At 37.3% G+C, this 283,044-nt stretch overlaps 25 protein-coding genes and 1 pseudogene across 40 annotated transcripts in view; 10 read left to right on the plus strand and 16 right to left on the minus strand.

Annotated features, from left to right (window-relative positions):
- Window positions 1-3,300: 3,300 nt before the first annotated feature.
- LOC149026070 (putative receptor-like protein kinase At2g42960) lies at window positions 3,301-7,226 on the plus strand. Its single transcript, XM_089146304.1, has 8 exons — window positions 3,301-3,903; window positions 4,428-5,160; window positions 5,249-5,353; window positions 5,575-5,697; window positions 5,835-6,005; window positions 6,144-6,273; window positions 6,408-6,617; window positions 6,738-7,226. The coding sequence occupies exons 2-8, from the start codon at window positions 4,523-4,525 to the stop codon at window positions 6,873-6,875; spliced, it is 1,515 nt and encodes a 504-aa protein (XP_089002430.1). The 5' UTR covers window positions 3,301-3,903; window positions 4,428-4,522; the 3' UTR covers window positions 6,876-7,226.
- Window positions 7,227-17,024: 9,798 nt separating this feature from the next.
- LOC149026071 (protein REDUCED WALL ACETYLATION 1-like) lies at window positions 17,025-25,216 on the minus strand. The gene is made up of 17 exons (XM_089146305.1): window positions 24,980-25,216; window positions 24,838-24,877; window positions 23,150-23,241; window positions 22,326-22,463; window positions 22,166-22,222; window positions 22,015-22,087; window positions 20,213-20,371; window positions 19,933-20,082; window positions 19,576-19,831; window positions 19,373-19,488; window positions 19,177-19,263; window positions 18,939-19,027; window positions 18,770-18,832; window positions 18,606-18,662; window positions 18,312-18,408; window positions 18,032-18,190; window positions 17,025-17,608 (listed from the first exon to the last, which is right to left on the minus strand). Exons 2-16 carry the CDS (start codon window positions 24,868-24,870, stop codon window positions 18,035-18,037), a joined length of 1,623 nt encoding a protein of 540 aa, XP_089002431.1. The 5' UTR covers window positions 24,871-24,877; window positions 24,980-25,216; the 3' UTR covers window positions 17,025-17,608; window positions 18,032-18,034.
- A 4,006-nt stretch (window positions 25,217-29,222) lies between these two features.
- On the plus strand, window positions 29,223-34,368 carry LOC149026072 (DNA-directed RNA polymerase subunit 10-like protein). Its single transcript, XM_089143242.1, has 4 exons — window positions 29,223-29,398; window positions 29,531-29,589; window positions 33,782-33,876; window positions 34,055-34,368. The coding sequence occupies exons 1-4, from the start codon at window positions 29,363-29,365 to the stop codon at window positions 34,078-34,080; spliced, it is 216 nt and encodes a 71-aa protein (XP_088999368.1). The 5' UTR covers window positions 29,223-29,362; the 3' UTR covers window positions 34,081-34,368.
- A 2,170-nt stretch (window positions 34,369-36,538) lies between these two features.
- WRKY71 (WRKY DNA-binding protein 71) lies at window positions 36,539-38,541 on the minus strand. Its single transcript, XM_089143243.1, has 3 exons — window positions 37,978-38,541; window positions 37,433-37,579; window positions 36,539-37,097 (listed from the first exon to the last, which is right to left on the minus strand). The coding sequence occupies exons 1-3, from the start codon at window positions 38,436-38,438 to the stop codon at window positions 36,737-36,739; spliced, it is 969 nt and encodes a 322-aa protein (XP_088999369.1). The 5' UTR covers window positions 38,439-38,541; the 3' UTR covers window positions 36,539-36,736.
- An 11,041-nt stretch (window positions 38,542-49,582) lies between these two features.
- On the minus strand, window positions 49,583-58,943 carry LOC149026074 (two-pore potassium channel 3-like). 2 transcript variants are annotated; one of them, XM_089146306.1, is made up of 2 exons: window positions 54,414-55,660; window positions 49,583-50,256 (listed from the first exon to the last, which is right to left on the minus strand). In XM_089146306.1, the coding sequence occupies exons 1-2, from the start codon at window positions 55,508-55,510 to the stop codon at window positions 50,109-50,111; spliced, it is 1,245 nt and encodes a 414-aa protein (XP_089002432.1). In that variant the 5' UTR covers window positions 55,511-55,660; the 3' UTR covers window positions 49,583-50,108. The 2 variants fall into 2 exon arrangements, with proteins under 2 accessions (XP_089002432.1, XP_089002433.1); XM_089146307.1 differs by lacking the exon at window positions 54,414-55,660 and adding an exon at window positions 57,116-58,943 and having other exon boundaries at window positions 49,623-50,256.
- Window positions 58,944-58,953: 10 nt separating this feature from the next.
- On the minus strand, window positions 58,954-63,080 carry LOC149026075 (uncharacterized). 2 transcript variants are annotated; one of them, XR_016171814.1, is made up of 8 exons: window positions 62,842-63,080; window positions 62,241-62,306; window positions 62,069-62,118; window positions 61,897-61,961; window positions 60,851-60,942; window positions 60,667-60,738; window positions 60,473-60,583; window positions 58,954-60,252 (listed from the first exon to the last, which is right to left on the minus strand). XR_016171814.1 is itself a non-coding variant. In XM_089146308.1 (7 exons), the coding sequence occupies exons 1-7, from the start codon at window positions 62,842-62,844 to the stop codon at window positions 60,545-60,547; spliced, it is 387 nt and encodes a 128-aa protein (XP_089002434.1). In that variant the 5' UTR covers window positions 62,845-63,080; the 3' UTR covers window positions 58,954-60,544. The 2 variants fall into 2 exon arrangements, 1 of the variants encoding a protein (XP_089002434.1); XM_089146308.1 differs by having other exon boundaries at window positions 58,954-60,583.
- An 867-nt stretch (window positions 63,081-63,947) lies between these two features.
- Window positions 63,948-69,130, minus strand: LOC149026076 (Transcriptional coactivator/pterin dehydratase). The gene is made up of 7 exons (XM_089146317.1): window positions 68,899-69,130; window positions 68,768-68,802; window positions 67,547-67,644; window positions 66,341-66,426; window positions 66,116-66,239; window positions 65,132-65,200; window positions 63,948-65,059 (listed from the first exon to the last, which is right to left on the minus strand). The coding sequence occupies exons 1-7, from the start codon at window positions 68,944-68,946 to the stop codon at window positions 64,968-64,970; spliced, it is 552 nt and encodes a 183-aa protein (XP_089002443.1). The 5' UTR covers window positions 68,947-69,130; the 3' UTR covers window positions 63,948-64,967.
- Window positions 69,131-69,180: 50 nt separating this feature from the next.
- Window positions 69,181-81,680, minus strand: LOC149026077 (uncharacterized). Of its 7 annotated transcripts, XM_089146310.1 has the most exons (11): window positions 81,440-81,652; window positions 79,276-79,697; window positions 79,124-79,177; window positions 77,345-78,320; window positions 76,914-77,102; window positions 76,710-76,801; window positions 75,439-75,498; window positions 75,260-75,329; window positions 70,346-70,549; window positions 69,835-70,206; window positions 69,181-69,476 (listed from the first exon to the last, which is right to left on the minus strand). In XM_089146310.1, exons 4-11 carry the CDS (start codon window positions 78,095-78,097, stop codon window positions 69,441-69,443), a joined length of 1,776 nt encoding a protein of 591 aa, XP_089002436.1. In that variant the 5' UTR covers window positions 78,098-78,320; window positions 79,124-79,177; window positions 79,276-79,697; window positions 81,440-81,652; the 3' UTR covers window positions 69,181-69,440. The 7 variants fall into 7 exon arrangements, with proteins under 7 accessions (XP_089002436.1, XP_089002440.1, XP_089002437.1 ...); XM_089146314.1 differs by lacking the exons at window positions 79,124-79,177; window positions 79,276-79,697 and having other exon boundaries at window positions 81,596-81,680; XM_089146311.1 differs by lacking the exons at window positions 79,124-79,177; window positions 79,276-79,697 and having other exon boundaries at window positions 77,345-78,317.
- Window positions 81,681-82,920: 1,240 nt separating this feature from the next.
- On the minus strand, window positions 82,921-83,745 carry LOC149026078 (Putative AT-hook DNA-binding family protein). Its single transcript, XM_089146320.1, has one exon. The coding sequence runs from the start codon at window positions 83,731-83,733 to the stop codon at window positions 82,921-82,923; it is 813 nt and encodes a 270-aa protein (XP_089002446.1). The 5' UTR covers window positions 83,734-83,745.
- Window positions 83,746-84,223: 478 nt separating this feature from the next.
- LOC149026079 (uncharacterized) lies at window positions 84,224-100,491 on the minus strand. Of its 2 annotated transcripts, XM_089146319.1 has the most exons (11): window positions 100,043-100,104; window positions 99,353-99,403; window positions 98,736-98,779; window positions 98,241-98,358; window positions 98,014-98,122; window positions 94,971-95,566; window positions 92,419-92,704; window positions 92,046-92,325; window positions 85,878-86,042; window positions 84,923-85,420; window positions 84,226-84,831 (listed from the first exon to the last, which is right to left on the minus strand). In XM_089146319.1, exons 4-11 carry the CDS (start codon window positions 98,344-98,346, stop codon window positions 84,553-84,555), a joined length of 2,319 nt encoding a protein of 772 aa, XP_089002445.1. In that variant the 5' UTR covers window positions 98,347-98,358; window positions 98,736-98,779; window positions 99,353-99,403; window positions 100,043-100,104; the 3' UTR covers window positions 84,226-84,552. The 2 variants fall into 2 exon arrangements, with proteins under 2 accessions (XP_089002444.1, XP_089002445.1); XM_089146318.1 differs by lacking the exon at window positions 99,353-99,403 and having other exon boundaries at window positions 84,224-84,831; window positions 100,043-100,491.
- A 7,361-nt stretch (window positions 100,492-107,852) lies between these two features.
- LOC149026080 (ethylene-responsive transcription factor LEP-like) lies at window positions 107,853-109,024 on the plus strand. Its single transcript, XM_089143244.1, has one exon. It carries the CDS (start codon window positions 107,944-107,946, stop codon window positions 108,724-108,726), a length of 783 nt encoding a protein of 260 aa, XP_088999370.1. The 5' UTR covers window positions 107,853-107,943; the 3' UTR covers window positions 108,727-109,024.
- A 798-nt stretch (window positions 109,025-109,822) lies between these two features.
- On the plus strand, window positions 109,823-118,884 carry LOC149026081 (potassium transporter 4-like). The gene is made up of 9 exons (XM_089146321.1): window positions 109,823-110,332; window positions 111,115-111,355; window positions 111,446-111,691; window positions 114,446-114,496; window positions 114,646-114,906; window positions 115,025-115,077; window positions 116,534-116,648; window positions 116,772-117,026; window positions 117,615-118,884. The coding sequence occupies exons 1-9, from the start codon at window positions 110,288-110,290 to the stop codon at window positions 118,700-118,702; spliced, it is 2,355 nt and encodes a 784-aa protein (XP_089002447.1). The 5' UTR covers window positions 109,823-110,287; the 3' UTR covers window positions 118,703-118,884.
- Window positions 118,885-119,227: 343 nt separating this feature from the next.
- LOC149026082 (retinoblastoma-related protein-like) lies at window positions 119,228-128,967 on the minus strand (annotated as a pseudogene). The gene is made up of 7 exons (XR_016171481.1): window positions 128,053-128,967; window positions 125,643-125,670; window positions 125,449-125,591; window positions 125,177-125,289; window positions 121,537-121,652; window positions 119,810-121,427; window positions 119,228-119,724 (listed from the first exon to the last, which is right to left on the minus strand). The product of XR_016171481.1 is annotated as a retinoblastoma-related protein-like (transcript).
- A 126-nt stretch (window positions 128,968-129,093) lies between these two features.
- LOC149026083 (retinoblastoma-related protein-like) lies at window positions 129,094-134,761 on the minus strand. Of its 3 annotated transcripts, XM_089146324.1 has the most exons (7): window positions 134,419-134,761; window positions 134,192-134,296; window positions 133,955-134,056; window positions 133,729-133,825; window positions 133,542-133,588; window positions 130,921-131,107; window positions 129,094-129,260 (listed from the first exon to the last, which is right to left on the minus strand). In XM_089146324.1, exons 1-4 carry the CDS (start codon window positions 134,491-134,493, stop codon window positions 133,817-133,819), a joined length of 291 nt encoding a protein of 96 aa, XP_089002450.1. In that variant the 5' UTR covers window positions 134,494-134,761; the 3' UTR covers window positions 129,094-129,260; window positions 130,921-131,107; window positions 133,542-133,588; window positions 133,729-133,816. The 3 variants fall into 3 exon arrangements, with proteins under 3 accessions (XP_089002450.1, XP_089002448.1, XP_089002449.1); XM_089146322.1 differs by having other exon boundaries at window positions 133,729-134,056; XM_089146323.1 differs by lacking the exons at window positions 129,094-129,260; window positions 130,921-131,107; window positions 133,542-133,588 and having other exon boundaries at window positions 133,677-134,056.
- A 739-nt stretch (window positions 134,762-135,500) lies between these two features.
- LOC149026084 (uncharacterized) lies at window positions 135,501-157,346 on the minus strand. Its single transcript, XM_089146326.1, has 10 exons — window positions 156,757-157,346; window positions 155,576-155,619; window positions 155,103-155,223; window positions 154,879-154,987; window positions 151,749-152,437; window positions 149,072-149,357; window positions 148,704-148,983; window positions 137,560-137,724; window positions 136,582-137,079; window positions 135,501-136,491 (listed from the first exon to the last, which is right to left on the minus strand). The coding sequence occupies exons 1-10, from the start codon at window positions 156,941-156,943 to the stop codon at window positions 136,216-136,218; spliced, it is 2,655 nt and encodes an 884-aa protein (XP_089002452.1). The 5' UTR covers window positions 156,944-157,346; the 3' UTR covers window positions 135,501-136,215.
- Window positions 157,347-159,149: 1,803 nt separating this feature from the next.
- On the minus strand, window positions 159,150-160,948 carry LOC149026085 (Pentatricopeptide repeat (PPR-like) superfamily protein). Its single transcript, XM_089143245.1, has one exon. It carries the CDS (start codon window positions 160,849-160,851, stop codon window positions 159,226-159,228), a length of 1,626 nt encoding a protein of 541 aa, XP_088999371.1. The 5' UTR covers window positions 160,852-160,948; the 3' UTR covers window positions 159,150-159,225.
- A 2,623-nt stretch (window positions 160,949-163,571) lies between these two features.
- Window positions 163,572-167,039, plus strand: LOC149026086 (uncharacterized). Its single transcript, XM_089146327.1, has 4 exons — window positions 163,572-164,316; window positions 164,951-165,703; window positions 166,139-166,169; window positions 166,252-167,039. The coding sequence occupies exons 1-4, from the start codon at window positions 164,256-164,258 to the stop codon at window positions 166,421-166,423; spliced, it is 1,017 nt and encodes a 338-aa protein (XP_089002453.1). The 5' UTR covers window positions 163,572-164,255; the 3' UTR covers window positions 166,424-167,039.
- Window positions 167,040-168,967: 1,928 nt separating this feature from the next.
- Window positions 168,968-172,418, minus strand: LOC149026087 (cold-regulated 413 inner membrane protein 1, chloroplastic-like). The gene is made up of 6 exons (XM_089146328.1): window positions 172,157-172,418; window positions 171,959-172,069; window positions 171,463-171,558; window positions 171,311-171,375; window positions 169,391-169,460; window positions 168,968-169,301 (listed from the first exon to the last, which is right to left on the minus strand). Exons 1-6 carry the CDS (start codon window positions 172,318-172,320, stop codon window positions 169,136-169,138), a joined length of 672 nt encoding a protein of 223 aa, XP_089002454.1. The 5' UTR covers window positions 172,321-172,418; the 3' UTR covers window positions 168,968-169,135.
- Window positions 172,419-174,085: 1,667 nt separating this feature from the next.
- Window positions 174,086-175,349, plus strand: LOC149026088 (Plant basic secretory protein (BSP) family protein). Its single transcript, XM_089143246.1, has one exon. The coding sequence runs from the start codon at window positions 174,266-174,268 to the stop codon at window positions 175,142-175,144; it is 879 nt and encodes a 292-aa protein (XP_088999372.1). The 5' UTR covers window positions 174,086-174,265; the 3' UTR covers window positions 175,145-175,349.
- Window positions 175,350-182,148: 6,799 nt separating this feature from the next.
- LOC149026089 (glycerol-3-phosphate acyltransferase 1-like) lies at window positions 182,149-184,189 on the minus strand. The gene is made up of 2 exons (XM_089143247.1): window positions 183,379-184,189; window positions 182,149-183,214 (listed from the first exon to the last, which is right to left on the minus strand). Exons 1-2 carry the CDS (start codon window positions 184,111-184,113, stop codon window positions 182,333-182,335), a joined length of 1,617 nt encoding a protein of 538 aa, XP_088999373.1. The 5' UTR covers window positions 184,114-184,189; the 3' UTR covers window positions 182,149-182,332.
- A 4,530-nt stretch (window positions 184,190-188,719) lies between these two features.
- On the plus strand, window positions 188,720-225,188 carry PRP39-2 (Tetratricopeptide repeat (TPR)-like superfamily protein). Its single transcript, XM_089143619.1, has 15 exons — window positions 188,720-188,781; window positions 193,639-193,840; window positions 194,064-194,172; window positions 198,529-198,629; window positions 200,230-200,459; window positions 200,744-200,911; window positions 204,956-205,328; window positions 205,416-205,559; window positions 209,445-209,597; window positions 209,684-209,800; window positions 213,819-213,899; window positions 215,821-215,970; window positions 219,684-221,411; window positions 224,037-224,139; window positions 224,633-225,188. The coding sequence occupies exons 1-14, from the start codon at window positions 188,720-188,722 to the stop codon at window positions 224,100-224,102; spliced, it is 3,684 nt and encodes a 1,227-aa protein (XP_088999745.1). The 3' UTR covers window positions 224,103-224,139; window positions 224,633-225,188.
- A 135-nt stretch (window positions 225,189-225,323) lies between these two features.
- LOC149026091 (uncharacterized) lies at window positions 225,324-240,378 on the minus strand. 2 transcript variants are annotated; one of them, XM_089146330.1, is made up of 7 exons: window positions 237,909-240,197; window positions 237,485-237,658; window positions 236,541-236,680; window positions 233,725-233,878; window positions 230,270-230,806; window positions 229,427-229,764; window positions 225,324-228,975 (listed from the first exon to the last, which is right to left on the minus strand). In XM_089146330.1, exons 2-7 carry the CDS (start codon window positions 237,651-237,653, stop codon window positions 228,784-228,786), a joined length of 1,530 nt encoding a protein of 509 aa, XP_089002456.1. In that variant the 5' UTR covers window positions 237,654-237,658; window positions 237,909-240,197; the 3' UTR covers window positions 225,324-228,783. The 2 variants fall into 2 exon arrangements, with proteins under 2 accessions (XP_089002456.1, XP_089002455.1); XM_089146329.1 differs by lacking the exon at window positions 237,909-240,197 and adding an exon at window positions 240,210-240,378 and having other exon boundaries at window positions 225,325-228,975.
- A 4,659-nt stretch (window positions 240,379-245,037) lies between these two features.
- Window positions 245,038-252,287, plus strand: LOC149026092 (lysine-specific demethylase JMJ26-like). Of its 2 annotated transcripts, none has more exons than XM_089146332.1 (13): window positions 245,038-245,247; window positions 245,864-246,447; window positions 246,606-246,736; window positions 246,887-246,986; window positions 247,083-247,215; window positions 247,333-247,396; window positions 247,514-248,213; window positions 249,566-249,895; window positions 250,664-250,969; window positions 251,051-251,123; window positions 251,227-251,312; window positions 251,411-251,530; window positions 251,622-252,287. In XM_089146332.1, exons 2-13 carry the CDS (start codon window positions 245,908-245,910, stop codon window positions 251,694-251,696), a joined length of 2,658 nt encoding a protein of 885 aa, XP_089002458.1. In that variant the 5' UTR covers window positions 245,038-245,247; window positions 245,864-245,907; the 3' UTR covers window positions 251,697-252,287. The 2 variants fall into 2 exon arrangements, with proteins under 2 accessions (XP_089002458.1, XP_089002457.1); XM_089146331.1 differs by having other exon boundaries at window positions 245,039-245,247; window positions 247,315-247,396.
- Window positions 252,288-262,036: 9,749 nt separating this feature from the next.
- Window positions 262,037-272,575, minus strand: POP1 (ribonuclease Ps). Of its 2 annotated transcripts, XM_089146334.1 has the most exons (13): window positions 271,875-272,575; window positions 271,406-271,502; window positions 271,080-271,187; window positions 270,758-270,982; window positions 270,402-270,520; window positions 269,797-270,315; window positions 269,035-269,143; window positions 268,378-268,952; window positions 267,256-267,420; window positions 265,843-266,298; window positions 263,280-263,331; window positions 262,547-262,743; window positions 262,037-262,457 (listed from the first exon to the last, which is right to left on the minus strand). In XM_089146334.1, exons 1-10 carry the CDS (start codon window positions 272,318-272,320, stop codon window positions 266,100-266,102), a joined length of 2,562 nt encoding a protein of 853 aa, XP_089002460.1. In that variant the 5' UTR covers window positions 272,321-272,575; the 3' UTR covers window positions 262,037-262,457; window positions 262,547-262,743; window positions 263,280-263,331; window positions 265,843-266,099. The 2 variants fall into 2 exon arrangements, with proteins under 2 accessions (XP_089002460.1, XP_089002459.1); XM_089146333.1 differs by having other exon boundaries at window positions 262,037-262,743.
- A 673-nt stretch (window positions 272,576-273,248) lies between these two features.
- LOC149026094 (Phosphoribosyltransferase family protein) lies at window positions 273,249-279,391 on the plus strand. The gene is made up of 7 exons (XM_089146335.1): window positions 273,249-273,379; window positions 274,603-274,918; window positions 276,233-276,328; window positions 276,529-276,597; window positions 276,686-276,814; window positions 278,621-278,720; window positions 278,804-279,391. Exons 1-7 carry the CDS (start codon window positions 273,267-273,269, stop codon window positions 278,935-278,937), a joined length of 957 nt encoding a protein of 318 aa, XP_089002461.1. The 5' UTR covers window positions 273,249-273,266; the 3' UTR covers window positions 278,938-279,391.
- Window positions 279,392-280,140: 749 nt separating this feature from the next.
- Window positions 280,141-283,044, plus strand: part of LOC149026095 (pfkB-like carbohydrate kinase family protein) — a 5,585-nt gene continuing 2,681 nt past the window's right edge. Inside the window, exon 1 of the mRNA XM_089146336.1 lies at window positions 280,141-281,184. Within this exon, the coding sequence (XP_089002462.1) occupies window positions 280,525-281,184 (660 nt within the window). The 5' untranslated portion in view covers window positions 280,141-280,524. The remainder of the gene's footprint in view (window positions 281,185-283,044) is intronic.

Below are 283,044 nucleotides of genomic sequence, written 5' to 3' on the forward strand. Positions count from 1 at the left end.
ATGAGAAAACTACGGCCATAAGGAAAGGGCTTATGCAAATACTTTCTGGAAACGTAGACTTAATTATCATAGACAATTGGCTAATATATAATCCATAGTCCAAATGGAGCAAAATCACTCATCGAGATCTCTTTATTAATAGAAGACACTAAGATTCTTTAGATATTTTTACGAAGGTTGTTTTTCCTTACATTTATAGAGGTTTTAAAATAGTGGGAAACACTCTGGCTGAGTTAGAAGGCAGTGTCCTTAAAGTGTAGGCCTAATTGACCTATACCCATTACATGATTAGTTGACGTTTGTAACAAAGACTCCACTAGCTCTTTACACTATAAATAAATTCTCACTTGCGGGAAAAAAATGTAATTGTTATATTTTCATTTTTTTCTTTCACTAGCTCTAAGAATTTACTCCTATGTGGCCGTAAAGATGTAATATTTCACTAGGGTCATTGACTTGTCATGGATATTTTATCTTATAAGAATCTTTCCTTTTTTTTATAATAAAAATCACTGTGAAATTAAAATATTATTTTAGTTATTCTCTCCCAAGTATGTGACATCTATGCATTACTGTTCCTCCTCATGTATCATCTCTATTATGAAGTTCGGCTGTTTGGCCAAAAACTTTGTATGTCACGTCTCTTTACGTCCCTTTGTGTATGAAACAACTTTTAAATGAAAACAATACCAAACATGACAAAGATGGGAATCCGAACCTTGATATATGCATTTATTTTTTTTTCTCAACTTGATAAACTTTTGTTGAACTGATTTATGTCAAGTTGGTTAATAACTTGCTATAGTATTTGGAAGGTTATAAATTTGGTGATTTTTAAAAAATACAACCTAATTCTATGCTAGTCTTAAACTGTGTTAATCAGTGGATGCAGGATTTACATCATTACTAATATGAATTGTATTTGCAGAATATTACAAAAGTTAAAAATCAACAGTGATACGATTTTTATGTGTACATTAATCTTTTTCTCTACGACAAACCAAACCAAGTGCAGCTGGGGAATGATCAATACGAGTATGCAGTGGGAATGGACAGTTGCAATATTCAATAATGAGGAAGATGCAAATAGAAGAATCATTACTGTTTTACTGGAGGGAATGCGAGCAGCACAAACCAAATGAATTCAGGTTACAACAATTTGGAGAATCTGTCAATAACTGGTGAACTGAATCCCAATCACAAAGACAAGATGACTTGTAACAGCAAGAACTGAACTCTTGCAATTAGGGGTCATCTTAGGAAACATCAATATCAAACCTTTTGACTGTGCCAGAACACTATTATGGCTTATCAATCTGTGTCAAAATACGTAGATTAGATGTATCTCACCGATTTGGACATCTATAGTTATTAGGTTGTTGTGTTTGCAATAAAAAAACCAAAAGAAAAAGGGAAAAAGACAGGAATCCAAGGCTACAAAGCTAGGATATGGACCTCTTGTGAAACGTTTTGGAAAGCCTTTCATTCATTACCCAAAAAAGAATAACAAAATTGATGGGCTCTTCACAGAAGCTTTGCCAAAAAATCTTTATTTAGTCTAAAACAGAATAATCACAAACAATTTGTCATGGAATTGTTTTAATAAATTAAAAAATTAATTTCTTAGACTGACTATTCATAGTAGACTTATCTGTAATGTTAGCTACGATTATTATTATAATTATTAGTACAAGATTATAAATGAATAAATCACCGACAAATTTCAGAACACTTTTAAAGATAAAAATAGATGTTTATCTTGACTCTCAACTGAACAAGACATTATATATCATTTCATGGATTTTAGATTATTTTATTTGTATAAAATAATCAACATTAGTGATGATTACTTTGTTATTAAACTAACGAAACTTCAGAATCACATAATGGGCTAGGTGTGGAAAGAGAATTAAGATAACTAAAACTACTAGTATTTGTGCTCAAGTGGAACAATCCCCCTTATACAACCATCAAGAATAAAGTATCTCTATAGAATATATAGAATATATGTTTTTTTTATTTTTTTATTTTTATTTTATTTTTTTAAGTAACTTAAAATTCTTTATCCCAAAAAGGGGGGAAAAAAACATAAAATTCGATATTAGATGTAAGTCATTTGATACCTAACTTTTTTATTTTTATGTATTTCTTCTTTCTTTTGGTTTTTTGATTTTTCAAAAGGGTTGGGGAAAGGGATCGCTATAACTAGAGGATTCGATTTTTCCTAGAGAGCCCAGAGCCAAAGAAGTGTCTAAGAGGCATTTGATGAATGGGCTATACAAGACACGTCTCGATAGCTACTCGTTCAACCTTCAAGATATACACAATATCATCTAATCATAGAATGCAATGTGAAGACGACCTACATGATTAGAAGTTTTAAAACCTCATATCCATATCAAAGGAGATAAAAAATCAAATAGTCCCATCAAGAGGCTCGCCATGCCTAACCTTTATATTTTTGTTTTTATGAATGATGAGAGAGATAGATCATATAAGTAGCAGATAAGAATGAAATATGCAGGATCTAAAAAGAGATCCACAGGTTTACATTTATAATTATATTTCTACTTTAAGAAGGGAGAGTGATAAGGTTAGGAAGGTTGAACTAAACCTTGCTTACCCCTGTAGACCGAATTGTATACATACAAGTTCGTCTCCATCATTGATCTTATTAAACTCATATGATGTATCATAATCAAGTTCTATAGGTACATCTATAGATACCAAATATGTAATAAGCTCACATTCATAACTATACCTAATTACAACTTTTTTCCTTAACCGATCAAACAAGGTGGTTAGATGATACTCATGATCATAGACGAAAAAAAACATTTTCTTTGGTTATTAACAAGAACAGGAAGCCTCAGGAACATTGAGCACCTTGTGTTTTGCAGGTTAGTCTTTTTCATAAGTGGTTGGTTTGACTATCTCTTTCTGAAAGAGTTTTATTTTTATACGTAAATAAAAGAGAAAAAACAAAACAAAACAAAAGTTGTTCTTGAATTCCAAGGTTTTTTTTTCTTTCTTTCTCTCTCCAATGGAGGCTTTATCTTCTCCCAATTTAATGTATTCAATGGGTTTAAAATTTTTTTTTTAATGTATTCAACAGAGACATTTGTTTTTATTGCATGCTTTACATCATTTTAAGAGTTGAGAGAAGTAATTTAGTCTTTATAATTGATGAGGTAGTGAGACCATAACGGTAGAAGAGAGTAATGGGTAATTTAGTAAATGCCCCTAATTGCAAGCTAGATTTGGGTTTTCTCTGTTCTGTTTTAGTGTTGGACAGTTGGGTTTTCTGGGTTGACCTCTCTCTCTCTCTTCTCTCTGTCTTGTTCGGCCAGTCTTATTAGACCTGAGGCCACACTCAGCACCAAAACCCATCTGTTTCTCTACTATACATTTTGTTGAATCTTTCCCCACATTTTCTCTTGCAGGTTATAAATGCTGCTTCTGCACCTTTACTTTTAATTTACTATTTCTCTCTCTTGCCTCTGGTTTTCCTCCATTGCAAACCAAGCTTTCTTTCTTTCTGGCTTTCCAAGGTCCCTCATTTCGTCCAGAAAGAAGAAACCCCACCATCCATTTCACCAACTTCTGCTTTTATGGCTTTCTAAAGTTCTAGACTACTCTTCCTCTTCGTTTATTGTTCAAAGATTGGATTTTTGTCCGGCGTTAGTGTGTGTTTTGGCCCACATCTGTTCAGGAGCCCTACTTCTAAATTACTTTCTCTTGAAATTCCTTTTTTTGGACTCTCGAGGTTGCGTTAGTTCTAGTCGAATTCTGCTTATCTATGCCGATTGGAACTCTGTTGGTTGAGAAGTTCAAGAGAAAGGCTGTTCTTGCTTCTACAAGCTCTCGTGGTGGAAGATCAAGGGTTTTAGATCCCCACAAATGGTACTTCTTTTTGTTTGAATACTTTTTGGTGGATCCACATTTTGATAACATAATGCTGTCTAATTTTCGGTTCACACTGATTTTGGGAACTTGTATTTTTGTTTTGGGGTGGACTGTTGGTGCAGGATTTTGAATTCGTCTGTTCATTCCTTTCCTGAGAATACATTGTTGGTATGGCTAGGATGGTAGTGGGTTTTCCTTAATTTTTGAAATGGATGGCAGCCCTAAAGTTTTTTTTCCCCCAAATTTATTTTTGTTTACTTCGTTTTCGAAAGAAACTCTGGATTTGAACTTCTTGAAAAGACATATCGGGTTCTCATTTCTCTTTCATTTTATTTTGTGAAGCGAGTTAAGTAGGGAATTGTTTTTCATCAAATGGGTATTTTGTGTAGCTCTGGCTTTTTCCCTGGATTGGGGCCTGGTTTGGTTATTAGTTCTGTGTGGAGATGTTATGAATATGATGAGCAAAGATGTCCAGATTCCAGAGAGAAACTTATACTATCTCAAATTTGTTGGTATTTCAGGTGGGTTGGATGGTCATTGTAGCTTACGACATGTACTGGACAGTTCCTTGGCAGTATATATAGGCATTTGCCTTCTGTGTCTTGATATTCAAAAAATGGCATCTGATGGTTCTCTGAGTAATGAATTATCAAAGAAGTATTTGGGTGTAGGACTATGGGTTTGGATTTGTATTGGTGTTGGTGTATTTATTTTATTGGTTCTGTTTATCCTGTCTATATGGGTTGCACGGAGAAAAACAAAGACCCTCGATAGGTCTTCCCATTCCCAAATACCTAGTGTCTCAAAAGAAATCAAAGTTGACAGGGTTGGGGCTCAGAATTTCCATGATCATGGTGTAGTTCTTACAGTCCATGATAGATCAAGTGACAAAGATTCAGAGAAAATGTTAGCTCATTTGGCCATGAGCAAATCTGGTGAGGCAGATAACATCAGCCAGTGCAGCTCAGTTTATCAGCTTGAGAAAGGTTGTAGCTCACAGTCATGGGAAGAAGGAAGTTCAGGGACTGGTCGGAAGCAGCCTTCATATGGAATTGCAACAGCTTCTCCCTTAGTTGGTCTGCCTGAGTTCTCACATCTTGGTTGGGGTCATTGGTTTACTCTTAGGGATCTTGAATTTGCAACAAATCGCTTTGCGCCTGAAAATGTACTTGGGGAGGGTGGATATGGGGTTGTTTACAAGGGCTGTTTGATCAATGGAACTGAGGTTGCAGTGAAGAAGCTCCTTAACAATCTGTAAGGATACTCTCTAGTGCTCTGCCACTATTTGTCATTGCTGGTTATTCATTAGCCAATCGTAATTATTTCCTGAATTGGATCATAGGGGACAGGCAGAGAAGGAATTCAGGGTTGAAGTGGAGGCTATTGGCCATGTTCGGCATAAAAATCTCGTGCGACTTCTTGGATACTGTGTGGAAGGTGTTCACAGGTGAGATTCATTTAAGTTTTAATTCCTACTGCCTTAATGACTTCTGATTCTGGAGTAGGTTGATTGTAAACAATGGAAGGTCAATGCCTGGTCTTTCTCCCTTACTTGTTTTTCCCATTCATTTTCATGCCATGCATAGGTTTTCATCACTGTGGAGCTCTTTTCTTAATCCATCTGCTTTGCTAATTATTCTAATGTATTCATTCTATTATGTCATATAGGATGCTTGTGTACGAGTATGTGAACAATGGCAACTTGGAGCAATGGCTTCATGGGGCTTTACGCCAACGGGGATCACTTGGTTGGGATGCTCGCATGAACATCATCCTTGGGACTGCTAAGGCGTAAGTCATTCTCCTAACTCAAATCTGTCAGGGAATTTCCTCTCTACTGTGTCAAGATTAAAGATATATTTCGTACAGTTTTCAAATGTTAACATTTTGTTTTAAGTGATTTTCTGTTTGTGGTAAATTATTTGCAGGCTTGCTTATCTGCATGAAGCGATAGAACCAAAAGTTGTTCACCGTGACATAAAATCAAGCAATATCTTGATTGATGATGAATTCAATGCCAAGATTTCTGATTTTGGATTGGCCAAACTCTTGGGTTCAGGAAAAAGTCATATCACCACCAGAGTAATGGGGACTTTTGGGTAGGCCTACATAATTAACTTATTTTTCATCGATTCCTGCATGTTTGGTTGTATTCTTTCTGCTGTCTTTAGATGCTAGCCAATGTTGCACGCATGTTTTTTGGTCAATTATTTAGATTGTCTCTTGTGCAATTTCAGGTATGTGGCTCCGGAATATGCAAATACCGGCTTGTTAAATGAAAAAAGTGATGTCTATAGTTTTGGAGTCCTGCTGCTGGAAGCAGTTACGGGCAGAGATCCTGTGGATTATGGTCGGCCGGCAAATGAGGTATTCCTCTTAAACTCCAAGTGATACTCATTTCATCCTTAATCTTGTAACTTTTTGGGTCTCATATGTGAGAAAATTCGACTTTTAGGTTTGCTTGAAAAGCCATTGAGTACCCCTATTTATGCTTGTCACAGGTCAATCTTGTTGAGTGGCTTAAGATGATGGTGGGTGCTAGGAGAGCAGAAGAAGTTGTTGACCCAAACCTTGAAGTTAAACCCACAACTCGAGTTCTAAAGCGTGCCCTTCTGGTTGCATTGAGATGTGTTGATCCTGATTCAGAAAAAAGACCTAAGATGACTCAGGTTGTTCGAATGCTTGAAGCTGATGAATATCCATCTCGTGAGGTGTGTGCCACTAGATCTCTGTGTAACAGTTATCTATTTCTTTTTTAAACCAGAGATGGTGTGTGTTGGGTTTGTGCCATAGATGCTCATTTTGCCTACTACAAAATTTTCATTTTTCAGGATCGTAGGAATAGGAGGAGTCAGACAACTAACACGGAAATTGAATCCATGAAGGAAAATTCAGCCTCTACTGATGTGGAAAGCAATTTAGGGGTATCAGAGAGCAATACATCTGGGAGATCTCATGGGCAGGACTGAGAATAAAAATGATCCAAGTGGAATAGTCTCCTTGCCTCTGAGAGATCTGGAGCATTCTTTTAAGTTACTCGAAAGTCATATTTATAGATTTTGTTAAAAGAGAGCCTTGGTACTTGGTAGAGCTGTTTGATTCGGGAATGGGTTTCTTGATGTGTTGTTTCTTAGAAGCTATAGCTATTGAATTATTTAGATAGTTGCTCCCCTCCCATCAGGGATATGGTTGTAGTAACCAGGAAAAGAAGGAAAGATGGGGTAATGGGACGAAAATCTTCTTGTACAGATATGTTTCAGGTCGAATGATGTTTCCCTTGTCTTTCTTTTGTTTTTTAAATTTATTTTCTTTATTTGATCTCTTTGGGTCTTTCAATCACATTTTTACTGTTTTTGGCTGGCAATGTGCTCTGCAGTAGCTCCTTTTGTTTAAAACTACTTAATTAATCATTACTTCTTATCCTTTTGCAGAAATGGGTTGCTGTCCATGTGGTAGAATTATGCTTATTCTATCTTCTCCTTAAGCCCTCCCGCCCTGCCCAGTCTTTTTAAATCTTCCCTCCTTGATTCAGATTTGCAGATTAGCAGATTATGATTACTTTTTCTGTCTTCTCTTGCTTGGCTGCATGGAGGAAAGAGAATCCTCCGATTGAAGCTGGTAATTCAATGGAAAATTACCCTTCCTTTCCTTTACTGCTTCTCTGGATATACCCTTCTCTCCTGCAAACCCAGAAAAATCAAAGAGAGAGAGAGAGAGAGAGAGGGGGGGGTGCTTTTTCAAAAATCTGACCCAGCCATGAATAAGTTGAAAACCCAACTTGAATTTGGCTATTGGTGTGAACTGTGAACTGGGAGTAGTTTCAGATGATGATGATTCAAACGGGTTTTCTGATGTGGTGGGGCTGGGGTCAGTATTTCTGAAGGGAAGAAAACCATGGTCGTGTGGACCCAATCAAGATAAGAATCTGCCATTGATGAATTCTATGCAGTGTGAATCCAAGAAAAAATAAATAAAAGCAGAGACTGCGTTCTGCCGCTTCTGCTTCTGCTCGTCATGGCTTCACTTATTACGTCCTTCAAGAGGCTCAGTGCTTCTGCAACGGTCATTTCCTTTTTTAGGATTTATTTTCTCTTTATTATATTAAAAAGTTTCTCAAATGAGACGTTATTCGTACACAACAGCAGAGGTGTTTTCTCATAGATAGACGGAGACAGGGGCTTGGATTCCGGTCTTCTTTGGGTTCTTTGACAGGTGATCGTTGAATTTCCCTGCCATTGCTCTCGGGTAACGGGTCTTTTAGCCACGTCACCTTGTTTTATTGGATGGTTTGTTCGTTACGTAATTACTAAAACAGCCCTGCTTTTTTAATTTTTTGTTTAAGGTTAAGAGAATGAGAATCAATCACATCAAATTCTGTTTCCGCCGTTCATACGCCAAATTCCCTCCGAGATTTATGGGTGTTAATTGCTCTGAGTCGGCTGGGTTGTAAACTTGTCACTTGTCTAGCCGGTTTTGATACCGATAAGGCTCTCTACCATGAGTCCGGATCAGCGACCCGTACGGGGAGCACAAACCACGCTTCTTGACCACAAACATCGGGGCCTACGGTGAAAAATACTTTTTGAAAAAATAAAAAAAAGTTTTTTTTTTACCAGTGGGACCCACTGATGTTTGTAGTCAGAAAGCCATGGAGGAACACAGTGCTCCCCGACGGGGAGAAGATTCGGATTCCTCTACCAACCGATGGTTGTTCGACATCCACACTTTGCCACTAAAAAAAATGTGACTCAATGAAGATGAAATCAAGGTGAGTGTAAGGTGGTCCGAGCAAATCTCAATTCAAAAGAAAAAAAATAAAATCCATGCTTTACCACAAATGATTCATAACCTGGAGTTTGGATCCTCTATTATTTTCGGAAAAAAATTTCTACTATAAGCTAAGAAAAGCTCATTGAGAAGGGAAAACTTGAATTATGGTATAGTTAGGTAAATAATATATTGTCAGTCTAGTTTTGAGTTGTTTTTTTTTTCCTTAGGCTGCGTTTGTTTGCTGTAATAAAAATAGGGTGAGAAAATTCTTGAAAAAAGTATAGATTTCTTACTTTTCCCTTGATTCAAAGAAACTTGTCTGATGATGTAGCATCTCAACTTTCTCACCCCAAGCCATTTTAAAACCCCACATATTTAGTAGGACTTTGTGAAAAAATTAAGAAAAGTAAAAAGTAAGACCCACCCACTATCACTTTTCTACAAAACCCTTTCCTTTCTTTCTCCCTCAACCCCACTATACATGAGGCCCACATGTTTTTTTTTTCCCACTCTTTTTTTTTCACCCACTTTTGCAAACAAACATAGCCTTAGTGAAAGTGTTTTTTTTTGTTTTCTTTATTTGTATATACTAATAAACATCCACAGTGGCGGATGTGTATGAGTAGCTATATGTGAACGTATAAAAAAAATATCAAACAGAGGAGGGGAGAAATTATTTTTTTTAAATGATAATTAATTAACTCTGGTAGATCTCATTATATTTTGTCGATAGAGTTCAATATTTGATATAACTTGTTGTTGCTGCACAATCCTGTTCGTCCCTTTAGCCGGTTGAACCTGCAAGAATGAGCTCGACCGTGGAGGTCGAGTTTTCACCTCCGACGATCTAGTTAGGAATCCGACTAAGGAAGACAAGAAAGTAATGAACAATAATGATATGAATAGTGATAGTTCTATTCAGCGTACCTTTCTCTTGTGCTCCTTTACCTTTTTATAGATTTTCCACGTACGAGTTCGAGTGAGACTCAAACCCTAGTTTGGTTGTGATCTGACTCTTAGTCATTGTGTCCTACTCAAATACGTTTTTCACGTATGAGTTCGTTTTGAACTAAAACATTACTTGGACTGCAATACGGACTTTAGTGATTGAGTCTTACTCAAATATGAGTTATTGAGTCCCAGTCGAATACTTTGTCTTCGGTTCTCAATTTACTAGGATTCACTTTGTTATCCTGCCTTTACGCTTGTATAACCGACCTTGACTTGGTCTGTTCGAACTGGGTGTATCTGACCTGGTCCGACCTGGGTTTAACCGACCTGGTCCGACCTAGTTTATCCAAACTGGTTCGAACTAGTTTATTTCTCCCTTATCACTTGTCAAAATTAAATTGGACAAGTTCTCAATCAGAAAAAACTCATCCCAAGTAATATTTGCAGATAAGGTTATTGGATATATTATGAAAGAAAATAATATTTCGAACTATATAGTGTAAAGTATTGAATACAAGTAAATTATTGTAAAAAAAAAAAAAGCCTAAATTAAGTGAACATAAAGAAACGTGTAAAATTTTCATGATTATTAAAAATGATAATGAGGTGAGGGCCGTGAGGCACTTTAAAAATACTTCATTTTCTTTTAATTTGTTCTTGGTGATTTTGAACTAATTTATTCATACATTTTGTATGATTTTTTGTTGGAAAATTTTCAAGGGCACCCCAAGATAGTTGGCAAAAAACATGGATACCCCAAACTAATTAGAAATCATTAAAGAGTATACCATTGTGAAAATTTAAGAGACATTTAGAAATATAGAAATATTAAAATAATTCAATCATGACTTAACTGAATTTGCCAACAAGATTGTATTATTGTAAAAATTTAAGAGACATTTTAGGTGTTTGTGCCAATTTGATATTTTTTAGGGTGTATGTGTTTTTTGGCAGTTGATTTGGGACACTATCTAAATTTTTTTTTCTTTTTTAAAATTTAAAAATACATTACGCATGATTGATGATAATAAATAATTATATAACACCTGCATAGATAATCGGAATGTTTGTGGCTATTATCTTTGATTATTCTGTACATTTAGTCATATTCTAATATAATGAATTTAATTTATCCTCTTTTTTTTTTTTTTGAAGAATTAGTTTGATATACTGGAGGCAATTGAAATGCTACTAACTTACAAGAAGAAAACATCGGGTAAATTTTTATTTCTAATTTTCATAACAATATGAGCTAAACTAGGCTATTTATTTTTAATGAGTTCAATGATTATCCAATTCTTTCAATATAAGGGTGATTTTCTCCATACAACAATACTTTAAAATTATAGTTCATACAAAAAAGAGAGAGACTCAAGAGGAAATTCCTTTACCCACTTCTATAGTATTTTTGAGAGCATTTTAGTCATTTAATATTAGAGTTATAATTGTTATTAGGATTAATGTCTCAACAGAGTAAATTTGGTATAATCAGAGTGTGAGCGAATTAAGTTAATCTAATTCTGGTTTCAATTGTTTTTTTTACTCAGTCTTTAAAGACTATCATGGAGCCATGATGCGCATAGCCTGGAAGGCCTTCCACGCTTACGTTCAAAGTCATGAGCGCCAACAATGGATAGCGTATGCAACTGCCCTTTAAAATCAGATAAAACATCTTGAACGAATAAATGCGGCACTTAGCCAAGAGATTGCAGCGCTAAAGACATCAGCATAAGATAAGGTAGGGACATTTGGTGTTCGCAAGATCTTGAGCCTTTTAAAGCCTTTAGTGAGCTCATATACATTTTTGTTTATTTGTAAACAGTTTAAGGCAGTATGTTAAGAAGATGATGTATCGAACGAAGATATGTAAGTGGAATCCTGGTTGCCCCAAAAGGGAAGACTGTACATACTCACACAGTAGAAGCGAACTGCGCCCCAACCCTTATGATAAACGAGAATTCTGCGCCGTTCAAATGTCGGAGTTTAAAGATATGTAAGTGGAATCCTAGTTGCCCCAAAAGGGAAGACTGTATATACGCACACAATAGAAGCGAATTGCACCCCAACCCTTATTAAAAACGAGTATTTTGCACCGTTCAAATGTCGCCCCTATGGAGCCAACTGCCGTTTCGGCATTAATTTGCCCACACTAAGAAGAACTCATTGAGAAGGGAAACTTGAATTTAAAGGTAGGTTGTATTCTTAATGTATAATGGAAAAGCATAAGGGCAGCAATGAGAGGTTTCCAACTCCAACAAACCTAACAAGTTTAGTGGATTAGAGGTATTTTATATTAGTGAAAATGTTGCTTTTAGTTTACCTTATTTGTATATATTAATAAAGGTCAATTTTACATTTCTTTGTTTAAGAGGTAATTTTAACTTCAATATCAAAAGACTAAAATGCCCACAAAAATTATTAAAGAAATGGGTAAAGGGATTTTCTCTTCACATATCTCTTTCCTTAGCCTTGCCCGAAATCAGGGTGGGTGTTTCAGCAGGGTTAAGGAAAGAGATGAGTGAAGAGGAAATTCCTTTACCCATTTCTATAGTGTTTTTGAAGGCATTTTAGTCATTTAATATTAAAGTTATAATTGCTATTAGGAGAAATGTCTGAACAAGATAAAATTGGTCTTATAAATTTTTATTTAGGTGACATCATCACTTAATTCAATTCTTAACAGCAAGGAGGCATTGGTAATTTATTTTTTCTCAAGAGTATTAGTAGATGTAATTGATTGCAAATTCAAGGTGGTCCATATTTAATTTGCCCTAAATAAATACAAATAGATTTTGACGATAAATTATAATCAGCTCTTGGTCTATTTGTGAGTTTATGTTAATGAAAAATAAGGGTCATAAATCATACAAAACACATCTATTTATGTTTATATATCAAATAATCATAAATTGAAACTATACAAAGTCTAAATTAAAGAAACCCCACTAGTAAGTTTTGTAAGTTTTCGGTTGACTCAAAGTTATGAACGTCAGATATTACAAAAATTCAACGTTAGTTTTATAACTTTGACAATTAATTTTTTATGTGTAAAGACATAAATACCCTCACTCGTGTCAATTTATATCGTTGGCTATAGGACAACATAAAAGTTAGATTGCTGCATGGGAAAATAACGAAGATTAGTGGAAAGCCTAGTAAAAGTTTAGTCTTGGTCGTGGACATGCTTGAACCTTTCTAAAAATCTAATTATAACTGCTTGAGTAGATTGTAGAATGGATTTTTTTTTTTTTTTGTTTATTTAATTATTATATACCAACAATAATAAGTTTTGTTCCAATTAAATAAGTTGTCTATATGAATTCTTATTTTTCAATCAGTTCTATTTGAAGTAATGCTAGATACAATGCCTAAGTTATGCATATTATTTTTCATCACTTTTCTTAAAATTATTTTAGGTCTACGTCTAACTCTTCTAATCCCTTTAATTTGGATTATATAATTTCTTTGTATATATAGAAATCATTTTTTGGAAATGGATTTAGTGTGGTTAGGTAAATAATGTATGATGTATTTTTAGTTGGTTTCATTTTTCTCTTCTTAGTTAAAGGGTTGGTTTTAGTTTACTTTATTTATATATACTATTAAAGAAATGTTTAATGTCATGATTATTAAAAGCAATAATGATGTGAGGCACTTTAAGAGTACTTCATTTCTTTTTAATTTGTTTTCTTGGTGATTTTGAACTACTTTATTCATACATTTTGTATGATTTTTTGTTGGAGAATTTTCAAGGGCACCCCAAGATAATTGGCAAAAACATAGATACCCTAAAATTGTACTAAATTGGCAATCATGAGAGAGTATACATTGTGAAAATTTAAGAGACATTTTAGGAATATAAGAATAATAAAATAATTCAATCATTACTTAACTGAATTTACCAACAGAGTATACTATAGTAAAAATTTTAGTGATATTTTAGGGTGCTTGTGCCAATTTGATACATTTTTTGGGATGTCTATGTTTTTTGCCAATTGTCTTAGGGTATCTCTAAAATTTCTCTTTTTTTTTTTTTATATTTTATTTTAAAAATACATTACACATGATTGAGGATAATAAACAATTATATAAAACCTGCATAGATAATTGGAATGTTTGTGGCTATTGTCTTTGGTTATTCCATACATTTAGTTATATTATAACATTATTATTATTATTATTTTTATTTATTTATTTATTTATTTATTTTTAAGAATAAGTTTGATATACTGGAGGCAATTGAAATACAACTAACATATAAGAAGAAAACATTAGGTAAATTTTTATTTTTAATTTTATAACAATATGAACTAAATTAGGTTATTTATTTGATGAGTTGAATGATTATCCAATTCTTTCAATTCTTTCAATTACAAGATTATATATATTGCAATATGTAGGTGGTTCTTGACAACTCTTTTTAGTATGAAGTGTAATTTTGAAGTATTGTTATAATAAAATTTTAAATTTGCAATTTTTGAGTAAATTTGTATTGGAATTGTTGTGGTATTAGGTTTTTCTATTAAAATGACTTTTTAGTGTTTATCAATATTTTAATTTTGATTTAGAAATTAGATGTTTATTTTTTTCTCTTCCACATTATTATGCAAGTGACAAAACAACTAATTAATTAAATTAAATAATAAAAAATAAAAGAAAAAGGTATTACAAAAATTAATTAAGATAGAAGATTGAAAGATGATTATCATGTAATTATCGATTTTTGGTGTTGATTTTGGTTTACTTTTATTAATTTAGATCAATTTTGATATCCCTAAAATGTTTTTGTGTGAAGATGTAAAGAAAGTGGAAGTTGGAAAGAGAAAAAAATATTTTTTGTTATCATTTTTGTAACTTTACCATTTTAACCCTGCTTAATGTTCATTAATAATACCTGGACAAATTATATATAGACTCCCTGGATTTGCAATCAATTATATCTACTACCCTTGAGAAAAAATCAACTACAAATGCCCATTAAGTAAAGAATTGAATTAAGTAATGATGTCACCTCTCAATAAAAATCCAAAATGCCAATTTTTTCTTTATTTGTTAAGGCGGCGATTTTAACTCCAACATTAAAAGACTAAAATGCCCTAAAAAATTACTAGAAAAATGGGTGAAGGGATTTCCTTTTCACCCATCTCTTTCCTTAACCCTGTCTAAAATTAGGCAGAGTGATTTTTGGCCGGTTAAAGAAAGTGATGGGTGAAGAGGAAATTCCTTTACCCATTTATATAGTATTTTGAAGTCTAGTCATTTAATATTGGAGTTAAAATATTATGAGACATGCCTGAACAATTGTAATTGATTTTTTTTTCAGGATAGTAGACGTAATTAATTGCAAATTCAAAGTGGTATATATGTAATTTGTCCTAAACAAATATAAACAGTTTTTATGACAATAAATCATAAACCACTCTTCATCTATTTGTGAGTTTATGTTAATGACAAATAAGGAACATAAATCATAAAAAAAAAAAAACACAGCTATTTATGTTTATATATCAAATAATCATAAATTTAAACTATACCAAGCCTAAATTAAAGAAACCCCACTAAATGTAACAAAAAAAATAAAGAAGAAAGAAACCCCACTAGTAAGTTTTGTAAGATCTTTAATAATGGTGACTTGAACTAAGAGTTACCAATCTTAATCGACTGGTTCTTCATCTCTCGTGGGAGAAGAAGTTGTCTATTATGATTGAATTGATTGAAGGATGACACTGTTGGAACCCAGCACCTTTCAGGTTTGCTTGGATGGCAATTCTTCTTCTTTCTTATCCAAGAAAGGTGCAGGAGTTCCTCTAGCAACGACCCTTTTACATATTTACAATCCATTTACATTGACAAACTTTTTGAATAATCAGATTCTGGGTTCCCTAAGTTTCTCTCTTACTATTGCAGGATACCTTGGAGGCCACAATATTGCGTGCAAATCAATGTCAAGAAGCTCATCAAGACCTCCCGATCTCCTCCTTGACAGTAGCGTTGCACCTCTCGATCTTAATCAACAGTGTCTCTATATTGCACAACTCCTTAAGCATTGCCTTCAGGTAGATCAGGGTGAATTTCTAGTTCATTCGAAGAAACAAGGTTTCTCCCAATACTTGAGCAGCACCCCTTCATCCTTAACACTCACCGCGATTTATCTATATTGGATAGATAGAGCTCTAGCGCCAGTAGTCAACTACGTGAAAACAAGTGTTTCCAATTAAATGGACCAACCGACGAAGCCTTATTTTGACATTCAACTTGATAAAGCATTGTACATTGCCAAGGCATGTCCCATAAACTGAAAACTCAAATTTCATAATTACAAACGTAACCAGTCATCATCAACATAACTTGGTAAAACATCATATGTTGCAGACTTCAATGAGGTTTCATCTTCATCAATGACCTCACTAGACAAAGCTAAAAGTGCAGTGTAAATCTTTGCAATAATTCTTCTTTTGTGTTCAGGAATGTTCCATGTCCTGAGTTCCAAAAAGAAATTCTTTTGGGTTAAGGAGGTCTTTAATTAATAGAATTCTGACACTCATCTTCGTGTACTGTATTTCATCTCTGTAAATCAATACTATTCCTGAGTTTCTAAATAAAATAAATGGATTTTTTACATTTGGCCTACTTATATTGGGTGTAAAATTTTGTTCACCCACTTAAGTGAATTTTATTTCGGGTAGTCTAAAGTTATGAACTTCAGATATTACAAAAACCCAACGTTGTTTTTTACCTTTGACTGTTAAATTTTCCTCTACCCATATCAATGACCAAAATACCCTCTCACTCATTGTGTACTCAACTTCTATGTCCATCTTCATCCCACACTTTGGCCAAAAATCCCACCAATGTCAGTGACATCACCTCTTTCCCTGCTGACAACCACCGCCCCCACCACCCCTAACCACTGTTTTATGTATTTATTAGTTTCTTGTGGTCGCCACAAATCTGATACACAAAGGATGCTTGTATGGTTAAATTAGCATAGCTGAGATAATGCTAGATATAATGCCTAAATTATGTATATTCTTTGTCACCATTTCTCTTAAAATTATTTTGTTTGCCTCTTAACTCTTCTAATCCCTTTATTCTGATTATATCCTTTCTTTATATAGAGGGCATTTATAGGCCTTCGTTGAATATAATCGTACCACCTCAAATGACTTTCTTGTAATTCTTTTACTTATTAGAATTACTTTCAAACCATCTCTAATATAATCATTTTTTTTATCTTATCATTTCTAATTTTGTCACTCATCTATTTTTTTTAGTAGATCACTCGTGCATCATCATTTCTGCTTCAGTGAATTTTTCTAATTAAAAAAATAAACCACCCCACAAATGAAAACTCAGCATCATTGCATTGACTAAAACAGGATTTACAATCATAGCAATGAAGCCACTCCGAGCTCCCCACGTAATGAGATTTTCAAAGTGGATCCTTCAAAAGACATGTAAATCTCACCGGGCAATTAGAATCCAACACCGTTTCTTGTGAAAACAACGCCATATCTTCTATTATGATTTCCATGACAGCCTCATTCAAGAACCCACTAACTGAACATAGTGGAATACAGAAAATTACATTGACAATGAATCTTGAATATGTTTGACAACCTAAGAAAGGAAGCCTACGTAACACAAGCCCATAAGGGAAATGGAGAAAAGCAATGAACTATTATTGCAATTTCCAAGCATACAAACCAGATTTCCCCCCATCCCATCCGAAACCTGCACCTCTTCTTCCACACTTTTTAGGAGAAACCTACCTGATTTTCCAATGAAAAGAATCTACTCCCTCCATTCTACAACACTACGAGTATATATGCTTGATGGTGCAATTATCTTCAAAAATTGTAGGAAATGCATTTTCCCTTCAAGTAAGATTCACAAAGAATAGATTCCGAAGTCCACTGCTTTTACAGTTTCAGTAAACCTCAGCATAAACATATCCAGGTCGCCGTAACCACTGCCAGGCCTGGAGAGGAATAAAAGGTAAAGATGAGGCCAAAACAAAGGCATGTGAGTTTGAGCACCCTTGGAGAGGGTAGTGATGTATAGTACCCTAGGTTTTGTAGTTATTTTAGTTTGGAACAAATGAACCAGTTATTCCATGAAAACTTGCTGGAACTACACACATGGTGCTGTCACAAATTCCAGCAAGCTTTAATGGCTTGTGACATGCAGAGGAACAGAAGTCCAAACATCACAAATGCAGTGTTGGCTGTTTGCAGTATCATATTTTCTATCATGATCAAAGGGTCATTTTCTTAGTACCCTCGTCAATATGTGCTTCCAGAATGGTAGCACTAGAATAGACATAAACCAGCATGTAGCAAGAATAATGTCCTTTATAGAAAAGAAAATAGATACTATATATAGAGTGGTTAAATTGGCATACTGGTCATTGAGAAATCTCAAGAAGAAGCCATGAGATGCAATATATGCTCAATCCAATGACAGCTGCGGCAATAGAATTATGCAGAAGACGTCGGCTGTCTTTCGTGGGTATAAAAGTTGTCTTCAGTGTATTGGTCAGTTCAAAAATTCGGTAGGATATCTGCAAAAGCAAGTAGAGAATGCAGGCAATCAATAAGGGAGAAACTGAAACTTGAACATTCCTATTATTTTTCACTTTTTCCCTCCTATATTTTCCAAATAATGTGAGAAGATGTTCTCACCAAGAGATAGACAGCACTTGTCAGCATGAAGTTCAGCAATGGGTAATCTGGAATGAGAACAAGAAGCCATTTTGGCTGGCCATTTGGCATGCTAGATCTGCAAGTTGATTGGGATTTGAAAAAAATATGTTAGGGTATTTTATATACTTCACACAAACAATTTCAATACAAATTCCAAAGACAGCATCAATAGGTTGAAAGTTCCACGTGAGCCCTTTGATCCTTTTAACTACATATGCTGCCACCTGGATCTTATCAGATGGAAGATTCATTTAATTACTGATGTCTACACACCTCAGCCAAATATGGAACTGGGAAATGTAAGTCTCCAGTGTTATCTTGCCAAGCCACCTAATAGTCAAAAGAAATAAGATAAATGACAAAATCTGGACAATATGGTCATATTCTAAATAATTCATCATTTTGAGAGAACGTAGAGCAAAATAATTGAAGCTTACGCAAACAGAGTCAAAGAGAAACTACGAAGCTGCTGTGTGACATTCCGCAAGCAAATGTAAACACTGGACCAGAGACAGGAGGAAGAGTAAGAGGCAGAAAATACCCAACTTCCCCATTTTGAAAAGCAGAATTTTCTTAATGCAAAATGTATAACTCCCCAATACGTACGTTATGGGTATCCATGAGGTGTAAGGATGGTACATGTTGTATGTAACCTTGTCCAGCTTGTAAATATATTCATACCACAAATAACCAGCCTAAAAGGAGAGAGTATTAATAAGGCCAAAAAGATATTAACAGCCAATTATTGGAAGGTTGAAATTAGATCATATAAAAGAAATAAGCAGCATAAGGGAGAATATTTCCATGGCAGTACAATCAACAGCGATAGGATTATGCAACTGACCAATAGAGAAACTGCCACAATGATTGTCTTGATTGAGAGTTTTCGCCTGTTTTCAGATTCCTCTAGTTTTTCCATCCACTTCTCAACCTACAAAATTTTCAGGAGTGGGGGAGAAAGAAATTGGGCAGTTAGCTACTGGATTACCAAGAAATCTAGCAGTGCAAAATGATGGTAAATTCAGAGCTCCTGTAATTACTGTGGGATGATAGTAAGCATAAAGCATTCCGATGATCCAGATATAACGGTCAAGGCCTGATCTGAAATGCCATTCATGTAGACGCGGCAAATTTTCTTTTGCTGGATCAGTGTACCCTGTCATAAGATAGCTTATTATGCATATGAATTTAACACATTTCAACAGTATGATATGGGATGACTAAGGCAAATTAAATTGCAAACCTAAAAGGAATGTCAAAGGCCACCAGAATAGGTCAAAAAATCCAGGGACTTCCCAGATCAAGATAACCACCAAAAAGCATGCTATAATCTTCAGAGCCATCACGGATCCTCTCTCATTGTACTTATTAAAAATACCAAGTGCTCCATACACCATAAGAGTAAAAAGCGTGTGCATTGGGCAGATATAGTAGAGCATGTAGTCATTGTTAAGAACAATACAGCAAAATGCCACAAAGAAATTTAATCGCCACATCATCTGCAACAGAATGGAAAGAAACTTTTATTTCTGCATCAATCAAGTAACCAAGATGGAGGTAGCAAAATCTCAGAAATGAGTCTGCATAGTCTCCAACTTACCTGAGCAAACCGTGCAAGACTAAAATCCTTTCGAATGTAGTAATAAGAGAAGTTTCCAAATCCAGTCATCCAAACATATGCAGCAATGAACACACGTATGGCATTGTAGAACTCCATCGCAGCAAAATAGTGGTACATTAAAAATAGTACCTGGTAAAAATGATAAGACAAAGGACATTAAGGAAAAAGAAGAAAAAAAAAACAAATGTCGGGAGGAAGCCACATTCCCCTTTTATCTTTGGTAGAAGGAAATTCTATCCAATGGGCAAGGAATGCCCACCTGCATCCATCCTTTCCACTCCTCAGTTTGATGACGATTGAGATAAAGCATAGATTTTCCAGAGAATGCTGATTTGTCATGGTGCCGCTTGAGAGAAGTCGTAGCTGAAACTATAATGAGAAGAGCATAGAGAAAGAGAAAAACGTCGCGATTGTAGCTCTGTCAAAGGGAGCAGAAGACATCATAGAGAATATTAGTAAGACCATATTTTGCTGTAATTTTCTGCACTCTACATCATCAGACCTAAAAATATGGGGCAATTATACATAAACTCTTGATTGCTTAAACCAAACAGAAAACTTAAAATCAGAAAGGTAAAAACGACAAAATAATAATTAAAGGAACTGCAGCAAGTGCTTAAAATGAAGCAAGGCAGCAAAAGATATGGTTTTATAGTTATGCTTGGATGACCCGTTATGATCAGTGGGTTGCACAAATTAGAGCACATCATCACTCCCTGTCACTTAAGGTAAGGACCAATAAACCTTGAGAACGATGGCTAAAGAATTCTTTGAGTGGTATGATGTTGCATTGAAAAGATGAAAAAAGAAAATAAAGTGAAAACTTCGACAATGGCAAGTTTGAAGAATTGCAAAGAGAAGGTACAAACTTCTAGTCTTCCAGTTGCGACAGTTGTATTGGTTTAAAAGTGGCTCAAGAAGTGTACAGGATCCTATTCCTGGCTTGGGATGAAGAACCATGAAAGAAAAAGTATATACATCACAGATCCTTATACACCACTACACATCTGTTTTGAAACATTCAACCAAGCTTCTCCTGCGGCATGTGGAGATAATGACAGTGTATGCGGGATACAAGACAGCACTGTGGTATCGTTTTCTCTCTCTCTATCTCTGTGCTTTTTTTCTGCTGGGTTTTCCTTATCCAGTTGTTCTTTCCTAAGAGTGTAGTTAACATATGCCTTCAACTTGATATTTCTTGAATGAGGTGCAACAGTAGCCATAAAAGTACTGTCCTAGCAGCTTGGTTGTATTCTTATTGCAGTTGAGAATCCTGGGGCACATTTTGGGTGTATCCAGGAAATGGAGATGGTTCCTTTTTTCTTAGAAGTAATTCAATTGATAATCAGGTGGCACTTTGGGCAATTACACCTGTGGTAAGTGTTCCCAGTAAATTTAAGCATCTGAATTTTGAAGGTCTTTGGAAACCATCCGAGAGGATGTGCAGTTCTACAGTGGCCAAAAGAAGGCAAAAAAGTAAAATTAAACAATAAGCAAGTTAGCACCACTGAAAGACAAAGCGAGGATTCACTGATATCCAATTATGACAGGACCTAGTCTCCCTTCTCTACCCCCTTTATCACTCTATCTCCTCAAATAATAAAATCAACTAAGAATAATCATTGAAGAAAATATAACTTGATGATACCCTGAATACAGGCAGACCTCAAAACTAATGATTGACCTTTAAATTAATGGAAGAGAGAACCACAGGCCTTCTCTAATTAATAGTGTTCACCTGCCAAATAAAAAGTTGTAGTTGCCACCAGATGGGGAGTTGGCACGTGAAGTTTCTACATACACACTTCCTTTGATATCAAAGTCATGAAATTTGCAAACAAAACATATATCATCACGTTAAGTATTTCCATGGTTTACTTAAGTCACTGAAATTCTGAAACCACGGTTGATTATGATTAAATGCACCTTCTATGTTTTCTAACATGTGTTCAAGCAATTTCCATGTATTTCATTTCCAAAATACCTCTCTCAGTGGGTATCCATGATCAATAAACTTCAAAAATCAAGAAATGAACACAAAAAGAGAAAAGGAAGGAGCACCTTATTGGATTCCGGAAAGAAGTCTGTGCGATCGCATATATAGAAAAAAATCAGAATCGCTCCAAATTCAGACCTACATGAAATTGCACGACTGCTTGAGAAATGATGAACCATCAAGTACAAAAGATGTTTGTGCAGGATAAAGACTTACATGGCCCTCAAAGTTGGTCGGTTCTCCAGCAAGAAGAAATCATCCATGGTTAGAAACCTATACAACCATGGGAATCCAAACAGATTGAAAAAAGTCATGCTTCCACCCAAAAACAAGCCGAAACTCTATCACAATAAAGCGTCGCCAGTTAGCTACAAACCTGACTATGTTTGCTTTGACCGACGAACCCTGAACTCTTGCAGATGCTGATCTTGTAAGTCCTCCTTCCAGCAAAACGGCACGATCGTCATCCTTAATTGGCTCCTTATCCAATTCAACCAGAGAGACATCCGAATGGCTGCAACTCATCAAAAGCTTCATTTTATATTTTTATTGATCATACAGGAAGTTGCAGAAGTAGATAGTACGCATTCACAGGCATCATGGTTGTCAAGGCGACAAGGCGAGGTGAGGTGATGGGGGCAACGGAAAACAAGGCAACAAGGCATCACCATGACGCCTTGACCCAAAGAATGGCCACAATGCCTAGGCATCATCTTGACAACTATGACAAGCATACAGAGTCTTTCAGTAAGCATAAACAAAACATTATGTTCCTCCCCCCCCCCCCCCCCCCCCCCCAAAAAAAAAATGACATTACAAGTTTATAGCTAATTTGTCCATCCACAACAATTCTTAACAAAAAGATATCATAATAAATACATAATTTTACAGTTCCAGGATTAAAGATGAGTTTCATCAGTGAATCATTCATAAGCAAAACAAACTCCATGGAGACAAATCTAGTGAAAGTCATTGACTCATAAAGTCATAAGGTTTGCTATGAAATAGTAGCATTAAACTTTTATAAACTATTAATAGTTGGGTCACACAGAAACAAGTGTCTGTGAGAACCTCAAACCCCAAAAGATGGGTTCGATCTGATTTTAGTAAAAGGAGGAACATTATTGTTGTAAACTCAATAGTATCAAGTCAAGCAATCCCAAGCAAGATTCTGAAGTGTGGTATGGAACAAAAACTTACGCTTTCGGAGTTGATGTTGACTTTCTATATTCCAGGATCTCAGCATATATCCATGCAATAAATACTGGGACTATTCCAAACAGAAAAGAAACCTGCAACATATAGTTAAAATAAAGCATGACTAAGAATTTTGACTGAGCTTTATCATGGAATATTTAAAGAAAAAGAGGCACCATATAAAATGTACAAATAGGGACATGAAAATCTCTGACGCACAGATGAAGAACTGCTGAAAACTAACTATATTGGACCATTGGAATGCATGACTCAGAGTTTAAAAAAAAATGATAATGGAAGGTAGCCTGATAGAGTTTATGCACACAGCCCACATATAATGACAACCCAACAGCCCTTGAGTGGCAACAGAATATAGTACACAGGTGGGTATCACTCCCCAACCTGCCAACCAAATTCAAAGCATGAAGGAGATCACTGGTTGCAATATAGTTCATGCAAAATGGATGGACAAAAGGAACTAGGAAGAAAGTTTAATGCATACAACAAGATAATTCAATGACTACAAAAGAAAAAAGTTCAATAAAAGGTCGATCACATGGTTGGAGTAGCCCAGTGAAGAAAGCATCCAGGTTCTTGTGCACTCTTGATGCATACAAATTCACACAAAAGGTAGATCACAAACCTAATGCATTGCTTCCGTCTATACATATTATAGACCAAAGAAACAGAAGCCATTCCAATTGAAAATAGGTATCATGCTTATAGAGATATCCATTTTTCTAACCCTTACCTTTGAGGAGGAAAAGAAACAATTTAGTTTGGAAGCATGGAGGAACCAAGCCTTCCATTAACCTGATACTATCGTTGCGGTAGTTATCACTTATCACCCACAGAAACTTCTCTGCGAAGGGATAAACCACCAATTGACCTAGGAAAGTGTCAAGAGAGAAATCACCCCACCTTTCATTTGCAACCTGAACATTAATCATTTCCCATTCCTGTGAAATCTTTGAATTTGCCTAAATCACTGTTTTCAATCTATATGACCCCTTATGTAAGACCTCAATTAGTAAGGATTGTTTTCACATCACTGTTTCCATTAGAATAAAATAAATGCCTCCATACCTGAAACTGACATTTTTGTTATGGTTTGTTATGTTTTATTCCCAGAATGTGTACAATCCCATTCCTGAGATATTTCATTTCTATTCTCTTTATAAGAATTTTTTTTCCCTACACATTGAGCAACATTGGATCTTGACTTCACATAGGTGCCACTCAGAACTCAACTATAAACCAATTAAATATGCTATTCTTTTCCAAGAAAGAAGTTCATTTAGCAAATCATGGTTTACCATCCAACACCATATGATAATATATTTCCATTTTTTTTTCTCCCATAAAATTCAACCAAGTTAAGAAATATCCAGTAAGAGAAACTATAGTGCAGTTCAGGATGTGTAATCCTCTTGCTAAGTGAACTGAAATATGTATCCGGTTATCTACAGTTTGCAAGTATAACATAATAAGTAAGATCGCACCTCAAGATCCCATCGACCGATAGACCTCTAATTGGAAAAATTCAGTAACAGCTTCCAACAATCAATATAAAAGAACAACCAGAAAGTCACACATTTCGCTTCACCATTTGAACACCAATAACTAGTAAACCTAAAAAGAATACAAAGGAAGTGGACATTTTCAAATGATGGAGAACTGAAGGAGCTAACCTGACCCGGCGTCACAAGTCCAGAAGTCGCCATTCTTGTTCTGCAAATCAAATCAAATCAAATGAATCGACGTCAGAAAACATGAAAAAATAATTCAATTCCAGAAGATAGCGATATCAATGTGAAGAGAAAGGAAGAAAACCAGTGGAAATCGCTCTGAATCTTTGGTCACTCTTCACAGTGATCTGTGTGAAATCGTCATTAAAACATGAAACAGAACCCCCAATAAAATCGAACAACTGCCTTTAGAGATCTGAATTTACAAGCAATAAGACCAACAAACTACAACAACAACGATTTGCCTTTGCTTTCAAATTGGAGAAACTGTTCGGAGCCACGTCGCTCTCTCGCAGCAGAGACCAACCAACGATCAGAGAGAGAGAGATTAAGAAATAGAGAGAGAGATAGAATAGATCGAGAAATAAATTCTCTATTTAATTAATTAATAAATTCACTTTACCGTTTGATCCAACGTTGGACTAATCTGATGGCTTTGATTTGTCAACACTGGCGTACTGACGTATAGGATGACGATGTTCGAATCAGGACTATCATAATACAATGAGTAGCGCAACATAACATCATGTAATGACCCGGATAATACGCGCTCTTGTTCGCCCTCGATTATGGTACAAATTAGATTACTAAAGCTAATACTAAACAACAAGTATTAAAGATAGCATTATTCTCTCATCATCAATTGATTGAATTTTTACTCCAAGAAAATTGATTTTTTTTTTATTTCTTACAAGAAAAAAAAAAAAAAAAAAACCATTATAACTGTTTTTTTTGGTAAGAGATTTAATCATTATTCTCGCCATCTTAACTTTCTATGTAAGGTTTGGACGGAAAAAAAAAAAAAAAAACTTTATATGTAAGGAAGTGTGGACCCCATTTTTATGTATAGAGACCTAGATCATTTTAATCCTTTTAAATGAAAGTTTGATTTTTCCATTGATATATGTGTACACAGATCTAGAACGTTAATCAAATAGCTAATCCAGACTTTACCAAAATGGCGATTCATAATTCTTAGTTGAGAGGTCGTGGGTTCGATCCTTGCAGACAGTGTAAATATTATGCCTTTAAATATTATATAGGTTTCGCCATTGTTTGAGGAAATTCGAACTCTAACTTCGGCATTAATCTTTTACTAATTGAAGAACACCATAATATAGATTTACTACGGACAATGGCATATCTAGTGAGTAAGATTTTCATCACTAAGCAATTTCATAGAGGATCGTGATACTGCTGCTCAATTAAATAAATATTAAAAATACAGATCATTTGTCAAATTTCAAGCTCAAATTCAACCATATACTCGCCTTATTGTATGTAAAACTCAAATTATTATTTATCAATGCTTTTTTATAGAACTTCTAGTCTTCAACTATTATTTTTTCACCGAAAAAAAATAGAAGTCTTCAACTATTATTGAATACTCTTGCATGACCTATTAAATAACCTATTTAAGTTTTTTTTTGGGTAAATAATAACCTATTTTTAATTGAAACTTAACAAAACATGAAGCGATAGTTGGCCCATCTAATATTCCAATTTATTATTTCATTAGAACGTGGGAACTCAGGAATAATAAATTATATATATATCTTTTGTATGTGGTGTTTGATGAAGGGATAAAATAAATTAAAGGAATAAGAATCTTTCAAATAGTCAAATTTCACAAAGGTTAGGTACATGCCTCTTTTATGGGTACGGAAGTGGTTAGAACATTCAAATAAAAAATCAAAAGTAAAAAATGGTGCATCTAATCTAGCCAATGATTGTAAATTGTAATAGAAGATTTGTAAGTACTTTAAAGTAAATTAATAAATTTTGAAATTCTTTTATAAAAAGAAAAAGTAAAAGATGGTTACAAATTTACAATATATTTTGAAAAAACGTAAAAAAATAATTACAATATTATTACTTATGAACACCTACTAGTGTGAATTTCAAGAGTTTATGATGTAGAAACCATAAAAAACAAGGCCAAAGATCGTAAAATAAAGAATTTTGTCTCACAAAAATTTATCCAGAAACAACAATATTAAACTGTTCTTTATAGTACCAAGAAACTATAAAATTGGATAATATTGTTTCATTGTTATATATTATAGGAGAAACGGTGACTTTATAGTTTAACCCACTATTGAAAATTATTTAGACTATTCAATCAATTTATGAGTTACAAGGGAGAAGAGAAAGAAAAATAAAGAGGGATGATAAGGAGTGTTTAAAGAAAAATTATAAAAAATTACTAATTTCTTAACTTGCTTATACACGTTAGAAGCAAACATATTTTAAATTTTGAAATTGATTTTTTTGGGTGAATAAAACTGAAATTGATCAGCATTTTTTTTGTGGCGAAAAAGAAAACTACCATTAAATCAAGTTGTTGCAAATACATCCATCATGGTCCATAGTTACCACATAAGATAGTCATATGTATTGCCTAGTTAAGCTGATAAGCCATAGTTTGGCATAGTTCATGTTTAAATTACATGCTTTTAGTTTAGTAGTTATAGGTAAAATTTGTGCCAAAATAGGGAATAAGGAGGTGGGGTAAATGTGGATCTATGTTCCCCTGTAACATTTGCTGCATTATGTCCTCATCACACCAGAGCTGCTGTATTTGGATTTTTTCCACTTTTGCTATTTGTGTTGTTTTCCAAATTGCTTGTAGTTGATCTTTCATTAGTTGTTCTTTGGGTGCTATTCCTTTTATGATTTATTGAATCTTTCCTTCCCATAGCATTCCCACGCTCTACCTTCCGCCTGCTAGTCTTTCAAATAAACCTGCACACATGAGTATTGGTGAGTATCCAAAATTATATGATGTTCTTCATTAATAACTCTAGTTTGGGGGCTAAACTTTAAATCACTAATCCATTTATTGATACTAATTAGTACCTTTAATGGATTTGGGTTCTTATTGTTAAATAATTTAGAATTCCTTTCAATCCAAATGTAGTAACAGGTAATACTAAAAATGGAAAAAAAGCAAATTTTTGTGTTTCTATCCATATCATTCCGGGTTAGAAAGGAGGTGCATAAGTTGATGAATGAAGTATTGTGTAAAGATTCCGTCCGCAGTTCCAAAGGTCTTACTGCCCAAATTCTTTTTGTCTAGCTGCAAGATAAGAAGATATGCCACATGATTTCTTCATTGGTGTTGCATAATTCACATGTTGAATCTCCTCCTGTCCATTTGGATACTATCAGCATTTAAAAATTAAAAACAGGTTTCTCTTTTTATTTTTACACTCTTTAACTTTTATAAATTTTTAAATAAAATTAGATTGTACATATTCTATCAAAAACCAAAAAAAAAAAAAAAAAAAAACCAAAACAACGTCCACTTTAAGACATTTTGGGGTGTCTCTGTAGAATTCATGAGCATGAGATTTTTTGTGTTATAATTTTGAAATACCTTTGCCAATATAAGATTTTTCATTCTAAGGTATTTTTGTCAAAAAAATATCAAAATTAGAATGCAAAAACTACATCTATTTCAATTTTGATTGCAAGTACCAGACAGTAGAGGAAGATGAAGACAAGTCGAGCTCGGCATTTTTCCTTCAAAATTATTCTTGTTTTTATGAAAGGTTTAATTTGTTTATATCAACACTTAATTTTAATTTCTCAATCGCAACAGTAGGAGGTGTTGTTGATATTTATTTTTTCTATGAAGGATCTAATTGATAGATCGAATAACTCATGGGTGGCATTGATTATAAGGATAACTTTGTTGAGGTATTTGAGTCATACTTAAATATGGTTAAAGTATTTGAGTTATAATTAACGTACGTTCTAATCAGATCAGTTACAATCCAACGGTGTAATGGGTCATGTGGGAGAGTCCAACTAACCGTAGAACTTAACGTGTCTATAAGTATTGCTGGAAGCAACAATCTGTATATTACAATCTAGATATTCAGGGTGTAATGCTTTAGGCTGCGTTTGTTTGTTGGAATAAAGGTGAGATGGGAAAAAAATGGTGGGAAAATTCTTGAAAAGAGTGTAGATTTATTGCTTTTCCCTTAAATCCTTCAATGGTAGATTGTTTGGTTGCTTGGGGTGGGAAAATGAGAGACAAGTTTCCTTGAATTTACTGATGTGACAGCCCAACTTTTCGACCCAAGCCATTTTAAAACCCCACATATTTGGTGGGACTTTGTGGGAAAATTGGGAAAAGTAAAAAGTGGGACCCACCACTTTACTTTTCCACAAAATTCTTTTCTTTCATTTTCTTCTCCCTCACCCCACTACACATGAGACTCACATGTTTTTTTTTTTTTTTCCACCCCACCTTTGCAACTCGTGCTTAAATCCTAACCTTAACAAACCGGAGGAGGCAATTCAAGTTAAAACACGTGAAGGATAAAACCCCAATTCTCAATCTGCCGTGGAGCTTACCCAACTCGACCTCCGAAGTTTCTAGCAGGAGAGTGAGTTGTGGTAGACAACTGAGTGTTGGAGGGAGACACCGCAGTTGAGGAGACGACACAGCGGTGACAAGATGATTATTCCTGTTCGGTGCTTCACTTGTGGAAAGGTGTTTTCTCTTGCATATATATTTTTTTTCTTCTTCTTTGCTGTCTGTGTTTTTCGTGTTCCATTCCCTTTCTAGGCTCAAATAGCTCATCGAATTTTCTTTTTGTGTTTCGTGTCTCCACTTTTTTCTTAGGTGATTGGTAACAAGTGGGATACATATCTCGACCTCCTTCAGGCTGATTACACAGAAGGGTGAATCAATTGCTGCTCTTGCATTTTTTTTTTTTTTTCAATTTATTTCCCTTTCAGTTGAATTAAGGGAACCAGCTTTTTACGTTTTATAATCATCTGGAGTATTTGACAGTTTTTCTTTTTGTTTGATGGGATGTCTAGCTTTAAGGGCAATGTTTCAGGATGTAGCATTACGTTCTTCATTATTCATTGATTTAATGATAGGATGTGGGGAACAATTTAGGGTGAAGAAGCTAACTTGGGATTAAAGTAGTAGCTGTTTGGTCAAAAGTAACAGTTTTGTGTATAAAAAATCCAAGTGGTTGGGTTAAGGCCTAGATGAAACTGAGTTGAGTTAGGAGTTCTATCAGTTCTGTACTTAGTTCATTGGGTACCTGCAACAATCAACTTCTATTTCTTGTTGGGTCGTACATTTGAGTTCAAAATTCTACCCTGAACTCTATTTCCTTGGCTTGTAGCTCGGATTGTTGTTGGAACTGCACTGTATCAAGGCCACTTCATTCACAGGATGGGTAAATTGAATTGAGTCGAACGAGGAGTTTTGTCAGTTCTGGAGGTCTACCTTGGAAACAAGAGGGTTCAAGATTAGTACAATGAAGATGTAGTAAATGTTGTGTGATTTTATAGCCACACTATGGTAGATGCTAAAGTGCTGTGGATTGAGGAAACACAGATACCACAAAGTGACTATTTTAAATATCTAGGGTTAACCATAAACAAAGGAGGAGTCATACCGGATGATCTTTCATATGGAATTAAAAAGCGGGGTGGATGAGGTCGAGAGGCGCATCCATAGTGCTGCAAGACCAACTTATTCATTTAAAGCCTAAAAGGGAAGAAGTTCTATAGTACTTTGGATGGCCAGCCATGGTCTATGGGGCAGAATTTAGGTTGTTTAGTCATGTCATGTTGATAAACTTTATGTAGTAGAGATAAGGGTGTTAAGCTGGATGTTTGGTAAAACAATAGCACAAAGTATGAAATGAACATATCAGAGTAGACTTGGGAGTTATTCTGAGAGAGTTGTTTAAGGTGTATGCTATGGTGAGGCAGGACGTGTAGAGTCTTGGTACAAACAGAGCTAATGCAGTGCCAAAGAAGGCCTGCTGAGGTGGGCTGCACCAAGAGAGAATAAGGGAATAGGAAGGAAAAGGGGAAGGGAAAATCATTCTCACAACTCATGCTGGAGTTTCTCTACTGACTTTCAAAGTTCAAATTTCATTACTGAATTCTCAAAATCCTCATGCAGTTGCATAATAAATAGGCTAAGGCCTTGTCTCCCAAAAAGAAACTTATCTGGAATAGAAACTAACTGAAGTTTCTACCAAAAAATATAAAGAAACTAGCTGAAGTAGGAAACTATGCTATTATGCTAATGCTGAGAAAAGGAAACTGCTTATATGATATTCTATGCTAATCTACCTAAATAATTATAATACCTAAAACAAAAGTAATACTAATTCCAGCCTTTTCCAGACCAGAAATCTGGTTTAGGCCTGGTCCCTGGTCTGGGTTTCCAAAGTGGATCATGTTGGTCCAGCCAAACCAAGGCTACTGCATCAAGAGCCCATTGGAGGGAAATGAACCATGATCTCTGTTGATGCAGTATCAGTAGACTGGTTCAACGGGTTTCATTCCAACCCCAAAAAGAACCAATCAGATGGGGTTTGGTCCAACAAGAGTTGGACTTAATTAAATAAAATTATTTCTGTTTTAGTTGTAGCCTTTTAATTGTTTTAACTTTCCTATGTAGGAGTAAGTTGGATTTGGTTTGAACTTTCTTTTTTAGTTACATATTTCTACTAGGCTTTGTGTTTAATTTTATTGAAGTACATGCTTGTAACACCCAGCATGACTAGAATGTATTGAGAAATAAATTGAGTGTTATTTGAGAATCAGATTGTGAGTTCTTCTCCCAGTCTCTGCTTTCCCCCCTCTCCTTCTTCCTAATTCTTCTAGTTCTACTTCTATCACAGCCCACCATAGCAGCCTATTCCTAGGTCCTGCAATACCTGTCTACCTGAGCTTCTCTTCCATGCTGGCCTGTGCCACTTTCCTCTTACTGCAATTTCTTATATCCTTCTCCATCCCTTTTTTCCCAATCTTTTTCTGACCCTATCCCCCTTTTCCTTCACTGACCTTTTCTTTCTCCCTCTTTTGGTTACAACTCTGTTTTATGTACTTTGTTCTGTTTGGATCCATGTGACCAAACCCCTTAGCTGAGGATAAGGCTGAGTTCTGTAGTTGTTTTTGTGGTGTTTTGGGAATTCTGTCAGATCTGTTTGTAGTTCATCAGATAGCTGCAACAATCTCCATCTACCATACAAGTAAAAATTTAAGAACTTGAATGGTTGTTAGGATGCCAAACTGTCATGGCAATTCCATTGGCACGATCATGGCACAAATGGGCATGGATGGTGACTCGAGGGTAGCCTGTTGTGGGGCATAGAGTGGGAATGTAGTGCATTGAGCTCACATATACCTGAATCTATCTCATCATGGTCATATCAATTCTATTAAGTTCTTCAAAAATTCCTTTTGGTGTTACATGAATAAGGGGATCTTCCATGCGAGTGGTTGAGGCTTTGGAGAAATCTATTTCAACAAGTCGAGCCGACGAGGGGCGAGGCGGGAGAGGAGGGGGCGGGAGACCGAAAGAGGAAGGGGCAGAGAGAGGGCCCGAGGGAGAACAGGGGCCCCAAGCCAACAAAGCCCAAGCAAAAAAAAAAAGAAAAAAAAAGAAAAAGAAAAAAAAAAAAAGAAAAACGAAAAAAAAAAAAAAAAAGACGAGGACGCAGAGAGAGGAGGGGGGGGAAAGGGAACGGAGGAAAAGGAGAGGCGCGGGACGAGGAAGGGGAGGAGAGAGGGAGGAAGAAGGGAAGGGAGAAAGAACGACGGGAAGGAAGGAAGGCAGAACGGAGGGACGGGAGAGAGAGGAAGGAGGGGAAAGAGGGAGAGAAAGGGAAGAGGGAGGGGAAGGGAGAGAAGAAGAAGAAGAAAAAGGCCAAAAGGAAAGAGGAGAGGGAAGAAAGGGAGGGGGGGGGAGGAGGAGAGAAGAGAAGAAGGAGGGAGAGAAAAAGGGAGGAGAAAGAAGAAGAAAGAAGCAAGAAAGAGGGGCAGGGGGGAAGCGAGGAGGAGAAGCGCGGGGAGAAGAAAGAGGGGGGAAAGGAAGACGGGAAAGAGAAAAGGCAGAAGGCCGACGGGGAGAGGGGGGGGGGGGGAGGGGAAAGGAGAAAAGAAAGGGGAAGGGGGAGGGAGGAGAGGGGCGAGAGGGAAACCGGGGGGGGGAAAAAAAAAAGGGGGAAACGGGCGGAGGACGGGAGCAGGGCGGAACCAAGGGACCGCGGAAGACCAAGAGAAAGGGGCAAGAAGACAGGAAACAAAAGCAAGACGGAGCAGGAAAGGCGAAGGGGGGAAGGGGGAGGGGGAAGAAAGGAGCGAGAGCAGAAGAGAGAGAAAGAAACGCAAAAGAGGAGGCGGGGGGGAGACAGCGAAAGGAGGGGCCACCAGGAAGAAGAAAGGGGGCAGGAGCAAGGGAGAGAAAAAAAGGAAAAAAGAGGGAGGAGACCCAAAGGGAAGGCGGAGAAAGGAAAAGAGGAGGCAAGAGGACAAGGCGCGACCACGGGGAAAGAAACGGGGGCGCCCGGCGGGAGGCCGGGAAGGACAGCCCGGGGAGACCCCGAAGGCGGGGGGCCGCCCGGAACACCCGGGGGCACAGAGAACAAGAAGGAAAGAAAGGAAAAGGAAAAAAAAAAAAGAGGAAAGGAAAGGAAGAGGAAGAGAGGAGGGAGCGAAACGCCCAGGGGCAGAAGGGCAAGGGGCAAGGAGCGGAGGAGGGAGGGAGGCGCGGGGCGGGGCGGGGGACGGTGGGGGTGGTGGGGGGGGGCGGGGGGGGCGGGGGCTCTACTCTTATTGAAGAGGCCTAGAGTGTGAAAAGATGCAAATATCCCGGGTGTTAAGTTCTCACATTCACTTCCTTTTTGATATAGTTGAGATTAGTACAAGTGGGAGCCTTGGGTATTAATCCTTGCTTTTGTCTATCATTGTAACTCATTCACTTTTGCTGGACTTTCTGAGTTGTTTGGTATTAGTAACTAATTTATCTACATTGACCCACCTCAGATACTGAAATTTTAATGGAACATAAGGACTATTAACTGCATGAGTTGCTCATATTTTGGTTATAATGCAGAGATGCTCTTGATGCGCTAGGATTGGTCCGATATTGCTGCAGACGGATGCTCATGACTCATGTTGACCTCATTGAGAAGCTCTTAAACTATAACAGTAATATCTCTCTCTCTCTCTCTCTCTCTCTCTCTCTCTCTCTCTCTCTCTCTCTCTCTTTCTCTCTCTGATGCACTTACACAGAGACCCAATCTTGAAACCCTACAGTACTCAGTCATTTAGATTAGTTTGTGCTCTGTACTCTCCATTAATAAAATGCTGCTAATTTTTTTTGCAGCTTTGGACAAAAGTGAGTCTGGTTAACAGGATGGACAACTGCTTATCTTGTATCACAGCTCTCCTGAGAACATAATCTATATTTTGGTAGCTGATGGATTCTCTTGTAATGATATGCATACATACATACATTAATTGCTGCTTTGATTTTTTTTGGGTTCCACATTTTATCTTGTTTTTCTTGCTTGCTTAATAAGATTTAGTTTACGGTCATGGGTTGCGAATCTCAACCCCACCTCCTCCATAATTCAGAAAGAAGATGAGAGAGAAATCATAATGGCTTCTAGATTGTCGACTGTTTTGGTTGTTGAACTCTGATGGCCCACCAAGAACTTGTTGATTGTTCTGTTTACATAAAAGGAAACGGAAAAAAGAAGAAAGGGATGTTTTAAAAAAAAAAACATTTTTAAACTGCAGAATGGATTTTGGTAGACTTGTTCCACAACTCTTTTTCAAAGTTAAAAGGTAGAGGTAGAAGATGGAGGATTGCAAGTGTTTATTCTTCTCTCGTCTCCATTTAAGCTTCTAATATAAGTTTTCAAGAGAATTTATTTTATATATTCTGAGTTAACTTTTCATTAAAAAAATATTTAAACAAGTTTTGTGGTGTTCCAAAAAATCTTATTTCTAGTGTAAATAAGAGGTCAGTCTATTTATTAATTGCCACGTAATACCGATATCATTTTTTTCCATGAACAAAGGAAATTTTCGGAAAATCTCCCATTCAACATTATTGACAAGGGTGTGTGCCATGCACCGACTCTACTGCTTAGTCTTATTCAAATTATGATTTGCCATGGTCAATTCATGTCACTTTTAAATCTTTAATTTGTGATCATTTTAATCATTTAAAAGAGATATCATGAATGATTAGTTCATCTAAATCCATCAATGAAAGGGCTTTCAATGGAACTATTAATCTTGAAATTTCTGCATAGTTAATTAATATACTAATAAATACATCCCAATTTGATCCAATAAATCTATTAAGATCACACCTTGGTTCTCTAAATCTTGTGTTGGACCACACATCACCCTCTAACTCATTAGGTAGGCTTTCACTTAAAACACAATTAGGTTGGGACCTAGGAGTCTGGTAAGGTTCCATATATTGATGCTTGTTTAGGGCCTAAAATCAACTTATATTTAATAAGTTAATTAAATTGCAGTAGCCATCTTTATATTTGACTTACTTATTAACCACAAATGCAAGATGAAATGGTAGAACTGTTATGGGTTATAAATTAATTAAAGGCAAAAGCTTTCTTTAAATTTGCTTCCTTCTATGTATACTTGCATTAGCTTTTATTAATCATCTTTGCTAACTATAGAGACTTGTTAACTCTTGTGGTCCTTGTGTGTACACACTTTAAGGCAAAAGACTAGGTAGGTCTCAACATGCAATACTATGGATTAGGTGTACGTGACGCGTTCTTCACAGTCTTATTGCTTCCCTTTCCTTTTCTGGGAAAATCTCTCTCTCTCTCTCTCTCTCTCTCTCCAGTGTGAATGCTGAGTCCTCACAGCCCATTCTTCCCCAACTCCACCTTGAATTTATAACTAATTAATCTCAGAACCTGGGTATTTTGGACTAGAAACTAAGTCTGAACAAGCATTTGTGAATGGTAGACTAGACCAATTCAGAGTTGGGAACAGGTAAAACAAGTGATTTGTATTTTTTTTTGTTGAGTTTCTTACAGTGTACACTTCAGAGCTTTTCTCCATTTACAGTGAAACAGATTGATGTCCCATCTCAGTGTGTGTGTATTTAGTCTTGCAGGACCACTTAAATCTTTGCATTTTGTGATTGTTTGTTTGTGAATTCCATATTGTTTTCTGTATAGTTTTAGGGGCTGAATTTGGACTTTGTGACATCTTAATCAGCAAGGCTGGCATTGTTGGACATGTAAGGCAAGTTAAACTTGTATTTTGCATCTCAAAAAGCTGATATCTATTAAGAAATGTTACATTGAATACAAGCTGAAACGTACCCAGGCCATGTACCTATCCAGAGAAAGCAAATATGTTTCTCACACTCAAGTGTTCATAATCGCCAACTTGGATCTGATCTATGGAAGGCGTCTTCATACAACTTAACTTGTTTGAAGTGCAAATCTGGGGTCAGACTAAATGCCAACAAAGAAAGACAAACAGCAGAAGGCATGTAGGGTTCTACCAAGGCCCACGAATTTACCTTCCTCACACAGTCACACTAGCTACAATCATATCATTCCTCCCTTGACATCCATCCCTAATCAATTCTTATTTTCTCTTCTAATAAATTCTAGGTTTCCTAACAGAAACCGGCCTTTTATGTAGCTTCCTAACTCCTTCCAGTCCCACCTCACATCAAACAACTAATATATATACATTAAATGCATTTTTAGCAAAAAGCATGCAATCCTATTGAAGAAAACTTACATTCTTAGGCTCATTTCCCAGACTGGAAACCTAATTATAGAACATCGATCTTTTCACAAAATAGAAAGGGAAGGGAGGGGAGGGATCCACCTTTTAACAAAACTGAAGTGGGGTTTTATAAGATCAAGAAGAATATTTGTGTTCTAGTAAGTCAAAAGATGAATTTACTGCCCTACACATATCATACAGGCATAGGTTCATGATGGAAAATTTAATACATGTACAATGTAAGTAGGATAAGAGATATGTAGTAGAGGTTTCATCATGGTTGTTGTTTTGGGATGAAGGAAGGTACTATGTCTTGCAGAAGGCCATAGTCAGGAAACTGGAGCTGCTGAATAGTAGTTAAGTTTTGTGCACACATGGAGCTTGGGTCACCGTGGCCATTAGTGGGAGGCATTTGATGAATTTGCAGCAGTTCTTGAGGGAAGATTGTTCCTTGTGGCAGTGCTGTAAACATAGAAGTTGGAAATAGTCCAGCAGCCGCATTCCCTCGAAGTGCCGATGGAGTAGGATGGATGTGTTGGCCTTCATATGTTGTAATCACAATCGACGGATCTTGAAATGATCTCTCGACGCGTTTCTTCACTGTGCATTTCTGGCTGGTGCACCTATAATAGCTCCTGCAAATTGAAATTGAATGTTATCAATTCTCTGCAATTTAGAAAGTGTTACAAAGAGAAAGTAATTAACAAGAAGAAATTTAGAGGTCTAATTAATTCATCAGTTACAACTGTCCTTGCAGTGGTGCAATTCAGGCCAGTATATTTTTATATATATATATACACACATATAGACAAAAGTGGATATAATCTCTGAACTTGTGGTTGTTATTTAGTATACAGTTACTTAGCTTCTACCCATGAAATAATGTAATAGGACTTAAAGAACAGCTTCCTCTCCTTCCCCCCTTCTTGAATTCTTACTTCATTTTGTAAGAAGATATGGATGTACTAACCTTGGATAGGGACTATTCTTGACTGCCTTTTGCCCATATTTCCTCCATCTATATCCATCTTCAAGATGATCAACCTCACTTTTTGTCATGAAAGCGAATCTGGGTTCTCTCTGCCGCTTCTCTCCTTTCTTTTTGGGCTGCTTGTTCCTGTGATTCAACCAGAATAGAAGTAATTAAACAAGATGAGCTGATGGGTGTATATTTTGAAGTTGATTCATCAATTAAGATATTTGATATTGCATCCTCCATCATTTTCAACCACTGATAAGAAAGAGACTACATATATAAATGGAAAGAAAAGCTGGTAAGAAGCAAAATCAGAAATTATGTGCTAGTTCCCACATTCATAAGAGTGCAAATTTTCACAAACAAATCAAAGAGAAGAGAGCAAGAAAGACGGAAAGAAGGTTCAAATGGTTCACATTAGCTTGGGATACTTGATCAGCAAGTTTCACTTTCAGAGATCTTATCATCAAAGAAAATCAAAAGGGAGGATAGAAGCTTCTACACACAAGAATCTGTACAAGAAGCCCAAAAATACTCACACTTTCTTAGACTTTTCTGAGCTTTCTTCAGATCCTTTGGACTGTGGACCCTTCTTACTTTTCCCTGAATCTTCCTCAGCCGCAGCCTCACTAGAAGAAGATGACACAGAAGAATTCACTGTGGCTGAAATGTCACCAGTCCCCACTGAATCACCCTTACCACCACCACCCAGCTTCGGAGAAGTAGCAGCACTCTCTGAAACAAACAAATGATCAGGTGATGAACATGAATAGTCGAAAGCTCTTGCCACTGAATTATAATCCACTGAACTCTGTAAACAGTCAGTGAAGGACATGAAAGACGGATCAGAACCACGCAGATCCAGAGCTGAAGTCTCTCCAACACCATGGTTATACATGGAGGGATAATGACTCAGATGAGCCTGTGAGAATTGGAAAGCTGTTTTGCCATCGTTGTGAAATGGGTTATGGTGAAAGAGATCTCTGGCTTCATCAGACATGGAAAATTGAAGGAGAAGAGACACAGGGATAGCTCTGAAAGAAAGCTTTTTCTCTTAGGTTTTCTGGGTTTGGAGAGGAGAGAGAGAGAGAGAGAGAGGTGACTTTAAGTCTTTGAAGCTTTGGGGTTCATATTATGGAACTTAGAATAATAATCTATTATATTTTTGTTTGCAAAAAGTCGTAAAGAAGAAGGCGATAATGAGTCAGCGAACGCTACCGGCTATAGCCGGTCACCCATTCCTTTTCATGTGATGGTCAATGTTTCAAACTTTACTGTGGTCTGTGTACGAATTGGGCTAACACCGTAACACGTATCCAGAAATGGCACCGGCATTTGACCGTAGCCGACAAGAGACTTAGCACGTGCCAACCTCTTTTTTTAAATGCCACGCTTGATGGTGCTGATGACCATCAACGTCACAATACGCTCTCCTGATATCCGAATTTCGTGACGTTTATAGCGTCAAAATTTGGTCAAGTGCAAATTTTTTTTTAAAAGGCAGAAATTTTCACTTTGATGACCCTGCCACGCCAGCATCCACATTGAATGCTGATGTGGCAATAAATTGGAACGTTATATCATGCTATATTACAAACTTGCCCGTCACAACCTTACACTGGGCTTAGGGAAAATCAGGCTCAAACTAATGACTTTTCCCACGTCAAGGTGACGCTCTATCACTGAGTTGTACTGCCACTATTCCTAGAGATTCAAAAGGGTTGCTATTAATTGTTTCATAGTATAAGATCAAATAATTCAAATTTTTTCAGGATCAAGAGCGAAACCTCACCCTTGTTCTTAAGGTAAAATATCGGTTGTATTAAAAGATGAAAAAGTGAAGAAAAAGGAATACAAGTATCAAATCATGTCACTCACAAATAGTGATCTACGACCTAATTAGATACGCGTAAATTGACCCGGACGAACCTCGGTTCCATAATCCCCATCTTGATTTTCTCCCCTTGTGGTGGAAAATGATTCCTTTGGTTAAAAACGTGTAGTGGACTATGAAGCCATTATCAAAATAAAATAGGCATCTAGAGTTTGAAATGGTAGAGAAGAAAAGTGCTAGTGAAGTCCTTTTCTTCTCTACCAAATAAATAGATGTTTCCTTATCATCTGCCTACTCATATGGCCTAAAATGATGGTCCTGGAAAATCCCTACATCATCAGGTCACTCTCTCTCTCTCTCTGTGTCACTCGAAGGAGAGAAGAATGAAGAAGAAACTCTTAGAATTGACCAAACTGTTAGAAATATGAAAAGGGTTTCAGAGAGGTTTGATCATGGATATTTATAAATTACTATCTGAACTGAACAAATCTTATCTAGCCAAAGTAAAGTGATATACTTGCCAATTAACTACACAGTTCTAGTGATAGAGGATTAATAATACTTGTTTGAACCTATGGATAACACTATTTTTCCTACCTAATCATAATTAAGGTATAGTTGTCTTACATGGGTGATGGGTTATCAACAAACTTGGTTACTTACAAGGGTTGTTAATTGATTACAATTATGATGAGATAGATATTGTTCTTTCTAATCACATTTTAAATTTGTCATCATCAAATTAGTTTATGAAGAAGCAACAAAGATTACTGAAAATGAAAGAGAAGGAAAAACAAGTACCTCACCCAGGAGGAAGGGTAAGTCGGAGAGGGAAGGGCACAGTTAAGAAAGAGGAAGATTTACACTCTAGAAGTGAGCCTGCTTTCGGGGATGTTGGGGATAATAAATTAAAATCAAACTTCCAACCTCATAAAGAGATGGTGTTCTAAGTTTAACATGCTAGATTATTTGTTTTTGCCATTTCTTTGAATTTTGCTCTTATAAATATTGATAGAAAAATTTAGTGGAGCAAAAATGGAGGATGTTAAAATGGATAAAATGGTAAAACTGAAAAAGGATAAGATAATGAATGATCATAATAGAAGCTGCTTTGGAGTAGCTTCGATAAATGATAAGCTACGAGAAAGTTGATTGAACTGACATAGCCATGTTAATGGGGACATTTTAAATGTCCTGTTGTTGCAAAAATCCGTTCAGCAACGCGAGCGAACAACCTACAAAAAAACGTGTTTGACCGGGTTGATCGAGGAATGTCTAAGACGATCGAGTTAGTGGAAGTTCATAGCTTTAGAAGAAGAAAATAACTTGTAAAGCTCTCAATACCAAAGAGTAACCTAAGAGCATGTATCTAATAATGATAAAGGTGTGGGTATTTATAGATCTTAGGAGAGATTACCTTAACTGTGTAGTAATGGAGCTCGAATGGAACTCTATACTTGCTACTAACTTCCTGGGGAGAAGAATCTTATCCTCTAAGAGAATATTACTTGGATTGTAGTTGTGGAATCCGATCTGGACTCTAAGAGCAATTCAAAATACCTGACTTGATCAGAATCATTATCCCTATCTTTAAGGAGGTTGTATACGATTCAAATTGTACACGTTGCTTTGTGCCTTCATTTTATTCGTGGTCCGACTAAGATTTGATCTTATTCTTTGGTCAACCTAAGTATGTCTATTATAAATTGTCCATAACATGTCCATCTATAAATAAATGATAAAAAGAAGAAGAATGAATAATAACGAGACCTACTACATTTTTGAACCATAACTAATATACTCAAAATAATAATAAGACATCAAACTCGTTATTCGGATGAGACCTTTTACCAAAACAAAAGAAAAGATGAGACCTGTTAACCTCATCAACAATCAATTCATGAAAAGAAAGATAAAATGATGGTCTTTAAAGCCAAAACCTTTATTTTATACATCTTCTCTTATTATTTTGTGTGTTTCTATGGCAAATAAAAATGATCAAACACACCCACCTTGACATATTCATTGCTTAGTATATATTAGGCCTTAAATAATTGAACCACTTTATATAATAACCATTAGAGCAGAGATTGAGATGTTTCTGAAAGTTGATCATGAAGTGTAGAGGGGCCAATGTACAGGTTTTCTGCAGGACTTGAAAACATGGTAGCTTAGAAGGTGGGCCAGAAGGGGTCCAAGTGTCTGCCAACTCAAGCTTGTCTTCATGCCTGAGTTTCAATCACATAACCATCTTTGCATGTGCTAGGGCACAAAGACCTTTCATTTCTCTGTTCTTTTTATTTAAATATTCAATCCTCAAAGTTACATGGAGCTTCTGAGTTCTTTTAACTTTTTCTCAATCACACATTTAAGAGTAAGGTTTATTCTTATTAGGCGTGTTAAGGATGATTTTAATAATTTTTTATATGAATTCCTCTTGAATATGTGAAGACGATAGATCAGAATAGCAATGTTTGAATCAAACTCCAAAAATTGTCATCGAGAATGGTTTTTTCTTTTCAGTCACTTGCATTTGTGGGTTTTGTCTGTTTTGATTAGAGCATTTGTGGGTTGATCTAGTAGATATATTATGAATTGGAGTGATTTTATCCCTATTATTGAAATAGCTCTCATCTTATCATGAATGAAATGTTTGCTTCCCACTTTGCATTTTACATGTGGGTTTGTGATAGTAAATTTAAATTTTTAAATAAGAATTATGTATATGACATTAGCACACAAGCACTTGAAAAAAAGAAAGAAAATTACATAAAAAAATATCAGAGATATAAAGTGTTTCTATAGCAATCAAACTCTATGTCTACAGTACGAATGAGATGTTAGCTCTTCTTCTAACCTTATTTGACCACACATGTTTGATACATAAAATATAAATATTTAATTCAAATGCTCAAATTGCTGTATGGAGAGACTCATGGTAATGGTTATATATTTATATATGGGATAGAGATCTCAAGGCTATGGTTGTAATCCTCTAAGGTTTTTCCTTCTATTTGAATGAAAGTATTTGTTTCTGACCTAAAAAAAAGAGATCTCAAGGCTAAGAATTGAAAACTTCAATATCTCCATGTCAACCAAGAGTATAGTATAGTCTATTATACAAATCAAAATGGATTTCTACCTATAAAGTTAGATAACCTGGTTTTCCTAAATGTTTCCTAATCACTGGACATAGCAGGAAATATTATTCATTTTTTTTTTTCTGGTTCAGCAGGAAATATTATTACTTTGAAGGGACAAACCCCAAAGTTACTCCCTGGCTGATGTGGAAGGGATGTGGGCCCAGGATTTGCCACGTCACCCTTTGCTTGGCTGAAAAATAGATATCCTATAGTAAAAGAATAGGGACAGATAAAGTCATATGAAAAAAAACATAAAATTACAAAGTGTGCAAACCCTAGTGATGGGTTTGGCAAGATGTCACATTATTGAGAAAAGTTAGGGATATGTCATATCAACCTCTTCATCATGATTATTTTTGTTCTTGCAACGGAAACGTTTCCTTCTACTTCTACTCCCTCACAAGCAAAAGTCTAGTATTGGCTATTAATTTGAAATACCCACTCCCAATTAAAAAGAAAAAGAAAACTAATTTCAGATCTTGAAAAATCATATATATATACCGTGATTGTTGATGAGTTAGTAGAAGAAATACACTGTTTCAGGCAGGCAAATCGTGCAAGAACACAGTTTCTTGCCATCAGATTGATGTCAAATGGAAGACACACTAAGTGGATAAGATATCAATAATAATAATTTTATACTTAAATGAGTTAATTAACTAGGTAGGTTGATTAATTTATCTCAAGTAACAGAAAAAAGGGTGTTGGATCAAAGAGCAATATGAAATCATTATTGGTTCATAGAGTGAAGGAAGATGTTGCAGAGTATTAAGGGATCAGCTGGGAGGGTTGCTTGAGTGGTACGACTTCAGATGAAGGTGGAAAGAATAAAAAAAGAGCATGAGATTGTTGACCTTCTTGTGTCCTATAGTTTGATAAGTAAGGTTTTGGCATTCTTCTGGGGCTGTCTCCATCAAAGGGAGGAGGGCAGGTTTATTGTTAGGTTTGATCCAAAAGAAAGATTCTTCTTTCAGATATGGACTTATCTCCTCCATTACATAAAAGCCATTGCAAACAGGAGCAGCCACCGTCCCAGCTGCTGCTGCTGCTGCAGTTCTTAACCTATAAATCTATCTACATGTGAAGTCTAAACACTATTCCATTGCATGCAAGCCATACCTTTATCTTTCCGTCGAAGTAGATTAGCTTGTACTGTTCAAACAATGGGACCAGCAAAACTAGGGGTCTTTCATTTCTTTTGGAATTTTTCTGGTTCAATCCAGACAAGATTGGTTTGAGTAACCAGATCCTTCTTTGTGAATCAAGCTAGCTGATACCAACAGTTTAGACACGTGTGATGATTTGTACTGCTCACTCAATGGGACCAGCAAAACTAGGGTTTTTTTTTTCTTCTTTTTTTTTGGAATTTTGACTGATATAGTTTCATCCAGACCCAGATGTATCTGGGTATCCAAACACCACTTATCCTTGTGTATGTGGTCCAACTGATCAAGCTGAAGGTCCAACCGCCTTCTGTGATAGCTTTTACTGTTAACTGAACAATGGAACCGGTAAAACTAGGGTTCCTCTTTGAATTTTTTTTTTAATAGAAATTTCATGCAGACCCATCTGTATCTGGGTAACCAAACACTTACCCTTTGGCGTATTCTGTGATAATTTTTACTGTTGACTGAAAAACGGAACCAGTAACACTAGGGTTCTTCTTTGATTGATCTTGACCCAAACCCTTCTACAGACAAAAATCCCAAAGTTTAAGACGTTCAAAATGCACTTTATTGGAGACGCAAGCTAATTAATTTGCTATTAGTCTTGGAACAATTCTAGTCTAACTTGATAGTTGCAGTTTACCTACCATACCAGGCCAAAAAAAATGAAACAAGTTGGTGCCTTGTACAACCACTTCCAAATTGTAAAATCTCAGCTTACATTCCACTTCTAATATGAAAGGATTTCACTATTCTTAGATTCTCTCCTGTTGGAAAATTTGTCTGACTAGTTCAACAATTAAAGAAATGTGTATTAGATTGTTTATAACCTAAAATAGTTTCTTCAATTCCACCAACTAACTGTGTTCTGTGAGAGAGGAGGAATGGGAAAAGCTTCCTAAACCAACTATTTTTCTTAATGGAAATCATTATATATAAGTGTAAGACAATGGAGAGGTTGACCTGACCAGGCCATGCTTTATACCCTAAAAGTCTATGCTCTCCAAGTCAAGCTTTCCTGATCAGACCCATGTAGTATCAGAGAAGAATTCAAAGGTCACTGTTTGTTTCTGCTACACATATTTTAATTGAACATAGCACTGTTTTGATTCACACTCAGAGAGAGAGAGAGAGAGAGAGAAGCTTGACTTGGTAACAAGAATTGTTTTTGTTTTGTATGGTTTGAACACTTTTCTCCTCGAAAGAAGCAAGCATTGCAACTGTGGTTGGAAATGCAAGCAACTAATGGAAGCTTATTTTATAATCTAGGCCAATGTTCTACAGAAAAATGGATTGAGACCTTATTCAAACGTCAGTCCACATGTTCAAAAAATATCTTTGATCCTCTAGAATTATTTGTTCTGGTATTCAAATAATCTTCAATCCATCACATTTTTTATTGAAAAAGAATGTCATGGACATGGGTCACCAACTTAGATTATTGATTCATTCATTTTTCTTGAGAGAAGATAATGTTTTTTAGGAAGAAAGTCATTGAAAAGGTAAAAACTATTTGGTACCCTTGTTCTTCTTTAGGTATTTGTTTACTTTAGTTGGTGAAAGAGTATAAAACTTTTGAATGAGTTCACATTATATGAATTTAAAGATGCTTACTTGCTTAGCTAAATCTAGTCGATTAAAAGTGAAAGTTCTTGAATGAGCAATTGTAAATTATTCAAGATGTAAGGATATGACGTTGCGACAGAGCAATCTAGAAGTAGATGAACCAAATTTGATGCTGAAAGAGAACGGAAATTACAAACAAACAAATCAAACTGTTGCAGACAAGAATTTGTCTGGTGAAGTAAGATAAATTTTAAACTACTAATCAGAATAGGAATTACATCCACTTTTTTCTTACACCTCCATAGCTGTATCCACTTACAAAGGTATGAACTTATCATGAAAATTACATTACCAAAATCCCCTTGTAGCCCTAAAAAATACTAGCTTCCATCATTTGTGGTCATGGAACCATAAAATCATCAGAACCTAAACCAAATTTACCAAGTAATTCCCAAACCCTATTTGGATTTCTTTTTTTAATAACTGAAAATCTGTCCTTTAATTTACGCATAAGAGATAAGACCATTGAATGGTCTACCAGCATTCGAGAGCATACAAAGGTACGGAGATACTTGATCTACTTGCCATGTTTGGCAAGTAGACCAAGCTATCAAAAACCAACCTAACCTAAGCGTACATATGAACTTGGCCATCAATATTGACCATACATATCAAGAACTACAAAAAGATTTCTACAGTTAAAATCTATTAATGGTGACTTTAAAACATGCTTAAATACACTAAAACATGCCCAGACCAAATTAAAGAATATAATTCGACACATATATTTATTTTTGGGTAGAAAAAACATAATTCTATAATTACAGGTTTGTTTCCAATAAGGTATGACTAGAACGATATCGATATGGTTAAGCTTGCAAAGGTTTCTTAATTATATTCTCTTTGGATGGAAATTAACTGTATACCTTTAGCAAAGACAGACAGATATATATACGATTGAGATGTTACTATCTATATGAAAATCATCTACTCCGGCAGTCAACCACCACATCACCATCAGTCCTTCATTTGGCAAATCCCGGATCCAGTCCTTATCACAGAAATAATCTTAGCTAGCTAGCTTGTTGCTGATCTAATCAGTTACGATTGCCACATGTTTGGTCTACTAATAAGACATGTTGCAGTTCAACAACATATGGCATGGGGCTGTGCATGGGGTCTGGGTCGGGTGTCCAACCCTAAAACCCAAAACCCAAAATCCAGAACCCAGAACCCAGAACCCGCAGCTGTTGGGCTCGTCATTCTTTGTAAGTAAGGTACAATGATATTCTTGAAGTTGGGTCAATCACGCAACTGCATTATGATTTATGCCTGCTGAATGGGACACCTGATTTTTCTCTTTTATTGTATTTTTGTCAAGATCTCACCTCCATGTTGAAGGAGAACAATATGCTCCACACAATATAGGTGATCGAGTTCTATTTATAAATACTTAAAATAAATCAAAGGTAAAACTTCCAATGAATCACACATAAACCCTAGTTCTTATCATATGGTGGATGGAGAGGTGGCAGAGGAAAATATTGTTTTCCCTTCTCCAAACACATTAAATCAGAAGGAACACCTCCTCTCTCTCTCTCTCTCTCGTGTGTAGATCTTTCTTCTGGAAATCGGGCTAATACTGAACCAGTATGTCACCTTCAAGGTGGTATATCTTTAACTCAAGCTAACCATATAGTTAAAAGCCGCCAATAGCAAAGAGCAAATCTAATAAGATAATGGGAAGAGTAAAACGAATTAATGGTTACAGTAGTGCATTAATTATCTGGGTGATTATGCTTAAAATCCTCAGTCTGTAACACCAACATTTGGGCATGCCTCCATCAAGAGGAGCATAATATGAGAGAGTTAGCAATTAAAATATATATAAGTGTGGAAGAATTGGAATATGAAAAAAAATTAAATTAGGAGGTTGTCCTTATCAGCTTTATTTGTTAGTGGGCGTTGTTGGGTCATGATATTCAACAAATCAATGGTATATAACATATTTGGCCAATCTATGAAAATTGGATTTGATTTTTACATCACATCAGTCTTTTCATGGGAACTATCAGCCTATTTGATCCCTTCAACCTAACAAATCTAAGAAACAAATACTAGAAAAAGGAAGCAGAAACCTTCCCAAGCAAAACCCTCATGACTTTGAAATTTCTCGTCAACTGTAAAATAATGACAATTGGAAAGAATAATTTGTGAGACCATGCCCATGGTATTTGATTAATTTGTGGGTGTTATATATAGGGAGCGACTAGATTAATTCAAAATGATACCAATCTACACCACAAGAGAATAGTAAGGAATATGATATAAACATCATTTTATGAGACGTACGTATCTAAGATGAATTTTAATTAGTTTACAGTGTCAAGTAGCATAGTTAATCAAGTCATACTGAACCAGCTTTGTTGGGTTGGTGAGAACCACATGAATAAGTAGCGTAGTTAATTAAGTAATACTGAACCAGCTTTGTTGGGTTGATGAGAACCACAAGAAGTGTTTGAGAATTGAGAGTGACAGAGCATTAGATCAGTGTAGTGTTGGGTACAACAAGAACATGGAGTGGGTATCCCATGCATGGTGATGAAGGACCTACGTAAGCCCATAGCATCTTGACAAGTGCATGAGGAGGTTGAAGGGTTCTTATAATAACCCCTAATCTCCTTTTAAGCTTTCATCAATTCGTTTCACTTTCACTTTCATCTCCTCTATGACTAATCATTTTCAATTGCATTGATAGCTCATTAACTGAATGTGCTTTCCAAACATTTGAAAACGTTACTTAAAGAATACTCCATTAATTCTCTGTGTTTGTTTGGTTTAAAATCTCTCTCTCTCTCTCACTCTCATAACTAGTCTTATGAAGAAATGATATACTATTTGAATGTTGAAAGGCCAAAAAGCAATATAAAAGATGGAGCTTTGTTGATTTTGTTGTTTGTGATTGAAAGCTCTATTACCACTAAGTGCGGGTACCCCAAAACAAAAACAAAAAAACACCACCTCAATCAAATACTTCCTCTAGCTCCTCCTCCCCCACTCCAGTTTGCTGGTTTTTAAGATTAAAAATGCATTAATGTATTGTGGAAAGTCTACAACCTTAAATTGTTTAAAATTCATCAGCAAAACAAAAAAGAGAATCTCTTTCATTTCCCTTTCATCTGAATCCATATGACCACAACCAGGACAGTTAGACTAAAGGGGGATAAAATGTATCCAGTGCACAAGGCTCCTTAACTCCTTCTGATTAAATCAATATGGACTTATTAGGAACCCAATTTACTACTGGATGTTTCTTGAATCAGATCAAGTTAGTGTTGACTATATATTACATTTATGTAGTCTATTACTTTTTTGTTGTGTTTTTCTTCTTTCTTTCTTGGGAGGGTGGGTCAGTAAACGAATGTATTTCTTTTGCATTCAACCACATTTAAAAGAGGGCTCACCTATAAACCTATAGGAGTAAAAGATTTGAACTTAGGGTAGATTGTGAAAGGCTTAATACTCCAATCTAGAGCAAGAACAGGGCAAGGAGTCCAGATCGTCTCCCTTGACGGCTGTTGACCACAAATTACAGGAGGCTCACAGGATTAGGTGATGAAATTTATTTATTTTTTTAATATTTTATTATTTTTCATTTGTGAACCTTACGTAATTTGTGGTTGTAAAGCGGTTAGATGCTTCGATCAGGGGAGATGATCCACTTTCCAAGGTAAGACCCAAGAAATATAAGCTTCAAAGAGTCAAGCCCATGTTTCCATGCATCATTGGAACATCCGAGATCATCTTTATTATTGATTCAGTCCATGTTGACCACAAGCAAAGATATTTTAATTGTGGGAAGGATTCCACTAGCATGCATATATGCAAATCCCCTTGTTTCAGTGTTCTGCCAGTTCATTTCATAGTTATATTCATAGATTATAAATGAGGCATAACAATGTTTTTGGTGAAATAGTCATTTATTCGAGCTGAGAAAAGCCACTGACCGAACATAGCTTTAACGACTACGAAATGGAACAATACAACATACTAATTATCAGAGTTATTCTATTTGTGAAAAGAGAAAATTACTTGTTGATGATAACATTATTTCAAAATTTATAGATACGACAGTTTTTGTTAGGGGAGACATATTCCATCAGTGAAGGGTGTGGTTCAAACTATCACTACAAGTTCTAATTAAAGCCTTGTATGGATAGTTAGAATCAATATGGTTGCGATCGATTTGTGATGACCAATGGGTTTGTAATCTATTCATATTTTGTGTTTAAAATTCACAAGATGTAAGTAAAGATATATTCTTGGAAAATAAAATATTGTAATTCAGCCCTTGTAAAGGAGGGCATTGTTCATCTCTTGTAGGACAATTTGGCCCATTACTTCTTCAGGGGCTTTCCAACAAAAATTGATATATAAAAGAAAAAAATTATAACCTAGAAAGACACTTAAGATGATTAATTTGATTTTTACTTAAGACTAATTTTTATTGAGCAATTAGTTTTGGAAATAAACATATAAAAATAACTATTCAAATTTATGTCATGGGTTCAGAGCCTGCTCATAAGCATCTTTACTGATTATGTGATAGGGCAAATGTCTGGGTTCATTTGATCTATGAGAAAATGACCAAACCACCATAGTACACATATTAAAGTTTGAATCTCTCATTAATAAAAATCACTCTCATGTGAAAAAAAAAAAAATGAGGGAAGAGTAGGTATGACTCGATCAAACAATTTAAATTCCAAAAAACTGAGCATGATTGCGGTTAACCTATACAATTTGTACCATTCAAATTATTTATATGGTGTAGACACCACAACCATGCTCCCTGCAATATGTACAGCTTCTTCTTCTCTTTAAGAACTCAATGATGTCGCATCTTAGTTCCATTACAAATTCAGTTCTACTCCATTAGAGAGAACTGTTACTGCAATCGATCAGTGATGACCTTCCATCAGATCGGCTAGTGTGATCTTTCCACAATTGCCAGTGTCCAGTCTATCAAATTGGTTGCAGATCTGTGAAATGTCTTTCTCTGCAACCTTTCCCATCTCCTTTAGCTTGTATATGACATACTCTGACTTACTGAAAGCATGAAATATAAGACAAAGGCAAAAAAAATCAGTACAAGAGACAAATCCAATAGTCTGAGATAGCTGTAGATGTTCAGTGCAGTAACCATGATATGTAAGTAAAGAATGCAATCCCGACACAGAATAGTTAAACCACAGAAAAGTTTAAACTGGAAAACATCAGAAAAGCTTAATCACAGGAAAATATAAATTGTAACCAGAAACTCAAAATTCACATGCAAACTAAGAAAACCTGATGTTCTTGATAAAATAGACCATCAGTTTACATGTCAAGACATTTTGTGGACTTACGGCAAAAGATAACAAGAAGCCTTAACTCAAAAATGGAAATAACAACAGAGTCATCTCTTCAACATATAAAAATTTGAGCAGAATGATTCCCCCACCAACTCTACCCCCCAAGGGTATGAACTCTCAGTAATAGACGCTCAAAAATATACCACCTTCTTTGTGGTCTAGAAGACACCACTATAAACTCTCTCAACATGCACGTCAAAGGCCTGACTCTATTTCTATCCAACCAAAGCCACTAAAGGACAGTACCAGTTACCACAATTTCATGACTTGATGACTAACACCTCTGATCTCTAAGCATAACAGGGCAGGACACAACAAAGACAATATAGTCAACCCTGGAATATCAAAACCACATATCAATACCAATGGAAATGCCCCAAGTAGTCAACTGATTCAGCATCACCATATGCTTTATTGAAAAAAAAAATCATACATTAAGAACAATAGAGAGATGGGAACCTGCTTTATTACACTCCTAAACCCAGAAACAGGCTTAGTAGCTTGATTGGTCCATAATTACAATTTCCAGATCTCCTAGTCAATATAGGTGCACACAGCCCACTCCTCTGTTCAGGTCATTCTTGTTTTCAGCCACTAAGCCTGGTGAGTAGAGATTCAGGAAAGCCTACATATAACCTGGGTAGTCATACCACAGGTCACTTCAAGAAAGAACATTAAAGCATTTCCCCATCTGAATTCCATTGAGCAACCAATTTAAAGACTGAGTCTCCAGAGTCTTAACTGTTAAAAAGGTATTTCCCTCTGGGAATGAGAACATTCACCAGGAAATCTTCAAATCTAAGAACAAAAATTCCAACTGAGGTGAAGTATTCAGGTTAAGATACATCCATGCAAACAACCCTCCCCGCCCTCTTAAAGAAAATAATAATAATACTAAATAAATAAATGACCCTAAAAAAAAAGTGGCCCCAATGTTCACTCCAAAGATGAACATTAGAGCCCGTACACACCTGAATTCCGTGAACTAACTGATTTAAAACTGAATCTCCAAAGCCTCAATGCTAAAAAGGTAATTTTTCCCTTTCGGGAAGAAATCGTTCATGATGAAATCTTCAAATCTAAGAGAAAAATTTTCCAGCAGAGGAGAGTAATATATGTCAAGTTACTCTTGCAAACAACCCTCCATCCCACCCCCACCAAAAAAAAATCACCATCAAGAAAGTGTCTTAAGGATAGGCTTTTAAGTTTGGAAGAAATTGATATCTGATTGCACCAAAACCTTTAAGATTTAAAGCAGGCCCAGATAAATAATAATGACATTTTCATCTTACCAGGACTACCAAACAGATCAGCCAATAGAACTAATTCAAAGCGACCTTAATATCAAACACGATACTGGTTGACCATAAGAATTCATCTCCATAAGATGATCAGATTACAATAAACTCTGCAGATATACCTATAAACCAATTAATATTTTCAACAAACTCCATTTTTTCATGAAAATCTAGGAAGTACTTAATTCAAACCAATCTTAAGAAATACCAAGTCTTTTCAAAATCTGAGCCCCCACCCAATAAAACCAACAAAGGAGATGCTTCTTATAGCAGCAGAATTCATACATATCTATAGATGAACCATCATCAAGAAAGATCCAATGCAAAAGGTTTCCATCTTACACTTGCTGAAACTCAGACTTTTGACTAAGGAACCTCAACACAGTAGTTATATTTTCTTTCCCGATACAAGGAAAGGTCCTTTTGTCTGCACAGTGCACACATCTAGTGCCACGTAGCGCTAGATACCAAGGTCTCCTGCTCATATCTCTAGTTTCAGCGAAACAAATAGGTAACATAGCAAAATAGAGATTTGAAAAATCCAGGACCATGGCATGAGGCATTGCCAGACACAATTGAAGAAAATACATGGGAAGCTACATGATCGAGTATAAGTTCAAAATTTGAGAACTGACCAATCTAGAATGTCTTCTAGATATCAAACAACCAGACTTGCCACCTCACCTTTACTGTGGCTCGATTGATGCACAAAGCAGAGATACTAATTTGGTCTACATAGTCCAGAAAAAAAAATCCCAATTTGTGAACAAACAATCTTGACATAAAAAGTGCATCTTGTAAGGAAAAAAGTTTTCTAGTCTGGCAAGACTAAAGGGTCTCTGGTCCTGCTCATTTGCCATACGGATGGTTGATGTGGCAATTTGACTGTATGGTACCCAGGAAACGGCTTGAGATTGACGACATGTCAAATTTCATACTAAAATTCAACCATACATCCCATGTATTAGTGTACTTTGCATTTTCAGCTATTCATTTCATTTAGAAAAGTTCAATGTAATGTACTGGATTTTTAGATTTGTTTCACCTCTTGGATAACACTGATTTGGCTGAAACATGACATATGAGTAGGGGCCTTTGGGGACTAATTGCCCAAAAAATTTCAGCTCTATTGAACTTTTCATAAGAAAATGTTGGTGCTGGATTAGATCAGAAAAAGCTTTTTCCACTATTGATTACATGAGACTACCTGTTATGGTTTTTTCTACATGAAATTACCACTCCATGTTAAATATAGTAGCAAGTGAAAGTTGGAGGACAATGGTAAGGCACAGTCCTGTTGTGCCTCTAAACGTAGTAAACTATAAACATTATCATCAGCACACTATCAAACATAAATTGTTGAATTACCACCAAGGTAAAACATCAATCACCAAAATGAGTAGTCATATTGAAAAAACGTCCCCTACAAAGACTGCCTTGTAGGCCCCAAAAGAGGCATTAAACAAGACATTTAGAAACTAGGTCAGGTAAACAGGTTTAACCAGTTAAACCAAAACTGGTCATCAAGTCCCCTTGATGAAGGATTTGTTGTCTCTAAAGAGATGATCTCAGGTAAGACCTTGAAAAGGATTTTTGCAAATCTATAGGATATGGCCCTTTATTTTCAAGGTGCCTTCTTTTAAACCGGTAAACACAATAAGGTAGCTTTCATATATAATCCCTGCAACCCATTAGATTTCACAAATGACAACCTAAATACCATCCAAATATCTCAAAAGAACACCACAGTGGGACCATTATAAAGAATCATCAAATATCCTTTCAATCAACCTTCTTCCTTCCAACAAGTATCGTCCCCTTCAATTTCTCAACCTACACCATAATTACTAATAAAAAAAGATAAGGTAGTAGTACTGTTGTTGAGGAAAGTCTATGTCTACCAGTAAAAAGCACCGTTGAACAGGGACAGTGTATTCAATAGATATAGCAGTCTAGGTGAAAACTGATCATGTTTGCATCTCATTCTACACACAAAAGTTTGAGAATCTTCTCTTCAAAACAGAGGATCTGGATGATAATATAACTAATAGACCTAGTGTATGCAATATCTGCAAATCAAGACAATTCTTTCACGGCAGGATTAGACCAATTATATCTTTAGAAATTCTATTCAGCATTTTTACCATACAGATGGCCCTTCACGCTTTGCTTTTTCATTTATTGTATCTGCTTCTCCTACAGTGTTTGTATTTCTAACATTCTTCACCCTTTCTTATAAATGTCCTTTTTACTTTAAAATCAAGACACTTCCTACATATTACTTTCTCTCCAAAGAGTGAATTTGGTATCTTCTCTTGAGTTAAGATTCACCATTCTGCTATCCAAACACGAGAATTCACAAACTCTTAGTGATTCTGGATTAATAAGGGCTTAAATGCTAATTAAATCCATATCATAATACCAAAATCTAGAATAAACTGAGAAAATGGGAAGTTCATAAGTTACCCACTTAAAATCTCCTACTTGACTGAGTCATCAAAATCAGAACAAATTTCAGAGGTGAAGAGGCAAAGTAGAAGCCAATAACACGCACCTCACGAAACCATTGTTGTCCATGTCTGCAGCAAGAAACTGAGAGACAGTCATATCCTGACGAAGGACCCACTTAGCCATCGTCCTGTGCCGCTTATCAATTCGAGCCTCGGCCAGATAAAGGAAGGCCCGAGCAACAGCTAACGTAGAAACCAAAAGCCAAACTGAGGCAAACAGACGGCCAGACATGGATTTGAATGCTTGATCACCATACCCAACCGTAGTAACAGACATTACAGAGAGATAAAATGAATCTAACAACCCTAGATTTTCCACAAAATGCATGACCCCCGTTCCTACACCTATACACATAATCACAACACCCAAAGCCAAGGCTACCTTCATTCGGATCCTCATCCTTCCCTTCTTCACATCGACCAAATAAGACCCTGCATCATGTCCACCCCTCCCCTTTACTGTATTCAAGAGCAAACTCTCCTGCAAATCAAGGACGTAACTCACCACACCCGAAAGCAAGATATCAATGAACCCAAACCCAACCAAAACGAACATGATCGAAAACAGCTTCGTCAACGTGGAGTTCGGGGTGATATCACCATACCCAATAGTGCACATCGTGACTACACAGAAATATAGGGCATCAACGAATGGATGGGTTTCGTTTGCGGTGAAACTGTTGCGATTGAAGGAGTAGATTACGACACCAAGCGAGATATAGATCAAGAGAAGAATAAAAGCCTGGCGAACGATTGATACGGAGGCAAATTTGGGTTTTGTAATTGAAGGGTGATCGACATCGTTGAGGACGGCCATGGCAGGGGCTGTCTTGCAGCGATGAAATTTCTTTTTGCCCAAACCGTGATTGGGATCGGTAAGACATGATGACTGCTGCTGTTCTTGTCTGTTACCAACTGGGCGAGGAGAATCTACGGCAATGAATAAGGAATCGGTGTGGAATGAAGACGGTCCAGCGCAAGGAGATGGAGAACCGAAGATGATTCGATCTTTGAGCTGGGCTGGAGTTAAGGGTAGAGTCACATTTTCCTCCTCTGGAACAGGGCAGAGACAAGAAAGTTTCGAGGGTACCCGTAAGGGTTTCGGGTCTCTTACATAAGGAAGCAATGGTTCTTTCTCCATTTGATGTCACCTCAAAACTGCTCCGGTTACCTGGTAGATTAGCTTCCGGGGAAGACTGAAATCACCATCTTGTTTGCAAGACCAGTAGTGACCAAAAGCAGATTTACAGAAGTTCAGAGAGAAAGAGAGAGAGAGAGAAGAGTTGAAGCAAGATACGAGAAGAGCGATTCAGGAAAAGAAAAGCCAGAGGAAATGAAAAGCTATCCTTCGCGCCATCCAAGGAAGACAAACGGTTTTTATGGTTTGTTAATAGGCCGCGATTGAAGGATACTATTACGTCAACAAGGTATTCTACGGGAAAATGGAAATTTTAAATGCGTGTTTGGTTTGTAAAAATGATAGACGAAAGTCAACTAATATTATTTGAAGAGCAAATTACATCTTCACCCCTATATTTGTAATCAATTACATCCCTTATTTTAAAAAAAATAATTACAAAAGCCTCTTACTGTTTTAGCAAAGCTGTTTGTCTATTTATAATTTTTAATTTTTAATAGTAATTGATTTTTTTTTCAATAGTAAAAATGTAATTGATTACAAACACATAGGGTTTATATGTAATTTGTTTTTATTTAAATGTTTTTACAAAAATTCAACACATCATAATATAATAAAGTGTTCAAATTTTTTCAGGGCTAAAGATGACACCTGCCTTATATTTAAATTATATATAATAACTAATCCTCTAAAAATGTAGTCAAGATGCGTCTAAGGCAGTTCCCACAAAAAAAAAATATTGATATTGGGAGACTTACATGGTTAAATTGTACAAAAAATTGAAAGTTGACTAATTCACTATTAGAAATAAAAACGACAAGTAAAAAGAATAAAGCATAGTATTAATGGAGGACATTACCAAAAATTTAATAAAAAAGTAATTATTTTACTACATATCTATATTGAAAATGCCAAGTGCTAGTATAATATTTTTAGTTTATTTTGTATACATAGTTAACAACATTATATAAATCATAATACATGCACTAATCTAGATTTTTTTGATTCTTTATTAGAAAAATTGCGAGGTCAAACTACATGTATACAACCCATTCCTCTACATCTTCGGTGGCAACTAGTAATATAATAAGTTAGACTTCAATTTGAAAAGTAATTAATAAGAGCTGGTAGATTTGCCAATGCAGAGCTGTTCTAGTAGTGGTTCAAACCAACACCTCTTAGTGAAGAGGTCGTGGGTTTGACTCTAGCTTAGGCATATTAATATCCCAGTTCTCTATATATATATTAGATAGTTAATTTCACAGAACTACCTAATTCATTGAGTGTTAATCGGTTGTGTGGTTAAAAGAGTAGCTGAGGTATCAATCCTGAAAGTTGAAACACATGCACCACATGTTTTACGGATCACACCCAACCTCCCCAAACAACCCAAACCCCAAAGATTGGAGGGCATTAAAGTAATCCACACTACATGCTTTTAATGTGCAAACCAAATTAAAGAGTTTTTATCAGATTTAGTAGTTAAGAATTCCTAATCTATTCTAACCACTCATTCCCAACCAGTTCTTTAGAAATATAGATTGCTTCAAAATATAACTATGACATGCTAATTAATGAAGATGAACATATTAAGTTGAGTAAACATACCTAATGGAGCCATCATTATCGAGGTCTGCAGCAAGTAGATCACCTACAGTCATCTTCTTTTGAAGTACCCACTTAGCAATTTTTCGATTTCTCTTGTCAATCCTTAGCTCAGTCAGGAACAGAAAAGCCCTTGCAACAGCCAGAGTACTCAATAGCAACCAAATGATAGCAAAGCATCTACCCTTCAATGTCTTGAATGCATAGTCTCCATAACCCACAGTGGTCACTGAAGTTACTGATAAATAGAAACTGTCTGTCCAGTTCAAACCCTCTAGTATATGCACCATGATCATTCCCAGAGCAATACAACCAATGACAACTACCAATGCCAAGCAAACCTTCATCCTTATCCTCATTCTTCCCTTAGTTTCGTCGATTATATAAGTTCGCAACAATGAATTAAACCTATTCTCATCCACTGCACTCAACAGTACTGCTTCTTGTCTATCCAGCACATATGTTACTAACCCATTAAGCAATATACCAACAAAACCGAAACCAACTATAATGAAGAAACATGTAAAAAACTTGGTGAATGTAGTGTCAGGCAATATATCACCATACCCAATTGTGCAAAGAGTCACTACAGAAAAATATAATGCATCTATAGGCATGTATGTCTTATGGCCATTGAAACTTCCAGATTTTAACACATAGATGACAACACCCACTACTATGTACAAGATGATACCAATGAAGGCTTGCTGAACTACCCAAGGGGTTGATGTCAAGATGGGCTTAGAACCTGTAGAGATCTCCCTTAAGTCTGAGAATAAGCATGGAGCACTGTGTGAACGATGTGCAAGTTGTCTATCTTTGCTCAAGGTAGTTAAAAGGTCGAAGAGAGATGGATGAGTCGTCTTGCGACTCAAGGATGGAGCGACGGAAGGAATGGTACCTTCTGAATTGGTAGGACTCGGAGTTGTTTGACACCATGAAATAGGAATGGCAAGGAAATCAGCAGATCCGGGTCTTTCTAGTGCTGGTTTGCTAGAATCATCTCCCACTCCTTTGGAGAGAAGGTGCTCGTCCATTTGCAGAACTTTTTTACATGATATCGAAGTGATATTTAGGCTCTGCTTCTCTATCTGTTCGAGTCTTCAAAGATCAGTTTGGTTCAACTACGAGTCAATCCAGAAGTATGCTAAAGTTGTTTGCAAGGGTAATTCATCTGAAGGTCAAGAATGGCAGAAACCCTCAGTCATCGTCTTAGACTGTTAGGTATTAGTAGTAGTTCCATTGCAAAAGCGTGACCAATCCCCATAGCTGGTTGGTTGGTTCAGTAGTTGCGTTGCCAAACCTAAACAAAAACTTCAAACGTAAAACCCATCACAGACGATCTTACAGATGTCTCCCAAAGAAACCACAAATAGGATAAAAGGGCTGACAGGGATGAAGAAATCAGGATCTCTCGTTTCAAGTTGGCTGTGAACTCAACAGATATTTAGGTTTAGATTTACAGCTTTAGGTCTCTGGTGCTTTTCAAAGAGTGGAAACAGACCAAGAAATATCTATTGAGTCACGGTTTGGAACGAACTCTGGCAACTTCGGATCATATATTTAAATAGCAGCGGGCATAAGCAAATTCCAGTTTTTGAAAGAATTCAGTCTTTGGTTTAAACTGTGTTACTTACCAGGTGTTTTTATTTATAGAAGCAACTAGGTGTTTTACAAAAAGAGGATACTTCACAACGATTACATAATTAGGAGTTTAGAAGTTTTTTTTACTTGTTGTAACTCACTTAGTGGGGCTCGAAACTCTTATTATCTTACTCAAGTGAAAAAAAATTACTCTGAGGTCGTAATAACAGACTTTTTCTTTCTTTCTTTCTTTTTTTTTTAATGGTAAATCAGTCTTGATTTGTTGGTTAAGTCTCAATATAAAATGAGCAAATACCTTCCTAATATTAATTACTAAATTATCGTTGTATTTCATTTCATAATCAACTTTTATGGGAGTGAAGGGATTTCTTTTGCCTATCTTTTTCTTAGACCTTACTTGAAACCAGCACAGGGATTTCTTTTGCCTATCTTTTTCGTAGACCTTACTTGAAACTAGCACACCCCTATCTTTGCCGTCGCCGCCGCCCTGCCTTCCCCTGCCAGAAATCACCCACTCAAAACCCTAAATAGCTCACATCCACATTATAGTGGAATCTCTTCTTGTGTAAGACCAAAGCTCATTTCGTTCAACCAGCAAAAAACGAAAAAAGAGGTTAATTAGTTTCAAATTAGTTTATTTCATTCATCCTAGGCTTTCAAAATTTCCTAATTTCCTAATTTCCTCTACTAATCTAGTATTTTTTTTGAGTCACCACTCAGTTTAAAATGGGTGATTTAGGGTTCGAATTTTTCAAATTTGGGGATTGTATAACCCTTAAGGTTTAAAATGGGTGCATCAAGGACACAATTAGCGATAGTGTCAGCAAATATGGGGGAATAGTGTAGCTCAAAGCAAAGACAAATGACCAAAGAGGGTGATTACTGGCAACAGAAATTCGGGGCAATCATGGCCGATAGGTGTAGGAGTGTGGTGATTTCCTGTGGTGGTGGGTGATTTTAAACTACAAAGTTGAAAGCAAGGAATTGAATGAAAGGAAAATCTCTTCACCCACCCAAAAAAAAAACGTGAGTGACAATTATGGGGATAATTTGGTCATAATGCTTTTGCCTTAAAGGAATCTAAATCGGTAAAGTGTGAAACTTAAAAAATATTTGGCATTTAAGGGACGTACTTATTTAAAAAAAAAAGCAACGTACTTTCCGTTTCACCTCACTCAAGGGGCCACCAGTAAAAACTTTTATAAATATTTGAAAAACCCTAATGAACTGTTAGTACGCCACCTCAGCAAATATGTCATTCAGACCCATCATACATAGATTCAGTCCAATCATCTAAGGATGATTCTGAAAATTTTTAAAATCTTGATCCAGACCATGATAATAATATACATGGGTTTGAAGAAAGAATACCTGCTCTGCTGAATCAATGTTAAATGCAAAGAACAAAGGGCAGAAGGATCATAACTGTCATCAACTCATGACACATCCCTTCATCCCCTTTTCCCACCGCAAAAAGTAGCTACTAAAGATCATCAACACACAGGCAGGATCTGAACCGATCTCCCATTTGGTACCTATGTATTTACAAAGGTGTTATGATTTTTGAAGTTGTCGAGGGATTGACACAGGCAAGCAATCATATTATCTGATGTGTTACAATCCATAACTGCACTAGCAAGAGGCTCAACCATACCACTGACACATTGCACAAGTGGATTGGACGAATAAGTAAAGAAGAAGACCCAGATTCTTAGCCAGAAGAGAAGAAAAAATGTATTGACATGCGAAGCCCACCTCCCCGCGGGGCAAACTTTGAAAATGTCTTTCTAATCCTTAGTACTGAGCCTCAATATCTAAACTTTGGAGCTAATCATCATCTTCAAGAACATTTCGACGCCTCTGGATCTGATGGACATGGACAACTTAATGAGTGCGAGAAATTCAAGAGACGTGGGAAAAATAGTTTGCTGAAAAAGTAATGTGCTCACCGTTACTTTGGTTTGCTTAGAAGTCTGACTGTTAATCTGCTCCAGCAATGATATAAGCTTCTCTTCAGACACCTAGAGATGAAAATGAGTTTAAGGTAAAATATTAAAAGAGAATCAGAGAAAACACAGCAATCTTGAACATATCATGAAAGATTGGATGCAGGCATGCACTCTTCCACCTTACCTTCTCAAGTATTTGACCCATTTGAGCAGCTCTCAAAATAACATCCTCAACCCCTCGGGCCTTCTCAGGTTTCACCAGGGCAATGCGAGCAACTATTTGAAAAGAAGAAAACTCTTAATGTAAAACCTTGTAAAGGAGAATCAACCAATAATTTAAAAAAGCATATCAATGGTAAGGATAGGAAACAGATAAGGCATAAACACATTGGCAGTAGAGGTGTATATCTCATTCTAATTCCTTCTAAGCTGTGCCACGGAATAACTTCCACTTGTCACTACATGAATTAAAGTATTTTAAACCAAATTTTATCCATATAACTTACCATGAAGTTCAGAATACTCTGTCTTAGTAGATTGTAGAAAAGTAAAGCCAACAGAATTGATTTGGACGCTGAAGTAAAATCTCTTAATTAACCAAACATTGGGGATGTTTTGTGAACCCAACTTAGCACACAAACCTAAAACCTGATCCATGAGAATATTTATATCCTGCGAAATATTTTCCATCAACAAACATTCCCTCTTGTAATTCAAATCTTGAAGTATATCCATTTTTTGTACTGAGGGTGGGGATTATGTTAGTAACAATGGAGAGATTTAATGACGAAGAAAATACAGAAAGAACTCTAAAGTGTACAGGCATAAGAACCATCATGTAAGGAACTAAGTAAAACCTTCTAGGAAACACTGAGAAAATTTTGGTTACTAAAACACATTACCCATTCAAGAGAAAAAGAAGCATGGGAGTTGATTCCGATTTTGAATAATGTTTTACATGCATTTTTCTCAAATAAAGAAAATCTAGTCTTGAGCTAAATGGAAATAAGAAATCCCAACTTCAAGGGAAAGTACAAGCAAAATGGATACCTCCCAACAAAAAGATATAGAAATTGTTTAGTAGTATGAGCAATTCAGCAGCAACATAGTAAATAATGCAACTTCCAACATCCAATATTTTTTCAATTAGGAGGATGGTGAGTGGTGGAGTGAAGAAAAAACACAACAACAACAACCTTATCCCTATGAGGGGGAAATTTTTTAACTTACGCCTCTCCCGTGCATCAGAGGATAAAATCTGACTAAGCATCATCTGCCTCTGTTCTGCTGCTTCCCTGGAATTATAGATTAAAGGATTCCATTCAAAGATGTTTTTAAGAAACAAATTCATCAGTACAGACAATTCATGGCATTATTATTAAGTTCACAAAATTATGCCTACCTTTTTGCCTCTTCCTGTGCTACCTGCTGCTCTGAGTTTTGTTGATTTCCCTGATTATGAAAGACTTCACTCAGTAGAGCACTCACAATTCCCAAAGAATACAGACAATAAGCTAATCTATATAATCTACATCTACTCAGTCAACGCAAAAAGAAAAGCGGACATCACTTACAGGGCCACGTTGTCCCATTAGTTCTTGCATTCTCCGTTGACGGATGGCTTCCAACTCAGGATCAGCCTAGATTGAAACCAAAAGCAATATTTGATCTCATAAACCAGAGCAAGCATTTCAAAATAAAATGGAAACCACAGCATCAATCGTAAGTGATATGCTAGAGCTTTAACTTGGCTTATTAGAAACCAGAAGACGAAGCACGGGTTTCTGTGATCAATAGACCACTACCAAATTTCGACTAGTTATTATAGTTCTCTTCCAGAAAAACTTAAAAGATGACCCTTAACCCCCCCCCCTTCCATAATCCTTCAACGTTATAATATAATCTTGTAGCTCATTATGCAAGAGTACTTTCAAGATCCCTCAGCTCCTACTCTTAACGGCTTGCAAATTCGGGATTGTTTTCATCATTGAACGAGAAGAACATAAAACCAGAAGACCAATTTATCGAACCCCTAACTTCTCCAAATAATGTAGAAAAATTAATTCGAATTTCCCAAAAAACAGAGTGCATGAAGTAGCAAATCTCAGGGCCTTCATAGTTCGAAACACCAAAAACCCTACTAGAAAATGTATGGTAAAATAGCTAGAAACGTACCATTCTTTTGTAATTTTGAGGGAAAATCTATTGAAGAGGACCGCCTCCACCTAACGCTGCACCCAGTCCTCTCGAAGGAAAGATGTTCGGAATTTCAGTAATCAAAGCTTCGACACTGAACCGCTTTTATATGGATGCGCATGGACAGAGAGAGTTCGGAATATCCGCGGTGAAGGGGCGTAAACGGCACAGAAGGGTGCCGCGTCACGTCTAACTCGTTCATGGAGGCTCTATCACTAAATTTTTTTTTAATGATTTGAATTTCATCGGCCAGCTTACGCGCACCCGACTACATCCTCACGATGCTTTTTATCTAATTAATATAAGCGAGGCTAACACTGTCCAACCCATATCAGTTACAAAACCTACTGTGTTTGAACCATCTACATTACTAAACCACTTTTTCAAAACTCATCCGTTACAAAACCCACCAGCACTCAACTAAAGGTGTTAAATTTCGTATTGTATTCAGTATATGATATTCGCTATATACCTTATGCTACCTAAAACTGATATCATACTTTACTGAATGTCAAAAATGTAGTTTCTGTATATATTGTACTGAATTTGAAACTGTGCGGCTTCGGTATCGATAAACGGTTTGATACCAAATTAACACCCTTAACTAAAAAAATTACCAGTTTACTCTAAAATAAAAAATAAAATATGAATTTATAATTCTACCCCTAAGGCCTTAACTTAATCAGCCCTGTTTTGTTCAAGAAGTCTAACCTTACAACTAGGTTTTTAAAATAATAATAATAATAGTAATAATAATAAATAAATAAATAAAAGACCATACAACTAGGTGAAGAGATCCCTTCGACACATCTTTACACATCTTTTTGATTAATTAAATTATAAAAAATAAGTCTATCAAAAATCACCCACCACATAAAAAAATTTCTAACATGTGAGACAAATTAAGGCTAAGAATTGCTGAGAGGTCATGAGTTCGACCCTTGTGAACCACAAAGCCCCCCTCAAAATGTAATCGAGGTGCGCATATGCTGGCCCGAATGAACCTCAGATACCTAAAAAAAAAAAAATTTGCTCACGGGATTAACACCTCTCACAGATTCAATGCTCCCAATGGCATATTATCGGAAATGACTTGAATCACCCACCACAAATAATTTCTCTCATTGTAAGACAATCAAGGCTAAGAATTGCTCAAACGGTAACATTTAGCACCTCTTAATGAAAAACTATTAGGCAATCCAAACCTGCAATTTTAAGCATATGTTCGGTGTTTTTACTTCTTTTAAGGCTCTTTGTGATTTTTTAGTGGTGTTTGCGGATGTCTTTCCCCTCTCCCAAAATGTTGTTGCAGGTTCATTTGCGGCTTGCTTATTTGCCAAATGAAACTGAAAATTTTGGGGCGTTTTGCTTTTTCATCCCATTCACATCATTAGGGCTTGCACAATTTCTCTGATTGAATACTCCACCGTTCGTTCGTGCATTCCACGATTCATTCTTTGCTCTCTTTCCTGTATCAACCAAGCTACATTAATGGTTTGTGTAGATCAGTCTGCACATGGTAGACTTGTCACTTTGCAGCACAGGGGTTCCCTTTGAATCCACTTAAAGTACACCTCCCCGAGAAAACTTTGAGGCTCACACAAGCAAATCTCTAAATTTGTACAGGGTGCTTGCTCAATGCAGCGCAAGGGTGCTGGCACTCACGACAGTGACAAGTGGTTGCCCGTAACGGAGGTGGAGGGAGGGGAGTCTAAATCACCTCTCCACTAGGTGCTTCCTGTTGTTTATTTACCATACAATAAGGGTGGGACTCACATGGAATCTACTGAGAATCTCACTATGATTCATTCTGTCGGTATCACAAGTGAATCTCACTCTTATTGTGTGATGAAGAACCATCAAGGGAGAACATAGGGAGAGCTGATATGAACTCAACAAGAGGGATGTCATGTGGAATGAAGGGAAAACAAGTGAAGCGGGTGGAGCACAAGCAGCAAGAGATTACCCTGAGAACACGTCTAGAATTTCATCACAAACAAATGCAACATAAAAGAAAAGTAGGTTTCAAACTAGTAAAGTAATTGTCATCTCTGGATATCATAAAACAAGACAAGACCTTCTCGTCACAAATTGCAACAAGATGGCTAAGGAGCAGCGGCTTTTCGTCTTAGAAGGTGATCGAGGTCAAGGGCACTGATTTTGGAGGCAAGTATGAAATCATTCTCAGTAAGTCCACCTATGGAAAAAGTAGACCATGATCAGTACCAGAACACAGACAGAGGACGACTTGATTAACAGCTTTGCTTACCAACTGCATGTGTCCATATTTCAATTGTAACATTGTTCCATCCAACCAGATGAAGATCAGGATGATGACCTGCATTTGAACACAGACTTGTTGGTTACCAATATTGCATGTAACAAATATCCATTTGTATCATCCAAAAGAAGTAAAACATCAAACCCAAGAAACACATTGCAAAAGCCTTTAAAACCCAACAAAGACATGCCTAAATAGATGTAAAACGCATTCTATGACTATGACCTAAAGTTACATTCCAAACTTCTGCCTGTCTAACTTAAGAGTGCAAACTCCATAGCCTTAATATGTTTTATTTCAACTGAGTGGACCAATGGACCATAACCATATATGACAACTATGAACAGGAAAAGGAAGAAAACACTTTCTGCAGCTCCTTTACAAGTGATCAAGCCTTGCTTTATTACTGAAAATAATACAGGCATGAATATTCCTCTCTGATAAACAATATAAATTGCTGAGGGGATAAGAATTAATATATTAAGGAAGCAAATTACCTAGAGACATTGATCCGCATGATCTACAACTCATGAAGAAACATACTGTATGGCTTCAACTAAATATAAATGTTTTGGATTTCATTTAGCAATGATGAGTTATCTCAGCTTAACTCAAATAATCCTTTTCCCAACTAAACGGGGTCAGCTATTTGTCAATGAGCACTTCACCTGAAAAGATAATTCATCACCAACTCAACCCCACCCACTTTAATGTCACTCATCACCATAGAGCCTTCAAACCATCCAGGCTCATAATCAAAGGCCTTTACTGGAAAGAACTGATCCATAGGAATCTATTCTAAAGCTTTTCTACAATCTGAAAACCTAAATAATTCACCGTCATGTAATATAAACTTACAGTTCACCATTCCCACCTAAAGCAGATACGCTGATACTAGATGCATAGAACCCTTAATCTGAAGGTTGCTAAAGAACGATGAGAAATTAGAAAGGTGAAGCAAAAGTTAAATACCTTCTGCTTCAGCAATATCAGCTACAGCCTGAAATAACTCCAAACCTTTAGTGAAAGTCTTCACCTTCCATGAACGGTTAAGCTTCAAGGTACCACCTTCATTTAACAGGCCCCACCCAGGTACCTAATAAGTGAAAAAAAGAAGAAAAAAAAGAAAGAAAAAATTATAATATATTAACTTAAACACAAAGAAAGCATATACACAAATGGAACTCCAAAATAAACCTTAGGAATTAGCTCTTCAGCTGCTTGTTTGGTCATGGACCTGAGATCCTTTGTGTTACATGGTACACACTTCTTTGTTGATAGATCTAACATTGCAAGAAGCTGTATCAGATAAGAGTATAAGACAAACAGTGCCTAGTCCATACATGCACTTTCATCAAAATAAACTTGCAAGATTGTTTCCGTTCCCCCTGAAAACTCACTTAGATTGATTCTATAATAGCATACCAGCACCGAACTAAAGCAGTGCACATATAGCAGTACATTTTTAAATTGAACAGGAAACAGAGCAACCAATGAGAGGACAGAATTCCATCAGAGATTTTAGGTGAACCAGTAGCAAACATAGAATCTTTTTTCTTTGGCCAAGCAAGCATAGAATCATAAAAGAGAGGTTTAGCATTGACTCCAATGAAATGCACATGTGGAAATAGTGTTGATGCATAGCAGTGAAACTACCCTTCCCTAACAATTTGAGCTTTTAGGTGAAAAAACAGAGAACATTTTCTATTTTTTGTTCAGAAAGAATAAAAAAAGCAGCAAACTCAAATTATAAAGAGTTTATTTTTATTAAAAAAAAAAAAAGAGGAAAAAAGGACAAGAAAGCATATTACTGTCAGATACTTCTGACTTTGGCATTGGAAATCTTCTCTGCAGGACAGACAGGAATTGATTTCCACCAGGCATCATCTTATCTGGGTTATGATTACACTTAAAGCCAACAGAATGAGTTATACAGAAGAAACCACCAGCTCCTGACAGGTTGATACCACTGCAATAGATTGCATCATACAGGTGTAATTTCCCAACTTCAGGTGATCAAGTGTCAAAGTCTTCTTCATGTTCATATGCTTAGGAGACATTTTCATCCAAGAATGATAAAGCATACCTATGTTGCAGGAAAGGCTGGCATTGTAAGAAAGCATATCTTTGCTCTATCAGTGGACACACTAGCTTAATTTACTGTGTTACTAATTGAAGATTGTTCCACAAGTTGAAAACATATAATCCTAAGCAAAGAAAATACATAACCCTTCAATTTTTAGATTCAACTGTGTAAATCAGGTTGCAGGATTAAAGTAAGACATGAGGATATCAATTCTGTAATGTTAGTTTCAAGTAACATTTAAAAAGAGACATAAATCACGATGAAGCTGGAGGGAAAGCTGGTATAATACTATTTCAGACAATGGAAGTGATGCACACCTTTGGCTGTACAAAATGTTCTAGACGCAAAATAAGAGTTCCTACTTGATGACTCTTTCACATGGTTGTGAAGTATCAGGGTTGCTTGAGAACTTGAGCTGTATATAACACTTAGGTCAAACAATAAGTGGAGGAAAGCAGGACAAGAAAAAGGAAAAATGAACATAAAAAGGAGCAAAAGAAGGGATATAACTGTTACAGAGTTACAGTAAGTAAAGGGATAATAAATTAATATGTTTTAATAGTTCCAAACTAGATATTTTATTACAAGAAGAACATAAATAGAGCCTAACTAAAACCAGGGGCCACCCCTGGCTTTTTTGATTCCTTCAATCGGAATCAAATCACCCCTCCATGCTATAGTGCTCAAAGGCCACTGTCATGCATGTGTGTCCCGCCTCAAACGACTTTGTCGCAACTTTTCGTGTAGTGAGCTACTCCTAAATTAGTTTTAATTTGTTTATTCCCCATTTTATGTTTTCTAGTTTTAGCAACAATCTGTCTCAGCATCCTCATTTCAATTACACAAGGGTTGCCAATATATTGTTTGTTCACAGCCCAACATTCAGCTTCATCATCACTGTTCGTTGTATGGTCACCCTATAAAAGTATCATTTTGTTAAAGAAATAACCAGATCACACAGCACTAGCAGACATTTGCATTCAGTTCCTGATGCACCTAACGCTGAAAATTACTAGACTTACTAGTTAAGGGATTCAAAAAAAAAGTTATGTTCCGGTATCTGCTTGTGGCGAGTACACTATTTCTCTAAGCTGGGCACTATCCGAATTAAAACAGATGGTAATCATCCTTAAGTATCTTGAATCACTACGGCCACCACTCTAAATCCAGGAGAGAAACTTTTAACTGGGGTGTTTCCTCTTGCATTTCTTTCGATTAACAGAGAACAAATAAAGAAACCCGATTCTCAGGCGGGTAATAAACTAAAATCAATAGAGTTGACTCGTAACTGTTATTCTCTGATCCTGAAACCAACTAACAATCAATAGTAACCGGAATAATTGACACCCAACCTGATCAACTCCAATCTCGCATACCCCGTGAAGGACCTAACATGATAGTAATAGCTCATAACGAACAAATCACAATAAAGGAATCCTGATCCTTGCAAAGTGACTGACAATAGATTCACAAGCAAAGAAAATATGGAAAAGAAAAAATTTAAGGAATAATCGAGGAGGGTCGTAGGAGAGAATTACCGTCCATGGGCTCCAACCAACAAAGCTAATGGGACCTTAGGAAGTCAAAACACCAAATCAAATCAGATAAAACTATAACGATGCAAACGTTGGATCAGAAAATCGGAGGTGTTTGTCCTTGTTGTTCTTACCTTAAAGCGGGAAGGAGAGAAGAGGCAAGCCTGCAACATCCGATTCATAGAACTCGCAACTCGCAAGGCGTTAAAAGACGGCGCTCTGGGCTTCGGAGAAGCATGTCACGCTGATGACAGGGATGCGATTCACCGTTGGAAGAGTCCGAAAGAACGGTGCCTAAGCTATAGCCAACGGCCATCCTGCTGCCACAATTCGTCCAATAAATCGCCACATGGCACCAGAGGTAAACTCAGCATTGTCACTCACTCCCGAGTCCCGATTCATGGACTTTCTTCTTCTTTTTCTTTTTTTCTTTCTTTTTTTCTTTCTTTTTTTCTTTCTTTCTCGTTTTTCTTTTTTTTTTTTTTTCTTTTTTTGTGCGGAATACCGATATTGATATGTATCATAGGATGATATCGGTGAGTGACATTGAGAATTAACATGGAGATAACTTACGGGTGTCATCGGCCGGATTGAGTGGGGCCAGACTAAACCCCTAAACTAAGATTCTACCCAACCCTACCAGGATTTGAGAATTCCAAATCCAAACCCTAACCTGTTAAAGTTCTTCTAAACCCGACCCATCTTGATTTACCTGTTGGAGACAGAAAATCTGTTAGCACAAATATCTTCAATCTGAGACATGTATAAAATCTTAGGAACGTGAACACAGACTTCTCGTAGCTCATAACAGAAGTTAATCAAACAGCACAAAACTGTCATTTTCTTATGGGGGAGTTCCCAAACAAGAAGTAACAAAAGTCGTTAATCTCTGGAAATTGTATTCCATGGAATATTTGTCAAATTGCTGTTAACAATGCTCAAGAACAACTCTCTTTCGAGGAAACCACAGAATAATATCATGATGTCAGTGACTGCCATACTAGACAAGGAACCAAAATGGCTACTGCTGAATAGCTTTTGGTTTTTCAATGCTGTTAGCCAATACGTACATAGTGTGTTCCATCTTCGGGCGTATCTCCAGCAGTTGGGGACAAGTTCCTTCTGGAGTAATCTTGGCGGACCTGTGCATGAGTCTCTGCCTCATGCTGAAACATCTTAACCAGCTCTTCTAGCTCTAACTTTCTCACTTCAACCTGTTCTTCAGTTACAGGCACTTTCAACCCGAGGAATATTAATCCAACTCCAATTAGTACAATTCCTAGCAGGAAGAGTAACGCTGCAAACAAACCAAATGCATAGGGTGTATTAGAAGCTCCGGGGATCCCGTCTACATTGATCCCAAAGAGCCCAGTGATGATAGAAAGAACAAGGCCACACCCTCCGAAAACGCCCAAATTATGTGAAACACGGAGGCTTCTGTCCTGAAAGTAACATCAACAGAACAAGTAAAGAACTCATAATGTCAAATGCAAGAGAAGACATAAATGAACTTTGCATCAGATCCTCAAGTAGGTGCATTTGATGTGTTTGTGTTGCATATGTTTGTTTGCATGCACGCACCTGCAGCCAAGCACGAACAGTGCTCTGCATCACGTCTTGAATTGTAAATAATCGGCCACGTACTGCTTCTTGCTCCCCAATCATTTCCCTTGTACTCCGTCTTATATCCTCTAACAAGTTCTTAGCTGCAGTCCCTCTCAAATGTTTGAGAAGCTCAAAGACAATCTCCTCCCTAGCATGCAGGGACCATTTAACTCGAATCACCTGACATTACGGAACTTCATGATCCCATCTCAATTCTCAAGAGGTTAATGCTTCTCTTTATCAAAAGATCATGTATAGCCATGAAATCAATATAAGCTTGTAGTTCAAATATTTGGGAATCACTAGCATGCTATTCTCTATCAAAAGATTTAGGTGAAACATGGTATATGTCTTGTTGCACAACTATTTTCCATGTCTTTGCTAACATAATTTACTTGACTCATTTAATTCCTTGCAAAAGCAAAATGGTTTAAAAGACACTGATTCACCCTCTCAAAGTATTGCGAGTTCAACTTATTCTACTTAAAGGAACAAAAAGGATTCAGTTTTAGTTCCACATGAGAACTAGCAAAGCATAAAAGAGGGAGGAGCTATAAATAAGTAGTCAATCATTTGGTTATTAGGTTTGATTGGTTATTAGGCTCATTCAGGCCAACAAACAGGACACCATCAGTCTAACCGGGCCCCGGGCCAAACAAAGACCAACTTACTAGTTACAACTTCCTTAGACCCTTAGACCAGACGAGTTAGTTATTGGTTGATCCAGACTTAAATTTATGGACCAGTTGCAACCAGTTTATTGAATCGGGCCTAATGATGATACCCCTAACATTACTTCCTCAGGTCAGTAGCATGATCCAGTTACGCAAGTTCAATTGGATTGAGGACCAAGATCTGCTCAAAACCAACTCAAATTGGATCGAAAATTAAGGGAGTGTTGAAATTTCGGTTATAGGGTATCTAGGGCTAAAAATGAGGGATATCCAATGGGGTCCTGGTAAGTTTTTTTGAATGACAGCTTGAAGGGAGTCTAGTAGATGACAAATTGGGACGGTGTCTCCAATCTGAAAGTCTTATGATAGGAAGTGGTAGGCTTATCACAACTTAATGAATCTTGAGATCTGATGGGTGAATAGAGGTGGAACTTGGTTGAACCAAGGTGTCTGAATGGTAATGATCACGAAAATTTGGAAGGGATCTGATTGACAGATGATGAACGATATAAAATCCAGATGGTCAGTTCTTGAAATTTTAGAATTCAATAATAGGTGCTGTTTTGATAGAATGTAGGATAGATACGCTTCAAATCTGGATCCAGCGTGAGGACTACTGTGGAGGGGCCGGGTATGAAATTTGGTTAAAAACTGGTGTCTGGATTCTCAGATCTGGGGTTGCAAGTCTGACAAATCAATGGAAGGTTCTCATTTTCAAGAGAGAGAAATTCAGGGGGAATGAAAGCGGATGGGGATGATAATCTCCTACCAAGGCAGCAGGCCTGTAATGGCAGATAAAGGTGAAGACTGGTTCCATAGTCAGCAATAGGAACCGGAACTCTTAATCAGCTAGCACCCAAGGGGCTTACCACTGGACTTCAAACACAACCAGTAGCTTCTCCATGGAAGAAGAAGAAGATCACACAAGAATTTGCTTCCCCAGCATAACGTAAAGTAATCTGCTTTTATCACCCATCAAGTGCGGTACTTAAAGAGATCCTAATCAGCCTTATATGGGAGTCCTAGAGCTATTAAAGACTTGACTGGGAACAGAAAAAGAAATAGGGATAATTATGAATACCCCACTTGCACTTTGGTGACATCACTGTTACATCCCATGTACTTTGGAAAATTACTGACAGGCTCTGCAGCTTGGTAGGTCTTTCTATCACACCCATACCATTAACATCTGTCTGCTAATTGCCGATGTGGCATAAAAGACTTTCATAATGTCCAAACTATGACTGAGACATTCAGAATGGCCATTTCATCCTCTTCTTCCTTCCTCCTCCAATCACTTTCCTTATCAGCCATTTAATTTCGTTTTCTTCAGAACCAACGTTACCCTTGTGCAGAGAACAACAGGACCTAATTGCATAGCTTCTCAAGGGCTCCAGGGCAAGTGACATTGTTAAGACATCAATAGTAGGTTTTGGAACAGGGTAATTTTGGGTATTGAAATAATCCATGTGGGAGGGTCACATGGAAAGAGTGTTTGTAGGAGTCCTTGAGAGGGTTATATAGCGTGAAACTGTAATTAGAGAGGGGAGGAAAATGAATTAGGTGTTTTGGGCAAGCTTGCTTGTGGTAGTGAACTGGGGTGAGTTCACTGGTTTTGTGTCAGGGAGGGCAACCTAGGGTGAGTTTTAAGAGAAATTCCTAGATACATTTTAGTAATTCCATTCGTTTGTTCGAGTGTTAATTGCGATCCAATTTTAGCATTCATTCCGGTAGATTCCAGCGTGTGGTGAGGCTAATTTGCTGGTATTCTCAGGGAAGATGACCTGAGTCGCTGGAGGTTTCAGAAGAGATAATCGGGGTCTTATCCGCATGGTATCAAAGCGGTTCAGATCCCAGGGTATGACAAGAGGGAGGATGGAAGCAAGAATGGAAGAATTGGAGAAGACAGTGAGAGAGATCCAGATCCAATTTGTTGTGATGGATTCCAGGTTCGAGCTCATAAATCAACAATTGGAGGAGCAGCAGAGTAACAATGAATTCAGATCTGAACTGAGGACCTACCTGATGCATGGGAAGGCTCTTGAGATTCATTTGCCAACACTGGAAGTGACACAAGAAAGAGCATCAAAAACTCCACCTCTGGTAAGTGTGAACGCTGGGAGATGAAGTGGTGAAGATCCGATTAATCTCGAAGGGGCTGACCAACGCAGGACTTCTCACCCTGGTAATTGGAGATGATGATTTTTGCTGGTGAGGACCCTTGGGGCTGGATTGCTAAAGCTGAGAAGTACTTTCACATCTACGGGCTGGAAGGCGAAGAGATCCTTAGGACGGCGACGCTGTGTCTTGATGGCCCTACTCTTGGCTGGTTACGATTCCAAGAACTGCAAGCATCGATGTCCTCTTGGGAAGAATTGAAAGAAGCTCAAGTGAGTTGTTTTGGCTCGCCTAAACGGCACCGTCGGCGGTCTCAGAGAGCAATTTGAAACCCTCACTGCAGCGGCAGGGTGTTGAGACGATGACTGATTCCATGGAGCTTTCCTCTCGGGTCTGGCAGATGATATTTGGGCCAACGTTCGCCTTTTCAAACCCGACGGGTTGATTCAAGTCATGGAGTTGGCCCAGGAGGTGGAAGCAAGGAACTAGGCTCTTAAAGGGCTACACTGATCAAGACTTGTGCAGCCCATCACTACAGCCCATGCATTGGCCCAGCGGGTTGTCAATGTAAATTCAGTGACTGCAAATGGACCGAAGACTAGCCCAGCAACCAAAAACCTTAATGGAGTTGGAGTTAAACCAGTGGGGTCGACCAGTCCGAACCAACCACAGGATAATTTGACCACCACCAGCCCTTCATCTTCTCCAACCTCGTCCACAGTCCTTCGTCTTCTCCAACCTCGTCCACAGTCCTTCGTCTTCTCCAACCTTGTCTCAGGCAGCAGTGACTTCTTCTGCCCAAAACCAACGCTCTCGATGGTTGTCGCCTAAGGAACTCAAAGCGAAGATGGATAAGGGCCTACACTTCCGTTGTGACGCACCCTACTCTAAAACCAATCAATGCCCTTACAAATAGCTCTAGGTGTTGCTGGTACATGAGTAGGATGACCATACGGCAGTTTCAGAGGTTGCAGGTGCAAATTCACCTTGAGAGCAAGGTGAGACTTTAGGGAGGAAGTAGTTAAGACATCAACAGTAGATTCTGGAACAGGGGTAATTTTGGGTATTGAAATAATCCATGTGGGAGGGTCACCTGGAAAGAGTTCGTAGGAGTCCTTGAGAGGGTTATATAGCATGAAACTATAATAAGAGAGGGGGAGGAAAATGAGTTAGGTGTTTAGGGCAAGCTTGCTTGCGGTAGTGAATTGGGGTGAGTTCACTAGTTTTGTGTTAGGGAGGGCACCGTAGGGTGAGTTGTAAGGGAAATTCCCAGATTCATTTTAGTAATTCCATTCGTTTGTTCATGTGTTAATTGCGATCCAATTTTAGCATTCACTCCAGTAGATTCCAGTGTGTGGTGAGGCTAATTTGCTGGTATTCTCAAGGAAGATGACCTGAGTCGCTGGAGGTTTCAGAGGAGATAACCGGGGTCTTTTCAGACATAAATCAATAAGTGAAGCTTCTGCTCTAGGTTCACTAGCTATCTTTGATAATTGATAGTACAAGATGAATAGACTAATGGCACTGGATGGGCTCATGCTGTCCAATGAAGATGGATGTACCAACATGGGTCCTCATATTGGAATCTTAACTGAACAGTTGATCCAAGATAGGCTGATTTCCAGGCAGACTATCTAGTAACTGAATCCAAGTTATTGGTGGGCCTTCTAGTTTGACACAGTATTTTGTTTACTTAATAAGCCTGCTCTCTAGTTGGGAGGACCTGATTCCTTTGCACCACTCTCCTTATACTTCAAACATAAAAATTGATCCCAGAAATTAATATTGAAAAAAAGAAGAAGTGAAAGTGGGTGGAGGTATTTGGCTCCTCTCCTTGGAGACAATCTCCCAACGAGTGCCCAATGAGTTATAGGTTTCTGCCTTAGTGTCATGTGTAATATTCTAATCCATGGACACTCATTGGATTTATCCTAGCCCTTGGGTTAGAATATAACACAGCTGAATCTTATCACTCGTTGGAAACTCACTGGACGAGCCCCTCCAAAGAGAGAGGATCCAAACCCAGGGTGGAGAGGGGGCTCATACTGGTTTCTAAGGAAAGCAAGGTGATTTTCATAGTAGCAGGCAGCCATCATACCTGTCTTGATAACCGTCTGATTTCTTGGTTTAGAATTATACCGAAAAGATTCAAGTCCTCATGGTTTCTCCTAATCAGAAGTGAAAATTAGTCTACTTTAAATGTAGATGATATACAATAAAGAATCACTGCCAAATGAAATCACCTCCATACATACACCAAAACATTAGTCTGTGCACCTGTTCATAAATTTTAGCTCCACTTCATCAGCCTCCCCAAATATTGATTTGCGAAATAATCTAAAATAAAAAAAATATAGATATAGATATAATTAGAGAATATTACTTCATGTTTGCCAAGTTTTGACATAGAATCATAAACAAGAAGCTCAAGAAAGATTCTATGAAATATAGCTCATATGAAATCATATCTGAAACAGGCTTCTGGTTTTAGACATTCAGGTTACCACACCTTTAGCAAAAAGTCACACCTCATAAGTTTACAGGGTTGCCATCATTTTGAGGATATGCTAGTAGTTCTAGTAATCTACATACCACATGTACATAACAAAAGATGAAAGACAAAAACAAAAGGACTATCCTAATACTCACAAATATGGGCATATTCACAAAAAAATAATACTTCTTCAATTAGTTTGGGTCACAAGCATAGTTCGAAATTTTCACAAGATTTTAAAATTCAAAAATTTTGAGAATATCCCAAAAGAAATAGCATGACTGGTCAAAGATATGAGTCGTTTAATCAAAGTTTCAAGCAAAATGACAAGTTAGCTTTAAAATAAACCATGTATCAAAAGATTTGAACCATTTTGTTGGTTTCACTTATTTCAAGATTCGACAGCTAATCTTGAGAAAACTGTATTGTGATTTTGTTCAAATCACATAAGAGTGGAACAAGTGGTTGTGCTGTAGAGGAATGCATTGGAAGTGACAATTTGCTGTGTTAGCGGAAGATTGGTACAATATTCAAAGTTAAAGGTATGTTACTTCTCCCCAAATTAATTTTCACAAAGATAGGGGAAAACTTGCTTGGGCTGTTGTAGCAACATTCTAGTGGTTTTGATCATGCAGAACTCAACATGCTAAAAGGACTCCAAGATGAGCAAAAGGGTGACTTCCTTGCATTCTTGACAACCATATCTTTGACTCTTTGTATGAACTGATGTTAAAAAAAATTGATAATTATGAAATAATTTATAATTTTATGTTGAATCAGTCCTAATGCATATTTAAGTTGTTTTACAATCTGTTCTGGTACTAAATTTTGTGTACAATAGGTCATATTAGCAGATCCAAGGGTTTTGTTACTTTTTGAAGGCCTAAAATAAGGTTTCCTAGAACTTTCAAGACCTAGTCATTTGGGCCTTGAAACCCTTCACAGAAACTTGCACCATGAATGTTCCAAGTTTCGACAAAAGTTCCACTGCTTTGTAAAATATTTCTGAAATCCAGAACTAGGGAAATAAGATTGACATGAACAGTTTTACCACCTATCATCCCATCGAGAGAGGCTGCAAGCCAGATGTGCTATTACTTCATGAACAGTTCTCGGCGCATTTACCCCACCAGCAGCAAGAAGTTCCTGAAGCAAATCACACCATCAAATAACAAGCAGAGAACCAAGGAAGAACACGGAAAACAAAAATTCACAGGCAAATTGAACATAACAAAATTCACAAGTAGCAAGAACAAACCTGAACTTCAGTGATTCCTAATACATTTATATGTGATGCAGATCCTTTTATATGCAACGCAGTTATCAGAAAGTTTTGTGCTTGCCAAGATCTAAGTACAACTGGGATGTCATCCTGATCAATAGTAGGATCACCAACTGATTGACCCAATAGCTCAAATAGTAGGCCTCCTGCAACCCTGACAGGTACCTGAATGAATAAAACTATTATCATGAGCCAACCCATGAGATGCCATTAAGCAACACCAAGAGTTAAAAGCCATACTTGGTTGTGCAGAACCTATGTCAAACCAACCATAATTTTGAACATGTAGAACATCCACAAACTTTTTTTCATTCCATTAACAGACCATCTAAAACTAAATCCAAATACTCCCTGGATAAATTCTAATGATCAAATTGACAGGTTAAAAGATAAAAGAAGCAATATACCTCATAAAAAAGGTGCTTCATACGCTCACTAATCAGCCGGCTTTCATCTCTCAACGCAGTACTTATGGCAGGATGTAACCATTGAGCATTACTCAGCCATGTGTCAACGGATTTGTGACCTGCAGCAACATGACACCACCATATAGGCCCAGCAGGTCGTTCCCAGTAAGGAGCTGCTACATCTGCAACAGTCAGATCATCTTCATCATCTGTGAACCCAGTTGGCGTTAAGACACAGGTTGCATCTGCTTGCGCTGTCTTTGGCTGTAAGGCCCAGGTTGAATCTGCTTGCACTGTTTGGACAAGCTCATAAATTCTAGACCACCCTATTGGTATCCAATGATTTTCTGGATATCTATCCATGATATGATAACGACCTGAATGATAGTTCTCGCTATCTTTGTAGTCATCAAAAGGAAAAGTTTCATTGGCTCCAAAATCAACCAACGGAGCAGGCTCTAACAAGTCGCTCCTGTTCATGTTTAGAGTTGAAGCATCAGCCGATCTGTTCCTTGGTAAATGCTTATTCAAATCCCTAATTTGTTGTGCTGACTGGCCTTTCGAACCAGATTTTCTCCGATTTGTCTTCCTATGACTATGAACATACTCAAAAGCACAAAGGAGTCCATCTGTCCAAAGTTCACTCCCAGGGATTACCTCTCGATTGTAGTGGAACTTTTTATTTTCTGATTTCCTCATTTTGTCCCCAGAAGATGAGTGATCACTAGACATGTTATTATTATTCTGCTTCATCTACACACAACTAAGGGCATTCATCCACCACTGGCCAACTCCAGAACATCCATTGATTGAATAAGTCCAGAATTTGTGATGAAAAATTTTATCCTTTCAGCAGTGATGTATCTAAAGCAACAAAATGGGAAGAAAATCCTAAAGAAGCATCTAAATAGGATTCTGCATCTACAGAGCTTCCAGTTGGAGTAGTAAGGTGCAGGTGGATAATCCCAAATTCCTGCTGCAATACCATGAAAAATAAAAACAAGACATCAGCTTTGGCTTCAACTAAAAAAGAAAAAAATCAATTATGAAAATTCCTTTTCAATTTTCATTGTTCATAATTTTTCTCCTGTAGGCTGGTAAAAATATCAAAGAGAGAGAGGGTGAGGGACTGAGTGTTGAATAAGTACAAAATATTGAACCTATCAACCAGCCATAACTAGTCTGAAAATGATGCACTCCCAAAAAAAATTAAATTAAATTACAAAGGACAGGCAAAACAGAAAGACCTCCAGAGAGATTGTGGTGTGGTGGATACAATCTAACATCACCATAAAATTCAGGATCCAACCCGCTGAATTTGATGACTCAAATAACCAGCAGTTTAAACACCAAAATTAACCCTCTCCCAAGGTAGGATGGAGAGATAGTACAATCAGCAAAACAGTAACCAGGTTTCAGATTTAGTAATTCAGCGGTAATTTCACTATTATGCAGTCAGCATCAAATATACAACAGATCATCCACTAGATAGTTGGGGTGACATACATCAAACCCAAAGAATCCAATGTGAAATTAAGTAGACCAGTGGAAGCACACTACATATCAACCAGCATATTATGTATATTTAGTTTTAACCAAGGAGGTTTTTAGAAGTATTTATTTAACAACTACTGAGGCAGGGAAATCTTGCATGCAACATATAAACAAAATTAGGGAACAACAGAATTTCTTCAATCACAGAGAGGTAAAGCAGATCTGATACATGACATATGAATACGAATCACAAATCAAAGGAAAAATTTTGATTCAGAACTCTACCATGGAAGACCAGCACTGTTTCAGCAGTCAAAACCTAGGAGTGGCAACAAAAACCTATCAGGAGTAACCAAAAGGCCATTCAGATAATTCCAACACTGCAGTTGATGGAAGTATATGGATAATGGAATAACACTTCTAAAATGAACCTTAACCTGATGGTCAGATGGTTCACTTGCAGTGACTTCACAACTAGTAATTAGAAGACTCAAACAGTGACCAATTGACCTGTGGCAGTCTCACAGATGAACAGCACAAAATAGAAAGCTCCAGAATATCCTCAAGATCAAAACAAACAATCTTTCAACCAGGAATAAATCTGAAAGTTTTCCTCTACCCAGAACCAGAAAAGAATTTTGATAGGGAAGAGAAGAAAGGACATGACCTAGGCTTCTCATCTACAGCCTTGATCAGTCTCTCACCAACCAGCAGTGCTCTCATCCTCACCAAATCACACAGCAACCGAGCATGAAGCCAGGCTTTCTTTTAACTTCATCAAATCACGTGGAATATTGTAGCAGCCTCTAGTTTTATTGAAAAACAGTAAATACTTACACCAGCTTGGAAAAGAATCTCTCTGCAAAATAGAAAATAAATAAAATGAAATCTAATCCTAAACTAATATTACTTCTCGAAAATAGAAACAACTTCTAAATGGAAACCAAGAATAGGAATTACCTAAGTAGTAGGTGACCCATAAGATGATCCTAACTAGTTACAAAAGATGACAATCTAATTATATATGAACTAGTTATAGTAAGAAACTAACAAGTAACAACTACGTAGAAACTAGGTATTACATGTACAAATGCCAAATGGTTTGAAGAGACAGAATACGAGCTCAAGTGAATGTAATACAGTCAATTAATACTAAAGTTGAAACATTGAATATGTATTGATGAAGCCCTACTTGAGCTTCCTGTGGTACTAAATTCACATGAGAACAAGAGAAGTGCTGGTTATTGTCAAAAATTGACACTTCAATACAAAAATGGAATTACATCAAGCCAGTTTCTAATGGTTGATAACCAAAGAGAGCAAGTGTTGTAAACAAGCGGCACATATGTAGCAAAGTCAATGTGAGAAGCAGCTGACAACGAAAGAAATTCTATGCAAGTGACTTGTGGATTCGATTCAGTCGCTATGGGAACTTAAGCCAAAAGCCATTAGGAAGTTTGGAAGAAAATTCTAGAAGAAGTGAAGCAAGGAACCAAGGTACCTGAAATAGATAGATGAGTTGACGGGAGAAATTTCTGTTTGTCCATGCGGTAGAGGTTGTAAAGCGTGTTCGGATATCTATGCTTTTAAACTTTCTAAAGGATTACATGAGAGTTCTGGTTATGCCTGACTCATGATTTAGAAGGATCCCCTAATGGTTTGTCCAATTTAAAGTAATTAAACAATCTTTATCTGTAGAGGAGCTTGACCTAGGGATTTTGGCTTCATACCTGGACAGAGAAAACAGTTATCCATACCTCAAAGGAAATATTTTCTTAATTCACTGAAACAACTGCTAACTAGGTACATACTATCAACTAAAATCAATAGGAATTCATCTAATGAGCCTATGATTTGTCTCACCGGAGAATGCAAGCCAAGAACAAGTGGCAAATGATAAAACTGGTGTCTCCTGGGTTGTCATTTACTCAATCTAGTTACGCTGGCTTGAGGATAGCATCTTGGAAGTTGCAGCGTTCTAAATTAACAGAGTGCAAGTAAGGAAACCGGATATTTAGAGAGACTCATTTTGGGGATGCCACTTTTTGTAGAAATTAATGTGAAATTGCATTTAAAATTAGGAAAGGATGCTATCCCATACCCAAACCCTAGGTCTCCACATTTCTGATCATCTTTTAAGGTTCAGAAACTGATTAAGCATTCCAACGAAGATTTCATACCTTCTGCAAATAAAATAGTAAAGCCTAAACTCTAATTGGAGTAACCATAATAAAATTTAAAATTCCAAAACTTGTTCTTTCCCTTCATCCACAATTTGTGTATGCATAAACCATTATAGAGAATTAAACAGAGAAGAACTAATAAAACCTCAATCCAATGCTTGCACTGATGAACAAGCAGCATTCGATGGACCCAGTTCAACAGAGTATAATCATAGAAAGAAGGGGGTGCGGGGAAGAGAACTCAAACAAAAGAAGAAACCCAACATACATGAAATCATAACGAAATTAGATGACAATCAGAACCCATCAAAACAAATTGTACACTTAAGTGAGGGTCTACACTCTAGAGTATATGCACGGTGGTGAGACTATCCAGTTCATAAAATAAGAGCAGAAAATGAGGTGGTTGGTCTATTACCTTTAAAAGCTTTGGAATGTTGTATCCAGTGAACTACGCTTCTGCGGAGCACGTTTGAAGAAGGTCAAGTTGGCGACAAATTATCACCTTTGGAAAGACAACCCTTTGAAAGCACTCAGAATAGATTAGAACATAAGAAAGATACAAGCTGATCACCTATCACAGCAGCTCTATTAATTCTGAAAGACGCCGACACTGGAGAAGGGCTCTTTTGGATCGAGAAAAAAAAAAAGAGGAAAATGCCTGCCTTTATGCGTTTCATGAAGGGAAAAAAAAAACATATCTTTACTTTTCAAGAATTTACATTGAGTCATTTGAATAATCGAATCATAAGGACTGATATCCAGCCCATTTCTGACAAGAAAATTGTGGATTTTCTTATAGATGTCTGACAATTATTCTAATATCATATTAAAAGTTTGAAATCCATTTACAAATCAAGTTATTTTTTTAAATTTAATCACAAGTTTTTTGTAACTTATAAATATATTTCAACCATTTGATATGATGTTTGGACATATGTCATACATCTACAAGAAAATGAATGGTTCATTTCTATGATCCATTTTCTAATAAAGAAATGAACTGGATAAATTTCCATTCAACTTTTGAATTTACGTACGTTGAAGTCAGATTGGGAACCAAGAAAGGTTTTTTCTCCAATATCAGCCAAGTATCAATACATCTTTCTGTGATTTTATTTATTTGTTAAAAAAAATTTGCATTAAAGCAAAACCGACATGTGTTTGCCGACAACATTAATTCAAAAGACTTATTATTATAGACTTGGAAGGTTATGTGGACTTCATATCGGGTTCAGATCATCTATCCGTCACAGAAGAGATCTATGCTTCTCGCACCCATCTCCATCCTGTATTAGAAGAGAGGCCCATTGGTAGCCTACCTCTGAAATTTTATTTTTTTGGGGCATTGATAGTTTTATTTTAATGTCTGGTGACTATTACATATACCATAGAAAGATTCAAATTTATGACCCACCTCAATTTTTCTTATCAGAACTAAGAGAGGAGAGGACCCTTTTTTTTAATATGTGAAGGAGAGAAATGAAAAGAGGTGGATTCCAACTCCTACTCCTTCAGATCTTCATACAAAATGACTAAATGTATGTGACTTAATTTTTGTAGGCATTTTTATTCCAAAAGAGGCAATAGTGATAGTCATATATTCTAAATGTGGTGTATAAAGAACTCTGAACTGAAAACAATAGAAACGCAAGCAGGTACCCATGGAGGTAAAATGTGAAAACAAGATTCTAGAATTCATGGTGAACAAAAGCATAGACTAGTTGATGCCAGTGAAGCACTCAGTTTCGAACAGAAAGGAGAATCAAATTTGATGTGTAACCAGTTGCTTATATCCCAAGCCAAATATTTTGTGGGACTAGATGAACTGAAACAGACTTCCCAGTTCCCAGTAGGATAAAGAAATCGTGACAGTTCTAAGCTTCCTAGTGAAGCTGACTAGCCTTTGGTAAGTTGGCGTCCAGGAACCCAAGCATAAACCTCAGAGGGCAAACCTCCATTGTTAACCAAGTTCTGTGGTATCCCGTACAAGTCGACATGGTGAAGGTTGTGATATTGAGGATTGTTCAAATGATGTTGGTTATGTGCAGCAGCAGCAGCAGCAGCGACTTCATCATCATCCAGAGGCAATCGATCAAATGTCGCATTCATGAAAGAGGCAGCCATGATCACCACAGAACCTGAAGCTATCAGAGCACCTACAACACCTCCACCAACAACTTGACCTTGAGGCCCTGCTAGATAGATTGTAAGACCAGTTACACCAGGTGGTGCTGGAGGAGGTAAAATGGAACCCAAAAGTGAAAGAATTTCAAATCTTCCATGGAGTGTCACAATGGCACCAGAAGTGGAAGGTTGCCTCAGAGTAACATTCATCACACACCCCGTTCCACTTAGTATGTAGATGCCTCGCTGTCTCCTCCTCGCGAAGTTTGCTAAACTCTCGCAAATATCGCATCCATTTCCAATCTCCATGGCATGCGCACGAAGGGCGTTTGCACTATCACGAGTGATGATGATGGGTGGTTTTGGCTTGTTTTTTGACCCAGCTGGCCGACCTCGAGGACGCTTCATTGACACTCCCTCTGCTGCCATAGCTGCTGCAGGAGGCACTGGCTTTGTCAGCTTAGGGACTACTAATCCTTCTGTATCTAAGAATGTCCTGGAGTGATTAGTTTTATCCCCTCGTGGGATTTGATCACTTGCATCCTTGGATCCTACAGAAGAGGCAGGAAAATCACCACCAGCCATTCATACACTCTTTAGATCCGGGATTTTTTGCTTTCAATCAATACTCAGCTACAAAAAATGTGTTTGGAATGGGAGTTTAAGTAGCAGCACTGCAATCATTAAAATACTGGAAAGAATGATTAGGAATTAGGTAATGGTTAAGTTAAACCAACCATACTACCATAAGCAGTAAATTATTCACATTGCCTAACCTTCAACTGATTCTCTATCATGTCAATTGTCTTTCCCAACAGATATCTAATATTCTTTTCCAAAAATCCAATCACCCAACCTTACTGTTTCAGTCAGCAAAATCCTCAAGAGACCAAACAGTTCTCATATGTGCCTGGGCAGATTTCTTATCTCACTTGTTTCAGTTCAGATACTGGTAAGTCATGGTTTACTTTACCACATCTTTTTTAAGGTTACCTCACAGAAAAACAATGCCTTGCGAATCATTCCAAACTCAAAAGACTTAAACGAGGAAAAGAAGGGGAAAAAAAAAAGGAACCTATGATTGATTAATCCTAATATCACTATTACAAAGCAACTGTCCAAAGAGAAAGCCTTTCCTCAGTAAGAAAAACCAAGGGAAACAGGGTAGAAGATAAAACACCAACCCAAATTAGCAAGCATGCTCCTGTATAAAGGAAACATACCCTGACAATATGTAGGTAGAATACAATCTCCAGGCACAGGGCAAACCAATCAAGAGCTCTAAGTATGTACAGTTGATGAAACCCGTACACTCTAAGCAACATAGTTAAATGTGATTGAACCGTGGTAGCAACTTGATTGGTTTAAACTCAGTACAAGACCCTGAAAAACCAAGAGAACTGATTAGTAGTTGTGTTGCCAGATCTGATGAGATTGCTTTGATGGTGCTCCCTGAGAACCACCCAAGGTCCCATCATTTGGGTTGTTCTGTGGATGTTCTGCTGAAACCCCTTGCTGTGACTGATAGATATTAGGGTATCCTCCATACTGTGAAGGTTGCAGAGTCTGTCGATATCCACCATGCTGCTGACTTTGCCCTTGGAAGCCGTAGTATGTGTTTGTTGGAACAGGAGACACTGTTCTAGAACCAGCCCCATGGACCCAAATGGCATTGTTCTCATTCTATAGAAATTTAAAAACAAAGACAATATTAATGTCGACCAAGTAAAACTAAACAAGTAACAAAAAAAAGGGCACAAAAGCAAGCCAGTACCTGTTGAAGAGGGACATACTGATTGCTGTCCTTGTATTGAGACCTTAAAACATCCTCATAAGCAATGGTCGTGCTTGGTGTAGTAGAGGACTGATTAAGCGGAAAGCTTCCAGGAATGTTACTTGAACTTCCAAAGCCTCCATAACCAGAAGTAATAGCACCCGACTGCTGCAAATTGCTTGCTGAAATACTATTTTTATATTGTGGAAGCAGGTACTTTATGCCAGCACCATGTACAGCAGTGGGAGATTGATGGTACCCACTGTTCCCTGTATAAGCCTGCTGGAAAGCAGATGGCAGACCAGATGGCATATATGCATAACTCTGAGGGAGGAACGGGTAACTAATCATGTTTGCAAAATGACCCAAAGGAAGAGTTGGTTGAGAGTAAGGGTGCACAGCTAGGTGTTGAGGAAGTGCAGGTCCGGTGGCTATGCTTGCACCAGGCAAGGTTGGGGCAGTTGTCTGGGGCGCAGAGAAAGTACCTGGCCTTATGGTCTGCACGTGTTAAAGAAAACAATCAGATTACCAGCCCGAGTATGAATCCTTATTTCAAAATAGCTAGAGCATACTTAAGCCCTCAGTGGAATTTCAAACTTCACAGCAGTTTTTCGATTGGAAAAACAGCCATAAAGACATTGTTTATATCCAGCAAATAAACCCCAACCACCCCCCTGGGCCCACCCTTCACTGGGGGAGAAATCAACATATAGACTCAAGAGACCATGACAACTATACTAGGAAGGCTTAGGCGCCCAACAGAACTTGAAGTAAAAGTAGTAGGAAGCGATTCCACTCCACATGTTCATGATACATAATTTTTATTTCATCTCTAATTTAGTGCTCGACGCATTCACTAACAACTCAACAAACTGAACCAATTCAACTGTTCTTCACTCAGAAGCAGAGTAAAAGACTTTCTGGAGATCCTATATACCACAAGTGAGTGAGATACCTCTGGCACGGAAGCAGATGACCCGCTTATAGAAGATACAGTAGTGCCGTACTTTGTGGGCATGGATTGATTCACAAGAAAAGGTGAGTAGGGAATATCAGACTCCCTTCCAGGTTGATTAGCTGGTGCCAATAAATTACTTGGTAACGAGTTTGTATATGCTTGCTGCAAAACAGTACACTAAGTAAAGAAAGGCCTTCAAGCATTTAAATTATTTACTAGTCACCCAACAGGAGATATCAACTACATTAAGGAAGAAACCAAGATTTATCTCAGCATTTTTCATTCAAATACACTACCATATAAAAGTTAGTGAACCCAAGGCAAGTCAAGTTATTTTACTTTATTTAATTATTGGTTATTTTTCTTCTTCCTAACTGTTATTTTCCTTCTACATCCATCTGCAATTCCAACTCCAATCGCTTAAAGTGCCCCTTTTCCCTCAATTCCAAATGTCAATCCTTATCACTTTACTCAAATAAGCCCTAAATCCCCCCCCTTTTTTAGGTTTTTCTTGTTTAGGGGGGAGAGGTTGTTGGATGTTGTGGGGGATCAATTATATGGACCCTGTTTCCGTCGGATGTGGTGAGGTTCAATTATATGGACCCTGCTTCTCATTCAACTACATGTAAAGTGATTGGCAACCCAAAATTCTTCTCTCTCTCTTCAAAACCTTGATTTCTACCATATTCCCCAAATATACACCCATTATTTAAATAATCCAGCCCAATCTCAACTATTTCTTTACTCTTACACATAGCCTTCCTATTTCTCATTCAACTACGTCTATAATGACTGTCAACCCAAAGATCTTTTTTGTTTTTTAATCTCTTCTAAAAACCTCAATTTCTGCGGTATTTCCCCACACATCTGCACATTGTTTAAATCAACCAGTCAAATCCCAACTATTTTCTTACTCTTACATATTGCCTACCAAAATGCTAAATCCAATTCTACTTAATTCTGCAGTTGTTTCATTGTTGACCTGTATCTTTGTTGTGATAGCCAGATAAGTATTAGAAGTCCCAATTTTAAGTGCACTACTCACTCAATCAATGGCCAGTGTTGGATCAAACTTTAGAAATCGAAACAACTTAAACCCCAATTCATCAAATATTGTGAATACAGTAAAACGTTTCCCTACTAAAACAACGTAATTCTTTGAACAGGCAGAGAAATTACGAACTGAGGAGTAACTTGCAAGCTAACAATATTTGTGCCATACTGCAGGGAGGAGATTGATCATCTGTGGCTTATTTCTGAGTTTACCTCGATAGTATGAAATCTTGGTGGGTTCGTTTTGTGTCTACTGGATTCACTATTCTCATTTGGCCAGGTCTACATTAAAATGGATCCTTTTTTCTTAACTGGGAGCTTGTATTATTAGAAATATATAGGGTTCATAGAATTACAATCGATAATAAGCCTGCCAGCCGCATCATCCCTTATATGACCGAGAAGTACGGCTGGGTCATTGTGACAATCCAAGTCCAATTCCCCAACCTCATCAAGGAAGGTGGCAACGAAGTCGGCCCCTGTATTCAGTTCTTGAACCCTGTGTTCAAAGGTACACTGTAAAAATTGAGACGAGTAGTCTGGGATATCTGCAACTAAATCAACCGCATACCATGGCGGATGCCAATTCCCTGAATCATAGAAATCGCTGCCGAGGAATCTGAAGTGATGAACACATTTACGTGTGAAATCTTAGGGCATAAAGCATGCATTTTACACATTTAGGGCCCACAAGTAGTCAAAGATTAGGATTTTCTATTTTTTCTATAGATTTTCTAGAAGATTTAATTTTATTAGATATTTATTTCCTTTCCTAATTATTTCTCTCTCCCCACTTTCTATTTATTTTACTTTATTATTTCCTTAATAGACCCATTTTCTTTTGTTAATAAAATATATGTATTTTTTTTTCTCTTTCCTCTCCACTTTCTCCTCTACTTTATTCTCTACATCTAAATTATATATATTTTTTCCACTTATTATCTCTCTCTCCATTCCAAACATTTTTCTTTTTATTATTTTTTTCTCTATTCTTTCTATCTCTAAGTTATCTACTTTTTTTATTTATTCTTTGATTTAATTTTTTCATAACTATTATTCTTATTATTTCTTTCCTTATTTGTAAATCATTTACCAACTCCTATGAATATACCCTCCCTCTTAGACCTAAGTAACCACCTTCTATTCTCATTTAGCTTGTTCAGGTTTTCTCTAGTTCTTTGATTGCTTTGTGGGGTTTTAATTTCTAGATTGAATGTTCAGATTCAATTTTTCTATGTAATGCAATGAATATTCAAGTTATTTAGTTTATTTTATGCAAGTGTGTTTTCTTTCTTGTGATCAATGCAATTTCAATTTCGAGCTCAAGCTTCAAATTTCAAGTTCGAAGAAGATTTGTTTTTCTCTGGGTTTAGCAATTGCAGATTTGGATCATTCCAAATCTGGCAATTAGGATTGGTTGAGATTCGAATCAATTGTTAAAATTTTTTTTTGTCATTCGAGATTCGAGGATGCAAATAAGTAGGTAGCCTTCGTCAACAATCTTCTCCCCCCCCCTTCCATTCCCACTTCTATCTACCCCTCCATATTCTTAACTTAGGATTTACTTTTCAGTATTTATTTATTGTTTTCCTTTCCCCTAGGGTCCTTAATCAAAGATGCGTACAGTCGTGTCTCTCTTTTGTTAAGGTTTCACTTTTCCATTTATTGCTTTGTTATTTACTTTTTGCATTTTTTTCTTTAATATCCGTTCCCTCGATCAGTAGACAGTAAGCTACGGCAAAAGGTCCACAATCAAAGTCATCCTAGTTATATTCCCCTTCCCTCGATCCAAAGCTGACACTCGAATCACTTTTCTTTTATTTATTTGTTTATTTATTTATTGTTCGCATCTTTTATTCTTGTTTTTTATTTATGTATTTTTTTAATTAAATGATGAATGGTTAGGTTATGTTCGTTTTATTTTTATTCTCAATTCAATCGCATTAAATGTTTGTGTTAGGACTGCTCATTTAGATCTACAAATTTAGTTAATTAATTAGTTTGAAAATTTTGAATCCTTGCACTCTCGCGTTACCATTAAGAGATTAAATTCTAAAGTGGCATATCTCCATAAGATAGACCCGTTAGCTACATGATACCATGCGTTTGCGGTTACTTTTATTTTACAAACAAGAACTAGAGAAAACCTAAACAAGCTAAAGAGAACAGAAGGTGGGTAACCTAAGTTTAAGAGGGGAAGGTATATTTATAGGAGATGGTGAATGATTTGCAAAATAAAAATATAAGTAACAGCAACCACACGATATCGTGTAGCTAACGGGTCGATCTCAGGGAGATATGTCACTTTAAAATTTAACCTTTCAATGGTAACGCGAGAGTGCAAAGATTCAAAATTTTCAAACTAACTGATTAACTAAATTAGCAAATCTAAATGAGCGGTCCTAACACATGTATCTAAGCGATCGAATTGAGAATAAAAATAAAACGGACATAACATAACTATTCATCATCTAATAAAAAAATACATAAATAAAAAGCAGGAATAAAAGATGCGAACAATAAACAAATAAACAAATAAACAAATAAAAGGGAAGTGATCTGAGTGTCAACTCTGGATCGAGGGAAGGGGAGTATAACTAGCATGACTTTGACTGCGGACCATTTGCCATAGCTTACAGTTCACCGATCGGGGGAAGGATATTAAGGAAAAAACTGCAAAAAGTAAATAACAAAGCAATAAATGGAAAAGTGAAACTTAAACCAAATAGAGACACGACTGCAAGCATCTTTGATCAATGACCCTAGGGGAAAGGAAAACAATAAATATAAATAAATACTGAAAAACAAATCCTAAGTTAAGAATATGGAGGGGCAAACAGAAGCGGGAATGGAGGGGCAAAGAAGATTACTAACGAAGGCTACTTACTTGCATCCTTGAATCTCGAATCACCAAAACAAAAAACAAAAAAAACTTTGAACAATCGACTTGAATCTCAACCAAACCTAACAACCAGATCTGTAATTATCCAAAACTACAATTGCTAGACCCAAAGAAAAACAAATCCTCTTTGGAATTGAAACTTGAACTCGAAATCAAAATTGCATTGATCAAAAGAAAGAAAATACATTTGCATAAAATAAACTAAATAACTTGAATATTCATTGCATTACATAGAAAATTTGAACCTAAACATTCAATCTATAAACTAAAACCCCACAAAGCAATCAAAGAACTAGAGAAACCTAAACAAACTAAAGAGAATAGAAGGTGGTAACCTAGGTCTAAGAGGGGAGGGTATATTTATAGGAGATGGTGAATGATTTGCAAATAAGGAAGAAATAATAATAATTATGAAAAAATTAAATCAAAGACTAAATAAATAAAGTAGAAAACTTGGAGATAGAAAGAAAAGAGAGAAAAAAATAATAAAAAGAAAAATGTTTGGAATGGAGAGAGAGAGATAATAAGTGGAAAAAATATATATAATTTAGACATAGAGAATAAAGTAGAGAAGAAAGTGGAGAGGAAAGAGAGAGAAAATAAAATACATATATTTTATTAACAAAAGAAAATGGGTCTATTAAGGAAATAATAAAGTAAAAGAAGAGAGTACTACCAAAAAAAAAAAAAGTAAAAGAAGAGAGAAAAATAATTAGGAAAATAAACAAAATCTAATAAAATTAAATCTTCTAGAAAATCTATAAAAAAATATAAAATCCTAATCTTTGACTACTTATGGGCCCCATACATTTTTCAATTACAATAAAGTAAAATAAAATAAAAATCCTAATCAATCTCAACCATAAATCAAATTTGATTTTTTTATTTACAAGATATTTTGGAGTTGGCCCATAATCGCATCTCTAGCCCATCATGCTCCAAATCAAACCTTTTTCGCACTTGAGAATGTGAACGGACCTCTTGACATGTAAAGTTGCATGTTTCATACCCAAAACTTCAAATATTTGCTCAAATCATGAAAAATTATAAAATCTGCAAATACAACTTAAAACCCAAGTTAGCTCCACTCTAAATGCGTAAAATGCATGCTTTACGCCCTAAGATTTCACACATAAATGTGTTCATCATGAAGCAACCTGGATATGGGGAAATTGTCAATGTACCGCAATCTCCAACCCTTTTCTAATGGCTATGGTGTTTCATAGGTATTAACATGGATCTTAATCCTAAGGTGTTGATCAAGAAGCACAGATCTGCCTAGGTGTTTCATAGGTATTATGGAAGGAATTGCTTTTACATATCTGATTATGCATCCAAGAATTTTCCAACTTTTGGCTGAACGAAGTCCTACAATGCTTGGTATTTTTACAAGGAGTGATATGGCCATCAAAAAGTTCCAAGGTTTGGAGGTTTTCCCAATATTGGGTACTCGTGCCCAGAAGCAATGATTCTATTCGGTGCTCTTCCCCAACAAGGATTCTGAAGAGTTCTCTTGCCCGATAGCAATTATTTTGTAGGTGTTGTGTTCCCGCCCACTGTATTAAAAGTGAACAGACCAGTGAAATCCTTCCATAGGTGCTAGAAGGGCGTGGATGTAGATTCAGTTGAATAAGACCACTATAAATTCCAATGTCTTGTTTATTTGCTTCATTTCAGTGCTTTAACTTAAGTTGTTAACTAATTACAAAGACAAGCACAATTCTCTAGTTTAAACCTATTCACGGTAGACTTCCAACCATTATATTGTTAAAGCTGGTTCTTTTTGACATTTTCTTACGATCATGCAATACATCTTACCATAACTAAATCATGATTAACATAACGAGAAGAAATTCAGGTTTACTTGGTAACTTAACCACATGAATCCTGTTTCACCATTTTACTCTACCTAAGGTCATATTAGTTGCCAACTAAAAGGCATCGCATCCCTCTTCAACCACTTCATAAAAGATGATTTTGGACCACAATAGTTTTTGATAAACTAACATTATGCATCATAGGATAGCCTATTATGTTTATTGGAAGTAACATAAAAACAAGACATCCATGCGTACAAGATAATATACAACAAAGAGACATACTAACAAGAAACTAATATCCAACTCCTGTGGGGAGGGGGAGGGGTTCAGAAATTTCCAAGAACTCAGGCAGCAAGTAATAAGGACCATAATACAGCTAAGAAAAATTACCATAACATTTGAAAATGGACTGAGATTCTGCAACTGCGAACTTGTTTGTGCATAAGAAGATGCTGTATTTGGCTGTGTGGTGTTTTCAAATGTATAAGCAGGCACAGAAGTTGGAAAGGAATACTGGTGTCCATGTGCAGCTTCTGCACTATCTTGTCTCATCACCTCAGGTTGTGAGGATGGAGGAGACTCGAACCCAGTATTGACTCCAGCTTCATGATCAATATCTCCATCTGAGATGGTTCTGATCTGCTGTTCATCTGCATAGTACTCAGCATTTCTGTTGTAGTAGAGCAGATCTTCATTAAACTCTATAAGGAACCTCTACATAAAAATAAAAAATTCAACAAGTAACATGACTAAAAGGGCATACCTGGCCTCTGAATTATGGACTGATGAACTGTCTAAAGCCACAGGGGCCTCTTCCATGTTACTCTTTGGGGGTTTAGATGCAAATGACCCAGAAAATGAACTACTAATACCAGAGCCAAAGCTACCAAAGCTCAAGTGGGAGCAATCTGCACTAGGGACTTGCAAATGGTTTGGTATTATGACAGCAGGGTGTTCCTCTGCAGACAAACGACCCAGTTCATCATTCTGTAAACTCAATTGCTGCAAGTCTGCAACTGCTGATGATACTGCTACACCAACATCCTCAGCTGAAGATACAGTATAACCAACAATGTATAAGTTCAAGCTGTGCGAGTAACTGACAAAATCCATTGATAAATGATAACTAATCAATCAAGAATTATAAATAAGAAACAATTTTCACATTGAAGGATAATAAAGAAAAGGCCTAGGCTTCAACCACAAAAAACTGAGTGGGATATGTGCGTGTGTGCTGATTTCTTTTCTTTCTTTTTTCTTTCTTTCTTTCTTTCTTCTTTTTTTTTTTTTTTTTTTTTTTTTTTTTTTGGGGGGGGGGGGGGGGGGTTGGGAAAAGGCTATGCACATTGTAAGTATGAGGCCCACAAACAAGGATATTTAGTGTTCTGGACATGCCAATCATCCAAAATCTATAATTAAATGCAACACATACAAACATATCCAAGTTTCCTACCATTTAGCATAGAAATATACCATAACACCCTAGTGAAGGATTCCAAACAGAAGACCTTCAGATATACAAGGGTAATACACAAACTAAAACCCCATACAGCATCTACAAAACACTTGGGCATAAAACCTCAAAACCATCACACCTCCACCAAATTCTATAGGGTGACAAATTCATCACGCAACCTTACCGATAAAACTACAGCCGAACTGACAGATCCAAATTCTACAAAGCAGAAGCAGGTCTTAACTATAGGCATGGAAGGATAACATGTGTTACCAGACGTTAGACAAGAGGATAACATGTGCTGCCCAATATTCACCACAAGGCAGAGTTTTGGTACACCATTCCTTGTCCTCATTTTGGTAGCACATAATCTCTCAAGAAATGAGTTTGCATATCATTAAGGCTGCATTTGGTTGCAAGGGGAATTTAAGGGAAGGGAAGGACAATTTTCATATTTGTAATAGAAACTTTTATAATCACTTGTATTTATTCCTCATATGCAATTACATGACTAACTCCAAAATCATTCCATAGATGGACATCAAATTTCACTTTATTTTGCATCCATTTCCCTTAGATTTTAACAAGGAAATAAAGATCACATGTAAAATATACATTATTACTAAATAAGGAATAAAATTTACGTAATCCATGCAGTCACATGGGGCAATGATTAGCAAAATTTGTTTTTTGTCTAAAAGAATTTCCCTTCCCTTCCATTCCCTTCCCTTTACTTTCCCTTGCAACCAAACAAACCCTAAAGGAAATTGTGCACTCTTCTATATGGAAGCTGATTGGCTATTTTCCCTTCCTATCACGGTTCACACACATTCTCCAACCTCTTGCCTCTCCTGATTTCTTCTTAAAATAAAGAAACTCCATTAAAAGTAAGGGGAACTCTCCACTACCCCCTGCAACCTTAAAAAAAAAGAATGAATTCCTATTGGCAAAATCTTTTCGTCCAATATAAGGAAAAGAAGGGAAAAATTGTCTCAATATATTGACAATAATAGGGAAGGACAATCCCCAAACCTCACCATGGGTACCCAGATTCCACTTTTTTAATCTAGTTTCACATAGATACACATAAAATATCTTTACCGAGGGAAGAGAAAGGAGAGAATAAAGATGCACCCAACAACAATAACAATTTCATACACATAAAATATATTTACTAAGTGAAGAGAAAAGAGAGAACAAAGATACACCCAACAATAATAACGACAACATCCATCTCTTTCTCAACTGCCAAAATACTATTTCAACTTTTCAACTCCTCCCCCACCCCCACCCCCACCCCCCCACACCAAGCCATTACTCCCTGGATCTGAACCCCACAGTGTCCTATGAATCTAATACCCCAATATCTAATGATATTGAATCCACCTCTCCGTTATTTTCACACACTATCCATCTCATACAAAGAGGTCAACAAGCTCCATTTCAATCCAGTTAGAATCCACTACTCCCAGTAGCAGTTAGTTCCCCATCAGTCACCCATCTCACAGAAACTACACCAACCAAATGTTGGTACGCACAGGTGTTGGAAAAAGTGATTACCAAGTGTTGGTTAAAAATATTATCCTAAGATGATAAATAACCATCTTGAACCTGAAATAAAGTGATGATTGAAAGAAAATTATGCCATGAAATGAATAGCCAAAATATATAATAAAAACAGAGAGAAAAGGGGAAAAGAAACAAGAAGACAAACAGAAAAAACAAGAATGAAAGAGTAACCAACACCAAGGCAAAATTAAGTACAGAATTCCATCGGATAACTTAATGAGGCTCAAATTTATTCCAGTGAGGACGCTAGGAACTGTTATCAAATGATGCATCATTGAAATTGGATGTACCTCTGGAATTATCTTCCTGTACACGCTTAATAGATGCAGAGGTAGAGCTAACATGATCAGTGCCCAGATTTTCATCAGTCACGTCTCCTGCTGATACATGGGCCTCATCCAATACGAATGTCAGATGCTGATTGGTTCTATCAACATAAACTTCAGAGGCGGCACATTGTTCAATGATGGAGGACCTGTTGGCAGCCTGGGACTGCTCATGCAAGGGCCATTCATCATGAGACACCTGTGGGCTTGAAGCAATGCCTGGATTGTGGTTTATCTCCAGAACCTTGGAAGCGGTGTCTTGAGATGGACTTATGTTATGGTGCGACTCCACTGATAAATATCCAGAAGCAAGGGAATGCTTGACTGTGTCTTGTGATGTACCTCTTAGGACAGCACTAGGTGGTGGGAAAGAAGCCTCATTTGACACAGCTGGCATCCTTGAAGCCTTGGGCTTTCCCATCCTAACAATATCAGCCATTGAAATTTGACCTGGAACCCCCACCCAAGCAGACTGAAATCCAGGTGAAGGTTGTGAGGACACAGAGACACCATCACCTGTGCTCAAAGCATGTGGTTTACTTTCAGCAGTAACAGAATCACTGCAACAGATATTTATAAAATTTGTAAACAATATGAGACTTACCAATATAATAAATAAAAGACCAGCATACGAAGCTGTGCATTTCATCTTAAAAAAACTAATGATAATAGCATGTCAAACATAAGATCATAGTGTGACTAATCCAAAGAACATGAGATCACATTGCAGATTTTTGATATATGACAATACCCAAGAGGACAATACAACAGACAGTGTACAACCAAGTAAATCTTACAACCAGAGCTTCCTGTAGCTTTTGGAAGATGATCTCATCACAGTGGTTTGTAGCTTCTTCTTTAACCCCTCCCAGCTCTCCTCAGTTGATCAAACTCTTCTCTGCCTCATCCCCAAGAAGCCTAGCGCCTCATTCCTCTCTGATTTCCGGCCCATCTCCATTTGCATTCTCCTCTATAGGTTCATAGCCTAAGTTCTGGTTAACTGCACCCGGCTCCTAATCCCTTCCCTTGTCAACAAAAACCGATCTACCTTCACTGCAGGTAGGAATATTGCTAACAACATCCCTCTTTATGCTAACATCGTGCAAGGATTCGATAGCTCCTCTCACTCTTTGGCAGACCTCCTCAAAATTGATCACCACAATGCCTTTGTTTCCATCCATTAGGAATTCATCCACGATGTCCTAGCCTCTATGGGGTTCCCACCTCCCTTTATCCCCTGGAGACCTGGATTGAAGCTTGCATCTCGTCCCCCCACTTCTCTCTGCTGGCTTTTTCCCCTCCTAGGTGGGAATCCCCACCTGTCCTCCTTCCCTTTTTCTCTCGCCATTGAGGTCCTCTCAAATCATCCAATCCAGTACTAACCAGCACTCGTATAAAGCTCTCAACCTCTCCCACCTTGCCTTAGTCAATGATCTTACGACTTTCTGCAAAGCCTCCCATTCCTCAATCTCTTCCATCCTCTCGTCCCTTGCGCTCTTCAAATCCCTATCTAGTCTCTATGTCAAGGTATGAAAGAGTCCTAGTCTAGTTTGGGGTCCGATTTAGAGAAGGATTCTCCTAGTAGTTGTCCAAATTCTATCAGGAAACTAGACCTACTCTTGTTCTGTAATTTGAATCATCCTAGGATTAGTTAAGTGAGAGTCACTAGTAGAATGAGAGTCCCAAGTATAGTAGTGCCTGTGGCTGCTGTGGTGTTCTAATTGCTGCAATTATTCAATTGCTACAACCTCTCTTTCTCTGCTACAAGTGCCAACACCTCCCTCCCCCCCCAAAAAAAAAAAAAAAAAAAGCCCCTACCTTTCTCCTTCTTTTCTCTCTCCCTCACAGCCCTTCTTCCCCTTCCCTCTTGCCTACGACAACCCCCCAAACCCTACAGTTTAGTTATGAATTTTAATCTACAGCAAGGTTCAGGTTCAGAATTCATTAAAACGTAGACCCTAAGCCATACTGAACCTATAGGCCCTATTCCTAAGCCCTAAAACCCTTCAATACAGCACTATACTTGAACTGCAGGGTTATAAAACTCTAAATTTACAGCTGGTTCACCTGAATTGATCCTGAAGACTAACCCTAGAATTGGGGTTTCTAGAGGTTAGGGAGACTAAAGGTTGATTGGACCACAATAGTTTTAAATGGTGCTGCATCTAACCAGAACAATCAGAACTCAAAAGGGCTGGCAAAATGACCAAACTGCCCCCACGTGGTTTGGCCTTCCTGCAGGGCTGCAAGGTTTTGGGCAGCAGTCCTTTACTTTCTTTAGGCTCTTGGGGCTTTGCGGGAGGGTGGGTCCTTTGGTCACATCACCCCCCCCCCCCAAATATATATATATATATATATATAAAAGAACTATGATGTGTTCTTCTACTCATTTGCAACTCTGAAATCTATCAGGTTAATTCCCTACCCTAACCGATCCTGCACCAGCTTCATTACTACTTTCTTGATTTCATTAGAATTTTAATAACCTGCATAAAATAAATATTAAATTGTATATCTAATCTTCACTTCAGAGAACGAGTTAGATTACACGGCCCAATCTATCGACTGTAAAAATTTAGAAGTAATATCCTAACTGGCACCAACCCAGCTTCATTATTACTTTCTTTATTTTGATTTCATTAAAATATTAATACCTGCACAAAATAAACATAAAATCGCATATCCAATCTTCATCAGAGAATGAGTTAGACGACACGCCCAAATCTATGGACAGTAAAAATCTAGAAGTAATTGCTTCCAAATGATGGCCAGTGTTCCAGAGAAGCAGCAATGCATGGGTATTGCAACACTGAGACAAGAAAGCGGTGATAACATTCTAAACACGCAATGACAATCAACATCCGAAGACAATCACACAGAGGCACAGAATGAATCTCAATTAACCAGGAACCTGACAATCACAAATGCAACTGTAAGTATACACTACTTTAAATTGTTTCCAAATGCACATTTGACCCCTACTATTTGATGTTATAGCAGGACTCACCTGAAGATATTATTTCCTGCCATACCAGGTGCAAGGGACCCTGAACTTGAAACGGCACTAGCCCCATCTTCTTTCTTGTATGCAGGTTTACCACGCAAAACTCCAGATTCTGACACAAAAGCAAGAGACGGCTTGTGAATTAAGATTGTACAACCAACACTGCATCTTATTCCCATAACAGTGTGGGCCATAAAACTGTCATAGATTGCTTGATGATATGCAGTTACCACTAGAGCTGAGGTGTGATGAGCCACCACGTCCAACATTACGGTCTGGAACACCTCTACCTCCACGGTTTAAAGCAACGCTGTTACCTCGTGGCCTGGATTCCATATTATCCTTGACCTGACAAGAGGAAAGATAAAAATAAGAAATTCAATGAGGACCAGTGACTAAAATTTCACTCCCTGCATTCAAACTCCGGTAAAGCTATACTTGGAAATAATCAGAACTCTGTTATGGATATGCAAAGGGGGAAAGGAGCATATAAGAAATCCGTAGAAATTCATCCAAAATAAAATTCTACAGCTTAACTTCTTGAATAACAAGATATACATAATTAATATTTATCTAAATGAAATGACAATAGTAACAAGTTTATCTGAGATTGCTCGTGAAAATTGAGACTTGGAAGGGAGACAGAGGATTAATACAAACATAACAATCAGCTATCCCATCATATATTATAAATTAAGGAGATTCAAATTTTTCATAGCACGCACCCCTTTCTTCTTTTCACGTTTTCTCTTCACCTCTTGAAAAGAATCTACACAGCGAACAAGCATTAAATTAGTAACAATGTTATAAAACCTCAGAAGCATTAGCAATGTTGACTCCTTTTATCCTGCTCCCTAATTGAGACCAGGAAAAGATAACGAATTTTCATGAGAAATCATTTCAAAGTCATAGAAACAACATTGCAGTATACAGAATCATAGATGAAATATCAGACGTTTAAAAATGACAAGACAATTATGATACATCATCCTTGAATAAAATAATTCTCAAAAAATAAGTTCCCTATTGAATTATGAACCACCAATGTTAATCCATCTAATACAAGATTGAAACTTGAAATGATGAGACAAAGGTTATATATAGAATCATAGATATAAGAGATGCACACAAGTTAATAGTCGGAAGAATGCAAAAGGAATTGGAAGGGCTCTAAGGCATTAGCTTGTGAAGAAAAGCCTACCATTCTAAAAGAAAGCCTAAATCATTCATAAGGAAATCAAACTTCAACAATGTATAGTATAATGATTCAACTGGCCATCTCCAAAGTAATGAAGAAAAATAATATACAGGGATGACTATCAGCCATCTTCATGACACTTACTGAAGAGTCACCATATAAGCAAAGCAGCTGTGCTCATAAAACCATGGCAACCTGAAAACAAGAACATACTGTGCATAACGATTTCTTTAGATAACCAAACTTCAGCCGAAAGTATTAACCATACTGTATAACAAGTAAAGTTGTCACACGTAATGTCTACGTAGAATCCTAGATTACGCAGTCTTGCTAACCACTGTCACGATCACTATCATCATTACCATCACCTACCTTAATAAAAACACCCTGAACTAAATACTAGTATGTCCACTACCGAATGAAGAAACCAATCTATGGTACTATAAAGAAATTGCTGACTTCCTCCTAGGAGATGAATGGGGAAGGGGGTAACGTCGCTTGAAAGAACTAAAACTCATTACATATATCAAGCCCACCAATGTCAGCAACCAGGTAGAGCATGCAACAAGTAGAAGACTAACAATAAAAAAAAAATCCAGCCTTTGTAGGTCAAGGAGCAAAAAACATTATAGAATCCAATCTTCTCAAGTCAGCAGAAGGGAAAATATAATCTTTCTGGCTTGGCATGTTGAAAGCCAAGAAACATATAGAACACACCTATCTTGCACCAATATCAATAAAACAAACACATAAGTCCAATAATGATACGATATACTAGAAAGAAACATGAGGAACGAATGGAATGACGAAAAGGGTTTTGCACAGAACCAGAACCTTGAGCGAGCAGCCTCTGAACGGCATCGTTCGGGTCCATTTTACATTCTTTAAGCATGGAGTAGATCTCATGTTCAGGACAGTTGACAATCTCCTTCAGACTCTGAACCATCTTCCTCGACGTCGCCGGGATCGACGGTGACCCATTACTGCTACCTCCGCCGCCACTCATAGTATCTTATCTAACCCAAACAACCCTCTCTATACTCGGATCGAAGGAAAAAGCCCTACTGGATTTCGTCTTCCTTATCCGCCCCTGTTCCAGATTCTGCTTCTGCTTAAAACAGTTTCTTCCGAAATTCGTATCTCAGTTAAGCCCCCTGTTGCCGCAGCAAGAACTCTCCTTTGTCTGTTAAGATTAGCGTAGCTGTCTTTATCATCATAAATCATAGGTAAAATCGCTACCACCCCTGAACTATTGTGAATTATTATGTTACCTTTGCATTTCGTAAATTTATTTATTAAACCCTATAATTTGTATAGGTTTAGAACCCGTTTGTATAACCCCTTAAAAAAAAAAAAACGTTTGATAATCAAGTAGAAAACAATTTCTGATGAAAAAATAAAAAAGCTGAATCATCCAGGATTTTAACAAATTGTGAATTGATGACATTTATAAATAGGGTTCCACCAATTCGAATCCAATCACCCAAAAAAATAAAATCTTATTTAAATAATCTGGAAATTTTGTCAATTGTGAATTCCTACGAATATGTAGTTTGGCTCAAACGTTTTTCTACCTTGTCAATTTTGCTCAAGAGAGTCATGGGAGTCACAATATCAATCAAAAGCATGGTTTAGAATACGACACATCCGAGACCTTTGATGAAGCTAGTAGACGGCTTTAATGGTCTCCTGTCTCAAGAGGACATGGTAGAATCAACAAATAATAATGGGAACATGAATGGAGATGGAAAATGACTTGAATTATTGTTAAGTTTTTTAAAGTAAATAGAGTGTAGTTTGAAGTTTTGATTGGATTAGATGGAGATTGAAATATTTTATGTTTCAGTGAGATTGTATGTTGTCGTTGGCCATATAAGTGTTCAATTATCCAACTTTAAGCATGAGCTTTCAAGGAACCCCTAATTCAATATATATCGAACACTAACTGTTACAAGGTCAAAAAGAATCATCAAATTTATATAAGACTGAAGCATTAGTTTGGGAGAAGAAAAAAAAACAGAAAGCCCCAAAAGCCAATTTGACTATGGACTCCCACAAATACATATGGTGGCCATATTCTATCCAATTGAATAATCTCTCATATTCCACAAATACAACGATATATGTGGAAATTTCCATTTGGCCAAAAAAAAAAAAAGTGAAAATTTTGACATCAGAACATTTACCCACACATCCGAATGATTTCATAAAAAAATTACAGGTTTTAGTAGTTTCAAAGTTTTGGGCATAACGAGGCTAACAAGTTTTAAATCCATATAAATTTTGATGGTACTCATGCTAATTGAGAGATCAATAAAATAGATACTAAATATTACATATGATAAAATAGAAATTCAATATATGAAAGCCCGGCATGCACAAATAATATTTTCGACTCTCCATGGTGGTGTATGTAATATTTTCATCACCTTTATATAAAAAAAGCCCCCTTGATCCAAGAAAAGAAAATAACTTATTGATCTAATAAAAGACCTACATTCCCAATATTTTTCCTTTTTGGTAAATAACATCCCTAGTATTATGGCTCACAGAATTGGTACTAGCAGATAAACTCAAAAGTACAAAGCCCATGGCACATACAACCCACAACAGAAGATTACACATAATAGACCATTCTTTATCCAATTTGGTGGACTAGATTGTTGCTGGCTTTCTTCTCCTGAACTACATTAGTCCAAAGCCCAGCTTGAAATATCTCAGTTAAACCTTAGGGGGGTGGCCCAAGCTTGGACTAAGTCATGAGGACCACAGGCTGGGTAGGGTTTTCAAAAACTCAACCCCAAGGCCCTTCCCAAAGCCCAAATCCATCATCACACCTACATAACTCCTATGATCCATAAGACAATGGTTGAAGGTGCTAACAAGACATAACTTTTGAACTGCAATGCCTCTAGAAAGCATTAGACCCTGGGAAAGAACTTATAAAATCAATTGCATAACCATACCCACAAAAATGATAATACATTGCAAGTCCTTGAAACAACAAAGAAAATAATATTTTTGGTCCACGTGCATTTTGTTATGAATTATTGTTGAAGTTACACAACTTTAAGTCAACAAGCAAGGATGGAAGGGCTTGCATTTTCTAAATACACCAGAGCCTTATCCATTATCTCATTTACTAATAAAGCTCCCTTTAAATGGACAATGAGGCATAATTGTCTAGGTAAAGGAGAATCTAAAAATATAAAAAATTTATCTCCAAATTGAGTTTGCTTCCACAGAGCACAACATTGGAAAAAGAAAATATTATTTTGATTTATTTCATTATTCTCTGTGGAAGGGGAGTCAAAATTCTCTATCTATGTATGTTCGTAAACTAGGACATGTTGACAAGTTGATCACAGCTAAATGGAATAACTAGATGGCTAACCCCCCCCCCCTCCCCTTGATAAAGAACCACAAGATTTGCAACTTGGAGTTTTTGGGTTACTGAATTCATAGTTTGAATCTTTTATTGCCTGAACAAAGCCAATTCCAATATATGATTAAACATGAACTCTAGCCGACAACGCAATTGATTTGTTAAACTTCAAACCTTCATATAGGGTTTCTTGGTTTCTTTTTGTTTTATTGGTCTTTGAAGTTAGAACAAAGCTCTATTAGGTCCATTTCTTGGAGAATTGCTTCTTGTAGCATAGTGTGGGTATTATTGGGAATTGAAGGGATGGGTTTGGTTTATGTTGTAGGTGATGGGATGGGATCGGATGTGGGTGTTGGGTGGGAGGTGATGGGAGGAGGAGGGCTGAGTCAGTCATTGGGGGGGCGGGGGTGTTGGATTTAGTGTATTATTATTAATAAAGGTTGGGGTAATAGATGTGAATGCATGATGGAAGTGTGGATTGAGAGGGTTGTAGTGGGGGAGTTTGTAGTTGGATAGGTTGAGAGATGATGGTGTTTGAATGGGTGGTGATGAGGCAAAAGAAAAATGAGTCTCATTGAAAGTAATATGGTAAGAAATGTATACTCTACCAGTAGTTTTATCTAAACACCGAATACTCTAACAGTCCTTTATGGTATTGGTTATATTCAAGGAAAATGCACTCAATGGACTTTGGGGACAACTTGTCATGTCCATATGGTTTGAGATTAGGACAAAATGTACATCCAAAAGTTATGAAGTGAGTATAGTCTGACAAGATTTCAAACAGCATTTAATGAGGTGATTGACCTTGTAATACCGGTGTGGGTAACCGGTTTATTAAGTAGATAGCAGTTGTGAAGGCCTCTAACTAATATTTTGTTGGCATCTTTGCGTGAAATAAAAGTGTCAAGCCCATCTCTATTATATGTCGGTGTTTCCTTTTGGAAACTCCATTATGTTCGGGGTGTGTGGATATGTAATTCTAAAATTATTTCTACATTCATCAAGAAAAGTTTTGAAAGCTCCTTTGGTAAGTTCATTGTCTCCATCACTTTGAAAATATTTTATGTGGTGAGAGAACATTTTCAGCCATGTTTTTGAAATGTTTAAAACAAACAATGGAATATGATTTATGTTTAAGTGGATAGAACCATGTAACGAGTGTAGTCATCAATGAAAATGACATAAGAAGAATAACCACTAATAGAAAGTGTCTTGGTAGGACCACACAAATCACAATGTATCAAATGCAAAAGATGTGTAGTTTTAATCATAGAAACAGGAAAAACTATATTGTGGTGTTTTCCTGATCGACATGCATCATAAAAAGCATGAGATTTAAAATGATGAAAAGATTGAAGTAAATTAGAATAATGTAATTGATGCAAAATGATTAACGATGAATGGCCAAGCTAGCGATGCTAGATCTTTGGTGAAATATTATTCCTGTAAAGAGTCAAAGGAGGCACAACTTGGGCTGAAACTTTACAGAGATTATCTTTAGTTGGTCCTTTCAGAAGTGTTATGCCTGACTTTAATTCCTTAACACAAAAATGCCAGGGGAAGAATTCAACAGAAACATTATTTTATAAAGGGAGATAGAAAACAGATTTTGAGTAAGTTTAGCAACAACTAACATGTTATTTAAAGATAAGTAATTTAAAGGAGTTTTCAAAGTGAAGGAGCCAATGTGAGTGATAGAGAGCTTCTTACCATCCCCAACAGAAACTTGTGCATCTCCTGAATAGTTGGTTGAGTGTAGGAGGCTGGATCAAAATTCATGTGTGATGTTGTTCCTAATCAAGAATCCATTGAGGATCCATTTGTTGAGGCAAGTGGTGTTACTGCATATGAACACCAACATATGAATTCGGTGGTGGAGGGCCACTGTTTCAGCTTTGAGAGTATTTGAAATAACACTTGCTTGCAACATGGCCAAATTTGGCACATATTTGACATTTCGGTTGGTATTGAGTTGGTTGTTGTCGATTTGCCTATTGGATGGTTCGTTGGTTTGCTTGAAAAAGGGGTTTAAAGCTTGGTTTTTAAGGAGAAGGGATCTTACGAGACAACATAAGTAAGGAACCCCAGCCTCCTCTTCCCAGTAGCTAAGTGGCTTTTTCAAAATTTTAATTATTGAAAAGACTATTACATTGTTATTGTGAGGTCAAAAGAGTCATAAAAGTAGCAACTAGAAAAGACGAAAGGAACCAACAAAAAGTTGGTGTTAGGCAACTTGGGATCTTGCTCCAATGGTGCGTTTGATGGGTTGGTGTCTATTGTGGTGTTCACTATTGGATGTACCCCACATAGATTTTGTTTAATCTCATCCACTTAATACATGGTTTGGTTCACTCCGAAGAAAAATCATTGTTCTTATCACTTAAATTGGTTCAATGTGCAAATGGTGTTTTGGGCGATAGGAATTCAATGAAATCCACGTGGTGTATATCGAAAAGTAGGCACCACAAGCACCACCACGTCAAAAGCACCACTGAAGCAATATTTGATAGCCTGGGCAATGAAGTGGTGGGACTTTAAATTGAATTTTGCTTGGGTAAATGCCATTGACATGGTGATGCATTTGATGCCCACTGTTGAAAGGGTGACATTTGGATTTTGTTAAATTATAACTGCTCAAAACACTATATACACTGTTGGAAACACTGCAACCTCCACTTCCATTGGTGTGAGAGAGTGAGTGCGCGCTGTCACCTCTACCTAATAACCAAGTCTTCGTAGAATTCTGTGTTCCTTTTTAACGGAAAAACGGGTGGCGTGGGGACTCACTGATGAGGAAATCTCTGGTCTTGACTGTTATGATTTCCGTCGTATCTTTTACTTCCCACTTCTACTTTCCACGCACATATTGCCTTTTCTCCCTCTTTCCTGTTTCGTTCTCGCCTTCTTGGTCCCCTTAATTGGAAGCCTTCCAAGATTCCCAGATTAAAATGCATGTGCTGCTAATAGTGCAAGAGACGACGACACCAGTGAAGCTCATCCGTGACTTGATTTTTATTTCTTTCCCCATTCTTCATGCACTTCTTACTCCTCATCTCGTCGTTAAGGCAAGCAGCCAAACCTTATAACTCCTTTCACACATGCATGTATACCATGAAAAGATGTGTAATTTCCTTCATTCATGTATAATCTTTGAATGAGATAGGATACGAACGGCAGACAACCACAGTTGGTCAACTTTTTAGTAACACCTAGCAATGCCCATGCATGCTTGGGATCTATAAAGCTAGGCAAAATTGTCACTTTCTCTCCCTTTTCATGATCACTTTCTCATTCACATGCTTCGCCTTGACCCACCACCTCTATAGAGCCATGGTGATGCCATATTAACAATAGGGTTTCAGAAGATCGAGGTTTGCCTTCGAAGCTCTTTCATTTCTTCGGCGTTTTTAAATCTCTTCTGGGTTCAGGTTAACTTTACAGGCCATATTATCTTCGAAAACCTAGAGATGTCTTTTGACTTCTATCTTGTCCATCTCTCTCTGTGAGATCGATCTCACTTGTAAATAGGTTAGAAAGCTGGGCAAATGGGGACACCCAGGTGGGAATCATTGACAAATTTAGCATTAGACAAATCCAAATCCAAAGCCAATTGATAGAGACAAAAGTGTGAACTTGCACACACACCCACACACTAAAGCTAGTCAAAAGTCCAGTGCTAATAGTCTTCCATTTCAAATTCCAACGTAGCTTTCACTTATTATTATCTTTTCACTAACTTTGTTTCTAATTTGGATCCATCACATTACCACCCACGAAAAGAGAAAAAGAAAATTACTTAACTGCAAATGCAATGCACGTCAATTTGATACGTGAAAGTGTGAAACCAAGTTAAATAAAGGAGAACCTTTGAGAAAATGAACTGCATGAAACAGTAGTAGTATCAAGCATATCTTATCCTATTAATTGACCTGATTGTTTTCTGAATAATCTCATTACTTGTTCGTATATAAAGATCCTCAGAAGCAAATCGAACTTCAAGAGGGAAAAAGAAAAAACCCACCATAAGTACTAATGGCTAACCATGGTACCATACAGGAAAATTAAAAAAAAATCATTCATTTCCCATATGGGAAATATTTTATAGGCAAATGGGATATAATTATGAACTAATGGGACCATAAGATGCCCTGTTTGGTCAAACTTTCTCAGTTAATATCCCAGCAAATAGGTCTTACATAGTTGATGATCACTAGTTATTATTTCTTTTACAGAAAAGCAAATGTCTATGTGTTCTTCTCACATGCAACCCAATCACTAGTAACATCTATATATATATGCTCTTCATGTTAATCTTCTCGATGATGATGATCAGGGGAGCCTGCTAGTAGGGCAGCTCCAAATGAATGAATAAAAAAAGAAGAAAAGCTATCTCCGTGGGATTATTGAACAAAAATAAAGGAACCTCTGGATTTGAAAAAGGATGAGTGAGTGAGTTGATGGTCTGTGGAGCTTATCATTAATTTGATTGATTTAGGGCTAAAATTGGATGCACATGGCTCTCTAATTATATGAGATATATAATATAACCACGTACGTACGGCTTCATTTAAGTAGTAATATCAGGTAACATGCAGTATCTATTTGAAACGGCAAATTAATAATTAAACACTTTCCCAGGGATGTCTTTTGACTTCTAGCTTTCCTAATTCTTGATTTTTTGGCATCCAAAAGATCTATATATCGATCTGATCATCATGCATGGCATAGTTTACGTTGGCAAACCAATCAATGAATCTCTTACTATGAACCAATCACGTTTTTATTCACAAGATAAAGGCTTTTCTAAGTTGAGAAACAGAAACAGAAAAGAGATGGATGCATGGGAGAGAAAAAGTAACGATTTTAATTGAATTGTTTCTCTAAACAGAGAGAAAAGGAATTTGTTTAAAGTACTCAAGCGTTTTTAGGATTAATTAAGAAATAATTATGAGTAAGATAATTAACATGTTCCTCGTGCCCATTAAGATCGATAATCAATAATGCCACCATTAATTAATGCATGTATGCATCTGATCGGCATGATGCTGAATTCAAGAGAAACTAGAGATGCCCATGAAAGTAATCTTTAAAAATCTTCAAGCCCTAGGTCTAGGATAGTCAAAGAAAAATTCAATGATACGACTGGTATTTCTGGAAATCCAAGGGTATCAGATGTAATAATTTGAGCTTCTTGCTCCTTAATTTCTTATTTAAGGAAATGGCTAGCATGCAGTGGTCACGAAACACTGCCACGCAGTCTCTTCAAACGCTCATGAAGTAGAAGAGCAAACGGCAACCTCTCTTCTCTACTCTTCCTTCTAAAAATCCTGTGAAAACCATTCTCAACATGAATTTTTCCAACCCATCTCACGCTTCGTCGTCTTCTCCTACCAATAACAATAACAATGGCGCCACAATGTTACTTCAGGAGAAGAAGAGCAAAAAGAAGCAAGAACAACAACAGCAGCAACAGCAAGAAAGGTTTCTGGGTGTTCGACGAAGGCCTTGGGGGAGATACGCAGCAGAAATAAGAGACCCATCCACCAAGGAAAGGCATTGGTTGGGTACCTTTGATACAGCAGAAGAGGCAGCTTTGGCTTATGACAGAGCTGCTCGCTCCATGAGGGGCTCGCGTGCTCGTACTAACTTCGTCTACTCTGACATGCCACCTGGCTCTTCTATCACCTCCATCATCTCTCCGGACGAAGCAGCCCAATATGATCAGAACAACCTACTCTTCGACCCTATCACCCCCGGGCAACTCTTCTTTGATCAGAACTACTACACTTCCACCGCCGCTCACGGCGGAGGAGTCGTCGGCAGTGGAAATGATACTGGGGCAGCGTACGACCTTCCACCTTTGCCATCTCAGGTTTCAGACGATACGAATTATCTCGGTTACGACATGAGCCACCAGGAGACTTGGTCCGATTCAGCTTCAACCGGTTTCTTCGGGTTCACAGACACGCAGCAAGTGAATAATAGCAGTGGGTTTGACTTGAGTGGTTCTGAGTCGGGAGAGCTGTTGGTTCACAGCCCACTTTTCGGGAGGATGCCACCGGTTTCTGATACCGCGCCGTCCGTTACAGATGGTTTCGATTTGGGTTCTTCTTCTTCTTATTTCTTCTGATGGGAATATTTCTGTAACCTCATCTGTTGTCCGCGTCACTTTACGTTTCGCCTTTCCATTCGTTAATTCCCTCATCGTGTTCTTTATGCAATTTTGCCGCCCTTTTCTCCTCCCTCTGATTCAATCAACTGTTTGGATGCGATTTCGTGGTGAAGCAGCTTTACGAAATTGAGAAAGGAAAATGAATTTTGGGGAACACCAATCATGAGGCCCAAAAATTAAGTATTATTATTAATTTTTTTGGATGTGTTCCTATCCAAATTGCTTGGGTGTCGTGCAATTAATGCACAAATTTAATATCAACCGTTCATTTTTTAAAATGTGTTTTCACACTTTTGAGAAATGGATGGTCAATATCAAAATCTTAGTTAAGATCTCAATTTTGATTGTTTCGTAGTATTGAAGTTGAGTTCGCTATAGATTCAGTCCTAGAAGTTCGTGGATTTGAAATCCGCCCCACCTATTCTCTTCCCTCGGACCTATGAACCCCAATTGCACTAATTGATAATGACAAAAAGAAAAACCAGATGTATTTTGATGTTTTCCTTGAGTGGCACCATCGAGGAGTGGGGATAGTAACTTGATCGGGATGGGGGACCATGGGCTTTGTGAGGCCGCCGGATGGTGCAAACCCAAAACCTCCCCATGGAAAGTTGAGTTGTGTATCCGTTTGACTATCCTAACATTATTTTAATGAGAATGTAGTCAATGTGCATGTTAGTTGGCCTAGACGAACTTCGTTGACAAAAAAGCCAGAAAGGAAAAAAACATTATGTAGTTATTTACCAAAAAAATATAAAAGAGAAAATAGTATATAAGTGTTTATATAAAAATCTATTGAAAACACATTCAATATTAGGAGAATATTTCACTTTTATACAAAATTAAGAAATTTTATTTACGTAAGAGGATGAGTTAACATTGTTACCAGAAAAAAATAACAAGATGTAAAGATTATTCCTAAAATAATAACGCTAAGGTCACTCTCTAATCAGATGATTTTTTTTGTTTGTTTGTTAGTAAACCCTAATCATATGAAATTGCATGTAAGAAGATAACCCTGAGTCCCTGACTGAGACTTCCGAAAAACTACGCAGATGAATCAAACCGGGATCATGTCCTTGTTAAAATATTTTTACGTCAAGGCGTCACTAGTCTCCAAGAGATCGCTTGAGCGCCGTTGACGTCGTCCATGTACATGAAGTGATGGAGCAACAAGCCTATAAAATTTGCTGTCCATTTGGAACCTTCCCAGAAGAACTCCGTGAGTTTGTGGGGTCGAGTCATGTGGCTCATGAGTCACGACATGAGCTGAGCTGAGATGAGAGAGAGAACTTCGAGGAGGCGTGGTGCTCCAAATCCCAAAGCTCAAGCGAGAATGGTTTCGCTTGTCGAATCGCAGCCCACAAGCCTTGCGTGCTGAATTAGCGAGAGCAGCCCGTGGGCGTTTCCACTGTCAATCAAGGACGCAGCGGTCCTAGATCATGGCATTTTGAATCACAGGTTTATATTAAGAGTGAATCTCGGAAATTAGTACAGTTTTCAGATTGGCGCTCGACCAATGGATTCCGAAGCTGGAACTTCGTCTCCTCGAACTGCTTCTCAGGTTAGGGTTTTCTGCATCTCTTTCTAATTTATGCATGTTCTGATCTGTATCTGGTTTCAAATTCTCTTTCTTCTTGATTCGAGCTGTTCTTGAGTGTCATTTAAATCCTGAATTGGATGAATTCGGATCTATCGGGAACGCCAGTGTGTTTGGCTTATAACGTTTTTATTTATCTCGTAAACCATAATTTTTTCATTTTAAAATTGTACAATTTTTGAACCTAGTGTATTTAGTTCCATCTCGCTGAACACTCCGGTACTGCTACTTGTAGCTGACCTTGTTTATTGGGGATGATTGTAAGCTTTAAAATGAATCCGAGGAGGATACTTAAGGATAAAATTCTGTTGAAGAAAAGAAAACAAGAGGGGAATCTAGTTGCAAATGAACCCCGTATTTGTCACCATCACCCGGAGAACGAAAAAACGAAATTTAAAGTTATAATTTGGGGAATCAGCTAAATCAGTGTTACTAATTGAAACTCAGTAGATGGTGAGTCACCATATACGTTTGATATATAATTTGAAACTCAGGAGATGTGAATGTAATAGGAAAAATTTCAGGGGGTGTAAACATAGTAGTTAGCAAGCCCAGGGGCTGTGTATGTAATTTACTCCTTTGTTTTTAGTACAGTCTGTTTTGCCACTCAATTAAAATTCTCCAAAATATTTACCTTTGTTGTTATTATTGTTATTATGCTTGGAAGATATGTTAGCATATCAAGTGTCTTGGATGAATGATTCCTTTTGGACTAACTAAATGTTCTTCTTTTGGTTTAAACTCAGTTATCATGGAGGCATATCTCCAGGAATCTGATATTAGCATACCAAAGCCTTGGTGTGGTCTATGGGGACTTGAGCACTTCACCTCTATATGTTTACAAAAGCACCTTTGCTGGAAAGTTACAAAATCATCGGAATGAAGATGCAATATTCGGTGCCTTTTCATTGATTTTCTGGACCCTCACATTGATTCCCTTGATCAAGTATGTCTTCATCCTCTTGAGTGCTGATGACAATGGAGAAGGTGTGTTGTAACTGAATGTTTCTACTTTTTAATCCATCTGGTTGTTTTGACCAAAATGCCTATTCAATCTGACGTTCTTTCTTTAATCAGGTGGAACATTTGCCCTTTACTCGCTTCTTTGCAGGCATGCAAAATTTAATTTACTCCCAAATCAGCAAGCAGCTGATGAGGAGCTTTCTGCATATAATTATGGACCCTCATCACGGAGTGCAACCTCCTCCTCATTTAGACGTTTTCTTGAAAAGCATAAAAGGCTCCGTACGGTTCTACTTTTGGTGGTATTATTTGGAGCATGCATGGTTATAGGTGATGGTGTTCTCACCCCAGCAATATCAGGTACTACAGTTTCTTTTCATTTTCTAAAGGGCTTTGAATTGGATTAACTTCTCATTTCTCACCTGCCATTTGGCAGGTTCCTATTATCTCTGACATTCTGAATCCTTTTTTTTTCTCTCTCAAAATTTTAAAGTTGAACGGGCATAGTGGAATATATTGTACATATTGCCTTTTGTGGGCAATGTCACCCCATAAATTGGCAATTTTGCATTTGGCATTGTCCATTGACTGACTTATCCAGAAGTAAGATTGAAAATGACTTGGGAATAGATCAAAAGTAGTTTATGCAAACACATACAGTCCCTTTGACTTGGATCCTGCCAGTAAGGTTTTACTTGGCATATGATCTTCTGAAATATGTCTTGATCAGATGGTTATGAATTATGATTGTCCTTTCATCTCTGTCTGTTTGTCTGTTTTCTTATCAGAACTATCCAATAATTTAAAGGTTTTGGATCAGCAATTGATGGCATCAAGTAATGGAAAATCTTTGGCTGAAGTTAACAGAATTGTTATAATGGGGGGCCATGGTGATAGCTTGCCCAAAGTTTCATGATAATAGGATCACACTTTAGGATGGGCTTCATCAAGGTGGTTTGATAGACCAAAAGATAATTTGATCATATGGCTAAAACATGTTTAATCGGACTGATAGAAGAATCGGAGAACAAGACAGAGATCATGTAGTAAAAAATGTTCACTTAAGCTTCCTGTGTTATAGTTGTCAAGGTGCCTCCTCAGCATCATTTTGGTGACCAGCTTGGCATCCAGGTGCCTTGACAACTGGTGTTGCCTTTGTCACCTAGGGAAGCGTTGTGATCAGCTAGTCAAGCATTGTGGTCCCCTTGCATCCAGGCCTCCTCTGTTGCCTTGATTCACCTAGATGCATATGATGAAACGATTTGTGTATGCCACCGTTAAATGGGATGTTTACCCAAAAGAAATGTGGAAGGGAAAGAAAAAGATGGTATCCGTTGAACTATAGATCCAGATCCTTGTGTGTTGCAACCAAATGTCTTTTAGACTATCATGATCTTGTTGGGTGCACATACTGTCAAGTATAATGACATAGATTCATCACTGAAATAGGTTTTGCCAGGAATTAGTCTATGGTAGAGTTCTATACATGTTGGGGATTTCCCGTGGGTTTTCTATGTAGTAGGCCACTTTTAGAGGACTAAAATATGGGTAATTCGATTCCATGGATGATTAGATGTTTTAGTCTCAAACTCCCAATTTATTTTGGTGATTCTATTCCTAAATTGAACTGGTTCAATTTAAGTGATTTTAGTAGTTTGTCTTTAAAGTGTTCAGTTGGGCTGCATTAGGACTCTCTATCGTGAGTCTATTTTAGATTCTTTACCAAATAGGTTAAGGATTGGGTCTAGCCTTTCCTTTCTTATGTGAAGAGTCTATTGAGGAGTCTTTTATTTAAGGTTGTCAAAGGAACAAGTGTTGAACATGAGTAACAATATTAATGCAAAGCTTTCCTTCTTCTTGGTTGAAGATCTGTCTTGTGTTTGATCAAGGCCTGGTGGGATTGATGTTGGATGCAATCTACACCTTGTGATGTGAAGCGTAGGTTTATTGTTTGACAACTTGTGTTTGATTCCATTGACACCTTGCAGTGGGAAGCTGAGGTTGTTCTTTGGTTCTTTATTATTGTTTAACAGTCATCTGATCTCAAGATTTATTCGTTGTCAACCACTAAGTTCAACTCCCCAAACCCTTGGAACTGGTGAAATATGGAATGAATGCTCTTCTCATAGATGAGAGACTTAGGCAGTAGTTATGATTTCTAACCCCAAAACCCGAGGTACATTTTTTCCTTTTCCCTCTTTCCTTTTGTTCCCATTTTTCATCCCATACCAGCATCACCAACCTGACTATGGAAATTCTCCCAAAGGTCGGTGACTTCTCTACTCACCAAATAGGGGAACTCAATCAATTTTGATGGAATTTTTCCTGCTTAACCCCTTAAAAAGTTCCCCTTTTCTAGTGCCCTAGCCCTAGATTTCTTCCATGCTCTTCTCATAGATGAGAGACTTAGGCAGTAGTTATGATTTCTAACCCCAAAACCCGAGGTACGTTTTTTTCCTTTTCCCTCTTTCCTATTGTTCCCAGATTTTTCATCCCACACCAGCATCACCAACCTGACTATTGAAATTCTCCCAAAGTTCAGTGACTTCTCTACTCACCAAATAGGGGAACTCTATCAATTTTGATGGAATTTTTCCCTCTTAACCCCTTAAAAATTCCCCTTTTCTAGTGCCCTAGCCCTAGATTTCTTCCATTCTCTTTACCTTGCTGCCAATTCAGCCTAAGTGTCACTGGTCTGCTTCTTTTATTTTACTCCACCGCTGGAATTAGTAAACCTTAAACTAACCTCAGACCCTAAAACTCCATGAAACCCTAACCTTCAATTTTCTGTTTTCCCCAAGTGTTAACCCTAAACAGATTCTCCTTTTGGTAAAAGATCCTGGTTTGTCTCATTGTTTTGACTATTCAAATCTATGAGTACATTATGTTTTTTCATCATGTATCATGGAAGAAAATCATGTACTGGATTTTTAGGTGGTCAGTGCATACACTTTGCGTTGATCTTCTTTAGTCCACAGTTCCTTCCAGTGACTTCTATTTTGATCCTTATAGTGTAGCTGTGTAAATAGAGCAGTTCTATGGAATTCCAGTAGTGTTGAAAGTTATGGTGCTCTTTTTAGATACTGAACCTTGGCTGTGTTTCACAACCTGCAGTTTTAGCAGCAGTATCAGGGCTGCAATATACTGAGGCAACACTAAATGATGGTAAGTAGTTTCCTCTGCTTTTACTTGTCTGGTTCACTGTTTCATCTGTACAAATTAAACCCAGTCTACTGAATGAAAAGCAATATTTGAATTATACCTCTGCAACTTTAACATTGTTTTCTAATGGCTCATGATGTTAATCCATCCAGGTGAGACGTTATTGATTGCCTGTATCTTGTTGATTGGCTTGTTTGCCCTTCAGCATTTTGGCACACACAGAGTTGCATTTATGTTTGCACCAATTGTCATTATTTGGTTACTATCTATTTTTTCCATTGGCTTATACAACACAATACATTGGAACCCAAGGATTTTATCTGCTATTTCTCCGTATTACATCATTAAGTTCTTCAAAGAGACGGGCAAAAATGGATGGATTTCTCTTGGAGGTATTCTTCTTTCAATCACAGGTATGTAAGATCAGGGACCCAAGTAGAACTAGTGAAGAGTAGCATGAAGAAAATGAATTTATTCTCCCATCTTGTAAGGATCTAGACATGTAGCTGATTTTTTATTGGGTCCCACCAGGTACTGAAGCAATGTTTGCTGATCTGGGGCATTTCACTGCCTTCTCAATAAGGGTAGGTCTAATTTTAGCTCTCTTCTTTTTTGCTTATCGAAGGAATCATGAGGTCCTTTGCTAGATTATCTGAGTGTATTTGCAGTCATGTTTCGTTCATTTGACTACAAAGCTTATTTTTCTGTGATATGACACTGATTTCAAGAGGTGAGAATTTTTCTAACGTTTACACACAAGAAACTAAGAAAAGACTCTAGGAAACATTTAATCAATATGGAGATAAATATGTCTCATGCTATGAAAGCCCAATAACTTTTGGTTCTCAACACATGATGTAGTTGTGGTTAGGAAATAGAATTTATATCTTTTTAATTAAATAATTGTAATTTGCCTTTCATTATTTTATTCTTAGTAGAGTCCTGTGTCAAATTTGATTTAGAACTCTTTCCAGTTTTATAGTCCAGAAAAGTCCTGTTTCAGTTTGATTGGAGGAATAGGATAGTTGGGTCATCAGATATTCTTGTAACCAGCATATTATTCAGATTGGAGAGTCTTGGGTTAAAATTTGTTTATATTAATAACCACTGGTTGCCCGGAGCCTTGCGTGCATATCTTCCTGCTGATTTCTTCTTCTTCTTTTTAGTTTCACTTCTTTCCTTCTATTACTTTTCTGCCTTAACAGTAGTGGCAGTATTCCTTGTTGGCTACTGATCTCGATTCCCCCTCTTTCTCTCTCAACTTTGGGACGGTGGTTTCCCTGCCCTGGGTGATCAAACCCTTACAGCCTCTTGGCATAAATCTCCTCCAGCTGTGAGAATCAAGTCTGCAATTCAGATTGTCTTAAGCTACCTATGACCGAAAATAATCTCTGAAATATCAGTTGCTTACCTGGATGAGTGTTTGGACTAATTTTAAGTGCCTCCAACACACCTCTTTGCTTGCAAACCTTTGGCCTGGAATTTCAGGCCAAGTAGAGACCTGTTATGGAAGTCCCCTTGATGAATCCTTTCCTGCTGGATTTGTTTGTAATTTAAGATTTGAAAACAACCTTGGCAATTTAAGTGATTTTTTGGATGAATGCAATTTTAGTGATGTAATTCCCTATACTTCTTGTTTCTATTATCGCCCCTCCTTCCTTCCATTATTTTCTTTTGTCCTATATTTACACTTTGTTCCAAGTTTATCATCAATCTTTACTTTCTATTCACCCTTGTATCCTCCCTACATCTAAGCACACTTTTGTCCTCTATGATTACAAACATGGGACTCCCTTATGTGATGAAATATAATTACATAATGGTCACTCTTTGTAAACATTGATTTAATAATTGTTTTGCCATTTAACTTGGTACATGCTGCAACCTAACAAGGGTTGGGACATCCCAATCTGGGTTTGCATGAACAGATTTCCCATAGGATTCATGTATGCTCAGTGAGTCTGGGTACAAGGGCAGTTATGTTCTTTTTATGTATTCATATTCTGGAATGAGACCTTAATATCGTCATTGCTTATGCAGATTGCTTTTGCATTTATTGTGTATCCGTCGTTAATAGTGCAATACATGGGGCAGGCTGCTTTTCTCTCTCGAAACCTCACTTCAATTGATAGAAGCTTCTATGATTCAATACCAAGTCAGTTTCTTCTCAATTAAATGGGGCTTCTGCCTGCTGTTATTTATTGATCTATGCAAACATTGGATTCTTGATGCAATGCTGAATATCTGTCTGCTGTCAATATTTACTTTTTTCCCGCAGAGAGTATATTCTGGCCCGTCTTTGTGATTGCTACGCTTGCAGCCATTGTTGGGAGTCAAGCTGTCATTACAGCTACTTTCTCCATTATCAAACAGTGTCATGCTCTTGGTTGCTTCCCACGAGTCAAGGTTGTCCACACCTCAAGACATATGTTCGGCCAGATATACATCCCAGAGATAAACTGGATCCTCATGATCCTTTGTCTTGCTATAACTTTGGGATTCCAAGATACAATTTTAATTGGAAATGCATATGGTAAGTTCATTCTTAATGAAGCTGCTGTGTTGCGTCTTAACATTATTACATCATTGCTATTTCGAATACTTGCATTTGAGTGAAGGTGATCTAGTTCATTCTCCTGTTATGTCCCTATTTCTACTGCTAAATCAGACTTTTTCAATTACCCAGGACAACAGCTCAGTAAATCACTGTTGTCTGATTCATGTGCTTGCAAGACATATGAGGGTAATTTGTTATTTGAGTGACTGAGTTAATTGTAGCCCAAGTAAATTATGAAGGACCTGAGAACTGGCAGGTTCCTGCTTTTAGATGCCTACTAATAGGAAGGACTTCTTCAGATTCTTGTTTCAAGTATCCTCTTCATGCATCTGCTAATTTGTTTGGCTAGATGAAGTGGTATGACCCTTTTTGAGTTAGTTTATGTAATAATAATTCATTGTGTTATGGATTCCCAGCTGCAGGATGTGAGTGCATATGACTGATACATAAGAGCAAAGAGAATAGCTTTCTATCTTTACTCTTTAAATGTCCTTGAACTTCTTTTGATGTGGTTTTTGTCAGTACATTCTGCTCTGGTTCTCAGTAATGTTTTTTGTTTTCCAGGCATTGCTTGCATGACTGTGATGTTCATCACAACATTTTTAATGTCACTCGTCATAATCTTTGTGTGGCAAAGAAATGTTATATTGGCTGCAGGTTTCCTCCTCTTCTTTGGATGTATTGAGGGAGTTTACCTTTCAGCATCATTTACCAAAGTACCCCAAGGAGGATGGGTTCCTCTTGTCCTCTCAATCTTCTTTATGGTCGTCATGTTTGTTTGGCACTATGGGACTCGCAAGAAGTACAACTTTGATCTGCACAATAAGGTTTCTCTAAAGTGGCTACTGGGATTGGGCCCTAGCCTTGGTATTGTCCGTGTGCCAGGGATAGGACTTATCTACTCAGAATTGGCAACAGGGGTTCCTCCGATTTTCTCCCATTTTGTCACCAATCTTCCAGCATTTCACAAGGTCTTGGTTTTTGTTTGTGTGAAATCGGTCCCGGTACCATATGTCTCACCTGAGGAACGCTACCTCATTGGTAGGATCTGTCCGAGGCCTTACAGGATGTATCGGTGCATTATAAGGTATGGCTACAAGGACATCCAACGGGATGATGGTGACTTTGAGAACCAGCTAATCCAGAGCATTGCAGAATTTATTCAGATGGAAGCAGTAGAACCACAATTATCAAGCTCTGAGAGTTCATCATTAGATGGGAGGATGGCTGTAATAAGCATACGATCTCTTCAGTCAACCTCAAGCTTGATTGTTTCCGAGCAAGAGGACTATGGAGCGAACACCCCCATTCAAAGCAGCAAATCAGCAACCCTTCAAAGTTTGAGATCTGCATATGAGGATGAGAATCCACAGGTCAGGAGGCGCAAAGTGAGGTTCCAGTTGCCACCAAACCGAGGTATGGATCCTTCAGTGATGGAAGAGTTGTCAGATTTGATACTGGCAAAGGAAGCAGGGGTTGCGTATATAATGGGCCACTCATATGTGAAGGCCCGTAGGTCAGCATCATTCCTAAAAAAGATGGTGATTGACATAGGCTATTCATTCCTCAGGAAAAACTGTAGGGGTCCATCTGTGGCACTCAACATTCCTCACATTAGCCTCATCGAAGTTGGCATGATTTACTATGTGTAGCCAAGAAGGATGCAATAAATTACAGTTGAGACAGTAAGGAGTGGATCTCTATTTGTTTTGGGGAAATGAAAGATTCTGGCGATATTTCTTTTGTGGAGCTAGGGTGAAGAATTGTAACTCTAGACTCAGGTCTTCGTTAAAACAATATATTGTTCCTCGCCTCTGCCCTACAGTAGTTTATATATCTCGTAGCTCAGCAGTCTGCACAGCCAATAAAGGTATCATCATAACTAATTAATCTTAATCTAAACCTGCTAGATGCGATCTTTAGGGTTATTATGAGCTTGAGATTTCATCAAGGGGAATGGCGTATTGCCATGAATGTGCTTTAACATGGGGCTTTTGGAAGCCTTTCTAACATAAATTGGAACACTTCTTGAAAAAACAGTTTATGTTGCTTAGGTCTTTAGCAAGGTTTAAAGTATCCCACGATACCGTACAATACTAGCTGTTACATATCCATATTCATATTTGACTCAACCGATACGATATATCTCGATACATCTCCATTGAATTATATTAAAATACATTAGCCAGAGCGATACAATCATCAAAGCACTATAATACGTCTCTTAAAATTGCCTAACTGATACGATACTCAATACAGATATTTTAAATCATATACAATACTAGTATACTACTGTAATGGAACTTTTTCCCTTTTTCGAGCGAACAGAGAAGAGACACCGTAATGGAAATTGAGAATGTGACGGTCACCCAATTCTTCAGACTACCTTTTTTCTTTAACTTCGAAACTGCAACTTTAGTTTTGCGACTACATCTCTCTCTGAGTTGGAGCTGGATTTTTTTTTCCCACGTCGAATGCTGATCTAGATGTTATAGGAAACTGTGGATATCAAATGTCAATTTTCATATCGAGGATGAATCATCTTCCAGGAAAGAAATTTAGGCACAACATTCCATACAACCCTAGAAATCATCAGCCCAAAACGGCAGGAATTATTATATCGCGGTCATCCCAATCTGGGTCCATCCAATTCCACTCTTTGAAACTCCAGGTCCTGCACGAATTATTAGGCCATGAACATAGCGTCCATACAGGGGGTGGTGGGGGGAGAAAAAGCTTTTGATGATGCCCCATTTTACCTAAACAAAACCTTTTCTTCTTCGGTCACAAATTTACCTAACAAATTAACAAATTGAAATCAACGAGGATGACACATTTCATCGGGTTATTTGAAAAAAACACACACAAACCAAAGAGATATTTTCGGGTCCATAATTGACTCTGCCACATCTAGATGAAATTAGTAGATAAGTAAAGCTTCAGCTTTATCTGTTCCCTTGTACGGGCCCCTAAAATACATTAGCAATTTAGCATTTTAGATATTGAACCAAGATGGACGCCGTTTTCGTTGGCAACAAAATCGGTTAAGAAAAAAAGCGGGGACTCGGTTAAAGTCAAATTCAGCAGCAAACAATACAAAGATTTTAAATTAATTTAGTTCAGTGGAAGCATACCTCGTGGTTGTCTGGAAGAAGCTCAAGATCCAACACACGAAGCACTTACCAGGGTGGTAGCAACCCCACTCATACATAGCACTTACAGCTTGTGTAACAAAGGTATAAGATTAGGGTGATGGGGAAGGAAGAAAAAAAAAGCTGATTTACATACACGGGAAAACCCTGAATATTAGCCGTCAGGTTGCCCAGATTTCAAGGCAGCAGCACCTGAAGATGAGGCACGGCCGCCATTCTGAAGGTAAAAGAGAGGGATTTCTATTTGCTGTAACAGCAGACTGCCATGATTTTGGCACAAGTGTAAAAGCCAATCTAACTGTGTATAATTAAAAGACAAAGAATCATATTCTAACTGTGTCTACGGTCTTAAATCGATTTGGGTAATCGTTGCAGAGGCGAGAACGGAAATTGGAGGAAGACCCAAGCTAGGAGCGAGGTGAACGGGCTTAGACAAGAGAAGGTGGTGGTGGGTAGCCAGCATGAGCAGTTTCTGGAGCTTGGCGGCGAGTTTAATGGCAATTTTGGATTTGATAGCCGATTCTTTGGTGGAGATTGCAGTGGCAGCTGGTGTGAGGCGGACACAAAGCTGGGTACAGTCGGAAGGAGTGGAAGGTGGGGTGGGAATGGAGAACAGTTCAAAGACGTAAAGATAGCAATTGATCATGGAAAGGAGTGAGCGAGGCTTCGGCAGGGAAAGGTAAGAGCAGCATTTGGATAGGATTTGTAAAAGCAAGTAGTGTTTGGGTTTGGAGAGCAATAGAGTTTTGAGTTTCTGGACAAAACGGATCTTGTTTTGCTTCACAATGTGTCTGTCCAGTGATTGGTCTCGTACTATTTTGATTTTGGGTTGTGAGCAGGAAATGACAATGGAGAAGGTAGTGTTGGGGTTAGGGCTCTGATTTTTGTGGTTGTTGAAGGGTTTGAGAGAGGAAGGCAGTTGGAGTGAAGGATTGTGGTGGTTTGTGTTTTGGGAGAAGGATTTCGGCGGCAGAGTCGGGGACTATTTTTTGTAAATTTACAAACTATTAAACTTTTAAGTGTAAAAATAAGAAACTCCATTTACAATATGATCCTTTGTTTTTAATTGTACACCATTAGATTGGTTTTTACACCTGTGGCAAAATCATGGCAGTCAGTTGTTTGCAGCAGTAGTTGCCGCAAATAAAAATCCAAAAGAGAGTCACTTACCAAACCAACTCTGTCACCATCAAAGTTGACTGCACCTCTTATGACCTTCTGGGTGCTGAAAAGTTAAGGGTTTGAGGAACAATAGAAGCAAGATCATCAGAAATTGTATCTAGTAGGTTTCATTTAAACACAGACAGTATGCAACAAAACTTAAAACCACGTACCTATTTAAACGATTATTAGTTGCAGTCAGGTCCTTGGAAGGGCTTTCATAGGCATGGGTGCTCTCTCCTTCGTATGCATAGTAGCTTTTAGAGCTTTGGGAAATGAGGGCATCCATCTGCGAACAAAACCAAACAGCAAGCTGAGGCAAAATATAATATTGATAACCAAAATAAAATAAATGTGATGGGGATGGTAAGGGAAATGTATAAGGAAAAAGAACTATCAATTGAGAATTAGTTTTCTTGCCCTTGGCACAAGCCTAGTACACTACAATGCACACACTTTTGACCATTCAACTGGGGGGCTACCTTTTAGATATGCTTCAGACTCTGAGATGACAAACCCAGGGTTTTAAATGGTCAAAGAGCACAAGTTCAGATGCCCAGAACACACACACGAGACATATTTAGTAGGTGCTATAATAGACAGGGTTTGGCTGAAACGAAAAGCTTTCTACTCTGTTCTGTATAAAGCACATCCATGGCAGGATGGAGTTAGACAAATTTTACATCAAGGCTTTATACTCTGTTTTGTATGATGCAGCTACCAACATTCGCAGTCTCAAAATCCTTGAGATCAATGACAAAAGTTATCAAAGAAGATATGTAAAGCAAGCTAGATAATCAAATGATGGTGAACTTGTAAATATCAAATTGGTCAACATTACTTCAAAAGCGATTCTACCGTAATAATGGCTGCCTCCAGTGAACAACAAAATGACATTCATCTGTCATTGCAAAAAATAAGGGAGAAGGTTCCTGACATACTAGAACCTGAAAACCTTTCTAGCATGCCTGCTATTTCTCTCTCCAGAAGCAGTTAGCATTGAAACTTGGTGGATAAGGCCAATGCATCATCCACTCATAAGTTGAATCTCTGACCAATGTGACTTGTCCATGTCATCAGAATGCTTCGAGAATTGTTTAACAAGGTTAATTGAGACTCGCCAACTTAAATGGTTAATTGAAACTCCCCAGAATCCAGTGATCAGACTGCAGAAATGTCAGGTCTGCAAGACATGAAATATAGCAGTTCCAGAAGGTTTTTCGTGTTATCGTTTTCCAACAAATTATGGTATCCATAGGATGAGGTCCCATGGCATGAAAAGAACCATTACACTAAGTATGCGCTTCAGTTCAAGTATGTTCCAGCAAATTTCGACATGGAATGACTCCAAAACACGTAAAACACATGCAAGCAACATTTTTAGACTGCATATACGACAATAAAAGCATTAAAGCAGCAAAGGTTTCTGCATACAACACCACCATATGAAGCCGCCAAGCTCTGTTAATGATGTAACCCCCAGTCAAGGGCCAAGCTTCAGAATCTTATTCAAGTGAACCAGAAGTAAAACTAGGATTTTATAACTCTGCGGTATGGTGTAGGTATGACTGAGGGTTGTTAGGGCCTGGGAATAGGGCTAATAAGATGCAGGTATGACTTAGAGGTTAGGGTTTAATGGAATTCAAGCCTGAGCCTTGAAGTAGTTTAGATTTTAGAACTGAATCTTCAAGTCCAGGTTTAGGAAACGCTAAGGATTATGTTTTTTAGGCTTCTAGGGTTTAGAGGTGATTTACGGTTGACAGGAAAGAAGAATAGGGTTTGGCCAATAGATATAGGGTTAGGCTTTGAAGAAATTAATCTGATTTCTGATGCTTTATTAGATATAACTCTAGAATTCCATGTTTCAAACAATTAGGGTTTTCTCAATTTCAAGGGTTTCAAAAGGGGAAACTAAGGTTAGGGTTGGGATCGAAGGTAGGGTACGGGGACAGGAAAATGATACTGAAGTAGAATGGGGTTAGAGTGAGGGGAGTGTAAATTATGATTGAAAGCTAAGGTTAGGGTTTCTAGAGTTTTAGGAGAAAAGAGGAAATTAGGGTTTACTAGGGTTTAGTGTGAAGGAATAGGGCTGATATAGGGGCTTGAAGGTAGGGGTTTGGGAATTCTAGTTTTTAGAAACCTTGCATTCCAATCCTGCCGCAAGGAGAAAAGAAGAAGAAACAGATGAGGAGAAGGGCTGGGGAATAGGATAGGTAAGGAAAGGGAAGGGTGCCATAAGGATTGGGGGAAGGGTGAGGGGCCTGCGAGAGGGATGGGGTTGGAATTTGCAAAGTCTAGGGTTAGGGGATGGGGAATAGGGACTCCGATGAGAAGGAGGAAAGAAGAAGCATAGGGGCAGGGGCAGGGGCAGGGTTTAACTTGCCGTAGGTGATGATGGAGGCTTGGAGAACTGAACTGAACTGCAGAATTTTAACAAGCACACGCACAAAATTGCATGACTTCCCTTCCTAGGAAAGCCCATGGCTCCTCTCTTCAACATCCTTCAATCACAATTTCATTAATCATCATATCTAAGTTGTTTACAAGTGGATGCTCCATTTATAGCCTTTACGTGAAGGATCTCCTGATAGGACTCAACCAAACAAGGAGTTCCTCTTGGAATAGAACTCATACTCATACTATGACTCAACTAGGAGACTAATTAATGATAGAATTCTATTATAAGGACTCCTCACCAGAAAATAATTGCATAATCTAAAGAAACTACTAACTTAAGGAATCTAATTTGAAATAGGATTCCAACTTGACACTCCTACTTGGACTGGGATTCTAAACAAGGACTCAAATAACAAAGTAAAAGTAGATATGGACTCACAAAATTATTCTGTACTCAACTAGGACTGCAAAAAGGAAGGCAAAATGACCAATTTGCCCTTGTCCAGATTCAGCCTTCCTGGAGGGTTTGCAAGAAAATGGCTTCTCTTTCCTTTTTTTTGTTGGGGGGGGGGGGGGGGGGGGGGGGGGGGGGGGTTTACATCAGTTGAAGTTTGAGTTTGGCAATCGAGGGAACAGGCTTTTGGGGACTTGGGCAATTTCTGCCTTAGTAGCATCAAACCCTAACCCAAACCATAGACGCAGGTGGACGGCAAATGACTGCTCTGCCCTCGAGAAAAGCGGAAAAATCATGCCCGTAATGGTTCTGTACATGCTCCCATCAGCCCCCAATGCTTACACAATGACTACATGACCAGGTAGCGTTCTCTTGCCGATAAATTACAATGCATATCATAAGAAATAATATACAAATCTAATTTATCCTCCTCGACACAACCAGATCTGGATCTGGTTCTTGGTCCAGGTATTTTCTTCAGATTCAGCTAGTCAACAAAAGTGACGTTGCATCAAGGACTAATTTACGGATTGTGACCACAGTAAGTACACGATTAAGTGGCATCTGCATAAAATGGAAGCTACTACTCACTTAAAGTGAAGTCCTCAAAGTCTAATCAAACAATTCAAACCAACAGGACAGAAAGTATAGGAAAATAAAGTACAAGCTGTCAGCATGTACTTCCCTGTCTCCCTCCTCTCCCCCCCCCCCCCAAAAAAAACAACTTCCCCTCTCTCAAACTCTTCATTAAATATGAGTGCCCCTTCCCCATCATTTCATCTATCATTTTCTACCCCATTATCACCTTGGTATGTAAGATGTAAAGATAAGCAGGCAGTGTGTTAGATTCTATCCCTAAAAATATTAACAAGAACTCAGCAAATTCTTTGGACAGCAGAAACAGTTATCTAGTAAAGAGAATCATTAGATAGTCATACAAGTAGCATAAAGCAATAGCATACCTTCGACGATCTCAGCGAAGACACATAAATATTATGTGCAGAAGACACTTTCTTCAGGGACATATCAGGAAGAGTTGGGAATTGGGTTAACTGAGGTGAACCAGGACTTTGACCTACGTGACAAACAAAGAAGCAGTTAAGAACCTTGACAAACAAAGAAACACTCAAGAACATTCTTTTCTTCGATTTTATAACTTTACTAAAACATAGAGAATGACAAGCAAAGGAAAGAATGGAAAATATTAAAAAGAACAGATTTTAAGAGGGTCTACCATCAGTGTTATTGTTAACTTCAGGATCCTGTTAGCTTTTGGTGTTGCATTAGCAGAACCAAGCTCCACCAGCAGAGGCTTTACTGCTGAGATGATAGTTCATTATAGAATGTGATAATATCAACATGGTCCTGTTCCATTTTCTGTTTCCAAAGAAAAAATGGGTTAGAATTTATGAAAAATTGAAGGTTTACCAGTATTCGGTGAGCAATATAACCACAACTGCAAGTTCATGACCATTCAACAAATACACTGCAAAAAACTTAGTTTTACACTGGGGTAGTTTACAATAATTACATACAATTTCCTTAAAGGTCAGGTTAATTGAGAGATCTGCAAGCCACCAAAATGAGACCAATTTCCTTAAAGGTCAGGTTAATTGAGAGATCTGCAAGCCACCAAAATGAGACCAATCATAAAAAGAAGTGTAAGTTTGAAAAATCCAAGCTCACATAAAAGATTAATCCAAGGTCAATGAATGAAGTTTCAGAATATCAGTCAACAGTGCTCTAATCACTTACTCTGTTGTCTCAGAGGTTTCTGATAACAAGATCAGACATTTATGCTTAATAAGGGCTACTAACTTCATAATTATTCAATGTGCATGTTGATAATTCACAAATGGTTGAGATGACATCTCTATAGTGGGTCTTAACAATTCAGATAGGTTAGAGACCTAAATTATATGCATGATGTGCAGGGTTAGAATACCCTATTGCGATTGCTATGGGCCCACTCAGATATCAAAAACCCAAGTTTCCAAGAAACACTAGCAATTCTGTAATGCACTGAAGCAATCAATGGAGAGAGGAAGGGACATGATTAACAAAAAGAGGAGGATCACTTGATAGACTAAGGCAAGGACAGAAAGGAAACTAGTATTATTATATGGGGACATGCAAGCAAGGGGAAACAAAATAAGGATATAAGGTAATAATGGAGCTAGGGAAGGTAATATGTAATGGTCCAGAGGGAGTTATTACATGAACTAGGAAAAGAAAAGGTATTTTCTTCTGGCACAAGACAATACCCCAGGAAACATAGCCAAACTCAAGAAAGACAGAAAAGTCTCTCAATCAAAATCTGCATTTACTGAAAAAAACAAAGGCTGATCCGCACCTAATAATCTCCTTGAGCATGATCCTTAGCAGGACGCATAATCAAACAAAAAGACAAACAATGGAAGGTATTGAGTTGATGTCTTCTATGCAAGTTTACAGCAACCAGACCATATAGGTAGGTTCATCATTGGATACCTACTCATGCCAAATACAAGAAAAAGAAATTTGGGGGTGAGGAAGATCATTCAAGTCATTTTCAGCCCAACAGGTCCATTTGCGGAAGAATAAAATCACAACAATATCAAGGGAATAGGAAGAAGAATAAGAGAGCGAAAAAGATTGCAGGAAGAGAGGTGGGAAAGAAAGCACACACCAGCCAAAAACACGCTCAACAGCTGACAGTTTTGAGGCATTCTCCAATCTTCTCCCACAACAGTGATTACAGGCAAATTTAAAAAGAGAAAAGAATCCTAAAAATAAAACTACTTCTCAATAAGGGAAAAAACTCAATACAGAAACCCCCTTTTTTTGGGGGGGGGGGGGGGGTGGGAAAATAACTTTTTTTCCCTTTTAGTATATATACAAATTCTCTAGTGAGGACAAATATTGTAATTTCACATGAATACACAAGCATTGTGCATGGCAATGACAAAATGATTTACTTTCATATTATTTTTGAACACCTTTTTATAACCTTAACTAAGAGAATTGGAAATTAAATCTTACATTTGTAATACACATAGAGAGGTGTCATTCAAACACACCCTTAAAATATTTACCTTACTAAAGAAAACATTGATCCCTGTCTCACCGCATGTCTCCCCTCCTCCCGGATTTGGCTTAATTAGACTGCAAATAAAATTCCAAATTCAAGATTCCTATCAGGGTGAACAACTTCAAGGGACCAAAAAGAAAGATTAGTTTTTACACTGTTATATGAAACCATTACCTGGCAAAAGCAGAGTTTTAAGACTGTTATATGAAACCATTACCTGGCAAAAGCAGAGTTTTAAGACTGTTATGTGAAACCATTACCTGGCAAAAGCAGACTGTAGGCGGTGGTAACTTTGATTTCTGACTGTTGAAGGCCAGGAGACATTCCTTAACAGCCGATGTGAAGGAATTGCATTCCACCAAAACATTACAATAATCACTACATGCTCTTTTTGAAGATCAGGTGTCCCCATTCTGACATGGGGAGTAAAAAGATAACGAAGGATTGAAGGAGATCCAAATGAGAATTTTCATCATTAGTTAGCAAATTAACAGTCTAGCTATCACATCGGCCCTCTTTTTATGTTGGACACTCTACCAATGCAGAGAGCAAAAGAGAGCATGGTTATCAAGGTGACCACACATTGGAGAGGGTCTAAAACCAAGGCGGTTAAGGCACCTAAGGAAGAAAGGAGCCAGGATGCTTGGGCATCGCCTAAAAAGCTTCATCAACTATGACAGAACATTAAAAAGATCCACAGGAAATTTTAGCGATAAAACTTTGAGATCTAAAAAGAAGATTCACTAATTCAAAGACAGATGTACTTAATTAGGAAAAACAGGATCTTTAGATGAAAAGCAGAAAGGAAAGCTACCTGATGAAATTTCATACTTCTTTAAAGAAGGCAACAGGGGCAAACCTCCACAGGAGATATTATTGAGCCTCACAATTGCATCCAATGATGGCATGGGTTCTCCTAATAACCCCATTCGGACTACTTCTGCAGAAAGGGATGATCTTGCAACTATCAGAGAATTGTACACTGAGGAACCCTTCTGCCAAACCATGCTCTCTAACAGTCTTTCTTCCAAAGAATTTAGATGTCACCTCAACTCTCTCGGAAGAAACTCCTCATGCCTAATGAAACTCTCAATCACTTTGCTCAAATCAAAAGTCGTAATCCCACTCCTCTCCAAGACTGCAGGATAGCATGGTTACTGTTTTGTCACTTTTGTGTGTGGCTAAAACCAGCTCAGCAAGACATGCAAGCATGCATCTATGCAACCTCTCATTGGTTAACAACGAGGTTAAGTTACAAGCATGCAATATTTGAGATTCTGCAATACACGTTTCTTCCAAAACCCTATAGTATAACTTCAAAGCTTCCATTCTTCTCTCTTGTGCCCATACACTGTCCATCAGATTGGCAATTGGAAGACTTCCAGTGCCAGGCCTTTCTGCCACAGAACTACTTGGGAAGATGGCCTCCAATATAAAGTGAGCCCACCGTGTTACATCATTAGTTACATCCCTATGACAGGATGCAAGAAAGTGCTGTAGTTCTGCAGAGGGAGTTGAAGGAAGTTCAGAAATCTGAGCCACTTTGCAGTTGTCATTGCCATGCTTACTGGTGTAGGTGTCATCTTCAAGACACCAACATTACCAACATCTGCAGATGACGCAGCAGGAAAGCGTGGAGGAGAAGGTGGACTAGTTACAGTCTTTGACAGGGATGTCATAGAATCAAATTTTCACTGCATAAGTTAGACAAATTAGCTTGGTTAACAAAATCAAAAATATTTGAAGAAATAAGTTGTAACCCAATGCCTATGCAAAGCACACCTTGAAACCACTGACATTCACACTGCCCCCTGCCAAGCTCCCTGTTCCCAGTAAACTGTCCTCCTGGTTAACAAACATCCTCTCATCCAGTTCACCCTTGTTACTTATTGCATCATCGTAATCTTTCTCTAGAATAATTAAACTTGATGACAGAGAAGACTCCTCCATTAGATCTTCAAAATAAGTTAATCCATCTGAGCAATCAGAAAGGTAAGAGCTTCAGCAAAAAGGCAAGGAAGTTCTAATATCCCCAGTGGAATGATCAATTTCTAAAGTTCGAACTTTAAAAACCCAAAAAGAAAAAGAATGACCTGTATCAGTATTTGCTAAATTCTCAGATTTACATTCTAAAGTGGACCTGGGGTTTTCTTCAAGAATATATCCACTGTTAAATTATTCACTTTTTCCACTGTTCCCAACAACAACAACAACAATAAGCCTTGTCCCAACTAAATGGGGTCGGCTACATGGATTCTTGCCCTCCAATCAGTTCTATTCGAGGCCATGCTAGATACAAGGCCTATGCTATACATATCCTTTCTCACCGCTTCTCCTAATGTTATCTTAGGTCTACCCTTAGCTCTTTTAGTTCCTTCAATATGGATTATATCACTTCTCCGAACAAGAGCATTTATAGGTCTCCGTTGAACATGGCCGTGTCACCTCAAACGACTTTCTCTAAGCTTATCACTTATGGGAGCAACTCCCAGACCAACTCTAATATGATTGTTTCTTATCGTATCCATCCTAGTTTTGCCACTCATCCATCTTAGCATCCTCATTTCTGCTACACTGAGTTTATCTATATGATTCTTTTTAACAGCCCAACACTCTGCACCGTACATCATAGCTGGTCGAACAACGGTCCTATAAAAATTTCCTTTAAGCTTTAATGGAATGCCGATCGCATAAGACCCCGGACGCACCTCTCCACTTCATCCACCCTATTTTAATTCTTTGGGAAACCTCATCCTCTAAATCACCTCTTTTACTTATGATTGAACCTAGGTACCTAAAACAATCACTCTGAGGAATCTCTTTATCATCAAGTATCACCACCTCATCATCTGCCCGATCATGACTAAAGTTACAAACTAGATATTATGTCTTCGATCTACTAATTTTAAAGCCTTTTGTCCACTGTTCTCCTTAATTCAATTTCTGAGGTTTCATAAATATTGCAAAAAGATGCAAGAAGGTCCACCCCTTTGTTTACTTTTCTAACTGCAACAAAACTAGAGACAATAAGAAAAGGCTGGGAAGAGAGGAGGGGTATATTTAAAAAAAAAACTGCCAAAATGTCAGGTAAGACAGGGGGCAATCAGGAGAAGTCCCGGGGGCATGTGAACAATCCCCCTCCCCCCCCCCCCCCCCCCAACAAAACAAGAGACAATAAGAAAAGGTTAGGATGGAGGCGGGGAATTTTGGGAAACCCCAGATTTGACGGAGGGTATATTTGTAATTTTCAAAAAAAACTGCCAAAATGTTTTGTTTACATGTACTGTTTTATGAACTAATTACTGAATTGGGGGCAATCATGGATAGAAAAGTTCCTCAAGCGTACAGGCATGTGAACAATCAAGACAGCCTATCACAAATGTTCCACATATATTACATACTAGCCATCTTTTACTTCTAGTAAGTAATAAGTAATAACCAGTTAAGCGCCTCCTTCCCCCCCCCCCACCCCCACCCCAGAGAGAAAAAAAAAAAAAAAGAAAGAAGGAAGAAAATTGTAGTAATCGTATTAAAACTTTCAATGAAGATATGGAAGAATGTGGTGGAATTTATTTGGAGATTTTTGGCAAAAATGTTTTTATGTTCAATTGTGTACAATGCAAGAAAGTGACTAACCAATATAGCAACCAATCCATTTGTGCAAGCCAGAAAGTCCTTGAACTGGCTAAAAGCATGGACACAAAGTGCCAAGAACAGCAACCATCCAAACCGATGATAATCTGATGCATAGCTTGTCGATATCTCCTTGCCTTCACTTCCCTCTCTTGTCAGAAAAAGCTTTTCATAAGCACGTTTGTAGTACCTATATACCATGAGATAAACATTAAGACATGTTACTAGGCATAACCTTCCAGAACAAAACTAAGAAAAAAGTAACTGCATTCTTGAGTAGAGCAACAAAGTCATGTTCAGAAAGTAAATTCAATTCATTGCATTCTTTGCCAAAGTAGACAAGAACAGCATTTCAAAGATTCACCCATATCACTGGGAAAGTAACTGTTCTTATCATCCCTACATTAACAATGGAGAAACAAATAGGAGTCATACAATAGAGACAGTAAAGTAAAGACAGGCTTGGTGTGTGCACAACCTTTTGTAGAGAAAGCAGAACCCAATGCTTATGATAGCCTAGAAATCATTTTAATTATACTCCTACATATCTAAAAAATAGTCTACGCCAAGGTCTCGCCACATGCTTTGAAGAAAAAACATACAACTGGGAGTGGCATACAGTACAAAATGTAGTTGTTATAAAGACAAGGGAATGGCAACAAATGACATTGCATGATTCGGTCATAGAGCACTTGATGGCATTGGTTTAAGAGCAAAGCTTGTATTAAAGTACATTAACCAGATATTTTGTTGGTTGATGATAATAGGCACAATGTTAGTCAAAGCAGCTTCAACATCTCTCAATTTTCTGAACAGACTGTGTAGGCAATCTATAATTCGACTAAGACTTGGTAAATAGATGAGCCATCTAATCATTGTCGATTGTACATAACCATCAACTTTTCTAGAGAAAATTATGAGCATACATTGGAACTGAATGGGAAATGTGGTTAAATTTAATCACAACATTGCATCTTCAGTTTACTCGACTTGAATGATGCAGTAACCTAGGCAGATAGTAAATTTAAACTCAATTCATTAATATAAAACTACAAACTGAAAGATACTTCTACAATTAAAGGCCATACAGTAAGAAGGCACATCTTTTTTCTTTTCTTTTTTTTGGGGGGTGGGGGTTTACATCCTCTGCGGGCTTGACTTCAGCAGCCATCGAGCGGCATTCAAAAATTGAATGCCACCTGTCCTTTTATTTTTTCAAGCGTGAGATCCTTAAAATCTTTAATTAGTTTTTAAACCACTTTAATTAATAATTGGTTCAGGATGACTCAAGACCAAACCAAAATGTTAAACCCAACCCTAAACAAATCATCAATTTTCACTCAGCATTTCTCTCAACATCGGCAGCTGTGTCATTGTCAGGTCTCTGATCTTTCTCTCAACAAGCGACAACACTGCGACTGAAAATACAAATGTTGGAATGGGTTCTCCCAAAACGATCTTCTTTTCTGACGCCAACAAAACAAGCGATGGCGAAACTCTGTATTGATATCATACTAAAGCTGCGTCTTTCCCTTGGCACTGCAACCGCCATCTCAGAAGAAGAGAAATTGTGTACAGTGGAGAAGGGGAAATGGCTCACCTTGCCTCCCTTTACTTCCACCATTGATACTACCTCTATTGCCAAAGAGCTACCAGGTCATTGTTTTGATAGAAATGGCGATGACGATAACAATACCAGCACCACAACGGCTCTCACATGGAGACTTGATTGCTGCCCGCATCTCCTGAGGTCCCTTGTACAAAAGCCATTCCGTTTGAGACAGGTCAAATTTCACAAATGTCATATATGCCTGTTATCAATTTAAGTTTTATTTCCTATGTTTAACAATTCATGCAGGTCTCTAATTCAAAGAATGTTGAACAAACAACCACAGAATCTATGCATATTTCTTCCACAAGTTTCTGCAGATCCTTCGAATATCCATCTGCAAGATTTGTGCAAATACTTAAAAGAACGAATTCAAGCACAAATGCAAATGCTTCTTTGCAAGATCCAAGAATTAAGAAGTCATATCGCAGCTTCAATCTCCAAGAATTTCTTCTCTGATCGTCACCTGTGTTCATCTCTTATCCTCCTCCTCCAGTTCTGTCTTAAAAAATTGATCCACAACTCCTCACACGAACAGACAGAAAGAATGGAAAGCTGAAGGTTTAGGGTTGGGTTTAACATTTTGGTTTGGTCTTGAGTCATCATGAACCAGTATTAATTAAACTGGTTTAAAAGCTAATTCAAGATTATAGGGATCTAACGCTTGAAAAAAATAAAAGGACAGCTGGCATTCAACCGCTTGATGGCCACTGAAGTTGGCCGCAGAGGATGTAAATCTGGAGGGGGGGGATTACAGTGTTACTGCGACATCCATCAAAAAGAAATAAAATGTATATCTAAATGGTAATCACCAAGGAAAGAAAGATAAATGTAATAGTTGCAGTGGGATGGTCCTATACTCCAAATGTGTTTTGGTGGAGTAAATCAACATGCCAAATTCCAACGTCTAGATGTTTTCAAGTAAAAAGACTTCATGAATTTGTAGCCCATACACATGCAAAAGTCCGTATGTTAGCACATAGAAACAGAACAGTATGAATACAACGGCACTCACTTGCTTAGAAGGCTCAAATGCACGAAATTGGCTTGCAACTCCTTTGCCTGGTTCCAAAAAATAAAAGAAAAAAGAAAAAAAGAAGAAGCGCAGAATATGATACACATTCTGAGAAAGAATTCACATGAACACGGATTTTTTAAGCAAAATAAAATCAACACACAACATTTTAATTTCTATACAATACCTCGAGTCTCTTATCCCAATCGGCACCATAGTGTTAACTCAGAATTGGACCAACCTTAAGAAAGAACTGAGGCATCACTTAGACAATATCAACAACGCTACAAAAGCAAGCAATGAAAAATAACCAGCAAAAAATCAGGAAATTTGTTGCTAAAGTAACGCCGATAAACAAGAGAGAGCAAATACTTCAGCTTAGCAACCCTTAGCATTTGGCATGGAGTAAATACATTTTCATCGCTCTCCAGCTTCTCTTTTCCGGTGCTCCCTTCACCCAATCTCTTCACAGAGTACAGAATGAAGGCACACCAAAGTCGATCAATTTCTTCCGGCTTAACAGGATAACAGCACAAACACTCGGTTTAAGAAAAGGTGAAACCAAATACAATTCAATTCAAGAATGAATACATGAAGAGCTTTATCAGGTGAAGCAGAAAAGATTGATGAACCACAAAGTTAAGTTATACCGTTCCACTACCAACGGCTGATATGTTTGCTAACAGAAGGTGCTTGCTTTCTTTGAACAGTTCTGTCGCTTGTGTAAGCGTGTTCGGGTCCAGTGATAATCTACTCTGCAATCAGATCTCGAAATTTGGGTCATTGTCAATGTCATAATCAGAATGCATGAAAGACGTAGTCCATAGTAAGAGATGTTGAGAACAAAATAGACGCTAGCTCTTAAAGAATAATAAACCTTGCGGAGCTCTGTCAAAAACCGAGCTTCCATGTCATTGACGTCATCAGACTGCAAATTAGCAGTAGAACTCATCTTGCTGTGTTCGCGAATCCTGTATCATCGATCCCCATGGCTCGAATCCAATGTAACAATAAATGATTATCAAGAATCCCCATGAATTTGAGAAAAATATTAGTAAGACGATATAGCTCAGGCTTTGAATGTAGAAAACCAGTACGGATCTACGATCTGCTTGAACAGTAAAACCCCTAGCAATGAGACGAATTCGACTCCAGAAGTCGGTAAGATAGGTCAAAAGTTTTTCAGAAAAACAGAAACCCTCCCTTTTCTCGTCCTCCCTCTCGAGTCTCTCTCTCTCTCTCTCTTTCTCTCTGCTTGAACTTTTATTCTATTGTCTCGCGGTCGCGGCTAGCGCGGGAAAAAACAACATGACATCATGGCATGCACATGACTCATGTCATGGCTCCATTGACATGTGAAGCGCCATCGCATACATAGACCTAATGAAAGATGGACACGTGGTTATAACTTTTGGATTTTCACCGCCAATTTTACGTTTTGGTCGACTCTTGCTATGACGTGCCATGAAATCAGAGTGACCCTCGAGCAGCAATTGAATTGCATTCCTTAGGAACAAAATGAAAACCAAGCCGTAACAAGATTAATAAACACCCAAATGTCATTTTTTTTCCATCCTTCCATACATAACCAAATATGGAAAGATTCTTCCAAAATTTTAACTCTGCATTATAAATACCAAAGCACAATACTGAGGAAATTAAGTTTAGGTCTGCATGATAAATATCACCAAAGCTCAATACTGTAGAAAAAATTAAGTAAAATTTGAAAAAAGTATCACAGAGAAAACAAACTCGTAAATGGAGATCTCCTCAAAAAACCGATAATTTGTAACTTAAAAACAGTTTCAAGTGAATCTTTAAGGGATGAGATTTTAAGGAACCAAACGATTTACATTGTAAATCATGATTTTTAAAAATCACATTCTGAAAAACCAAGAAATGAGTTGCCAGGGTCCAAACTCTGTTGCACATTCCATGGCTTGCCAAGACACCCCCCCGTCTGGCATCTTTCTGTCCCTTGGTTGACACCATTGAAGATTCTCTGTCAAGCTTTTAATCCGGCCAACAGTAATTTTTTGTTCCGTTCGTTAATGACGTTGAAGCAACCCTTCCCCTTCCTTGTAAATTCTGCCATTTTAAACTGCAAAAAAACTTAATACTTTCCACCTGCATTCAGATAACGGGTTTTCTTGCTTTCTCTAAGTTTCATTGAAAAACCAAAGCACAGTGATCAGAATTATGATTTCAATTTTTCCTTCTACTAGTTAACGTATAGAAAAGGGCGGGTAAGTATAGCTAGCAGAAAAAACAGTGCCTTCTGAATAATTCCAAACTCAAGACTATAGTGGGCAAAAAGAAAAACCTATGATTGGTTAATCTAATATCCCTATTACAAGCACACTGTCCAAAGAGAAAGCCTTCCTTCACTGTGAAAAACCAAAGGAAACTGGGTAGAAGATTAAAAAAAAAAAAAAAAAAAAAAAAACCAACCCAAATTAGCTAGCATGCTCCTGTATCAAGGGAACATACCGTGACAATATGTAAGGTAAAGTACAATCTCGAGGCACAGGGCAAGCCAATCAAGAACTCTTAAGTATGTACAGTTGATCAAACCCGTACACTCTAAGCGACATAATTAAATTTGATTGAACCGTGGTAGCAACTTGATTTGGCTAAAACTCAGTACAAGACCCTGAAAAACCAAGAGAACTGATCAGTAGGTGTGTTGCCAGATTTGATGAGATTGCTTAGATGGTACTCCCTGAGAACCACCCAACCCATCATTGGGGTTAATATGTGGATGTTCAGCTGAAACTCCATGCTGTGACTGATAGACATTAGGGTATTCTCCATACTGTGAAGGTTGCTGAGCCTGTCGATATCCACCGTGTGGCTGATTTTGCTCCTGGAAGCTGTAGTATGTGTTCGGGGGAACAGGAGACACTGTTCTTGAACCAGGCCCATGGACCCAAATGGCAGTGTTCTCATTCTGTGGAAATTGAAAAACAAAGACTATTAATATCGTCGAAGTAGTACTAATTAAGTAGAACAAAAAGAGAGGACAAAAGTAAGCCAGCACCTGTTGGAGAGGAGCATACTGATTGCTGTCCTTGTATTGAGACCTTAAAACATCCTCATAACCAATGGTCGTGCTTGGTGGAGTAGACGACTGATTAAGTGGAAAGCTTCCAGGAATGTTACCTGAACTCCCAAAGCCTCCATAACCAGCAGTAATAGCACCCGACTGCTGCAAATTGCTTGGTGAAATACTATTTTTATATTGTGGGAGCAGGTACTTAATGCCAGCACTATGTATAGCAGCGGGAGATTGATGGTATGCACTGTTCCCGGTATAAGCCTGCTGGAAAGCAGATGGCACAGCAGAAGGCATATATGTGTAACTCTGAGGAAGGAATGGGTAGCTAATCATGTTCGCAAAATGACCCAAAGGAAGAGTTGGTTCAGAGAAAGGGTGCATAGCTAGGTGCTGAGGAACTGCAGGTCCACTGGCTATGCTTGTACCAGGCAAGGTTGGAACAGTTGGCTGGGGCGTAGAGAAAATACCCGGCCTTATGGCCTGCATGTGTTAAAGAAAACAATAAGATTGCCTACTGAATGTGAATCAAATTTTTAAAAACAATCAGATGATAGCATACTTAAGCCCTAAGCAGAATTCCAAACTTCACAGCCATTGCATAGTGAAAAGAATAATTGTAAAGGCATCAGTGTCTAAGTCATATGGGCAGGCCCCAACATACCTTGTTGGTGCCACATTGTACCTAGCAGGGGGTGGGGGGAGGTTTGAATTGAACAGTTAAGACCCGAGAACCGTGACGACTATTGTACGCAGGCTGAGGAGCTGGGCAGAATTTGAAGTAGGAGGCAATTCCACTCTCCAGGTTCATGAAACATACTTTTTATTTTATCTCTAATTTAGTGCTCAACACATTCACAACCACTCAACTAGCCAAATCAATTCAACTGGGTTTAACTCAAGACATAAAAGTTACAGAATCAAAAAGTTCTGGCAATCCTATACCACAAATGAGTGACATACCTCTGGCATGGAAGCAGATGAGCCACTGATAGAAGATCCAGTAGTGTCGTACTTTGTGGGCATGGAATGATTTGCAAGAAAAGGTGAGTAGGAAATATCAGATTCCCTTCCAGAATGATTAGTTGGTGCCAATAAATTACTTGGTAAAGAGTTTGTATATGCTTGCTGCAAAACAGTACACAAAGTAAAGAAATGCTGTCAAGCATGTATTATTTACTACAGTAACTCAACAGGAGATATCAACAACATATTTTAGTAGAACCCAAGATTTATCACAGCATTTTTTTTGTTCAAACACACTACCAAGCAGAAGTCAGTGAACGCAAGGCAAATCAAGGTTTTTTTTACTGTCTTTGGTAATTGGTCATTCTTCTTCCTCCTAGTTATTTCGTTCTACATCCATCTACAATTCCAACTTTGATCCCTTAAAACTGCTCTCTTTCCCTCAATCCCTCACCTTACGAATCCTGCTCATGTGGCTCAAAAGCCTCCAATTTTCTCCACCTTTTTTTTTTTTTTTTTTTTTTGTGGGGGGGGGGGGGGGGGGTTTGGGGTTTCAATCATATGGACCTTGTTTCTCATTCAACTACGTCCAAAGTGACCATCAACCTAAAGCTCTCTTTTTCCTCTCTCTCTCTCTCTCTCTCTCTCTTCTCAAAACCTCAATTTCTACTGTAATCCCCCAAATATCAACCCATTGCTTAAATCATCCAGTCAAATCCCTCACTCAACCGATGACCAGTATTAAGTGGACATGGACCTTTGGAAATCAAAACATCTTATCACAGATTCACAGTAATTTAAACCAAGGAGGGGTCGACTAATTTTACTGTTATTTGATGAATAGCAGAGTTTCTACGGTTTTGGGAGCTTACGGCTAGGTTTTTAGGTCTTAGGTCAAGTTGGATTTGATTGGCAATTGAAGTATAGGTGCCTAGCTATTTTCTTAAGGGAAAAAGTTCCATCCAATTCTCATTTTGATATTCTTTCTGCAATTTAATTTTCCAGATTAGGTTAGGGCCGCACAAGGTAGGGAGACTTTGTAAGGTCCCCCCCCCCAGGGGAGAGGGCTGTTGGTTGAAACCTAAGGCTCTAGGGATGATTTAGGAGCTAGACCTAATGCGGCTAAGGCTTTACAAGAGAGGGACAGCAGGGTTTTAGGTTTTTACAGGTTTAGAACTTCCCTGAAAATTGCCACAGGTAAGAGAGAAGAGAGGTAGGGCTAGGGAGGGCTTAGGGCTTGGGTTTGGAGCTGGGAAATAGTACTCGCTGTATCTGCGAAGAGGATGAGAGAATTACTGCTGCTGCTGAATGATGAAAGAATGAAGAAATACCCACACAAGGGCAGCCGCAAGGTTCCTCCTTGGAAACCCTACCTCACCCCATCAAGCCTCCTTAGCTTTCAATTCTCAGCAGTTCCATTACTTCCAAATTGTAGCCAAATAAAGGGATCCCAATAGAACTCGATACTAGGGAGGTACATTCTAAAAGAACTTGAAAGACTTCTATTCTAACCTAAACTCCTACTCAACTTAACTAATGACAACTTGAAATTAAACAGATGACTACCAACAACTTCTAGAACTCTTACTCAAACTAAAACAAAAGTATCAAACAGTAATGTCAACACTCAACAGTGTCACAGCCTTTTTTTGGAACCCTGAAAGAGTACTATTTAAAGATTGTGTGAGGCCCAAGAGCAGATTATGTGAAGAACTTTTATGAAGACTCAAGACTAAAGACTTTCTAGATTTTATTTAGTATCTATTTTAGTGTTACCTAAATTCCTAGTTTCTACATTAGTATTCATGCATGTGGCTGATTGATAAAGCCTAGATTCTAATTTTTTTTCTTCTAATTCCAGTATTTCTATTGATGAGGATATCAGCGAGCTCAACAAAGTCTAGTAGTTTCTGTATTTGATGTAAATCGGATTGTTGGAGAGCAAGTATTAGCACCCAATTAATACGTAATAGGCTGTTTTCATGAGCTTTGCTTTGTGTCATTATTCTCTAGTCTCTTCCTTGAGTGGTAAGAAGGGTGAGGACATTGTATTTGAGAGCTAAATACCTAAATTGAGGAACCTAGTTGAGAAAGCAGAACCACCTTTACTTTCTATTTATCCCATTTCTTCTTGTTCAAATTCAACCTGATTTCAAGACCAGCAGCTGCTACTTTTCAGAGTTATCTACCTGCTGAAGCCTACAACTTGAACCAGTCCACCTTCATAACTGCAAGTGATCTTAAGTTACTAATTCTGTCCTTAAATTCATTTCTTTGTTGGTGGGTTACTTGGGGCTAAGTCATTGATGATCATAGTCTTATAATGTCTTGTTCTCAGAGTGGTAACATTCGAGGTTTCAATCTCCCCTTCAAAAGCTAACCACTGAAATGAAGGAAATGCTTCTTGTCGACAACAGAGCAATCATATGAGCAAGTTTTCCTTGATCAGCAAGAAAACATATAACAAAAAAGAGGAAAAATGCAGAATCACTTCTATATCTCCGTTTCTTCTCCACTCCCTTCTCTGCTGCAATCTTCACCTTCTTTCATTAATAGCCCTGTTCTTCTGAGCTAGGCTCTGACTGGGGAATGACAGCCTAGGGAATTCACTTGGGTTAGGGAATGCACACACACACACACACTTCACAAATACTTGGTGTTTTTTTTGTTGCAGGGTTGAGGAATAGGGACTGAGATTCAACTGAGCATCTGACGGAACTCTTCAAAATATATCATCTACAGTGACTGTCAACTACTCCATTTATTTCACAGGTTTGAAAATATGTAAACAATAGGCAACAGAGCATTTAATCCATGAGCCAAAATCTTCAATCTGTAGCCTGTAGACCTGGAAACAATCTACACTTCACCATGAATCGTAAACCATACCTGTCAGTAACCTTTAAGGCATCGGCTATTGAGCAAGCTTTATTCTGTACCCTTTATCTTTGCCATTTACGGAAATTTTCCTTTTCTGGTCCCTTTCTTCATTTCCTAAATCTCATCTGGAACTTGGTCGATGGCGCACCCGGGAAGAAATGTTCATGCCAGAGGACTCCGTCCTCAACAGAACCCTGCACTTGGAACTAACATCGGCCGTGAGGGGAGAGACAAGGCTAGATACAAGGAGGGTCAAAGAAATGATGTTGTTGTGAAAGAATGGAAGGAAACAAGCATACCGGAGTTGGCGGAACTGGAGGTAGCTTCAAGAACGATGTACGGCAAGATCGTTGGAGAGACTTTCGAAAACACCTCGGCAATTTGCAGGTATCTGCTAGAGCTTTGGCTCACGGCAGGAGTGCTTGACATTTCAATAATGGGCGACGATGGCTTCAAGGCGATTTTTAAGAGGGAGGTGAACCGAAACAAGGTGTTATCACGGGCGCCATGGTGGGTGGGAAATGCTCTGTTGCAGCTGGCTTTGCAACCTATAATGGAGACGCGAGGAGAAACGGGGCCACCGATACCGGTTTGGATTCAACTACAACGGATCAGGCTTGACTGCTTCGACTATGAACTAATCTTGAAGGCAGCAACGGAAATAGGGAAAGTGGTGGACATCCAACTGGAGGCAGAGGGCTTGAACTCACCTGATGATTCAGCTAGGGTGAAGATCATGCTCTATAAAACCCGTCCAGTGAAACCGTTCGCTCAGATCTTGAGCAACAATGACGAGTGGGTACATGTACAAGTAAAATATGAATTGTTGACGCTATGCGAGATCTGTGGGATGTTCACACACTCGATGGAGCGATGTCCATCGTCTGGCAAGGAAGGGGAAGACCGAGTTGGAAAGGAGGAGAAGATATACATAGACCTCATCACATCTCCAATCGTCTTCGGGAAAGATCGCCTATTATCCTCTAAAGCTTTACAAAATTTACTGACATTACCAATGAGGGTGAGAAAGTGGGGCACAGAAAGACGATGGCAAGTAAAGGAAGATTCCCGAGCAGGATTGTGTGGAGGAAATCTTGGAGGACTGCGAGGAGGAGATCATGAAGAATCTCATGGAGGAGATCATGGAGGATCGCGTGGAGGAGATCACGGAGGATCTCGTGGAGATGGGCGATTACGAGAACCTAACAAGCAGGGAATGATTCCATTTGAGAAATACTTGGAGAAAATAAGGGAAACAAATCAGGATAATGTGCAAATCAATGAAACCGGGAAAGGGAAGGAGCAAATCACGGAGGAATCTCAGGAAATATTTCAGGGAAAAATTAAATCTCTTGGAATTGGGAGGGAAGTAAGAATCGAGTCAACAAGGGTTACAATGGCTTCCTCGATTCCAAAACCGAAAGAAAGGAGATTTGCTTCAATAAAACAAATCAACTCAGGGACTGTTGCAACAGATTACCAAAAGCCGGTGGACCAAAAAGAAAAAGATATGGGAAGAGCTGGCCCGATGCACTCGGCTGTCAAGATACGAAGATCGGTCGGTGAAGGGTTCGAGTCGTCACATGGTGCAAGAAAAATGGGTGGCGAGGATCATCAAGGGAAGGCGCCCATCTCGTTGACCGGCGATGTTAATGGTGAGACTGAAATGATGGAAAAAGGAAAAGGAAAAAAGAGGGAGAAGAAAGGCTGAAAGCTCCTGGTTCATCGAACCCATGCAACCAGGAAAATAAAATGAAAGAAAATTTTGTGATCCCAGAAGAAATCAAAAATGGAGGAGATAATAAAATAGAAAAGAAAAAAGGGAAGGAGGAATTGTGTGGTGATTTGGTAGAGGTTACAGAAGGGGCGATGGAAGGGGACCAGACAAAGGACTCTGAGGTGCTAAAAAAAGATTCTAAACATATTGGAGAAAATGGAAAAACTCGATCGCGTCACTATCAAAGGCCTCAAAACCAAGTTGGTTACGTTTGCATCTAATTGCGAATGCTCGAAATTAGTGCCAAATTCTGAAATAACTATGGCAAAATCTACACCAAACACATGTGATGCCAGTACACAGACTGATGAGGGCTCCATTGAAATTATTCCACAGTTGGCGGATCCCAATGACATAACTCTTCTTCCTAGTAGGAAGCGACTAAGGACCATTCCCAAGATTCCTGAAAACCCAGTTTTTTCACAACTGCAGCCCTTTGAAAGCCTTAATCCCTTTATTGATGCCTTATTAAAGGACCCTCAGGATACACAGGTAATGTTTGGTGAATCATGGGAACCAATGGAGGCTCAGTACACTCTCAATCCAGATTCCGAAATACCTATGCAACAAACAGCACAAAACTTGTCCATGGAGCACGATGCATTCCCTAAACCAGTGGACGAACCAACGGTTGGCATTCCCCAGAGCTTCTCTCAGGTCTTTCCATATCACAAGTACTCTGAGTTTTTCGATTTCTGCATTGTGTTCTTTATTTCAATTCTTGCTATGTTTAACATTTGGAGGAAAAAACTTGATAAGACATCTAGGAATAGATTCTCTGCATAATCTCTACCTATTATCATAATCTCTTGTTCACAGTCCTATTCTACATGAGAGTGTTTAGTTGGAAACTATTGTGTTTTATTTTCCCTTGTTTTTATTTCTTTGCTGTGATATAGTCTGCCAAATTTCATTTCATCAATTTTGCTTGTGGGGATATAGAAGGTGGGATTTTGTCGAAAAAAAATTGGAATTTGAATTTAGATCTAGTTTGGTTAATAATGAAGTTTTTGGCATGGAATGTGAGGGGAATTAATGGTTCCTTTACCCAACAATGCTTAAAAAAAACCCTGAAAAAACATAGACCTGACTTAGTTTTTCTATGTGAAACTAAGTGTAGGGATCATGTGTTGTTCGTGGAAAACAAAAAAGGCCTATTTAGAAATTATGTGATTACCGGTCACGAAGAAAGTTTAGGACCAAGAGGGCTGAAGGGGGGGCTACTTGTCCTAAATTCTTTGAACTGCAACGCTAAGGCGTTTTTCTGGGATAAATCAATGTTTTCTGTGAGATGCTGGATTGAAGGAAGGAACTATGTGGTATGTCTGATCTACGCTCCTCCACAATATCTAGATAGGAAAATATTCTGGGAAACATTGGGAGCAAACTTACAAAGCATTAATGAAACTTTTGTCATTTTAGGAGATTTCAATGAACTCCTGGATCCTAATGACAAAATTGGTGGTGTGTTTCGTCCTTCTGGAGCCATGGCTGGACTTACAAAAATCATTCGGGAGGAAAATTTGACTGAATTTATAGCTCCAGGATGCACCTTCACTTGGACCAATAAGCAAAAGCCACCCAATTTGATCAAGGAAAAACTTGATAGGATTTATTCTTCTCCTTTTTGGGTAAGCTGTTTCCCGAATCAATTGGTGGACCCACGGCTAGGTCTGATCACAATCCGTTAATTCCCAAACCTTTCGGGATAATCTTACCTAGCAGTAAGTGCTTCCACTTTCAAAATGCATGGTTCTCTCACCCAGTATTCCCAAATGATCTCCACAATGCGTGGATGAAAAACAATTCCTGCCCATTGAATGAGAAGTTGGCCTCCTTGTCTAGATTATTAAAAAATTGGAATAGGTCGGTGTTTGGGATGGTGGACAATCTTTTTCATAATTTGGCCCTAGAAATTGATTTGCCAGAGCAACAACAGAAACCGGATTGGGAAGTAATACGGGAAAAGAAAATGAGAATGGCATGGGCACTAGAGGCGGAAGAGATGTTCTGGTTTCAAAAATCAAGAAGTCAGTACATTAAGGATGGGGACAAGAATACTAGGTATTACCATCTATCTAGCAAGATCAACATTCACTCGAGGGGAGTGACGGGAATCTCCGACAAGGGTCAATGGTTTTCCAAACCGAGTGAGATTGCGGGCGTTTTTGCAAAATATATGCAAAACCTGTATCGACCTTTGGAATCTCTTGACCCCGAATTCATTGAATGTCTGTTTCCTAGGAGTGACCTATCCGGGATACCACTCTCACATATTCCCAGCTTGTTAGAAATCAAGGAAGCAATTTTTTCAATAGGAGCCCACAAAGCACCAGGGATTGATGGGTTTAATGGGTTTTTTTACCAAAAAGCTTGGGATTTGGTATGTGGAGACGTGAACAAGTTCGTTTCAGAGTTCTTCGTTAATGAAATCTTACCTCACGGGGTTAACCACACTTTACTATGCTTCATTCCCAAAATTGACAAAGCTTCTGATGTCTCAGATTTTAGACCAATTAGTCTCTGCAATGTGTCCTATAAAATCATAGCTAAAATTCTAGCTAGGAGATTAAAGACACTTTTACCTGGCCTCATTTCTCCTTGTCAAGGGGCCTTTGTAGCCCAAAGACAGATCACGGACAATGTAATTGTGGCTCATGAAATTTTTCACTACATGCGAAAAACTCACAGTAAGAAGGGTTTCATTGCCTTGAAACTAGACATGTCTAAAGCCTATGACAGGGTGGACAAAGGGATTTTAATTAGAATTTTCCAATTTTTGGGCTTTGACGACAAATGGTGCAGAATCATCGATGAACTAATTTCTTCGCCTACATTTTCTGTCAAGATCACAGGCTCTCCTTATTCTTGGTTCAAGGGTGAAAGGGGTTTGAGACAAGGCTGTCCACATAGCCCATATCTCTTTCTCTTCATCATGGAAGTATTATCCCGACTCCTGAATGAATATAAATCACTTAAACTCCTGAATGGCATTAAGGTAGGAAGGGGAGCACCGGAAATAACACATTTGTTTTTTGCCGATGACACTTTCTTATTTTGCAAAGCAGAGATTGAGGAGGTCCTGGCCCTTAAAGCCGTACTAGAGTTGTTCTCAAACCTAACAGGGCAGGAGATAAACTTTGAAAAAAGTGGAATCTTTTTTAGTAGGAATGTACCAAAGGAAGAAAGGACCCCGATCCTTTCAATATTGAGGGTTCCTGAAATCAAGGGCGGAACAACGTACCTGGGGTCAAATTTGATGCAGGGAAAGGCGAAAACAAGAACTTTACAAAAGGTGGTGGACCGGATGATGAAAAAAATGACGTTGTGGAAAGCAAAGAATCTGTCCTACGCAGGGAGGGGAGTGATAATGCAAGCATCAATACAATCTATGACATTATATCAGATGCAATTTCTGAAATTCCCAAAGACAAAGTGCAAAAAAATTGACAGCATCTGCAAAAGATTTTGGAATGGACAACCGAACAAAAACAAATAGTTGAACTTAATTGCATGGGAAAGGTTTTGCCAACCAAAAATCCTGGGAGGATTAGGTTTCAAAAAAATGGAAGACTACAATGACTCTTTGTTACTGAAGCTCGGATGGAGGATTCTTACAAACCCAAGGGCAGTGTGGGTACAGGTTCTTCATGCGAAATACTTCAATAAACGAAGTTTATTTGATCCAAAGGTAAAACGAAAGAAAGGCTCATGGATCTGGAACAGCATTACAAGTATCCTCCCACAACTAAAGACCATGGTGAAAAGACTAGTCGGAAATGGACGGGATACTTCGTATTGGTTCAATCCATGGGAACCAGGCCCGAACATCACAAAAAGATCACGATACCACAGGATGGCCAGAAAATGCGACACTGGCGGAGGTGATGCATAATAGGCATGGTCATGCACAAGCTGGATCAGCACCTGACACAAATACAAATACAAATGCGGTGATATCTCTTCCTTTAATTTTAACTGATCATGAGGACCGTTGGTCCTCCACTATATCTTCAAATGGAGAGTTCTCAGTTAAACTAGCTTATCAACAAATCATGAAACAACGTTTCATGAACAAAGATAATCAATATGCTAGTTGGTGGAAACATTTGTGGAAACTGCCCATACACCCCAAATTTAAAGTTTTTTTTTGGCGTGTCTTAAATGCAGGACTACCCAGACGTGCAAATCTCGCACAATGGATGGACACTCAAGATGAGTGTGCAATGTGTGGGAAAGAAGCAGAAACCACATGGCACATCTTTATCTCATGTGACTGGGGAAAGCGCATACATGCGGCGGGACCACTGGGACTACGTACAGAAAATTGGACGGATAACTCTCTAATTAATTGGTGCCAAAACATGGGAAGTCAATTAAACAACCTCAACAACTTTCAGGGGTTTATGTCCACCTTTATCTCATGTGACTGGGGAAAGCGCATACATGCGGCGGGACCACTGGGACTGCGTACAGAAAATTGGACGGATAACTCTCTAATTAATTGGTGCCAAAACATGGGAAGTCAATTAAACAACCTCAACAACTTTCAAGGGTTTATGTCCACCTTCATTATAACTTGCTATTTCATATAGCAAGAAAGGAATGAAACGGTATTCAATCATAAAGTTCCCAACCCCAACCAGGTGCTCGGGAAACTAATGTCTTGGATAGGGGCTTTAAAACTACAAAGGGAGGAAGAGAATACTAATATTTACAGTCATAATAACTTTGGGAATAATTATAATTTGGAAGAAAATCTATGCAACAATAAATTAATAACTAACAAATGTATTTTGTTGTGTGCAGGGGTTCCTAATCAACAACTAGGGATCGTAGGATGGAGTGTGGGAATATACAAAGACAGACATATACAATATGTCAATTATGGAAAGCAAAAGACGAAGGTGTGGTGAAGGCGATGCTTGATGGACTTCAAATTGGAATGTCAACAGCTTCACAACGTGGGTTAAGTATAGATGAGATATGGACAAACAATTCACAAATCGCTCATCTATTACCTAAGCCTACAAAACTAAAGTGGTCTATGGCAGAATTAACAAGTCTTTTGGATTTAGCTAAAACCACAAAAAATGGTTAAATTTGATATTTTCCCAAACAGTTCACTCCAGATGCGTTTTGAATATTTTGCTAATCTAGCGTTTAATCAAGAGGATTACTATAATAACATTATAGTAGTCCTTGTAAGTGTTTCCAGACTTAATTTTAATATAGCTTCCTTTTCTTCGATCAAAAAAAAAAATTCTCCCCTTCATCACCTGGATCTGCTCTTTTCTTTCATTTCGAGGTTTCAATCTCCGCCTTCATCACCTTGGATCTGCTCCTCTTTCATTCCATAAATGACTCACCAATGATTGAGCTTTTCAAATTTATTGATACATCAAATTTAATGTTAACCATTATATTATTAAAGTTCGTTACTTTTGATTTCTTATAATGATGCAATATGCCCTTTTCCCCCAAGTAGATACAACTCCCAGATTTTGTGAGAGAGAAAGAACACAAATTAGTAGAATACAACAAAATTAGTTGAATTGACCACGACAATTACAACATAAAATAAGAACCCAGGTGCAAATTTTGTTTATTCACTCTAGATCTTACCAAACCTAAAATAAAATTAGCATTTGGAGAAGAAATTAAGGGGTGGCCTTGGCACAACGGCCAATGAGCCACAGTTGCAACCTGAGGTCAAAAGGTACCGAAACAACCCCTTAGCAAAAATTGCTAGGCTATTGGGTAAGGCTGTGTAGGAAAATTGCCTCCAACCCTGCTTGTGCAGAAGCCTTCGGCCCTGGCGCCCTATATGGAGAAAAACAAAATTCAGGCTTACTCCGCAACTCAAATACATGAATCCTGTTTCACCATTCCAGTTTGCAAAAAGCCTTGGGAACCCAGTTAAACTTGAGTACTGCTCATCATTCACAAATTGATGGACAATCTGAGCGAACAATTCAGATTTTGGAAGATATGCTTAGATCATGCATTGTGAATATGCGTGGCAACTGGGATGAACACATCGCTTTTGTTGAATTTACCTATAACAACAGTTATCAAGCAACAATAGGCATGGCTCCATTCAAAGCTTTGTATGGAAACATTTGTAGGACACCTTTGAATTGAACTGAGATTGGCGAAAGGAAAGTGTTAGGTCCAGAAACAGTCATATTAGTAGTAAACAAAAAGGCATCTCGTCTCTGTTCAACACTTCTCTCAAGATGATTTTTGGCACAGATAAGTGTTTGATAAACTAACTTTACACATCCACAGGCAAATTTTGCTTCTTGAAAAAACACAAATACAAGGCACACAGATTCACATGATAGTATCCAACAAAGAGACACATTAAAAACAAGCTAATATCCAATCTCCTTTTTTTTGGGGGGGGTGGTTGGGGGGGGGGGAATCTCCTAGGTATCAGGCAGCAAGTAATACGGATCATAATGCAGCTATAAACAATTACCATAACATTTGAAAACGGATTGAGATTCTGCATCTGTGAACTTGTTTGTGCATAGGAAAATGATGCATTTGGCTGCGCGGTGTTTTCAAAAGTGTAAGCAGGTACAGAAGTCGGAAAGGTATACAGGTGTCCATGTGTAGCTTCTGCAGTATCTTGTTTCATCACCTCAGGATGTGAGGACGGAGGAGACTCAAACCCAGTATTGGCTCTAGTTCTAAGATCAACATTCCCATCAGATGTGGTTCTGATCTGCTGTTCATCTCCATAATACTCAGGATTTCTGTTGTAGCAGAGTACATATTCATTAAACTCTACACATAACCGTTGCACAACAAAATTCAACAAATAATTTGAATGATAAGGCATACCTGGCTTCTGAGTGATGGACTGATGAACTCTCTAAAGCCTCTGGGGTTTCCTCCAAGTCACTTTTTGGGGTTTTAGATGCAAATGACCCAGAAAATGAACCACCGATACCAGAGCCAAAGCTACCAAAGCTCAAGTGTGAACATTCCGCACTAGGGACTTGCAAATGGTTTGGGATTATGACAGCAGGGTGTTCCTCTGAAGGCAAAGCACCAAGTTCATCATTCCGTAAACTCAACTGCTGCAAGCTCACAGCTGCTGATGACACTGCTACACTGACATCCTCAACTGAAGGTAGAGAATAACTAAGAATACATAAGTTTAAGCTGAGCAACAAATTTCCATAAATATATTATTGATAAATGATATTCTATGAAGATTTACAGGGGGAAAAAACATAAGAAACAATTTTCACGCTGAAGGATAATAAAGAAAAGACCTAGTGTGTGAGTGTGTTTGTGTTTCTTTTTTTGGTTGGGAAGCAAGAGGGGTGGTAAGTAGTTTGCAAATTGGAGAATAGTCTCCACCAACTAGGGGACCCACAGACAAGGATATTTTGTGTTTAGAACATACCAACCATCTAAAATCTAGAATTAGAGGCAACATATATAAACCAAATTTTCTGAAAACTTATTTTTGACATCAGCAAAAAATATCAATAAGCAGCACAGACCAATACCATAAAACATTAGCGAAGGACTCCAAATAAAAAAGAGGGGGGGGGGGGGGGGAGGAAGAAACTTGAGATATAAAACGGTAATACACATTGACTAAAACCCCATAAAGCACCTACAAAAACCAGGGCATAAAACCTCAAGAGCATTCCATCTCCACCGAACTCTACAAGTTAGCAAACTCATCAGAAAACATTACTCATACTACAGCCACACTAAGGAACTAGCGGATACAAATTCTACAAAGCAGAAGCAGATCTTAACTAGAAGCATGCACCATGGTTGTCAAGGCGGCAAGACGACCAAAGCAATTGGGGCTCCGCCTTGGCAATTAGGTGACAAAGCGGTGCCCAGGAGGCAATAAAGCGACCAAAGCGATTGGGTTAAAATTTTCAATACAACTACTTTCAAACTATTTTTCAATACAACTACTTTATATAATAAGCTAAACAAATATTCAATAGTCACATTCATCCAAAGAAAAAAAACATTCAAGAATCGTAGTTATGAAAAATTATTCAAAAAAAGAACACAAACATAAGTTCATCTCATCAAACCATGGTTGTCAAAGCGTCCGCTTAGGCATTTACTGATTCATTGATTCTTGACGTTGAATATGGCTTATGCTCCACATTTTGTAGCCGACGGGCACGGGGTCCCGCTCCCTGATGAGCGGGCGGGGGTCCGGAGAGGTTGCCTCCGTGAGGGTGTGGGGGCAGCGCCCCCAGAGCCAAAAATAGGTTCTTTGTCACTTTGGGCCTTGGGAGTTCTTTTGCAGATTGGGTGTCAATTAAGCGGTTCAAAACAAAGCAGTTGAAAACTACTTTGCCGCCTAGGCGGACGCTTTGACAACCATGGCATGCATTTACCAAAGGATGCCATGTGCTACCAGATACAAGATACGAGGATAACATGTACTACCAGATATTTATCATAAGACAAGTTTTTGGTACACCATTCCTTCTCGTCATTCTTGTTGCAGTTAAAACTCCCTCAAGAATTTACCCCCAAAAAAAAATTCCCTCAATAAATGAGTTTACACTACATTGAAGGAAAATGAGCACTCTTCGGCAGTAGCTGATTCACTCTTTGACCCTTCCTATCTTGGTTCATACAGGTTCTCCATCCCTCTTACCTCTCCTAATTTCTCCTTAAAACAAAGAAACTACATTAAAAGGAAGGGGAATTCTCCCCTACTGCCAGCAACCTTAAAAAAGTATGATTGCTAATTTGCAAAAATATATTTTCTTTGTCTACAAGGAAAAAGAGAAAATTGTCTTAATCTATTGACATTAATAGGGAACAACAATCCCAAACCACACCATGGGTGCCCAGATTTCTCTTTCCGAATCTGATTTCACATAGATAACACAAATAATATCCTTACTTAGGGAAGAGGAGAGAGAGCACTCATGCACCCAATAATAACAATATATAAACTATAACATCCATCTCTTTCTCAACTTCTCCAAATACTATTTCAATTTTCGACTCTTCCCCACCAACCAATTCTTGCCTGGATTTAAACCCTTCCATGTCCTATTAAGAATCTAGTATCCAAATATCCCGAGATATTGGGTTCACCTCCCCATTATTTCCACTCTTCCACCTCATATATGAGGTCAACAAACTGCATTGCACTTCCAGTTAGAATCCGCTGCCCCAAATGGTGATTAGTTCTACATTCTTTGCCCATATATCGCAGAAACTACACCAACCAAACGTTGATATGTACAGGTATTGGAAAAACTGATTACCGACCATTGGTTAAAATATTTATCCTAATTCCTAAGATAATAAATAACCATCTTGAACCTCAAGTAGAATGATGATTAAAAGAAAATTATGCCTTGAAATGAACAGCTAAAATATACAACAAAAAACACAGAGAAAAGGGGGGAACCAATAATAAGAAGAGAAACCAGAAAAATGAAAAAGAAAAAGAAGAAGAATGAAATAATAACCAACATCACGGCAATATTAAGTACAGAATCCTATTGGTTACCTTCATGAGGCTCAAAAGTATTCCTGTGAGGATGCATGGAGCTGTTCTCGAATGATGATGCATCATTAGAATTGGATAAACCTCCAGAATTATCTTCCTGTATATGCTTAATAGACGCAGGAGTATTGCTGGCATGACCAGTGCAAAGGTTTTCATCAGTATTATCTCCTGTTGATACACGGGCCTCATCTGATAGGGATGTCAAATGATGATTAGCTCTATCAACATATGTATCAACATAAACCTCAGACACAGCAGATGATTCAAGGACAGAGGACCCATTGGCAGCCTGGGACTGCTCAACCAATGGCCATTCATCATGAGAAACCTGCAGGCTTGAAGCAATGCCTGGATCATGGTTTATCTCCGGAAGCTTGGAAGCAATGTCCTGACATGGATTTATGTTATGGTGCGACTCCACTGCTAAATATCCAGAAGCCCGGGGATGCTTAACCGTGTGCTGTGATGTGCCTCTTAGGACAGCACTAGGAGGTGGAAATGAAGCCTCATTTGACACAACTGGCATCCTTGAAGCCTTGGGCTTACCCATCCTTACTACATCAGCCATTGAAATTTGACCTGGGACCCCCACCCAAGCAGGTTGAAATCCAGGTGAAGGTTGTGAGGACACAGAGACACCATCACTTGTGCTCAGAGCATGTGATTTAATTTCAGCAATAACAGAATCACTGCAACAGATATTAACAAAATTTGTAAAAAAAAATGAGACTAAATAAAAGTCCAGCATATGAAGCATGTGCACTTCACCTAAAATAAACTCATAATAATAATAGGAGGTCCAACTTAAGATTACAACACAGATCATATTGCAGATTTGTGATATATGACAATATGTACCAGGGCAACGCAACAAAAAGCGTAAACCAAGTCAAATCTAACAACAATTTATAAGGGAGAAAGGCATAGCTATATTAAGCACTCAAGCTAAAGCTGCTTAGTTATGATTTAATACATTCAAAAGGGAACTAAAATCTGAGAACAATAGAAAGTGTCAGGTAACTCAATGAATAACTACTTCAATGACTTACGCACATAGCAGCAGAAAGTGTAGCGTAGACCAAGTGCATCTTATATGCACAGATACTAATATAGAAAGAAACATAATTATATTAAATATTGAGCAAAAAATTGTTCTCATATGATTTGGTATTTCCAAATGAAGATTTAAATTTGAGAATAGTAGAAAGTGCCAACTAACTGAATGAAGAACATGGGTTTCCAGAATAAAGTTCCAATTCCCAATTACCAATAATAAAAAGATCCAAATTCAAAATATTTAGAACTTCCTTCACTTCAATATGTGTGTGAGTGTGTGTACCAGGCCAACCATGAGAGAATACAGCTGACCACATGCACAACAGAAAAGGCTAAATCAGTAACAGCAATGCCAGCCAACATATTAGCTTTTTGTACAGTTATTTAAAAAAAAAGGTTCAGCTCACTATAACTGATAAACCAATGCAAGATGGCCATCAAGACACAAGTTGGCAGCAATGGTTGCCATGATTCATCTACTGAATCACCCAGCATAATTTTAAGAAGTCATAAGGTGAGGACTTTTTTAAATAAGGTTCTGTCAACTGCAATCCAATTCCTATGTGAATAACCAAGAATTTCCTCGACTGTGAATCTGTACAACAGTCAGTGGGTCATAGGAGTCACATATCAATTAGAAGCATGGTTCAGATACGACTTTAACAGTTTCCTGTCTCAGGAGAACATGGATGTTGTGCTTGAAAATGGGAAGGTGGAATCAACAAAGATTTACACAGATGGAAGAAGAGAAGGATTCCTGTCAAAACTTTTCCAGTAAGTACACATAGTTTGACGTTTTGACTGGATTAGATGGAAACTGAAATATTTTATGTTTCAGTGAAATTGTACATTGCAGTTGGCCATTTGAGTGTTCAAATGGCCAAATTTCAGCAAAAACTTTCAAGGAACCTAAATTCATCATCTCTCAAACATTTAGTAGTACAAGGTCGAAAAGAGTCATCAAATACTGTTACAGGAGTCACTTAGCCCTGCTAAGCACCACCACTCCATAGATATTATTTTAATGGTGAAGGAATGGTTCTACGAACGAAGGAAGAAAACTCAGACACAGATGGAATCCAATACTTTCCTTTACAAGAAGTTCCTCAGGAAAGGTTCTTCTCCCCCCCCCCCCCATCCTTCTGCTTAATAGATTCAACTTTCAGACCCCCAAAAAAAAAAATTAATAAATCAAAAATATAAAAAAATCCATTAACCTCAAGCAAGGTTTAAACTAAACGTTTCAGAAGTTAAAAATTTGGCTTTTATCGAGCTATTTTAGTTTATCTTAATTGTTAACAAGTAATCAGGATCCTTTATTACTTTGGGTTTATTAATAAACAAGTAACCAATGGCAGAAGTAGATTACGAAGAATGAATTCCGTGTCATGGTTTGGGAACTTATGAATTATCAAATTTTGAAAGCCTAAGTGACTGTGCATGTGCACTCTTCTCATTTGCCCACCCACAGCCTACCCCCCCCCCGGCCCTACCAACACAGAAAAGAAAGAAAAAAAATTTACGCATTCTTCTCGTCCACAGCAACTTTGAATTCTACCAGGCTAACTCCCTCCCCAAACTGGCCCTGCACCAGTTTTATTACCACTTCCTTTATTTTGATTTCATTGAAGTATTAAGAGTTCTGCATACAATAAATATTAAATTGTACATCGTAATTCATATCAATCTGCTTAAAAGAACATCCTTTATGCTATCTAATACAGAAAGGACTCTAATCTTCACTTTGGAGAATGAGTTAGATCACACCTCCCAATATATTGACAATCAAAATAGAGAAGCAATTGCTTCCCGATGATGGACTAAGGTTCCAAAGAAGCAGCAACACACAAGTATTGCAACACTGAGACAAGAAAGGAATCAAAATATTCTAAGCACACAATGACAATCAACATCCAAAGACAATACGTCAATACCACAGAGGCACAGAATGAATCTCAATCAAAGAGCATCATGAGTCATGACAATCAAAAGCCCAACTGAACTATACCCTACTCTAAATTGTTTCCCAAACGCACATGCAATCCCTAGTGTTTGATGTTGCAACACCACTGACCTGTAGGTATTATTTCCCACCATACCAGGTGCAAGGGACACTGAACTTGGAATGGCACTAGCCCCATCTTCTTTCTTGTACGAGGGTTTACCACGCAAAACTCCAGACTCTGACACAAAAGAAGCGACAGACTGTTAATTAAGATTGTACCACCAACATTGCATCTTGTTCCCATAATATTCGACCAGAAAATTGTCCTAGATTGCTTAATGATATGCACTTACCACTAGAGATGGGGTAAGAAGAGCCACCGCGTCCAACATTACGGTCTGGAACACTTCTACCACCTCCACGGTTTGAAGCAATGCTATTACCTCGTGACCTGGATTCCATATTCTCTTTGACCTAAGAAGAAGAAGAATAAAAAATTATAATTCAAATGATGATTATTGACTACAATTATTATCCCTGCATTTGAACACCACTATAGTTTCAATTGGAAATAACTAGATCTCTCTGTGTGTTTGTTAAGGCAAAGGTCATCCAAATAATACATTACAGCAGAAGTTCTTGAATAACTAGAAATACATAATTAATATTTATTGAAATGAAATGATAACAGTTACAATTTAAAGTGAGATTCCTACAGAAAATTGAGACTTGGAAGTGAGACAAATAGAATTGAGACAATCATAACAATCAGCTACGCCGTCATATAATAAAAAATAAGGAGATCCAATTTTTTCATAGCACGCACCCCTTTCTTCTTTTCACGTTTTCTCTTCACCTCTTGAAAAGAATCTACAAAGTGGACAAACATTATATCAGTAACAAGTTAAAAGACTCCAAAGCATTAGCAGCATTGACACCTTTTGTCCTGCTCCATAATTAAGACACCAGGAAAAAATAATGAATTATCATGAGAAACCAACTCAAAGTCACAAAAACAACATTGCAGTATATAGATGAAGTGACAGAAGTTCAAAAAAGAGAAGGAAATCGGAATACATCATCACTCGAATAAAATAATCTGATAAAAGAATTCCTTTTTGATTTATGAACTACCAATGTTAATCCATCTAGTAAAAGTTCGAAACTTGAAATGATGAGACTTCGACCAGCCATCTTCAAAGTGACAACAAATAATAAAACGCAGGCCAACGAATGATTAGCCATAGTCATGACACATACTTAAGAGCCACCATAAGGTCAAAGCAGCTGTTAATAAAACACAGTAACCTGAAAACAAGAAACTTATCATGCATAAAGTTATCTTTAGATTACTGGGGCTTCAGCTGGAAGTATTAACCTTAATGGATAAGGAATGAAGTTTGTCGCACAAAATTATGTCTATCTAGAATCCAAGATTAAGCAGTCTTCGCCAGCCACTGTCACGATTGCTATCAACATTACCAACACGCTTCCTTCAAAGGAAGAAAGGAAAGGGGAAATAAAGAAGAAAAGAAAAAAAACCAAACTAAGTACTAGGATGTCCATTAATGAAGAAAACCACAACCCTTCTTCCTGCACGGTAGTACATAACAACTTACTGAGTTCCTCCTAGGAAACGAATGGGAAAGGGTGAAACGTCGCTCTACACTAAAAAACAATAGAGCTAAAACCATTACATAAATCAAGCCAGCCAATGATAGCAACCCAGTAGAACATGCAACAAGTAGAAGACTGCAAACGAAAAAATCAGGTTTTGCAGGCCGAAGACCCAAAACATCATAGAATCCGACATTCTCAAGTCAGGAGAAGGGTAAAGATAATCTTTCCGGCGTGGCATGTTCGGAAGAAGGAAAATTAAAAAACGCATCTTTCTTGCACAAATAACAAACAAAGAAACATCCAAGTCCAATAATGGTATGACAGACCAACCAAAAAAAAAAAAAAAGGAGGAACGAATAGAACCACGAAAAGGGTTTTGCATCGAACCTTGAACGAGTAGCCTCTGAACGGCTTCGTTCGGGTCCATTTTACATTCTTTAAGCATGGCGTAGATCTCATGTTCAGGACAGTCAACAATCTCCTTCAAACTCAGAACCATCTTCCTCGACGTCGCCGGGATCGACGGTGCCCCATTATTGCCCTTCCCATTACTGCTACCTCCGCCGCCACTCATAGTATCTCGTCTAACCCAAAACCTCAAACAACCCTTCTCAAGACTCGGATCGAACGAATACGCCCTACTGATTTTCCTCTTCTTCCTTCCCCACTGCTCCGGTTTCTGCTTCTACTGCCCCAAAAACCGTGTCTCAGTTAACGCCCTCGTTGTCGCAGCAAAAACCCTCTATTTCTCTTTCTCTCGGTTAGCCTTTTTGCAGTTGTTTATCATAAATAATTTAGCAGTTTTAAAAGAGTAGCGTAATGGTAAGTGCTTTATATCGTCTAATCAAATTCAATTTTTAGGTTTTTGGGAATTTAAGATCCTTCGCTTCCTAATCAAAGTGAGAATAGTGAAGAACAAGTTACCATGACTGCATGACATTCCCTCAAAAACACGTTTTATGCTTTTTTTGGGTGTAGATAGATGTCTTAAACAGATTGGCACATCAAGTAAGCATTCGTTACGGCGGACTCTAAAAATAGCCGGTAAATAGCGAGTTGAGTTTTTTTGGTTTGAAATTTACGCTGCGTTTGCTTGTCTAGAAATTAGGGGAAATCAAATTAAGTGAAAAACAAAAAAGTTGTTATAAGATAAGATAAAATAAATTAAATAAAAATTAATAATTAGTAATAAAATTAAAAGTGAAGAATAAAATTTATCATGTAGTTGGACTTCTCAATGGAAAAAGAAAAGCAAAATTTTCATATTTGATTCAACATAAAAGTGTGGGTGGGGGGTGGGGGGTTGTCACTTTTTATACGCGGTGCAACGATATATTCTCATAGTTTCTCTTTTCTTTTATCTTATCCATGTTTAACATAACATGTTGGTGGGCATTCCACCCAAAACCCTAAAATTATGTTGATTAAATATTACTACAAGATTGTTGTTGATCATTTATATTAAGGTAGGGTTTCAAATTCTTGAGTTACTTGAAAGTGTTGAGTTTTTTACCAACTAAGGCAACCCTTTAGGGTTAAATTTCTCTTTATATTAATGTGTATGGATAATTTTCTTGGTCCTTATATTGTTGCAAGAGCTATATATTTTGATAGCAACCATTGTTTCTTAATCATGAACACCAATAATGATCTAAAGTATCCTTATTGATGAGAATTTGTTTTTGTTACTGGAGGAGGAGGCTAGTAGGTAAATTTGCGGAGTTGAGATCCTCTACCAATTTTACTTCCCTCACACTTTTTTCACCACATATTTTTAAGAGAAACCTATCTATTAGACTATGAACAATGATAAAATTGACTATAATTGCTCAAAGGTGGGTCTTCCTCTTAAAAGTATAATGAAAAACTGCAAGGGGAACACAATCCTCTACCCATTACCTAGACTCAAATTTGCGTGCTCTTGTGCTCGAGTACAAAAGCTAAGCCACCCATTAACATCTTTTTTCTATATTCAACCAAGCCCAACTCTGTGATAAGTTGTTTTTGGCCTTTCACCCTTAGCCAAGTTGGGCTTGGGCTGGAGCTTTTAAAGTCCAATCAACGCAGCCCCTATTTCACACATTGTATATGGAGACAGCAAAAATATGCGGGGAAGGATATTTTCAATTAAAGTGCAAGTGTTTTTGGCCAAAATGAAATTTATATTAAACTCTCCAGACTCAAATTTGAGGTTGAAAAACCTGCATGAACAAGGAAAGGAAGTGGGGACAGCCACCAAACTCAACTCAACATAAAATTTATGGCCCCTCTAGCTAGAAAATCAGCATGACTATTGTTTAACATATTTACATGACAAAACTGTATAATACGAAAGTGAGTTTTTAAACTTATTACATCTCCCAAAACCAGTCTAATGATCGAGCAAACGCATTAAGGGAAGATATGGCAAGTTGTCAACTAAGCAATATGAAAAGATCACCACATGGGAGAGTTGTTACCTCTTCAATAATGTCTGCATTCTCATCTGCAAAGTTATGTTCTCTGTTTCTTAGATTTCAAGGATTATTTTGCATATGGGTCTCTATTACCAAGTTCAATAGATGTTAGGGTTATAAGAATGTCAGGGAATTCCAGTTGATTTACCATCTTCTATGTTTGTAAGCCTCAAACCTGGTTAAAAGAGGAAAAATACAGTTGGATGACACATGGTCAAGTAAAAATGTAGGTCTAGTTTAATCTGTATTTTTTTCGAGGTTAAATATCCAAGACTTCCCTGCAGAAAAGCATGATGTGCTCTTCAAACTCTAGTTCAATGAACTATGTTACAAACAACAGCAGACTTGTGTTTCATGAGATATTTTACTGAAATCAGCTGACATTGTGAATCAATAACATCTAAGCAGTAAGTTCCACATGTTCCAGTTCTTGTAAATTTAAATTCAACCCGATCAATAAGGAGTAGATCTCTCTGGCTTGAGGATGCAACCTCCCACCTGCTACAAACTCATAAACAACCCCATTCACCTCAATGAGACTGCACCCAGGTTCCCTCCTTATATGCTTGTCCTTCATGGACTGCCTTGTATTCACAGCATCTGTGAAATGACCAGCAGTCGCATAAACATTCGAGGAAAGTATATAGCCGCCACTATCAATCGAATCTAATTCCATTAGTGTCTTTGCTACCCTATTACCCATCTCTGTGTTTCCATGTGTCCTACAGGCAGAAAGCAAGGAGCTCCATAAGATAGCGTCTGAATTTACTGGTATATTTCCAATCAGTTCTTCTGCCTCATCAAGAAGCCCTGCACGACCAAGAACATCAACCATGCAACCATAATGCTTGATTGTTGGCTTGATCTTGTATGTCTTTGTCATTAAGAGGAAAAATACTTTTGCTTCATTGACCAGGCCTGAATGGTTGCAAGCAGTTAGAACACCAAGAAAACTAACATGATCCGGCCTCAAACCAGAGGATTGGAGCCTTAAAAATAATCTTATTGCTTCCTTTCCACGGCCGTTCAGTGCAAGGCCCAAGATCATTGAGTTCCAACATGACAACCCCTTGTTAGGGATGGTCTCAAACACTCTAAGGGCCTTATCAATGCTTCCACACTTGCAATACATATCAACAATTGCAGTAGAAATGATGGTGTTGACATTAATTTTATTCTTTTCTATATAAGCATGAACCCACTCCCCCATTCCTAGAGCTCCTAAACTAGAGCAAGCAGATAATAAGCTAACCAACGTAAACTCATCCGGCTCGATTCTTTCCTTCTGCATTAGGTGAAATAGATCTAATGCCTCCGGCAATCTCTGGTTCCTAACATACCCACTAATCATTGAATTCCATGATACTCTGCTTCTCACCGGCATTTTATCGAACAACTTTCTTGACTCACCGACTTGCCCATTTTTAGCAAGACCCATGATCATGGAATTCCAAGCAACAATATCAAAGCTCGAATATTCTTCAAACAGACGATAAGCTTCAACCCAACGGCCACAATTAACATACATGGAGATGATTGTGTTTCGAATAAAAGGATCGGATTGGATCCCGAGTTTTAGAATCCTCCCATGAAGCTGGGTTCCATCATGAGCCAGACCCATTTGAGCATAGGCCTTGAAGAGTGAAGGGTAGGTGAGTCTATGTGGTTCAATGGGTGAGAACTCCAACATCTCAATAAACAGAGATATGGCAAGTTGAGGGGTAGAGCTCTGGGAGAAGCCTCTGATGATGGTGTTCCAAGCAAAGAGGTTTGGGTGCTGGATTTGGGAGAACACCAAGTAGGCGTAGTTAATGTCGCCAGCTGGGGAGGTGGCGCAGAAAGAGAGGACACGACTGGCGGCAATAGTGTGTTTGGCCAGGCCAGTCTTGATCAGGTGGGCATGGAGTTTATGGAGGTCTGACATGGTGGTGCATCTTTTCTCCAGCATAGAGAGCGATGGATGGTCTGAGATGAAACCAGAAATGGAGCTGGGCAACGAAGGCAATGCACTGCAACATGGTCGCATATCTTCAGTCGGATTTTCTGTTACAGGCTTTTAACGACCATTTCTCTTCGCAGTACCTCAGCCATTTTAGACTCGGTGTGGGTGGGGAAATCTTTGGATTCGGATCCGGCTCGACTTCAGTGCTGTGCATTTACTGTGTGTACGCTCGACCGTTTGTTTTTCAAAACACACCTTTTAAAAATGAATGGTCGAAATTTTGATTTTTACCGTTCGTGTTCACTGCAGGTGTTGCACAACACCCAAGCAATTTTCTTAGGAAGGTCTTTTGTGTGGCAGCAATTTGGTAAAATCTAAGTATCTTCATTCAATTCTTGGGCCCCCACAAGTACTACCACATCACACTTACTAATAATTGTCATGAGATGAAGATGGTCCATCTCATTTAGGGGCGTAGCCAATGTTTCTTGTTTTTCTGACCGCTGGATGAAGGTTACACGGATCATTTAAGTTAACTTTGTTCTCTCAAATTTAGCACATGTAGTGTTGAAGACACCAAATGCTCGTTTTATACAAGTAAGAAAATTGATAGTGTGAATTTAAATAGTTTGTGTAATGGGGTGTTCCCCCCCCCCTTTCCCCCCGGGGGGGGGGCCCCCCCGGCCCCCCCCCTCTCTTTCCCCCCCCCGCAAGAACGGGCCCCGAAAATTCATCTAAACAGCTGGAAGAACATGAAACATACATAGATGACCTAAATCCAACCTCAGCCCTGCATACTTTAACAATCTTTCTTCTTCTTTTTTTTTATCATTATCAAACTAGTCATAGCGACTGGGGATCCACAAACCCATGGTGAAATGGAAAAAATATAGAGCGATGGAGGTTCAAACTCATACCCTCTTCAGATTTACTATCTCCACATAGGCACCTTTCTTTCCTTCCACAATACATTATGACTTAAACCAGGTAAAGGGTTCCCACCCAAAAAAAAAAAAAAAAAAGACCACATAAATGGAAACCCTAGCTAGTGCATTTGTATAGCATATGCACTTATAGAAACAAAGCTTATTGGTGAAACCTAGTGGAGATTTTTATAAGCATTCATTTACATACCAAATCACCACTATAGTTTTTTTATGGAAGGTTTTCATGTGTGACCACATAAAGGGTTAGAAGTTCGGATGTGACAACTAATGCGAAGGGGAGGGAGGATTTGACATGTCTTTCTAGGAAAAGATTCTCAAGATGTTGATGTTTTATCATCCTTAATTTCGTATTTTATCCTTCTTATTTAGAGTATATCAAAGAGAACATGAATTCTCGTCTTGGTGTAGATTTACATTATTTTTTAGCCACATGGGCATTAGTCATCATTAGCTCCCCAGCAAGAGTCTATCATGTGGATATGGGTCCAACTTTAGTGATGCGTATTTATTGTGTTGTCAACCGTTGAGATAGAAATCTTGATCGAAATTTCAATTTCAACCGTTGGTAGTACATGCTGCGCATTTAATACACAACATTCAAGTCTGTCTCGACAGTGATACTCCTCTGAATTATTGCATTTTCTCCTCATCAATGTATTGTTTGTAGAAATCGTCCTTTGTCGTTGTATCCATCTATATCCATGTGGCAGACTCTCCTTCTAAAGTTGATGGATGACTTTATAATTTTCCTAGTCAGAACAAATTTCAAAATACGCTCTTAACCACTTAACTCGAGACATGTGGCAAGTCGAGAGGGCCCTACACCCATTTTAATATTATAATCCCAGACCCAGGAGATTCAATCAACATAGATATAATATGAACAGTAACAGTGATGGATTCATGCTTTGAACTTTAATTAATAGTGTCAAAAAGAGAAATCATGCCTCTCATGTAATTATACATTATAGAGTAAATTTGGATAAAATAATAGCAACTCCATCATAAACAATGCTCCATAAACTACAAAGTAACAAACATAATCTCACTTTTGGAATTTGGATGGTGCAGTGGGCAACAACCAAGAGGAACACTCTACTTCATCTTGAGACTTGAATATAGGGTTCTAATCAAAAGTTCTTGATCAGATTCAGATGAATTATTTCTATATCATCTGGTCCCAAAAAGTGCTAGGAATAGGATTTATGATACATTTTCTTTTGCCTTCCATAGAGTGGTCCTAGGCTTGATGGAACTGCTCTGGTTAGATCAAGACACAGCTACTTCAGCTTTGAGTATATACAAAAGAGATTAATGAATGAGAAGAGAACCCTCACTTCAGTTGCAATGTCTAATCTTAAGTTGTGTTTACTGTTTACTATACATTCTTGGAATTGATTCTGGTTCCAGAATGCATTCCATAACACACTTCTTCTCTAGCTTATATTGCAGTTTAGCACTTCTGCTAATTTTTTTAATGACCCAAATTTCTGGACGCAAATCCCATGTCTGAAGTATCCTTTTTGTAGGCATTTGCATCATATTTGATTGGTAAAGAGTACTGTTCCTTGAGGTACTACCCTAGTGGTTGCATCCTCAAGGAAGTTGTTTCCGGACAGATTCTTGCTTGAAGGTTCAGCTTCACTACAGATTTCCATTCTGCAAATCACCTTCTAAGGCAAAACTGTGGGTCCCTGTCCCCTGGAGATCTCCAACCTTTCAGTTTTTTGGGTCGTACATAGGAGAATGATCTTAAGCAGCATTTTAAAAGTTAATGATTCTAGGAATCAGATGGCTAAGATGTTCTTGATAAAGAGCTCACAGAATGCTAGATGTTTAATTCTGAGATCTGACCCACCCCTGCATGAAACCAATATTCTCTTGTTTTTCTTCATTTTGAAGTTTTTAGTATGGTTGAGGATCAGAAGCACCTTTATGCTGACAAGCCAACAGAAACGAAACCAGAAAATCTTGATTTTGAAGTGGTGATAAGGGGTGGAAGAATAAAGAAAGGGAGACAAGGAAGCAGATCCCGATCGACCCAAACTATACTTCTTTCCTTTTTCCCACCTTTGGCTTTTGAAGTTTTAAACTTTTGATTGTCCCATAAACAGCGAAAGAGAGAGAGAAGCAGGAAAAAAAGAAAAGGGAAAGAAAAGAAATACCAACTCTCATCATTACCGTTATAATCATTTACTTCATCAACACACAGACCAGACTTAAATTCCAAAATATTCTGAGCTTCGATCTCTTTTCTCGTCCCATTGTGCCTTTTTTATTCCTTTGCACCTGCACTTGCGTGCACCTTCTCCAATACATATGCCTCCTTTCTCAAGTTTCTTTTATTCCCCGCTCTCCTTCTCTTTCTCTTCGTCCCAAGGAAGCTCTGATTCTTCAAGGTATATGAAGCTCCAATCATTCTGCTTCCGTTTCTACACCATTGATGTTGCTCTTGTTTTGAGTAATTTTGGCTACTCTGTTTCGAACCAAAGATAAAAAGCTTCGGAGTTTGGAGAAGCATAAGAAAACGAAATCTGGAAGATGGGCACAAGGGTTCGTCAGTGTCTCATATTCTTCTTCTTGGGTCTTTTCCTTTGCGCAGGTGAGTTGCAGAGTTTAAGGGGTTCTTCACCTTCTGCCTTCTCTGTTCGGACTTTGATGTTTTTTTCTTCTTTTTTCTTCATCTGGGTATCTGATTTTTTGTCTTTCTCAATTTCAGCTCTCTCTCTCTCTTAAGTAGTTTTTTTTTTTATTTCTTTCTGTTTTTATAAGTTTGAATCTTATGGATTTTTCTATTTGATTTCTCATTTTAAAGAAGACTGTGTCTTGATTTTGTCTGTTCCATTGTCTTTTTTATTTTAAATTTGAACCTGATTTGATTTGTCGTTTTTTAGTTCTGTTTAGGTAGGAAACTTCTAGACACTCAAAATAATCAATCCCACTTGGAACTTCAGAAACTGAAAATAGACTAATCAGCCTGAACTGTCTTTGGTCTAATGGTGTTCTTCACTTCGTCATCTCTTTTAGGTTTCATTTGGTACTTCAACACCAAATTACAGTCTTGGCAGAGTGCCTCTGAGAATTCTGTATATTCGATTTGAATTTATTGATTCCCTCTTTTATGTCAGAAGAAAATGATTATGTCACACGGATTCGATTTGAATTTATTGATTATTTCTCTGATGTTCACAGAAAATCAATCTCACTCTGGTTTTAATTTTAATTCTTAATTCTAGGTTCAAGTGTTACAGAGACAACCATGGTTGGAGCATCCAGCTACACTCAAGATTTGGACCATGAAGAATTGTCATCATCATCCACTTCGGAGTCCAACACCAAAAGGGATGTCATCACCCCATTAGCAACAGTTCCAGTAGTCAATCCAACTCCCTTTACGACTCCTCCAACAACCACAACCCCTGTGGGAAATCCAGAAACCCCACCAGAAGCGCCAACAATTCCAAGCCCAGATATCCCTACTCCAACCATAGGAAACCCGAGCACAAATGCTCCAACCGTAGGAACCCCAGGCACAACTACTCCAACCATAGGAACCCCAAGCACAACTACTCCAACCATAGGAACCCCAAGCACAACTACTCCAACCATAGGAACCCCAAGCACAACTACACCAACCATAGGAACCCCTAGCACCACATCTCCAACCACAGGACCTCCAAGTACCACAACTCCAACCATAGGAACCCCAAGTACTACTACTCCAACCACAGGAACCCCAGGATCATCAAGTGGGAGCTGGTGTGTTGCAAGCCAAGGTGCTGCAGAAACTGCCTTGCAGGTAGCTCTTGACTATGCCTGTGGGTTTGGTGGTGCAGATTGTTCAGCAATTCAAACGGGAGGATCTTGTTACAACCCAGACACAGTCCATGATCACGCATCTTATGCATTCAATAGCTATTACCAGAAGAACCCAGTTCCCACCAGCTGCAACTTTGGAGGAACGGCCGTTTTAACCAACATTGACCCAAGTAAGTTAATGCTGAAATACGAGTACTTGATTTATGATCAAATTTAGATGGAAAATATGGGCATGTTAAAAGCTAAGCAGGAATGATAAGTTTGATCCTCAGATGCTTTTTCCATGTCTGCGACTAGTTTTATTCATGTGCAAACTTTCTTTTTTGGCTCAATAATCTGACAGATTACAACTGAGTCCATGTCAAATCCCATGTCTCTTTTCTCACAGCTCCAGGGAATCCTTCTCAAATCATATATCCTGAACTCTCTCTTGACCCTGTCCTTGTTTGTCATGTTTTTCCACGGGCAGCTTATACCTTCAGAGTGTGTCAAATTTTGTCCAAGCATATGAGCCTATGAACATTATAAGAAGTGACAACCGAGAACATCATAAGCATATTTACTTAAGCACTAATTTCAGTTTCTGTCTCTTGCAATATTTGCAGGTAATGGATCATGTCAATATCCGGGAACCAGGTAACCATTCCATTCCATCTTTATTTCCAACTTATGTTCATGTCAAGAAGGAATGCTTCTTGATTATACTTGGTAATTGCAGCACGAGTGCAACAGTTCTGAACACAACAAATCCAACTGGATCAACGGTCTACGGAGGAGGAGCAGAACCTCCTAGCACCTTCAACTCAGCTACCTACATGTCAACTAGTTCATTGAAAGCCTTCACCATGGAATGCCTCTTAGTCTCAGTTCTAGCAGTGAGATGGATGTGACGAACTTCTTCAGCCCACATGGAATTCCACTCAACGATAGGCTATGCAGACTGAATTGAGGATTTATACACCACCAAGGTCAGCCATTAGAATCAGGCTACTTGGGAGTTTCTCAAAAGAACAAGCTACATCAGCATACAAGAGCAGTGTATATACAAAGTGATGGGTTCACGTACTGGTAGAAATCATGGATGGCTAGCTCCCTTCTTTGTAGTGTTAAGTCAATAATTTGTTTCAGAAAAGTCCATCGCTTTTGGACAGCTTTTGTTGTGCCTAGGCCAATTTAAAGAATTAGCTTCAGATCAAAAGAAATCAAAGTGATAAAAGCATTGCCTTTACATTATGACTTTACTACTTTGCTTTTCAGTCATATCATGGCCGGAATTCCCTATCAGTGCTCCCATTACCCTACTGAGTGCTGAATTCTGCCAGTCATATACAAGAGAAGGAAAAAGGAACTAGTGCAAACTAGGATTTTGCTTGTGATGAAATGAGAACACTGCTAAAGAGATGAGTCGGAAGTTAACATAGTTCTTGTTTAGTATGGGAGTACGGATTTCAACTATCTCAGCCATTCTGTGGCAGTCAATTGGCATCCAAATTTGCAAACATGCTGTCCATATCACCACCAAACATGGAATGATTTCTGATCCAAAAGAACATCTCAACTTATGAAATTAAGCTTCTCAAATGATTTGAAAAGGTCAAATTTTGTTTAAAGACCAAGGACCACTGAAAGAAGAAGAAAAAAACCCCAAAAATTGTGGCCAAGCAATTTAAATAATCACCAAATGTGACATATGGTACATATAAAGGATTCATCATCTATCCAAGAGTCTCCATAACCAATGATCAGGCCGTCGGCCATCTTTTTTCAGACCAAGTAAAATGAAAACAGGGCCGCTATCTTTCGAACCCAAAATTTCATTACAAGTGGGGAGGAAAATAAAAACTGTTGCCACTTACAAAGAACTCTTATTAGAGATAAATTTCTTGATTCTAAGCCACCATTTGACTGATGTACAGAATACATACTGAGTTTCCCCTGAAAGTACATAAGATTGGCCAGGGGAATTCTTTCCTATCCTATTGAATGGGCAAGCAATGCCACATCCATGATTGACAGTTTATTTCTTACTCATCTTCAACAGTAAAGACTCAAAAAGCAATAGGCCAAAACATTCCACTAGCAAACATTTTGTTTGTAATTCTAGTAAGATTACATTGCTTGAGATATTATGACACAGAAGAACTAAGCCCAACTCCATCCAAACCTTAACCTTCTAAGCTGGCAAACTTGCAGAAACTACATTATGAAATAAGAAGTGTTATTTTACACAAGCTTTCAATTATTATTTAAAGTAATTTTTATCAAACAGAAACAATTTCAGTTCAGGTCAACAAATAAATGACAAATATCTAATGTAGGACTTGAATGAAGAAAGAGTGATCCCTCAGCTTCAAAAACAAGCCCCAGGGTCAATAGACTCACATAATGGCTTAGCCCATCTGCCTCAATATAAACTGCAGCATCTATGCTACATGAGAGACAGAGGTGCATACAGTGCAAGGGGAAAACTCGACTCAATGACTCACCCCAAGTCTGAGAAACAGCACTGGATGGACTGTACCAGTGGAACCATGTAGAAATGTGACATGCATTTGCAAAACTTTTTGGCTCAATTTCTACTAGAACAAAATATGGATTTCATCAGAACAAGGAAGAAATATGTTAATTCTTATGATTGTAGGAAGTCCTAAAAGGACATGGACCTCATTTCATGTTACAATATGTTAGGAAAACCCTAGTAAAATTTTCAACCGAAACTATATCTAGTTTCATAGAGTACTGAAACCTGAAATGAGTCTATTAATTGGTCAAGTGACCAATCCAGCAACATTCAAGAATTGGATGGATGAACTTGCCCAGATGTGACATCCCGATTTAAGAAATGGAAGGTCCTAAATGTTTTAAATCAACCATGCTAAAACGTTGGAGAAAACTCCAGAAAAAGTTATAATGCATTCAACTCTCTGACTTTTATAGTGACTGCCTAATCAAGTGCAGAGCATCAATAAGGTTGGAGTATTGGGAAGGGGGGGGGGGGAATTGACCAATATTATCAAGTCTTGGATCAGAGTATGTACTACCAAGCACAAATCATGAAAATTGCCATGGATACACACATTCATATTGCAAATGATGTACTAGCCATAACAAGTCAACCACATAAGATGGGCTGTGCAAGAGATTAGTGCAAAGGTATCCAGTGTCTAACATGGTACAGGGTGTTCAATACTAAACTCCTGAAGATTATACAGGAATAGAAGAGTCAATACTGGCATCCTGCAAGGTAAAAAAATTTCAGAAACTAAAGTTCTCATTGCCTACCTTACATACACACGAAAATCCAACAGACCAGTTCATGTGGAACCATGGCCATAAATATGATGATCTAATGTTTGAGGGCCATGAAATATATTTAACAATATTATCATGCATACCTTATGAGAATACATGCTACATCCCTCTTCAATCGTTCCTTCTTACTAGGAAATTATACATATAAACTAACCAAGATACATAGAAGGACCAACCATACATGTAAACTAACCAAGAAACACAACTGACATTTATTTTCTATCCCCTAATATGTTTTGACCATATACATGCCTGCTACACTATGTACAACATCGGATTATATCAGACTATCAGATCAAAAGCAAGCATGCAACTGCAGTGATGCAAATGACTGCTAAGGTGGCAATTATCGATCCTTGTTCAAACGAATTTTGCAAGCTACCTGCCCTTGAGAAATGTTGGTAAGCCAGGTATGTAGCAATCACTAAAGAAATGACAGTACCTCCTTGTGTTCCTCTGACCATCAAAAAGGCAAGAAATGTTAAAAATATTAAGTGAGATGGAAAAATGACCCAGTAAATACTCACCCATACCCTCCTGCTCACCTGAGGTTCATTACTTGGTAAGGAGCCAGAATAACAAGCAGAAATGCCAGGAAAGGTAACTCCAGTTCACCTAGAAACCAAAAACAGTTAATTAAATATGTTCCATTTTGTTAAAGACGATAGATGAAACAATTTATGGAAAAATCAAAACATAAATTGTGCATATGTTATCATCTATCTATCTATTTCTTTTTCTTTTCTTGCCCTGAATATGTTTCAGCTGTTGTAACTAACTGACTACTGTTAAACTTTGTCCATTTGGATAGACGTGTATTTGGCTCAGATACCTTCCTCAATTATTTACTCCATATATGTAATGGGAACACATTTCTGTTACTCAGTCTATACAAGTCCTAGAAGTGGAAGGATAACGTACTCAGACAATCTCATTAACATGAAAAGTTCACAGATTGCATATTTAATAAGTTATTCATCTGATTAGAATACCAGCATATATGAGTATGTGACCATGCCAAAAATAATAGGAGTTAGTAATCACATAAACAATTCATGATATGACATAAAAATAACAAAATGAGTGAATTGTCAGCTCCTAAAGATAAATAAATTGTGATTTTTTCTTTTTTTGCAGCTTGAATTTCTGCAACACCTTGCTGCTTTGAAGATCCCATTGATTCCACTGGGTCCACTATGCCTGCTTGCCTAGGATTGAGTTTGCCCCTCCGCCCAGCACAGTAAATTGGTGGCCTGACTTAATTGATGGAACTCCAGAGGTGATTGATCTAAAGAATTCCTCATCTTTACAATGGTCCAGCCAGCCCTATGTATGTGGTGGAAATCCATATAACCACAGTTGTCAACGCATCACGCAGGCGGCGCCTTGGCAGTGCTCTGATTGACCTGGGATTGAGTTTGCCCCTCCGCCCAGCACAGTAAATTGGTGGCCTGACTTAAATGATGTAACTCCAGAGGTGATTGATCTAAAGAGTTCCTCATCTTTTCAATGGTCCAGCCAGCCCTATGTATGTGGTGGGAATCCATATAACCGCAGTTGTCAAGGCATTGTGCAGGCGGCACCTTGGCAGTGCTCTGATTGACCTGGCCGACTTGAGCACTAGGCAGGAGCCTTGGATGCCTTGTACATGCAGTTGTCTTCACCTTGTATTTACCTTTCTCTGCCACCTTGGTAGTTGGTAGTCTAGCACCTTCATAGGTGACAACTGTGCATACAACTACATAATATGAAGTTTCACATGGCTTCTTGAAAATATTTAAGACTAGCTAATTTTGGTCATAAAAGTCACACTTCACTTGCTAACAGCAGCACAGTCTTAACACATTCTCTAACAAAATGACTTTCTTCTCAATTTCTTCCTTAGTAGGCAAACTCTAAAAGAAGAAAAAAAAACCAAAGGAACATAGAATGGTTATGTATAAGGGGAAACAAAACCAAAGGAACATAGAATGGGTATATATACGGGGATTTTCTCATTAATGCCCTAGTGTCAAGGTGTTAAATAAGTTGTTCTTTTTGCTCATTCCTGATGGCAGCCAAATTTTAATCTTTTTTCCCCCCTGAACAAGGATAATACTATCAGTTTTCCAGCAATGACAGCTTTTCAATATGACATAATGATATGTTACTTTCAAACTATTTTTGAAAACCTTCATACTCTTATCTCAACATTGAGGAATAAGAACAAGAGGCGATTAAAATAAGGCCTCAAGCTCTAAATACACTTGTAAAGGTGTATTCAGACACTATCATCTGTGAATTAGCAGTTGCTGCAAAAAGGATTGCTTAAAGGAAAAACTTAGAAAGCAATGTAAAGAAGATAACATTTAAGTTTCCTTTTGTAAAATTTGGTTAACCTAACGAAAGCAATGTAAAGAAGATAACATTTAAGTTTCTTTTTGTAAAATTTGATTAAGGTTAACATCGTTTAACAGCTTACGCACCAGATACAGAGAAGAAAAGACGAGTGAGAAGAGCCAAGGACGCAATCCAAAGGCCAACCTCGCTCCTGCCATTTGAACATTGAAAAGCTTATCTGGTAAATTATAACCAAAGAAAAGGAGAGAGGGATCAGGAGGGCAGCAGCATCACCTACTTGATCCATGAGACAATGGTTGAAGGTGCTTGTAGAGCAAACAAAGGAACAAGAAATGACTTTTGAACTGCAGTGCCTCTGGAAAGCATTAGAACGCTGGGAAAGAAGTTCCAAGATCAATTGCATAACCAAACAAAAACCAGAATACAGTACAAGTTCTTGAAACAGCAAAAAAAAATATTATCTTCTTGGTCCACATCTTAATGGTGTTATTTTTATAGTTACTGGATATGTGGATATGTAGAACTTGCTATATGACCAGTACTGTTGTCTAACAGTTATTATAAAAATAATTCAATGTATCGAACTTAAATCTCAATTTGTAATTCAAAACTAAAATCAATGTAATTGAAGTGCTGGAGCTGCTTTGGTTAAGAGTACATTCCAAAGGTCTTTTGCTTCTTTCCTGATTCAGAAACGCTTTTGAAGAATGGACATCCAACGATCATCAGCACGAAATACCAGAAACAGAAAGTACAGAGAGATATATACTTACGTGGACGCCACAGTGGATACCCATTGAAGGTTTCGAGGGTGAAACGGAGCAGAGTAACAAACAGCACCGGATCCACGCTTCCTCTTCAATTCTTGATGCTTTACTGAGAATCTGCAGACATTCCAGGATTCAGATAAGACAAACGAAACGAACATACCCATGGAAATCAATTTTTTTATAGATTAGAATAAATCTCACCTGAGAGGATGAAAAAGGAATTGAGCAGATGAGCGAGTGGTGTTAATGGTAGCGAAAATCTTACTTTGATGGCGAGATGAATTTAGGATGGGAGATCCAAAAGTAAATGAATCCCTACGAAGAGGAGAGGGAGGTTGAGCAATAGAGAAGGCAACAGACAACATGGCTCCTTCAGTAGTTCTTTCGTCACTTCCGTTGTTGCAGCCTTGCAGTTGCAGGTAGTCGAAAGTGATGGAAGGCAAAGAGCGAAAGACGAGAGAAAGTTCCAGCGGAAACCAACGCGTGTAGTAGCCGGTGGGCCCGTGACACTTGTGAATGGTCAGACCGACCGGTCTGCGTGTCTGACAGCTGACCCACGATATTTGCCAAATTGTTTGGGACCGTCGAGATGAGATTTCAGACCCTCACATTCAAAATCTTTTTTGAAATTCTATAGTTTCGATAGAAATTTCGATATATCGGTCGATTTGACGTTCATCTACAGGAGCAGGACCCAAGCAAAGTCTTGATATTTGTTTTCAATGCAGGGTCAGTATAATGATAAAATCCATACTTTTCAGTGGAAAGGTCATGGATTCGACTCCTGAGGACAACAAAACATTTGATGTAATCGAGGTGCGTGCAAACTGACTTGGATGAATCTCATACACAAAAAAAAAAAAGTTTTTGATATTTGTTGGGTTCACATCCTTTATAATTCTCATTCCTTATAATTTTCTGTAATTCTTTCAATCGGTCACAATTGAAACCCAACTGAAAATTGAATATTCTCATTCTTTATAATTTTCATAAATACTAGATTCTTGGTCACAATTAAAACCCCATCTGAAAATGTAACATTGGCATACATAAATTACCCCAGAATAAAAATTTTCATAAATACTAGATCTCGATCCATTTATATTTTCTTAATGTCTCTTCATCACAAAATAAATTAAAATCACATCTCCAATTCATTTTATCAATATTTAAAGATAACGTAAAAACTAATTATGCTGCTCGAGAAGCTGTAATTGACCATCGTAGATATGCATGTTTTTTGTTATGATATCAGAACATTTTTTGGGCTAAAATGTGGACCCTTGTGGGTCCATGAAAACTTTACATTAATTAGCTACAATAAGGTTGGATTGGTCCCCTCCTTTCTTCATTTTCTTCTTTTGGCAAGATCCCTGCTAGGTTGCCTAGGTAGAGTTGGTCCAATTAGTTAGATCCATATTTTTTATTGAAGAAGTTGTGGGTTCAACCCTTACAGCCAGACAGACTGTCCACCCATTATTCTACCCTCCTTGCCTGCCGGGTCAAGGAAAAAATTCCAGACTTCTTGGCCAATTCTTTAGCCTCTTGTGGCATATTGCTGACATGGTTCGTGAAGATAGCCATTTATGAAATCTAGTTTTTAATTATGATACAATGGGCTTAGCTAGCTGAGTTCCTCAGAAGAATCTCCAAAAAACCCACACCATGGTCACCCACCAAACAAAGAAGACAGTCGCTACCACCGGTGCCACTTGACCGGTTGTTGTCGAACAAATACAAATGTGTCAGAAGTTGGGGAAGTCTACCGCTGTTTAGAAAACCCTTCTAGCCCACCTTTCCTTGTTGGTTGCAAAAGCCTCAATTTTTATCAGGTAAGACAAGCAGACTTTATCTCAGCAGCTATGGAGGGTTAATCTTACTCGCTTACTCCACACATAGATCCATTGAGTACAACGCCTGACCATGGTTGCAGGTGTTTTTGTTTTTTGTTTCCAAAATGAATGAGTAGTGTCTCGATATTTTGACTAAATAGCATTTCCGATTTGGATAAGGGTATTTTGGGAATTAAAAAAATATAAACATGGATTTAATGTTCTTCTCAAATGGATTGGATTAATGTATCCAATGAAAACTCAACGGGATGTTTTGTTTTTCATATATTAATTGATGAAGAGTTGGTGATTTAACTATTTAAGTACTCTATTTTGTGCATTTTGCTCTTATTTTTTTTCGGTAAACAGGCCAAACGCTTTAAAAAAACCACAGGGGAAAGACTGCCTCAAGAATTTGGGAGTTCCGACTTCCACTCTTTAGCTTCCGTTGTTGGCTACCTATAGCTTCAAAATTCACATGGAAGAGCAAAATCTCCTCGAACCCTTAATCTCCACCACCTCCAATGCTCCTGCCGTTGTCGCCTCTACCACAGATGAGAAATTCACAGTATCAATCTCATCAATCACGCACCGTATCGTCTGCGTCATCTTCATTGGAATCTTATCCATATGGGCCAATTATGAAGCGTCTAAAGGCTTTGAAGTAACCATCATTAACGACGCCGGAGATTCTTCAGCTGGTCGTCGATTTGCGCTCTTCTTCGTCTCCAACGACAAGGCAACCAGAATAGTCTTAAATACGAGTCATTTCGCCGAACAAGTTCTCTACCCAAATGCCACCCAGCCCAAGAAGCAAGTTAACCGTGTAACCTTGAGGCTCGCCGGCCGGAATCTATCACAACCGGTTGTAGTTAACGTGAGCAACGACCATGAGTTTGTTCTTCACATTAGCCCATCGTTGATGGAAGAGACTAATAATGTCGAGAGGGTTGTGGCGTCGGCGGTGCAAAGAGGAATGGCTCGTGTATGGCTTTGGGATGGAGAGATGCGTGCACCAACGTCTCTTATTGATGGAATGGTTGAGTACGTCGGAAGATCTTCTGGGTTTGCTGCACTGACGGATCCCGGCGGCCTAAACTCGCCGGAAACATCTGACGGCAATAGTTGCTGGGAAAATAGAGACGGTTTGGTCGTCGCGAATTTCTTGAATTATTGTGAGCGGGTCACACATGGGTTCATTGGCCGGTTGAACCAAGAAATGCGTGAACGTTGGCATGCGCGAATGATTGATGATGCATTGGGTCTGCCAGCTCAGCAGGCGTGCTTTTCCTATTATTCTTCAACGAGACAGATACCAAACGTAATGGGACCCACTACCAACTCAGGACCTACGTAGGACAAACTGTGGGGCCCACAAAAACAATAACCACAAGAAACTTTGTGGATACATGTGTGGTGGAGGTTGAGCACAACAAGCTTCCAATGATAGCGAGTGAGATTCTTTTTTTGAATGACTTACAATTTGTGTACAAGTTTCATATTCATTTTTTTAAGTGATATGCATTTGTGTACAAGTTTCATATTCATTTTTTTAGTGATATGCATTGATCATTTTATGCCCACAAAAAAAAAAAAATCCGCTTTGATCAGTTAAAAGATTGGGATTTTTTTTTTTTTTAGTGCAAAGGCCAAAGAGCATTTATTCAAGTGGCAAAACCATAGTAGTGGAACCTAAGTCTTTGAGCCGAGTAGAAGTAAGCCATACAATTGTTTCAGCCACTAACTGGGCCTTCTAGGCTAGGTAATCTGCTAGTGTATTGCGATTCCTAATAACATGAAGAAAGTTACATGAAACAAAATAAGTACCAAGTCTATGAATGTCTTGAATCAAAGAGCTAATGCAGAGTGGGGGTGGTGGCTGGGAATTGTTAATATAGTTTAATTGATCTGAGCGCATTACCTCCCGGTCAGCACGAGACATGAGTCTTAATTTCCAACTTTTCAACCTTTTAGATACCCTATCAAAAATAAAAGTAAACGTTTGTTGTTTTGACAAATCTATTTCAGGGGGAAGACCCAAGTATTCAGGGAGTTGATTTGTATAAGAAATCTTCAAGATTTTTAAAAACCACCTTCTAAATTTCATGGGGAGTTGATCATATCACCATATTGGATGAATGGTATCCCACCACATAGCATGTATAGTCTGATGGTAGTTCACTTTGGAGTCGGCAAAGGGCCAATTGGAGAATAGGTAATAAGAACACGTGCAGATAATTGGGTGGCATTGGTATAGTGATCATTAATTATCATCTTTTATAAGGGGTATCTGAGTCATTTTACCCCCGTTTATATAGGCATGGTCCTATATAGATATTCAATCCCAGACTAGGTGCTCCAATCTTTCCCTTGTATGTGCAACTGTGCACCAATCTTTCCCTTGTATGAATTTATAATGTAGACGTCATTCCTTGTAACATTTTATTTTCTCAATGAACTTTGCTTTTAGGGCATCTTTTTCTTGTTCATTAATCATGCAATAAAATTAAAAATCGATTGTTTGGGTGAACAATGAATGAGGAGGTTGCCAGGTGTGCGACGTGGGTTCGAACCACCGGTTTATAAACTGGGATTGGCAAAACAAAAAAAAAAAAAAAAAAAAAAAAAAATATAATATATATATATATATATATATATATATATATATATACACACACACACACACACATAAATCTCAAATTACCTCCAAGAGTTATCCTCTGACTCTCACAATGGTTGTCAAGATAATTTGAATATTCACGTTCTAAAAATATGAAACTGTGTAATGTACATTGAATTCAGTTGAAATAAAATTTGCTCATTGAGTTTGATCCAAATTGCCTATTCAGTATCTATATTTTTATATTTTGTCAAAGGTTAATTAAGACATTCCAATTCAATCATCACATCATTGAGTGGAAGGAAAAAAATTGAGACAGACTTATAAGGTCAGACACAAGTCGTATGCATAGGTTCAAGATCAAGAACATTATTGATATTGCATTAATTTATTGAATGTTAAAGTCCCTTAGGTGTTAGGCTTGATCTAAACCTTGTTTTGTACTCGAAATATAGAGTTTGAAAGAATTGAGAGCTCCATAGATCTTACAATGGAGACAATATATTGTATGTCTAATACTGGATTCAACACTCATAATACTTTACAAATTAAAATAAGATGTGAAACATTAGGTAGAAATAAATTAGTCAAATAAAAGAGTTGTCGACAACTAAATTTGTTATAGCATGAGACAAAAAAAAATAACACTCTAACAGAATGATCCATTAATGAGTAGAGGTATTGACCATTTTCAAATAATGGTAAATACCGAAAAGATCTAAGTTGATAATTTTGGTCAAAAATTTATGTGAAAAAATGTCAATGTAAAACTAAAGGGTCCAATCATGCAGTGGAATCTTAATGGTCCATTCTAAAGACTTGCACGCAAAAACAAAAGTAGTCGCATGAAAATAAAAGAAAATGAGGGAATGATTAAAAAAATAAATAAATTTGATAGATAATAAAATCATCTACAATAATGATCTTTTGGAAGAAAGGACCAAAAAAAAAAAAAAAAATCATCTTTTGACTAAATAAAATCTTGTGTTTATTTTTATTTTTTTAAAGACTACATTTAAACATGTCAAATAAAAAAAAATTCTAGAAAATACGACCATTCGAATAATTATAGCATTTAATTTTTTATTTGTTATAAAACATTCAAAATTTGTCCAAATTTTAAGTTTGCTTACCATGACAGAGAGAAAGTGGAGTTTCCATTTCAATATTGTACAATTAATGCACTTCGAAAGGTCGAAATCGAAATATCGCATTTATAAAAGAGTGAAATAGACATTTTGAAAATGGATGGTCGAAGCTACAGATGCTGCTCATGAATTATTAGATTGTGAACCATATATGGGTTTTCACGTTTGACAAAATGACTGATTTAGGTTTCAAGCTTAGATACAAGCTTAGATAGCTGACAACGGATGTTGAGTTTCTTTGATATTTTTCTTGGGACCTTTTGTGGATCATGATATATTGTTTGATATGATCCATGCCCATCAGAAGGTGTGGGCACTCAGAATTTGAAATCAGAGTCCTGTCATGGTACAAGCAGCCACTGTAGACAATTAATCCAAAAGTGAATGCGAAATTTAAAAGACAGGTGCAGGCCGGTCATCAACATAGACCACAAAAGCTTTATGAATAAGCATTTGACAAGTAAGTATCAAGCTAGTCTTCCTTCCTCACATGAATTCAGGACTTTGATCAAAGCCTGGTTTCTATCTTTAAGAAATTCAAACAGTAAATGATAAGTCTCTGAATTCAAATTCAAATTCAAATTCGAATTCATCGTAACTAGTTCTATCATTGATTGATCGATCTTATCTCCAACTGATTTAGAAAAGTTTGAGTTATAGTTAAAGTATCAACAAGAACATCCTTGTAGTTCATACAGATGCCAATTTTCATACAAAGCCTTAACCCAACAATTTTTACTGAGATAATTGCATTTATGTTAGACAAAATCCACCAGAAATTATAGTTTTGCAGTAAACATCTCCAATTTTAAAGGTTTTATAATTCCCCAGGATGCTCTCTTTCATTTCAACCATAGGAAGAAGATTTGTATAATCTTCCATCTGGACAAGTCACTTATGTTTGATGCCTTCTTTAGGCTTTTTACTAAAGATTAACAATGAGAGAAAGCACTGGCAACTTGAAGTTGAGAAAGTGAAAATTCATGGCAGAATTTCTACAGTTCCTCGGAGGCTGGAGCTTCCACATTAAAAGATACCTGCATAACAATATGCAATGAAAGTTTTGTAAGAGAACAGGTCAATGATTATTAAAACAAATAGAAAAATGAGAGTTTCTGGGAGAAACAAATTATGAATAATTATGATTATCCTGTCATACTGACATATGAGGACCCTTGCCATTTTGTCTCAATCAGAAAACCATTGTCATTTTATTCTTGTTGATGATGTTATGTAATATGGCTGGGTCATCTAAGTGTAAATGGTTCATTTTTACTTCATAATTCTTCTCTTGTAGTTCAGAACCAGTGACAGTACAACTCCAAATCAAGATTGTTCAATTCAACTTTTGGGGTCAAAACACAATGTTCTAAATTGGACCAACAGGGTATACTTGCCTCAGAAATTCTAACATTGAATTCTCAGACAAATGGGGTTTCCCCATGAAAAAACTGCATCTCTCTTTTGTTGTTTGGAGATTACTTCAACATTTCCATGTTCTTCTCACTTTCAAGCTCAAGGCATTCTTTTTTGCTTTGTTTCTTACTGTTAATCAAACATCCTTTGTACTGTAAAAAGGTCAACCATCCTTTGTACTGTAAAAAGGTTTTTCCTTATTGTTGTTTGATTGATTTCTTACCTGATTAGTCCTTACTTTCAGTTCTTTGGTTGTTCGCCTCTTGTTCACTTCCTCCACATGAATGGATGTAACTCTCTCTGCAGGCAGCTAAATCTGTGTTTATGGGCTATAATTTTGAACTTAAGGGTTTTGTTTGCTATAATCTGTCTCTTCATGGCCTGCTTATCTCTCATGTTTTTTTTTTCATTTCATTCTACCTCTTACTCTGTTTTTTTTCGTGTGTATCAACCCAGCAAACAATGGAGAAATCCAACTGCAATATCTTCATACTTGCCTCAACTGCTTTGTTCTTTCCTACATCATCCTCCGATTTTGCTCCTCTGGTGATTTTTCCTCCTCTCCTTACATAACGTCAGATGTTTGTTCTGATCTAAATATATATTTATCCATTGTTCCTCCTGTGTCACCAAAGGTCTGTTCTTTTAATCTAGTTTTTGTCATTCCACCATAGTTCTAAGCATTCTTATAGATTTGGCTTCTTTCATAGGAGTCCTAAGTAACTTTATTCAGTTTTCTCAACATTCCCATCTTCACTATGGTTTTTCTATATGACACTTCTTGACAGCCCAACAGTCCTGATCACCATTGTTGCTGGAAAACAAACAGTCCATTTTTTAGGTGTCTTTCAGTAATCCTCTCCTATAAATCCATAACATGATTCGTTAACTTTGGACATCACCAAAATATTTGGAAAGTGTTATCACAAAGCTTCTCATGCATCTATACAGTATTCTCTGAGTGTACATAATTTTTAGGATGGGCGTATGGTGGCTCTGTACACTTTGGAGATTGACTTGGTAAGTGTCACACTCAGGTTTATATAATTTCCCCCAACCTCACCAACCCCTTTGTTCTATTATCAAATCAAATACCGAAAAGAATGGATTAGAAGGTACACTATAAGGTATTCCTCTAAAAATCTAATTGTCATTATCATAATCTTTTCTGAAGAAGCATGCCCTTGGGATTCATAAGCTTCTTCGGCAAGTAAAGAATAACCCACAACACAAGAATGTTTTGTAATTCACGAATATGTAATATAATTGAAGTAGAAGAATTAATAAGATTTTGTATTTTTCCTAGAGTTGGAAGGCGTGTCTCGTTGCCTGGTCTTATAAAATGGTTGTTGATCATTCTGATGGGAAAAGAATGAACGATTCAATCACAAAGTTGACAATAACAGCGAAAATAAATTAATTATTTCCCTTCTTGAGTGAACTTATTAGAAAACTGATAAATAAAGATTATTGGAAGCATTTTATCGAACAGATTGTGTGGGCTATATATCTCTTCTTCTTTTTTCTCTCTTTTTTTTTTTTTTTTCTTTTTTTTGTGCTTTTTTAATACTGTAAATCTAATGCCTCTGCAAAGGTTGAACCCAAGACCTCTCTACTAAGAAGTATGAATCTTTACCACTCAATTAACCTGCATTGACAAGTGGACTGTACAGTAAAGCATTATGAAGGCTAAGGACCACAGAAATTTTAGATATATTTTTTTTTGAGGTCTAAGCTATCAAAGATGCTGGCTACAAAATCCTTGTCAAGAGATTAATGATCGTAAATTTTTGTTGAGAGTAGGACTGGCGTAAGTATTAAATTGTAATTTTGAATTTGAATTGATCTCTCCATAAAATTTTGGACAGATGACCCCACATTAGGTAGACCTTCTTTATCTTTCGATTATTCAGTGATAAAAAAAATATCAAATAAGCTAGGCACGTATAGGAGAAGTGAAAGGGAATTTGAAAAGGTAAAAGAACAACATCATAAATTGCTTTAAACGCAGCCATCATAATCATATCTCTTTGAAACCATATGAAGTTGTTTGGTTGATAAGATACATGCCATTAAATGACGCTATCTTCTTGTTTTCTGAAGGTGCATGTGGCAATTGTACCCAAGCACAGACATGCAAAATTGCCATTACAAGCCACAAGTTACCTCCACCTTATTATGGGGTCCAGGGTCATTCAACACAGTCATAAATTTGGCCTAAAAGGCTGCATGATAAAAAGAACATACAATAGTAACAAAATTTTTTTTGGTAGAAAAGGGTCTATATATAAATGCGTGACCCACGCAAGACATCAAGAAACAAATGATCCAAAATAAGCCGAAGAATCCGACATGCAACGAACACAGCTTATTTTGATAGTAATAACTTAGGCCTCATAATTGATAGAATGCCTGAGTTATACACATCTTCCTCTCTATCTTGCTAAAGTTGCTTTGTTTGATTGGGTTGGTCTAACAAAGGTTTTAGATGAACCAACCGGGCCGAACTAGTTGACACCCCTTCCATTCACAGGTGATATGTCATAAGCAAAGTGAAAAGTACACACATATATACAATGAATAATACTGGAGATTTTTTTCGAATCTATCCTGTGAATATGAGTCTCAAATTCATGTGAGTCTGGATAGATGCGTAAAGAAACATATTTTAGGTGCATAGACCGTCTTGTCAATGTAGGTCCGATACCCATGTAAGTTCAGATGATATAAGTAGAATAATAAACTGGGTGGAGAGAATTTGAATACGATGAAGAAATTAACCCTACCAACCTGTACGAGCAGATGCATTTTCACATTTATGTTTGTAATAATGCATTCATAATAATAATGGAGAACTACAGTAGAAGTCCCAACTGCCTTGTGCTCAGTCTTAAAGTTTGGATCAAAATTTAATTCAATAAATCCAAAATACAGAGAGCTGGAGAGATTATAAAAATGTCTCCATAACGTCTCTGTTTTGCTCTTCTATACATCTATCAAATTTAAAGAGCATTTAATTTGGCACACCAGTCAATTCTAGCATTTAACCTCACATTTAATGCAACTACAGAAACTTTGTTGTCAACCCATCAAAAGTTAACACACGTCCAAGAAACATAAACATGAGAAACGAAAATCAAAACGAAAGCATGGGAGGAAGTAGACAAATAACCAATTTCAATATCTTAATGAATGGTCTATAATCCACCATTAATCAACTATGATTTGATACAGTTCTACTCACAAACCTTCTATTAACCAAATACTCACAAGACAGTAGAATCCAAAGAAACAAAAAAATTACACTTTTTTAAAGTATTTTCACTAGCTAGCTGCTTATTTCAAGTTCCAAGTAAACTGTTCATGGCTTCCTTTTCCTTTCATGGACAATACCTTCATTCCCTGCTAGCATCATATACTTGTCTTTTCTTGTTAGTGTTGTACACTCAAACCCTAGAGCATTTGCTAGTTGTCTCTGTATATAGTTGGCCACCTCAAAGCTGGATCTACCACCAGCGCATGTTAGCTCTCTAGGTAGCTTCCCAAGAAAGTGAACATTGTATACAGGACGAGGGTTCATTAAGAAGAAAATTGGGTCCAAGCATTTAAACCCACTTGCTGTTGTGCCATAGAACATGCTCACATGTACATTCATTGCTACAGGAACTATTTCATCAGCTAGTTCAGCAAATAAGGAGCTGAATCTCAAGAGATATGGTTCTCTACATGTGGTTCCTTCTGGGCACACCACCAAATCACCTTCACTAAGCAGCTTCTGCATTGTTTTTCCATCTTGTTCTCTATCTCTAGTCAACCTTACTGTCTTCATGGGAGCAATGAACTCAGAGACTTTGCTCAAGCTGTATGTGACTGCAGTAAGAGGTTTCTGTAGAACAGTGCCGAGAAACACAGGGTCCAAGAGAGTCCTGTGGGTGCAAACATAAAGAACCCCTTTTCTCTTTTCTGACTTTGAAGGGATGCACCCTTTGACCCTCACTCTGATACCACTCCAAGTAGCTAACATGAGGTCTATCTTGTAAGGCAGGAGGATACCCACACATAATCTGAAGATGGCTAGTGTTAACCCGAGTGGAAACCACAGGAACATGAAAAGAGTTGCCAGAGGGGTAGGTAAGAAAGCAAGTCTCCCATCATGAAACACCAGAGGCTTTGGATATCTCTCCCTGGGCATCACAGATGCAGCACTGTTTCTCCTGTCTTCCTTATTGACCACATAAGCTTCCTGTAGGTTATCAGAAACTTAATTAACACAGGAACTTGGGTGTTGCAGTTACCGAAAAAAGGGGTGTTTTGAAGAAAAGAAGTGTAAGAAAAATCTTTTTTTTTTTTCTGTTGCATCAATTGCACTGAAGGGGAGAGAGATTGTGGGGAGAAGAACAAACATACCTTGCAGAGGGAGATGAGAAGTTGGTCTTGCAAACTGCTTGAACTTCCAAGGCCAATGTCAGGTTTGTTATCACCAAAAAACTCCTGGAGAGACTTGTGCTTCACAGGCAATCCTGACTCAGATAAGAAACCGGTGAAGTAGTTCCCAACACTGTGAAGTTCGGTTCCTACAACATCACTCACCTCCAAATATTCCTTGAGAAATCTCTCAACCATAACTCTAGGGACAGTAGTAAATACAACCCTCCTTCCTGTCGAAGCAAACACCTCATAGGCCTGAAGGTTGAGATTCTCGAGGAAAAATTTAGGCAAAACAGCTCCTCCAACATTCTTTACATCCTTCTTGCCAAGTCCGCAGAAGGTTATGAACACCATGACCCTCAACTTAACCTCATGATCTAAAAAGAACAAAATAGGACTAGAAAGAAGCAACAAGAAGGCTCTAACAATGCTACCACCCTCAAAGGCGACCAACATGAAATAAGGAAATAAAGACTGAGACCTTAATAAGGTACCATGAATGTCACAAACCAAGGTCTGAGAAGCCCTACAGTCTAAACTGCATTTGGTCACACTAGGGAATGGAGAAGCTTGCTGTGATGGTTTGAGAGATGGGTTTTTATTGAAAAAACCATAGTACTTTCTGATCTTAGTGACTGCCAAGTAGCATGGAGTGGCCAGAAAATGATACAAGAGCCAATCCAGAAGCTTGAGAAGAACCATGTGAAACACCATGGTTTTAGTCTAGAGATGTATCTGGGTGTAAATCAATGGAAGATATGAAGAAGGAAGAAGCACCAAGTGAATTAAAGAGGCGTTGGTGGTGATTGCAAAGGAAATGAAGCTGATGCCAAGAATATATAGGGAGATGATTCATTGGTCATTGGGAAAAAAAAAAAAGTTGGGGAAGGTTGACCGTTGCATTTGGTTGTCCACACCGCTGGCATTAACTGCTCAACAATTATATTTTTGGACTCTTTTTCTTGTATCTGAACATGGTTAGGTTGAAATATTGGTGACCGCCTTTGTGATTTTTAGATTTTGGCAACGTTGAAAATTGTGGTTCTTTCAGATTTTCAGGAACCATCAATCTTCCGTGTTGGAGTATTTTAAATCTTCCAAGATGTCTATGGAGGATTTCCTTTCCTTTTTAACTTCCATCACATAATCACACCTCACCGAACTCCAAAAACAAATAAAAACCATAATTAAGAAGTGGGTTCAGCATTTTACCGTGGCAGAGTAGCACTAGACATAAAAATAGGAAAAAACTTGAAAACACATTCCATACGTGTATGGCTCTTTCTCTGAATGTCTCTCTCATGCTAACCAATACTGCAATTTATGAAACACATTGAAGTACCCAATGGGATAGAAAATATGGGTTCCTGATCCTCTACCCATGTGGGGTACCATCCCCTCCCCACATGGTGTGAGTGACCCAAATCGTCTAACAAGGTCAAAAGAGTCCCAAAGGGTGAAGATTCCACTTGGGTGATTCTCACCATTTTGGAATGACACTTCATGTGAGTAATTGATCATCCACACAAAAATATTGAATGCCTTTGGACTTGTTCCTTTCTTTTTTCTTTTGGAAAGAAAAATAATCATTGACAAGGAGAGCTGAAATGCAAAGACCACCAAATAAGGAGTTCAATCGACAAGATCACCCTGAACAAGAATCTACCACACAATTTACAGACTTTGAAATCGATCCTCACTTCATGAAGTGCATTAATTAATTACTAAGATTTGTCGTCTGGATAACCCTTAGATGACAATGAGATTCCATGTGACGAAGCTAAACCCTGTTCACGTGGGACAAAGGTGAACCAAGCACGAACCCAATTTGCATGTGGTAGGTTACTTAGACTATATTTAAATGAACTAATGAACATTCGTGGCAAATTAAAGAGTAGAATCCGCCATAGTTTGATCAAATAATTAAGAAACGTGTGCAATCTAAATAAGATAGAGTAATGAAATTCATTAGATTGAAGCAAGTGCTTATTCATACCACTCTCTTTCTTTCTAAAATAGGACACAGCTATCAATCTTTGTTCAAGAAGTTTAGCCAAAGCTTCACTCAATTGACTTATTGAGGGTGTAATTAATAAAGATTGCAAAGGTGGTGGGGTTCTGTTAAACATATGAACCAAGAGAACCTTGTGGGAGATTATTTTGTTGTGTCCACAAGAAATCAATGATGTTGATAAGAATTCAAAGATTTTCTCTGTAGACCCAGATTTACAAAGACTGACAAAAATCCAAAACCTTGAAATCATTTCTACAATTCCAATCTACCAGCATTACAGACAACTATGATTGTCATGATCATGTGAGTAGAAGATAGAAATAACTAGCTGGGATATTAAAAACTGATACAACTTACACAGAAATCTGTGTTCTTAGAGATCATATGTGACATTATTGGATAGTGACGTATGTGAACAACTAGTGAGACAAGTATAAACTTTGGTATAGTAACGAAATTGAACTCAAAAGACTAGCTGTTATTGACTCAAAGTACAATATAAGGTTTATCATACTTGCTCAATCAAAGGGGACCAGAAAAGCCTTAATTCATGCATGAAATCAATCGATAATTAACAACCCCAAAAGAAAAAATTAAGTTAATTAAGATTTATTTACTAAATCTTGAATGGAAAGCTGATGGGAAAAATAATGCATGGGTTCATGGATGTTTGCTAACATTACAAGGAAAGTGTCTAGATTAGGTCATTATTGGACTGATGCTCGGGAATCATCTATACAGGGAATATCATTGAACATAAAAATAATATTCTATGCGAATTTTATTGTTGTATGATCCGATTAATTTGAATAAGATTCCTTAACTCAGCTTTGAATATTGATCTATATTTTTTATGAGCAAATTCAATAATCTGTTCTAGGGAATCTATGATGAAAGTATTTTTTTTTTTTTAAATGTATGTCTTACCCACGGTTCACTGTGTCGGCGATATATCATCATGTCGCTGGGGGGCGACACGACTCCCCCTAGTGACACGATATTTACCATATGTCGGCGATATATCGTCTGTGTCGGCGATATATCGCCGACAAGTCAATATATCGCCGATTTTTCAGCGATATATCGCTACATTCACCATATATAACAGCCTTTCGTTTGTTTTTCGCCAATTTTTTGTTCACTTTTTGCCAAAGTGACATAGGGCCTCTAAAAGCTCCGGAGGCGTTGCCCCCAAACCCTGCCGGGACGGCCTTCCCCGGACCCCCATGTTCGTCGGCAATAATATGTGAAGCATGAGCCATACTCAACATAATTGTATAATGAATTATAAACTTTAGTACATCTCTTTACTAATTGTGTATTTGTGTTCTCTTTGCATATTTACATTAGTTTATATGAATTTTCCAAACTTTCAGTTTTGCCTGCATATAACCGGACATGTGCCAATTATAAACTTTAGGTTATGTGATGTTTTAGGTCAAAATAACACTCCCAATGTGTTTATTGACCTCAAATTAGATTACATGTCAAGTTTCAGGTTAAAATGACCTGAAATACCCATCGAACCCAGTCAAAGTTGGCCGATTTTTGACGACATGGAGCGACATGTCTTGGTCTTACCCAATGAAATTCTATAAATATATATTTTATATTCTCTAATTGTGAGAGTAAAAATTTTCATTTTAGTCTTTAGAAGTAAAATATTTTATAATATTATTTAGGTGACTAATTGAAAGATCTCCATTATAATTCTTTTTTTTTACTTGTCAATGTGACTCATCGTGTTGTTTTTTATTTATTTCTGTTTTGCGTTTGTAATTCCTTAATGTTTATCTGTTAACAGCAATTATAACTAATTTACAGGTTAGATCGATACATGCGAACAGTTTTGAGAATTGCTTTACCACCTGTACAGTTGACTTGTCATTAATATTGTTTCTCTCCCGCTTACAAAATGATTATGAAAATCATCTCGAATTAAATACAGTCAATTCAATTTCCCAACAAGAACGTCCAGGCAAATCAAAGGGGACAAAATGTATTCCCCACTTTAATTTAATGAATAACAAACGTCCTAACTCCTAACCCCATGATGCCAATGTCTGACATTGTTATGTTTAAACAAGAATTATGGTTCCAAAAAAGGCTGGCCTATTTACATGTGTCTTCTTCTTAATTCTTGGTTTATTAATAGTTTGAATTAGGGTTACAATTTAACCAAAAAAGAAGAAGTTACAATGTAGTTGGGTGAAAATGAATATTGCATAAATAAAAAGTCAATAGTTAATTTAAATTATATATATACAAACTATAGTTTTAAAATATGAAAAGGGGTCCTGACAAGGTGTGATATATCGGTGAAATTTGTTGGAGTTGGAGCATATCACTAGCAACGGAGGAGAAGTTGAGATGGTCAGAGGAACCCATCGATTATAGCCGGAAATGTAGAGTTGTAGAGGTAGAATTGTAGAGATAGATGACAAACAAAGGGAGAATTAGAGAAGAAGAGGATGATCAAAAACTGGTTGTAGACGTGATAAAACACAATCTATAAGGTTACCATTTGGGTTCCTGTAACAACAAAAAATACAAGACTTGTTAAAACCCAAATCAACCCAACAAAATAAAAATTGATAAAATTAGTCAAAGATGAAAATGAGTTCCTGAATCGTTTTTACAGCAAGCTTGTTAATCTTCTGAGATGGGCTTTTATTCTCCTCAACTTCTACAATTCTTTTTTAGATCTGAAGGTCTGGTTGGTTTGAATATCATTTTGTGATGAAATCAAAGTGGATACTACAACAGGACTTGCGAGGCTGGCCCAGTCGTCGAAAAATTGTTTACGAGCTATTAAACCTGCGAGGTTCCTGGAAGTTCAAGAATTTTACCGAAGTTTTGGAGATCTTTGCCAGAAAATCAGCGATTTTCCGTTGTTATTTTGCAATATCGTTTTCACTTAAGTTTTTAGTTCACCCGCTGTTGAATTCGCTGAATTTCAGGCAAAATTCGTTGATATGTTTTACCGTGGGTTCTGATGAGTCTGGCTTTAGTCACATTTAACTCTTAACCATCAAACTATAAAGTAATCCATGAATTCATATTTTTACCAAAAAAAAAATAAAAAAATCCATGAATTCATATCCATTTGGGATTTTGCTTGGGAGCAATGCCTACGTGGCACTGCTCCAAGCAGCTCACGGCTGGATTTAAATCTTGCCTGTGTCCTTGAATCTTCACCGTTCTATCATTCCACATGCAAAATTCATGTACTTAAGTGACTCTAAAACGGTTTTACAAGGTAAACCAAATAAACGAACCAGCAAACTGACCGAACCGATTCGGACGATGTTTAAAACCCCCTTTAGCTTTCGTCTTCCTCCTTTGATCTTGAACGGGAAGAAACGACTGTAAGCGACTGAGAGCTTCTATGATTGTTCCTCTTCAAATCTTTGATGGCGTTCCGACGGTTTGACACAGGCGTTCCTAAGCGTTGTCTTTCTGTAATCTAATACAAAAAATTTACCCAAAAAGGGCGCGTTTCTAATCCTACGAACCCATAAAAAAATGCAGAAAACATAATCCACTTAAATGGGATTTTGCAGAGAGAATTGTAGGCGCCGCTGATCTTTAAGCAGTTGTCCTCGCTTGACTATTCTCTTCGTGTATGGCTATCTTTTCTTCATTTGCTCTGTTTACTTAATTTAGAGGAAGACTCCCAGTTACTGTAGAATAGTAGAATCCTAGAATCCATGTTTTGAAAAAAATCAAAAGATAGCTACATGCGGTTCAATGTTTCAACTTTCCAATACAAAATCGTGAGATCCAAGTATGGAAGGGGTTCTTGTGGATCTATCGATCCATTGGTTAATAGATCATTAAATAGATTTTATTATGGATTGTCCGTGAATTTCGAGGTTAAGCTGATCGTTTTAGTATCCTGATAGGCTTGTGGGCAAGTATATTGCGTTCTTCTACTTCCTTTTCGACATTTAAAAAGGCTATCTGGAAGATTTTCGTAATTCTCTGAAGAAGAACAGTCGCTGAAGCTCTCAGTTCCTCGGAGTTTTGATTCGTTGCAGTCGCTTCTTTCTGTTCAAGATTGAATGAGGAAGACGAAAGGCAAAGGGGGTTTTGAAGCATCGTTCGAATTGGTTCAGTCAGTTTGCTGGTTCGTTCATTTGGTTTACCTTGTAAAACCGTTTTAGAGTCATTAAGTGCATGAATTTTGCATGTGGAATAATAGAACGGTGAGGATTCAAGGATGTAGGCAAAATTTAAATCCAGCCGTGAGCTGCTCGGAGCAGTGCCACGTAGGCACTGCTCCCAAGCAAAATCCTATTATTTGCCGTATATCTACCAAAACCCTTATAGCATGGAAAGATTATGCCACATCAAGTCAACACTTGACCATAACCCTAATTTGAAACTAAAATATTTCAACCTTAACTTTTCCTTCGATCGAAAAGTTGTTTAAATTTATAATGAAATGAGATAGATTCAAATCATCAAGACAAAACATGCACCACTAGTCAGAATAATGTGAAAATGATCGAAACATCTTTTTGAAAAACCATGCGAAAACTATACTTGACCTGACCAAGGGGTTCACCTACCCACATGATCAGGTGCCAATCCCCTGACCAAGTGAAAGCCTTTACCTCATCAAAGCCATGACAGATGGGTAAAGATTCCATTTGGGTGGCTCCAGCCATGTGTATCAGTGGAACCCACATGGGTAGACTGACCTGAAATCGGTGGAAAAGTGAGTCAACATATTAATTTACATTCTGAAAGTGAACAGGTTCATTGGAGTCTTTGACTTCAGGTTCAGGAGGCACTTTTGTTGATACCATTTGCCTCTGAAGCTTTGAAAACTGAACAAATAGTTCACCAGAATTCTTTGAACGTTTAATGTTATTGAACTGTGCTTGCCCATGCAAAGCTGTCGACAAAACCGTTAACCTAACAAGTTTAGGTTTCAAAATCTGAACTGTTGCTTTGTAATTGTTTGTTTGGCGGTTAAGATCAAATCTTTCTATAGTTAGAAGTTTGTTGACCTTTCAACAGTGTTTTATATTGTGCATGTGATATGATCCAGAAGAAGTAGGTTAAGAAAGAAAAAAGTTAGGTGTTCGTTCATATCTCTACAAGCTTACTCTGTATGCTATTTATGTTTTTCTTCTTATATTGTCCATTAGACATTGTAGCTAGACAAGATTTAGATCTACACCAATTTGGTTTTGGTTTGATCACCTATATGGTTTCTTAAATGTATGAATATTTAAATTCTGGGCTTTTCACTTGAGTGACGTATGCATGCATGCATTGAGCTATAATCTAACCCAAAAAAACAGTTAAATTAGGTACTTACCACTGCTAGGGTAGGAAGATTTTCACCAACTTTCTGATAAGAATGTCTCTTAATTGAGCAGTCCTTTCAAACAATTCATTATCCATTTAATGAAAAGAATAATTAAATGTTAATTTATTTTCATTAATTATGAGTAAACCGTTATCCTTCTCAACTACTTGATAATGTGAAGATCAGCACCAACACTCACATGGTATCCGTGAATTTATTTTCATTAATTTCACGACCAAGGGGGAAACGGACGACGGAGGAAGGGACCAACCGCACCAAATCGCGGACGATCCATCGGATCGGACGACGGACGGAGAAATCGGAAGTATGAATAAAATCAAAGGCAAGAAATAGAGAAACAAGTCGCACCAGTAACACTACCACTATTTGTGAGGTAGGCAAAAAAATAACAACAGTATAACAAAACACAAAAACCACATATTCAAGTAAAAAATATATAAATAAGAAAAAAACCAAAAAGAACTAATCGGAATTACGGACGGAAAAAACCGGAAAAAAGGGGAAAACCAAACCCCCCCCCCAAAAAAAAAAACCCGAGGGGGGCCCCCCCCAACAAGCGGAGCGTCGGACGGTTTCGTTATCCATTTACACCCCTAATTCCTATGTGGAACCGGTATCTGAAGAACAGCCAAATGATGATTTAATATATCCGAGACCATAACCCTATGTTCCTTTATATATTGCCCCACTAGGTTCTACCCACTAGGTTCCCATAAAACCTAATTGGACTATATAAATGATCTTAAAACGATTATATCATATATCTTGTAAGTGCACAACCATACGCTATTTATCTTGAAATTTCTCTGTAGGTACAGTCTGGTACATTTCCTACATTAACATAAGATCATGGCGACTTTTTTCATTTCTGAAAATATAACTAAACCTTGCATGGTAACTATGTCAACATATTCAATGAGTGGCATGGAATTTACACGCAAAGTGATATTTGTCATGCCTATTTCCAGCTAATCCTTATGAGATCAAGCCATAGTTTTTAAACATAATGCAAACTACATGCAAAATTTATATGCATTTAGAGGGAAAACACAAAAAAATGTCATATTCATTTTGCAAAAAATAAACTTATAAATATTTGTCAAATTGAACATTCAAAAAAAAATAAACTCTCACTAAACCATAATGTCATCAAACAACACAACACCCATATTAGTAGTGTGCTCGTGAAAGGGCTTAGGCACTATGCCCTTTGTTAGCGGATCCCTAAGCATGGAGTTTGTCCCAATATGTTTTATCAAAATCTAACCACTCTGAACTCTTTTTTTCATAACCAGAAACTTGATATCTATATGCTTAAACTTTGAAGAGCTTTTGTTGTTATTAGAATATGTCACTACTGAGTTATTGTTACAATATATGTCCTTTCAATACCCTTAACTAAACGCAGCCCTCTGATATAATTTCGCAGCCATATACCATGATTAGATGCCTCATAACAAATTATAAACTCAGTGGCCAGGGTAGGGGAAGCTATAAGTGTCTGCTTAACACTTTTCCGATAAATAGCTCTTCTTGCTAACATGTAAACAGAGCTTGACGTGGATCATTTACTATCTTGGTATCCAACATAATTAGAGTCAATATACCTGATGATCTTTAGTCTGTCTAATCTCTGATAGGTGAGTATATAATTCTTTGTTCTCTTTAAATAACACATAACCCTTTTGGTTGCTCTCTAATGATCCATTCCCGGATTACTCAAGTATTTGTCCAATACTCCTGCTATGAATGCTACGTCAAGACAAGTATAAACTTGGGTATACATTAGATTTCCTACTGCCGATGCATAAGGAATATTTTCCATTTCTTTTACCTCAAGTTTATTATTGGGGCAATGGTTGAGACTAAATTTGTCTCCTTTAGCTACTAGCGTATCTCCTAATGCACAATTCTTCATGCCAAATCCATCAATTTTTTTGTTGATATAGCCATTTGTGATAAGCCAAAAATATGTTGAGAACGAACTCAATTGCAACAGAGGTTAAAGGAGATGGTGAAGCCTCTACTAGAATTGCAAAGGAGAGAAGGCTGGGTTTGGGTGTAGGAATTTTTTTTATTGGGCACAGTTTTGAAAAAACAAGTTTTAGGCTCTTTTTGGTATCAATTATCATTCTCAATTATGAGGTTTTTTCATTATTTTAAGTTGTTTGGCATCTATTATCAGTTTTATTTTTATTTAAAATACTAGAAGAACTTTCAAAATCCATAATGAACTTTTTGTCTATTATGGACTATGGAGAGAATTTCATTCTCTTCATTTATGCACAAGTTTACTTAAAATTTTATAGTTAAGATGAGGGTAAAATAGGCAATACACTTTTTTTTTAATTTTTTTATTTTTATTTTTTATAAAAACCATACCGTTTGTTATCACTTGTTCACTATTATTTTCTAACAATTTTTTATTTTGACTCCAAACTTATTTTTCATTCCATAATTTATTTTCAACAAAATTCACCAAACCATTTTTCATTCTTGACCAATAATGAATTCTTGTACTTATTTCTTTTAAATAGGCATAATAGAGAAAGAGAATTGATACAGAAAATAGCCTTAGTTATTTGCAAGACCTATGTTTTTGGATTAGAATTAAAACTGATCGTTTTTTAAATTCACAAAAACAAATCAATTTATCAAACGCATTTCAACTGTTTCTGTTATTCTACCACAAAAACATGACAGCTATCTAAATTAAAATTGTAGGCCCATCACCAGGGGAATCTTTGTCCTACGCGAGTTTGTTTTTGACATGCAAATGGGCTATATTACCCAAAAAAAAGAATAATGGGCTAAAGCCCAAAACCTTTATTTACAACAAAATCCTTTTAAAAGTGTTTTTATTTTTTGTGCTTTTTCTTAGGTTTTCATTTGCTGTGTACACAAATCCATTACGCAGCGTTGTACCGAATAAGTTGAATCGCCATAGAGTTTCGCATCCAAAAAAACAACCGACCTCTGGCTGTGGAGAAAATTGCAGCGGTCGATTTCTGGTTCAGCCCCCAGCTACTCCGGCAACGGCGAACCTGGCTCTGGTGACTGATGTCGACCTCAATTTTTCTCTGGTAAGTTGTTCTGTTCCTCAAGTTTCCATTATTTATTTTTAAATTTCTTTGTCGTTCTTCTTCTTCTGTTGCAGTCCTCTTGTTTTCTCCAAACTCTTTCTTTCTTGTATTATATTTCATCTCTCTTTCTTACTATCGTTCCCGTTAGTATTGTCTCAGTATCCCTGCTTTCTTCTCTGGTGATCATCCTCCTTCCTGCTATTCATATTCTTCTTTACCACAGAGTTGTCCAAACAAGGCAAAGAGAGTTCAACTGCGGACATTCACAGAGTTGTTGATACCTTTTATAAGGAACATGGCAGTAGAAATGGAAAAAAGTACTGCAAGACAAGGTTAGTGTGAAAATGCTGAACAAGATTCTCAGAGATCAGTTCAATTCACAATTTATTATTATTATTATTTTTTTTGTGTGGAGATTAAAAGGATATAGGCATGACACATGAGTTTGTTTGTAATAGCTTTCATGGTATCCGGTGTATGTTATAGCATACTTATTGAAAATGTGATGATAGAAAAGAAAGGAAAAATAAATTACTTTCATTAAAAAAAATAAAAATTAGAGAGTTGAAAGTTATACTTGAATGCCTTGGTCACCTATGCACAGCGCTTAGTTGGCCCTCTAATGCCTTGGTCACAATGAAACTTACTCCTGAAAATCGTTTTCCAGAAAAGCTAGGGTTTTGGTGTTTGTCCATCACCTATTCCTAACACATGCAAAAGACTGTTCAAGGCCTCTATTTGTAGAATATCAGAAGCTTCTTGGCAAAGGATACACGTGTCAAAAGACAAGTGCATTTAGGGGTCTTGTGATAACACTATTGGTTGACAGCATAGGACTGTAGGATACTGAATTCCGACAAATGAAGTCTGCCATTTTGTACATTTGCAAGCTAGTTTATGCATATTACCTTTTGATGGATTAAAAGGATTGGAGGATATTAGTGCTGGATCGGTAATAGCCCTGATTCATGATAAACTTGGAGAGAGTTGTTTGAGGTGGCATGGATATGTTCAATGGAGGCCATTAAATGCCTTGGTCTAGAGGGAGCAAGTTCATGCAAATTGAGGGAACCAAAAGACCTTCAGGGGGACGGGGCACTTGGATAATCATAGCGACATAGTTAACTTAGGCCTTGCTTCATGTAAGACTTCAAACAGAGTTGATTGTGACATCGTCGTTGTTGTAGTGGACTAGGTATGAGGCTCAATGTTGAGCAATCATTATGCGGTTCATAGCTAAGTTGGGTTGACAGAGTCTGTATTGCTTTTGTGTGCTCCTTCCCTCTATTTTATATCTCAAATTTTGTTTCTTCTGGAATCTTTGTAGGTAACACCATTTAGTTTGCATAGCTGAGTTGTTTTAAACTGGTTGGAGGATTTTTGTCGGAATGTTAGAACAATAAATGGTTCTATACACAGTTAATGTATGAACAGATTCAATAGATCAATTGTTATATGAGAAAACTCAACTCTTATATGTCTATTGAATTGTAAATATTGATTGTGTGTCATACATGATGTGTGTAAAGGGCATATATGAGGTATTCAGTTGGTTTTGAGAGGGTATTGGGAATAATAGGGGAATATATTGACTTTGAACTGAAGGGCATATATTAATGACCCTATATGAGTTTACATACCTGTAATTTTATGCAAGAAAGAGGATAAATGAGCCTCCTACGTTCCTTAAAGATTTCCACATTTTGAATAGATCGTGACTATGAATAGCTGGAACTCTCTGCGCTTTCCATAGAGGAAGAGAAATAAGAGTTTTCACTTGCATGGTTGTTATAGGATTCAAATGAACCAAAGTATTTGCTATTAAAAATCATGAAACAATTCTCCCCCCCCCCTCTTGTACAAGAACCCAAAACTATAGGGGATTAACTATGGCAATTATCATGATCTGCTTGAAGGATCTCCTCCAAACCTAGTGGGATTTCCTGATAGAACATCCAAGAGCATATAGCATCAGGTGTGATCTTTGACGTCCAATCGGCAGCCTTATTCGCTTCATGCCCCACATGAACTAACCGGATGCAACCCGCACCCTCCATAGTAGAGCCAATCTCATCAACATAATGGGTGAGCCTACCTCTTCTACATCTGTTTCAAGTAGAAGAGGCATTAAGCAAAGACCAGCACCTGTGCATAAGCCTTCGATAATGGCAATCAACTCTCGCTTCAATCACCCGCACCAAAGGGATCCTCTTCACAAAACCACCCCGGAACCCACCCTTTGAATCACGGAACATGCCTCCTATCTAGGAAAGGCCACCGTCCCAACCAACTGTGGCATCAACATTCACTTTCATCCACCAGGCAGGGGGAGGTCTCCAAGACACCATTGCAACCGAACGAGGCACGTAGACCATGCACAAAGCACCATTGAACAATAATCTTCAATTAATTACTTCCCATTACTAGGTCTCATGAGATCCACTTTATGCAAGTCTCGGTTCCCCTAGAACCAAAGAAAATAGGTAGCACATGCGAACTGTAATTGCCCCCCCCCCAAAAAAAAAAAAAAAAAAAAAAAAAACCCCTTTGATAGAGCCCTTGCGACATTCCCTTGGCAAAGCTGCAATCCCTTAGGACATGCTGCATCCACTTCATTCTCCCATTTGTGAGCAGGCGTTCATGAGTCACCGTCCACAAAAAAGTGAAAAATATGAAATGTGCATTGGCACTTTCAGCAACCAAATCACCTCCCAAAAAAGAGTTTTCACACCATCATTAGAGCAAATCAACCGACAGAAGCTCATAGGCTGATCAAACAGAGCATGAAACAATACTAAATTATGATGGTCAGAAGAAAATAGGGATAGCTTACTAAGGTGTGTAAAGCTCATTCAGAAAATAGGGATAGCTTACAAAGGATTAAGGGACTTCTGTCTTTGTTCATATTGCCTGCCATGGGGATGGGTTGATATGGAGGGTTTCCCCTCTTAAATTGAGAAAAGTCTAGAGATTGATAATGTGTTAGATGGTAAGTTCCATACTGCGAAAGACTTGGAAAGGCACAGGTCATATTGTAAGTATGGGAGAGATAAGCTACAACTAGAAAAATTTTATGTAGAATATTTCATGATTAATTGTGAGTTTGATTACCTTGGTCATATGCGATCTCTATTAGGAATTATGAGCATGATTGATCAAAGTTAAAGTTAAATGTGCTCTTTTTGGAATTGGGAACACTGAGTGAATCTTTGATGACCTATTTATCTTCTTTATTCTTGGAGAGATGTAAGAAAATTACACACATTTAGGGTCATGAATGTTTGCCTGATGCAGTACGAAGTCGATGATGCTCCTTTACTGTTTCCGATATCCTCCCAATACTGTCTGAATGCCTTAGTCTAGGGATCCTCCTTTGACTGTGGCTAAATTAAAACATTTCCAGCTTTTTTAAGCAAAAAAGAAACATCCTGTTATATTGTAATAAATCTTAGTTTTTATGTGTATGAAGCACATTAAGGAGCCACTTGGCACAATGATAACGTTGTGTCATTTTGATCAAGTAGTCATGAGTTCGAGTATGGAAACAGCCTCTTTATGAAAGCAGGGGTAAGATTGCATACATTATGAGTCTCCTTAGATCTGCAGTGATAGGAATCTTGTGCATTGGTGTAACCTTGATGTGGTAGAACTGAGGGTCAATAGCCAAGATCTGTATAAGAACCAACTTGAAATTAGGGAGAAATAGGGGTGCACAAAAAATTGATTTGGGTGTGTAGGGCAGAAATTAGGGTATCCCCAATCAGGGTATTGGAATTCTTCTTCTTCTTCTCTTTGTATATTATTATTTTTTTTTATGGATGATTTTAGGGTATATCAGGAATATGATGAAAAGAGAGATTGTGAAACAATTCTGAAAACTAGGGATTGGTTGCTTGGTTAACACAGGGTGTTACGGTTTCAGGATAGTTTGTTGAGATACCCAGTCTTTAGGTGTACTTGGATCTTGGATCAAAATTATGGAATGATGAGTGAAGGTGATGCTCCAAAATGTGGGGACAAAACTGATGGAGATCTAGCTTTGATCTGCTCTAATTCAAGAAATGGAACAGTTCTTAAAATGGAATAGAAGGATATTCCCTTTCATGGGTTAGGTCTTCTGGCATGGTGGTGGTCTGGTATACTAGCTATACTCTCCATTTTTCTTCTATGGATGGATTCTCTGTTTACCCCTAAAAAGTTATCTGGTGTAGACTCATCAAATGAAATTCAACTTATCTAAAACAAGAAGTAAACTAATTAGAAGGATTAACTAAATCAGGAGCCTGGAATGATGCTGATGAAAACACCCCAGAATCTAGTTTAAAATCCAGGGGTGTTGATTCTAGACATTGTCAGTCTTTCTTTTTCCCCTGGTTCTTTATTGGTCCAGAAATAGGGGTTCATCATGGTCTAGTAGAATTTTAGTTGTAGTCAGATTCAGTTCAAGACATTTAAGCTTTTCGCATGTTGGCTCATAATTTGGAACTAAGGCTGATGACCGGAGGAGATCTATTGATATCCAAATTCTTTCTTTCCATCTTTTGAATTCCTGATTTTTAGTACTGGTACTTAACTCCTAATTGCTTCAATTGTTGCTTCTCTATTTAAAATACATTGATTATTCCAGTTACATCATTGTTTTGCATCCCGATTAATTAGTAGATGACCTGGTGGCTTTTGTTGAACAGTTGACTTGGATGATGGAAAACTTCAGGGGTTAGTTGCTAAAGGTCAGGAAGCTTTTGATGCGTGGACTTCCCTTATTGAAGAGATAGAAGAAACATCATCTGTAAGAGATGTGTTCTGGCTGAGTGGCAGTAGACTAGCTTTCTAGTTTTGCATGAGCTGTATTCGTGTCAAGTGTCTTGTTGTATTTTGTTTATGTATTAATGTGTTAATTTTGATTGAAGAATTTATCAGTGCAAAGCTCTTATTGCATTTGCATGATTATTAATAGGGATAATTACTGTTGTCCCCCTATACTATAGCTTAATTACTACTTTATCCCCTATATTTTTTGAAATTATTAATCCTACCTTAGACTTTATTTATAATTATTGTTGCCCCCTACCGTTAAACTTTGTTACTTAAGTGATGACGTGGCAACTTTTATTTATTTAAAAATTCCAATATAACCATAAGGTTTTATTCTACTTATCTACACTTTATATTAAATTACATTATTGCCTTCCAATATAACCATAAGGTTTTATTCTACTTATCTACACTTTATATTAAATTACATTATTGCCTTAGTAATTAGGAAAAAGTTAACCCTAATTTAGTAGCTCCTTATTTTTTAGCTTTTTTATATTTACTTTTTAATTTGGTGTTATTTTTAAGTTTTTGTTATTTGCTTTCCAATTTGTTGTTATCAATTTGAGGAAGTTTCAACTTCCATTAGGATTTCATTTACTTACTATCTAATTTGGCATTATCAATTTTAGGAAGTTCCTTTTCTTAGAAAAAAATAATTTAGGTAGTCTTTTTTTGAAATCCAAAATAATAAGACTACAACTCCAAAATTGGTACTTGATATGGTTTTTTTCTAAGTGAGGATAGTATTGTGTTTTGACTTCTTAATTTTAGAAAGACAAAATAAACATTAAACATTCAACTGTAATGGTCTCTTAACACTGTTAGAACTAAGGGGGGCAACAATAATTTCATAAAGAACGAGGTTCTTTTAGTAATTAAGCCATAGTACAGGGGGGCAACAATAATTATCCCTTATTAATATGCTGTATTGATTATTGCTTGTTGATTCTCAAAATAAATTCTGGCTTCAAGTGCTTTTTAACTATTCTGTAAATCAAATGGATTGTTGGTTCTGATGTATTTTGCTTGCTTACTTCTTTTAAACATTTTTCATTTATTTATCGTGAGTAAAGAACTTGGGCTTTGTTTAATGACTGTTTTTGCTTTTCCCAATGAGAATCTTCCTTTTAATACTGTGATACTTTTTCAAGAATGACATGATTAGTCTAAGGGTTAAATTCTGTCAGTCCCCCATACTTACCCCATAAATACCCAGACACCTCTTTTCTGATACCCTAGAAAATCAACTCCTCCCCTGATATAGTGAAATTCCTAAATTTCCCTCAGCCTCTTTATGCCTTAGATTTTTATTCTCTTTTGTAGTAAAAACTATCCTATGTGTTTAACCTATATTCATATACTTCATCCAATATACAAGTATACAATTCAAAGGTCCAAAATAAAAGATTAGACCACATCCAATCTTGTGGTCATGGTCCTGCATCAATAGTAGTCTCAATTTATCTATTTGCAGTTTTGAATAATGTGAACCTCCAGTTATGAATTTATAATGCTATTTTTGTTTCTTGTATGCTAGAAAGGCGGTAATATCTCTGGTTCAATTTGTGCAGGAAGACATAGGAAAGATATCTTTGGTGTATGAGTCTTTCCTATCTCAGTTTCCTTTGTGTTATGGGTATTGGAGGAAGTATGCTAATCACAAGGCACGCTTATCCACCATTGACAAGGTTGTTGAAATTTATGAGCAAGCTGTGCAGTCAGCAACGTACTGTGTTGATCTGTGGGTTGATTACTGTAGCTTTGGTATGTTGCTGTTTGAAGATCCATCTGATATCCGAAGGTATATTGGATGCTCTGAAGTTTAGAAGTAACTCTGGTGTAACTATAGCTTTGACGGATTAATTGGTAGATGCTAGCTACTAAATACTCTCCCTAATTATTATTATTTTCTTTCTAACCTAGTTTTACTATTATACAAGACAATTGAGTTGATAGGATCCTTTCAACACTTCTCTTCTGAACTTTTAAATCTGCTCTCTGGTCTTCTAATATTATGTACCTACAATATAGAATGCTTGATGCTTTTTCATAATAGTATCTCTCTCTCTCAAATTTGTCTGACAGATTATTTGAAAGAGGATTATCATTTGTTGGAAAGGACTACTTGTGCTGTCAACTGTGGGATAAATATATTAAGTTTGAGTATTCGCAGAAGCAATGGAGTTCCCTAGCTTACATTTACATGCAGATTCTACGATTTCCAACGAAAAAGTTACATAACTACTATGATAGGTGTGTTTTGCCTCATCTGATGGTTTTGATTATTGGGAAGGTGTCCATGTCTACAAAGGGTTGGTGAATTTATTTTTGCTTATTGAAGATCCTTCTGTTGGTACTAGTAAAGCTATATGCATGCGTTGACATGGTTTTTTTTTTGTTTATGAATTACAATTGTGAAGTATTATCATATTAGAATGAATTGAAAAATAAATTTAAATTTTTGTAATTACAATAGAATAAGTTATATTAGAATTACTAGGTTAATAGGTTGGTAGGACTATAATACATTTAGATGGTTTCTTAATGTTTACTGGCCTTTTTTTGGTAGATAGTGAGCAAGTGTGATAAGAACCCGATATTCCACAAAAATTAATACCAATACCAAGAAATTAACAAAGATAAACTGGTGTCAATGGTGTCAGTCACCCCCACAGCATACCATGCTGCACCTCAGCCATAGGTTGCCCAAAACCACTCACATAATACATTCCATCCCCTCTCCTCTCAATTCCCCCCATTTATAATCCCCTAATCACACTAACCCTCTGTCTCTCCCCTCCACGTGGTGTGATCTCATGATCCCAGGGCCCTAACAGATTGCAATTCTTATAGTTGGGCTTTTGTATAGTAGCATGATATGTAATAGACCTGTAGGGTTTTCTTCCCCAAGTTACGTAGCTGGATTAGCTCCTTCACTTGCTCTTTTTCCATGGTGTGGCAACCCATGCTGCCTTGGAGGATTCTTTTGTGATTGGTTAGCATGTAGCATTGCATCATTTACCAATTTCCATTGCATCCAGGTGAGTAATGCAGCATGAACTCAAACAAAAGCTTGGCTAAGAGTGGGGGTTTTTATTTTTATTTTTTTATAATATATATAATTTATGGTAAATATATTTACTAAAAAATAAGTTTCAAATGTGGTTAAGTATAATATATTGCTCCCTTATGTGAGGAACAATGAGTAAGGTCATGGATGAAAAAACTTCATCCCTTCCCAATGTTAAATATGTAACCTCCAAGTTCCATTCTGTTTAATACTTGTATGCGTAAAAGGTCTTCCTCTGTCTGACACTTGATTACCCTCGATGGAGAGTCTCACTGAATTCTTGGAAAGAGTCTTGGTTCATCCCCACCATATGGACCTCACCGAGATCTCGCCTCTCTCTCGCTGCAACCATCAAAATTTGCCAGAAATTTGATTTTTGGCTGGAATTTGTTGGGGATTCAACTTCTAAACATCTTTAAGACATCTACAACATCAAATTATCATCATTCAAGCATATTTCAACTAGATCTTCAACAAAGGTAAGATTTTCCCTCAAATTGAATTTTTTCAAATAGAATGTTCTACAATGGGTGTGTGAGTCTAGTGTAAATATATGTTGATCCACAAGCTTTGATCTACACTTTCATGGAAACCAATTTAATGTGACATTTAAACTGATATGTGACATACTACAATGATGAGTTGACTTGGGAGTCATATGTGGCCACCGTTTAGAATCAGTTGATGCAAAATGCTGAGTGATACTCTTGCTGTCTTGTAGTCTTGTAATCTTATTACTCACATACCCTTGTGATTGTGAACTTATGGATTATGATTTATGACTTACTAGAAGTCTAAAACTTCTTATGATTGTAAAATTTTGAAGACATTTAAGTTCTTTGATAGTTTGATGTGTAATGTATTTGATACTTTATAGTTGATAACATGAATTACTTGATATCTCTACATTACATGTTGTCTAACCTTGCATTTCACAACATTTCGGTTTTACACATAGGGTCGACTTAGAAGACATACTTAGGGTTATTTTCTCACAAATCTAAGGCCACCAATGTGTTCAAAAGGCCTTAAGGCTAAATACCAAATTTCAGCCCAACCGGGGCCCTAAAACCCACCGAGATGGGTCACCGAGATTATGCCAAAATCTTGGTAGATCTCGACCGAGATCTCTCTATTTTGGAGTGGCAAGCAAGATCTCCCACCATGTCAGCTGCTACAGGTCATCTTCTAATGTGTGTTCAAAGATTTTAAAGTACTTCACCAACTTGGCGCTGCCCAAGGTTCCAGCCTCAATTTTGAGGCATTCGATTGGTCAGGAACTCGATAGTCGATATTATCACGGTTTTGGTCAAAACCTGGTACTTTATTCCTTGTGATAAAACTCAATGTTTCATTGGCTTGTCAAAAGTGGTAAAAAATGAGCTGGTTAAAGTCGATCAAAACTTTCTATTTTTTTTGGGTTGAAACTAATCAAAATGATTGACATTTTTTAGACATTGTCGAAATATATTGGAAACTCGGGAAACAAAGACATCTCAGTTCACGTTTCAATAGAGATCTTGAACTGTGTTGTGGCCCTTTTTGTCTGCTCTTTCTGGGGGCTAGGGACTGGCCAGTATAATAGCAATGGTGAAAGCGTGAATATATTCAATGGAAATTCATATGTGATGTACTATTTGTCCCCAGTTATTGATGTAGTTCTAGATTGGTTGGGGACCAGCTAGAAGCTAATTCAAACCTGATACGGTCTGGAACAGGTAGATAGAATAGGTCGAACTTTAGGGTTAGGGTTTGATGGGTTTATGACTTTATGTCAAGTTGATGTTGGGGAAACTACCAGTGAAGGTCTTGTTAAGTTTTAGTGGTGAAAGGTGATGTGATTTGAAGTTGCTACAATTTAAGGTCAGGGTTTTGTGCTTTGAAAAGAGAGATAAATGGAATTCCTAGGGCTTGGCTTATCAGAATTCAGCCTAACTGGAATGGCTTTGTTAGGATGGAAATGAGGAGTAATTGCTAGCTGTGGGAAGTAGGGTTCATTTTTTGAAGGTTGGGAGAGATTGGTCTAGGTTTGAGTAGAAAGGGGAATGAGTTGGATCAAGTTTAGAACATTTGTTTATGGGTCTTTTCCGCCCGCTGCGGGGGAGGGGGGGTGATAAGTAACTGATCCATATTTTGGACTGCTCTGATGATTGGGTTGATCTGGCAGTACATGGAACGGGCAAAAGGGCCAGAGAATGTGGGGGAATATAGGTTTTGGTACTTTAGAGGGTTAGATTAAGAATGGAAAGGGTTTGGCTATACAGAACTTATTCTTGGAAGATGATGGAGAACACAGACAGATATGATTGATGTTGAAGATCCTTCAAACCAATATTGAATGTAAACACCCACTGGAGAGCAAAGAGATCTTGAGTGAACCAGGACTTTCACAATGCTTGGTGTTGATTGGATCAGACATCAATTAGCCAGCTTGGCTTCAATCCAAAAGGTGTCATTTTGAACAACTATTACCACCAGACTTGATCAAACACAAGTCAAAAATCTTCAATGTTAAACAGCAGCTAAATGCTTTTCATAGATATTAAGTTTTGTCTTCAATGCTTGATTTGCTTACTACCTCTTATATAAAAGACATACAAATAGGCTTTTATACTATAAAAGAAAAAGCTTAATTCAATCCTTGACCTATTAGGTAACTTAAAACTAACTAGGAAACTGAAATAAACTCAAAAATAAATGCCTAATCCAGCGTCACTAAATGTGTGAAAAAAATTAATATAGTCACTTGATTTGAAACATTGATTGACTGGTTCAGTTTAGGAAGAAAAGCGCCAAAGTAAAACTACTGGTTCAGTGTAGGAAGAAAAGTACCAAAATAAAACTAAGTATGGAACCAGAACATCTAATCCTTGTGGAATCTAATTACCTATATTTTAGTCTCAGAAAGTTGGATATTACATGGTAAATCATTTGATAGAAACCTGACATGTAATAAACTCAACCATTCACATATTCCTAATTGAACAAGCCAGTTTCTGTGATGAATTTGGTTCACATCTCTTTTTGGCCTTCATTAATCATCTACCGAAGTTAGTGCAGTTCTTATTCCATTTATTATACTCTGTTACTAGTTACGTTATGCACACACACACACATTTGATAAATTAGTTTGCTTTAGCTTTCTCTTATTACTTGGTAAACTTGTCAACAAGTCATGTAACCTTGGACAATGCTACTTATTGGAAATTTTCTCACAAATATTTCAGCTTTAAGAAGTTAGTTTCCATTTGGGAAGAAGAGATAGGATGCCAGAGTGCCTGTGTCACAAGAGTGCAATCAGAAACCTTAGATAATATTGAGAGCAGAGAGGATTCAGCTTTTCAAAACGAGGAAATAGTCGCCATCATCAATGACCTTGTGGATCCAGCAGCTGGCTTGCGTAGGGTTGAAGCATTACAGAAGTATTTTTCTGCTGGAGAACTTCTCTATCAGAAAGCAAGTCAGATAGATGCAAAGATCCATTGCTTTGAGAGTCATATAAAGAGGACTTATTTCCATGTAAAACCACTTGATACCAGTCAGTTGGATAATTGGCATCAGTATCTGGACTTTGTTGAGATGCAAGGAGATTTTGATTGGGTATATATTGTCCATTGCAGTTGTGTTAGGTGGATTTCTGTCTGTTCCTTGGTCATCACTTAAATTTATATCTTTTGCTTTTGACAGACTGTTAAACTATATGAGAGATGCTTAATTGTCTGTGCCAATTACCCTGAGTTCTGGATGCGTTATGTTGATTACATGGAAACTAATGGTGGAAGGGAGTTAGCAAACTTTGCACTTAACCGAGCAACACAGGTTTTTCTGAAGGTATCGATTAGTCTAGGTTAAATCAATATTATTTAGCTGACATTCTGTTGGTTACTTAAATGTAATATATGATAATCTCTCCCAAAGTAGATTCCTTATATGGTCTTGTTTGTGAAGAAAAATTAACCCACCCCCTTCCCAAGGAAAGAAGAAAATAAAATAAATTGCCAAGAATAAATTACTGAGCCTTGGTGAAGCAAAAGGAGCATAGAACTGTAGCTCTACATAATAGAGGAAATTCAATAATATGATAAGGAAGTTCCATCTTTGAGAGCTTTCTTACTGAATACAAATTTCACAGGCAGTTGATATCTTGAAGTCATTTGAAATGGAGGACCAGAAAAGAAACACTGTTTGCACAGTGTTTATGTGGTGTTCTATAAAAGTATGAGAGAAATAGTTCCAAGGTCCTGTGTAGATGCCAACAAGTATGCATGTCAGTTTAATGAGAAAAATATTTTGATGAGTTAGGAGTTAATTGAAGATGCAGCCATGGTTGAGTGGAAGGACAAACAAGATTCATGTATCAACCTATGATGCAGTGTGAATGCTTGGAATCGCGGCAAGGCAACCATGGCAATGGAGATGGGTCGAGAAGTAATCAAAACCAACAGGGCAACAAGTTGCCTGAGTAGGTGCCCATGGTGCCTAGGTGACCAAGGAGCTTCAACCGTAGGCCTCGCCTTGATAACTATGGTTTCGTGTGAGGAATTTTTCCTCCTTTGCCAAGTAGTACAGAATGGAGAAAGGGTGTAGTCATGTAAGTCAAATGCTTTTCTGCTATTATATGATGTGTAACTTATGTACTCCAAACTTTGCATGATTTTTGTGTCTAGACTCTAGTATGAGAAAACAATAAGAATTTTCCCCCTTTTGGGACGGGCTAGTAAGTTGCAGTTTGGCTGCTAAGAGCAGCCTTGGGTGTAGGGATTCTCCCTATATCGGCCCAAACTGGGGTAATAGTCAGGATTTTATATAAACATCTAATTGGTTATTAGTGGCTTTTTGTTTAGTTATTGTTTGAACTTTTAATAGGGAGTCCAAAAGATACTGCTCACTTGAACAGTGATCCAGTCTATTGTTGAGTCCTAGTTTGAGTTTGAAAGCTATGTCAGCTAGAGTTTTCGTTAATAAGATGTAATTGCTCAGTTGAGCCCTATGATTTGCTTAATAAGGTTTTTATTTGTAAGTAAAATACGTGCTTGGTGTGTTCATCAAGTGCTCACTTGTTGAATGCTAGGTCATGGGCTCATGTCCTGGAGACAGTGGTAAGGCTGCATACATCTGACCCTCCGCAGGCCTTGCTAAGTGCTGGATCCTTTATTGTAGCTTTTTGAGATCCATTAAGCTAGTCCATCCCCTCCACCAAATTTTCTCTCTCCCTTAAGCTGGCAAGTTCAATTTCCATTGAAAGCTCTTAAAAATCCTGCAAATTCTAGATCTTCAAGCATTCAAGTTGTTGTTCTTCTGACTCATTATGTTGAATCAATCCCCGTCTTCAATGCTACTAACCTTCTGAATCCAAACCATCTTCTTCCTTTAATTGTCATTTTCGCACACTATCACTTCCTTTCTCAGATCAAATTAATCATTAAAACATCCCCAAATCAGGTCTAAATCATCTTTCCCATCCCCTTGACCTTCAAATTTGAAGTTGTTCCAGTTTTTTCATGCAAAATTCCTGACTTCCTAGTCCATCTCTTGAACTCCCTCACACTATATATTTAATCCAGTCATCGAAATTCCCCAAACCTTGACATCTTTTTCTAACCATAAACAACGCTTAATCTCCTTCTCTGTCTAAGCCAACTACAAAAACTACCCACATCTCAGTTTTCCTGAAGAAACCTAAAATTTTCACAGCCCAAACCAACACCCAGAATTTGAATTTGGTTGAGTCTTAACCAGCCAAAACCGTAGATTCCCCCAAGATTCTGTTTCCTGAAACCCAGTAACCAAACCCTAGTTTGCTGTTTCTTCTAATTCTGCAATATTCCACCCTCTGCAAAACCCCAAACCTTCACTGATAGATTCCCCTACACTCAATTCACATAAACCTACCATCAGCCTCTAGGTTCTACCAAACCCTAGCTCTAGTGTAGACCAACAGCTAAGGGTGTCAATTTGGTAAAGAAACTGTCTAATGAAACCAAAACCCCGCATATAATACCATACCATGCTGAACTGTTTAAAAAACAATAAGTTACAGTTTTTAAAAATGGTTTCTATTATGGTGTGGCATAGTAATGATTTTGGGTGCAGTTCCAACTTTATGTACTGAAACCATGCTGCATAAAACTGTTCATACTGTTGCTGTATCGTTTATGCCGTTCTTGTACCATTTTACACTGTTTTTATACTACAACTCTACCGTACTGTTTAATATCATATATTTACCATTTACATATACCAATTTTATACTGCAATCATACCGTACCTTGATGATACAGAAAGGTTTTGTAAAATGCAGATACAAAATAGTATAGTACGGTTTTGGTTTTGGGTATTCATTTTCTGTACTATACCAAAACTGTAGCATCTGACACCCTTACACAAAATCCTTTTTAGCCTACCTGAGCTTACCAGTTCATCCAGATCCTAAATATTGGCTCCTGGTTAGATCCTTTTCAATCTCGGACTACATCATGAATTGCTGTCCAATTTTAAGCCAGTGATAGGTTTAGGTTGAAAAAAGAGCATAGCAGCTTCCTAATCTTCTCAAACAGTTGAGATTGAGCCCCAGGAATTTTGTGATGGAAGGAGAAGCTATAGCAGTGGGGGTGTTAACAATAACAACAGCAACAATAACAACGAGCCTTTTCTTAACTAATGGATTCTTGCTTTCTAATCAGCTCTATTTGAGCCAATACTATATACAAGGCCTAACCTATGCGTATCCTTTTTACCAATTCTCTTAAGGTTATCATAGGTTTGCCCTTAGTTCTTCTAATCCTTCGATTTGAATTAAACCACTTGTCTGTACTGGGGCACTTAAAGGCCTTCATAGAACATTTCAGTGCCAGCACGATTGACTTCTCCTACCATTTCATTTATTAGAGCTTACCTAGGTCAGCTCTAAGATGATCATTCCTTACCTTGTCGTTCCTAGGTCTGCCACTAATCCATCTTAGCATCCTCATTTTTGCTACATTAGTTTATTTATATGACGCTTCTTGACAGCCCAACACTCTGCACATAGATCATAGCTGGTCATGTGACTGTCCTTTAAAATTAGTGATAGATCTTTCTGATTGCATATTCTAAAAGTATTTCATCAGAATTAAAATAATATGTTATCAACATTGCAAAAATCAGTGGTATACTCAAGTTGTAAGGTCTGCTGCCCAGAGTTGCATCACATCACTAAATTGACACCAATTCCTAATTAGACGGTGAAAATGTTTACTCACTCATGCTGGCACTTGTTGGGATCAGAACATGAACAGAAAGCTGTTATATTAGATATTTAATGTAAAAAGACGCTGGATAAAATCAGAATTATGAAAACATGCACCATTAAATTGATAAAAAAATGAAAGAGAATATAATCACTTGTCACACCTTTTTTTTTAATGCTTGCATTTACTCTACCTTGCTAATTTTATAATTTTAACCACTGCTTTAGGGTTTGCCTTTATTCCCTGAACAAGGTACAAGACCTTGTATCTCTCTGATGAGTTGATACTTTTAGATTATGTATTCTTCATTCCCCTTCTATCTTTTGATCAAACAGCTAGCTTGTATGAGCTTTTACATTTAAGCTAAATTGTATCGGGAACTTTCCTTAACAGACTGTGTAGCATAGCCACTAAGATTTTGTTGGAGATTTCTTTACCCAGTAGTTATAGTCACTGTAGCGGTCTTAGTTCTTCCTTTTGTTCGCAGCAAGTGCCAGCAATGCATTTTTTCAGTGCAAGGTTTAAGGAGCAAATAGGAGATGCATTTGGTTGCCGTGCTGCGTTTCTTAAAGAAAATCTGGAACTAGGCTCCAGTTTCATTGATTATGTTGTTAAGGAAGCTAATATGGAAAAGCGTCTGGTATGTGATTTACCCTTTGCCTCCCCATATCCTCCCCCATTTTTGGTTGGGAATGTAAATTTCTATATCTTTTCCTCTTTTTCCAGGGGAACTTTGGAGCAGCTTCTGATGTATATGAAAAAGCACTTGAAATGGCAACAGCGAAGCAGAATTTACGGATACTTTCCATTCTTTATGTGCATTTTTCTCGCTTTAAATACATGGTTGGTTACCCAAATTCATACATTTGAACTTCCAAAATTAGTGTTCAAATGGACCTTTACATAATGTAATTGTTTGGCTACTATTGCTGTTAGATTTTTCTGTATCATACATTTATGGGAACTATGTGTTTCCTTTATGCGGTTTAGACTACTTTGGTTGTTGGATTTAGTATTAGCACAGGTATTACTGAAAAGAACTAAAGTGTTTCTTCCAAAAGGAGAGAAGAACTAGATCTTTTTGAATGTCAAAATTCTTCATTTGAAGGAAACTTTCCTCTTACTGCAAACGTGCATCTTTTGGGCAAAAACTCTATCAAGAAATGATCTCTTTTCTTTTCTTTTCTCCCTCTTTTTTTTTTTGTGTGTTTTTTGGGGCAAGAACATCTGGAAGCCCGCCCTAAAAGAGGAGAAACACTGCTAGATTTATTTTCCAGTTCTTTATGACTATGCTTATAAGTGTAAAAAGAAACCAAATCAACCGCTGGATGAATGCTTGCTTGAGCAATTTGCCTTGTATGCTTTATCATCATTGATTGATTGATTAATTAATAATGTGATGCTGTTCCGAAGAACCAGAAATGAAGAGAACCTGGTTATTAGATTAAACCAAGAATGGATCAATAGATTTATTTTTGGCTGCCCATGGGCTTAAATGGGCCAATTCTATGAGCTAGTATGAGGGATGCAAGGGTTTTTATTTTTATTTTTTATTATATATATATATATATATATATATATATATATATATATATATATATATTTTATGAATAAAAATATATTAACCAACAAGGAGAAAATAAAAGGGGGAGAGAGAGGGAAGAGGGGGGGGGGTCCAATCTTCAAGGGAGAGGCTGAAAAGAAGAGTTAAGACCACAGGTAACAACAATAAGCTTGTTCCTTGGGGTGTCATAACCGGGGGATGGGGGATAGACTGTAGCCTAGAAGAAACATCAAAATAGATGGCTTTCCAAAAAAAGTCAATAGAGCGAGATTTGAAAGTCCATCTACTGAGGTTGCGCTCCAACCACAGATGGTGTATGGATGTGCTAAAGACCATCTTGCCAACCTGATCACAAGTGGACAACCCGGAATAGAGTCTCAAAATCCAATGCCAATCCCGAGTGAAACCGAAAGAGCGTCTCAACTGGGGCCAAATGGAGGCTAAGGCTTTTCCCTGAAGGAGGTGAGAAAAGGGGCAAGTGAAGAAAAGGTGCTCAAGGTCCTCTGAACCACTCTAGCAAAGAATGCAGTTAGGGTTAACTGGGATATGACAGCTAGAAAGAAAGCTTTGGGTGGGGAGACCAAGGTTGAGGGCTCTCCAGATGGTAAGGGAATGGCGAGGGATGTGACCTTTAAACCAAACCAGGGGGGTCCAAGGGGCAAGGGAGAGAGGGGGGGGGGAGGAGAGGGAGGGATGCAAGGATTATGTGGAACTAATGTTAGTTTCTATTTTAGTCTTATCCTTTTTATAACGGTGTTTCTAAGTGGGTTGGAGCTTTATATATATATACACATGCAAGAATCAACCATTGTATTGTGTGGAAAACTTAGATTGTAAAAAGTCCCTCAACACATGCCTTTGGGTTTCCTATTTTGCTTATTGTACTAGAGTTTTAAATAAAGAGTAGGGAATCATGTCACACGTAACGATTTGAAAATAATTTAGCCTTGAGATTACGAGTCCTTATGAGAGATGGAGCATGGTTCTGTGGGAGGCAGAAGTCAGAACTGCTATACTGTGGGCTGGAGTTTGTGAGATTCATTCTCCACAATTTGGTTAGTGGCCTATTGTATCCTCTCTCCACAATTTGTTTAGTTCATGAGATTCATTCTTCTATGGAAGGTCAAATTTCTCCCTTACGTGGACCTGCGCATGTTGGCTGTGTTTCCCTCTCTCTTTGGATTTGTTACTAGCTTATTCCATTAATTGCCATTTTGGTGCAGGAACTACCCCTATATCAGTCATCCAATCCTTTGTAGCAGCAATTCCTCCGGTCCCCCCACTCTCCTGTATGGTGCATTGTGGCAGCTACTTACATGATCTAGTTTCTATTTTCCTTGTAATTTTGTTTCTATTCTTTATTTTGCTTCATTCCCCATTTTTATTTGTATGCACTGCTATTTCTTCCTTTTAGTAGGTATTCCTTACTTTCTATTTGTTTTTCATGCCTAAATTAATGAGCATTGATCGTAGTTGCGACAAGATATAATCATCCTTCGACCAGCATGCTGATATTGCTCTTCTGGGGTGTTATAGAGAGAATTGTTTTCTAGGTCTTTGTAAGCTAGATTACCAGGTTTTGGCAATTAGGAAGTATGCTTTTCCATGAGTGTTTGACGGTAAATCAAGAACAGTGGAAGAGAGGAGTGGATAAGCAAATCTGTTCTTTCAGGCTTTTTCCTAACCGGTTGCCAATAGAATGCAGTCATACGGTTTGCAATCAGTACAAAAACAGTAGTGTAGCCTGGCCACAGAATGTCCAATCTGTCCCTCCCATAGTTTCTTTTATGAATGTTTTGTTCTGGATTCCATGCTTTTGGTTATGGCATTCCCAAATGTGGATGTGAACCATATAGGGTCTTCCTTTCCACTACTAGCTGTTCCAATATCCACAAAGCTGTATTCTCCTGGTTTCCACGTAACTGTGTGAACTAGGCAAGCCATCTTGAAGGCCCAGCTCAATAGGAATTGTAACTTGGAGCTCCCCCATTCTTTCTATACCCCCCCACCCCCCGGGTGGCAGTGGGAACCTGAGGGTCAGAAAATAAAGTAGAAGGGGAGAGATACACATTTGTCATGATTATACACTCTCTCTCTCTTTCACATATGAATGTAGGAGGGGGGAACAAGAGAGATGTGTGATATTGTATGAAGTGGTGACTCCAGAGCTGTGTTGCAAGTAAATGTGCAAGGACAAGGGAGGAAAAATGAAAAGAAAAGCAGGGTTTCATTAAGCTTGGCCCTTGGTCAATCAGCATATTTCTCTTTGTTGAAGTGGTCATTAATTGATGATGAAATAAAATAATTGCACCTAGAACACAGGAAGGAATGAAAATACGTCCTGCTTGGTCGTCCCATTCTTGCTTATCCTGACCCACCAGTTATTATTTCATGTTCCGAAAGAATATACTGAAGAACTGGCACCTAATATGATAGCCTCCCTTTGCTAGCATCCCCTATAACTCTGAAACATTGGAGGTGCCACCTCTGAAAAAAAATTCTATCTTCTTCCCCTTTCAAAAATGTAATATCCAATACTAAATACCCCCCAGTTTCTGAAGTTCATTTTCTGCTACTCCCTTACCTTACTTGACAATGAGTCTACCAGTAAGCCTGTAATCCTTTCTTAGCAAATTAAAAGATATTTGATGGTTCATGACTTGATTATTTACACATGCATGATTTTATTTACACACTTCCATAGCTTATGGTGCTATTGAACTGTTAAGTGCAATTGTATGTTTTCTAATTCCAGACTGGTCGACTGTAACCAGATCAGATGTATGGACTAATATTTTGCATTATTCCTTAAGCTCTGATTCTAGGAATATATTTTATGGCATGAATTTTTTGAGTGTTTAAGAGGAGAGTTTGCACTTCAGGTTCCATTACTCTGCAAATGAAAGTCAGCTTTCGCTGAGTTTTTCTTCTGTTTTGTTTTGGTCATGTAACTCAATATATATGTTCGGCTCTCTTTTTAAACTTGTCTATTTGTCAATCATATTAGTTCCTACTTAATCCTTATAAACTGGTGCATTCAGTTCATTGAATTATTTGAGCTTATTATTTGGTTTGTTTACTGGAGGGCTATTCAGTTGTTGCTTTGTGGGGTCATTCTTTTAGAAAAATATTACTCCTTGTTAATCATGTTGCAGATTCGAAACATTCCTTTCTTTTAGTCATGCAGCGGATATAGTCTGATGTTTGCATTTACACAGAGATAGAACCATTAGTCCTTTTCTGACATTTACTCAGATGGAATTGTCTGTGATTTGAAATATTCCTCTCTTTATGTAGATCACTGGGAGCATAGATGCTGCTAGAGAAGTCTTTATGAAGGGTATTCAACATGCTCCTTACAGCAAATTGCTTCTGGAGGTATCATCTCCCTTTGGGTCATCTAGATCTCCTTTCACCATGATACTTTTCTGTTGATTGACTTTGTCTTGATGCAGAAGAATGAATTCTGGCCCTATATGTTCATAATTAACAGATCATAACTATTCAATGCTGTAGTAAGTGGATCCAGTTAACCAAGGATAATACATTTCTGTGATAATAGTATACCACTACTACAGTTACTGCTCTATTGTTGTTATTATTATTATTATTATTTTTTCCAGTGAATAAATTTATTCAATACTGAAGAAAAAAGGGCTATAAGGCTTCAGTTGGGGGAAAAAGAAATAGAACAAGAGCCTATCTTCAAACAGTTGAAGCATTGGCTGAAAGAGAAATAGAAACAAGACTCCAGGAGCAATATGCATTTCCCTTTGGGTTTCAGTACAAGAGGAATCAGCCACTGCAAAAATATTTGCTTTTGTTCAAAGGAAATGGAATTCCAGATCTGTTGAAAGTCCAAGTACTTGTTGTCCATTTCCTGAAATTTCATTCCATCCATGTATGTTTGATGGCTGGGTGGAAAAGTACTTAGATGCTTCAACCAAAGAGAACAAGAATTAGTAGCTTAGAACCAAGAGAAGGAAGGATGAGATGAAAAGAGAAGAACAGGAAGTAAAGAAAGGGAAATGGTGAATGAGCTTTTTCTCCCTTATTCACCTTTTTTATTCAAATAGATATTGATGCAGCACAACCAGAAGTTACTGTTCACGCTACAATAGCATGAACAATAACCTAGATGATAATTTTCATATTTGGTTGGTCCCAAGTCCAGCTTGCATGGAAATATATTCAAATTTGGTGGGCCCAAACTCCAGTTTGCAAGGAGATAAAATAGGAACTGTTTTCGTGGGAGTTCTAGAGATTTTGTTTAGAATTTTGTTATTTATTATTGGGATAATCATGTAACCAAAGTTTTTATTTGGGTAGGATATCTAGGATAAGCTTTAGTTAGTTTTAAATTCCTAAGAGTCCTAGTAGGATCAGTCTTTTGTTAGTTTTAAATTACCAAGAGTCCTATTATAGTTGTTTTTCGTATCAAGTATGTTTGTTTTGTTATTTAAACACTTGTAATCAGTTTATTGAGCATGGAATAGAAAAAAATGAATTGAAGCTTAAGCTTTGTGCGTTTGCAGCTCCCCTTCTCTCCTCTTTTCTTCTTCTTCTTTTTTCTTATGAGTGTTCTTCTCTCTCTTCCTCTTCTTCAAGACTAATTCTTCTAAGATTTCCCTTCTTCCCCCTGTCTTCTTTATATCTTCTTTATATCCTTCTTTCTTCTATATTCTCTCCCCCATTAGATATTCTTAGGAATTACACAAAATTTCCTTGGGAAGGTAAGTAATAAATAAAAGCAAGAAAAGAACGTACAACTTAAATGACTCATAATAGACATATTGCTGAAATTCCGCTACCACATAAATTCTACCACTTTCAAAAGGCTGCACAGAAAGACAAGCTTCCCAATTGAATCGCAGATGGAAGACCTAGAAAAAAGACTTCATCAACCCAATTCCATTTTCTGCTGTCGGAATAATTCTTCTGCTTTTGAGTCTATGGTGTTATTGTTAGTATGTTATTGGTCTTATGCTTATCATTGTTTGTTGTCTGTAACTATTGTTGGATGTAAATTGGATGGGAATCTTGGCACAAGCTGTAGTGTATGTTTACTAGGAATCAGCCTATAGGACCCTTGTCATTGTAATGGCTAGACTATCCATGTCTCTGTAGTTAACCGTTACATAGTTTTGCAGGGCCAAATTTCTCTGTTTCAGTATTTCAACGGGTTCTGCTAATAAATTCTATGTCCACATTACATATCTTACAGCTTCATATTGGAAAGGTCAATTTTACTTTATGTTTGATCACTCCTGATACTTCTTGGTGATTTGCTATTTCTTAGGGATTAATAAACTTTGAGATGATGCACCGAGGACCGAGAGAGATGAGCATCATAGACTCTATTGTATCTAAGGCAATATCTTCAGAGGCAGAAATATCACAAGGCTTGATTGCTAAGGATCGTGAGGACATTTCAAGTCTATATTTGGAGGTCAAATTTCATGCTAGTCATGGATTGGAAAAGAAAAATTTTAACTGGAAATAAATCTCCTTTTCTATTTTAATGTTTGTTATTCTTTTTTTCTTTCTTTCCAATCTTTTTCTATTTTAGTGTTTGTTGTGTTTGTCAATCTTATAAATTTATGTATCATCTTGTTCCACATTCTTCTTCTTTCTCTTAATACGTTCTTAGATCAGTTTTCTGTATCTGGTATTATTACAAAGCTAAATTATGAGTGAACAAATACAATACTGCAAGAACTAGAAGACTAAAGTTTGGAGGACTACCCTCAAAAATTGCAGCAGTCAAAATACTAAACCAAGGTCAGCAAGAATACAATAGGAAATATTAGGTTTCAGCCACAAATCCCAGAAAAGAACAATGCTGGAGAGAATAATAACCCAAAAAGATATCACAATGACCTGTAGATTAAATTCCAGCTGTGAAGAAGGCCAACACTGAAGTTATAGGTGTAGAATCGAGGAAGTCTCAAATAGAAGCAAATCCGGGTGTCAGCTTGGCGCCATATACTGATTGAAAGGTCCTTTTTTGTTATTTCATTTGGTTTTTTTTTTTTTTTTTTGGGTGTTTGGGGGGGGGGGCTTCAAGCTCAAAATAGCATGCAATTCTAACAGATAGACGCAAACCAATCTCTGATATAGCTTCTCTCCAGAAAGAGAAAAAGGGGATATTGCTAGATTTGAGAGAAAATAGGTAGTAGAACTAAAGAAGCTTTTATCAGTCATAAAATAAAGTTATAATGCCCCAGAATGTGCAAGATTCTTGACGGTCGGATCCAGAACTGGAATAGGTATTGATCTGGTGACAATAAACAAAACAGACCAACCGCCTAATTGGAAAACCCAAGCAGAAACTCCAGATTATATAAGCTTCGGGTGGAGAAACAGTTAGTGATGAAATCAGCAGGTATGTACTCCATATTTGGGATGTCTTCAATTGAGATTTATGTTGATGAAGAGTTACACAAGGTTTAATCAGTAGCCAGTTGATTATGGTGACATATCATGAAGTGAACTACTTTTCTGTGGTTTCATTGACTAGGATTCATAAGGTATAGGGTAGCATAGTATTTTTATTTGCATCAGCCCTGCTGCCTGCAGCTAAAAAGGTCGAGATTGCTCCATGTGTTTAAGAAAGCATCCAATGGTGTTAAATCAACTAACTAGGGTATAGATGTTAATAAACTTTTATTTTTTATATTTAAAGGGTTTTTATTTACAAAAAAGGGTTTATTATTTTCTAATTTTACAAAATAAATCCCTAAATCCACCTGATTGAATCAACAATTCTCCTTGCGTACCTCTTCTTCTTCTTCTTCTACAGTGCCATTCGGATCTCCTTTCTCTTCCTTCCCTAACATCACCGGCACCACCACAACCACCACCACCACCTCTTCCTCGCAGCAAACTCAATCATGGTTTACATTTGGATCAACCTCATCTCCTTCTTCATCTCTTCTTGGTTCTACCGCTCCATCTATTGGTGGCTTCTCATTCAGGAAACCACTCTTTGGTTCCTCGACCTCTGCAAGTTCCAACTACTTCTACCACATGGTCCACATCTAACCTATTTGCTGGATCTAATGCCTCTTCTGCCCCAAAATTTCCATTTCCATTTTGGCTCTACTTCACCATCATTTGGATCAACATCATTGAGCCCTAGCTTTGGATTGACATCTGGTTCCCTCAAAGGGTTAACTTTAAGAATCAACAAGGTCAACTTTTTTCGATCTCGCCGGCGTTTTTGCCGAGGTCATTGCGGAAAGGTAGAGGAGCCGCAGTGGCAACGGCAATGATGGTAGCAGAGGTTGGAACTGGCGGATCAGGTCGAGGAGCGACGAGAAACGTCGGGAAGGAGATGAGATTCGGAGGTGTACGGTAGAGAATCGCTGATTCTTAGAGTCGGGTAGATTTAGGGACTTGTTTTTGCAAATTTATGAAATAATAAACCCTTTTTTGCAAAACAAAAACTCTTTAAATGTAAAAAAAATTAATTAACACCGTTGGATGCTTTCTTGAACACATGGCGCAATCTCAACCTTTAGCTGCCGGCAGCAACAGCTGCTGCAAATAAAAATCCGGGTAGCATATGGTGCTGAAACCCACAAAACTCCCAAAAGAACTTTAGGAGACCAAGTATTGATGGTTGGCTACCCTGAAATATATCAGATGTGGATCACTGAACTAGCGAGTGTTGAAAGAAGGAGAAGGATACTGTCACAATCAGGTTAATATTGTGTTATTGTGGAAGCCCCCCATCATCCTTATCATAGGTGAAAAAAGACGATTCTGCAAGGGCCAGAAGACTCTTCTAGTCTTTGCAGTACCAGAGGACTAGTTAAACTGAGGATTAATCAACTTAAGAAAAAAAAAAGCAGAATGCTGCAGGGGTATGCCAATTACCTGTGTTACATGTCTTAGCAATGAGTTGGTGATCCTTGATGAGAGGGTTATTGCATGAAGTTGTTACTTTGATATCTTGGCTTAATCATTAATAAAGAAGGTAAAATAGACGACTTTATTTTACAGAGAATTAAAATAGGATGTACTGATGTAGAGAGGTATGTACAGAGTTTTAGGTGATTAGCTTGTTTCTTAAAGAAAAAAAATTTATAGGACAGTGATACAGTTAGCTAAAATCTATGGTGCAGAATGTTTTGCAGTAAAGAAGCACATATAGTTAAATTCAGTGTCATGGAGATGAGAATCTTGAGGTGGATGAGTGGCAAATTAGGATAAAGTAAGGAATGTTTCTGGTTTTGGGGTGGTGGATACCCATGGAATCCATAATTGGCATCTCCAATATATACAGCATTTTATTCATACGACGCCATTTTCCTCCAGCATTATGATTGGATATGCTGTTTTTTGGTGCAAGTGAGTATCCTTTACCATTAAAGAACCTATATTACTTTCTGTTAATTCTTTGGAGATGAAAAAGGACAGTGTCATCCAATAATATTCATGTAAGGATCCTAGCTTTTATGTGAACAGAAAATTATTTGTTGACGTGGATTTTAGTTAACATGACACATGGTTGATGAGATTTTCTGATTTCTTTTTATATAGTCCATGCTTATAATAATTCATATCTTCATTTTGCTTGTCAACAACAATTCCTTAGTGTCCTTGGAAGCTGCATTTTTCTTTGATATTGTTTCCTTTAGGCTGGGATTCTCATATATCCTAATCCTACCGTTTAGGTACTAATGAGAAATTTTTATAGCTTTACTTGAATGAAAGAAGAGTTGCAGAATGGAAAGGTTTGTCACTGGTGGTATTAATGTTCTTGTCGCAGCATAGTATACTTCTACATCTCAAATTCAACTCCAAAATGAGAAAGTTTTGAATATCTGTTGAGCATGTATGTCATTCTTCATGTTGTACTCACATACAATTTCTATCAATACTTGCTGGATTTTGACATTTTAGGATCAACAATATGTAGGGAATCACGTTCATGTCCATGGAACAAACATTAGATGACCAGTTCTAGTTAACATGCCCTTCTCTGAGCCAAATTGCCTCCATCAGAACCCCATTTGATAATTTATCCATGGTCTCTACTTTGGAACACAACATGAATTTGTTTTGCACTAACATTTTGCCTTCTTTAACCTAAGGAAATTTATATTTTTCTTTAACCACCTTTATCTTTGACTAATTAATCTTTATTTCTAGCAGTTTGTGGACCTTTGTGGGACCATCCATGATATCAGGAAGGCATGGGATCGTCACAGAAAACTCTTTCCTCATCTAATTAGGCCTGCCTCATGTTTATCTCTGGCCAGAGAGGATTGGGGCTTGAAAAACAGTGTCAAAGGAATACAAAATTCTCCTGTGACTGTGCATCATGATGTTTCAGAAGGAGATGGTACTCATGATTCGGTTCAGCGTTTGCTGCAAGAGCAGGATGTATCACTGCCTGAAAATCCAGTTATTGTTTCTTGTCAGGCTGTCACTGACCAACCTGAATCAGAAGAAGATCACAATGACACAGAGAAGAGCATGCAACAGGTAGAGTTGCCTGAAGTGTTGGATGAGGAACATGAACAAAATGCGACAAATCAGAGTCCAATTAGCAATGATGCGGTGCTTAAAGCGGCCTGTGACCCTCAAGTTCCAGAGCCTTCTGAAGAAAACTACAAACAAGAAAATGAAGTTCAGAAAGCACCTGATATGAAGTCCATAGTTGATCTTGGACCACCTTCTCTGGATAGTCTTTCATTAGAATCTCAGGATGTTGCACCCGCTACATCTCATGACCACGAATGCACTGAAGAAACCTCTAGTTCAGATGTAAATAGGTCAAAGAATGGTGGTGTCTCTTCTGTGTGCAGTCCACCATGCATACAATCAGATGACCTTGCCCATGTTCATCTTCAAAAGGATTATGGTTCTTTACACGCAGAATGTAATCCAGATTCTTTACAAGAACAGACGTACTCACAGCCGCTTCCAGCTAAATGCAATGCATTGAACCGTAATGCTGGAGGAAAATGGCGTCGTATGAACAAAACTAGACAATCTACTGGAGATGCCAGTTATGGTTTCCATGGGCATCCACAACTTCAGCAGCCTCAACAGTGGCATGCCTCCCCACAGCAACAGAGCCAATCAGCTGAAATGCAGCCTCAAATCATTATAAATCAAGGTTATCCATGTCAGCCTCAGTCTGGGCCCAATTCTCAAGTTTTGCATAGTAATCAATCACAAAACCAGTATCAGCCACCTGTTACTCAGGTAAATGCAGGCACAGCAGGTCCTCATATCTGGCATGCACAAAATTTTCAAACACAGAACTTTGCATCCGCACCTCAACCTCAGCAGGTTGCACAATTTGTTACCCACCCTCGAGCAAATGTATATCCGTATCCAGTACAAAGTATTGAGCAGCTTGGGCAAATGCAGAGTAATCAAGCATATGCACATCAAATGTGGCAGTATTACTATCACCAACAGCTGTATCAACAACACTATCAGCAGCATGTACAACATCAGCAACAACAGCTACAACAGACTCTGCAGCAGCCACAACCACAACCACAACAGAGTCTGCAGCCACAACCACAACAGATAATGCAGCCACAACCACAACAGACTTTGCAGCCACAACCACAACCGATAATGCAGCCACAACCACAACAGGCTCTGCAGCCCCAACCACAACAGACAATGCAGCCACAACCACAACCACAACCACAACCGATTCTGCAGCCACAACCACAACAGGCTCTGCAGCCCCAACCACAGCACCACTGGCTACAGCAACAACCACCACAATCTTCTCTGCAGCAGCAGCACTACCAACAACAGCAGCAGCAGCAGCAACAACAACTACAGCCACAACAGCAGCATGCACAGATTCCTCCATTACAGCTTCCAGCATGGACGAACAACTATTACCAGCAGGTGTGCCTTGCCCCTGCTCCTAAAATCTAGCACCTAGGAAGTGTATCAAGACTAAATGAATTGGAACGAAAACAAAAGTACATACAGAAAAGGAATCAGAATCCAAATCATATTGAAAAAAAGGTTGATTGGCTGACTGATGTTTATAGTGAGCGAAAATAGTCCCAATGGGAATTTCTCTAATCGCACAAACTGAGTAATGTTAAGTGTTTGCCAGAGTAATTTTCTTTTCTTTGTTTCTATTTACTTTTTGTGGATGTACAATTTTTATTACTGCTTCAAAAGGAGATTTACATGATATGTGTGCAAAGGATGGTAGGAAGTAGTAAAATAGGCAGAACTAGTGTGGAGCCAGAATAGAAGAATGGTGGGAGAATGTATTACCCTCAAGAATAAGAAAAATATTGGAAGAAATTAGAGGGGCTAGATGAAAAACATGGGAGGAAAGGAAATACTGCACCTATGGTCAGAGGGGGGACAATCTAGGATGAAGAGGGAGATGAAGTCTGGGATACTAACCCTGTATGCACAGGTCAATGTCTCCATATTCATAAAAAAAGTCAAAATTCTGTACACTTTCCAACGGATGGGGTGTGTGAGCATCATAGTTATCGAGGTATGTTGCCTAGGTGCCAAGATGCCTTGGTTGCCTTGTGTCTAAGCCCCCTTCAATGCCTTGGGTTGCCCAGACGCCTACTAACAATAGCAACTCGACCTTGTTCCAAGTAATGGGGTTGTTACAGTCAGCTGTTTTTGAGTTCATGCTAGATGTAGAGCCTAAATTATACATGTCTTTCCTAACATTAGTTTTTCTATTTTGTAGTCATTGCAGCTTTGAATGTCACCATTGTTTTTATAGATCGGAACCACTATGCTTCTCTTCCATTCATTTGATGTTTCCCATGTATGTTTACTAATATTAAAAAGCGCAGTTAGCCAAGATAAATCACGGATTCATTTTCTCTTCCCCACTTCTGTCAGAACACCATCTAGACCTGGTACCTTGCCTACTTACCTTGAATTAAAAAAATTTATTTAAATGTTTATTTTAGGCACCCCAAATTTTTTGTTTTTGTGCATCATGTTGTGCCTTGATAGATAATTCAGCCTTCTAAGACATTATTACTTGAAATGTATTCACTGCTTGGGTTTTGTTGAATGATCATGCTAACCATCAACCACCAGGTGAGCAAAGGCGTCCAGTTTTGTAAGGGATGTGTCATATGCATAGTTGTTAAGGCGTCGCCTAGGCATCCGGGCGCCTTTGGAGCGCCTCAAATTGGTGTAACCTTATTTCAAGCAATAAGGTGGTTGCCTTGGGGTATGAGGCATCGGCTCAAACGCCTCGGACGCCTTATACCCCAAGGCATCCGCTTTTTTTTTTCTTTTTAAAATCACATGAAAGATGCCAAATCGAAGTCATATATTGAATTACTTATTAGATTCTGATTGTAAAGTGTCTATTGTTTGAACCTATATGCATATTTATAATGACTACATGTGACAAAATAAAATTAAACAAACAAAATCGAAAGAGAATAAGTTCTTGACTCGAGTCTCACACTCTCACTCTCACTCTAATCCCTAATCTCTCTCTCTTCCTCTCTTCTTCTCTTCCATTCCCGCAACGACACTCCGGCAAGCAGCAGCCAGCAACAGGCAATTTCTTCTCTTCCTTTCTTCCCGTGACTTTTTATTTTGGACCTACTATGTGTGGTTTGTAATATGTTGGATGACTTGAGGTAGGCTAATATTAGTTTTTTTATATTATTTAAGATATGATAGATTTATAATGAATTAGAGTGTATGAGATGTACACTAAAAATTTCACTTAAAATGCCTCAACCGCCTCAAAAGCGCCTCGGAGGGCGCCTCATCGACTCATTGCCTCAACTAGCCTAAACCACCTCGCATTGCCTTGTCGCCGTGACAACTATGGTCATATGTGAGGGAGAGGACATAAAGACTCATCTTTTATATTCTGATGTCTTTTTGCTATTTCTTTTTCATTTACAAGCTTCTATAGATCAATATGAAGTAAACAGGATAATGCCTAAGGGGTGGATAATGATTCTTCTCTTCTCTGCCCCTTCAACATCCCCCTCCCCTGAAAACTCCCATGGGGGGTGGCGCCCCGTGACCCATGGCAGATTTTTTGCAGGTAACAAGTTTGGCAGTAGAGGGCTTTTTCTTCGGATGACCTAATGTAGTGGATTGCACTTTGCAGCAGAGGAGTTCAAGGGACTGAATTGCATACCTAGGCATCTAGAGTTTTGGGAAACATGAAGAGTTTTGGATTGGGAAATTTGGCAGATTGATCTTCTTTTAGTAAAAGATTTTCTTCCAGTCACTTCTACTTGATCATTTCTTTTATTTCTAATAGATCAGTCCCCAAACCCACCTAAGAGAGGAGAAAAAAATAGATGCAGCATTGATCTTGTCCATTGCTAAGCCAAATGGTTTGTTATTGTAGGCTACATTTGCCAGTGAGGCTGTTCTTTTTGTAGTAAATTTCTTGGGACTATTCTGGTAGACTTGGAGAACCTACTACAAGATGTGTGTCCTGAAACATCCCTTGCTGTTAATATTGTAAAGAAATTGTAAGGCTTTTCTTTCGTTGTGTAGGTTCAAGGAGCTACAGAGCATAATATTGAGGTACATGCCCAAAAGCAACCTTCCTCAAGCCAGTAAATATTGGAGGAGCTTCGCTACTGTTCTTTGAAAGCTGGTACGTAGTCTCCCAAAAATAGTCATTTCATCTTCCTTTGGGAATTATATTCTGGAAGAGTTGAAGAATGTCATAACAATGACACATATAGAAACCAACCAATCATATGGATCATGTAGATGATCAATCAATAATTGTACTGTATGGTGTCAAAAAAATAAAAATATAGAATGTAAGTGTTCCAAATCAAGAGTTCACCACCACAGGTAGGTGTTTCTTAAGAAAATCTATTTTTTATTTTTATTTTGAAATTGTCTAGGTGTATGTATACCTACGTGCCAACAACAATCTTTGTCAAACCGTTATATACATAAGGAGCTTTTGCTGTTGTAATTGGAAAACTGGTACGTGGTCTTCCCGAAATTGCAGTCATATCATCTTTTACTTCCATGATTTGAAGAAGACAGACTATTTTTCAGATTGCTTTCAATACCGAGAATTTTATTGTGGATTAGCTTTTGCCTGGACTTAGTTCTTCCAAAAATTCTCGCAGGTGATAAGGTATGAATTTGTGTGGTCATGACATCGCAGTGAAGTGCGCGAATATGCAACCTGAAGTATAGTTCATTTCTACGTAGGTGGCGACTGTGGCTACTGCTGCAATGGTGTGGCATGGGGGACTTTGCATCCAGAAAGATGACATACGGATGGTAAAATTGGTGTTCTATACAGGGGTAAAATTGGTATTTTGACATTGTATTTTAGAAGGTATAGTAATAGTAATTTTACTATAACTCTGCTCTTGCGTCAAATATTCAACAAAATGTCTTGTTGCTACTCATGGAACAATTGTTTGTAATTATCAACTGAGCAATTCTATGATTTTGTCCGACATGTAGATGAGTCTCTCCCCCACTTCCTCATTTCAACATTCCAGGCAACATTGGTTGGATGAAACACAAACATACCAGAGTATGTCAGAAAGCAAGATTTTGGAGCCTTAATTCATATGTTGAATTTGTTTCCTCAAAATAGTTTCCACAATATTTTGAATGTTATTGTTAGTAATATTCTTACAAGATATGAACTGTTCTTTATATTTGTAATGGAAATTGAGGATGTTGGAAGTTAAAGAATAATTTATATTTGGGCTTCTTAAGATTTGATTCTGAGTCATTTTTTAACCCAAAAAAAATGGCATCATTTTTAACTTTAAAAAAATAGCATATTGCATTTGCCTCTCCTCCAGTGCTATTCAAAAGATGAGGTGAACCACCAATTCTTATATCCTTTCAACCATTATATTACAAAAAATATTTTTTTATTATTTTTTCAATTATATATATATATATAGATTGAACGGAAGGGTTAGGCCCGTGGATCAATATCCAGTCCATTTTTGACAAAGAATTGTCTATTCCCTTCTAGATGTGTGACATGTGTCCCAATATCATATCAAAAGGTTGAAGTTTATTTACAGTTCACATCCATTCTTTTTTTAAATTTAATCACAATTTTTTGATGTGATTTATAAATGGATTTCAAAAATTTTTATGTGATTATAAAAAATAAAATAAAATAATCCATTAGCTTTTGCATTAACCAAACTGTACAAAATGAAACCACCAGCCCTACAAACCCTAGCTCTCCAATCTTTGGCTACTGAATAGAATGAAAAGGGTGGTGAACGAATGAAGAGGGCTAGACTCAAAAGGTAGTTTTGCAAATCGCTTTAGACCTTGCCGAAGTCGAAAGTTCTACAAGAATCTTCTTCAGAGAATTCCATTTTCTGTGGGATGCATTATACTCATGCATTTTTACTGAATTGGCGATTGCAGTAGAATCACATTAAACATGGCCATGGTGATTGTCCCTTCATCGTCAGGATCTTTTGTTTCTAATGATTTTTTGTGAGAGCACATCCAATATGTAACCCTCCATCACGCTCATAAATCCCCAATTCAACTGGTTCTCTCTCTCTCTCTCTCTCCCCGGTGGCCAGTGGATTGGGAAGACTGGTGATCTCCCTTCAACTTGGGCAAAGAGTATGTTCTTCCTCCCAACAATAGAAGGGTAAGACGTTTTTCAACAAGCTAGAACCTTGAGGGTTTGAAACCTCCCATTTGTGCACTTCTGACTTAGCCATTTACAAAGTCTTGAAGGTGATCTCTTTCAGTGGGGGCACATGGAGGGTTAAGCAGGAAGAAGAAGAAGAAAAAAATTAATTAAAGCCGAAACAACCATAACCTGCCTGTCTGTCCATCCAGATAACAGAGGAAAGTTTCAGGCTCATTTAACAAAATAACAAACTCTTCTCTGCCCTGACGAGCAGAGAAATGTCAGCCTCCAGTAAAGCTCCCATCCTATACATTCTATATACCAATTGGTTTCACCCTCCAGCTCCAGCTCCAGCTCCAGCTCCATATAGACGAGCTGTCTTGATTACTGGGAAGAATAAGATGAAAAACCAATAGGCACTTTCACCAGAAAAAAGCAAAAACTGAAAGCCCAATGGGCATCTTGGGTCAAGTTGCTATCCAACAGTAGTAGTAGGGAAAACCCAAAGTTATCACCCGGTAAAAGAAAATGAAAATAAAGGGGAGCAATCCTCAAATGTAGAAAACTGAACATCAAATTATTTAAAACCTATATCAGCCAGTGGAAGGAAAGACAAGTAAACGATCTTAGTGAACCACGGGGGACAAGTCCAGAAAAAGAACTTTCTTCTCTCAGATATTTTCAGAGAATTGAAGTTCCCACTAGAAATTTAGAGCATAATGTCCCTAGGAATAAAATCATACAATTCTGGGTAATAAAAGATAAAACAATGACAATATAGCATGATTGTCAGGAATATAGTTCTACATATACATCCTCTGCCATTTGAAAGGCTAGTCCAAGGATCTTTGTCAAATCTGAATTACCTGCAGATCAATAATCAACATCTAAAACAGGACCAGTTACTTGAATTTCAAAATCAATGCCAATATTAGTGACATGCAATAAGTGCCAATTATCATGCGTAGCAAGGAATGCAGCATTTGATGGTCACAAATTTTTTAGGAAATATCAGGAGATCTCTGCCTTCTTACAGGATTGAATATATTTATCTTGCCTCAACCTTCTCAACAGTCTAGATGTATCACACTGCCATCATCCAAACCCTGAATTGGACCTACCTACTGTAATAATGATGAAACGAGAATATACATATTACTCTCATCTGATTCACTTTTGTATATCTATAACCCTTAGACAAACTCAAGGTCAGTCCTTATTGTCCACCTTCACCATTTGATGGTACCCTTTGGAGAGGTTTGCAAGGTCTATTCATACTTCAATGATAAGCCTCAGCTAAGTGCAGTGGGACCTTTAAAGACTATAGAATTTTGCTTCGATAGAAATTATCTACTCAACCTACCCACCACCACCTCAGATCTCACAGTTAAAACAGAGCTCCAGTCTCAAAACCTTGTTTCATTCAGTATGCAAACCCAGTGACAATCCTGAGCAGTACAGGGCAGCAATCATTAGATTCACAGTAGTTTCTTGTGCAATGCCAACCAGCTACTTACTCTGTAATCCCTCACTATCATCAATCTGATAATTTCTGCTTCATAAAAAGCTCCTTAATGCTTCCATCAGTTGTCTAATACTGCATCTACTGCATCATCATCTACACGACTACACCTTGACTGTGGCAATCCTCTAATTCACTTCATTGCTAAACTATTCGCTGTTAATCACTTCTCCACTCTCACTCAATCCCACAGCGATGGTTTTTCTCTCAAATAAGGAGGAGCCACCACAATAGTCCACCTATGGATTGTTGAACAATTAAGACGGGTGTACTGTTCTAGCAAGGAAGAAATAGCTCTCAGAGCTTCAAATTATTTGTGGCTTCTTTTTCTATGCAGAATCTTGTCTGCCAACTAGGTTAATCAACAATTGAAAAGACACATTTAAGCTACTTTTGCAATGACAACACACTTCAAGTTGCACTTCACCCATGCATCAAGTCAATTGAACATTTTCAAATCCTATCAAGAAAGAACTTGTCAAATCAATAATTCCTAGCAAAACAGAGTATCATGTTGCCTCTAGTATTGTTACAGTTTTTTAATCTGTTTGAATTAAGAAAAACATTATCATATTTCTTTTCTGAACTCAAATCACAAAATTAAACAAGTAAAATCTGCAACATTTATAATACAAGGGTATAATATCTTTAAATGATAAGATAAGAGTGAAGAACTTCAATCATTTCTCTTGAATCCAAGGAAAAAGAGGATCATGTGATACCACAGAGCAGTATAAACAACTATATTCACAGCAGAACTTTCATCACATCCATATTCCACAACAAACAGAAGCAAACCAGTCCATGACAGCTTTATTCATTGTAAAAATCAGTCATATACACACCTGTATGGAAATATCTGCACCTTTATCTGCACAGAGGAAAAAAAAAAGAAAAGAAAAAGAAAAAGATATTCTAGCAACTAGATCTGACACGACATAGATACAGCTATTCAGAGAGACTTTTCTGAGTAAAGTAAGAGGGGCATATACCGCATGTCAACTCAACAAGCTCTACCTGGGAACAATTAATCAATCTTGGAGTTCAAAGAGGAGTGAGGATTTAAAATATTGGCCTGTTGAACTGCTGATCAAGGAGAGAAGAGGGACACAAGAATGTCAAATTCAAAATAATGAGGAAGAGAACAGAGGGCTGTGCTGCTCCTGGTTACCAAATCTCTTTGCAATGATAGGACGGACGTCATCAGCTTCAACCAGTGTCTCTAAGAAGGGAAGTAATGAAATTAGTGCGCGGTCAGATGGGTCATCAAACCAACTTTTAATAGGTATCCCATTATTCACTTGCAACCTGAAAACCTGAAATCATAGAAGAGAATAAGCTTCAATAGTCAGAAGCTAACCTCATCCAGAGCAAGGCTTTCTTACAGAAATATTACTATTAATTAAAAGGCTTTTTTTAAGTGAAATATTACTATTAATCAAAGTACTGTGCCAGACATTCACATGTCAGAAATTAGCATAATGCAGATGTGACAGAATTGAAGTTGCAATGTAAAGGAAACAGTTGAGCAATATAGCCCCGTGAGCAATAGGAAAATTGGATCCATCCGATTTGTTAATCAAAACAGGTAGGGTAAACCTACAATGATGATGGTTTTCGTATTTAGCTAGTAAAATTGGTCAAAATAAACTTTAGATCAATTGTAAAGTGCTCATTTCTCAGTCTAGCACATGATAATTAGCAACAACTAGTCATAATTTATGTGGATTTGCCTCCACATACTAAGAAAAAAAGTAATAGTAATACCTGAGGAGAATTGTCAATGATGGCAACTTTTGCCAGATCAACTCCTAAAATTGTCAAGTCTTTGGTGTAGCTACCATCTGAAAAGATGCATGATTCACGAAAAATGCGTCTTGAGATGAGCTTTCCTTCTGGATCTAGTATATTCAAAAGCTCTTCAGCATAGGCACTCAGACTGGCAGTGAAGACAATAACTTCAAACATCTCAGCAACTCTCTCCAAGAATGTGTGGAGATAAGGCCTTTGTCGCACATAAACAGTGTGCTCTTTCATGTTGAAGAAAACCTGAAATGTGAAGTCTGCATCATCACATTGTTCCAAGGTTGAGTGGACGAGTGTTTCTGTAAAGATGCAGATCGGTTATAAAAAGTTCAGAAAACATTTTTCTCATCAACATTCCCAATATAAGAGAACTCAGATAAAACTGACAGGAAACTAGTGAGAAACAATATGAACATGTGAAGCTCAATATGTAGCTCACAAGCTACCACATATTAAATAGTCTCAAAAAACTCAATTCCCTGCATCCTGCATGGAATGGAGTCAGAGTTGTAAGACGAGCAAAAATAATCTTTGGGCTTATGTACTCCAGAAATATGGAGACAGGAGCATTGATTGTGCAAAAGCCTGGAGACCATTTAGTATAAATTCGAGATCTCATGTCAACCATGTCCAGAGTTGTTCAATTCAGGTTGCACTCACACAAAGGACCATGAAAAAAGAAACTACTACAGTTGAGAACTAGATGAAAGAAAAAATAATAATAACAATAAAGAAAAGAATACACAAGGAATTCGTAAGCAACAGAGAAAAAGTATAAAATAATATATAAGACCACTTCCTTACCGTCCAAGTCAAGTACTAGGGTGTTCTTTTTTCTTGTTTCCTTTGGCAACAACATAGGCCTAACACCCATATCAGATATGTCATGTAATTTTTTGGTAAACAATTGTTGCTGAAAAGAGTCCCCTTCATCCAGGTCAACAGATTGATGGTTAACATCAGGCTCCTGGTCACAGGATTTCATCTGATGGATTGCCAGATATAAGCATGAATCATCGGAATTTGTCACCACCTCTTCATCTATGTTACCATCTGGTGTGTTGCTTGGTCCAGCAGTTTCTTCTAGGAAAGGCACTATCATGTATCTCTCAGCCATATCAGACATCATATCAAAATCAGTACAGTTATAACCAAGAGAGGAATTGGCCTCTGTAACATCATCAAATCTTATGTCTCCATTGAAAGAGAAGCTAGCAAGACTCATGTCAGATATAAAGAAATCCGATACATTGCATGTTTGACATTCACTTGAGCTACTGCTGCCATCGTCACTTTCATCAGCAATCAGATGTGGCACATCTGGTACTTCATCACTCCCAACTGAAAGAGAAATAATAATAATAATAAGCATATTGATAAGGACCCCGTTCTAAATGATATCTGACATTTCTAATTGTGCTCCATGTATTAACAGGAAAAACTAAGGAGACCATTATATGGAAAGCTTAAGACAACTCTGAGATTCCACACAAAGCATTTGAGGCAAGTCTTTAAAGTAAAAAATTATCAGAAACAGGGCCAATTGATGACAACAATTGAACCCATAGATCGCTTATATGGAAAAAGCAAGACATGAGGAGAAAAATCCTACAGAAAATCCACTACAGATCACATGCTATAATTCATGATAAAAGTAACCAAGTTTGTGGCAAAGGATATTATGGCAAGTAGACTTAACTATTAATGCAGGTAAGAAATAATCTGCTAAGTACCTGCAGAGGAGGAAGAAACAGGCTTATAGCTTATTCATCTGAAAAAAAGGGGCTCATGATTCTAACCTGTGGTTCTAGATAACCCAGTTTTCTGATTGACATTAAATGACATTGCGGTTCATTACTTTAGTCCATCAAGGATTAATCTGAGATTCAGGAATTCTATTTCATATAAAACCAGGTTTTATCCAGGATTTGGGCCAGATCCAGGATCTCTGATCGGCAATTATAAATATCAGAGTCTGTTGAAATCTTAATTTCCTATTAGGAAAATTTCAGAATTATTAATTCAACCATCAATTTCATTTGAAGTTCATGGAGCTTCAGATGTTGTTGTAATCCAACTTTGACTATAGAATTTCAAGCATCTAACTGGTTGATTGATTGTTATTAATTTTCTCTCTGACAAAAAAATTCTCAACTCTGATTCTGGTTTTTATTAGAAATTCTGATCCTCGTTGATAGGTGATCCAGCAACTCGTCACACTAAGGTGACACAGGGAGATAATTTAAGTTACAGTGTTACAAATATCATCAGGTGTAGTGCCCGACACCTACCATTATTTCACTCCATCAATCGGGCTAAACTTAAAAGTTACTTATTCACTTTGCCTATTAAAAATCAAGTTTAGGGCATGATTTTTCTGGACAAGCAGGTTCAGGAAGTCATTTTGGATTATCATACAGCCGTCCATTTGCTTCCATTTAGACCTGGCCCTTCATATAAATTTTGATGTACTACTGTACAGTTCATTCAAATGGCATAGGAATCTAGTTTCAGGGCTATCCTCTTCCATATAAATTACTGAGATTAGAAATTAGGGGGTAAAGTTAGGGTGTTTCCACTTGATGCTCAGTGTCTCTGTGTTCAGCCTAGTTCGCATCAACAGAATCAACCATGTTTTGCATATGTCCTTTACAATTGTTGAGGGCCCTATAAGGGATAATAATGTTGTCTTCTGTAGGCTGGTGCTTTATTAAAGAAACTTCATGTAAAGCTACATTTCTAAGCTCCATTATTAAGACCACATTAAAGATACATTTCTAACTCCCATTAATGAAACCAGAGTAATGCTCCTAACCCCGAGATTCTTTTGAACTTGCAGGTTCTTAAGATTAGCAGTTCCTTGCTTCTGGACTATGACTTAGTTCACCCATCAATGCTTAACTTACTACAAAAAGGCCAAACAACCAAAAATGGACATTAGAAGCAAGTTCTCCACTAGCCTGACTTGTATTCAATTCATACCTCTGTTATAATCATGTACCAGAAAGTCTGTGGGAGTTCATCCATGAGTCAGGACCCATGATCCAAGAGGAACATTTAGCATAGAGGAAAGAAATTGAATGAGACAGAGAGCAACAGACAACGGGCATATTTAAGCACTTGTCGAAAGGTAATTGAAGTAATTTCCAAAGGCAGCATTTTTTCCATTGAGTACCAGATGGAGAAATGGATAAAGAAAAGCTTCTTCCCACTCAGGGCTCAAACAGGAGGGACAGATCCAGTTATAGATAATGTTGATATATTCTATAACCACAATTTTTAATCATCATGTGGATGGATTCAATTGTCAAGAACAGCTTTTGTCTTCAATTTACTTGTTTATTTCTGACTTCACATGCTGGGTAATTAAACTCATTTTGCCACAGGAGATAACAGATGCCTAGGACATACATGCCTTGGAAACAAGATAAATGAAAAAATAAAACAATGCCAGACCAAATTTTGACAGTGTGGATAAGAAATGACTAGGACATACTTGCCTTGGTAGCAAATCATGGGGGGGGGGGGGGGGGAACAAAACTATGCCAAATAGACATTAAAGTAAAACTTTCCTCATTATCATTTAGTGACCTACATATACAAATTAAAGGTTATCAAATGTACAGACTGATGACAAGCTTGATTAAATCAGTAGGTAACATGTACAAATTTTAATGCCTATCATTATCTCTTCTATAAAGGTTACCAATGGATCAGTCACTGAACCAAGTCCCCAATATCCTTCCTGTCTAATCTTCATTCATTCCTCAGTCTGGATATATTCTATCATGAAATGCCATGAAAATCATTTAAAACATAATTATGTATCAAATGATCTGTCAACAATTACAGTTAGTATAGAGAGTTCTTATAACTGCCAACAATTACTTAAAAATCAAAGATAAGCTTATGCATTATTCTGTTTCCTATGGGAAAGCAAAAATTATCTAGTCAAATGATTAAAAAGTCACAGGGAAAAAATGTATTAAAGCACCATAGATGAAAAATTAAATAACCAACCAAAACTGTTACTTTGTTTGTGTAGCTACAATTGAAGCTGGCACACCAAATACCAAGTGGTAGAGTCTGGGTTATAAAATAGAGTATAAGATGACAAGTGGAGTGAATAACCAACTCTTATACCAAATCCCTTCACAATGTGAATGTGAAAAATATATAAAGCAAGGTAAAATGGGAGACGACAGGTTTACAAAATGAAATGGAAAGCTAAATTCAATTAACATAACTTTTAGAAGTACCTGCAGAGTTTTGAATTTTTGGTATGCAATGAATATCATTGGGTTCCAAATCAGGTGAAAAGATTGTTTCCAAGTTTGAAGGGCACATGAGTGATTCCAAAGAAGGTGAGAAGATTGTTTCCATGTCTGGATTGCACAAGGTTGATGGTAAATCCTGTAAGTCATGAAAAGTTGTTACAGAGAGCATCAGCTTCATTGATTGGTCATATGTCATAATCACAGAATTTGCCAGACAAACTGAAGTCAACTAAAGGAGCCAAATCAAAAATCAAATCATCATCTTTAAGGAAGAAAATATCAGGCTTCAGACCATCGAAAGGTTACAACTCAGGAGAACCCAGAGATGATGTTAGAAAAAGTCTAGTTCTGGTAGAAGTGCAGCAGTTATTCCTTTTTAAATGGTTAATGGCTTAATCACTTTTTCTTTCTTCTGAATCAGTTCATATTTACTATGCTTTCCATGTTCTTCATGTTGATTAAAGATGCCATATAGCAGTTCATATGAGGCTAAAATTTTGTGCATAGGTAGAGAGCTGTAGAGCCTCAGGTATTTCAGCCCCATGGGAGATGGCTAGGTGGCAAAACCAAAGCACTGAAAAATCAGGGGTTACCAAAATGCACGGCACTACCAAAGGGATTCATGGACATAAATGGGAGTCCAAATGATTGAACTGGGGTCTAAAATCAGATGTGTCCAAGCCACAACATTCCCTAGATATCCAGAGGTCAGAAAATGCTTCATCACTCTTCCACATGGCAGGACAAACCAAAGATTCCCCATTAATACTGCCACAAAGGAAAACTTTTGCTTTTAAAAAAAGGTGAAGAAAAAAGGGAAAAAATTCAATAATTTATAAAATCAAATGTAGTAGTGGTCCTGAACTGTCAAAGGGGCAAAAATAAAAACTATATAACTAACTATATTTTGATCTTTCATGCAATATTTTCTTGACAAGAGTCAGAATAAAATGAACGATTGTACATCCTTGCGATAGGCAAACAAAGTTGTTTCAAATGTTAACAACATTACAAGCATCCTGTTTCACTGTCCTGGAACTAAATGGCATCTTTTTAATCTTCTGCAACTTTGACCTCAGTTTTTCAAGGAATTTCCGTACTTGTTATGGCTGTGAACTTGATTGTTGTGATGGGCATGGGTTGTCTATCACACAGACCCATCAATGTTTGCTAATGTGGGAAGTCATGATAGATTCCAGCTGTCACTATTAAATTATTATGAATATCTTGACCCAACTATTATTACAATGTACTTTTTTCAGCATCTCATATAACTTGAACTGATCTGGAGTTATCTTGAGCATAAATTCACTCAGCACAAGCATGGTACATTATTTCAATTTTATTTGCACTTTCATACCTGTAGATTAAGAAAATCCAACTAAAATAATAGGGCTCAACTTTCACCTAGACAGACAGTAGTTAAACCCACCCACAAGTGGAACTGTAGGCTAAATTCTATGGGAACCTAAATTCCCAGAGAAAAAATCTGGGATCAGTCCCAAATTCTGGGCACGTATGGCTCTGCGGTAGCAACACAATATTGAGATAAAATTAAGGGAATAAAAATGGAAACTAGAGAACTCAGATTTAGCAATTATCAGGTTCTTGCGAATAGGAGGCATATAAACTTAAAATTTGAATCAGTCATATGGTCCAGGAAATGGATATAACGCTGATAACCCTCTAACTATCTAGGCTATACTGAAAGCTATAAACAAGGCTTAAAATAAAAACCAGATCTTAAAATAGAAAGTTCATTGTTATTGCTGATCAACAAGATGGAAGCAGATCCACCTGATCAATGGAAGGACCTTGGTAGTGTCCTGAAACTCCTAAAGGACACAAGCAACTGATGGGTTGATCAACATCATGCTTCTTTAAGTGTAGGGTGTTGTGAATGAAAATGGGTCTTCCAAAAAAGCATTCCTTGCTTTATACTCCTTTCCAATATCACAATGAACAGAAACACAATCTTCAGGAACAGGCCCTGCAATATCTTTAAAACCTTTCTGAATTTCCAGGGAATGTAGAAGGAGAAGGGAAGGAATCAGGCATTGCACCTACAGTCTATGTTGGTCTCTTGCTAAACCTGATGGCACCACACCAAGCTACTGCAATTAATCTCAACACAGTCTCATAGCAAATCAGTAAACAAAGCCAATTCATTAACTTCAATAATAGGATGGGTCTGTAGCCCTTACAATATAATGAGGAGACTGCAAACTGTAAAAAGTAAGCGACGATATTAGTAACTAAATAAATAGACCCACACGTGTTGTAGTGGTGCCTTATACTAGGAAATAGGAATATCAGAATTAGAAACTAAAGAAACTTCCTTATACATTGGAAACTAAAGATTCTAACAAGTAGCCACATTTGTAACTAGGCAGCTAATATTATCTCTACAAAATAACCCCAGAATTCAGGTTCCAGACCCATAAACTTGGTCTGGGGTGAAACAAAACTCCCATTGAAGTTACATGGCCCTTAGCATGGACCTGGTTCTTCTCATTCATATGGTTGTCCTGTTTGTACTGCAGCTGTTCTACAACATAACATTTCCCAACCAAACTTCTAAAATTTTCCAGATGACAAAACCATAAGGTTTTGTATCTTTTCAGATAAAAAACCATGACAAAGGAAATTTTCAAATGAAACTAAAGAAAATGTATAACATTTCATGTAAAAACTTGGGAAATTTAACTTCACTGATTAAGCACTCTTCTCCTAAGTGAAATAGAGTTCTTTTGCTCAATTTGCAAAATATTATATAATTTTTGGAACTTAAGTCATACCGTTCTTGAAGCAGCTGCAGAATCAACTGAAGGCAATGACGACCCTTGAAATTGAAGGACTTCTCCATCCAATAATTTTGAGTCATCAAAATCTTTATCATGTTCTGTATCTTGTTGAGATACTTCAATATTGGAATACACTGGAGTAATAAGAAGTATTAGTTGTCAAGAATAATAATTTCGGAGAAAATTACCTTATCTATTTAAAAAAAAAAGAATCCCACTATAATAAGCCGCTAACAGTTTGGGTTCAAGTATTGCATATTCAGTGATTCGAGTTTGAATTCAATCCTATCTGATTATTTAGTACCTTATCACTGGAAACAAACTTTAAAATACTTTAATTGGATATAATATGCCCCTGTACCCAAAACTGGGAAATATGTATGGGTAATTTCAAACAAAAATAACATAAAGCCAGAACGAGTCTAAAAAATTTTTAAAAAAAAGTTTATTTCTTTTGGTACAATAGACATCAAACAAACATAAACATAAAGCCAGAAACAGTCTAAAATTAAATTCGTTTTTATTTCTTATGGTATCAATGGAAACAATATATGTAAAAACAAATTCAATTGCATCTGAACCAGGGCATTATTGGATATAATAAAATTATCAATTGGATAGCTCTTTATAATACCATAACAAGACATTAGAAATTAGAATCATTCTAATCAAATCATATTCAGATCTTATCTGGATCAAAATCCAGCCAAACAATAGACAGAACAAACATTAGAAGATGACCCTTGAAAAAGAAAACAAAACGAAAGACCATTGAACTCAGCAAAAGTAAAAATTTTATACAGCGACTTATCAAACACCAGAAAACCAGACAGAACAAAGAAGTAACGGTTTAACAATTTAGTTCCCTCAATTTATCCTTCCTAATGCCAATATGAAAAGTTTGTGCAAGTGCAATAGCAGAAAGTATAATAGTTTACCATCCAGAGAATTTTGAAGAGAAGTGTCCAAATCTGCCTCTTGTTGAGATACTCTGACTTCCACAGATGAGTTTTTTGATATTTTACATGATTTATTGCATACCCGGAGACTGTGGCCTTCTCTTAAACAACTCACGTTAGGTTTGGTCTTCATTTTTAATGCTGGCATTTGTCCTGCATTATTGGAATAAGTATCAATTTAATAAGCAGTGGCAATTACTAAGACAAGCTACAGCAACTAGAAAAAGAAAGCAAAAAATTCTATGTTCCCCCATGGCCCCACCCCCACCCCACCCCCAAAATATATATATATATATATATATATAAATTTATTTAAATGCACTTCATTTTCTTTCCCAAGTAAGAAAATAAATAGTTGTCAAGGCAGCAACAAGGTCAAAGTGGCACCAAGGAATGCTCATACCTTCGGTTGAAAGATGGCACCAGCCATGATCAACAAGGTGTTACCATGTCTATCTTGGTCAAGCATATGACCCAAGTGACCGCGTTTTGTACTGTGAATTGTTTTTCCTTTTAAGCAAATTGATGCATTTTCTGATTTCTTAACTGGTGTGCACATAATCCTGTGAAGTATGAACACTCAGCAAACCTTCTTCATAGCAACAGCAGCTTGAGTCAACACCAACTGCCAATCAACTACAATGGTGTTGTGCAGCAGGTTGGTGTCTCGGTGGGTTTTACTCCAATCAAAATCCCTTTGACTGGCCATTTAGTACTTCTCAACAGTTCTAAATTTTAGGGCAAGAGATTTAGTCATCAGAACTGTCCATGATCAAACCCTTCGCTTAGCCCTTTTTGCACTCAAACAAAGTTTCAGCCCCAACTGAAACCTAGAAACCCTTAAGCCCCATTTCCTTTATTGAAATCCTAAACCCCTTAAGGGAGTCGGTTCAGCTTAAGATACTATACTTGGCAGTCAATTCAATTGAGGGTACATCGAAGAACGAGATCTAAGTTGCAGCCTCATCCGACCATTAGAAACACTACATTCCCCCTAAACACTAATGAGATATCATAAATGAAACATCAAACCTTCACTAATTCACAGTTGTTCCAATTTCAGCAATGATGTATCACCAAAGCAACACCAAAACTTCATTAGTAGGCACCCCTACATTAACTTAACTATACCATCAAACTTGAGGTTCTACCAAACTCTAACACTAGCTTTGTCCCAAGACCTGGATATTGACTTCTGGAGTCTAGTTGGATCCTTTTCAATCTAGAACTACATTTGAGCCACCAAAAAAAAAAAATCTAAAACTAAATCATATGACCTCTAAATTAAGTTCCAAGTCCGTGGAAGCTGCAGAAGGAAGTGGCAGTGTCATACACAATCAAGAAGAGACTCAGAATGGTAGAGGCAGATAGAACATTTGTACATTTTTGTCAATTCAAGAGCATTATTAATTAGACACACAATCTATGACACACATCTTGAAAAGAATCAATAAAAAAGTAATCAGAATTGATCAACATCTTTCTCACAACAAATAAATGGAAATGAAAGATGAAACACACATTATGGTCAACTAAACCCTCTCAGAGGCTTGCTTGAGAATATGAAAAGAGGAAACTCATGTAAATAATGAGAATAAGGTTTGATCCTCTGAATGGGGATTCCATAGGTATCCCATTCAAAAAATTACATGTTTGAAGCAAATAGGACTTTTTTGGAGATTTGATGCAGTTAATAATACATGACCTGGCATTTACGGATGTGAGAAATCCATTCTTGATTCTACGAGAAATTTTACAAAAGAATTTCATTTTTATTTTCTTCCATGGAAGTTTCATCTTCCCCGAATATATACTAACTTTTTGTCTACTTCTTCTTCTGATGATTGATTGCCCCTGTTCAAGTAGATATACCTAGGTTATAATTCAATTATTCAACAAGTTCAATAATGAGCATAACGGCAACTATTATTTTGATAGAGAGAAGGAATTCTGATTAGCTTTCACGAAGTTTTCAAACAAACAATCTTGATGAATCTTTTAGTTTCTTACTTACTATTTCAACGCTATATATACTTAACAAAGTTTCTATTATTCATATTAATAGCAACTCGAGGAAGAATATTCTTATGTGTTAATAATTTAGTTTGAAACATCGAGTTCCATAATTCATGCTAAATCGACGTAGGCAAATAGAAACGACACCCTTAAATTAACAGACTAAATACAATTTCACAGAGCTCTAAAAACTTTCTGTTCTAGAAGCCACTTTCAGAAACCCAATCATTAAATAATAACTCAGAACTTCAAAATCTACATAAAACCCAATAAGCGAAGCCAAATTAAGAGTTTATGAAGCCCACAAAAAGGAAACTCCTCTCCATATAAAGCAATCAAACTTGCCAGTAGAAGTACCGCATACAGATTCACTTAACGAAGTCAACCGACCAAAGTTTTCCCGATAAGGGAAGTCCATGATCGCCGATCCAAACATAGAGACAACAATTCACAAAATTAAACAAACCCAATACAGCAAAACAGAACTAAAGACGGCCCAGTAAAAAGAATCCCGTATACTGCAACAATATAATATGTTTCACATGGCATGAATTTTCGATCAGATGAACTGAGATGAAAGTAAAATAAAAGAAGAAACGATATTAGCAGAGAAGATAAAGCAACGTCCACCGAAGAAATCAACCAAGTTTCTGGAAAAATGGGAAGTTCCAGAAGAATCTCTACATACCTGTTCAGAGTTCCCTGACCTTTTCTCCTCTTTTCCCTCCCTCACTCGGACTCTCCCGCTCTCTTTCTCTTGACTCTTTTTTCTCAGCTGATGATGATCAGAGAAAGAGAGAGAGAGAGGGGTGAAAAGGGGCAGAAAAAAGGGTCTAATCACGACCCTTAAAACCTTCGCTTTACGCTTTGGAACCGCCAGAAATAGAGAATGTCGCCGTCTTTGGGGATCTATTAACGAACGGCTAGGATACGAAATTTGCACTTTCCTCTTCAGTAATCTACTTGTTTATGTCCCATAGAATTTTGACACGTAGATTCTCCCTGTCCATTCAAATCCAAACTCGACACGTGTTCTCGTCACGGAATGAGAGGAAGCCTCAACCCGCGTTGAAGAACGGCCCCTGGGACCCAGACTTTCAGCACGTCTTCCGTTAGTTAACTATCTGTGGGTCCCATACTCGTTCCCCAAGAGAATCTCTTTCGCAACCATCGATCTTCGATCAGACCCTTCTCCCCCCCTCTCTCTCTCTCTTCCCTGGAGGAAGCTCCGTCGAATCGGACTCGAAATGTGTTTCAGTGAATTACGGCTCTGTCAGCGAGTGAAATGTGTTCTTCTGTTACTCCATTTGGTAAAACACCATCGATCATCGTCAGAAACGCAGAGACCACACAAATGACAAATCTGCGCGGCAGAAAATTGAACTGTGCGAACTGCGTTTTTGAGTGTGAGCAACTCATCAATCTTCTGTTCTCCGAAACGCTCTAATCCGTCACAATCAGAACGAAGGTGGTTGGTAGGTTTATAAAGAGCAAACGCCTATTTTCGGAACTATCAAATCATTAGCTCAACTTTTATCTCATCTCAATCAACGCCGCAACAAAAAAACAGAGGGAATTTAGGTCGTTCGTATGACACAAATCAACGACAAATTTGGAAATTGAATTCCTCCCAGGTAATTGGAGAGTTTAGGAATGCATTTTTCATGACTATTTCTCTCTACGTGGTCTACAGAAAGAGTGCAGAAAAAGCTACGTGTCGTACAAATCGATAGTTTACTGGATATAGTTTAAATCTGTGCAGTCCAACGAAGTCGAAGGATACCTGATGGCGCTCTTCAGCAACCTGATGACAAACCTAATCCCAATTTTCTGGGAAAATCTATGTTTACCATAGGTAGTTCGGTAGTTGACTAGAGCAATTTGTACAGACAACACATGTTTAGGTTTAGGGTTTGTTAGTCGCGAAGTTAGTTTTTCTCTCGTCACGGATTCTCATCCAGCGCGTAATGACCATGTGAATGACATCAAGTTTGGTTGGTAATTGGACTATAGCTGTATGTAAGATCATCTTCTAGGGTTCGTCAGAGGACAAGGAAACGTTCAAGATATGCTTTTCTCAAGTAAGAGATTTATGCAAAGCGATATGCTAAAGAAGTGATGTTAGTTCTGCATAAACAGTAATTGAAGCGCTGCTGTTCATTAGTGAAAAGAATGTTTCATATATGCTTACAGAAAATGTGGTGTTTATGGCAACTGTTAGTATAAAGATACCCATGAAATCTCATCCTGGTAGGAAATCCACAGAGCAGCGAGATGAGCGTCTGCCAATATATGTCAAAGTTCCAATTTCATCTCTTAGACATCTTTTTACCTAAAAAATAGTTAAAAGTGTGAGACATTATCATCCAAGTGTTCTTCAGTTGGCAATGATCATCACTCTTAATAAAAAGAAAAACAAGATACAAGAACCATATGAAATGGGATGTGCAAGCATGAGGAAACTAAAAGATATGGATTCTGCAAACTTATTTTATATTTTTTTACAAATTTTTATCCAAAATGATGAGATTTTGTTATTAAAAAAAAAAGAGTATTATATTAATGGACAATTTCTTTAATGAAACTTGTTTAGTCATCCTCCAACTCCAATGAATCAAACACCTCAAATTTTGAAATTTTTTCAAAAATATTAAAAATAGTATACTTTTATAAGGTCGAATCCATGAAAAAATATTTTGCTAGATTTTTTTTTGTGCTGGATGCCGATCTGACGCACCAACCCTCCTCCTTTATCCGGGCTTGGGATCAGCAGCAAAACATTGGCGGAGTTAAATCATAAGTAAAAGAGGTGACTTAGAGAATGAGGATTCCCAAATAATTAAAATAAGGTGGATGAAGTGGAAGAGGTGTGTACAAGGTCTTATGTGATCGGCGTATTCCATTAAAGTTTAAAGGAAAATTTATAGAACCATTGTTCGATCAGCTATAATGTACGGTGCAAGAATGTTGAGTGTTAAAAATAATCATATAGATAAACTCAGTGTAGCAAAAATGAGGATGTTAAAATGGATAAGTAGCAAAACTATGATGGATAAGATAAGAAATGATCATATTATAATTGGTCTTGGAGTTGCTCCCTTAAATGATAAGCTTCAAGAAAGTCGTTAGAGGTGGCACAGCCACGTTCAACGGAGACCTATACATGCCCTTGTATGGATAAATGATATAATCCATATTGAAGGAACTAGAAGAGCTAGGGGTAGACCTAAGATAACCTTAAGAAAAATGATGAGAAATGATATGTATAGCTTAGGCCTTGTATCTAACATGACTTTGAACAAACTGATTGGAAGGCAAGAATCAATGTAACCGACCCCATTTAGTTGGAACATGGCTTGTTATTATTGTTTTTGTATTAAAAATATTATACTTTTCTTATCCCTTTTTCTCAACTTTGTGTTATTTTATCAAACAAATGGTCTCTTTAGTAATTCTATTTAAATTAGCTACTATTTCACACAAGTTTAGTGTTTCATCTTCACGTATAAATTCAAAATATGTGTATAATAAGACACATCTTGATAGTGACATGATTTGAAGTTATTTTTGACCATCTTACATATGTCTTTCAAATTACAAAATCTTAAATATATCAAAAAACTAAAAATGAAAACTTCAGAAAATATGACAAAAAGACAGTATACAATTCTCAATTTTACACTAAGTGACAAAAATTTTTGAAGACCGGACAATGCAAAAATAATATTTATACTATCCCAACTAAAACAATACTCACACAAAGTCATGCTTAAGAGTGGCATGTATCATCATTGTTTTTTTTTTTTTCCTGAATCTCCAAAGGAATTTGGTTGAAAACTTAATGAAACTGATTAGAAAAAAAAATTGATATCCAAGATTTATGAATCCTCAAAAAACAAGGAGTTCTGAAGAAAAAAAAAATAAAGATATATAATTCTTAGGTAATTTAGAATAGAAGGGGCCAAACTCCTACTTGTGTGAATATATATATATATATTTTGATTAATTCATCATTTAATTTTACGTACTAATAAAAAACCCATGTTTAAATACATTTTTTCTAAGTATATGGTAGTATAAAAATATTTATACTTCAAGTGTTCTCCTAGACAACCCCCCCTTCTTCCAAAATAGGGGGTGAGGACTGAGGCGAAAGAGAATATGTTTTCATACATGATAAAACCCATCACATTTTATGAATAAATAAACTAGCTCTGTGATGAACAAGGGCTTTATCAACGGTGATGTAATGTTATGACTAGGTCTATAGACAATGAATTTTATTATAAACTCCCGTGATTCACTTTCAATACTACCTTTTTCCAATTAAATAGCGATGGTTATTTCTTTGAAATTTGAGGATGCTTTATTTTATTGTTTGAGAAATTACGAGTATCAACCTTGGAACCAGCTGTATCTTTGTCATTTATGATTACAATGGGTGACAACAAATGATTCTCTAGTTTCAAAATTTTCGTGTGGCTCATTTCATTGACTAATTATGATAATAAATAGTCATAACTCACATAAAAAAGTTACCATTAAATTCAAAACAAATTATTTACGTATCCAATGGTTATCTTTACCAAAAATTGAAAAATCCTTTATCTTACGAGGATGAAGGCAAAAACCCCTCCCCCTATTAGGGAAAATTTTTAAAGATAGAGGCAACATGTAGAAAGATCATTATGACCATCTCAATGTTAAGTCCTGGCTCTGCTCAATGCTCCCGGTCATTGTCTCCCCGACTCCACCCATAACCAACATGTTTTTCTTCAATTTCCACTAGTTTCACAAAAATAATAATAATAATAATAATAATAATAAGTTCAAAATATGATGATGCCCTAGTGAAAATACGGATCTAGCCAATGCAAAGCTGTTCTAGTGGTAAAACCAACATCTTTTAGTGAAGAAATTGTGGCCTTATGGGTTCGACTCTTGCTGAGACATATTATTATCCTCATCCCGACTTAATACCCCAAAAAATAATAAATAATAAATAATAAAAAAAACAGATCGAAATTTTTTTTGATAAGAATTCTAGAATTTTAAATTGACAAAAGACTTCTGAGATGAAATTAGACACCCATCTGCCTAAGTCTCGTTTGTGGTTGGTGGGGCATTTCTTTTTATTCTTTTCCTCAAAGTCGTTTGGCGAAATAGAATTATCCTCAGGTGCAGAAGAAGCCCCCGTTTCAATTTTTAAATCAAACGGCAAGAAACTAAGTTTCCATGTAAAGCTGCGCTACGGGGCCTATCCACACAACTCATTCTTATCAACCAAACAGCATCCAAGTGACGTCAGACGAAACCTTTATCTGACGTCTGAAAGGCTGACACCAGGAATCGATTCTTGCTATCACTTCACGATTGGCTAAGTTGAACGTCACGTGGGTCCCACATGATCTGACGTGTTATTGAGTTATTTTTTATTTTTTAGCGCAAAAAGCTTTTTGTTTTTCCTCTTAGGTAAGTTTGAGACTTATAGAAGGGAAAAGCAATGAAAGATTTCGACTACTTTTATATATATCTATAATCTATCTCCAAATCTGTGAATTCCTGATTTGGTTTCAGTCAGAGAGAGACCTAAGAGGGTAAGACTCTCGTCAGGTTTTCATTCTTGACTATCGTTATCGTCTCTTCCCTTTCTTCTTCTCTGATCTCTTTTCGTCTCTGCCTCCGTCAACCATCTTCGAGTTTCCTATTGAACTTTGATCCGGAAGGTGCGTTTCTTCATCTTGTGCATCAATTTTTATTTTATCGTTTATTTTCTTAATCTTTCGGTAGGTTATGTTTGTTTCTGAATGCATAATCTTAATGTGAACTTTGCTCTGAGCATTTTTCCCCCCCTGATCGTCGTTTCTGTTTTTTTTTTTTTTTTTGGGGTGGACTTTTAGAATTTGAAGACTTAGGTTGGCTACGGACTTAGGTTGGCTACGTTTTTGTATAGTATTTGATTTAGTTCTTCAATCTGTTGTCAATTAATTGATAAGATTAGAGCTGTAACGAACGTTTTTGTTTAGCTTTAACGTCTGCAAATTGGAATGTGGATTAGCTCCTTGGAATCTGTGTTATACATTTGTGCCTTTCTCCCTTTCATTCACCTGCTTAGTAATTATTTTCATCTCCCGGTTTTCAGTTACAACTCCCTTTTTCCCCTCGTTCTTTTTTATATCTTAAGGTAGTATGGTTCCTTGATTAACTTGTATAATTTGTTTGCACAATCAAAACGTTTCTAGGAACGTTCCATAAAATTTGAGAGATATCTTATTTCCCCCTTTCTCTTTAGGTCCTGCTTTTGTGCTTTTCTGAATTTAGTCCTTGAAATTTCTCACTCAGGCATTATTACTTTACTGGGGATCGTATCTCTTTCTGCCCCTGCAATGATGATGGCAGTGCTTGGTGGAAATGAATCATGTTTCAGCCAATCCAGTAGAGAAAAAACTGAACTGAAGGGAATTCAACAATGCTCAAATGTTGCTGATCGTCTGAAGAGGAGAAGGACTTTAAAACTCATGGACAATGTAGATAGGAATAGGCCATTTGGGAAAAAACAAGGGAAGGATGAGATATTCTCACTGGCTGAAGCCAAAGCTTCAGTTGAAAGAAGGGTGACAACTCAAGGAATCAGACATTCAGATCTGGAAAAAGCTTGGAGAAAGAACATTTCGAAGAAAAGAAAATTTATGGGTAATGGGTGCCAGGAAGAGAAACTTAATTTGGTTAAGAAGAAAATGAGAGGCACTGAAGACTTATGTGAGGTGAAAAAGTTAATAAATTCAAAGGATAGAACACAAAAGATCTTAGAGCCTAGAGTTTTCTCATCTTGTTCTGCATCAACATCTTCCTCGTCTTCTTCCTCACCTACAGTCTTTAATGGTGATAAAGATATGTCTGCTAGATGCACCACTGGGAATGCAAAGGTAACCGATTGCTCTGAGTTGTTTTTTAATTTTAATTTTTTAGTACACTTCGAAACTTGTCTTCTCATTGGCTTTTCCCTCATTTTCTTATTTATTAATAATTAAAATGCATTTTTTCTTCATTGTTACTAAATGATTTTCCTTTGTCGTGCTTTTAGGAATCTTGTCAGGACAACAAGGCTCAGAAAAACAAAATATGCCATCAGTGTAAAAGAAGTGATAGGCAAATTTTTATTCGATGTTTCAAGTGTGAAGAGAAACTATATTGTACCAGATGTATAAAAAAATGGTCATTTTTTTCTCCCTTTAATCCCTTCTCTTCTTCGATTCCCTTGTTTATTTGTATTTTTTTCGTACTTTTATGAGAGTTTTGTACTCTAAAAACTGTTCAGTATTATTCCATAGCTCATGTTTTTGTTCTTTCTTACTCTTAAAACAGGTATCCTCAAATCTCAGTGGAAGAAATTGCTAAGGCCTGCCCATTTTGCTGTGGAAACTGCAACTGCACCACATGTTTGCATTCAGGTGTAATGTCGAAGGTCTGTTTTCATTGTTCTGATACCAAAAGAAGAGTTCTCCCTCCCCCCTCCCAAATTTTTTATGGAAAACCTAACCTAGTTCATTGTAAACTGCAGGATTCAATTAGGGTGTCCACAAGACTTGAGAAGATTCAGCATGCACATTATTTGATCCACTCCCTTCGTCCCTTCCTTAAAAAACTGTGTGAAGAACAAGCTGCAGAGGTGGAGATTGAGGCTAGATTTCAAGGTATTATTTTTCATTGTCAGTTTTCATTTTCACTTATACTACCACCTTTATTATTTTTACCATAGTTATTTCAACTCATTGCTTTGACAATTCTTTAAGCAAAGAAGCATGACCCAGGAATATCATCACCTGGAATTGAGCTACCACAAACAAAATTCTACATTGATGAGCGTGTTTATTGGTAAGCATACTCTTCCTCCTCCTTTCCTTGCCCCCATGTAACCGCAAAAAAAGTCTTTCTATTATTTAATCTTGATTTTTCCCCCTGGTAGCTGATTTGTTATTTTTTCCTGGGCAGTGACAACTGTGCAACTTCAATTGTGGATCTTCACAGAAGCTGTGTGAACTGCTCTTATGAACTTTGTCTCAGTTGCTGCCGGGAGATTCGTAAAGGGATCCTTTTGGGAGGTGCTGAGGAATTAATATATCATTATCCAGACAGAGGTTCAGAATACATCCATGGTGGAGATCCTCTTCCAGATTCCAGCATTGCCACAGAACCTATGGGTTCTGTCAAACCGTTAAGAGAATGGAGAGTAAATATTGATGGATGTGTTCCTTGTCCTCCAAAGGAACTGGGTGGTTGTGGTTATCATAGATTAAAGCTTAAGCGAATCCTTCCAAAATTTTGGGTTTTTGACTTGCATGATAAAGTTGAAGAAGTTGTAAGGAGTTTTGGAGCTGAACAATACCATTTAAACCAACTTTGCAGTGGCCGAACAAAAGAACATATTAGGACAGCTGCTTTTAGAAAAGGCTTCAGTGATAATAACTTGTATTGTCCATCTTCTGGGGATACCCTAACCAAGGAAGGACTATTGAGCTTTCAAAGGCATTGGGTTAACGGTGAACCAGTCATTGTTCGCAATGTGCTTGAAAGGACATCTGGTTTAAGTTGGGAACCGATGGTTATGTGGCGTGCTTTATGCAGCAATATTGATTTGAAAACTGGTTCCACAGATGAATTGAAGGCTATTGACTGCTTGGCTGGTTGTGAGGTTAGTGTCTTTTTCTTGATTGCCATTGCCTTAGGAATATTTACAGATTTAGTTTATTTGTTATACATAGTGATATAATTTATGACAATCTCGGAGAAGTAGAGCTAATGAATTGGTTTGGCTGTTCAGTTAGTCAATCATTTGGGCACATGGGTGGGTGAAATCTTCTTACTTAAAGTTAGGATTATCAATATCCACTGGAATGGGTGAATGGTGGTTTCTATAGACAAGCAGGACAGGGACTGTAGATTTCAGTCTCAACAGACCCTTGTTGGAATAGGTTTAATGATCAAATCCAGTATTAATCCTAGACCTCATAATGCATTGCAACATTCAACCATAAATTATGATGCCATGTTCCCTCTTCTCTACTCTGTCTTCCTGGTACAGTATATATTTGCTCCTCCTGTCTGTCTTTGTGTGTTTTTAGTGAACCCACTGTCCATCTGCAGAGAAGCCCTTAGAGATCAGGTCTGCTTAAAACTAAAGGCACCTGAGAAGAGTTTTCAGCAGAACACATTTTGGCAACAAAAGAACTTCAATCTTGTTATCACGGTGAAGCCGTAGAGAGTTGTCTAGGAATTCTAATAGATTTTATGGGGGCTTGCAGAATCCAAATGTATTATGAAGACTCTCAGCTAATGTTGAAATCCAAAATTTACACCTAGTCACTTTTATTCTTTCACGATGTGGATATAAATAATGTGGCCATAAAGCCTTTCAACTTGCAATTTAAAATGAAAAAGGACTCTTTGATTAATTAAGACTTGGACACTTAGAACTGAAATAAAAACATAAAAATATTGTGGCCTTATAGGCTTATAGCTTAAAGTTAGACAGGTTTTCCATAACTAAAGCAACTAATTAAAATAGTTTTGTACTTAGCTTAGGCAACCTAATTTTTAGGCCCATAGAATAGGCCCATGACCATATAAACCCATTGAACAAAGGCCTTCGACTCATATGTATGAACTCTAGATTGATTTCAAAGGAAATAGCCCAATTCGGTGCTGATACCTCAGTTAAAGCAATACTTTCTGAAACCTAAGACTTAAAAATAGAGTATTTCATTCAGAAATGAGACTGTTACCTTGGGCGCTCTGCTAAGATATTCAATGAATTACTTGGTCTATGTTCTTTGTTAGGAGACAGAGTAGCTAGCTCTAACTGTACCATATGTCTGAATGGTGTGATAGAACATTATAAAGAAAACTTCACTTCTTTCCTTATGCACAGTATTCATCCAAAGCCTCATGGCAAAGTTCCCTCATGTTTTTTTTATTTTGTCAGGCATCAGGAGCCAACTTTGCATGTTATTAAATGTAAGCTGTGACCTTTTTCATGATGTGCAGGTTGAGATTGGCACTTACGAATTTTTCAGAGGGTATACTGAGGGGAGAACATATAATAATTCCTGGCCAGAGATGCTCAAGCTCAAGGACTGGCCTCCATCTGATACATTTGAGAATCTTTTGCCTCGCCACTGTGATGAATTTATCAGGGCATTGCCTTTTCATGAATATACACATCCTAGGGCTGGTTATCTTAATCTTGCTGTCAAGCTACCACAAGACTGCCTAAAGCCAGATTTGGGGCCAAAAACATATATTGCTTATGGAATTCGTGAAGAGCTTGGAAGAGGAGATTCTGTAACTAAGCTTCACTGCGATATGTCAGATGCGGTAATACTGTCTAAGCGAATTTATAAGCTTCATCTCACCTTGACTTGTGTCTTTCTTCTATGTAGATTTTTTGAATTCTTCCCCCCTCCCTCCCTCTTCCTTTCTCACTCGTTTTATGGTAATTGCATTTGGTAAAGGTAATATATATTTCAGAAAATTATATTACAAAGAACAACACCGAAGGAGGGGGAGGGGGTGGGGACTACATTAAGAATGTAAAGAGCAATGCAAAATAGAAGGTTCTAAGCCCCATTTAATAACAATACAGCTATTCCTTGGGGAATAAGAGCTCAAGTTGGTTTATTATCTGCTTATTTCTCCAAGATTTTTTTTTTCTTCTTTTCTGTGGGGAGAGTCAGGTGGGGGTTGCAGGCTGTGTTTTAAAGGCTTAAAACTCGTAAGCCAGTGTCTGTTGCAACTTAAAAATAGGGATTCTAGGCATTTCTCCAATATTGATGAATTGAATACAACTCGAACTTCTGGGTGTTGTCATGTGCATGCGTACCATCTCATACAGCACACGTATTTCCAACAGGGCTAGCACTAGATGAACTGGAGTTTCTTGTAGATAATACGTGTGGTATCAAGTGACTGCTGTAGACATTAGAGTTGCCACATACGAGATTAGATGGCAGTGGCACAATAACTGTAGAATGTTCTGGGTCTTATGAATAGTTGGTCTTAAGCTTAAAGACTTGGTCTTTTGTTGGAAGTTTTGACGTTCAGTATCTAATAACATTTTCCCTTCAAACTTTTTGATTGGTGCAGGTGAACATTTTGACACATGCTGGGGAAGTAAAACTGAGTGATGAGCAGCGCTGCTCAATTGAAATGTTGAAGAGTAAGCATAGAGCACAAGATGAAAGGGAGCATCTTACTATATTTCAATCTTGTCAACTTGAAACAGTGGAGGATGATGAATCTAATTTTCCTGGGTTTCCCTTGAGTGGAAACCATGGAACTGGTGGGGCTTTATGGGACATTTTCCGCAGAGAAGATGTTGATAAGCTGCAGGCTTACCTCATAAAATATTCACATGAGTTCAGGCACACTTACTGTTCTCCAGTGCAGCAGGTAGCATTAAAAAGTCTATCAATTTAAAATGAACCTATGATACCATTAATTCATTTATGATTAACAATGTGTTTGTCATAGGTTGCTCATCCAATTCATGACCAATGTTTTTATTTGACAATGGCGCACAAGAGGAAGTTGAAGGAGGAATATGGTTCGCATTGCCACATTTATTTTCTCAATTTTTACCAATTCATTTTCACTATTGGAAACTTATCATTCTTGGAACCTAAAAGATATTCTTTCAATATTTGTAGGTGTTGAACCATGGACTTTTATACAGAGAGTTGGAGAAGCTGTGTTTATTCCTGCTGGGTGTCCTCATCAAGTCCGGAATCTCAAGGTTCCAATATAGGCTATTTCCTCTTAATCGATTTCATGACTGTGCTGATCTTCTTTAGACTTCATTCTTCTAATTCTTCTGCTGGCTTCTCATTTCAGTCATGCATTAAGGTTGCAATGGATTTTGTCTCACCTGAAAACGTTGGCGAGTGCTTCCGGTTGACTGATGAATTCAGAAAACTTCCAAAGAATCACAGGGCAAGAGAAGATAAACTCGAGGTAATTATGAAGATCCATGTACTATGCACATATTGCTTTGTTGGTATCGTGTGTTACTGAATTTTGAATTTTATCCTTGTATTGAATACAGATAAAGAAAATGGTTCTCCATGCTGTCAGCCAAGCTCTTAAAGATTTAGAAGACTTGACATCAAGAAGGTATTGAGACTCCTGCAAACTGGGATTTTCTTGACCTCTGGTCATTTTCTTTCATAGAGGGGGATGGCATTAAAACCTTTTGGCGTTGTACAAATTGTAAATAAGACCACAGTTATTTTTGTAATGTAGGGATACCTCAAATTAAATAAGAAATTTTGTTGTTTTTCTCCTAAGATTTGAGCTGCTCAGCTTACACATTCTGTTACTTTTCTCTCCTCCTGGTCTGCCAGTCTTGCCTCTGTACCAATTGATTTTATGGGTTCCTACCTAAAAATAGATAAAATTCTATGAATTTGCTTGAGGAAAATGTAAGATACATGCCAGTGTCAAGGGTCATACTCTACAACAATGTTTAGTGCTTTCATTTCATTGCAAAATGTAAAATACATGCACCTCTGGATAGCCACTTTCAAAACACTAACTACCAATTCTGATCAGAAATACCATGTAAAACTAAAATCAAGTTTCATGGGGACAGAAATGTTGCTTTTAAGGATTTAATCACTGGAGAAATTATAAGGTCAATGAATCTATCATAAGCACTAGCAAAAGTTGAATCAGTTTCTCTTTTGGCTCAGTGGGGAGGTCATGGGTTCAACTCCTACCGACAGCATATGTAATATCCCTATCCCTATATATAAAAAGGGCCTTTGTACCCAAAAAAAAAAAAAATCAGTTCCAGGTGTCATACTAATAGTATGTACCAAACCGTAACCATACTATACAGTTTTCATTCTATTTGTGTACCGAAACTGTATTGTACCATCTTTACATACCATTTTTGTATCAAATTACGGATATAAATACGGTACAATATGGTTTTGGTTTGGATACTAATTTTCTATATCATACCTAATTATTTATACTGTATCTAAATCCCACTCTCTTGATTCGATGGAATGCGATTTATTTTGAAGTATCGGCTAGACTCAATTGTACCCCATCCCCTGGTTGTTGACTCCCCAAGGAACAGACTCATTGTTGTATCCTGGGGCCTCAACGTCCAAATCATCCCTTCTCCCTGATCCTTCCCGCTTGGATTGTCCTTGTAGTTTGTTGTTTGTTTAATATCATTATTTATTCATCAAAAAAAAAAAAAGTCACTCAAAAATGTCATGTAAAGTTGCATTAATTATAGAAATACAAAGCAAATGAGTTATACTAAGAAATCAAGAGAGACCTATTGATTAAAAACCCTCTGAATCTTCTACTATGGTGAACAAAATTGATATCATGCTAGGAGTAGAACCAATATAGAAGGAACTTGACACATTCACAAAAAGATTTGATGTAAGAATAAATCTACCCAAGATCGCATAGATCGATTAAAAAACACCTTAATATAATAACTGTTATAAGATGATAATGAACATACCTGCTTTAGGATCCATTGGAGATGAAACACAACAATCTCTTCTTTAATCTCTTACTAAGAATGAACTTGAAGTTAATTATATGATCAACTTGATACTAGATCTTCTCCTCTAGACTCTTCTCTATTTACGAGCTTGATGGAACAACATCTGTGAACTAATGCAGAGAATAATGTGATTAATTAGGGTTTATAGGGGGAACCTAACACCCTTTATATAGGCAAACCCGTTAGATCGTTCATCAAAATCTAACGGTCCCTATTAACCCACACTAAGCTACCTATAAAAGAGTTTTAATAAGCATATATTACCTATATCAAGTTAATAAGAGAAATCAAATCACAGAGTGTAACACAATCAATGAAGCCCATCTTATGTAAAATATTTTATTAATATTCTAAGAATTAGAAGATTAACATTCTAGCTCCATTGACATATAACAAAGGATCACTTTTTTAAAGAGTACATCACGAGGAATTTGGAAATGCTCACAATGCATATGGATAGAGGTCCTACCTCAGTGACCATGGGCCCCAAGATTCACAGGTGGAACCCCATCTTATATGTGATGAGAAGCTATCATCCATCTTCCCTAGACTAACAAATGTAGACTCATGATAAAGAAGAGAAGTAGTTACAAGCAAACATATACATACACTTAAAGAAATGTTGATACGAAGACTTAGATAGGGGGTCAAGGAAATGAATTGCCAATTACAAATCTTGAGAAAGAAGTAAAGTGGTTCAAATGTATATGATGTAATCACTAAATAGCTAATGAATTCTAAATTATAATTTAAAAGAGTTGGCTCAATTGGCAAAGACCATCGTCTCATAATATGAAGTCAAGAATTTAAATCTCTTTAAGATTAAGGGTTACACCTTGCTTTGTAGTGAAATATGATAATAATAATAATAATAATAAGATAAAGCTATACATTGAAGTTAAGTGTGGATCAAAATGTATAAATCAAAATCTTCAATTTCCTTTCTTTAAAAATAAAAATTTGTTTTAAGATTGTACATGTGTCAAAGACTCTCCATGTGGTTAGAGGATTTAGAAAAAATGTGGGTTAAAAAAATTTCCTTTTCATATGCATAAAAGATCTGAAGACATTATCAAATGTAAGAAAAAAAAATAATTAAGAAATTCACCCTAAAGAAGAGACAACTAAGGAAAGATATAGTATCGTATACGATACTAATTAAGGAAAGATACGTTTGATATAAAAAGAAATCTTATCTAAAGTATCAGGTGCACATGAATTCCTCAATAACTGAATTGATCATTTGAATTTAAAATAAATAATGTGGGATTCTTGAAGAATTTAAATTTATATAATTCAAATTCAAATTGATGATTAGATTGTTGAGGAGTTCATGTGCAACTAATGCTCAAACAAACATGTTTAGATGCAACTGATTGGAAAAAGTAAAAAATTTAAAAAATAAAAAAATCAAGAGGGGAAAAATACACTATAAGAGATTCAAGCAAAAATATTGGGAGAAAAATAATATATGAATTATTTTAATATATCAAATCAAAGGATCAAAATAAAGGATAATTCAGCCCTAGTTGAGGAATGTGGATAATCTCCCCTACGACTTTATAACCATAAATTATGTGGAAAAAAATACCTCATCACCTTAATCCTGTGGGCCCATCGAGGGAGGCGATCTAAACTCCTAGTTGACTAGGGTTACAAAACTTACACGGAAAGTATGCACAGCCACGTCCACGTCTACATCTATTGGGGTACGCATAGGTACCCACAAACACGACTAGAATAATAATTGTAAGAGAAAAATTCACAAGTTTCACAAGTTCCATTCTAAAACCCTAAATTCATCATTCAACAATCTTATGGGTATTTAATCGATTCTAACAATTTCTGATACCACATATAAGAATATTTGTATCCAAGATCGTATAGATCAACTAAAAACACCTTAGTGTGATAATGACACAAGATGATGATGAAGAAACATTTCTATGGCTATTGTGTTTACTTCAACCTATGGAAGATTTAAAATAGGAAAAATACAAATTTTATAAAACCGGTAGCTTTTTATATTATGGAATGAGGACTATTATATATATCATCAATGAGAGTCGAACTCATGACTTCTTCACTAAGAGGTGTTGATCATTACTAACTAAGCAACTCTTTGATTATCTCTTCTACCGTTTGATATTCGGTACAATAATGATATGACATGCTTGCACTGTTTGGTATTTGATACGATAATAATATGAAGTAAATTTATTTGATATTGTAATGATACAATAACAAATACCAATTTCCATATCAAATTGACACCCTTACATTGGATTATCGATGCTTGTAAACTTCATAGAATCAAGCAAACCTTGAGATCAAACTTGATTGAGATTGATAATATACCATATTCATAGGACAAATTTCAAATTAAGAAAGTTGTCCTATTAATACAGGTTCAAAGAAGGAAGGTGGATGGACCATCAAAAAGTTGCTTAGTCACCACAAGCATACGATGATTCTTTCGCCAAAGTTATTTTTGGGTGGGATGATAGAGTTTTTCTTTGCCAACAGTGGCATCGAAGTTCTTGGTAATTACGAGCCATACTTGGCGTTCATTCAGGTATCCACTTCAAAGGAAACTTGTCTAAAATTACCTATAGGTGAAGGGGGTCGAGTTATATGAGATGGATCCAGAAAAAGGGGGTTTCCAATTATAATACAGAAACAATTCATGTATATATTTCACAAACCCAAAAATAACTCGAAGACTGTTCGACACCTCTTAGTGAAAAGGGAAAAGGTTACAAGGGTCCTACGCTGATGTAATATTTCCCACCCCCTAATATAAATCATGTAATATTTCCCACCCCCTAATATAATATCGTCCAGATCTTCTACCTTCTACCCCCAAGTGATTGTGCCCCATGCCCCCACATTCACACATTGTGTGAATGCGTGGGCACAAAATCTCAGTCCAATAAAGTAGTGGCTAGCGATCTTCTCCACCTAGCCTGCCCCTTCAACCATCCACGAGTTTGGATGTCTCCCCTTTACCCATCCACGAGTTGTTGATCATGAATTATAGAGGGACCTAGAAGGTTAGGGTGATGAGATTTTTTTAAAAAATATTTTATCATTTTTTACTTGTAGGCCTCACATAATTTGTGATTGTAACACCGTAGGGAAGCGGGAAACACTCTCGTGAGGAAATGATTCAAACTCCCCTAACTGGAAGCACTGATACAACCACAAACTATTTACACATAAAAAATTTTTAAAAATATAAAAAATATAAAAAAATAATAAATAAATAAAAACCCAAACACCCTAATCATGAACGGGGAAAGATGAGAGAGAGAGAGAGTGGCGGCTGAGGGTGGGAGTATTCTTTGCAGCCTCAATCAAAAGACACGAAGGATAGAAAACGATGGAGTTACGATTAACGCATAGTTGGGTTTTCATTAGATCTTGAAATCGATCAAAAAGAAAGTTACAACCAAGGAAGAGCCGAGCTCCCCGGCGCGAACCGGGGCCCGCGCGCGCGCGATCCGCGATTTCAACCGCGCGAGACCGCGGAGGATTTAGAAGCCGGAGCGATGATGGGTGGTGGACGGGACGAGGGTTGGATGAGCAGGGACAGAGGGACCGGAGGAGGAAGGCACCGGGCTTCAGGATACGAGCGCACCACCACTGCCCCTCCCCCCCCCGCGCACCAGGGGCCAAAAACCAGCGACCCCACGACAGATCAGGAAGAAGAAGTAAGGATACCCAAGAAAGGCTTTGGGAGCAACCCGCCGGGCCCCCCCGGGGTGCAAGAATGGAAGAATGGAAGACGAAGACTCAAACGTTGCTTTAAAATATTAAAAGAAAAAGAAAAGGAAAACACAAGACAACCACGGGGGTAAAGATATTAAATGAGAGAGATGATAAAGCATTAAATGAAGGAGATAAAGTTTAAATGTAAAGCAAACGAGCTTTAGTGCGGAGACCAGAGTATTCATTTTTAAAGAAAATTTTCAGTTGGGTTTCATTAGATCTTGAAATCGATCAAAAAGAAAGTTACAACACCATTAAATAGACGGTTAAAGAATATTTGGATTTTGGTGAAATTCTAAGTTGATCTTGTATAAAGAAACTAAATTACAACACCATTGAAAACAAGAAAGAATGACAGAAAAACAACTAAATCCCACGCTCAACCATAAGAGCTAGAGCACCATTAAAATGAAACAAAGAAAATAAAGAATACTAACCTTTTTTTCACAAAAAAATATTGTATACTTTACACCAAAAGTATATTGAAGAAGATCTCTTAATGAGAAGAGCAATAAAGAAGAGCACCAAAAGTATATTGAAGAAGATCTATCAATAAATACCTTGGAATGTTGGAAAGAAGAGCAGTTGCAAACCTTGTGCCTTCTATGAGGAGATCAAAGAATGAGATGAAGCAACAATAAAGAGCCAACCAGCTATATATATACATATAGTATAAACCCTAACCCTAACATACAACTACCTATAAATAGTACAAAACCCTAACCCTAGTAAACACTAACATGGAAAGACTAGTATACCCCCATTAATTTTTTTATTTTATTTTGGTAAATATACCCCATTAATTAAGTCAGCTCATGGATCTTGATTATTCCATGGGACATAATTCTCTTTTTTTGGTCACATTCATTAAGTCAAAAAATACTTCAACCCTAAAAAATTAGATACAAGTCAAAAAATTTCTTTGGTAGGATATGAAAACTAAATTTTTTTTTAAAGTAAGAGATGTAAACCAATAGTAGTTAATTATCTTACTAACTATGGACATTTTATCCACAAATCACAATACATAATCAAATAACAAAAATTGCAGAAGAAATAAAGAAAATCAAATAAAAAGAATAACAAAAAAAAAAAAAAAAATAAATAAATAAATTGAAAAAAAAAAAGAGTACCTAATTGTGGAGTATATTTTTTCTAAATTTTCTTAACCCACGCTTATAAAAAGGGAAGATAATAAATAGGAGGTGAGAAGAGAGAGAAGATATGAGAGAATAAATATGGATTGAAGAGTTACTTTCTAATTAAGAATGAAATTTTGAATACCTAATAAGATATTTTTTTCAAAAATTTCCTTAATTTATGTTTATAAAAAGAGAAGAGAATAAATAGGAAAAAAAGATGAGAGAGAAGATAGGAAAAAATAAATAGGGATTGAGGAGTTAGTTTCTAATTAGGAATGAAATTTTGAATACCTAATAAAAAAAAATTTCAAAAATTTCCCTTAACTCAGGTTTATAGAAAGATGAGAGAGAAGAGAGGAGAGAATAAATAGGGATTGAGGAGTTAGTTTCTAATTAGGAATGAAACTTTGAATACCTAATAAGATTTTTTTTCAAAAATTTCCTTAACCTAGGTTTATAGAAAGATAAGAGAATAATTAAATAGGAAAAAAATATAAGAGATAAGAGAAGAGAGAATAAATAGGAATTAAGAAGTTAATTTTTAATTAGGAATGACATTTATATCTATTGGGGGGCCAAATAGTGACATTTCACATGTGGAAAAGAAAAAAAAACTGAAAAAAATTAAGGAAAACAAGGAAATTAAATTTTATTTTTTTTTTAAATGGGGGCATGGCCCCCCTCGGCCGGACCAATACCAGGTCCATTTCCTTGTCAGAAATGGACCCTCCATTTTCTGTAGATGTGTGCCATGTGTCCCAACATCACATCAAATGGTTAAAATCCATTTATCAATCACAGCAAAAACTTGATAAATGAATTTCAACCATTTGATGTGATGTTGGAACACATGGCACACATCTACAGGAAAATTGAGGGTGACAAAGAAATGGACCTGATAAATTTCCCCCCTCGGCCCCTCTATAGGTCCGCCCCTGCCACCAATGATGCTTTTCCGAACCTAACACCCGTTACTCCTAGCTTAGCCAAGTGAATCAAGATTAATAATTTAGGATACTTGGCTTCCCTTGTGTGAAAATACATCTATGTTAAGATCAATAATTTTTTATTAAGATCACTTTTATATTGTTTCAAAAGGAATATTCAATTTGAAGGAATAATCTCTTGATACTTGTCTTAATTATTGCAAAACTAATTAAGAAGGAAATATTGAATAAAAAACTATTATAATTGAACATAATTATACTATAAGTATGTGGTCCCACCAAATCCAAAACTAATTCTAAAATATAAGATTTTAAGGATATAATTGACATTCAATATAGTTTCTATAAATAAAGGTAATGCAATATTTTTGACTTCTTAGTTCTAAGGGCAAATAAACATTTTATATTTGATGTTAACAGCCACTTAACACCGTTAGAAATGAGGGGGGCAATAGTAATTTCACAAAAAATAGGGTTTGATTAGTAATAAAACCAAAGTATAAGAGGGCAATAGTAATTATCCCATAATTATTCTATTGTCACTGATTATATAATAGTATTCACTCCATGGCATAAAAAGCTATCGGACAATTTTTTTTCTCCCCATGTATTTTGTTCTCTAGGGCCTGTTTGGTTACATGAGTCTAGAGACTTTAAACCTATAGAGTCATAATTCATAAATTAACTGTTTGATTAACCTAAATTTGTGAAAATTTCATTATAAAAAAACTTTTTGGTGGACGTGATTTTTGCCAATGTGCAAATGTTTAGTGCTTTTGTCAAGAAAGAAAAAATGAAGCGGAAGAAGATAAGATCCATGTCATTATTCCTTCACAATAAATCGTCACCGTCAAATCCTCCATAATCTCAATGAAATGGAAGAAAGTCTACAACCCAAATACCATTGTGATGAATGGTAGAATAGCAAGATCAAAAAATGTGAGAGAAAAATAAAACTTTCGCTAAGCTTTTCTTCTATTCTACGGACAGAGCGAGAGAAAGACCGAACAGTTTTAAAAGCTGCATTTCGTAATGCAATTGTTGAATGGAGTGAAATGGCAGTTACCAAAGTATATCCCTATATTTTGTAACCGCCCAATAAATAAACTTTCACTTTTGCCCTTCAGCATATTAAAAAAGCGCAACAACTTTTATAGAAGGGGAGAAATCCATACCCATAAATCTACATATTCACATTTTTAGTGTAAAAAGATGAATTTCTAGATTTCTTGAATCTAGAGATTTTCACAACTTTTTTTGGCAAAAAAAAAAACATTTTCACAATTAAACGGGTATAAATCTCGCCCAATAAGTGAACTTTCACTTTTGCCCTTGGACATATTAAAAATTTCCAACAGCTTTTATAGTATGTGTGAAATCTATACCCATAAATCTACATATTCACGTTTTTAGTGTAAAAAGATAAATTTCTACATTTCATGAATCTACAGATTTTCACAACTAAACGTGTATAAATCTTGCATTCATGAATCCAGAGATTTCAAATCTTTGGATTAATGTATCCAAACAGATCTATGGCTCTCAAAAGTTGTCTTTATTTTTCATGAATTAAAAAAAATTCTTATCACTCTCTTATACATATATAGCCATTTTTATTTTCTTCATAGAAATACACCTCTTTTATTTTCTTCACTTAATTGGTGTTGCATTCCATTCTTTGAGACTGCTTTCAAATTCCACTCTGTCTCAAACTTGTCTCAAACTTGTCATGAATAGATGAGAAATATTTGTAACACTCACAAGTCATAGTCATACCTCAAATATGATTTACAGCAGATCTGCTGAAATATAAAGTGTGGAATTAATTATATTAGTATCTACGGATGAAATTACAAGAGAAAGAAATAAATTTTAATAGGCATGGCTTGCCTCAACGAGAAGCCCTAGTCTTGCAGAGACATATGAACTAAAAGATAAAGAAAGAACCTCGGATGCTGGCTTTTTATTGAAGGGTTTATAAGACATAAAGCACAAATGTGCTAGGATTTGCAAGATGAGGAGTTCTGTTGGATATCCGGTTGATCTTAAACAAAGATGATTGTTCTAAATAAAGAAACCAGTCTCTCTGCTTTAAAGAATGATCTCCCCTGAAAAATCAACATTTCTTTGTTGAAATAAGGGTTGTTGTTTAATAGATTCATTGTGACAGCAACTGTATTCTCCTGAATTTAAATGTGAAAAAAGTGACATTAGATTTAAGAGATGGCATATAGGTTTTAATTTCAAATCTTAATATTCAATTAACTCACAAATTAAAACAAATCCAATATATATATATATATATACTTTTTTTTTTTTTTTGTTAAACACAAATTCACAGATTTCTCTTTTGGTCTGGGCTATAAATCTAAAATTTTTCATGATGATATCATTACTTGTCTCATGTCTGGAATATTCTGAATGGGAATGTTTGATATGGAATAGGATCACTTTGAGTTCCAGAGAAGAAAAATCATGGCTTCCATTCAACGCCTTCTATCCCCGACTCATCAGGGTTGATCTAATAAAAAACTGATCATTGAATCCGCCATATTTTAGAGCGTTAGAATTAAATTTCGCCTGTTTATGTCGGATCTATACCTAACTACTCATCTACATTTTTTTTTCTCATCCTGGGGGCTTTGGAAATGAATTTTTCATTCATCACAAAGAAGAAGAAGAAAAAAAATCCAATTATTATTCCGATGATAAAATGAATTTAAATTGCAAATTCAGTTGTCTTGGTCTAAGACTGAATTAAAAGAAAATCACTAAATTTAGAATAGAAAACAAATTTATAAGTCACCTGGTATCAGTTTCAAATTTGATTTCTTCCAATGTATCTTGTTTCATTTTCAATAGATCCTTTGTTTTGTCTAAACAATTCCACCAACATCACGGCAGGAGTTTTACGGGTTAATAAAATAACTTTTATCTTCATAAAAAAGAAAATAAAAAATTAACGATGATTTAAGTTGAACTTTTATACATAATAATGCAATATTTCACAATCATTTCATGATTTAAGTTGAACTTTTATACATAATAATGCAATATTTCACAATCATTTCATGTCAAATGAATAACGCATGTACAACATACAATACACACATTAAACAGTCAAGCAATTTGTTATTGATAAACCTCGTTCGCTCTCTCTAATTGGATGTAAGAAGAATTTATACCCAAAAAAATCGACAATTTTTCACACTTCTTATGCAAAATTCTCGTAAAAGACATGATAACTCCAACATGTCCCATTTGTGTTCATCTTCATGGTTTCGGAACTTTCTTTGCCAGAAATGTCATTTTCTCTTCTTATTTTCTTAAGCTGTGTAAGCTAAGTGGTTGATCCTCTTCCTTTCAAGTATTGCTTTCATGGGCAACACAAAATGCTGCCCAGTTGCGTGACAGCTCCTGAGTCTAGTCATGGTCGCATGGGCTTTCGTTTGCCAGCATGTGTGCAGGTTCCAGAGACCAAGCACTAACTGCGCAAGCATATGATTGTGATAGCAAAAAGAAAGCTAAAAGAGAAACTGAAACTACGCACTGATCTTAAGTTTTAGTCCAGGTTTACCATTGAAATGATAGAAAAAAGCAGTAGAGGAGCTCTCTCCGATGGCATACATTGCGACCCTAATAAACTGTTACTGTTTCCTGTACAGAGTAGATCTTCCATGGTCTCCCACTCGTCCATCCCAACATCACTTGTCACCATCAACAACACAGGGCTTGCCATGAAACTGAGTAATCTCTTCGTTGTTCTGTATGCACCTACAATGAGAAGAGTACATCAATTTTTAATCCTAAATAAATTTAGATAAAACTTGCTCATCAATGTCATTTTCTAATTGGTGACATTCTTTTATAGGTCCTAATATACAAATGATCCCATGATGAGAAAAATGCAATATTTGTTAATAAATGAGCCAATAAGCTATTGAGAAAATTTTCGAAATTCTAAACCAAAGCAAATGCAGCACTAAGCTATCTAGGTCTAAGCAATATAGCTAAATTGGATTAAAATCCAACATCCAAGCTTGATCAAGTTTACCCTGAGAGCAAATAGTTTTAGTCTAACTCTATTCCATCAGTTATTATCGTAAACAAGGAAAAGAGTACTCCATGCAGGTGGAACTAAGACTTGAGTTATCAGACATACTGAAGAATATCACAAACAATGCAGCAGATTCAAAGAATTGCAATGTGTGCATACATTCAAAGACATGAAATATCAGATTACTCACTCATTTTGCCTTCAAATTAGAGGAAATAAAAGACTGATGAAAGAAATTTGTAAAGAACCATACCTCTATGCCGTTTACTGCTGAAGTTTAGGCGTATTACATCGGGCATGTATCCCTGCAAGAGGAGATGAAGAAATTTAGTATGTGTTTGATAACATTTCTATGTTAGGAGCACAGTTCTTTGTGGAAAACACTTTGTGGTGTTTCCTTGCTTAAAAAAATGTTTCTAGAAATATTTTGTGCGTTTGATAAACACGTTCCAAGAACATTTCTTGAACATTTTCACAACAGGAACATGTTTATAAAACATATTCTCTAAAAAATATGTTCTTGTGGAATTTCCCTTAACAAGTAGTAATAAATAAAAAAATGATATTATCATCCAAATAATTACAAGGTATGACTTGTCATTGCCATCTAAAATAACATATTTTTACATTATAAAGATGCTTCACCCGAAATTAAACATGAAATAATTCAAATTGAAACGTAGTAGCAAAATGATCGACAATTGCACTTCCACCAACATTTTACAAGTAGTTTTTTTTTTATCATTAAAAACACAATCTAGTTGAAATCAGTCTCCATCTATCTTCAAACCTAACTAGATAAGACCATTACGAATTCAAGATTTTCTTTGATAGCTGCAAGTTTCTTCTTGTATCTCTCCACACTTCATAGTCAAGAATTCAACCTATAAAAAAGGTGCTGAGAGAGCCCCACTAAGAATTAAAACTAATATAATTCATCACTAGTTAGTATGAGATTAGCTGAAGAAATATATCATGCCAATTGAAAAGGAGCACCTGAAACTAAGGAAATAATTACAACCTTCAATATTAGGGGTCTTAGGTCTTGCATGAGAGCACAATTCAGCAGGCAACGAGTAAAGCAACACTTCATGATAATCTGAAATAGAATTCAGATTTTCACCATGAAGTTTCTAGCCATCTGTTTGATGATAATAGTTATAAAGTATGAGTAGGATGATATAGTTCACAAACTGATTTAAAGTTCTAATTCTAGCTGCATTTTTTAAGCTGGGTTCAATTGGCCTACATGGCTATCCCTATGGGACTAGGGACTTGCTATCTCAAGGCTCAAGGTCTAGTTGTTTCTTCATCACATGAATGTACTCCTTAGTCCTTGCTCAATTTACATCACAAACCATACAAATGGTCCTTTTTTGGGGGAGAAGACTTCAGAACATGCATGAAGTGACCAAGTTTAGAAGCAAAGCAGGGTAATTCTTCTTTTTTTAGGTACAAGGTCATTTGTATTAATTAGAGAAAAAAAATGAAAATGCTACACAAAGAGGACCATATAGGAAACTAGCAGAAAGCCAAAACAAGTTTTCAGGAAATACCACAGATAACACAATCAACTAAACCGAATTCGAAGGAAAGAAGAACAATCTCAAAAGCCAAAAGAAAAATCAACGAAGGGAAGGAAGTAAGACGCATATAGCACTATAATGAATCACTCATTTACAAGGCAAATGACACACAGCAAAAAATCACGCAATGGCTTGTGGAGGAGGGTTAGTGACAGAGCATTGGATTACAGAAAATGGGCTGAAATGCAACGTCTGCAACCATCAAACCCCAACCCATCATCGGACCATTATTCCCAACTGTACAATGTACAGCAGTCTCTCTCATCAATATACTAAACTATCCACTCCAAAAGGAAAACACTACCATGGTAGCACTACCGTCCAGTGATAGAATACAGAAAATGGGCCATATTGCAACATCTGCAACCATCAGACCAACACATCCTATGCAGTCCGAAATCACAACTAAAAATTACAGAAGTTGGGCTTTATGCAGTAGTACGACTGTCCAGTGATTTTCAAAGTCAGAAAGAGATCATGAGAGAAAAAGAAGACGTATGAAGAAAAAGGGTCATTGGAGCTACCTTGTGGAGGAATCTCAAGAGTTGCCGAGAGGAAGAGACAACCTCAGCCATTGGAGTAGGGAAAATGTCTTAAAGAGTTCCTCTTCAAGTGGGTTGGGGCTTTTTTTTATTGGGAACACTTATGGTTGAATTTGTTTCTGAAACAGTAGAACATGTCTGAGATGTTTTGTAAAAACTGTTTTTTGAGTGAGATTTACAATCAGTTTGTTTTTCGTACACATAAAAACAAATCGATTCATCAAACACAATTTAGTTGTTTTTTGTTCCCACTGCACATGGAAACACAAAAACCATTTTCCAGAAGAGTTATCAAACGCCTCCATAGACTGTGAAGGTTCTACATTTGGTTCTGGAAACTAACAAATAGTGGATTCACAATGGTGAAGTGCGAGATGAAATGGTTCTTGAAATCACTTCTGGAAACAAAAAGCCCTAGGGTCCTGACCCACACATCAATATGAAGCAGGGTGAGAGTATTCCTAGCTTTGTTGCAACATGCCTGAATTCTCATCAGTATTACTTCAAAGACAAAAAGGATCACCTTCTAAGCCTAAGTATTCCTCAATGACTGATAAAGTACGACTATCATAAAGGAAAAGGTGAAAAGAACCCGATTTAGAGGTGCAATATCTGCACCTGAGATCCTATGAACAATCAGTCAAACGAGTGAACAGAGAGAGAAATAGAGACCATGGTGGTGGCTTACCTTTGGCTTCCTGCATCTCAGTCAAACATGTGTTCCCAAACGGTAAAACATGATGTTTTTGTCTTCAGAGACTCAAACCGATCATTCTTGATCTGGAACTATCTCTGTGAGCCAAAAAGAAGATTGGCATGCCACATGTGTTCTGCTCAGTATGCTTCCAGGGAACGAGAAATCAATAAACATGCTCCTGGAGACAATTACCAGCTGCAGCCTAATATCCCACCTCCAACAAATACAAGAAACATGGGAGGGTACGTCTACATGAAATCAACATCCTCCTCCTGTAGCTCGAGAATGATGGTAGCAAGGGCAAGTCTATAGGATGTCGATCTCAGATTCCTAACCAATACATAAATCTCCTGCCTCCTTCGCTTCTTTGGCATCTTATCCCATTGTTCTCCTCTCAACAAAGCAAGCTGGGTTGCCTCACATAGAGCCTCTGCTACTGGTTTTCCACTGCAAAACAGAACAATCTAATAAATAACTTAATTCATCTAAGCTACAGCCATGCTGAATTTATTTGAACGTAGTTCTCCAAATGGACCATGCAAGTTCCTTCAAATGTTCTCTTTAAAAAATGTACTAGGACAATGCATAATATAGCCAAACAATGATAGTATCAAAATGAAGTATGAATAATGTAGACAAAGTCTCAGCTGGAATTTCTGTTAAGATATGGAACAGCAACACACTTGCTGATCAAGCCATACAAGGGTGAAGAGTTTTTTTTTTGGATGAATAAATAATTAAATTAAACAAAACACCAAAATACAAGAAGGATCCGAAAGGAAGAGGATCTGAGAGAGGAATGGAATTGGGAGTTGAGCCCCCAGGAGACAACAATGAGCTTGTTCTTTGATAAATCAACAACCCGGGGATGGGGAATAGAGGTCATCCTAGCAGAAACATCAAAGTGGATAGCATTCCAAATCAAGTCAATAGAACGGGATTTGGACGATTAACACCAAAGATTATGCTCCCACCACATATGGTGGATCATGACACAAAAAACAAGTCTACCAATCCGGTCACAAATAGAGGTACCTGAAAAGTTACTCAAAACCCAAGAGCAATCACAATCAAACCCAACTGTGCAACGAGACCAGGGCCAAATGGAAGCAAGGGCTTTTCTCCAGGGAGAACTAGAGACAGCGCAACAGAAGAACAGATGCTCAATACCATTCCAGCAAGGGTGAAGAGTTGAGGTCACCAGATATGCAAGTCCCCAATTTATGCAGGGAAAACTTTGACAAACACATAATAAAACAGTATACAGATCCTCCAGGGGGAATCAAGGAAAACTCGACAAAATAAAAATAAAAAACAACTTAGAGCTCGAAGCACTTGGACGATGACTGATCAAAACTTTAACTTGACAGAAAGTGCAAGAGGAAAAAAAATATACTAACATACCTTCCATAGACAAAACCAGTTGTCACAAATCCAACAGGCCATCTGTAAGACTCCCTGTCCACGGGTTCATATGGTATTTGAAGATTCCATTTGCCACAAGGTTCTTTCTTGAAGTAAGATCTCAATGACGACTGGGAGATTTGAAGTCTTGCATCTGTGTCAGATCTACATCACTCAAATACATGGATTCTTATCAGGGAAGAATAGCATAAAAAAACTTCAGAATATTTCAAGTTTTGTGAATTTGGGAGACCAGTTCCAGGCTTCCAGCTAGCCTAACTATGATTTAAGAATAAATGGTAAGGAAGTAAAAGAAAACTGGGCCTTTTGAAGCCAATGAAAATCATCAGCCTGTTAACATGCCTTACAGCATCAACTTCCTTCATTTCGTGAATGTACGAATGTTCTCCAAGGAACCACAAACTATTGGTTTCATCAAAAAAGTTTAGGCCCAAAAAAGCCCATAAGGACATAACTATTGTCTTAAATGAAAAGGAATAATGTTTACCACAAAAGAATGAGAGACTCCATCAAAGAACCATCAAGAAGCAAATATGGTGACCATGATAAAGAATTCTTTATTATAAATATGTAATTAATCAAAAGTACAAAAGGATTATTTGAAATCTCCCCCAAGGCACAGACAAGAAGACTCAATGTAAAAGACATGCACATTATGAGTCAAACTCGGCCCTCAAGGGCCTAAAATTCTTTCACAATGCCTAAAGTTCTTGAAACAATAACAACAACAACAAGACTTGTCCCAAAATGGGGTCGGCTACATGGATCCTTTCCTCCCAATCAGCTCTATTTAAAGCATATGCTTTCTCACCACTTCTCCCCTAGTTCTTCTAATTCCTTCAATCTGGATTAAATCACTTCTGCGTACAGGGGCATTTAAGGGTCTTAATAATAGTCTAAAGCCCTTAAAATGAACCACAATTAGCCTCATGGGTCTGAAACTCTTACATGACTTAATGGAAGTCAATTACGTCATAAAATTTCTGGCGACCACTAGAAACATAATATCTTTATAGTCCTACCTAGAAAATAAAATGGAATGGGAAACAGTTTGTTACTCAACACCAACTGGAATAACTAAAGCTTGAAGTATCAACTAACCTGGATGTAAATAACTCTAAATCACTGAGATGAGGTGCACAAACAACAGCACCCTCCTCGAAAACGCCTTCCTTGTAAGCATGGAGATGAACTCTAAGGAAACATAGTTTCTGGTCAAGAGGTGGGAGGATTGCAGGGGTCAGCACAAATTCACCTTCATATTTCATCACCTCAGGGAGAACTTTTCCATCCTTTAGAGCAGCAGGGTATAATGGCAGACTACCACCATGGACAGCATTCAAGTAGCCATTCAATTCACAAGATGTCCTTGCAACAAATCCTTCAAGAGATGAACCCTGCTCCTCGCTTCCAAATGTAGATTCACACTTTCTATCATCTAAATCTGGAACCAGTTCTCCACATAAATGTAGATTCTGAATATCATTGATTTTAGTGGATTTAAACTTGACTGTCAACTTGACACAACACCAAGGTGGGGTAGTCGGAACATTGACAGGCCTCATGGCAACAGGTCGGAGTTCCATTTTTTTGTCAGCAGTTGCTGCCTCAGAAATCATGAAGCATGTATAGGCCTTACAATCGGGAAAATCATAAGGGAAGGAGGGCAAGCCAACCTGCAGAAGGGAACAGCATTACCAACTTGGAACAAAGAGGTAACAATTAAAGCCTGTAAAAGCTTCAGTTATATGCACTTACATCACATGCAATCCAACGCTTTTCTCTAAGGCCAACCACATGAGCCCCATGGGAGATAAGAGGCACCCAAAAGGCCTTAACCCAACTTAATGGGAGAATGATAGACCATCTGGAGGAGGGGGAATCAAAATGGTGAAAAAATAAATCAAAATTTCAGTAAAATTGTGGTGCTTCGATATCACACTTGACTTTTGTTTGTGAAACCCAAATGAAGTAAAATCACATCCATGAAATAAAAAATTATAAAAGAAAATAAGAAAACAATGCTTAGTGTACATGTGGAAAGGGGTGGGAACATGTAACTAAGAACAGAGGAATGGAAATCATATTGCTAACTCAAAATGGTAAGAAGACAAGAATGTAACACTACACATATACTACCAATCTAAATTTCCTTCACAATTTTCCTTCTCTGTCTCTCATTTACCAAGACAAAATAGACAAATGAGCTGTAATAGAGTATGAGCTCAGCCTTTGCAAGAAAACTTTGGGATTTCTACCCAAAGTAGGCACACTCATATTCAACCCTTGTCTTCATCCAGGCAGCCAGTTTTAACTGTCACAGCTAGTGACAATCCCTATTTAGAACAGGCAGCTGGCAGACATTGGGTTAAATGAATCGCAACATTGAGCATTCAGGGGACCACATTCACTCCATTACGTTAATACTAAATTGAATCAGCACAAAGTTCATTGGTAAACCAAAATAAGAAAAAAAAAATTATAAGAAGTTGTCTTAGGCATAGGAGAAAATTACTTTACCCTATACAAGAATCTTTTAACAGCAAAATAGGACAAGATCTAGAGAACTGCCCCATCTCCTCAGTAGTTACTATCTCAGACAGTGAATTATCAAGGTTAAAGAAAGTCAACCGCTGGTTATGTTTTTCCATGCAAAGAACACTGTCATTGAGTGGACGACTCATCCCATTGCCAGTTTCCCACAAATCCTTGCTGTCAGAGAAGAAACAACAATTTTCTTCAGGTTCTGAACACAATGATGAGAGTATCTCTTTGCTGTTGATTGAAAATCCAGTTGATGTAGCTAGACACTTAGAAGCATCCTTTAATACATCATCCTGGAAACTACCAGGTGCTGCCTCTGAAACATGTTCAGTCTTTTTCATTGGCAGATCACGAGGATCATGTACGGTCAAAGATAAAACTGCATGAGAAGGAACGTGCTGCATAAGCTCAAGGATGATATTCTTCTGAAGTTGAGAGTCTGTCACAGCCTCTAGAGCCGAGCCTTTCCTCAATGAGAGGTGAGCCTCTGCAATACTGCAAAGAATGTCAATTTCGCACCTATTTGCATCTTGATTTAGTATGATAAGAAATATGCCATACATTTGGAAAATGCAACTCACCTAGTAGTAAGATGTAATGTCTTCAGAAGAACCTGCATTGCCTTGGACCCCATAACTTCTAATTTTCCCATTTGACCTTCACGTGAAAAACAGCTAACAGGATTGCCAGTCTCATCCATCTGTAACATAAAAGTGCTACAAATTTTATAATATTAAAGAAGCATATAACAAAAATTGTCAAACCATCGAACTAGTAGACAACTTAGCACTGAATGGTAGAAAATATTTAATTTCCCCTTGCTTTAAGTATCATAATTAGATTTAAAAGGTCCAGAATGGAAGAAACTAACAAACAATTGCCATGTAAGAAAACAAATGTAGGCAGTAAATCAGAGATTGCATCTGCTTGACCATACCAATTTTTGACAGGCAAATCTCAGGGCATCATATCCCTCAACAAAGGCTGCAGCATGTATCCATATCCATAGCTGACGTACTGAAGATCTACAAGAACCATTCTGTGACTTGCCAACTCCACCAGAGGTAAGGTCCTCTACATCAAGCTTTTGCCTACTTGATGGCCGCCAAATGTAGGTCACTGGGGCAACTGGTCGAGAATTTAGTACCCCAATATGGTGAAGCTGCAATAGGCAGCAAGAACAAAACAAACTGTTTATCATTCTCATCAAAGAAGTATGACAGAAGCAGATCACATTGTCCTCATCAAAAGACACTTACCATTGCCCTTCCATGGCTAACCCCAGAAAGTACAGTACGGGATACTTCTTCTAGAAGAAGAGATGGAGCTGGCACCAAGACCATTCTTAAAATTGATAGCAATGAATCCTGAGAGAAAGATAATAATACCACCAAAAAAAAAAAAATTCAATGCATTACAGAATCTATCAGACCACTTGTATCATGAACCTACAACATAGTGCATTTGTCACTCAAACAAGAGAAAGAAGAAGCAATCATAATACATTAAACACTAAAATCAGAACCCATTTTAACACAACATACAGAACAGAATCATTGGCAAGTCAAAAGATGGATGTGCCTACTTCTGGACCCTCCAATTGAACAGCGGAATAGTAGCTTGCATCATGTAGGAGTGCTCCATGTTTGAACCGCTTTAACAGAGCCCTTGATCCTCTTCCCCTACATCACATAAATCATAATGAATAAAGAAATAAATGGTTTGCGTGAATTTCCAATAGAATATAATCATTGGTGCAGGCCTATAACCATAAAGGTAATAATATAGTTTCACCTTGTAATGTGAATGTAATGGCACCAAAAACATCCCTATTATCAGAATAGACGAAGAACCATTTCGGGTTCTTGTTCTCAAGTTTGTTTGGGTTCTTATTCTCGAGTTTGCGACAAATAGCACTAATATATAATCTAAAATTCATTGCACAACTTGATGGCAGATGAACTAAAACTTATTATCTACTCATCAAGTTAATTTCAATTTCCTTTAAAACTTTGTAACTGAAAAGGAGAATATGGTATTGTGGTAGGCATTACCTTCCTTGCAATCCCAAAGGAAGATAGAAGCCCCACCGCTTTGTCATAGAAAACCGCTTCGCATGCCACAGATGAGTCCTCAACCTTTTCGTTCCATCCCCCGTAGTACAAAAGCCAGACTCGGGATTCTTCGTAAGTTCGTGTCTCCTTCGAACTCTACGCGGAACCTTCTCCTGATCAATCTCAGACGACGACGCCTTGTTGCTATCAAGTTGCCCTCTTTTTCGCTTGTTTTTCGATTTATTCTTCGTGACCCGATTATCATGACCGGTTGTTCTTCTTCTCTTGTCACGGCGAGAGCGGAAATCATTGTTTAGTCGATTTGAAACAATCGAGTGCAGGGCTTCAAGCTCAGGTGCTCGCGACTCCGCAAATTTCTTCACGTTTACAGTCCGAGGATACGGACTAACAGATGTTTGAAGCCGTTTGCCTCCCTCAGCAGCCATTAAATGACCAAAGAACTCAAATTGAACTTACAAGCGGAGCTATTAGATTAGAAACGGCTAGTAGTCAAACAGACCCTACAAGCAAGCTTACTTTTCACTAAGCCGTAGAAGAAACAACACCAACTTTCAACCAAGAAATAACTCTGAAGTTCTCGAGACATCAATCTGAAAAAAACACGAAATAATAGGGTATGGGAATGAGATTTAAAATCGAGTATGAGATTTTACGAACCGGGGTTTAGGGTTTTGTTTGATCCAGAGAAGTGTGGGCTGATTTTGTAAATTTAATAATCTCAAAGGTGGATAATAGTAATATTTAGAATTTCGATATAACGATTTTTTTTGGTAGAAAATTTTAATATAACGATTTATCAATTAAATCTGGACCGTTCATTATCTCCACAGTCTCCGGCGCGGAGCAAAAATCCCCGAAGCCCACAAGCCCAAAATACAAGCAAGTTGTATGGGCTATCGAACTGTTTGGAACTGGGCCCACGAATTGTGGGCTGGCTCATATTGTACTATTAACGGAAGCCCAAATTCCTAAAAAAAGAGAAGAAGAGAGACGTAGGAGAAAAAGAATGGAGCTCAGAAGACCGAGAAAAAGGAGTGGCTTTCGCAGTTTCCACTCTTGTCAGCTCTTAGATTCTTCATTAAAAAATTAAAAAATAAAGGGAAGTTATCTAGTGGCGCAAGCAAATGGAGAACAAGCTTTTACATAACAGATACCTTCTGAGATTCCGATCTAAGCGCTGAAATGCACCAAAAATATGTTTTAAGTGGGCCACCACTAGCGTTACAGCCAGGAATCACAACGCGTATTCGATATTTACCGGGCTCTTACCACTGTGCAAGCTCAAGGTTTGTGTTTCTCCCTTCGTACGTTCCTTAGAAGTAGCGAGTTTGTTCAAGATTTTAAGCGGTAGCAGAAGAGTTCATAGCCGTAATGGAGAAGGCGAGAAAGAAAGTGCTTCTCTTCTCCTGCGTAGAGTCTGAAGACCTTGCCCGGAAAGTAGCTGCTCAATCCGATTGTATACAACTTCAGTCCATAAATTGGAGGTTTGATTTTCTCTCTCTCTCTTTTATTTTGTGTTTTCGTCTTTTGATGAATTTTCCTTTTTACGGATGAACAATCTATGTCAATGCTTCTGATAATTTGGGTTCTCTCCCCCTCCCCGGGAAAAGGAAAAGAAAATAGAGTCTATATGGGATGTTTGATCCTCACGGTAGATTAGTAAGCATATGGTGAAATTGTTTTTTAGGTACGGGAGTTGGGTTCGTATTGCATTGGCCTTTTAGGGCTATTCCTAGTTTAGGTTTGTGCTGTTTCTCTTCTTGTTGTTTTACTTTTACCTTATGGTAGAAGAGTGACTTTATTCTTAAATCAGTGACTTGTTTAGTTGTTTGACAGTTCTTTTCTTTAATGCGAACCAGACTATATTAATCTTTTTTCTATTATTATTTTTGTTGGGTATTCCGCAGTTTCTACATTATAGATCTTTCATGTAGTTTTCATGCATATTTCACTTTTTGGTTGTCTAGTCGGCGCGCCTCGGGGGGTTTAGCAAGAAAGTGAATGTCAGCACATATCTTGAACCATCATTAGTCATTTTCTTCTTTTGTGCCCTTGCTGTTGATTTTACTATTTGTTCCTTTCCATAATTTTGTTCTTCATGGAAGGCCTTCATAACTTATGTCGGGTGTTATTCCTTGCAATTTATTTGCATTTTAGTAGCTTAACTGATTCATCGTGGTTCTTTATTTGAAAATTTCACCACCCAGTGTACGATCCTTCCAATTTTACTCTCTGACTTTGTCCTGAAAGATGGGGCTAGGGCCAGAGGGTGGGATCTTGGACCAGTTTTTCACATTTGCAAAATGTGATTTTAGTGGTCATTGGCTTCTCCTGTTTCTTGGGGGACTGAAAGTAAGATGGTGACAATCATTACTGTTAAAGATGAAATGGTGATTGGCCTGAAAGACTGAATTGATTGTCTATTCTGATAAGCAAAATGAAATAAACAAAAAAGTTGGCGGTCTGACAGTTTGAATGATTTGATAAACAATCCAACCATAAGAGTGATTGAACTGAAGATCTTGTTTTTTTAAGTCCCCACTGAAAATCCCAAGTATAAATGTGCAAATACTCATTTTTCATGTTCACTGGAAGCTTTTGCCCAGCAACAAGAGCTCATGTTTTTGGATATAGCAGTGTGATTTCTTCTGGTGGCTGCTTTCAGTATTTAAGGGCAACATTTGATGCCTTTCTCTACATGTCTCAGGAGCTTTGATGATGGATTCCCAAACCTTTTCATTAATAATGCACAGGATATCCGAGGTCAGCATGTTGCTTTCATGGCATCTTTCAGCTCCCCAGCTGTTATCTTTGAGCAGCTTTCTGTCATATTTGCACTTCCGCGGCTGTTTGTTGCTTCCTTTACATTGGTTTTACCATTCTTTCCTACTGGTTCTTTTGAGCGCATGGAAGAGGAAGGAGATGTTGCTACTGCATTTACGATGGCTCGAATATTGTCAAATATACCCATATCAAGGGGTGGTCCAACTAGTCTAGTCATCTACGATATACATGCTCTACAGGTTTTCTATTTTCCCATCATATAAATTGGAGTTGCTTAAAGTATGCATTATATTCTTCCAGAAGCAAGCATGCTTCTTCTGATTTGATTGTTATATTTTTCTTTACTGAATTATTCTAGTTTAGTTGGTTGACCTCTAGTAGTGTTTATCTATTCCCCGTTGTCAAGATTGTTTTAGTTGCATCTGCACCATATGCCACCATTTAGGTAATAGATTGGCTTCATGATTACAAGTTCACAGTTCCACTTCTGAAGCATCCTTCAGTTAAAGCAAGGGAAAGAAAAAAGAAAAATCTTCCTAGACAATGCTATTCAACAGAAAACAATTTACTTTACTTCATTAATGAAAAGTTGTGAATTGATATGGCCAAAAACGGAAAACAAATCAGTATCTTTAAGTTTACAGATTCATCTAAAAGATAAGATGGGGAAAAAACTAATGCTTTAGTTTCAGTTAATAGTTTGTTCTTAATCTTTAGGCATTCAAAATACTTATAATGCGAGGAAGGACCTTTACAAAGGTGGTTCTCTGGCTTATCCTCAGAGTCGCTGTCTTTTTCAAGAAATCCCAACTTTAGAAGCATCCCCGCTCAACAAAGATTCCAAGGTTTTCAGTCACTGAGATTCTTTGATATACAATATTTTATATTGTAGGTTTTGAGGCTTCATCCGGATGGCACCTAGGCGTTCAGCCTCTTTTTATATCTTATGCTCTGCTTTTACATTTTTTTTTTTATGAATTGCTTTTACATATTGGTATTCTCATAGTCATCGTTACTACCATATTAGCTCATAAAGTCATATACCATTATTACCTATTGAGTGCCCATTTCAATATGTGAAAAATGTAAAGATCCAACTAATTCTTCTCTGCATATCTGGAATTTTGAATTTGTGGTGTTTTTGTATTTTTTCCCCCCTTTATCTAAGGAGTTGAACCCTTGAGTTAACTACACATGAATAACCGGCACTTTCTTGTTGCTAGTTGAGTTGAGACTCTCTCTCTTCTGCCTAATCTAAAGCAATAGCCAATGAGTTTATGATGCACAACTCAGCAGGTTTTAACTTGTTCCAGTTGATAGAATGTAGTGCTCCTGCTCTAGGGAGCCATACTACATCTTGGACAACTGATGGCTAGGTCCATATTGATAATAATCTGTACAAGCATTTTGTCCGTGTTTTAGTTGCAGCAGTTCTCTATGATGTTGGAGCATGTTTATGGTGCTTTATTTTTTGTACTTGTATAAGCATGAATGCATATCCCAACTCTATACATATTCTTGAGCTGAGAATTTTTCTTCCTTGATTTCTCCAGGAAAGGTTTTATTTTGGTGATCATGTTTTGCCTTGTTTTGAAACTGGGATACCTTTGTTGAAACAACGTCTACATGAGCTCCCTGACGCTAATAATGTGAGTGAATTCAAACCTAACTCATGTGGATGTGTTCATTATCCTTCTGAAAATATGTTCATTTTGTTATTATGGTTATCATCTTTGTGTGGTTGGCTGTCAGATTGTCTGTTATCAGTGTTATGTTGGAAAGTTTATCTTAGCCCGACATCAAATTCTTGTCCTGTCCTTGATATTTTCTTTTTGTCCATATCTTCCAGATCTGCATTGCATTTCCAGATGATGGAGCATGGAAAAGATTCTACAAGCAATTGCAGCACTTTCCCATGGTTACATTCTTTCCTTGATGATACTCAGTCTGCTTAAATATTATTTAATGCGTTTTGAACTTGGGTCTTTGATGTTGTCAAATGGCAGGTTGTGTGCACCAAGGTTCGTGAAGGTGATAAGAGGATAGTGCGCCTCAAGGAGGGAAACCCAGCTGGTCACCACGTAGTTATTGTTGATGACTTGGTGCAGTCAGGGGGAACCCTCATTGAGTGCCAGGTATCTTCTGAAACAGCCCTTCCCATATCTTCCACTTAACTGGGGAAAATCCTTGTGATTTCTGTTTCTAGTTTTCCACAATTTCTCAATTCAGTCAAAGTTCATTTCAATAGTTCAATGTGCTACCAACTTTACTTTGGAACTAGAACCTGTTGGTGAAAGCCTAGGACCTGTTTGATAATGCACCAAGTCCTTTTGCTTCGAGAAACTCTAGAAACAGTTTTGAGTGACCTGGAAGCCAAACATCTTTCTAGGTGTTTGATAAAACTCGCTTCTGGAAGCAAAAACATATCAGCTGGCGTTAGGGTTTAAGAATCAATAGCAAACAGCAAACACAATAATATGAAGATAGGATTCCTTTCGCTAAGTTAGGCACTAGGGTTTCACTAGAAATACAGAAGATGAAGAGAAACTTTGGCAATCAGTGATATAAGACCTGAATGATTTCTAGCCGTTAGAGTTGAAAAACAACGGATGGAAGACTTCTACCGTAGTATGAGAGGCTTTTAGCAAAGTTCTTATGTTTAAGATGCCAAATTCCATGAATACCCCATTCTAAAACTATTTCACTTGAACACACCCCAAAGCCCAACGTTCGCTTTGAAAAACAAATGCAATTACTTGCGTTAAAAGTGTTTCTCAAATCAGAAATTTTCATAAATTTCAATATGTTGCAAAAATCGTTAGAGACAAAATAGTTTTATCAAACAGTTTCCAGTTGATCTTTTTATTTCTTGAAGCAAGAAACACTAGAAACTGTTTTTGGCGGGTCATTAAACATGTCCTTAGATTTTGCAACCTTTTCTATTTTTCTCCAATTTATTGCAAGGAGTGGTAGGATTGCAAGTAAATGCTATAAAGTTGAACTCACTTTCTAAAAACCTGAAGCGGAGTTTGGTCACTCAAGCATGGGTTTCTTAACTTGTTAATTATTTCATGGTGTTGGAGAGACCACAACCAAGTTGATGAGGTTCCTATTAGGTACCGGTCAATGTTCTTCCATGTTTCATGTTAGTCGCATATCACAACATTTGTTATGTTTTAGTTTCATCTTAGTTTAGGTACCTCCGTTGTATTTGATGTACTCACCATCTATTCTGAGGTTATCATACACTTGAACCAGCATTATCAACCTCAGCCTTCCAAGTGAGTTAATGTGAAAATCATTTGGTCACTACAATAGATAAAAGAATACCAGAAGAAATGAATAGCTCAGGTTATATTGGCGTTCACAATTTCTTCTTCTTTTTTATCAGTTACCAAGTAGTAACTTTTACAGGCTGGGAATTGTCAGCTAGATATATAGAGGAGATTCCCTTGGAGCCGTATATGGTGTTTCAAGAACTTCCATGTCTAGTGGTCCATATAACTCATGGACTCTGCATCCACTTGGTTATGTCTAGTGGTCCGTATAACTCATGTTTGATGGGAGTAATTGACATTCTTTTTGGATGAGTAGTAGTAATCAACGTTTAGTTGTTCATATTACATGTTTTAGACACTACGGCTTGCAGGATCGTTGGTTTTGAACATATTAGATCCAAGTTGTTGCAATTTATTGTCATCATCAATTGGAAAAGGGTGGTTTTTTTTCTCTTCTTTTTTCCACTTTTGCCCTGTTTCTTCTGGTTTTTAATTTTATTTTTCAGTACTTCTTGTTTTTAATTCGAGTCAGTTCTGAAATAATTACTTCATCTGACCATTTATTTGAACATATATACAGTGCCTATTTAGTTTCATGTGATTCTAACTTATCTGTAGCATAGCTGATGATTGTGTTCATGGTTTCCACTGTGGCACTACTAGAAAGTTTTGGCTGCTCATGGTGCTGCAAAAGTTAGTGCTTATGTCACCCACGCTGTATTTCCTAAGCGATCGTTTGAGCGTTTTATTCATAAAGACAATGGTAAGAGTAAGACTCAAACCTGCTCATACTTGTGCTGTTTAAAGTTTTCTGTTTCTAACTTTCCATGCAATTCCTGCTCTCAGAGGCCTCAGAGAAACCATTCACCTACTTCTGGATCACGGATTCGTGCCCCCTTACCGTGAAGGCCATAGCAAATAAAGCACCTTTTGAAGTTCTGAGTCTTGCAGGATCCATTGCAGAAGCCCTTCAAATCTAAGTTGAATATAAAAGGACCCTTTAGTAATGGTTGAGCTTGATCTGATGTTGACTTATAGAGGGCGGGAGGCAAATTGCCTTCACCATCTTTCGAGGAGTTTATTACTGACAAGTTAGTGTTACATTTTTATTTAAATAAGATCCAAAAGTGATCCGTCATTATCTTCATCATGCAGACGATATTTAAAGGATGTAGTAGTTTATATGTATCACTAGTGTTGTATGTCAAACTATATATCTCTACTAAATGTATTTGTCACTGTGGAATCTTGGTCTTCAAGAGAATTTCTGTCTGTAGTTTCTTGTGGTTGAGCAGAGTACTTGAGTGCAGGTTGCTTCTTTGCTTCCTGCTGTATTGGTTTCTGGTGGAAAGGAAAGGAAAGGATGCACCTAGTGTACAAGGCTAGTACTAGCTTATTCTACTTCACTAGTCACTATTTCTGAAGGATGTTTCCAAATCAGATACCATGACAATTTAGTTATGGATATGATTTCAACTAGATATTTTCTTGTCAAACTTTTTGTTTTTTTTTTATTTTGGAACTGAGGTTCATCCGGGCCAGCTTCCGCGCACCACGATTATTTCCTCGGAAGGGGGAGTTTTATATTAATACCGCCGAGTAGGTGCGAGGAAATGTGTAAGCTTTAAAATTAAAATACAAGAAACAGGAAAGATTGTAAGAGTGGTTTTTTCTCTCTTCCTAATGAAATAGATGACTGAAAATGCACGATATACTATAGAATCTTAGTCAGAAATTTTTTATACAAGATCAATTAAGACTGATTTTTCAATATTCACTTATGGTCAAGGTCGCCATATCATTTTCTCAAAAATTAAAAGAAGATCAACCCAAGAAGAATTTGTTACATCCTTCTGAATAGCCAAAAAAAATTCATTTTGCCTTTTCTAGTTTTGAAATGTAGAGAAATTAGAGATAAGTTCTTTATGTGTTATGCTTGTATAAATGTATATTATGTACGTATGTGGTGTATATATGTGTAATCATTAATTCGGTTGATAATCACAAATAGTGTCATCATCGAACCACTTATAAGGAGTAGGGTTTTATAGGCCTAAGGGAAGAGAAATCACAAATAGTGTCGTCATCGAACCACTTATAAAGAGTAGGGTTTTATGGCCTAAGGGAAGAGACAAGGGGAAGTTCGACTTTAGTGTTGTGCAGTTAAGCAACACATTTCATCAAAATTTTGATCTCGGATGTTCAAATTCAACGATAAAATTTCGATTGACAATTATGCATGACCCACGCAAAATTATTATGTCAAAACCACATCCAAGAGAAGATTTTTCACCCCTTTTTTCCTACATCATGAACGTGTGATGATCTATTGGGCAATTTCAGAAGTTCGCTTTTAGTGGATTCGCTCACTTGCCACAAGTGCCGATGATATTTTGGGAGTAAAGATTCCTGGAAAGTTGTGAATGTTAAACAAACTTAAGTTGTGAATGTTAAACAAACTTGGTAAGTTACAACTTACAATCCGAAAATTAACGCATTCAAGAATAAGCCGAAGAGTACTTCAGAGAAAGTGCTAGAAAGGAGAGCAAGAGAAGGGCAAAACAGTGATGGCCAGCATAAGACTATCTCCATCACAACAATGGCAGCCCACAAGCAACATAGGCATCTGGAAACTACCTACCAAAACTCTTTGCATTCAATTCAACCCAACCAATAACAGCAGCAGCAATCCACCTTCAAGAAGAAACCCGTTTCTCTCCTTCGCTGTAAATCCCTCTAAAGTCCCAAATCCGGTACCCAAGAATGAGAATCAACCACCGTTAGTGGTTGTGGGCTCTGCGAATGCAGATATATATGTTGAGATTGACAGGCTCCCAAAGGAAGGAGAGACGATCTCTGCCAAGAGTGGTCAGACTCTTGCAGGAGGCAAAGGTGCTAATCAGGCTGTCTGTGCTGGAAAGCTCTCTTATCCAACTTATTTTATCGGACAGATTGGCGAGGATGCTAATGGGAAGTTGATCAAGGAGGCCTTGGAGGGTGGTAGCGTCCTCCTTGATCATCTCACTACCGTATCTGCAGCCCCAACTGGGCATGCAGTGGTGATGCTTCAGCCTAATGGGCAGAATTCCATTATCATTGTTGGGGGTGCCAACACTTCTTGCTGGCCCGACAAGCTCTCCGATGAAGATTTGCAAGCGGTGAGAAATGCTGGGGTTGTTCTGCTTCAGAGGGAAATTCCCGATTCTGTCAATATTCAAGTTGCGAAGGTATAACTTTCTCCTTTCATCGCAATTATCTGGTTTTCTGGGTAGCCCGATTCCGTATTACTTTTGGGGCAAAATTGCTACTTTACGTTGATTGAATTAGTGTTTAGTTCTTGTTATTGATCAAAACGGGCTCTTGATTTTCCATTTTATCATCTTTCGAATGTCAGATTCAATTAAGGGGGGGAAAATACTGTAAACTGGTACTGTTGTGTACTTCTCCTAATAAACTTCTGCCTTGTTACCATCTTACGGAATTAGTAATATGTTTTGAGCCTTTTTGCTTATAAATTCCAAGATTGAGACTTGGGAGGCTCCAGAGGGAGGTAACACTGATTAAAGTTAGCGTTATTGAGAAAAATGACTGGCTCTTTTAGGATCATTGGATGCATCCTCGTGGATTATAATCAAGAAAAAAGCAGTGAATTTTAGTGCTAATGATTTGGTTTTAGTGCCCTAGTGCTGTCTAAGTGCTGGAATTCGGTGTGTGTGTCAAAGGCAGACCGATTGCATCAATGCCATACCTAGTTGGATTGAGTGCGGATAACTTAGAAGAATCATAAGCATACCTCCACCAAGTTTCACTGCTTAATTGCATTGGCTAATCACCAATAGTAGCTACACTGAACAAAACATGTGCTTCATTTTTGAATTGTGAAGGAAACAAAACGTTATTTGCTTTACTTCCTTTCCCACTAGATCTGGAACCTAGGATCAACAGTGATGCATAAACTGAAGTTCTCACCTTGACTCACATTATGTATTTGACCCACATGTGCCAAACATTCTTCAAGGGAGATTACAATGCATATGATTTGAAATGCAACTGAACTCAACTAAAATGAGCAAAACCAGATCCTTAGATTCTAGAGATTTCTTGGGACAAGTGTATTTACATGACAAAATCAAATTGATATCTATTGTATTTCATTTGGATATTATTCTTTTCTTTCTATTTTAGCCTCATCTAATTAGGATTAGCTAGTTATTGAATTTCACCCATAGAATCCTCGTTCCTGTCCTTCCAGTTTCTAGATTTATTCTGCTGATTGGTTCTTTCAATAATTCAGTGCCTAGCTTCTCTTATTGGCCCATTATATTTTGGATTCTAATCCATTACCCACATTGGAAAGTTTCCTTTTTATGAAGGATGAGATTTGTTAATGAGTTACTCAATGCCAGGGTGTTGACACAGTCGTGTGTTTTTGCAGTTATTTGTATTTTCACATTATGTTGTTTTCTACGTTGGTGGTGTTGTCAGCTGGAGCATTTCTTGTTTTAAAATATTGACACAATAGTAGTGAGACAATGCATCAAGAACAGTTAGCACTTGGCCATCAACTGGATCAATTATGCAATCATACATCTTCTGCTTTGATTGCATGTAAAATAAGATCCTGGACATCTCTCTGTGGGGCTACTATTTGGGACTAGCCTGGCTAGGAGATCACATGAGTCTCGTGCCATTCCATTCCATGATGCACGAATTCTGAGTTGGAGACTAAGCCTTACCTGGTTCACTCAACAGTGTTGGAACCCAAAAAATGATATGATATTCCAGAGTTGTAGCCTACAAAGAGTTCATACTTCTTTTATGATAATTTAAACTGTAACTGTTGTTCTTAGAAAAGGGACCACTACACAAACCAGGTTATGCATAGGTAGTGATAGGTCCAGAGCTGAACTATTTTTTACCCTAGTGTTCAAGAGTTCAGATTGGTGAACCCAACCCTTTATTTTATTTCTGCTTCATAGCTACAATCTATGCTTGAATGCTTCCTCACTGATTACTCCAGATCAACAATGGACAATTTTTTATTTTATTTTGTGGGAGTGGGGCATGGGAGCCAATGCACAGAAGCA

This window comes from Hakea prostrata, chromosome 2 (assembly GCF_041222555.1).
Source record: "Hakea prostrata isolate BN-2017 chromosome 2, UWA_Hpros_2, whole genome shotgun sequence".
NCBI classification, from domain to species: Eukaryota; Viridiplantae; Streptophyta; class Magnoliopsida; order Proteales; family Proteaceae; genus Hakea; species Hakea prostrata.

Excerpts from the sequence above, each read along its gene's own strand:
- LOC149026070 (XM_089146304.1), top strand. The coding sequence starts at position 4,523 with ATGGCATCTGATGGTTCTCTGAGTAATGAATTATCAAAGAAGTATTTG. Across the intron at positions 6,274-6,407 it reads ATGGTCGGCCGGCAAATGAG|GTCAATCTTGTTGAGTGGCT; the intron begins GTATTCCTCTTA and ends TGCTTGTCACAG. Across the intron at positions 6,618-6,737 it reads ATGAATATCCATCTCGTGAG|GATCGTAGGAATAGGAGGAG; the intron begins GTGTGTGCCACT and ends TTCATTTTTCAG.
- LOC149026071 (XM_089146305.1), bottom strand. The coding sequence starts at position 24,870 with ATGGCGACTTCTGGACTTGTGACGCCGGGTCAG. Across the intron at positions 20,372-22,014 it reads TCTTTCCGGAATCCAATAAG|AGCTACAATCGCGACGTTTT; the intron begins GTGCTCCTTCCT and ends TCCCTTTGACAG. Across the intron at positions 19,489-19,575 it reads GCCTTTGACATTCCTTTTAG|GGTACACTGATCCAGCAAAA; the intron begins GTTTGCAATTTA and ends ATCTTATGACAG.
- LOC149026072 (XM_089143242.1), top strand. The coding sequence starts at position 29,363 with ATGATTATTCCTGTTCGGTGCTTCACTTGTGGAAAG. Across the intron at positions 29,399-29,530 it reads GGTGCTTCACTTGTGGAAAG|GTGATTGGTAACAAGTGGGA; the intron begins GTGTTTTCTCTT and ends CTTTTTTCTTAG. Across the intron at positions 33,877-34,054 it reads GAAGCTCTTAAACTATAACA|CTTTGGACAAAAGTGAGTCT; the intron begins GTAATATCTCTC and ends TTTTTTTTGCAG.
- WRKY71 (XM_089143243.1), bottom strand. The coding sequence starts at position 38,438 with ATGTCTGATGAAGCCAGAGATCTCTTTCACCATAACCCATTTCACAAC. Across the intron at positions 37,580-37,977 it reads TCAGAAAAGTCTAAGAAAGT|GAACAAGCAGCCCAAAAAGA; the intron begins GTGAGTATTTTT and ends GTTGAATCACAG. Across the intron at positions 37,098-37,432 it reads AAGAATAGTCCCTATCCAAG|GAGCTATTATAGGTGCACCA; the intron begins GTTAGTACATCC and ends TTCAATTTGCAG.
- LOC149026074 (XM_089146306.1), bottom strand. The coding sequence starts at position 55,510 with ATGGAGAAAGAACCATTGCTTCCTTATGTAAGAGACCCGAAACCCTTA. Across the intron at positions 50,257-54,413 it reads GACAACAATGGTTTCGTGAG|TAAGTCAGAGTATGTCATAT; the intron begins GTGCGTGTTATT and ends TCATGCTTTCAG.
- LOC149026075 (XM_089146308.1), bottom strand. Across the intron at positions 62,119-62,240 it reads TAATGGGACAACGTGGCCCT|GGAAATCAACAAAACTCAGA; the intron begins GTAAGTGATGTC and ends TTTCATAATCAG. Across the intron at positions 61,962-62,068 it reads GCACAGGAAGAGGCAAAAAG|GGAAGCAGCAGAACAGAGGC; the intron begins GTAGGCATAATT and ends CTATAATTCCAG.
- LOC149026076 (XM_089146317.1), bottom strand. The coding sequence starts at position 68,946 with ATGAATCGGATGTTGCAGGCTTGCCTCTTCTCTCCTTCCCGCTTTAAG. Across the intron at positions 67,645-68,767 it reads TTGGTTGGAGCCCATGGACG|CTCAAGTTCTCAAGCAACCC; the intron begins GTAATTCTCTCC and ends TGTTATATACAG. Across the intron at positions 66,240-66,340 it reads CTGAAGAGCTAATTCCTAAG|GTACCTGGGTGGGGCCTGTT; the intron begins GTTTATTTTGGA and ends TTCACTTATTAG.
- LOC149026077 (XM_089146314.1), bottom strand. The coding sequence starts at position 78,097 with ATGAAGCAGAATAATAATAACATGTCTAGTGATCACTCATCTTCTGGG. Across the intron at positions 75,330-75,438 it reads GAGCTAAAATTTATGAACAG|GAGAAACCATGAGGACTTGA; the intron begins GTGCACAGACTA and ends ACTTCTGATTAG. Across the intron at positions 70,550-75,259 it reads TCAGACGGTTATCAAGACAG|GTGATTCGAGTTAAATGGTC; the intron begins GTATGATGGCTG and ends CCGTAATGTCAG.
- LOC149026078 (XM_089146320.1), bottom strand. The coding sequence starts at position 83,733 with ATGGCTGGTGGTGATTTTCCTGCCTCTTCTGTAGGATCCAAGGATGCA.
- LOC149026079 (XM_089146318.1), bottom strand. The coding sequence starts at position 100,214 with ATGAGTGGCGGCGGAGGTAGCAGTAATGGGTCACCGTCGATCCCGGCG. Across the intron at positions 95,567-98,013 it reads GCAGGAAATAATATCTTCAG|TGATTCTGTTACTGCTGAAA; the intron begins GTGAGTCCTGCT and ends TATCTGTTGCAG. Across the intron at positions 84,832-84,922 it reads AGTATGTCCCTCTTCAACAG|AATGAGAACAATGCCATTTG; the intron begins GTACTGGCTTGC and ends AAATTTCTATAG.
- LOC149026080 (XM_089143244.1), top strand. The coding sequence starts at position 107,944 with ATGAATTTTTCCAACCCATCTCACGCTTCGTCGTCTTCTCCTACCAAT.
- LOC149026081 (XM_089146321.1), top strand. The coding sequence starts at position 110,288 with ATGGATTCCGAAGCTGGAACTTCGTCTCCTCGAACTGCTTCTCAG. Across the intron at positions 114,907-115,024 it reads TATTCTTCTTTCAATCACAG|GTACTGAAGCAATGTTTGCT; the intron begins GTATGTAAGATC and ends GGGTCCCACCAG. Across the intron at positions 117,027-117,614 it reads TTTAATTGGAAATGCATATG|GCATTGCTTGCATGACTGTG; the intron begins GTAAGTTCATTC and ends TTTGTTTTCCAG.
- LOC149026083 (XM_089146322.1), bottom strand. The coding sequence starts at position 134,493 with ATGAGTTCTACTGCTAATTTGCAGTCTGATGACGTCAATGACATGGAA. Across the intron at positions 134,297-134,418 it reads TTTTGACAGAGCTCCGCAAG|AGTAGATTATCACTGGACCC; the intron begins GTTTATTATTCT and ends ATCTGATTGCAG. Across the intron at positions 134,057-134,191 it reads CAGCCGTTGGTAGTGGAACG|CCGGAAGAAATTGATCGACT; the intron begins GTATAACTTAAC and ends TATCCTGTTAAG.
- LOC149026084 (XM_089146326.1), bottom strand. The coding sequence starts at position 156,943 with ATGAGTGGCGGCGGAGGTAGCAGTAATGGGAAGGGCAATAATGGGGCA. Across the intron at positions 137,080-137,559 it reads CATCTGCTTCCATGCCAGAG|GCCATAAGGCCGGGTATTTT; the intron begins GTATGTCACTCA and ends TAACACATGCAG. Across the intron at positions 136,492-136,581 it reads AGTATGCTCCTCTCCAACAG|AATGAGAACACTGCCATTTG; the intron begins GTGCTGGCTTAC and ends CAATTTCCACAG.
- LOC149026085 (XM_089143245.1), bottom strand. The coding sequence starts at position 160,851 with ATGCGACCATGTTGCAGTGCATTGCCTTCGTTGCCCAGCTCCATTTCT.
- LOC149026086 (XM_089146327.1), top strand. The coding sequence starts at position 164,256 with ATGGGCACAAGGGTTCGTCAGTGTCTCATATTCTTCTTCTTGGGTCTT. Across the intron at positions 164,317-164,950 it reads GGGTCTTTTCCTTTGCGCAG|GTTCAAGTGTTACAGAGACA; the intron begins GTGAGTTGCAGA and ends TCTTAATTCTAG. Across the intron at positions 166,170-166,251 it reads TGTCAATATCCGGGAACCAG|CACGAGTGCAACAGTTCTGA; the intron begins GTAACCATTCCA and ends TGGTAATTGCAG.
- LOC149026087 (XM_089146328.1), bottom strand. The coding sequence starts at position 172,320 with ATGTTGTCTGTTGCCTTCTCTATTGCTCAACCTCCCTCTCCTCTTCGT. Across the intron at positions 172,070-172,156 it reads TTCCTTTTTCATCCTCTCAG|ATTCTCAGTAAAGCATCAAG; the intron begins GTGAGATTTATT and ends GAATGTCTGCAG. Across the intron at positions 171,376-171,462 it reads ACCATTGTCTCATGGATCAA|GAGCGAGGTTGGCCTTTGGA; the intron begins GTAGGTGATGCT and ends TTCAAATGGCAG.
- LOC149026088 (XM_089143246.1), top strand. The coding sequence starts at position 174,266 with ATGGAAGAGCAAAATCTCCTCGAACCCTTAATCTCCACCACCTCCAAT.
- LOC149026089 (XM_089143247.1), bottom strand. The coding sequence starts at position 184,113 with ATGGTGTTTCACATGGTTCTTCTCAAGCTTCTGGATTGGCTCTTGTAT. Across the intron at positions 183,215-183,378 it reads TTCTCATCTCCCTCTGCAAG|GAAGCTTATGTGGTCAATAA; the intron begins GTATGTTTGTTC and ends GATAACCTACAG.
- PRP39-2 (XM_089143619.1), top strand. The coding sequence starts at position 188,720 with ATGTTTAAAACCCCCTTTAGCTTTCGTCTTCCTCCTTTGATCTTGAAC. Across the intron at positions 200,460-200,743 it reads GATCCATCTGATATCCGAAG|ATTATTTGAAAGAGGATTAT; the intron begins GTATATTGGATG and ends TTTGTCTGACAG. Across the intron at positions 209,801-213,818 it reads TTTCTCGCTTTAAATACATG|ATCACTGGGAGCATAGATGC; the intron begins GTTGGTTACCCA and ends CTCTTTATGTAG.
- LOC149026091 (XM_089146330.1), bottom strand. The coding sequence starts at position 237,653 with ATGCCAGCATTAAAAATGAAGACCAAACCTAACGTGAGTTGTTTAAGA. Across the intron at positions 236,681-237,484 it reads TCTTCAAAATTCTCTGGATG|TGTATTCCAATATTGAAGTA; the intron begins GTAAACTATTAT and ends TTATTACTCCAG. Across the intron at positions 228,976-229,426 it reads TCATTGACAATTCTCCTCAG|GTTTTCAGGTTGCAAGTGAA; the intron begins GTATTACTATTA and ends CTATGATTTCAG.
- LOC149026092 (XM_089146331.1), top strand. The coding sequence starts at position 245,908 with ATGATGATGGCAGTGCTTGGTGGAAATGAATCATGTTTCAGCCAATCC. Across the intron at positions 247,216-247,314 it reads GATTGAGGCTAGATTTCAAG|CAAAGAAGCATGACCCAGGA; the intron begins GTATTATTTTTC and ends CAATTCTTTAAG. Across the intron at positions 247,397-247,513 it reads ATTGATGAGCGTGTTTATTG|TGACAACTGTGCAACTTCAA; the intron begins GTAAGCATACTC and ends TTTCCTGGGCAG.
- POP1 (XM_089146334.1), bottom strand. The coding sequence starts at position 272,320 with ATGGCTGCTGAGGGAGGCAAACGGCTTCAAACATCTGTTAGTCCGTAT. Across the intron at positions 270,521-270,757 it reads GATTTGCCTGTCAAAAATTG|ATGGATGAGACTGGCAATCC; the intron begins GTATGGTCAAGC and ends TTTATGTTACAG. Across the intron at positions 268,953-269,034 it reads AGCGTTGGATTGCATGTGAT|GTTGGCTTGCCCTCCTTCCC; the intron begins GTAAGTGCATAT and ends TCCCTTCTGCAG.
- LOC149026094 (XM_089146335.1), top strand. The coding sequence starts at position 273,267 with ATGGAGAAGGCGAGAAAGAAAGTGCTTCTCTTCTCCTGCGTAGAGTCT. Across the intron at positions 276,329-276,528 it reads AGCTCCCTGACGCTAATAAT|ATCTGCATTGCATTTCCAGA; the intron begins GTGAGTGAATTC and ends CATATCTTCCAG. Across the intron at positions 276,815-278,620 it reads GAACCCTCATTGAGTGCCAG|AAAGTTTTGGCTGCTCATGG; the intron begins GTATCTTCTGAA and ends TGGCACTACTAG.